At 40.6% G+C, this 241,092-nt stretch overlaps 8 protein-coding genes across 12 annotated transcripts; 5 read left to right on the top strand and 3 right to left on the bottom strand.

The window, feature by feature from the left end:
* Positions 1 to 9,789: 9,789 nt before the first annotated feature.
* On the top strand, positions 9,790 to 48,401 carry tpst1 (tyrosylprotein sulfotransferase 1). 2 transcript variants are annotated; one of them, XM_061046052.1, is made up of 6 exons: positions 9,790 to 9,983; positions 22,623 to 23,659; positions 32,586 to 32,784; positions 46,989 to 47,039; positions 47,565 to 47,633; positions 47,931 to 48,401. In XM_061046052.1, exons 2-5 carry the CDS (start codon positions 22,803 to 22,805, stop codon positions 47,598 to 47,600), a joined length of 1,143 nt encoding a protein of 380 aa, XP_060902035.1. In that variant the 5' UTR covers positions 9,790 to 9,983; positions 22,623 to 22,802; the 3' UTR covers positions 47,601 to 47,633; positions 47,931 to 48,401. The 2 variants fall into 2 exon arrangements, with proteins under 2 accessions (XP_060902035.1, XP_060902036.1); XM_061046053.1 differs by lacking the exon at positions 46,989 to 47,039.
* Positions 48,402 to 50,265: 1,864 nt separating this feature from the next.
* On the bottom strand, positions 50,266 to 127,296 carry sgsm2 (small G protein signaling modulator 2). Of its 2 annotated transcripts, XM_061046045.1 has the most exons (24): positions 127,094 to 127,296; positions 115,761 to 115,836; positions 83,638 to 83,806; positions 76,558 to 76,725; positions 75,028 to 75,095; positions 73,802 to 73,950; positions 73,572 to 73,706; positions 70,959 to 71,083; positions 70,412 to 70,479; positions 70,156 to 70,319; positions 69,740 to 69,872; positions 69,373 to 69,507; positions 65,807 to 65,981; positions 64,612 to 64,676; positions 62,376 to 62,521; positions 59,308 to 59,436; positions 58,688 to 58,870; positions 56,671 to 57,057; positions 56,387 to 56,511; positions 55,319 to 55,401; positions 54,512 to 54,621; positions 54,323 to 54,419; positions 53,931 to 54,098; positions 50,266 to 53,856 (listed from the first exon to the last, which is right to left on the bottom strand). In XM_061046045.1, exons 1-24 carry the CDS (start codon positions 127,151 to 127,153, stop codon positions 53,768 to 53,770), a joined length of 3,207 nt encoding a protein of 1,068 aa, XP_060902028.1. In that variant the 5' UTR covers positions 127,154 to 127,296; the 3' UTR covers positions 50,266 to 53,767. The 2 variants fall into 2 exon arrangements, with proteins under 2 accessions (XP_060902028.1, XP_060902030.1); XM_061046047.1 differs by lacking the exon at positions 69,373 to 69,507.
* Positions 127,297 to 131,264: 3,968 nt separating this feature from the next.
* Positions 131,265 to 137,679, bottom strand: tnfaip1 (tumor necrosis factor, alpha-induced protein 1 (endothelial)). 2 transcript variants are annotated; one of them, XM_061046050.1, is made up of 7 exons: positions 137,501 to 137,679; positions 135,439 to 135,794; positions 134,952 to 135,121; positions 134,077 to 134,160; positions 133,694 to 133,746; positions 133,365 to 133,560; positions 131,265 to 132,053 (listed from the first exon to the last, which is right to left on the bottom strand). In XM_061046050.1, the coding sequence occupies exons 2-7, from the start codon at positions 135,683 to 135,685 to the stop codon at positions 131,823 to 131,825; spliced, it is 981 nt and encodes a 326-aa protein (XP_060902033.1). In that variant the 5' UTR covers positions 135,686 to 135,794; positions 137,501 to 137,679; the 3' UTR covers positions 131,265 to 131,822. The 2 variants fall into 2 exon arrangements, with proteins under 2 accessions (XP_060902033.1, XP_060902034.1); XM_061046051.1 differs by having other exon boundaries at positions 137,505 to 137,679.
* Positions 137,680 to 138,973: 1,294 nt separating this feature from the next.
* Positions 138,974 to 142,589, top strand: ift20 (intraflagellar transport 20 homolog (Chlamydomonas)). The gene is made up of 5 exons (XM_061046043.1): positions 138,974 to 139,082; positions 140,271 to 140,408; positions 140,509 to 140,594; positions 140,690 to 140,793; positions 141,956 to 142,589. The coding sequence occupies exons 2-5, from the start codon at positions 140,282 to 140,284 to the stop codon at positions 142,035 to 142,037; spliced, it is 399 nt and encodes a 132-aa protein (XP_060902026.1). The 5' UTR covers positions 138,974 to 139,082; positions 140,271 to 140,281; the 3' UTR covers positions 142,038 to 142,589.
* Positions 142,590 to 142,951: 362 nt separating this feature from the next.
* On the bottom strand, positions 142,952 to 145,417 carry lyrm9 (LYR motif containing 9). Its single transcript, XM_061046044.1, has 4 exons — positions 145,267 to 145,417; positions 144,216 to 144,387; positions 143,258 to 143,350; positions 142,952 to 143,174 (listed from the first exon to the last, which is right to left on the bottom strand). The coding sequence occupies exons 2-4, from the start codon at positions 144,339 to 144,341 to the stop codon at positions 143,157 to 143,159; spliced, it is 237 nt and encodes a 78-aa protein (XP_060902027.1). The 5' UTR covers positions 144,342 to 144,387; positions 145,267 to 145,417; the 3' UTR covers positions 142,952 to 143,156.
* Positions 145,418 to 147,460: 2,043 nt separating this feature from the next.
* LOC132979916 (ovostatin homolog) lies at positions 147,461 to 163,021 on the top strand. Its single transcript, XM_061045742.1, has 17 exons — positions 147,461 to 147,546; positions 150,076 to 150,256; positions 150,914 to 151,070; positions 151,979 to 152,031; positions 152,897 to 152,917; positions 153,055 to 153,220; positions 153,305 to 153,389; positions 153,490 to 153,601; positions 153,766 to 153,883; positions 153,956 to 154,065; positions 154,173 to 154,328; positions 155,351 to 155,581; positions 156,095 to 156,158; positions 156,453 to 156,598; positions 160,744 to 160,893; positions 161,595 to 161,726; positions 162,917 to 163,021. Exons 1-17 carry the CDS (start codon positions 147,470 to 147,472, stop codon positions 163,004 to 163,006), a joined length of 2,049 nt encoding a protein of 682 aa, XP_060901725.1. The 5' UTR covers positions 147,461 to 147,469; the 3' UTR covers positions 163,007 to 163,021.
* An 89-nt stretch (positions 163,022 to 163,110) lies between these two features.
* On the top strand, positions 163,111 to 183,011 carry LOC132980121 (alpha-2-macroglobulin-like). 2 transcript variants are annotated; one of them, XM_061046049.1, is made up of 19 exons: positions 163,111 to 163,243; positions 165,569 to 165,794; positions 168,327 to 168,453; positions 169,470 to 169,591; positions 169,704 to 169,755; positions 170,439 to 170,522; positions 171,136 to 171,312; positions 171,822 to 171,897; positions 172,823 to 172,979; positions 173,122 to 173,196; positions 173,972 to 174,134; positions 175,608 to 175,795; positions 177,893 to 178,105; positions 178,471 to 178,589; positions 178,693 to 178,783; positions 180,965 to 181,033; positions 181,115 to 181,220; positions 181,724 to 181,765; positions 182,930 to 183,011. In XM_061046049.1, exons 1-19 carry the CDS (start codon positions 163,167 to 163,169, stop codon positions 182,932 to 182,934), a joined length of 2,169 nt encoding a protein of 722 aa, XP_060902032.1. In that variant the 5' UTR covers positions 163,111 to 163,166; the 3' UTR covers positions 182,935 to 183,011. The 2 variants fall into 2 exon arrangements, with proteins under 2 accessions (XP_060902032.1, XP_060902031.1); XM_061046048.1 differs by having other exon boundaries at positions 182,923 to 183,011.
* Positions 183,012 to 204,490: 21,479 nt separating this feature from the next.
* LOC132979915 (alpha-2-macroglobulin-like) lies at positions 204,491 to 240,872 on the top strand. The gene is made up of 36 exons (XM_061045741.1): positions 204,491 to 204,578; positions 206,816 to 206,996; positions 207,450 to 207,606; positions 208,514 to 208,566; positions 209,421 to 209,441; positions 209,579 to 209,744; positions 209,829 to 209,913; positions 210,014 to 210,125; positions 210,304 to 210,421; positions 210,494 to 210,603; positions 210,712 to 210,867; positions 211,879 to 212,109; positions 212,580 to 212,643; positions 212,938 to 213,083; positions 213,877 to 214,026; positions 215,208 to 215,339; positions 216,545 to 216,635; positions 216,760 to 216,868; positions 220,680 to 220,905; positions 221,364 to 221,490; positions 222,847 to 222,968; positions 223,083 to 223,134; positions 223,841 to 223,924; positions 224,545 to 224,721; positions 225,229 to 225,304; positions 226,927 to 227,083; positions 227,233 to 227,307; positions 228,098 to 228,260; positions 229,818 to 230,059; positions 234,897 to 235,109; positions 235,957 to 236,075; positions 236,179 to 236,269; positions 238,834 to 238,902; positions 238,984 to 239,089; positions 239,593 to 239,634; positions 240,784 to 240,872. Exons 1-36 carry the CDS (start codon positions 204,502 to 204,504, stop codon positions 240,786 to 240,788), a joined length of 4,305 nt encoding a protein of 1,434 aa, XP_060901724.1. The 5' UTR covers positions 204,491 to 204,501; the 3' UTR covers positions 240,789 to 240,872.
* The last annotated feature ends 220 nt before the right edge of the window (positions 240,873 to 241,092 follow it).

The following is a 241,092-nucleotide window of genomic DNA, read 5'->3' as shown; positions in this document are numbered from 1 at the left end:
CTACCTGGCGGCTCTAAATACCCCTTCTCCTACCTAAGCACAGTGTGCACCCATGTGTGCAGCAGGTGAAGGAGGAAAAAGAAAAAAATAAAGAACAGGTGTGCAGCAGGAAGAGGAAGAAACAGAGAGAGAGAGAGAACAGGGCCGCACTTAACCGTTGTTTAACTGTCCAATAAATTAGATGTGCAATAAAGCATTAACTAATGATTAGCTAATGCTTTATAAATTATTAATAGTGTGTAGTTATTAAGTGTTACTGGGTCATCTTTAGATGCAGATTAATGTTCTTAAACATCTTTATTGCTTCAGGTCTTCTGGTAGACGTGAATTTCTCTCCTGTGTGTCTACACATTAGTGTTGCAGAACATTTCAACATGCTGCCTCTTGTGCACCGGCCTTCACATTTCTGCTTCAGGGCAGAGTAATGGAAATATTCACGCTTTAAGAGGGTTGGGTAATCGTCACTACATGACTGACTCAGTCCTCACTAGCAGCATGTAGTAGTTTTAGTTCTTCTTTTAGCTCCCGCAAAGTTGTATAGCAATGTCTGTGTGAAGAGGAAGAAGAAAACCAGGAAGTGAGTCAGTGAGCTCTGTTGAGTCCAGTATGCAGTTTATAACAGCTGATTGAATAAATAAATCAGCTGTTTGAGCTCTGGGGATTGTAACGGAGGCAAGCGGAGGTGCAAAACATTTAAATTCCTCGAGTGACCACTTGAGGCTGGCTACAAAAGCCAAAGAATCCCCATTAGACCCCATAATAAAATGTCAATTTTTACAGCAGAAATAAACATGTTTTCAGCCTGGTTCAAAAGACGATTTTAGTCTCTAAAGCTCATTTAGTCTGCAGGACTAAACCACGTTCCTCCTAGCCAGGCAAGTTGGTCAACCTGCCGGAAAAAACACTTTTCTGTAAAGTGTCAGGATCATATCCAATGTGTCTATAAGTTTTCTGATGATACCTGCGTGCCGATCACTTTCGTCCATACCCATCGATTCCCAACCAGTGTTCTTAACTTCCTGACGTCCATGTGACTTTCTCATGTCATCAGGATAACGTGACTGATCACAGCTAAAACCATGTTTATGGATAAAAAAAATAACAACCTCAGAATGTTTATTGGATTGAGGTCACCTTTCACATGCCAGTCAACTACAGGACATCTGTTGGCAGGGCTCATGACAATAAGTGTAGAAGTGAAACTTTGTGTGCAGAAGTATTTTTCTCTTTTGCTCCATGTTCTTATTGGAGTGAAGTGTTCCCTTGTCTGTGTGAGTGATGCAATTATGAATGTGTCTTTTAATCTGTTTTTTGTTTTGCCAAGTGTGGAGTGCAAAAACACTCTCATTAATATAGAGCAGTTATTCCAACCTTTTTTCCCTGGAGCCTCCTCTAATTACATCCATCCAATCTAATGATATAGAGTATGTTGGGTGCTCATACAGATAGAAAGGTAAGTATCTTTTTCATTACAAATGCACAGTGACTTTAAACATCTTAATAAAAAAAATATTTCCTAGTATCTAAAAGTAATTTTACAAATAATCTGTCTGAATTTAATTGAGTAGCTGGCTGTTTGGACAGCAGCAACGCCCTGTTCTAAGAAGGAGCAGACGTTGCCTCCTTATCAACACTGCATTAATGACTAGCTGTTTGTCTAAAAGCATTGTTAACACAGAGGAAAGCTGTTCAGTCTAGATGTGTGATATCAAAGAGGAAAACGTCCGAGCAATAACATCAGCCCTTCCTTCACTCTGGCTATCAGTTACTGCAGCGTCAACCCAAGACGTGATTAGCTTTGGCTTTGTCAAACTTAATGAGTGCGCTTGGATGACATATTCGACTTTCTTCCCCCCACTCAGAGAGTCGAATTTGAGTATAGAAATCTCTGACACGGCACAATCAGAGGGTCCTGATCTGAGGAGTCTATTGTCTTGATTGAGCTCAAGTTTCGCCAATGAGGCACCATCCGGGGCCAGAGCTCCCGGGAGTATTAGCAAAGTGGTAAGGAAATACAATAAAGTGTCAGAGCCAATTAGACTGTAAATACATTAAGTCCAGCTCGCCCATTGCTTCCTTATTTGCAAGGAAAACGAATCTTGGGTAGTTGCCTTAACCCATTTTTGCATAATGTGAAAATGCTGTAACGTGCAGAACGTGAATTCTGCATCTGACTGCACCCTCACCATTACGGCCATTAATCAGCTCTCTGTGAAAGCTGAAGACATGGGAAAGATGAGTGATGGTTTAATGGAGGCGAGAAATGGCTCAGCTCTCCAACATGCTTCCATATTCCCATCAGCCATACGTCAGTACTGCAGCATTTTAAAAATGGTGCACCTTAGTAATAATACATGCATGTCATTATGGAGAAATGAGAGAAAGCAAAAGGACCTCCTGGGGCTGGATGGGAAATTCTAACACAGAGGCTCATGGTGAAATTAAATCTGGCTGGAGAGGAGGAGCTCTGCAGACCAGTAAACTCAGGCAACAAAAATGTGGGTATGATGGCAAGAATGACCATACTCATGGTTAAAAGAGTCAACAATAATTGTTGGTTCTAACATTGTATTTGCTCCACACCCATTCACCAACACAACGCCAAAACGTACTTCTCTTACTGTCAAAAAAAATACAACTTCTTATGAGTGCAGAAAATGTTCCCTCCTGAAATGCAAAACATCCAACACAAGCATATGAAAATATGCTAAGTTTCATTTAGACATGATCCTCTCCTCAGTCGTGCAGTTTCTGTGACCTCTGCACCGAGCCAACACATCTTGTGATGTTTTTCACTGGTGACATAAAGTTGTTTTAGACTTGGAGACATTAAAAGCCAAAGAGCTTTATACCATAACCACATCCCCCAAAGAACAGCTGTGTGGGGTTATTTCTGTGCCTTTATTATTGCCAACGAACAGAATAGATCAAAGAGCTTAACTTCACATCCTGCAATAGTTGAAACTACAATAGAAGAATGTCTAAATGAAAGACACCAAGATTCAGCACTGTCAAAATTGCACAAATACGTTGGCAACTTTTTGGTTCTGAAGCATTGCCAGTGTATATGTGCAATTTGAACATTGTGCATGAGTTGGTCATTTATAACAAGACATTTTTTAATTTGGAAAACTGATTTAAAATAGTACCATACTGAAGTTAAATATTCTGGTATCGTCACAACCCCAGATCAAAGTATGCATGGACTTTATGAGCGAGTCCATCACAGATCTGTCAGAGCGGTTCAGACTGGGCATTGAGGGTTCAGAGGACGGTGCTGTTGTGAAAGAGTGCGTCAGCCCCAGTTCGTTATATAACACTGCTCATTAATAATGCATGGTGAGGGGCTGCTTGACACAAATTTCAGTGCATATACGTCAGCATACAAACAAGAGCCATTCATACAATCAACTTGTAACAACTTTGAGTCAGTTATTATAAAAACTGTGTCAACTGGATTACGTTCTGTATATACAGTAGGATGGGGGGATTTAATCACCAGGATACTGCCAGCTTAGTGATAATATTGAGCAGTAATTCATGCATGTAATTTCCTGGGGTCTCACACTTCTTCTGCACCCCTCCCCCTTTTACCATCTGCCCAGACAACAGGCACACCCCCTGACCATCAGCTTACTGTGGGATAAAACCTGACCAGACTCACAAACCTCTCATTTAACAGTCTGTGTGTGTGTGTGTGTGTGTGTGTGTGTGTGTGTGTGTGTGTGTGTGTGTGTGTGTGTGTGTGTGTGTGTGTGTGTGTGTACAAACTGGTCCTGCAGAGACAGTATTTGCTTACTGTCTAAGCATACAAGGAGATTGCTATTATTTCTGTCAATCACAGTGATTACTTTTAAAGACAGTCATCAGGAGTTTTGGGGTGATTTTCAGGTTTTGAGACCGTTTTGTTCCACATCACATAGAAGTATCTGAAGTTTTAAACTCAATCAAATGATATCTAAGCAAGTGTGCACCTTCAGGGTCAAAAAAAAAAAAAGACCCAGACATGTAAGTGCCCAAAAACTTCAGATCCTTGATCCTTGACTTGCAGGGGGATTTGTTGTTCTAACAGATAGATGTTTGTGCGTCAGATTTTCCCTCGCCCTTTTCACACATACACTCCTGGAAAAAGCAAGATAAATTACAGGACTGCCCCTGAAATCTTCCTGAGTTGCCCTTTCACACATGATACTCACAAGCAGGAGAATCTGTTTGATAAGGATTTGTTAGGCTAACGTAGCTGTTTACTGATTTTGTGTCTTCATGCTAAACTAGTAAACAACTTTTAAGATGGGCTGTCAGCGTTAGCGTGTTAACCGCGATGAGATTATGCTTGGAAATGAACACATTGATTTTTAAAACCGCATTTATACTATTTTGTCCATTTAGGCGCGCTGTAGTAAAGCTGCTGTAGAATCCCCCTGTTTCCAAAGAGATGGAAAGTAGTGACACCACTGTGCTTTTAAAATGTCTCCTTTCACTTTGATAAAACTCCCAGGTGGATTTTTTACTTGACTTATATTGTTATTGGTTGTCTGTTATACTTGAAATCATACCAGCTGCTTGCAGAGGGCAGAAGCAAATCCCATCTTGGACTAAATCCAGTCTTTTTGTCTCTCAGCTGAACGAGAGAGGAAGTAGTACAGATTGAATCTTTGTTTTCTCCTCCATTGTCCCAAAGAGATTATGTCTTTGTATTTTATGCATTCCACTTCACCTTGTTAGGACTCTGAATAGTTGGGTATCTAGGCCAAGAGCTCCTTCTCCTCTTTTTTTGGCTTCCTTTGCTGGCAGCGGTTGAAAAGCTGTTGACTAATCAGCACAGATGCAGAGCTGCTAATTGGGACCGAAAAGCCTCAGGGGCTCCAGAGGAAGAGAGAGGACAACTTTTGACATGAAACTTTGGTCAACAGCTCAGTCAGTGCATAGCCTCTCTTCCTTTCTTTTACATTGTCTCCATTTGATTCATGTTGAATCAATGACATTTTACAACTGTTCAGATTAGTGTGCATAAGAAAAATATGAGGATTTAACACAGTTTGCAAAAAATACTCCAATACACCATCATGGTAGCATTGCTTTTGTTTGAATTACAACAAATAGATAAAAACTAACACCTTACATTGAAGTGGTTTCTGCTCTACAGCATGTTCTTTACACTCTTTTGTTGATTCTTTGAATATGCCAAATTACACGTAGCATTCATACTTCATCACTGTGAGAGCTGAACTTCTGCTTATGTTTCAGCTGTTTCCATGCACCCACCGTGCAAGCGAGGATCCCCCTGCCAGGAAGACGTCTGAAGACAGATGATACCAGATGAGTGTCAGGATCAAAGGCTTCGTCCATGTGGGAGCCTCTTCCTCTGTTTCACCTCCGTCTTTGAAGTTTCTGACAACTTCATTGCCTTCATTACACCTTTACTCAGTAACTAGCATATATTTACCTGTATACTTACTGTTGAGGTAATAGTCCTAAACTGAAAGATAACAGAGGACATCTGCTAAAATGGTCCTAAATATGTCCATTTTGAGGATTATGCAGAAAACTCCATTATAACAATAAAAAAAAAATCATGAATAAATGTAACTATACGAGATGAGTAGCACATGTACACGTGTGCCGCATAAAAGCAAAGCATTGGCTTGAAATATTCACATTATAGTACTGCATGTCGCTATCTGTAAATCTAAAATAGATGGCTGTTTCGGCATGAACCCAAGATTTCCGTCTGTTAAAAGGGAGGTTTTTTTTGCCACTGTAAGTTTTGCTAAAGCGCTACGCTCATGATGGATTAACCCGGCTCTTTGTAACATAACAATGAGTATGGTCTTTTTACCTGCTCTTTTGTCATATTCAAAAACAAAGAGTAAGGTCTTTTTACCTGATTTTTGTAAAGTTTCTTCAGATAACACTTCTTATGAGGTGATGCAAATAAAGATTGATTGAATCATTGAGAAATAGAGAAAAGATGAAAACAATCCAATAAAATGCTGCATATCCAGTGAAAAAGTCCTACAGCCCATAGGGAGAAATGTGCCATCGTGTCATTAGATCATAGGAAAGACCAATATTTTTAGTTTGTCAAAATCCTGCTTTGAAATAGAAAAAGAAGTTAAATAGACTGGTAATTACAGGCTACATGGGGCAGGCAGGGTTGAATCTGGCTGCAGTACATTTTCTTTCCCAGTAATAAAGAAACATCCTCATTTAAAGAAGTGGCATGCGAGTTTGTTGGGAACTCTGTCAAGCGAAATCTGCGCCGTAAAACAACGAACACTGACACAGATTCACTCAGGGAGCGGCAAGTCAATTAATCTGTCAGTCAAGGATTAACCCTTTCTTTGAGAGCAGATTCTTTCTCTGAAGTTGAGAAAGCACTGAATGAAAACATCTTACATATTGACTCTGCAATACATCCAGCTCTCAAAAACTTCAGTCAGAAAATTAGACTAACGTGTCGGAGCTAAAGATTGTCTGTGCTCTTCTCATTGAGTGTAAAATGCAAGCTAACAGATGTGATAAGGACTTTAAGTCAGCCAACAAAAATTGAGCTCATTGTCTTAATTTGTCCAAGAGAAACAAGAACAACAACTGTCAATCCTGAGAGTGGATTGTAAATGATTCTACATTTGTGGAGAAAAAACTTCAAATGCAGATTTTTGCAGTTGTGATATTAGCAGCTGAAAGGAAAGGACTTTCATTTTTTTTTGTGTCCACCCAAAAAGGATCCTATTTGACTCTTTTGGATTTGTTCTCGTGGGGCTGCCACATATTAGGACATTTTATTGTTCCAGTTTGTAATGCTTTTTAATTTAACGTTTTCCTGTGAAAAAGCACTGCTGTAATATTCCTTGGACTTGATTGCCAAATATTTTCTGTACTAGAATGATCTGTTTACTCCATTACAGTGCACTCTTGTTTAGCTCTGGTCGAACTACAAGGTGGCTGGCGCTGTCCATGTTTCAGTCCTATAAGTAATACCTTACCTCAACACCTTGACCTCTGAACCTCCTCCATGAGGAGACGGGCATTGTTGGAGACGCACATTTCCTCCCTTTTTTTACCATCCGTTCTCACACTCCTACAGACCCCTGGGTAAAAGTCCACAGGGAAGGCATTGTGGTGGCAGCTATTTTTGCCCTGATACAGCCTACATAGTTCTCAATGAAGTAATATGCAACATAAAGGAGGTCTTAAGGTCTCAGATTGAGCACTGATTTCCACTCTGTGCATTGTACTTGCTCTGATGTTCATCTTATGGGAGTCTCCTGGGAAATATCAGTGTTGACAAAACCTTATCATCATGTGAACCCAAATGTTTTTGTGATCAACACTTTATGACACTGACCATCCTGTTTATAATCCTAAAGGTGTCAACTGTCCAGATATTTCATGAGTTTGGATCAATATGTGTTTAAATATTTAACTAAATATCAGATATCCAGTCATCTGATACCATGCAGGTTCCTGCAGGAGCACAGCTGCAAGACCCTGCTTCTTGTTGTTATATTCTTATACAAGTTTAGTTACCTTTTTGTTGTTTTAAAGCTCTGTTTCATTTCCAAGATGCTCTATGAACTATTAATATTTACTATAAAATTCACTGAAAAACCCCACATGTATAGAGTCACCTTTTCATGCATTTCTAATTTAAAAAAAGTTGATTATAAACATTATAATTAAAAACTTAATTTGGAGAACACTACAATAGTGGTAATGGAAGAATCTAAAATAAAATACATCTACTGTTTATCAATAGAAAGTGTAAACAGAACATTCTTAATGTATGATTAATAACATGTACAAGTTGAATGAAAATGTGTAAAACGAAATGAATAAAAATAATTAGTGCACATAATTTATGCAGATTCGCATCTGCAAACAGACAAGCAAACATTTATCTTATAAACAAAGGAGATTTCAAATCCAACAATTCAATGAAGGAAATGTCTAAAAGCTACTCTGGAAAATTGCTTTTGGAGGAATAACTAAAACTTTAAATACCCTTAATTTGTGTATTTCTGTATTGTTTTTTAATTTTGAATTGAATTGAATATACTTCAACATTTAAACTTCTCAGGGAATTAATAAAGCATTTTAAAATAAATATACAATTAGAAGATAAGAAAAAACACAATACACTTTTTAAAATCTTATGTTAAAAAACTCTGAGATAAATGTTCATGCATTTGTAAATTATGATGTCAATGAAAAATATCTTTATTCAACAAAATGCTGAATTTCTTTAAGTGTATTTAAAAACAATCCTCCATGTTGTTGAAATACTTCTGTTGGCTCTCTGTTTTCTCTGCGTCCGCTCGTATCAGTTATCAGCACTTTTGAACTCTGCAGGAGATGCTGAGTGCTCGTCTCTGCTGACCGTTCACTGTGACTGAAACCAGAGCGGTCACTATAATGGCTTCATTGATCACTCGCCATCTTTTTTTTTTCTATCGCTGCTTTTCAAAGCGTTCACTGACTGCCATGAGAATTTTTACAGTAGGAGAAAAAAAAGCAATCTTTATTATCTAGTGGAGAGGCTTGATCTGCCCTCACTTTCTCCTCTGAGGTCTGATGTGCATTTGGTCCTGCTGATGGCTGAGTTTTTCTCTGACCTTCAAGAAAAGATAATGTGTGTCGACCTGCTGAAGGGCTTCAGTCTCCTTTTGGTGATGCAGAAGCTGTTTCACCTACATGGAGAGCTTGTCGTGTATCCTGGGGCGGCTGTGGCTCAGTTGGTAGAGAAGGTTGGAGGTTTGATTCCCAGCTCCTGCAGCAACATGTCCGATGTGTCCTTGGGTAAGACACTTAACCCCGATATTGCACCGCTGCTTCGTCTGTGTGAATGGGATTGGTTACTTCTGATGGTCACTTTACATATATCAGCCTCTACCATCAGTGTGTGAATGCACTTTGAGTAATCATAAGCGCAATACAAGCTCAAGTCCCTTTACCTTGCCCCCAGCTACATTTCTGACCTCCTCGTTCCATATTCCACCCCTCGTCCACTCAGATCATCTAATCTCAGCCTTATTTAAATCCCCCGCTCCAATCATAAAACAAAAGCTGATCGTGCTTTCTCTGTTTTAGCCCCCACTCTCTGGAATCAACTCCCACAAACCTTCAGATCTGCAGAATCTTTGGTCAGTTTCAAGATGCAAATAAAAACTCACCTGTACAGCCGAGCCTTCATGCAAACCCCAAACCCTTTCTTGTGCTTGCTTGAGTGTGTGTATGTGTGTGTGTGTGTGTTTTCCTGATCCTAACTTTGCTTTGTCTGACATTGTGATTTATTTATATACATTGTCTCACTGTATGAATTGTTTGATTGCTTTTATTTGCATTAACTTTCCAATATTGTCAAATTTTTCTGTATAATTAAATCATTATTATTGAAAGTAACTTAAAATGAGTATTTGAAATTATTTGGAAGTCATATTTACAAAACAAAAACGAGGATGTAAACAAGGCCACAGCTGCCTCTTACTGCTTGTGTGGATACAATTTGACGGAAAGGCAGTTTCGGTTGAATAGTTTAGCAATTAAATTATTACTTATTTAAGATATTTCAAAATCAATATACTCCAACAAGATTTATGAGGTTTAATTGATTCTGCTGAACCTCAAATAAAAGTCGCCCTTAATGTACTGTGCTTTTAAATCTACCCTAGTTCCGCCCTTTCCAGAATAGACCAATCAGCGACTGGGACACACAACCGCTCTCTAGATTATCGACCAATCAGGGCTTGTCTTTTACCACCAGTAGAGCAGTGCAGTTAGTTTTAGCAGTCTGGAGACTGGTGTTGAAATCACCTTCAGTCGAGCAGAGGCACCGTGAGGCTGAGACGGTGTATGTGGACAGAAAATGCCCGGAAAGTGACTCGAGAGGCCGGCAGGACTGTCGGGATATTCACGCTGGATTCTGTGAAGATATTTTAACCGAGAAACCGGAGTCTCCTGCGCCGTATCCGCAGAATTAGGTAGGTTTTTTCGTCGTAATGTCCCTCTCCTCTCCTTTCCTTTGCTTTAGCTCAGGAGCTGCGACAATTAAACGCACATTTTTTTAAAGGGGGGGTTTTATAACCGAAATACGTCGTTTTCTTAGCGTTATAAAGCTATCATTCCTGTTTCAATGTGTGTTACATAATTGCCAGGGTAGTGTCAACATTGGAAATCACGCACCAATCAATATGGATACAATGTAGGGGGAAACAAATTAGCTGGAGGTGCATGTTGACAGATCAGCGCTGTTACGTGCCTCGCCGAACTGTATCTCAGATCTGACATGTTTATCAAGAAATGCAGTCAGGTTGCACACCTTGAATATCAACATAGACTGGCATCAAACTGTAACTCTGTTCATTGATATTCGGCTAGCATTTAAATTATATTAACTTTAAAACACGTCCCCTTTCCACCCTAATGTCTACTGCTCATCTCCAAAAACAGACCCATCTGGGTGCGGTAAAAATGCTCTGTGAGGCGAAATCTAAACCTCAGGGTTTTGTGAGCATTAGTAGCCTCAGAGGTTTGGAAACGTGTGCCGAATTAACGATGAGACCACGACGTTAAAGGAAAACCTAACGCTGACTCTGTGTGAACTGTGCATACGAAGTCAATCGTTTAATTGCAGTATTTAAGATAGAGGTTTGGTTTGAGGTTACGTATAGCATTAATAGATAATGGAATGTGTTGGGGTTACGTGTTCTGGCCTGTGAGTGCAACAGGGGTTCAGTTAATCACAGTGGTCAAGCTTGTACAAAGAAGCCACATAAATGAGAAAATACTTCGAGAGAGCAATCATTTAAATGTCTTAGTTTTTGTTGGATACCCATTACATCCATCCTGTGGTGGACTCCAGGGATGTGGCATCAATTAGCTGCAGAAAACTGATTATTCATGTTTTACTTCAGCAGACAGTAGTGCTTTGTTATTACTAGCATTCATCTCTATATTTTTATTTGCTGAATATCGTCAAGGTTAATCTACTAATCTGTTGGAAAATATGGGGAAATGGGAAATATTCAATTTAATCTGACACAAAACCAATAATAGCAGGAAACTCCATATTTCATAGGCGGAAAAGCATCATGTGCTCTAAAACATATTTAAATGATTGAAGGATTATCAAAATAACAGGCGATTATCTTTCTGATAGCAACAAGTTGATTCAGCTGTGTATTTGTAAAACTACAGTCAAACCAATATGGGATTATTGAGGCTGTTAGAGATCTGGATACTAGAGTGGGAACATGAACAGATTACTAAATTGTCAGCCAATATACTGAATTTCTGAGCTGGTGTGAAAATAAACACATCTGGATTTATGACCAATATGTCATTGTAAGAGTGATCATAAGGCTGCTTTTTTTTAAAAGACATGAAATCATATTAAAATACAACATATCTAAAATCACAATAAGCATTGTTTTATGTTAAATATTCTGGAAATAAGTTTTATTATGGGAAGACACACAAGCTGATTTTTAAAGGCCCTTTTGACTCGACTGAAAACAGCATTTTCTGTCAATTTTGCATGAAGAGACTAATTGCCGATCAGCAATTCACTTATTGATTTGTTAACTAATGGTTGCACTTTTAGTTGTTGTTTTTCTCTGCTATAACCCATGCTGCTGAGTGAAATCCTTATTGGCAGCAGCTTTATCTTCCCCCTCACTGCTTGCTGAGCTGATGGCAGGAAAATAAAGGAAATACTTGTCTGTCACAGTATTTGTTCAGTGGATTTATAAACGAGAAATTGTAGCCTGCAGGCTTACAATGATGAATGCTTTTGAAAATATATTCTAGCAGTCTTGGAAAGCTAAAAAAAAAAACAGTTGGTTTTGGCCTCAGAGGGGCAAGGACTACCAGTGTCTGTGTAGCTGGTAGCACATCTGTTGTGCGCAGGTGGTCTGAAGGGAAAAAAGACTGGAGTCCAGTTGAATTCAGGGTATTTCTCTGTGCTGGCTGCTCTCTGTGTGTCGGCCTCCACAGCTGCAGACAGGAATCAGTTGGACTCCAGCTCACTTATACTCTCATTTCCTGGTCTGAAAGGGACACCCACTGCTGCATCACAATTATTACATTCAGCTGAGCAGCTGTCTGACCACTGAGCCTTGAAAACTGCAGAGAAAAGCTCATATTTTTAAGGTTGAATAGGGGCATGTATTCATCAAACTTCAAGAGAATAGTAGTGCCGATGGCTGCAGATGTCCGTAGATGTCCTCAGCTCGGACTCGGTGTGAAATGCCTGATTGATTGGTCACTGTTTGTTTACTGGTTGTGAGTGTGGACAAAGAGTGTCTGCAACAGTTTACAGCTAACACAACACAACTTGGGAGGTTTCTTTCCTGCCCTTCTTTGTGTTTTCTATTTGTGATCTTACAAGGTAATTTTGGTATCTCTATACTGCCCCCCCCCCCAACCTGATGACTAATGACTTATATGTACAAAACATCTGTCAAGAAATTTATGTAAATTGCGCTGCAACTTAATCCTTTTGGGGAAACACTCAATCATAGCACCACTACAAGTTCTTGTTTTTATTCTTGTGACATTATAAGAGGAATCCCTCAGAGATAGAAATGTGTGTTTAAGACAAAGATCATTTTTAATCCATAAAAATGTGTTACATTTCTATCTTCAATGCCACCAGACTCCATTGACAAAAACATTAATTTTTTGTAATGAGTTGCCGAAATATTTCTGACTCCATCAGTGAGTTTTTTTGTGTTGATGTGCAACCATGCTAGTCCCACAACTAAACAAACTAACCAGCTGAGGCAGCGGCAGACCAGCAACTCCCTTTTTTGTGAGGAAAATAACTATTATTTTGTTAACAGAGTCTGGTGGCTTTGAGGCAAGCTACGCAACAGCTGTTTGTGGTCAGAAAGTAAGAGCCACTGTTTTACAGAAAGGCCTATCTCTTTACTGATCCTTTCTGTTGGTGTCAAGAAACTTGGAATAATAATAATAACAGCCAGTCAATGACAAAAAAGACATGGCATGATTGTATGGATTTCCCCTGAAAGATTACGTTGCAGACATTACAGTGTGTTTGGCAGTTTGAACACGTTTTGCATCTATTGGTCATTAAGTACGAAATTATGTGAAAAAATAAATATGAAGGTTTGAGAATAGCAGCATTCCCAGTGAAGAAGCTTTACTTTTATCACATTGAAACAACACTGTTTGAAAAGTGTTCAGAAGGAGTTGAGCTCTGAGCCAACGAGTTTGGTGATCACCCACAAAGTGGTCAGACCCCCGTGACACACTCTGTCTCAGTGGAAACTGAAGGGACACAAGTATATCATGTCTGGTAGTTTTTTTTTGTAATAAAACTGCAAACAGCCAGAGTGAAACATTTTGGGATTTTTTAAAAAATGTTTATTTTGAGCTTTTTATGCCTCTAATGAGAGACAGGACAGGAGTGATAGTGAGAGAGAGGGGAATGAAATGCAGTCAAACCCCACTGTACATCGGGCGGCGGTAGCCTGTTGGGATTTATGCAGCAGACCAGATTCAGATCTAAATGTTTACAACTGACAGAAATGTTTTTGTTAGGCTGTTACTGGAAAATGCTTGTAATTTCTTAAATGTGACATAAAGGGTAAAAGATCAGCATTGTAATAATTACATTTTCGGTTAAATGCATTAATAAATGAATGGCTTTGTATTTCACTAGTGGTGGTGGAAAAAATTTGATTCACGTCAGTTTCACTTTTATAAACTTTCATGATTCCAAACATGAAACAAATGATTGACCGTTGACCAAAATCAAAAGTAAATGTTTACCAGCAGTCAGTATGAGCACAGCCAACCCAATGCTGGCATTTTTGGGCATGCACCCTCTCCACCTTACTTGGTACTACGATGAAGCAGGGTGTGAGTTGGTTGCGTCGTACCATGCTAAATCCCACCTCTTCCATCTGTACCAGGGCCAAGGAAGCCACGCTATGGAGTACTCACAGTGGTCAAACAAACTGGAATTTGGGGGTCAAATGTGCTTGGGCATGGTACAGGTTGCCTAGTGTAAGTGCACCTTTAATGTCAATACAGCCGTTTTCACATGCACTCCGGATAATATCTAGATATTTACAGGAGGACTTCTCCAGAGATTCTCCCGACCTAGCCGTTCACATATGCTCCTCACAGCGGGGGACTTTCCCTGTCAGAGGGAAGGGGACGGGGGATTTCCCGACGTAAGATGTGACATAAAAAACAACACGGAAGTAGCGGCCGTAGCAACAGAGTCCACTACACGACGTTATAATGAGAATATTTGCCTTTATATCAATGCTATGTGTAATCCAGTGGAATGACAACATCCACAAAAGAGAGGAGAACAACATACTGACGAACAGAAAACAGAATGCAGACGTTTAATTATGTGTACGGAGATCGTAGTGGTCGCGTGCAGACACTTTAGCTGGTCACTATATAAACGTCATTGTCTTCCTATTGGCTGAAATTGAAAATCTCCGGAGTATATTTGGCCACGTTCAGACATCAGCTTCTCCGGATTATCTACGGAAAAAATACTAGGGGTCTAAACTAAAAGGGGATAAACTCCGGGTAATATCAGAGTAAAAAATGTGGCTGTTGCGTTCACACATACAGCTCCTCCTGGAAATCTCCAGAGTTTTTCAGGAGATTTCCGTATGTGTGAAAAGGGTTTACTTTTCCACTTCTGAGCCAAGCCCCCCTTTGTAAAAAATAGGGATTGTGTTCTGAATTGGGATTTCGGTTTGATTCGAAAATCAATTTTGAATTGAATCTTGAGTCCAAGAATCATAATCGAAATCAAATCAATCAATGACCTATAGAAAGATTCACCTCTGTATTTCACCTCTTGTTTAGAAAGCCCATTTACTGAAGAGGTAAGAACAGACAAGATGAAACTGTAATAATGATTCTGATGATTCTGTAATAATGCTGGAAACAGGATTCAGGATCACAACACAGCCCTGCACATTCTGCACAAACTGTTGATTAGTACCTTAATTTAGAAAGTTCTACTTCTCTATAAGTTGATTTTTGTGCCATAATGAACTTGCAGAGAGCCCAGCCTTACTATTTTTCACAAGTTATCAGCTGTGAAGTTTGTAGGATTTTTTTGTACATACGTTATACATAAAATTATGCTAATTAATTCTCCTTCACAATACGGTCTCCAGAGCAACACTCCCACACTGACAGCTCTGACAGCACAGATTGTGTCTTACTCCTTCTCAAATAGTATTCAGAATAGTTTACTAAAGAAAGCCCACTCAGTGTAACTCCCCTCCCCCATCAATAACACACTCAAGTGGGTTTTCACATATGCATTCCTGAACATTTCTTGAGAATTTCAGGAGGACTGCCCCAGAAATCCTCCTAATCTTGTCTTCACACATGCACTCACAGCGGGACATATCCTGGTCTGAGGGGAGGGGTGGTGGGCGGTCTCCTGAGGCAAGATAGGATATAAAAAGAACAACGCAGAAGTGGCAGACAAAACAAAAGATGCTGCTATAAAATGCTTTAAAGAGAATATTTGCCTTCATATCAATGCAATGTGTAGTTAAACAGAATCACAATATCAAAAGAGCGGAGACTAACATTCTGCCAAACAGAAAACATAATGCAGCACTTTAATTATGTAGAATTTTCTATGCATGAGACCAATCTATGGTCGTTTCTCTGATTGCAGGGAATTAATAAATTCCAACCCTCTCCCACTTGCTCCAGGTGAATTCTCCTAGTTATGTCCTGCTGCATTCTCACGTCATCTTACTTGGACTTGATGCGTAAAAAATAGTAGGTTGTTGAGAGGAGAAACTCGAAAATTTGACTGTTTGCATTCACACATACAGCTCCTCAGACAGTTTCTGCAAGTGTGAAAGCGTGTGAAAAGTGTGAAAGTGTATCAGGCCGTCACTTCCTCCATTACTGTTCTGTCAGTCACTGTTTATAACCCCTGCTCTGTGAAGGTGACGCTGATTAACCTGAGTGTGGCATTGCTTTTACAGAGGTCACGGACATTGATTTTGTTAAATGCACTGAGCAGCACACACATATTCAGATTCCCGCAGGCAGGACTGCTGTGGTTTGAAGTGTGGCTGCTTCCTGTGTGAGCTGCATGAGTACTCTGCTCTGATGTTGCGAAATTATTGACCGCGAGTAGATGTCACAGTGTGGGAGTGACAGATAAGTTTACACATTGCGTGAGAAAGGAAGCTGAATGTTGTATAGCCTTTTGAGGTCAAAAACAAATCTTCACACTATGGAATCTTTATGTTTGCTGTGAGCTTCAATCTGCAAGGCGTGACTAACAGGGGCCAAACTTAAAGGATGTGCCAGGACAGTTACACATTCTTCAAGAGTGTTGAACTGTATTGGACAAATCATCTAACAAGTATTCCCTGATTTGCTGTATTTCAAGTAGGGCTGTCAGCATTAACATGCTAACTGTGATGTTATTAAAGGTCACACATTATGCAAAATACACTTAGCATGTTTTTCTTACTAATATGTATCCCTAGCTTGTCTACAAACCACATCCTCTCCGTCTTTTGCCTGCTCCACTTTTCAGAGAATGCGTGCTCAAACAGGCCAGCAGGGCTGACATAGACGGGTTATAGGCATGATAAAATTCATATTCTTGTTTTGCTCACCGGTTGGTTATTTCTCCCTTTTAAATGTAGCAAGCACCTTTTACATCATATATTGCCTCCTGAGACCCCCACTTCCTTAAATCCCCCAGACAGGGAAAACTTTTCAGGGAAGATTTCAGGGGCAGGCTGTCCTGAAATGTTCTCGGAACATTCAGGAGTGCATTGTATTGTGATAGCACAATCAACACACAGTAGTTCATGTCCAGGCGATTGTAAAAGAACATGAGCTACATGTTTTTTATTTGGATCATTTGCAGCCGGTTGCATAATAAGGGGGTTTCTTGGTTTAGTGTTTCTTATGGTTGTGAACAAGTTGACCTAAGGCTGTTAACAAATCACAGTAACGGCTCCACTCCCTGTGTTTTTCTACCCTCCCTCATCAGATTTTTTGTGATTTCATGGGCGTTTGTGTGTGTGTGTTATCTAATGTGGAAAAAGCGAACAGTCCCTACATTACATTAAAAGTCCTCATTAACTGGGCTTAAACATTAAGGCTGACTTTGTTAAAACAAGACGAATGCTTTCCATAGCTACAGACTGAGTGACATAACAAACAATAAAGAAGAGTGGGGTTGCCAGTGGGCGAGGCTTTTTTCCTGTTAAAAGAAATGTCAGAATGTGTCAGCTCTAATTGCACACCATCCATTCTGCAAATGCAAACCAGGCCCCTGCAGGCCATAAGCTGAGCGACAGGTACATAAGCAAATTAAATCCCCCAGGAACCCAAGGTTGACTCAAGGTTTGTGCAGATAACGGGTGGAGGAAGAAGACCTTATGCATAGTTTATTTGCCCAGTGATCCTTGAAGAAAATGTCTGGAAGCAGAGGAAGAGTAGCTATGAAACTGAAAGTTGCACCGTTGGATTAGTTTGAACATGCCAAAATGACATCTTTCCTTCCTGTGTTTGAGTGTAGCTGGAGGTTGATTGGGTTTATGAGCGTGTGATGTATGACAGAGCCTGGGGGGCAGAGGTTGTGGAAAGGCTAATGGACCACAGTCCTGCTGATTGATCCTGCAGGAATGTGCGAGATCTGATTGGAAACTTAATAAAGGCTGAATGATTTGTGAGTAAGAGTATGACAGCTGCAGAGCAGGTCTGCACAAGCATGGACACTGATCACTTGTATTTCTCTTTTAAACTGACATGATCTATTTTCTTCTTCTCTTCTCTTCTTCTTCCTTGCCTCATCTATTTTCTTCTTCTTTCTTGCCCTCTTCTTTGTTTTTTATTCCTGCTTTGCCTTAATTTTTATGGCTGAAAATGACTGATAGCAGGACTCATTCTATGATATTTGTAACAAACTGTGAGCACATTTTCTTAAATTTGATTCCAAATCTGTCTTGAAACTTGCTGACTTTAAAGATCGGTACAGATGCCGAATTGGAATTACAGACAGTAAATCAGCCAGTTTTCACAAAGGTACTGTACTTGAAAGCTACTTGTCTTTTTGTCATTCAAGTCATTTTCCAGGCCCCCCTTAAACATTTGTGAACATATTTCCTGCATTCAAAACTTGGCGGCGGCCACCACTGTCTATTTTCATACTGTCATCGGCCCTCAACAAAGTCTGATGGGTGTTTTCATGGAAAACACAGAGTTCCAAGTACAGCAGCTGGTGCATTTGTCATTAATACACAACAACAATATGATATGATGGCGGCCCTGTATCGTAATCCAGTGCACCATGAAGCCAAACAACATAAGAGGAAGAAAGGTAAAAGAAGAGGAAGATAACATTTATCTGCTGGAGCGTTTGTTCCGACATGCTTTACACAAATATTCAACAACCAATAAATTGTCCCTATCAGTAGTTTTGTCATAAAATGATAAACGCCTAAGGGGATCTCCAAATGCACGTTCAGCTTGTGGAGGCATCGTTCGTTTGATACAACTGTCTGTGACCGTTAGAAACTCCAGACTGCAGCAGATTTTCATAAACTTCTGTGTTGGACCCGAGAGTCACACAGCGTAACATGGCACATTGATTTTCATAGTGTTTTAATTTGAGATTTGTTCATCAATTACCCTACATAACTATTAGAATTTCTCATATTGCTTGTAAAGGTTTTGAGCTAGTATGCACGGCACATGTATGGGAATGGAGGTGCAACCTGCCGCAGTGCCCGCTGAAGGTACGAGCCTGATGAAGCCAACTCATCAAGCAGTTAATGATAGAGCAGAAATGATAACCAAACAAGAGGGAACTTGTTAAAATCGTGTTTTCTTGCTGTTATCAGTCCAGCTGACTCTCAGCAGAGCTTGAAGATGTTCAGCCGTCCTCGTTATTAAATGTCGTTGTGGTTTGGTTTCACCGTTGCTCCGCTGAGAGTAGCCTCAGCCTCCTCTGCTTCCACTAACAGATCAATGGAGGAAAATCTCCTGTCAGGAGGATACAATATCAGTAACAGGAGAGAGGAGCTTCAATTAATTTAACACAAACACATTTCAGTGCCGGTGCAAGGTGTAACACAACACAGCTCTGAATCTCAACCGCAGTTCATCAACTGGGCAGTCAGGGAGGTCTGAAGGGGCCTTTTGTTCTAGATTTCAAAAGTTGTGTCAAAATAATGTATAAAAAAAAAAGTATAAAACCTCAAAGCAAAGTGAATCTTTTCCCCAATGCTTGTTGTTTGTACCAGCCTTAAATTAATCAAATGATGTGAAGAAAATAAAAAAGGTAACGGCATACATCAAACTTTTCAATAGCTCTTGGTACCAAAATTGAAGTATTTCAAAATTGTTCTTTGTAAATGTTGTAAATGCGCACATAAAATTGTTGACTGATTGTGTAGATGAGCCGTGAGCGTCTCCTCTCTCTGCTGCGGTGAGCTGCACTGTGCACTCTCATCCTGATGGTGCTCAGTTCTGTCCACATTTAGATAATGAGCTTCATGCGGAAGGGACACTTTTACCATTTTATTGTAAACTTTTTGTATACTTTGTATCGTCTTGCATCACAATTTTGCACAAGAAAGCAAGTGCTTTCAGTTGATGTTATTTGATCAGGCCCATTTCCTCCATAAGGATTGTGTTACAGCCATTACAGCCTGTTGCAAGGCTGCTGGGTGAGGAAATCTACTGCAGCAATTCAACTTTTTGAACCTATTCTACATAAATCCACCACTTTTATGTTTGCTAACTTGTTAGGAATATCACCACCTACTGTAGCTGAGTCGGACATTTGTTCTTAAATTAATGGATTCTCCCTCTGTGCTTTTATACTGAGACGAGGATGATATTCAGATTAAATTGCCTAATGAAGCTGTAACAGTAGCTTGACTAAACTGTGCATGTTAACTTACCGTCGTTCTACCTTCCACCTCTTCGTTTCTCACCTTTCATGTCTTCCTTTCTCGCCTACTTTATTTGCATCCTTTTACTTCATGCAGAACTCGATCTTGATAATTGACCTAATTCATTCGATGTAGTTGCTGTTTTGATGATCCAGAAATCCTGCAGATTAATCTCACTAACACATACCACGAGCATACAACCTACTTAATTAATCACATCTGAACTACATACGTGAATGCTAAAGTGGATTTACCCTTTAAGCTTAGTTTCAGTGGCCTTGGCAAGCAGCAGGCCCCTATTGCACTCCCTTTTAATAGACTGAAGGTGTTGGCATGCTGCATGCTTTGTAAATCCTTCCTTCAATGCTGAATCACAGAGGAGAAGACACAGAGATGTGAGATAGAGTGTGTGGGCTGAGAAAGAAGACAAAGCCTGACGACAGGAAGACAAAGAAACAAACACTGATTGTAAGAAGTGCTGTAGAGTCTTCACACATTTTCTACATTCCTCAGTCACACTGTTGTGGAGGAAAACTCTCAGTATTTATCTGCAGCTTAGTCCTACACGAGCTCCTCTCACAGGGAGGCTAATGTGAGGAATTAGCTGTAATGTTTTGTTGTGAAACGCTCCTTACTAGTGTAACGACGAGTTAACTGTCGTGGATGTTTGCTTAAGAGCATCAACGGCTGCTTGGCTCATCAGGAACGAGTGAACCGCTGAGAAGAAGAAGTTGGCAGCCCGGTGTCAGAGGGGAAACAGATGGGAGAGGAAGGCACTTGCCTGTTCTTCTGTGTCCTAACCCCTCTAAAAATTAAAAATACAGTCCAGGATTTATGGACTTATTCCATAAAATAATAGTGAAGAGTGCATAGACTGTAAAATTCTTAGCACGTTACCTATTCTATAGCATATTTTTTTATTTTGTACACTTAACAGGCCTAACATGATGACATTGCATTTTAACCAGCGGAATAACATTTTTTTTGTTCGGGGGGAGAGTTCTGGTCCAGACGACACAACATGGTGTTTTGTAGTATAAGTTTAAGACAAATATTGAGTGGCATTGGCACGGATATCACACTAGTGTGTGTTTTGTCAGCTCCGTGCACAGATGGAGATGGTTGATTTCTGCAGTCGGCAGCAGTCGAGGTTGCCAGCGTTTCTAAACATAGCTGTATGTGAACACTGTAAGATCTCCATGAGGCTTCAGACCTTTGAATTCTCACAGGATTTTTAAAAAGCCAGTCAGCAGTTGTGTATTCGCTGAGAAAGGGCAAAACAAAATGTTGATTAAAATTCCAAGGATATGACAGTGTGTTGTGTCATTGTGTTGTGCTCTGCCAAGCAATGAAGCATACGAACAGACCCTCAGTTTCTGTGTGTGTTGGGAGGGGGAGGGGGGGGGGGGGGTGTGTGCAGTGTGATGCTTACTCTCACTCCCTCTGCAGCCTTTTATTTAGTGATGTCAGAGTGCCCTGTGTGCCAATACTGAGAGCCTGTTACTCTTCATCAAATATGGTGGCTGTAAAGGGTGTGCATAAGGGCTGGATCATTTCAGAAAAAAGTGACATTGCAATTTTTTTTGTGAACGATACGATACGAGACACTTATTCGTCCCCTTGGGGAAGTTTGTCTTGGACTCGAAGTGCTGCCAAACATTCAATCGCTTCCACTAGAATCAATAAATAAAAAAATTGTGAGCGATCAGGGGCGTTTCGATTCACTATGATTAGATCTGATACAAATTGATAATTGAATCCAAAGTATAAATATTTAAAAAAAAAAAATTCCTGTGTACATTTTGCTCTTCCTTCTCTTTCTGTAAAGAAACATCTGTGAAACAAGTTTGAGTTAGTTTTTGGAGGCCTCTTCATTGTCATAATTGTGTTTAAAGGAGTTCTTTGTCATCTTTTCAAGTCAAACCTCTCTGCTGAGATAAAATTGCATAGTGACTTTGGCCTGAGATCTAAAGGCCTGTCAGATAAAGAGAAGGGTGTGATCAGTCTTCCTGACAAATGTGTCCTCTGTATTTTGTTCCGAGACGTGTTTGATGCAGTAATAACAGTGCAGCATGCCGTTGTCTGACATCCAGTCTGAGTTATTTTAAAATGTGAGACACACAGTTTGACTAGGTGTAAATCACAAATGGCACAATCTGATGTATTTTTATTTTTCATATTTTCAGAGAACTGAAATGAATCATTTATATTCCTAAATTGATTTTAATCTGATTTCTTTGTAAAAATCAGAAAAGCTGGGACAAACTAACGGTAAAATCATGACGTCAACCGAGTATGTGTTACGTATTGCATCGTGGCATCAATACTGAATGAAAAATTGCTTAATCTTAAAAATCTTGACGGATCGATCATTTGTTGCAGCTCCAATATGAGATCTCTTTAATTAGTTCAAGAGCGCGCTAACATTATGAGACACAGAACACCATGGGGATTTTAAATAAAGGTGTATTTGAACATGATGATGACAATCTGTGTTTATCTTCTTCATTTAACTCTATTCAATCATTCAAGCGATACCTTGATCCATGTGGCTGTATGGTTATACCTTTACTTGTCTTTATGGTTTCTTTTCAACTTCACTTTATTTTTTACTTAAACTCTATATCCATCTCTAACTTTGTCTTCTGTGTGTCTTTTACCCAAATCCAGGCCTGATGGAGCTGGGGACTCGACGCCTGCTGTGCACCAGGGACCTCGACCCATGCCCGGTTCCCAGCAAACAACCGTAAAGGGTGGGAACCTTAATTACCCTTCAGTTCCTCTTTCCCGCCCCTCCCCCTAAAACTGCCCCTGTGGTAATATTGTCTTCTCCTGCCTGTGGGCTGCAACATGATCGGCAAGCTAAAACAGAACCTGCTGGTGGCCTGCTTGGTCATCAGCTCGGTCACGGTCTTCTACCTGGGCCGCCATGCTATGGAGTGCCACCATCGCATCGAGGAGCGCAGCCAGCCGGGCGGGATCCTGCCGCTGTCTGCGCTGGGGGGCAGCATGCGGACCACCTTACGGACGGGTCAAAATCTCAGCTCGCCGTTTGTTTACAACAAAGACATGCCGCTCGTCTTCATCGGAGGAGTTCCCCGCAGCGGGACCACGCTAATGCGAGCCATGCTGGACGCTCACCCTGAGGTGCGCTGTGGAGAGGAAACGCGCGTCATCCCACGGATTCTCGCCATGAAGCAGATGTGGAGTCGGTCAGGTCGAGAGAAGATGCGTCTGGATGAGGCTGGAGTGACGGATGAGGTGCTGGACGCCGCCATGCAGGCCTTCCTGCTGGAAATAATTGTCAAACACGGAGAGCCCGCCAACTTCCTCTGCAACAAAGACCCATTTGCACTGAAGTCGCTCGCCTACCTGGCCAAGATATTTCCCCGTGCCAAGTTTGTGCTCATGATCCGCGACGGGCGAGCCTCTGTCCACTCCATGATCTCAAGGAAGGTGACTATCGCAGGCTTCGACCTGGGCAGCTACAGGGACTGCCTGACCAAGTGGAACCGGGCCATAGAGACCATGTACACTCAGTGCCTGGACGCAGCGGACAAATGTCTGCCTATGCATTACGAACAGTTGGTCCTCCATCCTGAGAAGTGGATGAGGACACTGCTGAAATTCCTGGACATTCCTTGGAATGATGCTGTCCTCCACCATGAGGAGCTCATTGGGAAAGCTGGAGGAGTTTCTCTCTCCAAGTAAGTGCTGCCGAGAGCTCCTAGTTTCCTTTTTCCTTTCCTGAACCCAAATCCCAAAACATGACATGTTGTTCTGGACTCAAATGATGATTTGAATGATGACAATCATCATGTCATACATTTGATGAAAGTTTTGATTATTTTTAAGGGATCGATGGAATGTGTCATGGAAAGCAATTTTTGGGCCATGATTAAGTAAAGAAAAACAGTGGTTTATAAAACAGTTAACTTATTGTCTATGAGGGCCGATGTTGTTCAGCATGTTTAGCAGCCTCACACTTTCTAAGTAAACCTGTGTTTCACAGTGATGACGGATGAAAATGACCACACAGAATACACAATGGTCTGTTTCAGTAATGTTCAATTGCAATCATTGATACTCTTATCTAGATATAGATTATAGGTATTTGACTTCCAAAATCTTGTCGCACTTTTTCCAATATGACTGTTAGCTTGCCTTGGTCAAATTGGTTGCATTTATTTGAACTTTGAAAACTGAATCACCGGTGAAGCAAGAAATAGTCGACACTGCTTTTTGATGGTCAAATGTATTATTCACAGTTTTTACCGAGATCCAAATAGACTCTAGAGGTCTTCCCCTGTCCAGAGTAAACAGAGCTGGTGATTTAAACTGGCAGCAGAAAAAAAAAAGTCATGATGTGTGTCCTCCTTGCACAGGGGGGCTGCAAGCCGAGCTGCTGTTGCTGCTCCGGTTGTTTTAGGTTTGGATTTCTTAAGGATGTATCGTTACGAGAAATTGATAAATGTGCATTTTACAGGTAAAACACAAGACTCATGCAGGCTGATGCAGAAGTTTCTTGACGAACTAAACTGAAAATGGGAACAAATAGTCAAAGCTTGTTATTGAACAGCCTAAACCAATTAGGCTCCAGTCCTGTCAAGGCCTAATTTTAAGAATTCATTGTTGGTTCTAGTAATTGTAGGTTCAGACTGAACTATTATTCTTGCTTCCCGTCGCTGAGTCTTTGATCTCTGTTGTTTGTAGCTCTGGTTGAAACTTGTAGTTTGGTAAGTGAACTCTCTAATTTCAGAGTAATTACAACGCAGGCCCGTCTGATGCCTTTTAAGAATAGATTTTCTCTCTTGGCAGTTTCTCTACACTGAAACAGCTACATTATCTTCTTTTGGTTGTTGCATTAGGGTTGAGTGTAATACTTTGTGAAGGTGTTAGGTCAATGGCCTCTTGTTTTGTCCCTTGTATGAATGTTTTTCACTCGGATTTGGGACCATTTAGGTATTTCCAGCACTCAAACGTTGCCACATCCAGTGAGGATAAACTGAATCACCATCTATAAAAGTTTCATGCTGTGACTCAGTCCTTCTTTATCCGAGGTTCTCATGAGTTTCGGGACATGTTTGAAATGCAGTTTCGGGAAGCTGTCTGCTATTTCTCTGTGATAACGTTTATTTTTTTTTCCATGTTGAGGCTGATAATAAACAGCAGCTTCTACAGGAATTCATTTTTCTTTGCAGCCGCAGATACATCACATTTCTCACTGGTGATGTACTAGTGGTAAAATAAACATTGGCCTTTGGAAAAGGGTTGTGTTTTATGTCTCACATTGGAGTGTTTTTATAAACTGGACACTCTTGTTCATATTTGATGTTGATAACTAAAAAACCTGTTTGAAGGCTGCAGTAGTTTGCTTCAGCCAGCAGCAGAGAGACAGGCTTTCATGGCTGGGAAAATGCACGCTTGAGTACTTCCAATGAAAGTGCTTGTTTTTGCCACTGACAGACTAAGAGAAGACCCTATTTTGGCTGAATGGTACTGTGATGGCAGGAATGGCCAGACAATCAAACTGCCCCAGGTGAAAAAAACATCTTACAGTACACCATTCAAAATGATTTTTTTTCTCATTCCTTTCCTCAGAAATGCATCATTCTCTCTTCAAAGCCACAAACACCATTGAAAAGAAAAACTCTTAATTTTACTTTGCAAATCACAAATAGCTGTTTCCTGGTCTCTTAGTTTGTTTGTGTTATTGTGCAACTTCAGTGTTTAAGACTTTGTTAATCAATTTGTTTTGTATATACCACAAATCAATGATCCAGTGGTAGACCAGTGTCTTGTGTGTTCTTCAGGGTAAAATTACTATTTTTCTCAATGGAGTTTGGTGACTTTGAAAAGAACAAGAACTCTGAGTGGATGAATTTCCATTGGGGGCCTTTTCCTGCCGAGATCGCGTTGCAGCCATTACAGACCATTTCAAGGCTACCGGCAGAATCAATCAACTGGAGAACTCTTACATTATTTTTGAACCTATTCTCATTCATTCATTAAGTCATTAAGAAGCCAAAATATCTAAAAAATAGGATGTAGCTTTTAAATGGTGGGATTCCCATTTAAGCCTAGGCTCCATGCTACCTTCCCATGGCTGTAGAAAGCTTAGACATGTCCATTTCTATTTTGCTTTTCACTTCTCGGTCTGGAGGGGAAGTGTGGCTCGCCTGTTAACCCAAAGAAAAATGACATGCAGGTAGCAGTGTGTCAAGACGTTGGTATCACTTTCTCCTTAATCTCAGTTCCCGCAGACCTTGAAAATAAGCATGCACCTCTGGCCTTGAAACGTATCCCTCCCATGTTTTCACAAGTCCTCAAGACTTTCCATCATTGAGTTTCGTTTGGAAATGAAACATCCTACTGCTGCTCACAGCGAGGAACCTTCTCATTAGGGAAAAACATGTGATTACATGTGCTGGACTGTATGCAGGCTTTCCTAATGGCCCTGCCTGGTGTCAGACTTGTTTTGGTTTCAGTGATTTGAGACGTTGGCCTCTCAAAGTCATTGAGGAAACTCTGAGGGGTCCAACCTCATTCCTCGCTTCTGTCTCACCACTCTGCACTCCCCCCCTTCCTGCCACGTAGCACCAGAACACACTCATATCCTCTGGAGATGTTTGAGCCACGTTTTGTTATTTTCTGCATTGAGAGAACACACTCGTGGTTTTCATTAAGAAGCTGTGCATTCATCGAGCTGAATGCCCTCCTTCCAGCCCTCATTCTCTCTTCTGCTTCCCCTAATGTGCTTCTTAACTTTGATGTCTTAAATTTGGTAAAAGTAACAAAGAGGCAGAAAGGATGATATAGTAGGGGCGGTAATTAGTTTAGTTGCAGGCCAGTCTTTTTTATGATGGGCGGTTGTTTTAAAGCCCAAACAATACCATCATAATTAATAAAAGAATAACAGTGGCGTATAAAACAGATTAAAGATTGAAGGTGGAAATGGTTTTTCAGCATGATTAACACACAATGGTCTGTTGGATTAATAAACGCCTCTTGAGCTGCAGAGATTTACCCATTTATTGATTAACTGACGGAAAGTCAAACCTTCTTTTTCTTAAGAAACCCCACGTCTTTAGTGACGTCAAGCACTCGGAGTCTCAAGGACTCTTCAGCACTTCTGATTCTGCTGAGCTCAAAGCTCTGAGCTGTGGTTCAAGGATGAACCATCGCCTCTTAACCCTGACGTCCACACTACAAGAAGCAGACGCATAAACCTGCTCATGGCATCCAGACTATGAGGCGTAAGCACATTTAGAGTGACCTCTGATCTAGAAACTGTTGCAATGACCTACTTATTTTGGTTTAAGGTGATGTCATGGTAGAAAAGGGGACCAAAGACAAAGTAAAACGAGGAGAATGCAGACAGTTTCACTGAGGTGCTGCTACCATTAAATCCTTCTAAAGAGATGTAAAACTCACTGTTTCCTTTTTTGGCACAGTCCAAAGAACACCAAATGTTTGAACAGATGACAGAAACCTGCTGCTCTGTTCATAATGATATCTCAGTAAAACACTTCTTTGACCTCTTTATCTCTGTTTTTGAAAACATGCATTTTATGAGCACTGCATTCTGAAGAAACTTTCACACTATTTTATTTATGATCAAATCTCAAAGATATCCGGCGTAGCTTATTTTATTTTATACTCTGTTATCTCTCACGCCATGCAACCGTTATGCGATGGGACGATCTTGTATCATGAAGGATAAGAATGTTTCGACTTTCCACTAATGCAGAGAGATTGTAGTAATGGGCTACAGTGCAAATTATTTTCATTGCAGTTGAAGTTTTTATTCTCAGCCAAATCACACTATGTGCTAATCCCTTGTTTGTGCTCTTTGCCTTTTCTTTGAGAGGACAGTGGATAGAGTAGGATATCGATGAGAGAGTGGTGAATGACATGCTGGAAAGTTGCCACAGGTCACTCAAACCCGGGCTGCCTGCTTGGAGGACTACAGCCTCCTCCACACGACCACTGATTGACAGAGACCTCGACGCCCCCTTGCCTGATGGTTATGGATGGAACTATTGGCAAATATTTAACTATTTCATGTTGATCAACAGGCTGTTGCCAAAGACAAAGAACTATTTTAATTAGACCGAACTTGCAGGCTCAGAATGTTCGGGGTACCGTATTTAAAAAGATTAATCTGTGTGGGAAATTTGTGAAAAATTCTTACTTAATGATCTTTTGGTTACAAATCATGTAGAGATCAGATTAGACTCAAAATGTGTGGATATCAAACAATAAAGGACTCAGCTGGCATCTTTATTGAAATGACAGCTGAAGAGAGACAGGAAACATTGGGAGGATAGAGTGGGGGATGACATGCAGCAGAGGGCCAAGTTCAGATTCAAAACCACGGCCGCTGCAACTAGGACTATAGCCTCAGTACACTGAGTGTGCGTCATATCTGCTCGGCTATCCATCACCACCCAAAAATTTGATTTTCAAAAAATACGTATGATTTCTTTGCCAAGCGCCTCGACACAGTTTGGCTTTTAGATTTAGGTTTTTATCCTCTATGATGCAAAACTTGATCGCTCATATCTCATTCAAGTAAAGGCTAAATTCTGTAAAGCAGGCTGAAACAAAGTCATCTTCAGAAGCTGTCAGGTGTGTTGTGGTTCAAGCTGAGGTACCATGGAGACCCTTGAGTGCTCTTTAGCCATGCTACTACAACACTGAACCTCTGAGGCTCAAAAATAAGGACCCTCGACTTTCAGAGAAAGGCCACAATGTCCTTTACTCTCACAACACTCTGTCTGCATCAGTTGTTTCCAGACATAGGAGAATAACCTTCATTATGTTTGAATAAAACAGGAATTTAGTGGTACACTACAGAACGCAGCACGGCTCTGAATAGAAAAACAAACATGAGGTCAAAATATGGGCTCATGTGGAGAGGGTTTGATAAGAGCTCTTTGGATCCAGATGTAGATGTGTGCTCATTTAGAGCTCACGTCACCCCTCCACAAATTGATTCACATCAAATATTAATGAACACAGACTTTAACCAGAGTGCTGGCGAGCATTTAGAGACTCGCTGCTTTTTGTCCTGCACGTCCACACCAAACAGTCCACAAATCAAATCTCTGACTTCAAGGCTTTAACAGAGTCTGAAAAGTTTCTCCATAACACTGAGTATCAGTTTGGTGCCATTGACTCATTTCAAATGAAACGCACGGCAAATTAGACTGATTTGCTTTTACTAATATCTGACAAATGTAATGGGTTTCAATTCAATTCAAATAACTTTATTATTTCCACATCATGCAATGGGTTGGAGAAGCTTGTGCATCAAAAACACACTGATAGACAGAAAACAATGAATGTGACTAATTTGTTCTTGTATTTTTTAAGTATTCAAACCTATGAGGCCCTATACTATTTACATTTTTCACACAGTCTGCATGTTTGCTACTACAGGCTTTGCTCCTGCGTCATACCTCTCCTCTAAAAGGCTCTTGATACAATTTGGTGTAAGAGGAAAAGCAGCCACAAGTAGCCTTCAGGGTTGCACAACTACCTCTTAACATTATAAACATTTTGCCCCCACCTCCTCTCAGCTACTCTGCCCACAGTGCATTAAAGTCAACCCCCCTGACACCCTGCAGAGAACACCTCCTGCCCTCTTCAACCACCAGCACTCTGCTCTCTCTACCACCCTGCAGCCTCGGGTCTCTATCTTCATGAAAATCTCGATCAGCGGGCAGCCAGGCCCCCGTGTGGGACCTCGTCTCAGCATTAACATCAATTACGCGGCCTTGATTTAGTGGAGCTCTGCCTCGCTGGGCCACTTGCTCCATTACTCCTCCCAGAACAGTCAGCCGCTCCCTCCCCTTCTCCCTAACCTTACTCTCCATCCTTTTTGTGATCCCGATGTCTCTATCTGATCCTCTGTTATCAGTCTGTGGTGATACAGAACACCACCTTGGGTAAAGGAGGCCTCGTCTTGAATTATTGACGAGCTGGAGGCCATTAAGAGCATCAGCCTGAGGGAAGTGGTCATGTGACGGCCAGAAAGGTTTTTTGTCACATCATATTTGGAGCTGACATGAGGAGTATGTGTGTACTTCACTCGTTAAGCTCTTTGGGTGCAAATGATTTTAGATTGATGACAGGAAATAAACAGAGAGGTTATTTATATCTGTGGATTGTCTCTGTCATTTTTATTGTGGTGTTGAGTCGGGACTTAAGTGTTAGTGCTGCTGCAAACACCATCTTTTGTCATTCAAGTCAAACACTATTAAGACTGAGATATTCATCACAAAAAAGATGATAGGAATAAGTTAAAGCTGCACAATAAATTGTACCTTTTTTACTGCAAGCATCTGCAATAGACACATTCAGCTGTGAGTCGAGGTGGGAAAAAAAATCGATTTCTGAAGAAATTGAGATTCTTCTCTCCTAAGATTTAAAAATAGATTCATAACTTCCAAATTTATTTTTTGGGGGCTAATATATCACTCTCTGCTAAGTGCTAAGGCTAGCTCTTTAACTCATTAGAATGCCAAATAGAGCAGCACGAAATTCAGCCAGTCTCACAGATGATTGGAGTAGATCCTGAAGTATGTACTAATTTAAAAAAAAAAGACTATGAATCCAGAATCTTTTTGAATGGAAAATTGATTCTGAATCGAATCGTGACCCCAAGAATTGAAATTGAATTGAGTCTAGACACACCCAAAGAGAATGGCAGCATGCTTTCACACTGTTTAGATTCAGTCATATGAAACCAAAGATAGCTTTTTCCCATCCAAAACTGCTTTTTGATTTATTTTGGGATTCAGGCGAGACATGTTTGGAACACAGGTATAGTGTAAAAAATAAACAACAGCAGACAACAGTGAGTTTTATCTTATATGCACTCTATAATAATTGTTTATCAAACGTCTTCTTGTTATTGCACTACTAAAAGCACATAATCCCACATTACATATTTGTCTCTTACCCTGCAGGACCTGCAAACCTATTGCATGGTAGCAGTATCTATTTTTTCTAATATAAAAACAAACGTGGTTTAGACCTGTTTTAAGTGTCTCAAGAAAACATTTGTTATGGATTAGTGCTAAACGAATAAGATTGATTAATATTATCAGACAAAAAAAAACTTCAACCCTGCCAGTCCCCTTATTATGACTAATGATACATAACCCTTTAGCATTAATCTAATCTATACAGATGAGTGATAACAAATTATTCATTCCTGTAGAGTCTTAGCCAATAAAGAAATTAGCTATAAAGCTATCTCAATTGTGTTTAGTACCAGGTGGAAAACAGGTTTATATCTGCTGTAAAGTTAATAAAGTACAATTTTAATATTGGACCTAATGGGGGTTCCTAGTTTTTTGCAGCCAGCCTCAAGTGGACACTTGGAGAACTGCAGTTTTTGCACTTTGTCATTGGCTTCATTTTTCAGCACAGGAGTGTCGCTTGATGTAAACCAAGGGATCTGTTGTCTGATATCAGTGTAGTGACAGTTATTGGAGCCCGAACCATGATTCTTTCCTATTTGATATTGTCAATGTTGGTGTTTTCTTTTAAAAGATGATGCTACACATTGTTTTGTCTGCAAATCCATGGAGCTCTGATTAAGTATATTGGTTTTTTTTAAACAAAGGCAATTCTGTTTTCTTAGCAGTTGAGATTTTTCAAACCGTGACACATTTGTGTTTTCTCTAGTTTGTGGCTGTGTATAAAATTAATCATCTGCTCTTTTTTTGTTGTTGCCTAAATCGGACATGACAGTTAAGCCGAGCTGCATACCCTGCACCCAGTCTTGGTCTTTATCAGTTTATGTTCTACGTCAACACTTAGCAGCCTCTTGGGTCTTGATGGAGTTACCTAAAGTGATTCCCTGCCCATTTGTTGCAGAGTGGATGTTTGGATCGGGGCCCATCTCTCCGAGAGCATCTCCAGCGTCCTCCTGAGAAGACAAAACCAGCTCACTCTATTAATCATGCAGGAGACTATACCCGTACAGTGTAAAGACTCAATTGCAAAGTAAATGGATTAGAGGAAAGTGAATTGCTGTATTGAGGTATAGAGTCAGTCAGGAAACATACAGGAGGGATGGAGAAGCTGGACCGTAAACAGATCGTAGTTTGAGTGCAGGAGGAGAGAGCAATCTGAAGATGTAGAAACAGTAGAGGGGGTTTAAATAAATATATTGTTTTAGGACAACAGAAAGTTTTATTCCTGCGGGAAGGTAATTTTCTTCATACCAGATTTTTTTTACTTTGATACGATTCTAGTCAAAAATCAACCGATATCGATACCTGTTTCAATACCAAAGCATAAGTGATATGCATCCAATATTGGGAAATGTCTTGTTTTTAATTACCCAAAAATGCAGGAAGTGGCTGCATGCACTGTCTGAATTGCAGGAAACATATTAACAGTGTCTATTCATCGTTCACGTGCCCATTTTCAATCCAAAACCAATGCTTTTCAGCACTCAGTGTCCTGAATGTATAAATGCTCTTGGCGTCAGCTGTATTTTTTTGCTGCACTCACAGCATTCTCAGTTTGTGAGTTACTCTTTTTATTGAGTACTTTCTTTATTGCATTTTTTTTTATACCTTGTGAGCAAACCTTTGTTTCCCTTCCTGACAGAGTGGAGCGGTCTACAGACCAGGTCATAAAGCCTGTCAATGTGGAGGCCTTGTCTAAGTGGGTGGGGAAGATCCCGGCCGACGTGGTCAGGGACATGGCCGTCGTCGCCCCCATGCTGTCCAGACTGGGCTACGACCCCCACGCCAACCCCCCTAACTACGGCCGACCGGACCCCAAAGTCCTGGACAACACCAGAAGGGTGAGTACGGATCAGAACAAGAGCCAGAAGATTTTAACTCTTTCTTTGGCGTTTACACCTTCAGTCAAACTCAAATGATCTCATGTAACTTTGAGCAAGATGGTGATCGAGCCTGTTTCCCAAAATGATGAGCTACTCCTTTAGAGAGTAGCACATCAAACAAATGATATATACTTACTATTTTCATGATACTCTGAAAAACAAAGTAACTATAGTGTCTCTCTTAGGAGTGGGATAAACACATTAAACATTATTACAGTTATAACAACATACCTATAGTATATACTGAAAAATAAATGCACAAACCAGATCAGCTGTAACAGGCTGTGAGTGGACCTCTATATCAGGAACCTGGACCAAGAAGAGAGTTAAACATACCCAGGGTATCTTTTGGTTATCTGGTTTTACTGACCCTGATAAGGGAGATCACATGAAGCTGGTTATCAACTTGTAACATGTAAACAAGTTAAACAGATCATCCAGACTCAGCACAGCTGCAGCAACAAATGCAGAAATGACTATTGGGGGAAAAAAAGTACAGACTGGATGAATGTTCAAACTAAGGTGTGTAGTATCACTTCATCATTATTAGAGAACAAAATAGATATGAATATAAGACCACCTGTTAAATCGCTCTAAGCATTTCCTTAAATATGGCAAGTCTGAGAGTTTAAGACATTTCAGCTGACGTGATGAAACGGAGCGGTTTGTAGCTTATAAACATGAATAAGAAACTTCAATTAAAGCAGTGAGTAGCTGAGTAAATCAATATTATATTTACTAAAGTAGAAGGCACAGTGTGTTTAATCTTTTGTAGGACGATAACTGTAACACACTCAAAGTCTTTCACAATCTTTTATTTCATATGAAAAAACAAACAGGAAAGAGAAATGATTTGTTGGTCTCCCTTATAGGTGTTCAGCATAAATAACCATTGTGATTTACCCCGATAAGAAGTGAACCACCTTCCTGCTCCTGAAAATAAGAGTTAACCCTGAAGTTACCTCGAGATCTGATAATCCTTCTTCGTAGTTCAGGCCCCAGGCCATGTCGACACTGAAATGTTTTAAAATACCATTATTCTTCTACGTTGGAGTAAAGTTTGAAAATTCCAGGGTTGCACTAAAGTGTGAGATGGCAGAAACAGAGACGTTTTTCATCATCCTGCTGATTAAGTCAAAAGTGGTTTACTTTATCAGCTGAGACCACAGCTGGAAACAAGGGGCTGCCTTGCTCAAGGCAGGAAGAGGATCCAGAGATTGAACCACCATCCTCATAAATAAAGACTGAGTGTCTTTGTAGGTTACATAATCTTTATGCATGAGCAAGCTCCGTCCTTGCTGTCGTTGCCAGACGTCAAACTCTTCCCATATCTTGGCAGCATATGCTATTTTTGGAGCAGAATATGTTCTATTAAATCATTTTCCCTCCAGCTAAGCTATCAGGTGACTTTGTGTGCCGCTCGTCTCTGTCTGTCACATCGTGTAAGTTCGAGCTTAGGAACACGGTTCTCTGTTTTATTTTTTATCTCTGAAGGTCTGCAGAGGCCGAGATTACAAGGTCCTCCTGGTGTTAAGATGCTGCATTTGTCAGTGTGTTAAATTGTGCAGACAAAGAGGTTTTAACATCAATGAGTTAAGATGACATTAAATCATCCCTTCTGTGATGATTCCCTTCTGTGATGACTTGATGGTAGATTTTTACCTTTCCACTGCTGGAGGTCCATTACTGTATCACAGTCTAAGCTAATGTCATACCGGTTTTAAACGTGTGTAAAAATGTTGGATTAACAGTTGTGTGGGGATACAGGTTTGAGAATCTCCGTCCGTTCACTGTCTGTGTGTTTTCCTAGTGTGACCTCTGCCCTCTCTGTCTGCTGTCCAAACATTTCTGGTCTGAAACTCTTTCCAGGTATCTGTGTTTTTTTCCCCCTCTAACATCTCGTCTGTTCACCCATAGAGACCATAACTGTCCTCTGTAAATACTTATTCAAAGTAATGAAGTGTAGCAGGGAGAACTGAAGTATTTTTCCTATTATCAAACACCGGTGTTGGACCTGACTGATGCTCGTGTGCCTGAATGGGACAAATGCTGTGCAGCCAGGTTGAACATCTGGTGGAAAGACTAAAGCCAAAAAAGAGGAGGCCATTATAACAGGAGACTAATATCCAAACGAACCTTTTATTGTAGTGTTTATTGTTCTCATACTTTTTGACTTTTTTTTTTGATTTTTACTGTACCAAAACAGATCATCTGTGGCCGTCTGCTGGAAATAATTTATTAATTATTTTGTTTAAACCGATCTAAATTATGAAGCTATGCTAGCTGGAGGCTTTGGTCTTTCTGTAAGGGAACAAAAGTTTAAAAACGATACAGTCTGTTATTTTACTAATAATGGTATGGAAAGTGAAGCTTTAAAAAAGTTTCAGTTATAGTTTTGAACAATATTGTTTGTTTATCAAGCAAAATATAGTAAACATGTCAAGTTTTTATATCTATCATGTTAATGAACAAATCAATATCAGCTATGACGGTCTATTGGTTTACATAACATGGAGCTTAGGCTTTAAAGATTTTTAAGTAAAAAATATTTAAAACTGTTTCTAAAAATGACATCATGAACCTTTGCTATCCAGTTCACAGTTTGTGTTTATCATAGGTAACAAATAAACGGTATGAAAGAGAAAACAGTGTCCTGCTGCGCTAATAAGTAGGTCTGTGCTCTTTTTAAAGCTGCTATTACTCTCAGCTGAGTTACATTAGTGTGATGGTGTAAGTCACTAAAAATGAAGCCAGTTATGTGTGTTTACTGGGCAGTTATACATCATTCAAAAGTGAATCGTCAACACTGTTTACGGCAGGAAGTGTCTCCCTGGTCTCACAAAGAAGTGAAATGTACTCTACATCAACACAACCACACAACACCCGAGGGTGAGAAACTGCAGTGTCAGTGAAACCGAAATATATGCAAGACAGTAAGGGGAGGGGTGAAAGACTGCTCAACTGTTTAGTGATGGAGAGAACAGGAAGTGACACCTAGCAGACAGCTAGCAGCTCCCACCTGTCACTCAAAGAGGCCACGCCCAGAATATAAATAACCATAAGTCTCTATATTGTCTATATAAGGTGAGTTGTTTAAAGATCCAGCCCTTTACAGTTGTCATGAATATACACAACAATAAACATTTTGCATTACATACCAAACATGTCTTTGTACCAGGTTGTGAACATGTTTATTTATTTCAGCTGTAAAGATGGACATTTTAACATGATGGGGACCAACTCACTTTTGGAGACAGCCTCAAGAGGCCACTCAAGGAACTGCATTTTTATTTTTTAGCAATTCTAAGTTGGCCTTGAGGTTTCTTATTATTTTTTTTATTTTTATTTCACTCCATAGATCTGTTGTGTTTGAATAATGTGAGTTTGAGTGTGTGAGGTCCTCACTGTGATGGCTTTATACCAGATGTTGCTCGGTTTATTCTGTGGTTTGTGGAAAAGTTGAGAGTCTGTCCACGGTAGGTTCGTCCAGTATAAAGTTTTAGCCGTTCCACTGTTCTGAAACATTCAGATTGTTATTCCCTTTTTACGAGTGGATCAGAAAAGGGGGGAAGGAGGACGCAAAGAAAGAATGAATTATAATTTCTCATGTTGTCAGAAGTGTTGTGACTCAAACGGAAAACATTTGGGGTGTTTGAGTATTCATTGGAAAAATGTGTCTGACCACAAACAGAGATGGAAACTTCAGACGAAGTGGCAGAGTCGCAAAAAAACCCTTACAGTATTCTCTCCTTGAGATTTAACCCTTTACTGTGGAAGTTGCTGGTTCTTTTAATTGCTGATTTAAATCAGTTTACTGTTCATACTGACAATAAATGGCAAAAGTCTTCAAAAAAACAAACTACCAATGCTAGTTGAGCTCAAGTACTGACCCACAGACTGGGACCAGTTTGTCTCGAGTCAGGGGGTTGCCCCTCTTCGCTGGTAACTTGTCTTTGATTGAGGAGTCCTTTTAATCAAACCAGCACTCCACATGGAATATTTACTGAACAACAGTATGCCGTTGTTTTCTTGATTATATCTTAATGAGGAAGTAATGATGTTAAAAAGGGGCACCACCAGCCTGGTCCAAGTCACCATGTTTTGGGTAGCGTAGCAGCTGATGGCAAAACACAATATTGATTGATTAATTGATTGATTTAATTTATTTTTGTGTCATGCACACAAAATGCCCTACCCTCATGGGCTTATAAGACACCAAAGAATTCACTTGCAGTGGTTTACATTTAGTTTCCGGCTCCTGTCACAGTTCAGTCTTAAACAATGTGTTATGTCTTTTTTCCCAGGCTTTACAAACAAAATCTGTTGTAACAAAGGTTCCTTTTTTAAAACGCAACTCAAGTTTTTCGTAATCATCTAGCCACAATAAATGGAGGCATATTTTTACTTTCTCTTTCATGGGTGATGTTGGTGGCTGCACATGCAGTCATGATGGGGCATGTTTCAGCATTTTGTAGGTCTAAATTGGTCGCAACAGTATACAAGATGCAGCCCACTTTTTAGATGAAAAAAAGGAATAAAAAATGTGTCCTATATCCGAAATGTTATGGAAGTCTGTTAAAGATGTGCCCAACTGTGTATGTCTGACAGACTTTCCAATGTTGTGTCTGAGGCCAGAGAAGAAAGTTGAACACAAAACTTTATAAAGAATGTGTTTTTATTTTTGTGTGCACAGAGATTAAGTTGAAGGTCTTCCCAGTACTTTATGAATCTGGCCCTGTTTGTTATGTTACTCTGCTAACAGTCACAGCAGACAGATGTTCTTGATCAGTTGGGTTTAAACACAATGTCTCATTGTGTGATGAGCTCAAAGAAACATGTTTCTCAAAATGTTCGATTGTTACTGTAAACCTGAGTCTCCAAACTGTATGTAATAATTTTCCTCCGGGGCTGCAGTTTGTCAGTGCGTTGGTCGATTATCAAATGCTCTATCCGTGTTAGCACCGCGTTGTTCATGTTAATGGTTTTCACATGTGGCCGTGGTCGTGTGGACTGTTTTTTTGTTGCAGTAAACACGCATGTCTTTGTGTGTGTTCTGGTTGTTTCTCCGTCTCTGCTCCCTAAGGTAAATAACACTTGAAATCCTTAAAGTGGACTTGCGTGTCTTGATGACAACATGTGCGAGTTCATGCTAGTTGGCTCAGATGTATGCTGAGAACATCTGCACGCTATTAGTGGGATTCCCCTGCATCATACCCAGCTGCAGGGTCAGTATTTTTTTTTTTTGGCCTCCCTCCTCCTGCCAGGTCCAAGAAACCAAAAGGTAACCTTACTGGTCAGTTTGTCATACATGTTAGTGATAGTTTATTTGAGCTTCATGGTGTCATTGTCCTACAGGCGGGGTTCTGAACCTCAGTAGACAGAGGAACAGTCTTTCCAATTTATCTGCTTCTCTCAAAAGAAAGAGCAAGCAAATAATCAATTTCACTTCTTATAAATACAGAAAACCAATTTAAGAATTAGGAGGTTTCCTTTGTGAATACTTGGAATGTAATCTCACTAAATTCAAGGCTACTGTCTCTATGAGTATTGCACGGTCTCCCCACCCCCACCAACCACCCAACTATTCTGCTGCGTTGCATAACACATCTGGCAACCAGCCCTGAACTAAACCGCTGTGTGATGAAACCACATGTGGAAATGCTCTCTCTGCTGTCTTAAATTTTCAGCCAGTCCCATCCAAATATTTACCCCCCCTCTCATCTCCTCTTCAGTCCAGAAAACAATGCAGTCTGGATCTCGGCAGAGAAACAGTTTAGGAGCATTTGTTGATCACAGTGTTTGTTTGAGTAGTGCAGACGGAGTGATGTGGATGATATGAGAAGCAGAGCATCCTTATCTATGTGCTGTTTTGATGTTTTTTTAACTGAGTGAAGACATGTCTTATAAGAAATCCTCTTTCAGCAGTGTTGCACTGTGGTGAAGGCAATGAAGAAGACATGAGCTAATCAGACCAATTTTGTTTTTGTAAACATGTTTATTTCTGCTGTAAAAAAAGACATTTTTGAATGGTTGTATATGTGACATCTGAGGCTTCTGCAGCCATCCACTCTGGTATCATGATAACAACTTATGCTAACAGGGTTAGCAAATGATGTGATGTGAGACTTCCTGTTGTCTGTCTCGCTGGTTTCTTTGGTTAAACGCACAAGATGTAATATCTGCTGCCAGGTAGTTCTCAGTCAAAACAATCACAAAACATGATTCAGATGGTGGGGAATCATGGGAGTGATTCTCTCTGCTACCCCCCCCCCGACCCTCCGGTGAGAAGGAACTCTGTGTTGACCGTAGTCAATACAAATGGCTGAAACTGACCTGAAGAAGAGAATATGTTTACCGATGATGTTTAAGTATAATTTGCGTGATGTTTTTATCACAGCAAGACATGCAGCGACAGTACGGCAGCTTTCAGTAGAAGCTCCTGCTTTCATATGTAGCAGTCTTTGACGTAACCTCTGGTGTTTCCTTGGCGACGATGAACATTTTGTGTCTGTCATGGCAGCTCATCATGGCGGCTGCTGCGGACCTCGTCAACTATAAAATAACGTATTTCTCTCTTTGATAACTGTTGGACATACTTGAGATAATGTAAATATTCAACAAAAAATATATACAGTATAACATGGGTTTAGTCCATTTTTAATTAATTTAGGTATTTGAATGTAAACATCGTCATAAAATTCTGCATATTATACCTTCAAGCACCAAACTGGTATTTCTAAGAATTGCAAGTTTAATGCCACATATATTGAACGGCATGTTATCGCCATCATTTTTTTACCAGTAATAATTTTCCTGCTCATGGCTCACATGGTGCATTTAACGCTAACTGAGTTGTAGCATACAACATTCACAAGAAGTGAACCGTTACTCAAATAAAGATGTCAACAACGAGTACTCGAGTTATTGTTCCCACCCCTAATAGAAAGCCATATAATGTGTCAAATATGTCAATGCTAACCTAGTTTACTCAAAAAGCAGGTCTTGGTCTAGAGCAACACAATTTACATTAAGGACAAGTTGCATTAACTGAACCCAAACATCCTTGTGTCCATCATCATCGTCATAACTGATTGTTAACATGACCACACCTGGGCGTCTCCTCTTTGTCCAGGCTTCACCTCTGACTGCTGGTCAGCAGAGGTTTCTCCAGTTTGCTGTAAATGAGGCTCATCGGGCTCCTGAAGCCGCAATCAATAGCTTTTAAGTGGCTTTGCAGTTGTTCTGATCCCTGGTGAGAAATGGATATTGGGATCAATAAGTTCTCAGTCTCTCCACAGTAACAGTAATAAGACGAGTTAAGAGGGATAACAAATGAATGTTTGCAGGGTTCTTCGTCTTTCATGTCTGGAGGTGGACCTTTTCCTTTATATCAATGGGAGGACAGTTGATGATGAGCAGACTCATCAAAACGTATCGATTGGTGTTTGTCGTCAGTGCTTGGCCATCGTGGGGCTCTCAGACCTCGACAGAGACTTGTATACATGAAACCATGAGCCAGACAGGCATGGCAAGAAGAAAGTGGCTAAAAGATTTATTAATGACGGCCACACATGAAGTGTTTATCGATCCATGAGTCTTATTCCTTTAACTCAGAGATGAACTGAGTTTGATTTCCAGTGGAAACATGAAGAATCCTTTCCTAAACTGACAGATAACTTATTAAAAACTTTCTACTTTGGTTTGTTTTCACAATCTCTCTGGATTCAGGTTGGTATCAATACAATCAATCATTTATTGCTGAGGTCATTAGTTCCTTCTTTGCCTCAGTGTGCTTGGGGAACAAGAGCTTTTTGGATAATTTTGGATCACATAACTGAGCTACACCTGATGAAAGTAATGAATCTGTTTTAGAAAGGTAATGTAACTCAAAGAGCGGAGAAAGGCTTCAAATGGAGCAAACTGAAGTGGTTTGGGCAACTGATAAGGGGGCCTCCTTTTGTTCAGTTATTTGGGCAACTAGTAGGAGATCCTGAGGTAGACCAAGAACTCACTGGAGAGATTATTTATCTTATCTGGTCTGTGAAAGACTTGGAGTTCTCCTTTCAGGAGCTGGAAAACTTTTCTCAGTGGAGGAAAGTCTGAAACTGTTTCCTCATTATGCTGCCACTGGGACCCCACACCAAGATAAACGGAAAATAAGAAATGGATGGATCTAGTAAGGCAGCGATCATGCTCCTATTTTTCATTCTGCATGTGTCTTTCTTCACTTTTGGCGCTAAGAACCACGTACAACATAATGAAAAATATATTTGATCACAATTTAGAAAGAAGTGGGATGGAGGTGATTGGATGAATATTCTTGGCGATACTAAACCTTTAAACATACAGAAGAAGAAATGGTAGGAGGCTGCATATTTTAAGCTTCTTTGAGTTCACCTGAAGCTTCTGTTTTGTAGGTTAAACTTTCAATACCTAAAATAGACAAAGCATTATTGGAGCATTTTCAACAGCAAGGCTTTTAGAAAAATGCAAGATTAGTCAACTAAACAAAACTCATTCCCTCTCCACTGGTCACCACTAGAATTACTGGTAGTTTAATATTATTTTCATATATTTACTGATGCAAGCCCACAATGCTGGTTAAATGTTGTGTCTAAGTTGTAACACCGCCCCCTGCAACTAGATGGAGCTGTGGCTAGAGTGGATGGATGTAGACGTTGACCTGCAAGACAGTCTGACGGCTAGTGATGCTAACACTGCTAATGTTTAGCCGCGGATAATTCACATCGCAAAGCGTCACACATTTCGGCAGCATTAAAAAAAAAGCCGTCAATTTACTTAATGAAGAATGTGATGAACTGTTTCTAATAGCAATTAAAAAGGATTTACTATATATGGTTTTGGAAAGTGTTTAGGGTAGTTTCACCTCACTCTCTTCCTGGGAAGTCATTACTCAACAACATATTAACAAAGGGTACATTTGATTATTGCTGTATTAATATTCAGAGTGTCACATAATAGGCCTTTAAGAAAACTCGAACTCACTGAGGTTCAAAACTGTCGTCAAACTCTGAAACTACTAGATACTGTAGTTTTGTTTTTCAAGATTAGTGCAGTCTTGGTCCAGGAGGCATACAAACACGTGCACACACACACACACACACACACGCACAAGCATACTTTCTTCTAAAGGGTCTCTGTGTGCAGTTCAGATAAAAGCATTTTCTTTGAGGTAACAAAATCCCTGGAAAAGGAACATTGAAGTAGAGCATTGAGGCACTCTCGCCCACCGGCTGGGGCTCGACACTGGCAGCTTTTCAAACTCACTGGGCTGTTTCACGTTTAGCCCCCCTGGGACTGGAGTGGTGGGGTGGGGTCTTAGTCACAGGGAGCTGCAGCAGTTACACTCAGTCTGAACCTCAGCAGGGTTTACTTTGTTGCTGTTGGACTGGACTGACCTACAGCTTGTACCAGCAGGCACCTTGGCAGACCCAGCCATGCTGCTCCCTCCCCGGCCGAGCAGCTGCAGCTTTTCAGGGATTCTGCTCCAGATACTTCAGTGGATTCTCCGGGGTTGTTGAAGCCAAAACATTGGATTTTACTTTTGGTGTCTTTTCCCTTTTGAATTCATATTGATTTTTTGGGTTGTCTGGTATCGTGATAACCCTGGTGTATTACCAAATCATAGTGAAATGTATCCCATGGCACTGTACACATCCACCCCAAACTCAAACTCTTTACATATTTTACGCTGAACAAAAAGATTAACCAATGAACAAGGGCATATTTTAGAGCCTAAATGTGTAATAAAAAACATTGGAATAGCTTGAGAAGATTGTTTCAGCAAGCAGCCGTGAAATTGGCTGTCATGGCTGCAACAAAACACATCAGGGTTGATGTACCTGATCATGTTACAGCCACTAAAAAGTATTTTATTTTGCATCTTGAAGGCTCAAACTGTTATTAAAAGTGTTTGACTTTACAGAAATAATCATCCTCAGAAATGAGTCCTTTTTGTTGCTCACCAGACTCCATAGATAAAAACAATAATTTACAACCAAGAACTCAGGAGTTGCTGGTTGATCTCTGCCTAGACATGTTTGTTTGTCTTGTTATATGGCTTTGGTGGTTGTAAATGGTAAAGATGGATCCATAGCACAAAATAACACAAATAAAGGAACCAACCAAGAAGACATATACTGTTACTCCCATGATCTATGAGGTTAAATCGTTGTTATTGATCAGGGAGTCTGGTAGTTTTGAAAATGATCAATTTTATCAGACACATTCGCCCTGAAAGATAATCTTTTACTACAGCAGCCTGTTTTGCAGCTGTCAGCTGAAGCAATCTACTGACGCAATCACTGAACTTTTTGCACCATTAAGTCATTTAAACACACAACATGTGTTAACAAAAAAAACCAGTTGGACCCAAGTATTATAATACCAGAATCAACCTTTGACGAGTATCATATTTGTCAGACAGCTGATTGTAGACTGAGCCTTGAATTGGCAGGCACAGTTTTCTTATCCTCTTCAGGACTATTTCTGCTTGTTTTACACGACTTGTAAATCATCCACATTATGAATATTCCCCCTTTCATGAGCATTTTAACAGATCCTTCAGAGGTAATGGACCTTGAGGTTAGAGTCAGTTGGACATGAGCAGTCTGGCTTCATGTTACTGCAGAGATCCCATCATGCAGACGTGCAGTCTGGCCCTTGTCTCTGTCCGTCTTCTCTTTGAAGGACTGATTGATTTGATCCGTGCAAAGCCGACACACTTGCCTCTTCTTTAAGTTTACAAATCATAAACAGCTTGGGTTTATTACCTTGAGCATGTGAGCTAGCATACAACCATCGGGCACTCTGCTCCTCTTGTCCTTTTTGTGTCTGAGCGGGAGGTTTGGCCCGGCTCGGAGCTGTCTGGCCTGCAGCCTCAGTTCACCAAGGAAAACTTCAAAATGGCACCCAGGAGGAAATCAGAAACATGCGCTCGCCTCTCTGTCTCTGGTGTTGGAAATAATATGAGAACCGCTCAGTTTCTGGCTCCTTGTCCACTTCAGGCAAACGCACAAGCATGCATGAAGACACACAGGGGAGTAAAGAATGAGTTGTTTGTGTTTTGGGGAAGTTTTCCTAAATGGAGCTCAGAAGGAGGACTTTTGACCCACTCCTGCCTCTCTGTGGAAGTCCAGAAATGTTGATCTACATTGATTATCTGCGTGCGGGAACTCAAACTGACAAGTTTTTTCTATTGGTTTTGTAGAGCAACTTTAGATAAAGAAGTACAAACACTGTTTTAAGGTGATCTTTGCCCTTTTGTTCTTGAACATCCTCCGTCTTTCTGTGGTTGTTTTTGATGTTGGGGGTGTTTCGAGTGCAGCTGCAAGAAACCACTTAATTAAACATCACAAGGCATGCAAAACTAAACCTGCTTTTTAAATGAATATCTATATTTTTGCTCGTAAATGGATGCTTAACTGCTGTAATACCTCAAAGATCTTGATGACATGTCCGTCCTGAAATGTTATCTGACTTAAGACATGCAACATCTTTCATAAAGTTGATTATTTAGCTCGGTGAAAAGCTTTAGAAGTACAATTTGTCCATCACCTGCCTTCTTCTAATTTCTTATTTCAGGTCAAACACTTACTTAATACTGGGAACATTTTCTTTTTTCTAATGTAATTTGTGACCCGAGTGAAGAAACACTAACACACACACAAGGTAGCAGAAGAAATTCTCTTGAGGCTAGTGGTACGATTATTATGAAAACAGTTTGCTCCAGTTTCAAGGTTAAACAACCACATTTACCCAGAAGTAGGGATGTTCTTAGCACCTAATTTCCCAGCTGATTAAACAGATATTTGGGCTCCAACTAGTCAAAAGGTGAAATACACTCAAAACTCTTGATCAAAGGGTCTACTTTTAAAGATGTTAAATTGATTTGCATTTAATCCCAGTTAAACATGACACAGCCTATAAACAACTTTATCTCCATTTTCCAGATCAAAATATGGCAAACTGCGCTTCTCCAACAGGAAGCATTCCGTCCACGGTGCTGGTTTACATCCTGGTAGTAGAGCGAGGAGAGGAGGAGCTACAGCCATTAACCAGAGCTACAGCCCCATCTAGTGGCGGGTGGCTGTGAGACAGCTTAGACACAACATTTTAAATGTAATGAAAAGAACTAAAGTAGAAAAAAAGTGAGATCAGATCGGTGATCAGTCAGCGTCTCACTGCTGCCCCCTACTTGATCCTGTTTCATGTCTTAAAGAGTCCATATTATGCCCTTTTTGGGGTTCGTATATTTAATCTATGTACCTACTTTTGTACGTTCACAATAGCTAAAGTCCGAAAAAAGTGTCAACATGAGCTGCAGGGCACAACGAGCCAATGGACTTAGATCAGTGATCTCACACTGACAAAGACGTGACACTGACAAATTTTTATCGAGGGGGGCTAGAACCGAGCGTTACATGCGGCTAATGCTACAGCTAACAGAAGGAGGTAGGAGAAGCCGCGTTTCCGCAGACTTTGAATTTTTGCACATAGATGTGCCTAAACATGCACAGGATACATGGAAAACACACTAAAGAGCATAGAAAACCAGAAAAAGCATAATATGGGACCTTTAATGTGTTCAATTCTTCTTAAAATCAACTCTCTCCTTTCACACTGTTACTCTCAGCCAAATCTTCCCTCTACATGCTTCTTTATCTCAGTCTAACGTAATGACCTTGTGCTGCAGCGTTGTTTTTGTTCAGTATTAGGGAGTTGACTTCCTGAATAGATACTGTCTGAGGAAATAAGACACAGGTTCATGATAATCCTGCAGGAGCCAGGAGCTGTCTGTTCACGAGACGACTGTGTGGCCAGAAGGAGACATAGCTGAGTTCCCTCTGTGCACAGAGGACACTCAGGTTTGTCCTGTAGGGTATTGACCTTCCTCCTCTGTCTGATGTGACGTCTGTTTTTTGCACACAGTCAGCCCTCCGTCAGCTTAGAGTCAGCAGAAAGACTCCTTCGTCTCCTTCGTATCCTCCTTCGTCTCCTCCTTCGTATCCTCCTCTTATCCTTCCATTTCCCTGCATGGCATCTCTTTGCACCTCTTAGTCTGATCCCATGACAGACCTCCCTCTCCCCCTTTGAAGGAATCTCTGACAACAGAAGAGGACAACTTATATCTGGCATGCATCTATCAACCTCCATCCTATAGCAAGGATATGTCTCCGTTAAGGTTGACAACATTTTCAATACTTTTCTATACCATGTGCCTTAAAACGAGCGATCATTGTCGTTAGAAAACTTAAAATATTTGCACCTTCCAGCTTTTTAAAAGGTCAAGATGTGCTGCATATCTGTCATTTCTAAACGTAATTGTAGTTGTTCTGTTTTGAACTGATGTTTGGCAAACAGAAATTATTTAAGGACGTCACTTTGGGCTTTACGTTTTTTACCTTTTTTTACCTGAACATTCAAAGATTCATTGTGAGAATAGTTTTGTTTGCAGCCTCCCCTGTTTTGTCTAGCTTATTTTCTTATTGTTCTAAAATTGGGTTATGCAAACATTTGCATAATTGTGGGCGTGGTTGAGTTGACTGACACAAGGGTGTGTTTAGCCAACGACAGCCTCACCCTTTGTTTCTAGATTGATCAGAAAACAGGTTGAGATGGCGTTTCCAATATGGCGACCACTATCGCTGGGCTTCATAACTACTCTTCAAACACCAATGGGTGATGTCACTGATACTACATCCATGTTTTATACTGTCTGTGTTTTTTTTTAGCAATGAACTGAGATAGACAACATCTAAATCCAATCTTCTCTCAACATCTGGTTGATTCATGTGCCGGCCGTCATCAAGCCTCTTCACGCTGAAAGCTTTGTCACAGTCTAAATCATGCTGTCGACTTTGATGAAACATTTTGTGATCCTATTCGCTATAACGCCCTGCTGATAAACACACTGAGGTGGATTACATCAGTCAGACTGTCGGCTCAGCTTGGATTTGAGAAGTGATAATCATGCTTTTGCACATGACGAATGAGGCTTTAATCTAATTGATTCAGTGATTTAAAAAAAGCTCATTTTATGTAAAGTGATCTGATGATCCAGTCCAGCTTCCCCCTGGTAAACCAGGTGATGAATTCCTGCAGATTCAATGACCACTAAACCTGGCGCTTTGTTTTTCCAGGTCTTTAAAGGTGAATTTCAGCTACCAGATTTCCTAAAAGAACAATCACAGGTACAGTAACATTCCTGCCTGTTGCTGAGCTTTTTTTTCTTCTTTTGTTTTATTTCCAAACTCGGCTTCTTTTGATTTAAACCATCTCAGCTCAGTGAAAACAAATCGTCTCCGTTCCTCATCTCATGTTTTTAACTTGAGTTTCTTGCCATGTGACGCAGCCTTTCGTTGTCTTCTGGTCTCAGCTTTATGTTGTGTTTTTTTGGTCTTTATTTGTTGTTTTTTGTGTGAGTCTCTTTATGTTGTCTTGTTGTGTCTCGGTTCAAGAGCCTGATGTCGGCTGAAGAGCACGTCTGCCCCCTTCTGGTAGTTAGACCAATCTACATCTTGCTCTCTCTCATGTTTTTTGATTCACACTTTTTGCTTTTGATTTGCTCATTTTGTCCACCCAATCAAGCTCTTTGTGTATTGAATGATGGATGAATAAACTACTGTATGTAACACGCAGTGTGTCAGCTGCCTGTGGGCGTCATCTGGGTGGTTATTTTTTATCTGTTCAACCTCTACTTGTCTGTTTCCTCACAGATCCAGAAGTCTGCAGAGGGACCAAACCCCAGTTAGGAGCAGAGGGAGTGCCATCACTGCAACACACAGGTATCTGGGAGCTGTAGTTCTTACTTACAAATGAACATGTTACATTAAAGTTATAATAATGATATCAATTACTGAAATAAAACAGATTCAAGGTTGTCAAAGCCGTATGCAAACTCCTGCACACTGACTCAGTCGCTTAAATACATTGGCAACATTTGAACCTTTTCCAAAATATTTGTTGGGCCGAGCCATGCTAGCTGTTCCCCTCTGTTTCCAGTCTCTATATTTTTAGCTTCATATTCAGCATTGGATATCGAACTCTGCGATGATTTTGACCCAAACATCTTCATGTCTCAGTTGCAGTGAACCAGAAAATGCTGGACATCATCTCACCGTCTGAGCACAGTAGGACAGTGACCTCAGCGTCAGCAGCACCTCCACCTGCAGGCTGCTCCCACTCCTCGTGTACGGAGCGGAGGACTCTTGGCCTTGGATGTTGTACTGTACAGAAAATAATACTAATACTTCTCACACCCACAGAATGTCTGCTGATTGTTATTTTTGTGTCACATCATGCTCGTTGATTTTTCTTTCTTTTTTTTAGAAATGATTTCAGGCTTTTTAGAGAAAACAACAACAACTCTGTGATTCTGTTGTAAGAAACTGCAGTGAAGCGAAATCGCAAGAAGTATTTATGAATGGAAAATTAGCTTTTGGAAGATGCAATACCTATTTTAGTGTTCATTTTTTCATGCCTTTGTATTGTGCAATGTCATGGGTACTGATCAGTTTGAAGTATCAACCGTGATAAACGATGCTTTTTCTAAACCTGTGTTCACTTGCGTGTTTTTTTTCTTCATTTAAAGGATTAATGCAGCATTCAACATTTCTTTAGGGTCAAGATTTTACAAAATGAACAAGCTCCTGACAAGTTTAAAAAAAAACTCCTCCTTAAAAGTAATTTAATTTATATTATAAGAAACAGCATTATTCTTAATGACAAGTAGTGCAACACTTAAATCAACTTAAAACAATGAAAAGCAGAAGAAAGTTTTACAGCAATATAATTCTAACACACATATCTTGAAGGAATGCAGCAGTCAGGTTAGTTATTGGTTGTATTTGTATAAATCTGAAGCTGCCAAACAGCTTCTGTCTCTTGTTCATTTCAGGGCAACTTGGAGTAATTTTTCTCAGACCTGAAGAGAGTGACTTAACCTGCACCATTTGTGTTTATTCACATTGGTTTACCACGACCTTACTGATATGTTTTAAAAACAAACATTATTTTGTCTGGGTTCAAACATGATCCAAGGTAACACACAGCTCGGTTCATTTCTGTTCCTCCTCCATGAACTGTGTTTCTGGGTGAACTTCCTGCTGCTGGTTCAGGGCCACTTCAGGCCAGACCTTTTCCCAGTTTGATGACTTAGTTAGGATCTGTGGATTTCTCTCTCAGCGTTCTGCTTCAGCTGAGGAGCTCTTGTCTATCTGTCTCCACTGAGTGGCAGCTTCACTGTATCTAACAAGTCACACTAAAGTCCCGACTGAAGTATGCTGAAATAATTACACCATGATGCAGATTTGTCAAAAGTAACCCTTCATGTTCAGGTCTCATCACAACATAGCAAAGAAACCAACATTTTAAAAGCTGGGTTTTTTTTTTAGCAGAGGCTGAATGGACTATATCAACATCAGGGCCTGGTGGTAGAACAGCTTAGTGTTCTTCTAAATTTTTTTAATAAAACTTGATAGGATAAACCTGATAATGAGTTATAAAGATTCCAAAACCCAGACTACCAGTGCCCTAAATTGGACAGCACAAGACATACTTTGTCCACAGGGGGGGCACCAGAATCGACACAAACGGTACAATCCTCACAATCTATTAAATATTTTATGGTAACAGAATTATGTATTATTTTAAAAACCCTTATGTCAACCTCGTCTACTAGTTCACAGCAGTGATTCATCAATTCAAGAGCATTTTGTAATTAACAAAAGCATCAACAACATTGTAAATGTTTTGTTTTGACTGATTTCAAATCTTTCTTTCATTTTGTCTCTGTCATTTTTGTCTAGTTATCACAATCCTACTAAAAAAAATGGAACAACACAAACTAGAGGTTTTACAGGTTAAAAACCAAGGTGGGATTGCCTGATTTAATCTGGTTTTACAAACCTTACTCTTCCATGAACAACCCCGATTTCAAGATGTGATCCAATTTATAACTACTAAATCAACTCAAATTCACGTCGCACCACATGGATGATTGGCTCTGATTTTGAGCTTAACACATTTTTAAGGTTCTGTAAAAACAGAACCTGCTGCTATAAGAGACATGATGCCAAAACCAAAACAAAGAGCTGAAACATTCAAAAATCTAATCATAGAGCTAATGTTAGCCAGGAAGCTGGCACTATCAGTGCTGATCGAATGTGCATATGTTGATTTAAATCATATCCTGAGAGGGCCCATTCACTGGGACTTTCAGGGGCCCAGCCATTTCTGTGGTGATTATGCTGAACAAATGTATTAAACCCTTTGGTTATACATAAAATGATTAGTGAGCTTTATAGTAAGTTAATGTCCTTTATAAGAATGATAACACAGAGAGAAGGAGCAAACACAACTTATTAAAACTCATCAAAACACTTTAAACGACTAAAGGGAAGATAAACCACAACCCACTCATGAACAAATTGTTGTTTAATAATACATTACATTCAAGGCAAATAATACATCCTTACCAATACATATTCAGCAATGCAATTAATTCATTGGATCTCTGAATAAATAGAAATCTTGAAATCAGTGCACAACATTGAGAAGGAACACTTAACAGTCAACGTGTAACAACGTCTGCACACATTCTGCATCTCTGCACACTTTAAAACTCCCACTAGTGCTGCTAAAACCAACATAAAAAATAGATCTCAAAATAAGGTATATATGTTTATATTTATGGTTCCACGGTCTTCATAGAAATATTAGGATTTCAGTTTCCTATTTACAGCAATATAGACTTTAATGGATCTTCTGAAACGACAGCAATTGCACAGTAGTTTAAGAATCACAATTTTCAAAAATATTGTACACACATAGTAAACAGTCAGTCTTCAAGATGCAGTATGAAATTGCACATTGTCGTCATGCCACAGAGGGGGCTTTTTCAAGGCTTTGGTACACAACGTCCTGATTGGAAGAAGAAAAGGGGAGACGTACATCCACGTCTCCGCCCGTTCCTGGGATCAAACTAGCAAGTGAAGAGAGCTGGATCACTACAGTACGCTTCAGGATGGGGAAGACTCTTGGCACTTGGATCACAGGTGCAGGTCCGTGCTGGATGACCAATCAGATGCAGCCGTGTCGGACGTTTTAAGGAGGAGAGGAGATAAAGGGTCACACTGATGAGGGGGAAACAGTATCAAAAATTCCCTTCAAGGTAGAAACATGAATAATACTCTGTGCTGTCACTGTGAAGCCCAAGACCGAGTGTATACTGACTCGCTGAACACTGGAGAGAGTTTGGCATCAAAAGCAGCAGCTTCTTTTAAAAACGGGAACCGCAAATCTGGTTTGTAGACCGACCTGATTCAAGCTTAATTCTGTTCTCAGAGGCCGAACTCCAGGCAGGATTGCAACCAGATTTCCTGATGTTCAGATCTTTGAACATATCTGATGTTTCCAACCAGAAAACGAGGATTTGAGACTTGTGTATATCTCTACTTTCCAACAGTGATCGGATTCTCCTAAAATAATCACTGTGTGCTACAAGCAAAACAAATCATGTTGAAATGGCATTTTAAGGCTATGTGTGGTAAAATTAGGACTTAAACCATCTTAAAATTCTGTCAGCTGAACCTGGTTTGTTAAATCCCCATCCAAATAAGTCAAAAAGTATTTCATTTGAGTATCACTGTATTAAACTAGCAGTTCTCTTTCACCAGCAGAGGGCGCTATATGGATTACAAAAAGCATCATCACTCTCCAGAGTGTCAAGCAGTGATGCACAAACATCCAATGTATCCGTATCACATTGTTTTCTCTCCCTAATAATGGCACAAAAAATCTCATATTGCATATTTTTGCTATCGTAACTAGTTGTCATTTTCCACAAATGAAATACAGAATAATTAATATTGAAAGTTGTGAATCACTTTACTATTTCGGTCTCTTCTGATCATACCAGGGAAGCCTGGGCCAGGGACTTTGACACATGTTCACTGTTGTTCTATCATCTCAGGCTGCAGGTTAATGCAGTATGAGGAGGAGACTTTCAGTCTGATGTAAAATATGCAGATTGAATGTCTCTGCATTTGAGATTGATGGTTGCTAAAAAACATATCCTCCTCACCTGGAAGTCTACCTCACCACACTGCTTCTTCTATTAGCTTAATGACATGTTGTCTGTTACACAAATGGAATGCTTAATGCTTTACTTGAAACTTTTTGCCACCACATACTCGAGTCACCTGACCTTTCTCCTGAGATGTTACTGTTGTGACAGCACCTTTGAAATCATTTTAATTAAACCCTTTTATAGTGGCACCCCGGTTTCTTATTTGACCCATTAATTTATATATTTATTTAGTTCTGCCTTGCTCTGTTTTTGTACAATTTTAAACTGTTAATTCAATATAAAAGAATGCTTATTTTCCTGAAAGACAAACTCAGAGAAACTACTCAAGAGTAGAACCAGAGAAAAACATCATGTTGCAGTGGTCTCTCAGTGTTTTCTGTAGCGCTGTGTTTTCAAAATGGTATTTCAACTGAACTATCGACAATTTGATTTATAATAATACTGCAAATAAGAGGAAATGTTCAACAACTTATTTATATTTTCTTGTTCCGGGCAGTAATACAAATAGTTGGCATACTGTATCTTGGACATTTCAACATGATTTTTGAAATGCATAAAAAGAGCTACTCCTCCGACGCTCATTTCTGTCCATTACGCCTGGCTAGTTTAAATCTGTTAAATCATCTGTTAAAAATGTGATGAATACTGTTTTTCTCCCTTAAAAACAATCATAGTTAAAGATATTTATTCTAAAAGGAATGAGCATTAAAACTGTGTAATGATAGGTTGTTAAATATCTCTTTTCCAGAAGTATTCCAGGAGACACGACCTCAGCCCTGACCTTACACCTTGGTGGTACAAACAGAGATGCTCAAGTTATTTTTAGAGTTTAAGGGGGCGGCCTGTGTGCTTTATTCTCTACTGTTGTGCTCTGCTGCTTCTGTTCTTTCTGTGTTGAAATAAGCATTTTAAATGCTTCCATCACAGATAAGCACGCTCAGGAAAGTTGGCTGCAATCCGTTCTGTTTTTTTTCTCTACAGTTTGGCCTTTCGTGGTGCCTCCGAACCTCACGGTCACTGACGCTCTTCACAGGCACCATGAAGGAAACACTCCCAAAAGTGCAACTCGGTACGCTGGGCTGTCACTGATAAAGGCAACATTTGTGTGATAATGAACGAAAAGAAAAAAAAAGAGGGGGGAACAAGGGGGTTAAAAACACATGCCTGTTGTAGAAAACACTCATGAAAAGGTAGTTGGCACAGTCCATTTGGTCACTAATGAAAACTTCTTCGTGGCTAAGTCTTCTGCTCCTCTATGTGTGTAAATCCTGCACTCTGGTGGCCTCCGCTGGTACTGTGCGGAGGGACACAGACTTCCTGACTGACACCGAACATGTTCTGGTTCAGAGTCAGGAAAAGGGCGACACTCGAGAAACTTGCTGTATTGTCAGAGCCAATGCTGCATGTGTAAATATGTGTGTGTGTGTGTGTGTGTGTGTGTGTGTGTGTGTGTGTGTGTGTGTGTGTGTGTGTGTGTGTTTTCATGCACGCACACAAGCTCTTGTAAGACTGGGGAGACTCAAGAAATGCGTTCACAGTGTGATCAAACTCACAAGCATGCAGACAGATCCACATGTCTGAACGGACACCATGGGCATTCCATGTGAAGGTTAAATGTAAACAGATGGAGGCGGAGCTCCAGAGCCAGGCCCCCTCAGCAGCATTCCTGCCCTACTCATAGGGCGCTTCACCTGGGCAGGGTGAGGGGACCCGGCCTCCCAGGACCTGCAATGCGCATGGGGAGGCCGGGAAACACTGAGTCTCTCTGAGGGATGAGAGGAAGAGCTGAGTGTCCTTTAGATACTCTCGCCCTCTCCTCTTCCTCTACAGTCACTTGTTGTCCATCAGAGACTGGACTCTGTGCACCAGCTCACGGGCTACCTTCAAGATGTGCAGGACATCGTGACGCTCAGCCATCTCTGTGGATCAAACACACTCTTATTAGACAACAATTCCAACAAATTCTTTCTTTGCTTTTAGCTAAGTCACATACCGTTGAAGAACTTGATAATGTCGGTGAAGTCCATGTTGTTATCGATGATGATCTCACGGTAAACTGTGACCAGGGCCAACGCCAGAAAGAGGCCAAAGTGCTTTGAGGAAATCCTGGGAGCCACCCAGATCACCTCCCAGACCGCAAACACGTCCTCATACAGGAGCTCTGCACACACACATACAAAGACACAGAAAACACACTTAACACTCTTTCAAATGCTTTAAACCCAACCCTTCTTCTTTGGTTCTAAAGGTACCTTTTTGCATGGTCAATTTGATTAGAAAATGCTTGGATGTACCTATGTAGTCACTTAATCTCTTTATATGGGATACCTCTCAAATAGATCAAGAAAAAAAAAAGAGGGGTGGGGGTTAGAATTTGTTGTTCACCTCTCTTAAAGTCCAGCAGAAACCAGCGGTAACAGAAGTAGAAGTGAGTGTAATCTCCGTTCTGCTGCATCAGTTCAAACAGCTCGGAGTCCAGGATCTGACATCAGAGAAGAAAAACAAGGTGGTAAATGACACGCATACACACACACATGCACACACACACACTTGAAGTAGTAGTTATTTTTTCACCTGGATAAGTGACCTCATGTTGGCAAAGTGTGTGTCCATGGCTCCACCGGTAGGGAAGTTCTGACTCATCCTCTTCATTAGCTGAGTGAAACAGCTGTAGGCCAGGGACTCTGAAACACACACACACCCCACACACACACACACACACAAACAAACACACACACACAGGAGGAAGATAAGGGGTCATGCTGCCGTGTTGGCGCAACAAATGTCCATTTGAGTAACTATGTATGTTGTTTAAAAAAAGGTCCACCTCTGGAGGGATCCTGTCTGTAATGTCAGACTCTGAGAATAAAAATCTGAGCCTGTCAGTGACAAAAGCTTTTCAGTGTTTGTTCTTTGTTTGGGAACTTTTAACCTTAATCGTTCTGTTTCAGCCTGAGAGCTCATGTCTTGGCTGCTGTCAGAAGCAATCCACTGAAGTAATTCCTCAACTTTTGTATCTATTAGTCATTAGATCAAAATTATGTTTAAAGAGGGCCGAGGTTTATGAAATATTTTAGAACTTGTTTTAATCAAAGCTGACCAACATATTCAGCAAATGGTAAAAAGACTTGAGCTGGTATAGCCTTTCTAGTCCTCTGACTACTCAAAGCACTTTACTCTTTTCCTCTTTGTAAATGATAAACAGTAACTAAACCTTACCTTCATACATGGTTGCTCTTGTGTTTGAAATGCAAGTGTGATTTTTTTTCTTTAATAAAATAAGGGATACATGTTTCACTTCAGATAAGCTACAGTTACTTTTACAGTGACAGCTATAAGAGATATAAGATACATGGTGTTCTGATGAGTCTTTGTTCTCACCATCATCCAGGATGACCATGAGCGGAGCAAGCAGGTCGCACATGCCCTGAACGTAGCCGATCTCTAAATGCTCCCACACATAGCTGCAGGCGAGAAGGAGACACAAGAAGAGCAAAGAAATCACATTCAGCTCAACAGGCTTCATGTTACACTGTGGGTGTGGGGTTTCTTTTCAAAGAGACAGCTTTACATATATGTTACCTTGGTGATAATTTCATCACATATAAAAAACTGACTGCACCAACTTAGCTCCACCTTGACCGTCAACTTACACATTAATGCATCACTATAAAGAATCTAATAATAATAATAAAGAATATAATGTTGGACATTCCCAGAGTGGCATTTTTTCTGCATAGTGACTGCTCTTCCTTTTGCTGTTAACATTTTGTAGGCTATATGTTTTGTTTTATTTTGAAGGATTATTTTGGGCTTTTTTTGTTTAGAGATAGGACAGTGGGTAAAGTCAGAAATAGGGAAGAGAGAGAGAGTGGGGAATGACATGTGGTAAAGAAACAACAGGTCGGATTCAAACCCGGGCCACCCGCTCTCGAGGACTATGGTCTATGTACACTAACCACTAGGCTACTGGCGCCCCATTGCAGACTATATGTTCTGTGCTATTCTGATGCAGACATTTTACTTGTAAAACAAGTGTTGTTTTTCAAACAAAACACTGACATGTAATCACTTTTAAGACAATATGACACACATTTCTTTACAAAACAAGGAGATAAAGAAACATCAGCATTATTGAAAGTCCTGTTAGTGGTAGACCTGTCCCACTCTGCTACATGTGCTGCAGACAGTCCTGAGAGACACATTGAGAGGAGTCAGAGAGAAAACTCTACAGGACAAACTAAATGAAGCATTATTTCTAAATCAACCCAAAACATTATTATTCTGACCTATATTTTAAAACATATGCTGCACACGCATGCCAGTACCCTGTACATGTGATAGGCACTTATAATGGATATAATAATTATAATTATGGGCCCTAATTATATATATTACTTTGTGATTATAGCAGCTCTCAGTGAAGGATCTAGAAACACCTCCTCATACCTGCACATGATGTTTCGTAATTTCTCCAGGTTGGCTGTGGTGAAGTAATAATAGTTGCGGTCGCAGCGTTGCACGTCTTTGTCTATTCTGTGGAGATTCAGAGCGACTGTGTCCAACAGCTCGATCTGCACACAGGCAACAATGTTGTAGATATTAAATGGTAAAGTTGTATCAATCAAAGTTCATTTACAGGATTTACAATAAGAAACCTCAGCTTGTTTTGCTCATAGAAAGAAATCTCAAAAATTCAGTTTAAGAAATTAGTCATGTTTCCTTTTACTCACAGTATACGAGGAGAGTGAAGGTAAGATCCCCTCTGCAGCTGCTCCGTTGGTCACCAGTTTGTCCAGCTGGCTACACAGTTTGTCCTCAGACAGAGACTCCTGACACCCCCCCAGCACACCTGGAGTACTGCCCTCCTCCCTGCCCCCCCCTTCCTCCTCCGTGCTCTGCCCGTCGTCTATGCTGGACAGGATCTGGGAATGAGCAGAGGTCACTGAGTAGTTTCTGGAGGAGGGAAGACCCGAGTCGGGGGAGTCAAACTCCACCAGAGGGCGCTCCTCTTGCGGGAGGGCCGCGGGGGGAACCAGGGTGGTCATGGTGGGGGTACTGTCCTCTCCACTGGGGGTCTCCTGGCTCCCTGCGTCCGGCTCATCCACGGACATAAACACCTGAAGAATGACGCAACTTGAAACTGATGTGCTGATGTACAGAGAGTTTATGCTTAAGCTGATGTTCAACCTTTGTCTGGTTTGGGCTTTTACATACACAGCAACTCAAACAGCTTTCAGTGGCATATAACCACATAAAATTACAGATATGGAAATAAAAATCACACCAAAAGCTCCAATACACACTCTTCATACATGGAACTCATTGTACGTAAATACACTAAGTGAAATAAAAGTACAGCTTTGATTTGCTTTTAGCCAACAGTTCACCTTCATTTTAAACTATCTTTCTTCTGAAATTAATTTGATTATATTAAGTTTATTTCCGATTTTAGAAATACGATTCTTAAGCTCATACTGTCATGAAATATGAGAAATGAGAGAAAATCATTCCTTCATTGCTGGCTCCCTTCATTGATAATAAACGTCACATTAATGTCAAACCATTTTTGTCTTTACTGTTGAAATTGTCTAATAGGAAATTTTCCTCTCATGTTTATGACATTTGAGTTGTGGATCTTAAAGGTCACATATTATCCTCCTTTTCAAAAAGTTTAAATAAGTCCCAGAGTACCCCGAAACATGTCTGTGAAGTTTCTTGTTCTAAATCCACTCTGATCCTGTATTTGATCATGCCTATAAACCCCTCTATTTCAGCCCTGCTCAGAACAGACTGTTTCTGTATCTGTAGCTTTAAATGTAAATGAGCTGACCACGAACTGAACTGTCAGTATTACTAGTGGTATCAATAATGTCATTACTGTCATACTAAGCTTATTCTGTTAATTAACTTTGATCCTTTTTAGGACACTATTTTTTTTTAGTTCAGCCCTAAATCCACTTTCATGTAACTCCTTTTGTACTAAAATGTCGGAGCAACTTGGCACCAGAATATCCTTCAGGATGAATAAAGTTCCATCTTTTCAAGTCATATGAAAACGGACTAAAAAGCAGAGTGCCATGGACTGAACCCTGGGGAGCACCAAATCTCAGGTGACTTTTCTTGGTTAACTTTTACACACTGCTCTCTGGTCTGAAGGTATGACCAAAACAAGATGAGAAAAGTTAGATATAGATAAGTTAGAAAGGCGAATGCAATGGTTGATAGTGTCAAAGGCTTTTTTCAGGACAAGTAACACTGCCTTTGTTATTTCCGGTTAAATGTATGGAATCTTTTGGTCCAAAAGCAAATCATAAACCCATATAGGAACAAATTGCTCTTTAGTTGGTCTACTAGTCGTCCTGCCAAAGATTCATTCAAGAGAAATAAAGACAGCTGAATAGATGCTTATCAGGTGAAAATCCCCTGCTTTTAAGACTTTTGTAAAGGCTGCCTATTTTTAGTTTTGAGGAAAACAAACAACTCACCCTCTTACTGCAGATGAAGTTGAAATGTAAAGCAGTGTTATGAGGAAGGAGACATGGTTTTTTGGAACAGTGGAATGTGCAGATCTCAAGAAATGCAACATTAGATCATTAACATCATGCACATCTTTATAATGTTAATGACACCAGTGAACAGCAGGATACTACGTTAACAAATGCTCTATGGGATACATCATCTAACAAGGAATTAGATGTTTGCTGTTTGCTGAATGGAGGCGGTTTTGTGTTTCGTCTGGATTTTCACCTCGTTGCTCAGTGTGGAGTCTCTGTGAACGAGCCTCAGGACATGGCTGTCGATGCTGCTGCCTGAAGAGAGCTTAGCAAAGATGGCCGACTGCATCTCCTTCTCCCTCTGCTTGACGATCACCTCACAGGCCTTCCACTCCCGCATCACCTGCTGGTAGCGCTCACTGATCTTCATATCAATCTGCACAGAAAGAAAAACGTTCTCATAGATTCAACAGGAATTCTGTTCTGGGTTTCAAAAGGCGCTCAAATTTCACATATATGGGATCTTAACGACTAAATGCACCAAAACGTTTGGAATTTCTCCGCAGGCAGCCTTTAAACAGGCTGCAATAGTAACGTAATCCTTGATCATAAAAACAAGAGATCAAATTATGTTTGTTTGTTTGTTTATGGAGTTGGAGGTGGTCACAAACTTAGAATAATAATCTGAGCCTGTCAGTGACAAAAACAAGAACTTTAAGTGGGCATAGTTTGATATTGTGTATTTCAGAAAATGGATAATATTGCAGCAGTTACAGCCTGTTTCACGGCTGCCAGCAGATAAAATGTATGGACACTACCCCTAAGGGAGAAATTAAGATTGAGCACACATGTTAAGGTGTGTGTTTGCTGTACCTGGCTCATGTCTTTTTTTTCCATGCCGAACTTGTAGTGTCCCAGCAGGAAAGGCCAAACCTCCTTTCTGATTTCGTGCTGCACTCCGCCGTAATACACCAGCCGCAGCAGCTCCAGCTCCTTGTAGTTCTTCACAGACAGATAAACAGGATTTTAGGAATATGAGTCAAAAGAAGAATAAAAAGGTTGACAGGAAGACGACACTTGACTGTGAATGGTGAGAGGAACGAGACTTAGAGGGAGAGCATCAATAATGGAAGAAGAGAAAGAGTGATTGTGATCTGTACAGAGGAAGACACGCATGACTGCAGAAGATAAAGGGCACGGATATGAATAGAGGGTGAATTAGTAATGATGGCTGTATTTGAGCTGATGAATGATTACAGTGGACAGTCTAATAGCTGTGATGGTATCACACTGCACTCTGTAACACACCTCATCTCACTGAGACTCATTAAACTTTTATTACAGTGAAGACGAGAGTGGCGAGGGGAGGAGACCAGAACATGTTCTTGGATGTTTAATAAGTATACGCCTACAGAGAAGGAAAGTGTGTCATGGAGGGAGGATAAATTCATTTTAATTTTAACTCAATTCCAAAGTTAGAAAAGCTTCTATTGGGTTAAAAACTCAGTAAACAGTTTGATAGTCATTAAAAAGGTGTGGGTTTTTATTTTAAACTTCACATTATTAAAACAAGGTTATAATAGTTTAGAATATTTCTTTATTTGATTTCTTTTAAATATGTTTTTGGGTCTTTTGCCTTTATGAGATAGAACAGCCAAAGAGAGACAGGAAATGTTGGGATGAGAGAGCGGAGGATGACTTGCAGCAAAGGGCCGAGGTCAGATTCGAACCTACGACCGCAGAGATGAGGTCTAAGCCTCTGTACATGGGGCGCACGACATAACCGCTAGGCCATCGGCACCCCATATTTCCTTATTTTTTATTAATGTTTTTTTACTTTTTGTTTTCAATTTCACTAAGTTTTCATCAGTATTTAAAGCTGCTTTAGTTGATTATATTCTCTTTTTTGAAAATGCTTAGTTTTACTGTGGTTTTATGAGTTAACGCACAGAAGTCCTATGCAGACATACAACCATAAATATTGTATTTATTACACTGCTGCCTGGTGATAACGAGTAATTTCCATTTGCTTTCTTGAGGTTGTGTCTTATGTATGTCGTTAAATGAAGATAACAATGTTGATTTTCCCATGATAACAAGTTACTTCATCAAGAGCTCGAGAAAACGATTGAAATTAAGTCGTTATCATGAAAAAAAGATAGATGAGATAATATTTGAAAATTTGACAAAACAACCAAATGTAATTGTTATTACATGAAGACGGAGTGAAATAAAATGTAAAGAAGCATGGTCACATGGGCTTCTGTATCAAAGTGTTGACTGTGGGGAGGCGTTTAACTTAAAGGGATACTTCACCGATTTGCATTAAGCTTTGTATCATTAGAAACTTGATAGTATTTTTAAATGGTCGTGCATCCCGCCCTCATTTTCCCCTGAGATGGGAAATCTTTGTATTTGTAAGTCTGACAAGGAGCCTCCGATGATGCAAAAATCGTCATTTTGCATCATCGGAAGCTGTTGTGGTAAGCAAGGGTGAAACTACTACTAGTTCCTCATATTTTCGACCACTGAAGCTACAGACCAATCACAGATCGGTGGGTGGGACCTCACGCCCCGAAACGAAACTTAACGTCCGCCATATTGCTTGGAAGCTATGCTAACAGGCTATATGGAGAAAGCTGATGATGGCGAAGAAAGTATGTTTCAACTTCCAACTGAGATGGATGAAGGGGATTTTGAAGGTCTTTTGCTCGAATCGGATGTTCGTGGCTATCTCTACGAACCGCAATATAGCAGCGATTCATCTGCTGCCGACAGGCGGGTAGCTGGCCGCCGATGGCCAACACTTGCTGCTCGCCACCGGCCGCAGCAGCCGAGCCGGCAGCGGTGAGGATGAGGAACCCGGGGGCTGCTCGAGCTGGGGCGGACTGACAGCGGTCAAGTGAGCCGTCTTTTGCAAAACCCCGGTCAAGCCAGCCGTCGCTTGAAATATGATCTTTACAATGAATTACAGTACGGGTACTTGGAGCGCGTGAAAAGGAGGAATGCGGCCGCGTATTTCGAAAACTTGTTATTGTATATAAAATGAAAATAAAATAAGAATTTAATTACAACAATTGCAATAGCCCTTTTCATTTTAAGATGATTTTACTGAATGGTTTTTGAGGTAATTCAAGTTTAATTTTCCTTAAATTTCAATGAGAACTTTGGTATTTTCGTCCTATTCAATATTTTATTTTGAAAAATCTATGACAGGTGACAAAGATCTTTCAATGTATTCTGGTTCCTCGTGTCCCTGACTGTTATCCTGAAATTTGTCAGGAGATTTTACTGTATAGTTTTTGAGATAATTAAAGGTAAATTCTGTTCAAATTGCATAGAGACACTTTGATATTTTAGTCATAGTCAGTATTTTATTTTGAAAAATCTATGACAGGCGACAAAGATCTGTCAATGGATTCTTGTTCCTCATGTCCCTGACTGTTGTCGTGAGAATTTCCACAACATTCACACTAAAACTCCTGGCTCTCCACAATAGATACCTCCATCATCTCCCGGAGTGATTGGGCCAAACTCTCATCTAACCTCTGGAGATAAATCTTTTGCTCCTCATTATTCTTTTAAGGAACTTTCCTCACAGGCTGCATCAGCCCTTTTCCACTTCATAAATTTTCACTGTAATTAAGACCAGCAAAGCCCCGACTCAGCATCAATAACATGATATGTATAGATTTTGATCAATACCAACAATGACTCACTGATGATTTAGCATTCTGCCTGCTGTGACTTTTGGCTTTAAAACCCTTCATCAGCAGATCAGTGACTAACACTGATCTGCTGATGAAGGGTTTTGGTGGTGTCGGATGGTTACAGGAGAAGATTAAGGCGCTTGTTATCTTGTAATTTGTCTGTCACTATCTTATAATAAATGTTCTTGTAGACTTTTAATAACTGTACATTCCTCTCTGCTCTCCACCTACCTTGCAGTCTTTCTGGTACTTGCTCCACACCTCTTTGCTGAGACCTCCAGATGCCTCGCAGGGTCTGTCAGGAGGGACGATGTTGTGATTGACCAGAGCTGACAGGTGAGTCCGCACAGTGGACAGATGACGACAGTATGCCAGCCCTGATGGACAGGTGAGACATGTACAGAGACACACGAGGGACATTTAGCCTTTGCAAAGTCAAGTCCAGACAGAATTTTTTTTTTTTAAATAAATGTCCCAAATCGCAGAAAAATACAACTTCCCCCACTGTTAGACGTTTAATACTGTGATTGTTAAAACTGAAGTTGGGAGTTGGGTTTTGAAGAATTTAACCTCGACAAAAGTCTCAACTCAGGCAAGACAGGCAAGCATTTAGTAAATATCCCATACAGAAAGTACAGCACTAAAAGTGACTGATTGATACAACTAAAAGGTTAAAAGGTTCTTGTAGCATATTAACAGCTAACAACCAATCCAGACAATATAAATGTCTTTATGTGCTGTTTGAAAACTTAAAATGTATGTAATGTAGCAACACTGTTGTATTTGTCTACACCTACTTTAATTTTTAGCCTTATTTTAAATTTTTTGCAGTGTTAAAGGTGTTATGACAATGGTCATATAATTGGTTGAATAATTAGCTCTTCAGGCTCTATAATATACCAGCTACCTGGACCCATTGCAGTTTGCATACTGCCCAAGGGTGGGGGTTGAGGACGCCATCATCTACCTACTCCACAGAGCCCACTCTCACCTAGACAAGTCTGGTAGCACTGTGAGGATTATGTTTTTTGATTTTTCAAGTGCTTTTAACACCATACAGCCAGTACTGCTGCGTGAGAAGCTGGAGCTGATGCAGGTAGACACCACCACAACATCATGGATCATGGATTACCTGACTGACAGACCACAGTTTCTGAGGCTGGGGAGGTCTGTGTCTGAGCGGGCGGTCAGTGGCATAGGAGCGCCGCAGGGGACTGTGCTGTCCCCTTTCCTCTTCACACTATACACCTCAGACTTCCAGTATAACTCTGAGGCTTGTCACTTACAGAAGTTCTCAGACGATACTGCGGTAGTGGGGTGTATCAGTGGTGGAGAGGAGACAGAATACAGGATGCTGGTGGATAACTTTGTTGCATGGAGTGGGAAGAACCACCTGGTGTTAAATGTAACAAAGACCAAGGAAATGGTGGTGGACTTTAGGAAGGACAGGCCTGAGCTAAGCACCATCTCTATCCTTGGGGATGAGGTGCAGGTGGTGGAGTGCTATAAATACTTGGGGGTGCACATGAACAATAAACTGGACTGGAAGCACCACACAGAGGCCGTCGACAAGAAGGGTCAGAGCAGACTCTACTTCTTGAGGAAGCTTAGGTCTTTTAATGTGTGTAGCAAAATGTTATCCATGTTTTATCAGACTGTTGTGGCAAGTGCCATTTTCTTTGCAGCCGTCTGTTGGGGCAGCAGCATCAGGGCTTGTGACTCTAAAAAGATTAACAAGCTGATTAGGAGGGCTGGCTCTGTGCTGGGGACTGCTGTGGAGCCCCTGGAGGTGGTGATGGGGAGAAGGATGATACAGAAACTATTGAACATTATGGACAATAACATGCATCCCTTACACAATCTCGTGTGTGAACAAAAGAGTGTTTTTAGTGGGAGGCTACGGCAGCTAAGCTGCAAAAATGTCAGATTTTAAAATACTTTTTTACCTACTGCAATTGCACTTTATAACGACTCCCCTTTAAGTAAGGACAGAAGACATTTAAACTTTTAAACTTTAGCCTGAGTTGCATATATCATATATTAAACTGTATTGTGGGCTCATGTTTTTTTGTATGGGTGGGATATGTTGTATATATGTGTTGTGTTGTGTGTTTGTATGTATGCTGGCTGCTGGAACACCTAAATTTCCCTGCTGGGATGAATAAAGCATATCTTATCTTATCTTATATATATTTAAACAAATGTAAAGGTTTATTCCATTACAGTATAATATATATTTTTTTAATCAGATAGAGGTCGCTGCTGCATTGAGCCATAAATCATTTTCTATTAAATTGACTTTAAAATATTTGGTTCTCTACATTGGGAGTTCAATGTCACCTCTGTTTCCTGCAGGTGGATTCTTAAACTTAAGTAAACACCTCACAGAGTTTTCTGCTCGCTAAACATAAACTGTATGTTATAAATGACTGTACGAACACTGTGCAGTGGAGCAGGAAGGACTTACAGCCATAAAAGGCTCTGGACACTATCTGCCTCTTCATATTTTGGCAGAGCATCTTAAGAGGAACACTGTGGGAGAGAAAAGAAATCAACCATTACCAAGTGACTGCGGATTGTAAAAGCTTTTAAAATGTTTTCTTTACACACAGAAACCATTGATATAGCTGAAAGTAAAAGCTGCCTTATGCATTTTCTTGAACAGATGAATGGACTCGATACTACCTTCATGAATTCATTAATATTTTTGCTGATTGAATTGGCCTTAACTTTGATTGAGCTTATGATGTAACACCAGTGGCATAGCAGTAATTTTTTCTCCTCATAACAAAGAAAGCCCCTCAAGGTACACTCTCTACAGCACCTCATTGTACAATTGTAATATACGTCTTTATGCCGATGACACTGTCATGTACTATCAAGCAGATTCTCTTCATGCAGCCCTTCATAAACTCACACTCTGATATGACTTTAATGAAAAACACTTTCATCACTTCAAACTTGTCTTAAATCTTGCAATAACAATATTTTTTAAAGAATGCAATAAATATTATCTATGATAGGGAAGAAATGTGATCTTTTAATAGCATCATAATACTGAGATTCCAGTAATTTAATAAATATGAGTCGTCTGGGTTGAGGAAAAACATACTTCCAAAAACTTCCTCCATACTTCCTCTACTGACATGCTGTTATTAAAAACAGAGATAAGACAGGGCTTTCTATATGGAAGACTTTCCTTCGGGATTAATACAATCCTATCTTATCTCATCTTGCCTTAAATAAACTTTAAAAAAAAACTTTTTTACAAGATAAATAATTGCCAGCAGTTTCTCCATGCTGCTGGATTATAAAGATGTTATTTAAGGGAGGGCACATTTTAAAAAAGGTATGTTCTTCTTTGTTTTGTTTCATAACACTGATAAATCTCACCTTCACATTACAAACTGGCAGGTGTTTGAATGACAAAACATTTAAAACATTTTTTTAAAATCCAATAGTATGCATCCTAAACTGCAGAAAAGATTCACTGAAATATCCCTAAATTCAGAGTTTTAATTCTATAGTAAGCTAGAAGTTGGCTTTTAATGTTATGATTTCAACACATTGATCTCCTTTGTCTTTAGACTGAAAATGTAGATCCCGATAAGAAACATCGCAGCTCTTTTTGACAGGTAAAGGAGTTTTTAATGAGGCCTTACGTGTGAATGTCTAACGTGTCATGTATGCAGGTACAGCCGGACTGGAGATCAAACGACAAGTTAGTGCCTGCCGTGGTGCAGGACTGGCACAGCAGCTCGTGAGTTGTAACTTCAGCCTGTTGCCACGACGACGGGCTGCCTCCGAAACCCTGCATCTCCATCATGTCCCCATGGTCTAAAAACCAGAGAGAAGTGCAAAAGTAAGAAGACAGAGAGTCTGTGCTCGGAGACTAAATGAACGCTGGTGTTTTCACGAGCTACGTTCTTTGTTATTTCATCAGCTTCACATTGGCTGTGTTCTCTGTTCTTACATATTATGACATCGGTCCCTCAGCTCAACCATAAATACATCTTTCCATGTATTCTTCTTCATGACATCAAGAGATGAGGAGATGGATGAAAAGTTCTACACTCATGTTTACATGTGAGAGCTGGAAAAGCAAGCCAAGAAGAGAGGAAACCAAAAGATGAGAGGGTGGGAGGGGGAGGTGCTGTGGGAGAGACAGGCAGAGAGGATGCTGGGAAGCCATGCTGGTTCAGCTCGTTCAGAGGGGAGGCAGAGGAGACAGCAGAGCTCAGGGACGCCTCAGACAAACAGGAGACAGGAGGTGGAAGAGGAAGAAGAGAGGGAGTGAAGGAAGAAGAGGAGGAGGCAGGGGCGAGGCTGACGCTCAGGCCATGCAGGATGCAAAAAGCTAGAACAAGACACCAAAAGAAATCTCATATTCTCACACATAGCGAAAACAAATGGACACCAGTCAAAAAGGCACACAAAGGGGAGGAGAAATCATAAAACTTCAACATCAAATAAATGCTCTTCACCTTAATTCTTCAGGTTGGAGCTGATGACCTGTCATAAATATGAAGCTGCGCTTTGGTCATTAATTTCCCCCAAAAGCAAAATATATTAAGAACAAAAAAGCGAACAGAAAAAATGCTGCTGGGGCGAGGCCGCCATGTGGCCTCTTTACTTTATGACTAGACGTGATCAACAAGTGTTTTTGACTGCTCACACAAGGACTCCACGTCTCTACTACTGCGGAACCCCACAGGACCGTAATGAGAGGGGTGAGGAAGGGGGCTAGGAGACAGGAGAGGGGAGGGTGGTGGTGGTGGTGGTGGGGGGGTTAGTGAAGAATTACAGTGAACAGCATCGCAGCAAACGACTGCACAAACAAGAGGAGAAACAACTGAGGAATTCAGAGAGAGGAGAGAGAGAGAGAGAGAAATCGAAAGGAACAGATGTGGAGACTGTGAGAGAGGATTTCCCATCACAAATATGCAGAAACACAGAGTCGTTCTCTTGAGAAAAAAAACAAAGAAAAAGGTGCAACTGTCCCATGCAAAAACTGTCAAGCATGTTGCAAGTGAGAAATGAAAGGACAAAAAGGAGGAAACAGAGTCAATTAAATCAAAAGGTGTGCAGAAAACCAAGCAAATCATCAAAGCACTTCTTTGCCTCCGCAGCGTAACCCCAACAGTGCTGAGTCATGCTAAACCAGTTCACGTCTCTTTAAGGCAGTCAGCACTGCAAATCCCAGAATTCAAGACAGCATGTAAGGCCTTGGCCTTAACAAGAAGCCGTGGGGAAGTTTTGTGATCGGACCAGGTGACCGAGGGTGCAGTCACTCTCCATAACGTTAAATCTGTTTATCGTCAGTGTGTAAGGATCCCTGCCAAGCTTAATCTGTGTGTGAGCAGTGGGACAGAAAAGAGGCAGAGGAGGAGATTAGTATTAAGCAGGATGGGTGTCAGAGGAGTGTTTCAGCAGCTGCTGTGACATTTACTGGAAGTCTCACAATATCAGTGACTAATTATCTAAAGACTCAAATTTAATTGTGCCTGATTAAACATCCAGCGACTTAGAACTTTCAACTGTTATTTAGCTGACAGCCAAAAGGGGATAGTCGCAAACACAAAATATGTGTTGTGTTCATATACCGTGCTACATGTAGCATTGTTTTCAGAGTGTGAAAGCTTTGATAGGCAAGTGAGCATACAAGATCTATCAATACAGTTTGTAAGTCTTGTTAAAAAAGCGTCCTCTCCTTCGTTTAATACTTTAAAAGTTTCACCAACATAGCCTTCAAAACAATTTATTTAAAAAAAAGGGTTTGGCCAGGTTAACAAATATTCTTGTACCATGTTTTGCAGAAAGTTTCACATCACAACCAACACAGAACATTCATTTAGTGTTGTACTTTATAAAGAAAAGTCCAACACCTCCTTCTCTTGCGCTCTGTTTGGGCCTCCACAAATTCATGACATCTAGGGATGTGCGCCATCAGCCAAATAAAGTATTGAACGTCACCCTCGCTAATATGCAACACAATGACTGATCAGTTAAACTAACTGTTAATATTTGTATGAATGTAGGCCCATGATGCCGGTCAATAGTTGTGTGTAAACTGGGATGCAGCCCCTGGCCACTAGTCGGCGCTGTCGCTCTGGTTAAGAGGCATTTTCTCCGTGCTCTACCACCTGGATGTAAACCAGCACAGTGGATGGATATCATCTGGTAGGTGCAGCTAGGGTTGCCAACCGTTCCTTAAAATATGGAATCATCTTAGAATATTTTGAAACAAAGAGACGTGTTACTTATTGAACCATTAGGAACTCATTTTGTTCTGTATGTCAGCTCTGCCTGCTGCAGTCTCTTCCTCCCTCTCTTTCTGCCTGGAATGTGCTTCTCGTTGACCAATGAGACAGCGCTGTGTCAGTAATCACGTTATGTTCTTGTTGACCAATAGAAAGCGCTGTTGCTGCCATACTCAGCTAGTTTCAAAATCATGGCTGAGACGCTGTTAAAAGAAAGTTATTTAATCTAATTAATTAATTTTAATTCCAAGGAATGAAAAGATGCTATTGTGCACTGTAAAATAATGTTGTTTGCATGACTGAAGAACATGTTACATGTTTAAAGAAGGTTAATAATAAGTCATGCAGGAGTAAGGTGTTATATTTGTTAACCAGTCATTAAAACATGTTTTCTGGCTGCAGGCTGAAGCAATCTACTGTGATTCCAAAACTTTTTTGTACCTGTTAGTCATCATAATAGAGCCCAGGTTTCTTCACTTCAGATTCCCCTTTGTAGACCACAATGGAGATAGTCTATAGATCTTTTAGAGACTATTAGACTTTTAGTATCTAATCTACAGTAAAGTTCTTCTAGAGTCTCAGATTTCATGTTCTTATATATTGTTCATAGATTTTATTTTTGTAAGTATTTCTTCATTTGACTATTAAGAAAATATGAAGCGCATGATCATGTCACCAAAAAACAACTTATATAAGGTTGTTTTTCAGTTCTGTGTTGATCGACCTGTGTCAACGTCAACGCTCCACACTGTTGGGATCGGCCTCAGATAGCACACACACAGGCAGACCAAGCTGGGGAGGACGGGTTGGGAGGGGGGAGGCAATCAGGGGCCTGATAGAAGAGGGGCGACAGAGTGGGAGGCAGGGAGGACGCCTGAAGCCGGGATGAGTTCTCAGGAGAGGGTGGGTGGGTGCTGTGGGTGGCTGGGGTAGGGTGGGTAGGGTGGGTGTGTTAAGGTGATAAAAACCTTTCATGACATTAGGGTCTGTGAGGTTCCGCGAGCAGATCATTGAGATCATTGCATGGAGCCTATCTTCCTCTTCCTCGTCGTCGTCCAGCGACGGAGCGCGGCTGCCCGTGGTGTGGTGGTAGTTTATGGTGACTGTGTGCACCAGTGGGACGACAGAGAACACAGTTAGAGCAGAGCCACCCTGCAGGCCCGAGGAATTGTGGGGGAAAAAACACCAGACTTCACGCACACTTTTAAAACACCTCAGGGAAGACAAAATCCAAGCAGTTATACAAAACGTATCTTTCAGAATGGATTGGAAGATTCGATTTCTGTTGTGCCCAAATGCTGATACTTAGATGTGCAATGGAAAAGTGTTACTCACTGGCGTCGTATCGGTATCCAGGGTAAACAATACGAAACACGTAGTCGGCTGCTGTCTCCTCCTCACTGCTCCTGTCCTGGTCGATGAGCCGGGCACTGCTGTTCCTCTTCCTCAGTTTGGGAAACACTTTTCCCTGCAGAACACACATTAACCTTTGAGTTCAGAAAATACTTTTTCCTGACTTATTGTATTGTATAGTGTCATATAACACAATTTTACATCTATTATTAACTAAAAATGATGCTTCAAATGCATCAAAATGCTCACAATCTGATTGAACACAAATAATCTATACTTATGGCTCTTCTAGTTTCAGTTTAGATGTCAAGGATTTTCATTAGAGGCCTTCATCTAAATCGATTCTTCAGCATCGACTCCAAGAGTACAAACGTATCCTCAAGCTAACCGAGACCTACCTTTCCTTTCTGGGACCAGAGGGGGGGCTCCAGTTGACCCCGCGGTAAAAGCCCGGTTTCCAGACAGGAGAGGAAGGCCAGGAGGTGACCACCGGGGGGGAAAAGAAGGGGCGGCCGCTGGATCCCATCCTGACTGACCAGAACAAGCGTGCCTCCACAATCAGCTGGTATAAGATGAGAAGAAAAGAGGAAAGATATAAGAACATCATATAGATCCACTTTAGGATGTACTTGTACTTGGTAGTGGTGTACTCACGTCGTTGGTGACAGTGGATGCAGACTATCTGGCGCAGAGGGACAGTCAGTGCGTAATCCCAGTAGATGCTGATTGTGGGAAGACGTGGTGTGAATAAAGCTCCATGGGCCGTGGTTGCATTTCAAATCATTTGAAGAGTTATAAGAGGATAGTCTGGAATTTTTTATTTGAGGCCCTTTATTTCATAGTAATTCATGTGATGTATATGGACGGGGGTTAGGCACTATATAATCGCAATATGTAACTCTGACACCTAGCGCTTAAAATGGGTACTGCAGTCCAAAGAGAGCTTTCCCCGCCCCCTCCTTCGCGGACACTGTAGCTTCAGTGTTTAGCCAGCTTTGCATCGATTTAAAAATCTTTTTGCGTTCTAGCCTCTCTCCTTATTTCAAAAGCATCTCTAATGTTTATCCTAGTTTTACCACGTTTCTACGTCGTCGGGGTGTCAAGTTCTTAAATACCTTTAAATGCAACTTTTTTGTCTCACAGGAAAGGGCGAGATTATTTCTACATTGCCTATAAATGTATCAGAGCGTGTTTTGTCTACCTCTTCTCCAGGTCACAGTCTCCCAGCGTGCCGTTGATGAGCTTGTTCGGCGTCCACTTCAGGGTGAGGTTTTCTCCAGCCTGGTGAAGTGATAAGTAGCCCCGCAGCACCTCCATGTCTTTCTTCTATTAATGGTGGAAGAAGAGGAAGAAGGATTGGTTAGGGACTGGATGTCAGACTTGGGAGTTTAAAGGTGTCAGATTTGGAGCATAAGACATAAAACAGAAAGTTCAGACTGCACCCTCGATGAAACCATTTATTTCAAAACAACTGTTGAGGGACGTGCTGTGAAATCCCCTTAAGCCTGCTTTTAAGACTTAGAGGTCAAATGTCCAGCTAATTATTCTCATTAGCTTGTTTTCTTTTGACGAGCAGAAAACATAAAGAAGCAGTTTCATTAAATGCAAGATCAAATTGATCACAGAGTGGTCGCAGGACGTAAACCTCATCAACTCTCCTGCTTGCTCATGGGGAATTTTCCTGAAAATTTTCATCTGCATTCACACATTGGCTCACCCGAATTCTTGCAGAAATTTTACTAGGGGGCTGGCAGCAAAACATCTGCATAACATCAGGGGTAAAAAATTGCCTTCAAACATGCAGCTCACCCCAAACATTTCAGGAAATTTGTAAGGAGTTTGTTTGCAAGTGTGAAAAGGCTATATGATACTAGTGAGATACTGAAGGAAGACTACAATCATATAGAAATACAGTTAGCATGCATACTGTAGCGTGCAGTGTGTGCCCGCTCAGTCATGTGTGTTAGCATGTTTGTGTCAGAGGCCGAGCTCTGTGGGAGGCAGATTTATGCTAAATAGACATTCAGGGCTGAACACACTGCAGCAGAAACATGACAGGCAGGAGAAAGACAGCTTTCATGTCAAGATTACACACACAAAAGACTGTGTGTGTGTGTGTGTGTGTGTGTGTGTGTGTGTGTGTAGCATAACATGATATAACTGTCAGTTGATATTCATATGTGTAGCAGCTGAGTGGGTGCAGAGACTTGCTCTGTGTGTGTGCTGCATGTTTGAAGGTTTCTGAGTTGGATTTCTGCTTCAGGGCTTCTACAGCAGCACATGGAAATGTCTGAAAAAAGTGTCTTTTTTAAAAGTCTAAGAAAAGATTTACATTTCATCTGTAGATGGAGAGCTAGAGGCAAACAGTGTATCTTCACAGCTAATATTATGTCTCATTTTATCATAGTGTTCACATAGTGTTCAACTTGTGCAACTTGATGAGTTGAATTAAGAAGGCTTCTATTTTATTTTGAACATTAAAAAGCAACCTTTTGAGAAGAGTTAGTTCTAAACAGTTTATGTGTATTTATTTATTCTCTCCTTATTGTTTTTCTCTGTTTTATTGCTTTTCTTCCTATCTTAATTGTTTTCCTTTCAAAAGCCTCATTTGGACAGGTGTTGAGAACTGGCATGCTTGCTAAAACACTTAAACAATGCATCTGGTTCGTCCAATGTATCTGTGATGTCCATGCCAAATAAAGTCTTTTATTATTATTATAACAGGAGTGTAGTTGTTTGCATTCAACGTTTTAAAGGTGGTCAAAATGTACAGGGTAAAATATAAATGTAAGAGTTAGAAGAGACTATTTAGAAAACAATCTATGAGGTTTGTGGCTCTACACAAACAAATAAATTCAACTGAGGAGTTCATTTTAAAGACATGTTTAATATTTTGAGTGTCAGAAAGCAGCCGCAGGAGAAGACGTGAGCCTGAAGCAGGATCATCAGAAGTTGTTGGGTTTATATTTTTTATATATTTGGTATTTTAATGTCTTGTTTCTGCTTCAGGATGTTCTTGATGTTCTGTTTTTTGTATCTGTGTGAAGCACTTTGAGTTGGTTTGTGTCTGAATGGTAATCTATAAATAAACTTGCCTTCAGTTGAAGTCCTTGAACACTGTAACCTGCAGTTGTTCAAATGTGTGCTTGGTGATGTTTGTGCAGGATTATAGAAGAACTACTGCTTTTTTCCCCTTTTAGTCTTTTCACACAAGCACAACTCCTGATGTTGACTGTCCCAACATTTTTGGGATGAGCTGCATGTGTTAACTAAAACAGCCAAATTTGTTTCCCCCGACTTTATCCCAGTTTTTCCAGCCGGCGTTCTATCAAAATGCTTCCAGGAAGTCGGGGTGAGCTGATGTGTGAAGACATTCAGGAAATATTCAGGAAAATCTACAGTGAGGGAGCAGACGGGGGTGATGAGGTTTATAATCTGCGACCATTGAGAAACTGGTAAGATCTTTTTGTGTACATAATGGAGCTGCTGTGTACTCTTTTCTGTTAATTTCTCTCACTACTCTTTAGTTTAAACCACAAATATGTCCAAATGCATGTAGCGCTGAGATAAAGATAAAAACTGTCATAATAGTGTTGAACATCTGCCAGCCTGGATATGTTGTCAACATTACACTCCTGTCTGATATGAAAAATCTCCCGCTGTGAGTGACATGTGTAAAAGAGCATCTAAGGAAGATTTAATGCTCAGGCTGTCAGCGACACGTGTGTGAGAAGGTCTTTTGTTGTGTGTAGTTGACTGTCAGAAACCAACATGGAACGTTTGGTAGTCACAGACTAAGCGTGTGCAGTTTTACCGGTTGCACCATCACGTTGTTTTTGCCGTAGAGGAGGTGAGTTCTGGAGTTTTGGTGAAGAGACTCGACGTACTCCCTCGCTGATGCAGCAAACCGATCTTCTGACATGCTGCCACTCGACTGCCTCTTACGGATCTGAAGAAAAAAAAAAAAGGTTAAACAGCCTTTTTATGTGAGCTAAAACCAAAACAACAGATCACATCCCCCGTGACCTTCAAAGTGACACTCACCCCCAGAGCAGGCCGCCGCCCCGTCGCAGTGTCTTGGCCCCGGTTAGCTCCGTGGATTCTGTGTCGCTGAACGAGCTCATTGGCTGACGGGTCCGTCCAGAAATGATCCGACGTCTTCAGTTTGGTATACTCCAGAGCGCAGGGGCCCACTGATCACACACACACACACACACACACACACACACACACACACACACACACACACACACACACACACACACACACACACACACACACACACACACACACACACACACACACACACACACACACACACACACACACACACACACACACACACACACACACACACACACACACACACACACACACACACACACACACACACACACACACACACACACACACACACACACACACACACACACACACACACACACACACACACACACACACACCTGACAGGTCCAGCTAAACATTGTATTTCTATATATCCAAAGCTAAAAAATAAGGCCTGAATTTCTTGAAATTAGGAAACAGATCTGCCACTGCAGAAAACTTATTTTTAAGTGTCCAAGACATTTATACATCTTGATTAGTTACTACAGAAAATGTGGCTTGCTGCATTGACAAACAAACAGGTGCAGATACATAAGTACATAACTGTTTAGCACAGTGACAAAGTATTTGCAACTCAACTATCATGTTTTTTCTCAAGTTGCAATTTGGCATCGATTTTCAGTGAGAAAAGCAGTAAACAAGATGTTCTTCTTCAGTTGTAAAATTTGGGCAGAATAATGTTTGTCTCTGTCTCAGCAGTTCCCTTCGTGTCCACCAGGTGTCCTCGTTATTTCTGCTCAGCACACATGTGCTCTAGCTGTTTCCCTGATTGACCCTCGCTGTCTGCCTCATCTTCACCTCGTTTCCTCTTTGGTCCTTGTGGGTATTGTGTTACTTTTCCCACAGTCAGTTATGACACAGTTCAATTTATTTACTCTGCTGTCGTCTGCCAAGCTGTTTGTTTTTTAGTTGTTTCTGCTACTCTGGTTATTAAACTGTTTTTGTCTTCCCTGCATGCTGTCACACTGACGGAGGAGACAGCATTGTTTGCTCTTAAAAACAGTTCTAAGAGTGGTTGCATTTGGGGTCATTTTCATGAGGGCAATTCCTGAAGCAAGTGCAAAGTTTATGCACCTGATGGTTAATTTTTTTACAAGAATATCAGCACATTTGTTGTAGAGATGTTGACAGTGTAAAATACTCACCCAGCAGGGCTGCCAGGATTGGCCCGAACACTGAGTCATGCATTAGTGCTTCCCTCTCGTAGTATTTACTGCACAGATAAAGACAGGGAGAAACAGTGAGTCAAAGGATTATTAAATGTCAGCTGTTTCTAATGAGGAGTCCTGCTGGGCTATTTATGTAAGGTGAAAGAAAGTATCATGTCATCACGCTTTATCTATCTATCTATCTATATATTCATATTTATATTTATATTCTCTTGTATATACATCATATTGTTGTTTCTATCTGTATTTATCTTATCTGTGTATTTTGTATTACTTCCTTCTCTGTCTTGCTGCTGCAATGCCCAATTTTCCCCTCTGGGGATCAATAAAGTATTATCCTATCCTATATATATATCATTGAGCAGTGCAGTTGAGTTGGAGTCGATCTCCCGCCTACATTCAAGTCCACCACTCACCATTATCAACCACAGACACAGCCTTATTTCACAATCAGGTATCAATCAAGTCCCAAAAGCATCGAGTCAATACAGTCACTGAGCAACATTTAGACAGATCGTTTTCTCTAAAACTTGGATAAAAAGACAAAACATGGGGCGCTGGGAGCCTAGCGGTTACGTTGCGTGCCGCATGTACAGAGGCTATAGTCCAATCAAACCTCGGGCCGGGGAGGTCGCTGCAGGTAATCCCTTACTCTCTCTTTCCTACATTTCCGAGAGGTCTTGTGGCATCATGACTCTCGTCAGCTGTCCGATCCAATAAAAGGGAAAAAGGGCAAAAATTTACTTGTAAAAAAACCAAAACAACAACAACACATCTGTGCTGGGCACAAACACACTAGAAGTGTGTAATCATGTCAGTTAGACATGATTAATGACCTTCTGTTGTTTTGATCATAAGGACCTGCGGTGAAATATAGTTTATTTGTGGAAAAAATGGTGGCATGTGAGCTAATTGATAGTTGATTCATTGTCAGACAGTGTGTTCCCGTATTCACTGCACACCGGCCAAATCCAGGTTTGTTAGGGAGAGAGCGAGTTGGTGCGCTTCTCCTCCTGCCGGTCTGTCCGGTACACAACTGTGCAAATGTTTGCTGAGTGTCATTCTGTGGTACTGCAAACATTATTGCAATTTTGTGCAGATTTTTCCGGATTCTAGAGCTTGACAGAATGATACGACGGATTGCCGGCCGTATCCTAACCAAACAAAATAACAAGAAACCACACAACCTGACCCAGCACCACTCCAGCTGGATGATTATGTCTCTAAAGAGAGTGAGTCACATTGCTGTGTGTCTGTGAACCCTGTTGACCCCCCCCTTCATGTGAGAGTCTCTGATCAGAAGTGGTATGAGTGGATCATTTCATTGTGTGTGACGCAGCGAACACACGGACGCCGTGCTGTTTTTCCAGAACAAAGCAGCCAGACAGCGAGCACAGAAGCAGAATGGAAACACCAAAAAACAGGTGATTCAACGGGCTGCTCATCACCCAGCTGAAACACTCAGAGCCTGCAGAGAGGAGCCGTGAGTCACTGAAAACACATCACCTGGAGTTGTCCACGATGTACTGCACTATCTTGTCCAGAACTTTCTCGAACAGAGCCGTGCGGACCCAGATGTGTTTGATGGCCTGGGCAGAGAGCGGCTGAGGGGGGCGGCAGGTGGTGGACGAGCCCTGTCTCCTCAGGGGCTCGTGGCTCACACTCTGGGTTCTCCTGGAGGACGTAAAGCACAGAGATAATATTAATTAATATAAATTCCCTTTCAAACAAGGAGTGCTTACCATAAACCTTTTTTTGTCATCATTGTAGACACAAAGTAACGGCTGGCAGGTTCATTGTTCACTGCATAACCAGGACAAAACTGAAGTCTGTGGTTCAGAGCGACACACTAAATGCAACAGCTCTGCCATCACTCTCATGTCAACCAGTGAGAAACGTGGCAGATTTCTCTGATTATAACCTTCATTTTAAACCACACATTAAACCTCACTTTGTATCTATAAAGCCCTTACTAGAAAGCTTCCATCATATATCACCTCCTTGTTACATCTGAACCCTGGTCCATTTTTAACCCGATCGAGAGAGAGGCTGGTTCTCCAGGTTCCTCATGCTAGGACTGACCTAGGGAAAACTGCTTTTAGTGTTAGTGCTGCAAACTCCTGGAATATTTTACAACTGAATTGACCTGAATTATCCCTTATGGACACTTTAGAAATATTATTTTTAACCGCCCAATACCTGACTGTAACTGTTTTATTAGATTTTAATTACTGACTTATCACTGTAGTAATTTCAAGCTTTTAAATTATTTTAGTGTATATATTTTATTGTTCTTATTGCTCTTTTATTGATTTTATTTTCTGTAGTAGCTTTATCTCATTTCTCGTTGTTTATCATTTATGCATGTTTTCTCGGCATCATTGTAAATGAGGGTCGCCCTCAATCATCTCTCTGAGAACTTAAATAAAGGTTGATGATGATGATGATGATGATGATGATGACATAGTTAAGACTGCATTGTGTCATCTCTGCCAGAATACAATGTTTTCTGTCTCTAAGGTCCAAACACACATTAATGACCCAATTGAGGGGCTGTCCTTTTTATTATTCTGCGTACAAAATGGCGGGGTTCCAGCCGCAGCTGAAGCCTGATTATCTTGTGGTGTGTGCCCTGCATTAGCCAGCAGCAGAGGGTTGGGAACACTGGCAAATCAACGTCAAACAAACTGGGGCCGAAAATGTAACACTGTTATTTGTTCCAGTGCAATCCCCATTAACTTTTGTCTACAGTTGATATCTGCCTTTAGGAGCAATGGGCAACCTTTCAGGGCTTACAGGGGAGCCAGCGGTTAGTGGTAAATGACTTCAGTACTGATGAGTAACTTGAGACGCAAGAAAGGAGTTGGTGTTAAGAAACAACACCCAAGACTTCAGTAATAACTGATTTTTAAATGAATGATTTACAGCTAAAGTGCATTTTTTTATGCGCTTACGGTGACCTAGTGGTTAAATCTCGCCCCATGTACAGAGGCTGTAGTCCTTGAAGTTTAAATCCAACCTGTGGCTCCTTTCCCCCTCTCTCTCTCTCTCTCTTATATCCGACTCTATACACTGTCCTGTCTCTTCAATAACAGCACAAAAGCCCAAAATTAAATCATCAAAATTCATCATGAGTGAGTGAGCGGGGTAATAACCGCACAGCGTCCGTTGCGTGACCGATTAGATCTAGACATTTCCAGGAGTGCATGTGTAAAAAAGGGCTTTCGTCTGCAGTGTCATTCCCCAAACCTGCAACAAGTTGCAGCAGTAATTCTGCAGAGACTTGTACGTATATTGTAGTTATGTACACTCAAAGCAATGTAAAGGCAAACAGATGCAAATAGAAAGTGAATTTCAGCATAAGGAGGCAGCACTTAACAGCATAAAGGCATGTTAAATACGCTCATTCATTAAAACTCATCCTCATTAATCAGAGCTGATCACTGCAAGGTTTCCTTTGAATCCTCACTGTGTCAAACAAAAGGAGCTATTTTATGTTCCACATCAGACAGCTCGAGTGTTTCATGAATATGGAGGCACATTCACGATGTGAGGATGAAGAGAGGAGCACTTTCATCCCGGACTCAGTTTGATCTCCGACACTTCTGCAGAAATCAGACAAAACCATTCACACACACTTCAACAAGCTAATAAGTGTGTGTGTGTGTTTGTGTGTGTCTGTTGAGGAAGGGACAGTCACGATGCTAGAAATCCCTCAGTATGAATTTATATTATGTGAGCTGTGTGTGTGTGTGTGTGTGTGTGTGAGAGGGGAGTTTTGGCTAAGTCACGACTTTCACAGTCCTCCTAGGGGTTGGTAGAGAATCAGGATGATGACAGAGTGATACAATGCAAAGAGAAGAAAGCCTGCTGGGTGAAGCAGTGACAGAATATAAAAGCATCTTGTCTTTTATACTAATGTTATGTTTCATGTTCACATCAGAGACGGTATAAAACAGGGAAGTAGTGACAGTGACGTCACACATCGGTTTCTGAAGAGGCGTTAGGAAGCCCAACGATGGCAGTCACCATATCGTAAAGGCTATCTCTACCTAACATTTGATCAATCTAGAAACAGGCAAATAGGTGGAGCTGAGGAGGGCCTTAAGCCTTCTGCCAGCCACAACCCACTCACCTGTCAGTCGACTCAGATACCCAGCGGTTATGTCGCGCCCAATTGACAGGGTTTGAATCCATCCTCAGCCCTTTGCTTATCCCCTTATAAGGCAAAAATGGCCCAAAAATAACCATAAAAAACTAGACTAATTTTGCACAACTCATATTCTTAATACACTCACCTACACAGCATCCACCTGCAGCGTGTATGAATAAAAGAATTAGCTATTCAGACAAAAAAAATGTTTTAACCTGGCTGGACATATTTTTATTTCTGCTGTAAAGTTGGATATTTTAATATGGGACCTAACAGGCATTTGACTCACTTTGGAGTTGACCTCAAGTGGACACTTGGGGAACTGCAGCTGCAGCGTTTTGCACTTCTGCCCTCCTTTGTTTTTGAAAACCAGAGGTTACCACTTGATTCAAACTTTAACTCCTGTAACTTTTGTGACTTTGATTTCTTTTCTACCGTCAGGACCAGAAGAGGATGATACCATCAGTGTGCTCGTTGTCCTGAGCTGAACTTCTGCGCCTTCTGGTCAAATGTCAGCTGAGCAAACAAGACATCTTATTATCGTACGGACAGCCAGACTTCTCTGACATTTGCTGAACAGAATCATGCTCCCATAAGGATAAACTACTTTGACATTAATGACCCCATGACATTTATTCTGACAGAATGTGAATTATTTAACCTTAAATAGAACCAAGCAATCAAAATGCCACTTTTTAAGAGTCATTTTTCAAACTTTTAAATGCATGAAAAAAGCTTTATATAATTTATGAAAGTTATTCATTTATTATTCTCTATGTACTGAATCCATAAAGACACAATCAATTATTGTATTGTTATTAAATACTTTTGAATATGCATGATTGCACAGAGTGCCGTAGATCAGCAGGAGAGGAAAGGTGTACCCTGGTGTCTATTAGGACAGTGTTAAAGGGCATAAAGTTTAGTAGGCGCCTGCACCTGGTTTGTATTTGTATTACTAATCCACCAGGATAGCTTAGTGTGAATTTATACTCGATACTTCAACCTCCTCATTGAAAACATATTTTCCTTCAACGTGCCGCCTCTTCTTCCCAACTTTGAGCTCTGCCATGGCTCTTAATGAATTCTAAAATGTCAACAAATGTCAACATGTAGCCAATGGGATTGATTACAATGATTACTACCAGATTACATTTGGAGCTGACAAATGAATATGAATGAGAAAAAGAATATGTCAGAGTGAATTAATCGGCATCTAGATTTAGATTTTCCCTTCTTGTACAGGGCTTCATGATGATTACATCTGTTCTTACGGAGGGAGACTGACATTTGATAGACGTACAGTCTGTTTAAAAGAAGGTATGCTAGCTCTGTGTTTGAACTTTACAAAGTCTTTCATGATTTAACAAGTTGGAGGAATACTGCCGCCTTAAATATAGTTTGACTTCATGTGAAAGTCAACTAAAGTACAATGTGATTAACTAGCTAATAATTAACCAGGTGTAACATTGGTTTCTACCTGTTGTGTGAACAGAAGAAATACAGGTTAATAGCAACTACAAGTTTTGGTTTCCTTCCGCTTTGCTTTAAACATAATTTCTATAACTTTCTATGACTTTGCAAGGTCATTAAAAAGATCTGGTAAGCATGACATGATGGCTTTAACTGAGGTCATCGTTTGACAGCAACAAGCAGTTGCAAATTGTAAACGAGATATCCAGATATCGATTTATTTGGTGAATCATAAATGAAGCACTCACAAAATGTTGTTTAGTGCAGAGACGTCTGATGGAAGTCATTTGAATGATTGCGTAGCACAGGTCCTGTGACTTGGAGATGGTTTATAAATGGTCCAAAGATGGAAGACATTACCACTTAATTTTAGCACCAGAACAGAGCCTTGTTGTACACAACAAAATATATTTGGAGAAGATTTGGTCAAAATGTATATACTGTATATAATATAATAATAAATGATCTGGTTTTATAGCTGTTAATGTTTCTGTTGTTCCTGAATCATAGATCCAAAATATACTATAAAAAAACAATTGGAAATGAAACCCCCATTTAATAAAGTGGAATTATCCCCTGGTTGTTTTTAAGAGCGGTCGTCTCAGCAGGTCTCGCTGCTAGCATCGCAGGAGAGGAAATGAATGCAGATGATATGCTACTTCTGCTCTGAACCCCGTGTGTCAGGAAGAGGAGGAGATGAACGGAGGGAGGAAAAGAACAGGTTGAAAAAAGAAACGTAAAAAGCTAATGCATGGCATACATCACAAGGAGACAAGGATCTATAGCATTGTGTCCACCAGCAGCCATTGGCAATTGCCACTGGGAAAACACCACACGCACACACACACACACACACGCACACACACACACGCACGCACGCACGCACACACGCACACACGCAGTGAGTAATTACCATTCACTTCACTGTGTAACTCCACTGTTGATGTCTGCTCACACTCTCTCTCTCTTTCTCTCTCTCTCTCTCTCATGTTTCCCATCATGCTCTTCTGCCTCTTTCCTTGCCACTGGCACACACCATGTTGCTATGACAACCAGGATAAATGAGAGATGTAACTCTGAGGTGGGATGACGGCGGGGGGAAGGGAGAGGTTGGAGGGTGGGAACATGCCTGTGTCAATGTGTGTGTGTGTGTTTGTGTGCATGTATGCGTTGTGGTGGCTCGGTTTGGCAAGCAGGCGATCCATACACAACAAAGGGTTGTAATGTTGTTTGTGCGGCGTGTATCTGGGGAAATAAAGGCCAATGAGATGTGACGGATGAACAAGAGGGAGCAGCTGATATGAAGACAGATAGTTGATTCACATAGCATAATGCCATGTTGCAAAGACGATACATGTTGTGTCTAGTTTTAGTGCATCCTCTTTGAAGACTTGTTTACATGTCGTGTGTGTGTGTGTGTGTGTGTGTGTGTGTGTGTGTGTGTGTGAGTGTGTGTGTGTGTGTGTGTGTGTGTGTGTGTGTGTGTGTGTGAGTGTGCCTGTTGCACAAAGCTTTTTTCTCCATTTGGAAGCGGCTCTCTGCAGCCCTTGAGAGACGTGGTAGTCATGTGGCTCGGGCTAATGGACAATTAATGGGCTTGCCAACTGCTTTGCCAGTACCAAAGTGCCTGCAGATAAAGCAGTTCATCATCCTCTGTGTACACACACACGCACAAATACACACACACACACACACGCCCAGACACAGTCCAAAGGTTTGTCACAGTGTGAACACAGATTGCTCAGGTTTGGTAAACACTCAGCTGAGTCTGAGTGAGTGTATCCATAGTTTTATGCAATTGTAGGTGCCTAGTGTACAAGGAAGGACAGATGGCTGAAAATAAAGGAAATCAGTAAGTTATATAAATGTCTAAATCAACATGTTGATAAATTCTAAACTTAGGCAAAATGATAAGTGCTTTTTCATACAAGTACAACATTTCTAGAAGATATGAGACAGTCTGCCCCTGAAATCTTTCTCAGTTGCTTATTCCCATTTGTCCCTCAGAGTTTTAAAGCTCTACCCATCTGAGAAGCCAGGACAAGACATAAAAAAAGACGCTGCGGAAATCCAAGATGGACGAAGGGACTGAGTCTACCACTGGGATGACAGTTTTTGTCAATACTATGTGCAAATGAACGTATGCACAGATCAGCAAAAAAGAACCCAGATGAGGTTTTTTCGTCTGCTCTTTGGATCGGCCCTCATTCAGGAAGTTATGGAGATTGTGTTGCTTTACCTCTCGGCATAGAAAATTAATACAGCAACTTCCTTGTAGAGTATAGGTCTGGTTCATATCCCACAATTTGGGCTTGTCATCGCAGGATATTCTTGTGTGTTGTTTATTATATCATGATCATAATGGCTGCACTGTTAGTTTGACAAGGTTCAAAGGACCTGGTACCGTGCAGTTACTACAAAAAACTCAAATCTAAGCAAGAGTAAATGTCTCGTTTTTGGTCAAAAATATCTCATTGCATTTAATGTATGCCTCATTGGCCAGAGAAGTCTTATGGTAAGATATTCAAAGCACAAGAGGCATGAAATTTGCTTACGATAAGTAAAACGTAAGCAAAAATGAATTGTTGAGTTTCTTGAAATGAGATTACTGTGTCGAAATCAGTAAGAACATGTCATATTTGTTTTACTTATCAAAAGCAATTTGGTTTATCTGGACTTGCCAGTTGAATTTGGCTTAAATAATTAGTGTGATAAAATATTTTTTATTTACAAAATACACTTCCTTAGATTTGAATTTTGTAATTGTTCTGACTCGATTCACAAACTTATGAAAGGTTATGATCCTCAATACAAAAGTTGCCTGTAATGGAGACTCTTTTCTTATTTAATTGGCAGTTTCACTCATTAGTATCAATTCAACTCCAGTTTTTTTTTAGTAACAGGTTATGTCCCTGGTGTTTGTAGTGATTGTCAAAAGAGGGAAGAACTCTGTCACCAACCTGGTGAGGTCCGCCTGCTGCTGGAGCTGCTCCTGCACTTTACGACAAATCTCTCCGGCCGTCTCGTAGACTTTGCCCACTTTGGTGAAGAGGGCTGCGATCTTGTCGCTGCGGAGGAAACCAGCGGCCCGTCTCTTCAACAGGTGACCCAAGCAGGCCTCGATGGCAGCTGGAGAGAGAGAGGAGGATGACAGGAGTTACTACTGACGAGGGAGGAGAGGTGGCGAAAGGAATGAAGGGATGGCATAGAGAAGAACAAGAGAGAGAGTGTATTTCCAACAGCAGGAAAGAAGCCAGTATGAGATATTATTAACAAAATTAAAATATGGAGGGAATAGATGTAAACATCTTACATGTATAAAAAAAGGCAATTTCATACTCTATGGTTTCTACTAAAGGATGCAAAGCTCAACAAACAGCAAAGCATCAACTAAATTCACTGTATCATGAATGTTTTAAGATCTAAAAACTGCAGTTCCTCGAGTGGCCACTTGAGGCTGAGTCACTATAAAGTCCCAGATTAAAATGTCCAACTTCTTAAGCAGAAATACACATGTTGAGTCCCGTTCAAAACAAACGTTTTTGGTATCTGTAGCTCTTCTTTTATTCATGACAACTTTCATTAGGGTACATTTTCCTAAACATTTGATCAGACTTATATATTTATACTAACAGTTCTGCATATAGGGCCACGGTTGTTTCACCTCTGCTAATTTGGTCACTGATCTTAACTTCTAGGTTGTTTTGGGTGTGTTTCTGCATTTGGAAAATCTCATGCAAACATTGGACACATAAAATGGCTCGTTGTGAGGTTTAGTGTATCAACAGCTTGTCATGTTCAGCCTTTGTCAATTTTCTCATCATCTGAACCAAAATGTTTGTTGGACAGCAAACAATGTGTACAGTTTGAAATGTGTGATCGGAACAAATGAGCTGAAGAGAATAAAGGACCATTATGTGAATTCACAAGCTGCACAGTTCTCTGTATCGAAATGTCAACATGTTGCTGCGACTCATCTCTTCGTTCCGCCTCCAGCTTTCTCAAAGTTTTGCTAACAGACTTGTGGGTGCAGATAATGTCATTAGTGAACACTTTCCTCTGGTTCTCTTGTTGTAGGGGAGACATGACGGCCGCTTATTACATCAGAAGTGACACAGTCACCTGAAATGTGATTTTCAGAATTGTTGGCCGCCTCCAACATCTTTAAATATTTAGAGGGTTGGAGGTAGTGTAACCCGTGTGCAGCTGCTCCGTCAGCGTGCCCTTTACACTGCAGGGACTCCAGTGTCCGCTCATTACCGCTTAAGAGAAGATCATATAAAGTTTAATGATCTCTGTGAGGGGAAATTGGCTCACTGCAGCAGAAAAAATGGTTTTAGAAGGAAAAATAGTGGGTACTATACTGGATAATGGATAATTCCTGACAACAGAAAGTAACTAAGAGTGAGACTAACAGGACTTTCAAGATTCAAGATTCAAGTCTCTTCATTGAAGAGAATGCACAAGAATAATTGAAGTGCAAGAAATGCAAAAGATAAATAAAACCTCTTCAAAAATACAAACTTTATCGTGACTTATATGAGGAACCATATTCCAAAGAAGTCAAGTGACAAGTCGTACACAAGGCACTACTATCAAGTCAAATACAAGTTTTCAGGTCCAACTCTCTTTAAATCGATGCAAGCCAGAGGCGAAAAAAAGGCAGTGCCATTCACTTCTGCCCAAGGAGTTCAAATACTTAAACATCCAGAATGCACCGGGCTCATTGCCTTCCAAGGCTCTTCTCCTCTCTTGCCAGCGGCTGGCATTGCTTCACATTTCGCTGCGGTGCTTCTTCCTTCTCCATGAGCCTGAAGTCCTCTGCACTGTCTTCTGGCTTTACTAAGCAGCCCCAAATGTCTGACTCCAACATTACAGTATTAAAATCATTTTCCTCATTATCCACAGTTACACTGCTTTCCGTCATGTTCTTTCAACATGGGTTCTCTTTGTAGATGAGGGTTTAATTCTGGCGCCGCCTCTGTCATTGTTCGGCAACCCTCCTTGGGCGGACGGAAATGCGTAAGTACAGGTCGTAAGCATCGGAGAACTTCACCTGGCAGAGTTTTTGCATGAGCAGGAAGCTTTTCTTACAGTTAACAGTGAGGGGAGTGAAGCATGTTCATTATCTGTAGTGATACACCGCTGGTTCAAAATCAGCTAATTCTTCCTTTAATTTTCTACTCACATGTTCATTTAATTGAATTTTTTTCACATTTAAAACCAAGGAACTTAAACCTCCATTTATCCAGTATGGAAAAAAAGTCATTTTAAAAAGAACAATTAATAGTTCTGCAATCATGACTCAGAATGCCATGAAACATTAAGGCGAGGCTGTTCTAGCTCGGGTTTTTTTAATGATTAAATTAGGTATTTATTCATTTAACTACACAGCAGCATAAACCTTAAACTAATGACTTCCGCTGAAGAGTGCAGAGTTTAGTCAGCTCCACTACTGTGGAAAAGTACAAATGCTAATCATTAAATCAGCATTTTCAGACAAAGCCCAGAGAAATGCATTGACTCATGTGCAGAAAACAGTCTCTCTCCGTCTGTGAGACATCCATTAGCCGTCTCCATCCCTCTGTTACTGTTGCGTCAGTGCTCGGCCACCATAATGAGCTTCTTAAGAGGCTGAGGGTAGAAACGACGCTGTGACAAGATTACTCACGCAAACACAAACAGAAAAATGTTTCACACTCATTGCAATGTGTTTAGCTTGTTTATTACTTTATAATAATGTGCAGAATCATCGGCAAACAAAAAATAAAGATTCTGCACAGAGAGAAGAAAAGTGCATCTGCGGTATGAATTCATATCAGTTATGAGCTTCAGCTTCTGTCGGGTGGATATTACAGTGGAAGATTATGACCAACAACAACATCATTCTCTCTGACGCCATGCTTTATGGGTGTAATAGTCAGCTTTTATTGCTTAGAGGAAGCACTGAGAGGCTGCAGGCTTAAAGATCAAGTGTAGTTTTCTGCTCCAGCAGTGTGTTCACAGCAGCTCTCCTCCGACAGATTAACACGTTTACCTGCAGAGAAGCATCGTGCACATCAAATAAGTGAAGGGGAAGAGGGAAGAGCAAGGATTAGCAGCTGTAAAGTTGGAGCTGAAGCCGAGCCATCCTGGTAGCGCGTGATAGACTTTGAGGGAACACTAATGCTTGCTTGATTCTGTGGAAACACAAGAAAAAATGCTGTGGATGTGATCAGATCTCCCACAGGGGAGACCGCACCCCTCTCATCTCTCTTCTGCAGCTTTCCTCCCTGCCGGCCTGCTAATTCATGTTTTTAGTGTCTGTTTGGCTCTGGTGAATCATCAAATCCTTCCTATTAGGTGCTTAATTGCCTGCATATTAAGATTAAGGCAAAAAAACATGCAGTTATAAATTCTTTCATTTTCACAAACTCGAGACTACAGGAGCAGGGGAACAGTTCACCTCAGAACTGTTACAAACAGGAAACTTACAATACAGAATGTTGTGATTTTAATGCAACAAACCTTTGCTAACTCCAACAGTTTCTGCTCCAGCTTTTCATTGAACCTGTGCTATCATCATGTACATCAACACAGAGATATGGAGACTGTATTTAGGCGTTAAATGGACTAAAAGTGCTGACATCAAAATGCAGTCTAATCATATTGACCGTGAGATGAGTGTAGGAATTGATAAACCAGTAGTTTTGTGTGTACAGAGTGGCTTTTTAAAGGCTTTATTTTACCATAGTTTAAGACTGGATGGGAAGATGCAGCCGTGAAAGTTGGGCAGAGGAGAAGCAACAAAGGTTGATAGCCAAAACAATACAGAAGGTGTTTTGATTGTTCAGTATGCACCTCTACGACTCAGCTACCAATATGATGCTATTGAATACATTTAGCTGAGTCCACAGAATGACTTTGCATTAATGCTCAACACAGCTGCTTCAAGTGTTTGATGAGACAGAAATTAAGCTATTCAAAGTCTCATTTTTTGGGTGATTTCAGCAAAATTAACCATCCCTCTTACATGACATACAATCTTTTCAGTCACTGTATCCCAATTAAAGTAGCATACTAATGAATGATTCAGCAGGCAGGTAAGAGACTTAAAGTCCTAAGGTGTGCTGATTCTTCTTCTACAAACTGGAGGCCTGTTCTTCGAGAGCGTTTGTGCTGACAGTGAGAATAAACCACAGAGTGTCTGGGAGGTATAGTGGCAGGTGGACCAGAGCTGTCTCCACTGACATTATTAGCAGATTTAATGAAGACAAAGCTAATTAGGCAGCAGCATTTATCTCCCTTCCTGTCGATTTCTGTCTGTCCGTCTGTCTGACTAACTGGAGCTCAGGATTCCTGCCGTTATCGGAGTCTCAGACTGTCTCACTTCTCTCAGTGGAACAGTTCAGGTTTTATTCCAGAGGCCACGACAAAGTCTCAGTTTTCTGTCTCATGCATCACTACAGACCCAATGTCACAGTACTGTCTCTTATCCACTGATAAAGATTGCATCACATTGTGTTGTGGACTTTAACTAGACAGACTTTTTGATACCAGTTCAAATCATCATGCAGGTGTCGAAAGGGGATTAAAAATGTGCAAATAATCTTTTAATATTATAAAGAAACTCCAAGCAATTACATCAAAACAAAAATAGAATAGTGGGCACTTGCACACCATCTCTGTAGCAGGGTACAAAGAGGTTTTTTTTCTTTCTTTTATATTTATTGGCCTTTTTGCCTTTTTTATTACTATAGAGGACAAGTGAAGAGAGACAGGAAATGTTGGGAAGAGAGAGTGGGGGACGACATGCAGCAAAGGGCCGAGTTTGGAATTGAACCCAGGGCCGCTGCAATGAGGACTACAGCCTCTGTACATGTGGCGCCCAACATAACCGCTAGGTAGTATTGCAGTACTTGAAATTAGTCTTACTTTTGGAAGGTCTTGGACTCGTCTCGGAATCGTGAGCATTTTTACTCGGCCTTGTCTCGGTTTCAGACAGGGCGGACTCCGGATTTTAATTCAAGACCGGTCAAGACCAACACTGATCAGCTATCTATCCATGTCATTACTGTAATTAGAAGGAAAATGTATTTTTCTTAAAGAGAAAATCACTTCAAATCATTTGTAGTTTGATTTTTATCCCCTGGTTACAGCCACAACCTTCCCCCGGTCTTGGTGAGGAACGCGCCCGCTGCACACTGGATGATGATTTTTCAGTGACATTCATGGTCTTGGTCTTGACTCGGTCTCGATCCCTAAATGTCTCGGTCTTCCCTTGGTCTCCGGTTTGTCTCTGTTTGTGTGGTCTTGACTACAACACTACCCTTAGCTTTCTGGCGCCCCAAGTAGAAAGACTTTTTTAAAGGAAAAAGAAAAACATTATGTTAACCATTAAGTAGAGATGTAGCTTTTACCTCCGAAGAACGTTTCACTGGTTCTATTACTTTCTAGTTCTGCTTGAGGAACACAAGGTCACTCACTACACACGCATTTTGAGGACAGATAAAAGACAAATCCATCAGCATGAGTAAGCTTTTAATAGCCCATAACAGAATGTACCGTATACACGCAGCGCTGATAAGAGCTCACAGCCACAAAGGATTTAAAAAGAAGATCTTTTCAAAAGGCTGGAGGGGACTACTTCTAAAAGTCATAACATCACCGAATCTTCACACTGAACAGATTTCTCTTTGAGAGGCTGAACAGTTTGATTAAGAGAAGCTAAAAGAGGACATCTTTCATTTGCAGAGAGAGGACAGTCAGGCCCTTCATTCCAGATATATAATCTTACAAAAGCTGATGAACTGAGGACATTAAAGGGTTCATATTTTTGGAGCCTAAATTTACAGAAGCCCTAAGCAGACACGTATCCATACACTTTATTTACTCCGGTAAATTACTGGGTAATCTGAAAGAGTAATTTGTGGTGGCTTTCTGGAGATCTTGGCTTCTTTATCTGAGTTGTAAAAGGACCAAACAAACTTAGAAACAGGCTTACATTATAATAAGTCGGCCAAAGGCAGTGAGCAGAGACCAGCATATTGTTTGGTTTGTATATCGCCAGAAAACTGTCCGATTATCACAAGAAGACACGCTTTGTTATCTCAAGATAATGAGATAAGCTTCTGTAATGTTTCAGACACTTATAACAATATAAGAAAAAAAAACAAGAATAACAATCTGAGCCTGTCAGTGACAAAAACAAGAACTTCAAGAGGACGTAGAACAATATGTTGCAGCCATCACAGCCATGTTGCTGCTGCAGGCTGAACAAATCTACTGGTTGATTTCTAAATCCAACCATCATAACTTTTGATTTAAACCACAAAACATACAAAAATGGGACCATGTAACATGCTCCTCAAAGTACGGTACAACCTGCTACATTTGTACTAATGTCTAATGGTATACATTTAAACAATCATTTCCACTTTTTGTAATATCAGTGTCATGGTCGTTGCAGTAAATCTGAGTTTGAAAGATTTTTAAAAACAGATCCATCACGTTCTTTTTCCCAGCACAATATCTGATATAAATGTACTCGGGACTATTTTTATTCATTTATGGGAGTCAGACTTTATGAGTCATGCTGCTGCTCCTGCACCAGGTACAGACGGAATAAGAAAAAGAGACACAGGGGGGGGGGGAGAGACACTGACGGCACGAAATGGCAACATGGTCCTGAGACAGATGGAGGAGGAAAAGAGACTCAGAAGGTAGGGATGAAAACAGCACTGGCTTTATTGGTTTTAGCAAAGAAGATGGGAAACACTCGCTCTTTCCTCCCACTTTGTCCTCGAGCTGCCCGACTCCCACGAGGAAATCACAGAGTCTGCTGCCAAACAGGTGACAGAGCTGCGTTTATTTCTGCAGCAATTTCTGCAGCGTCTCTGTTTAGAAGGTGTTTGTGGCAACTAAAGCGAGGCGAATAAACATGCCCGGGACAAAGTCTAGGTGTTGTCTAGGTGAGACATTTCTTCATACAAAAAAACAAAACAGAAGAAGAATCTAGAGACAGAGACCAAATCCAAACCTTCTGTTTAGGGAAAAATGATAAAGATGAAACGTGTTTAAATTAGTGTTCCTATCTTAAAGGTCCAATCTGTAGGGTATCTACTGACTGAAAACATAAAATGACTTTACTATATGATCAGACATTAAGGAAACATGTTGAAGTGCTGGCTTCTCTGACAACAACACAGCAGCCATGCATGTCCTCCTTCTAAGTTTAGAATCTGGTGTGGAGTGGTTAGTTTCTGTTTGGACCAGAGAAGGTAGGCGGTTTTAAGGCGACCCCCCATACAGGCCATTTTGGACGTCCCTCGGTTTGTCAGATATGAGAGCAGTTATCAGGTCAACAGGTGTTGCAGTGATGGAAGTGGGCAAGAGAAGTGGTTCAGATAGAAGTGATTGTACCCGACCTAAAAAATCCTCTGCATGTTTCTAATAAGCTCCACGAGCAGAAACGTGCTCAAACTAGGATCAATATTGGAGATGCTTTTGAAAAATGGAGAGAGGTTAGAACACAGAAAGGTATCTGAAAGCCCCTTTACGGTTGTCATTTCTGGATCAATTTAAACAGAAACATGAAGAAAACAAGATTCACGTCTATGTTACTTAACATCATTTAATGTCATGATTTCATCAAATTCAGACTTTGTAGCACAAAGACATTTAAGGTTGTAAAGATTACAGTTTTGGTTTCAGATTAACTCCACTTGTCTGCTGGAAGTCTGTTTTTTAGAGGCTTCATCTGTACTGGAAATCAGGAAAGATTTCACAATCTCACATACATTAAGGCTGTGAACATCCAGTGCAGCTTCGATTAACAGCTTTCATCAGTCATACAATGTGTCACTGATTGTATTAAAGGCGGCTTAAAAGGGAGGAAAGCTTTCAGTAACCAGTGACTGATGTTTGTCAACAAGGATGACAGCCGGAAAAAAACCTTCAGATGGGAAGATGGTTGTTCATTTATCTCCTTACAATCGAGGTGAAGGACTTGCAGAACGAGCCAGGAGACCATGTTTTTGATACTTTCATTTTGCAGATATTTAAGAGCAGTAAAGACAAAAACAACAACTAGAGTGTTTGCCTGGGAAGACCGAGGCAACACTCCCCCCAGTATCAGCCTCACACAGGGGAGGAAGGTGTGTGTGTGTTGGTAAACCTGTGTGGGGGATCAGAGTCTGAGGAATCGGGTCAGGTAGTGTAAATTGACTTGTGCCTCTCGGGGGGGGGTTTCTGCCTCTCACGCCTTTCTCTCCTCTCCTGCGTGGGATAGGAGGATGTTGGATTAAAAAAAAAAATAGAGGATGAAGGGAGGGAGTAGAGATGGTCAAGGGGTCAGCAAGGTTGCCAGGTTGCCATGGTGACCTATCTGCATCTGCTTTTTGGTTGCCATTGGAAATAAAAGGGTTGCAGCAGCAGATGTGTGCAGAGCATTAACCAGTTTAGCCTCGGTGCTCTGCACCGCTCCAAGCTGCAGACCTCGGCTGTTTGAGGGTATGCAGCGTCGTCTGCTATGACTAAGACTGCAGCCGCATGAGACGGCGGATTACAGAGAGATTGATGGGTTCAGGGGAATTATTATAACTGAGTTGATTCAGAATAGGAAATTAGGTGCAGGGAAAGAAGGGTGTAAAATGGAGATATGGGCGATATAAAGCCAAAAACCAAAATAAAGTGGAGCTCCCCCTACTGACAGGTTGAAGTACAGGTCATAAAGTCCGCCTCTGCCATGTTTGGAGAAGTGGAACAAATGCACATTATTCCTCTGAAGGGAGGCGACAACATGACTTCTGCTATGCTACACACTTCAGGGTCAAAGCCCAGCGGGGGAACATGCTCAGAACTTTTAGGCCAGTTTTGGTCGATGTGCACATGCAAGAGTAGATCAATCTCCAACAGTAGTATCTTATAGGTGTGTTAGTCCAACTTCGAGAAATTTGACTTCAGCCCGACTCGAACGTCTTAGTCGAACCAAAACAATAAATCAACTTTTCTAACAGTGTATGGACGACCCGTACTGACTCATTTCATCTTCAGGCCGTGAATTGAACAGAAACAGGTGCATTTCATTACGTGCGTTTTGCCTCGTGATTCACACCTTTAACTTTACACCTCGTCCTCCACGCTGTCGCACTTCCTCTGTTCACCTCGTCACTTCTAACACCTCCTTCTCTCCGTCCATGCTTTCTCTCCTCTTATCTTCATAACAGAGCTTTTCAATTGTCTCTTTTATCAGGGAAACACCATCAAAGGCCAGACTGGGAAGTGATGAAACATTTTTGAGTTCTATTTGTGGTTTTGGTTGAAAGATGAAGACAGCATGTGGCTGGGCCTGGAAAGAGCCTTACTTTAAGTCAACACAGATTTGGGTTTGCCAGGCTGCAAAAATCATTTTTCTTCTGTGTTTTATAGTCCAACAGGAAAACCACATTAGACTTTTTCAGACAAAATGGATCCATTCATTATGCATTCAGTTATCATTTCCAACCTACAAACTTTTCCCCTCAGTCTCTTAATAACTAAAATAATACAAAAATAAAGTGATAATATGTCTATAGCCTGCAGCACAGATGGGGCACAGGGTAAAGAGGTCTTTTCACACAAACAACGAGCAGCCAAATATACAAACAAAAACATTATGAGACTTTAAAAGACACAAATAACACATTTAAACAGCAAGTATTCATCAAGATCATCCACAAACACATCAGGGAGAACATCTACAGCCAGATGTGTCCGCCTCCAAGTCATTCAACATCCTCTTAAAAGCATCCAATGAGAGCAGTTCGTTAAGTCTCAGCTCTTTTTTAAAATGAATTCCAAGTAAAAGGAGCAGCAAACTTAAACGCTTTTTTGCCCAGTTCAGTTCTGACTTTTGGAACAGACAGTAAGAAAGGGACCTGGGATTGAAGTATGTAAGTCCCTGAACTCTTCTGACTGATGAAGACTGACTTTCAAGCTCACTTTTTGTCTTCCACACTAAATTTTTGTCATTTTCAAACTTCTCCTGCGCTAACGGTGACTGACATCCCTCGAGGACATTTATCAGACTTCACACAGCTCCTCCTGGAGACATACAAGTTTTTAAAGTCACTCAACACATTGGACTGGTCATTGATGTGGCTCCCCTTAAACTGCAAAAGTGTCTTGAAAATATTCGCTTTGGTTTGAAATGTTGGGCGACAAAGCTGTTAAATCTGACATCTTACATTAGCCAGAGAAATCCCGAGTTAGAATTATAACGGGAGTTGTCTTGGCCGCCATGACACACACGATTTGTTTATCGTTGCCATGGAAACACAAGATGTTACGTCAAAGACCGCTACACAAGGAAGGGAGAATTGCAACTGAAACTGAAAACTGCTGTATGTCCTGCTGTGATGAAAACATCATGTAAATTACACTTGGAAACATCAGATCCTCTTCCTCAGGTCTGTTTCGCCCGTTCGTCTTGACTATGTCAATGCGGAGTAGAGGAGCAGAGAGAAGTCCCATGATTCCCCGTCAGGCGCCAGCCTCGAGGTCATCTGGCGGCGGAATACATATTGCATCTGTAAGGTGTTTTCTACACTTCATAAGTAGTTTTCAGCCTGAACTAAAGGATCGGAACATGCAAACAATCGTTCATGCCTTCTAATTCATGATAAACTTTCTAGAATAAAGAGAGTTAAAAAGCTCCACATGTGTACGGAGTCGTCATTGTCAAAATGTAGGCTATCTTACCATCTGTGGATGTCTGTCATTTCAAGTGTGAGTAAAAGTGAAAAGCTGCTGTGATCTATCAGCTGTCTGATGATTCTCCACTTCACATCCACCACCAGCAGCCTCCAGCGGTGCCACTGCAGCAGCAGCAGGCTGGCATTTCTCACAGCTGTTCTTCTCTTAATCGTGTCACATTACACAGAATCAATGCTGCCCTCGTCAGAAGACAGATGTGCTCATTATGAGTGAAGTGGAGCACTAATCACGGAGACTGTCAGAGACAGACGGGGCTGATTCAGCACTGAGGATGGAGGCAGGCTGTGGTTACTGTTTGCAAGAAGCCACAACACAGTTTTGGGGGGGGAAAATCTTGAAATGCAATGCATCCGGATGATTCAACGTTTTGACTTATTGAGATATGAATTTGAATATATCCAAATACTTTAAATCCTCAAATCTGTACAGCCTTAAGGTAAGAGATAAGTCGAGAAGTGGTGATAGTTTCAAGTTTTAAAACTGAGTTATAATTTATAAATCCAACAATCCAACATGTATTTACATCAGATCTTGCATAATGAAAACTAAAAAAGTTGTGAAAAATAAATCAAAAATCCGTGGCACACTGAAAATTGACTGTATTTAATTGTGAGCGATCAACGAGTTTCGCCTGTAGCATCCTCAGGTTTTTTTTGTGGTATGTTCCTGCAACTATGTGGATCTGAGAACATATCAGCTGTGCAGAGTAGCCTGTTGGCCACAGAAGGTTTAATTCCATGATTACTTTTAAGGGGAAAACGCTCCAGAAGTTGCTGAAACTCTGATCACTTTTAAGTTTTTGAGATTTTTTCTCGCAGACCACAAAGGCTTTTATTTTTTAAAGATTTATTTTGTTAGTGGATAGCGTCTAAAGTCAGAGAGAGAGAGAGAGAGAGAGAGAGAGGGAGAGAGAGTGGGGAATGACATTTGGGAAAGGTGCCACAGGTCGTTATAATAATAATCAGTAAATGAGGTGAATTGTTAACGCTAAAACACATTTTCACTAATAACTGTCTAAAACAGACTCTGCAAATGTCCTTTTAACAGACAATGAACCACTTTCAGTAGAAGAAAAGGAAAAGCTCTTTACCTCTTAAAGCTGCTCTGGTTCTTTCCTGCAACATGAACCAAAGAATCTAATCTCTGCTCCAACAGGCACAACATTAGGACATTGAATCCCTCCCACTTCCTAATTTATTTATTTATTTTTTAAATATGAACACTTTGTTTTCACTGATTCAAGAAGCAGAATGGTTGTGGAGGAGTGCAGTGAAGCTTAGAAAGGATTTAATAATGAGAGACGTTGTTTTCATTGTGGATGGGTTAACAGCTTAACTATCGACCGCCTCTTACCTTTTGGATTAGAGCTCCTATCAGCAGGTTGTCCTCCTGTATGCATCGTAAATGTTCTTTCTGAATGGAGAGACTCCAACATAAATATCAGCTGAGTAAAGCTGATGATTCTTATTTGTTCAGCATCTTGAAATCAGTAGCTCTTTAAAGTCACTCTGTTTGACATGTTCATCATGATACTCTCTGTGGGAATCTTTTATGACAGCTATATCAGATCTGGTGATTCATAATCATTTGTACTGGCTTGTAGTGTTGTAGTCAAGATCACAATAACAGAGACCAAGACATCCCGAGATCAGAGTGCTCAGAGACCGAGAAAAGACCAAGACCATAAATATCTGTGTATACTGTAATAATATATGAAAAATCAGCTTGTGTGCAGGGGGTGTGTCACTCACTTAGACTGTAACATCGGGAAGGTTGCAGAGGTAAACGGGGGGAAAATAATCAAATTCTGAATGATGTTGCAGTTATTTGTTCCTTAAGAAAGAGTCCATTTCCTTATAATCACAGAAATTATGTGGAAAATTTCCCTATTAGTGGTGGTCTTGATTTATAATTCGGAGTCCGGCCAGTCTGAGACCAACACAAGGCCGAGTAAAAAAGCTTTCGATTTCCAAGACCAGACCAAGACCTCCAAAAAGTGGTTTTGAGACTACAACACGACTAGTAGCTTTTTACAACATCTGCACATTTGAATGCAGCTGTCCTAAGAAGTGAATCATTTTCCACTTTCAACATGACTTTCAGTGTACCATAAAATCCAGAATACAAGACGCATGATAATGATAATTACCTAATGAGGGAGAAAAGATGTTTCAAAGTGTTGCTGCCAGCCTGGTCCAAGTCCCTTTGTATCCCAATATGTTGCCTAGGAAGCGGCTGCTTGACGGAGGAAAACTTTTCAATCATGTCCTGACCACAAGCGCAGTGAGAGACGGGGGCGGCTGCACTTGTGGTCATGATGGCACATGATCCAACACTTTATACTGGCATATTGGTCACACTGGTATAAAGGACACAGCTCACTTTATAGATAAACAATTGGGTGTAAATAGTTCTGCTTATACACCAGATTTTACTGTAACTTTTTGACAACCATGTAAAGAACATCAGGAAGAACATGTGCAGTTCTTAGCTTCTTACTTTGGGTTTTAAGACTTCCTCACACTTTCTTAAAATGAAGGGTACGGGGACAAAACTTTGCAAAATCAAAAAGGGCAAATGTTTTTCAAACAAGCAAGATGTCGCTCAATCTGTCGGCTCCAAACAGAGCAAGTCTTCATTAGAAGAAAGAGAAAACTAACTGAAGTTTTCTTGCTTGCTCTTTTGCATTATTTATGGAAAGGAATCGTTTTTTACACCAAACAGTCAAGATGGACACTGGAGCGTTGCACGACTCCTACAAACTGCCCTGATTAAACACTGTCATTGGATACTTTTCTGAGACAGTAACATTCTTCAAAAAGCCAGTGACAACCAGCATTCGATTCCCTAAGATGCTCGTTTAGAGTATTTGTAGAAATAATTTGATTTACTTTAGTAGGGTGTTCTTTATGAGAGGCTGTTTTGAGGTATATCGATGTATTTGTTCTTTTATGTTACATTGCTGGGGGCTGGGAGAGCAGCATTTTGTTTATTTTATGACTGCAGATAACATAAAAATGTTTTGGATATTGAACCTTGTGCTCCTCTTCAAACCTCACATACAAAAAGGTGACTATACTGGTCTTTTTTCAGAGGCTGTTTCTAAACTGGTTTGCTTCTCATGTGGTTTTTCCGTCACTGTGGGAGAGAGTCTGTGTTGTTGTGCGTGGGAGTGAGAGAGGTTGCACCCGGCTGCCAGCAGAGAAGAAGAAGAAAAACGAGAGGAGGATGGTAGGATTAAAACCATCGGGGGAGAGGTGAGAGCGGGCATCGGTTCTCACAACCCCTCGCTCTCTCTGAACCTCCTCCCTGAAGCCCGCAGCCCCTCACCAACTTTAACCCAGTTTGAGAATCAGGGGTTGAGGAGGGCTGAACTGAATTAAACAATTAAATGAAATCATTGTTTATTAGCACAACAACCTCTTGCTTTCCTATGATTCATTATTATGCCTTCTCAGAATCTGTTGTTGGAGCTTGACTGGGGAAGAGAGGTGTGTCATATTTACACTTACATAAGTGATCTCAAATGTACAGTTTCTTTTGAGGCGAGGGACAAACACTGTGATGTCTGCAGAGGAGTGATATAAACAATAACCACATTCAGCATCTAATGCAATCATTGGCTTTTACACCTGTTTACCCCTTACATCTGTAAATACTACAAACAGCTATTCAAACATTTCTCTCTACATTTTAGCAGAGACAAAATAAATGATGTCTACTGTAATATTCATAGCTTAAAGATTATTTTCCTTGGTGTGCTGGGGCCACTTCCTCCAAGCAAATGATTCCAACAAACGTTCAACATTCACCACATTGAGTTCCTTTTATTTCAAATGATACAGACATGATTGTCGACTGTAGACAATAAAACATAAAAATGTACGTCTCCATGTTTGCTGGATTATTAATGGAACAGCAGAAAATCACACACATACTGTATGTCCATGCTTTGACATGAATTGAAATTGCAGCTTCATAAATAAACTTTTTTCCCTTGAGGTTGATTATAATTCTGCAAAAAGAAGGGAGAGACATTCTTATATGAGGAGAGAAAATCCATGTAATGACTTGTGCATTGTTTTAGCACATTTTGGGCTGCACGGTGAAGTACGCTCTTAACGGTTAGCATTGTCCTTTAGGGGTCTGTTTGTAACGTCCAAACTGTCTTATTTACAAGTTCAATACTGTCGTGACAGCTTTAGTATTTGTTTGTGTGTGTGTGTGTGTGTGTGTGTGTGTGTGTGTGTGTGTGTGTGTGTGTGTGTGTGTGTGTGTGTGTGTGTGTGTGTGTGTGTGTGTGTGTGTGTCTCTAACACTCTGTGACAGTGAGATAAAGTCTTCCCATCCGTGCTCTGCGGTGCTCAGACATTGATTTCCATTGGCTCGGGGTGTTTCAGCCCCTAAAGTCCCATCAGCCGGAGGAGATAAACCTGTGTGCATGTTTTTTTCTACTCTTATATATTTGATGAGTAGCTGAAGAGGTGATGGGCTGACTGACTGAATCAATATTTAATCACCTTGTGTGCAGAGCTGACCTGAGACCACAGAAAGTGGACATTAGAGTGAAGGACAATAGGAGAGGGGTGAAAATATATTTTTTTCTGTTGTTCTTGGACTGAAAAAAAACTAGTTTGGAACATAAAAACTATACATTCATAATACTAAAAACAGCAATCTCAGAACCTATCTGCTATCAAGTGACAACAATAAATGTCTCTGAGAATAATGGCAAACTTCTCAGTGTTTCCACTGTGACAAACAGTTAGCGGTGAACGACATTGCAGTCTTTGCATTGTGTTTTTACAGTTCAATTAACAACTTGAGAAGTGAGTGTTCAGGTCAAAAGCAAAGAAAATTCAGCCCTCAAGTTACATCTGTAAAGAAAACGCCATCAATTCCCGTTTTATTCCACCCCTCCGAATATTGAAGCCTTGTGCTAGAAATAGATTGCTTCTTTGCAAATGCACATTGGATTAAAAAGGTCAAATTTAACCGAGGGCACAGTCACACTGGCAATCTGTACCGTTCCTAAGCACGCTTCACCCCTAAAGTCCAGTTTGTTAGACCAATGACACCGCGCCGTTCTCAAGCACGGTACACTTCCTTGGCCATGGCACGCTTTGAAGAGGTGTGCTTCGGCACGGTACACTTCATGCACAAGCACAAGAATGTGGGTAAACAACGTTGACAGCCTTCGTTATGGAGAGATCCGGAGTGTTCTGTCTGTATCTGACTAACATGACTCAAAAAAAAGACATAAAGTAGCGGTCATGTTCTCCGATGTGCAGACGCGGACTCGGCCACAGGTCTCTTTTATTTTTGTCATTTATTTATGGCTGTATCTGATTAAAATGACTCAAAATAAGACGACAAGTCAGCAAAGTAGCTGTCATGCTCCCTGTGTTGTTATCAGATGTGCAGAAGCGGACTCGACTGCGCGTCCCTTTTTAAAAAAAAAAAAGGGACTGTTTTTAAACACGCTTCATAATAACATAAAGCCATGCATGTGTTGTATTACGAAGTAATGTACAAGAGGTAACCGTGCTTAGGCTCGGTTTGTCTTGGAGCAGTGTGAGCGCATGCCGTGAGGACCAGCAGGGGAATGGGGAGGAGGGGGGGCAATCGTGCTTCAGTACGGCATGGTATGGATTGCAAGTGTGACCATGCCCTGAAACATGTACATGGAAACTATGAGTACTCATTTGCAGACTGCCATATGTCTCATACGTCTTAACTTCCTCTTGTCATTTTAGTTCACTACATACTTTTTGTACCTGTATAAAGTGTGACGACCCTGTCACCAGGCCGCTGGTAGTCTTTGGCTTGCTGCTGTTGTCTTGTCTGTGTGTTTGCTACAGGGGGTGTGTGTCCTGGCTGGAGGCTCATCTGCAGGATCAGCTGCACCGGGGCCTGGTACCCCTACAAAGATCTGCTGGTTCCCCTCATTCACTCTCTCTCAGCCTGACCGATGCTTGTTGTTCCTTTAGTTCTCCTTATGTTAGTGCACTCGTCAACACCTCACACCACATAATGCTTTCACACACACACCCAGATTAAACACACCTCATAACCCTGGTTATTGGTTAATTTAACTCGTTTTGAAATAAATTCTTTATTTGTTGGTAAAGTTCTGACTCATTCTATCTTCTGCCTGGACCCACGAGCCGGGTTATGAGAAAATATATGTGGCTTTTTGTTACCTTTTTCATATTAACATAGTGGGAAATATCTTGCCCTGTTGTTAATGAATAGCACCGCCTTTGCTGGCGTTTCTAACCGCTGCCACATACAGGACAGAAAGACACCCTCCTGCGATCTTAAATCTACACTCTGCTGCTTCAAACTCCGCTGATGGTGTTTGTTGCAGTAGCAAAGCCCTTACAGCATCATTACACTCCAGCAAACACACCTGATTAAATCTGCTTTAAAGCTCCGAGATCAATAAAAGTCTGACGAGCTGTGATGATGTGAGAAGTGTTCCTCATTAAAGCTGAAATAAATCTGAGCAGTGCAGTCACAGAGGCACACAGCTCATAACAAACCAGTTCAAATCGAACAGGCATTAATGCTAATGTACTGTTTCCCTTTGTTAACTCAAAGTCTGGTTTTAATATGTCTGCAGGCTCATTCAATAGAGAGTGGGCGGTTTGAATTAAGCACTGCACCACTGCTGTTATACACGATACTCTGTTCTATAACTGATTAAAAACACTGTGGGAAAATATCAGAGAATAACCCTCTGAAAGAAAATGTTTTTCTCAGCTGCGTTTTCCTTTGTTATTCTTTCTTTCATTGTAGACCTCCTGCCGGCTACAGCAGGACAACAGAACCAAAACCTGGTTCTAAAAAGGACCTGACTCTGCATTTTTCAAAAACAGGCACTGACGTTTGAGTTTGTGGATACTGCTGTCGAGCTAGTTATTTCTCTTTTAGGCAAAGGTAAATAAAGTGTAATCATGATGTGTTCAAATGTGACGTCAAGAAAAAGGACGTTTAGATCTAGATGAGAAACTTGATTAAGTAATGGATTTGTTTGGAGGAGAATTTAGTTTGTTTTCCCAGTAATATAAAATAGATATACAGTACCAGATCTATTACAAAACATATTGTCATCTTGTCTTTCCACCACTAAGTACTGATAGCAGTATCAATAAAGACTTTGATTGTTAGCAGTCTGAATAATGGCATCAATATCAATAAAAAAAGAATCCCCATCTCTACCAAGGAGCTTCAATGTTTAGAAACTCTCAAAACAACAATTCTCAAAACAACAACGTAAGGCCTGATTCTCATAACAAATAGAAGAGGGTAGAGTCCAAATCAAATTTTGTTTGATGAAGTAGCGTTTCCACTGTCAAAAGTTGAGAATGGTACCAAAATAACCAATCCGTAACGTCCTTCATTTTTGCTATCTTTCTGTTGGGGTGCTGAGCGTACCTGCCCCTAAAGCTTGAGCAATGTAGTCCGTTGATTGGTCAACGGTCCAATCGCAATAATATGGTGAGCGTCAGCAGCTGCAGAACAAGATTTAGATATTGAGGACGCACCACACCGTCTTTTAAATCGGAGGTGTTGAAGCATTTTGGCTTCCAAACAAGTCAAAAACAGTGAGCAAATATTCCAAGAATACAGAGTACACAAACAGCACAACCAACATGATGCAGCATTTAATCTACACCACAATGAGAAGCTCCAATCACCTCCCCTTGTTGTAAGAAAAAAACATTAAAAGGCCAAACCACACGGACAAGCGGGTTTGCTCCCCCTAAAGGAATCTTGTTCAGTCATAATTTGTCTACAGTCTCATTTTGTAAAATAAATCATGAATCGTATCATATTGTGAGTTGAGTGAGTCGTTCAACATCACTATTAATGAACCAAACCAGACTACTTAGTGGAAACTGGGGCTTTACATTCCAGTATAAATTAAACATTGATGATGTATTTTAACCTTAAGAAAACAAAGACAGCAAACAATTCAAACTTATTTTATGACCTGGAGAGCTGCCGCCTGTAAATACATCAAATCGCAACCACTCACAACAGCAGCAATTAAAAAGCTATCTACTGACCGAGCTCTCAGACTCACAGAAAGAAACCAGAATGTTTCTGCAGGCTGGAAGAGAGAGAGAGATTCAAACGGATGATGGACAGTAATTAACCCCAGATAAATGGTACAGATGTCCCTGGCTGCAAATACTTTCTTGCAAGATTTAAAGCTTTCTTTTAAAACTTGCAAATGAATATGAAAATGCACAAGTTACATAATCCAGAAAAAAAAGCATCTATCATTTGGCACAGGGGAAACAATGTATTTATTCAGCTTATTCAAGGTTATCAGGTTACCAATGCTGCAAGCAAACAACGCTGTGATTCATCTTTATCTGCAAAATTGTAACCATGCTGAGCCGCGAGCTCTGTTTTTTTTTTTTTAACACATATATATATATACACACACATATATATTATATAAAACCAATCGTAAACTTGATTATTTCCTTCACCCCCTGTGCTGCTCTCTGTGGCACGGCTGTGTTGGTCAAAAGCTGTAGTGCTTAGTTTCAGTGTTGATGTGTAGAAAAGGAAGCAAAAAGGAGTGTTTGACTGACAGTAGGCCAGTGGAGTGACAGCATGTCAGGAACTCCTGGCTGCATGTGGCAAAAGCTAGGTTGTATAGTGTATTAATGTTATCATGGATGAATCTGATATTTCATAACCTTGACATGCTTATATGATTTGGGGCATGAAATACCCTATATGTAACAAAACATTTGAAAATGCTCAAAAGTTTCAGCTGGCAGCTCCAAAACAGGCTGACAATATGACAGAAAAGGATCCGTACAGATAGACATTTTTATTAAAGAGTAATAACCTTTTATTAACCAGAAAAAAGCTTTAACATCCATTTTTTAGCACCAGACCCAATTGCTAAAATTGATTGATTGTCAATGGCTGCCTCAAATTCTTGGGAAATTTTGTGTCGCACAAACAAAGTTTGGGATCGGAGCTAAAGGTTTTAAAACTCTAAATTTTGTCTGCGGTGTGAATGACAAAAAGTCCTGATGGTGTGTGGTTCTCAGGGAACTCTAGAGGATAGTTCCTCTTCAAAAGGTCCTAAGAAGTGTTTGGTACGAAATAATTTATTGTCCGACATTTAGAATCACAATCTGAACCTGTCAGTGCTGCTTATGATGTTTTTTTTAATTGGGTTTAATGATGAAGTTGCAGCCACGCGATGCAATCTGTTGAGGGAATTTCACGAGTCATTTAAAGTTTAAACCCCTAAAATGCATAATATATTCTTTATTGGTGGTATAAGAAAACAAGAAATGCCGTTTATTGCTGTTGAATGCAGGGTTTCTACAGCTAATACTTTGAAGTGCAGAAGGAGTTACATCACAACGCCACAGCACATAAAAGATCTCCGCAAATGATCATCAAAAAGGCTACAAGCAGAGACAAAGTTTGTCAATGCAGCTACGAGTGTGTGTGTGTGTGTGTGTGTGTGTGTGTGTATTTCTCTGAGTTGTATTTTCTCACACAAGGTGCAAACATTAATCTGTGTGTGACGGGGCTGCCATGGAGACAGGTTGGCTCATCAGTGGAACACCTGACGCTTCACTACAGTCTCCTTAGACCTCAGATTCCTGTCATTCTCTATTAACTCAGAGGGGGAGTGTGAAGAGAGTCAATGGGAGAGAGAAGTGACAGATGGAGGTAGTAAATGATAAACCCTCGCCTGTACTGTCATCTTGAAGCTTTCATTCAGCTTCAGCAGGTTGAATCACTCGCACAAAACATGTCAGTGTCTAATCTGCTACCGTAACACTAAGCCAGGAGATATGCTATATTCTTTAACCTTGTGTTTGTTTACACAACTGGCTGTGTATTTTTTTCCCTTAATTGGCTGTGCACTAATTGTGTTACTGGAGGATACCTCTAGAGGGCACACCACAGAGCTCAGGCCGACTGTAACCTCTGAATGTGCAGGTTGTAAACGACAGGCATGGCAACACTCTAGTACAGTGGTTCTCAACTTGTCTGGCGTCAGGACCCACCACCAACTCCCAAATTTTTTATACTTTTAAACCAATCAGATAATTTACTGAAAGATTGTGTAGATTGGACCTCAGTTGGCACAAACTGAACAAAAGCAACTCTTCCAGACACACAGTCTCGACCCTCTGAAAATGGCTCGGCAACCCACCTCTGGGTCCCGACCCACCAGTTGAGAACCACTGCTGTAGCAGGTTACTATTATTTTTAATTCTGACAGTTTGCTACAGCCAGCTCAGGCGGTGGACAAAGCACACCGTTGGCACCATCCTCGCACCGTTTCTCTGCCTCCATGCATGGACGTAATGGTCCTGGACTTTGTTCCATTAAGCTCTGCAGGATTCCACATTGACGTCTGAAATGGAACTGATCCGACCCAGCTATTTTGGAACGTTGTTTGTCGTGCGTTGGAAATAACACATCGTACAGATGTGGATAACGGCCGACTTGGTCGATCAGTTTGCCTTCAAAACCTTCTGTTGTTGTCATTGTTGTTCCTGCTGATGTGTTGACAGCAGACATGCTGCTACTCGATCACCAGGATGTGATGCCTTGTATACGGTAAGTTGTGTTATGAGATACCATCCGTTGATGTGACTAGGATTACTTGCAGTGTTTCTAACCATACAAATGGAGGCAGGTGTTCTAAAGCTTGTGGGTTCATCCAAGCAGACTGTGCTTGAAGGGGAATATTTAGTTAGAGTTTTCGGGGCTTTTGGATGGTCGGCAGAGAATTGGATTATTCTGCAGGAGTGCTTTGAGAAGTGAAACCTCTCCCCCTGCTCTCGGTGTGAAGAAGGAAAAGTTTTGCAGCCACCTTTCATGTCTGCATGGGGTTATGGGAAGGTATTGGGTGAAGTAAAACTGTGAGACTAATGCATCTTAACACTGGGTGACGTTACCTCTCAGGCTTTGACTCCTGCTTTCTGTACTGTGTTTACAAGAGAACCACCTTTTCATATTTACACCACCTGGTGTACATTTAGATGTCCCACTGTTATAACTTCTCAGTGTTTTAATCTATAAATAAACAACGTGAATTCAAAAGATGATCCAAATAAAACTGTGTTATTAATAAACTATGGACAATTTTACTTGAATAAAATAGACAGGTAAAAAAAAGAGGCAGATGTCAGTTTGTTAGTGATGCACGTCATGTCACAACTTCCCACTGCACAACATTGATTACGCTAAACAGTCCAGAACTGAAAACAATAAAAGTTATTTGATTCTTTATGAAAGTCCTTTTAACTAATTGCGAAAATACCAAATTAAAAACACTAGTTGAGCTTATTATAATTATATTTAATTGTTTCAACTTGCAATTAGTTGAATAATTCTAAGTGTTCTTTTTGTCCACTCGGGTGCACTGTAGAAGTCACGGCAGCGTCTCCCTGTAGTCACAGTGATGGAAAGAACGACACCACTGCACCTTTGATGGCTCACTTCACACCCGGGCAGCTCAGTTGACAAGTCAAAAGTAATATCCAACTCGTGACATCGACCATTTCACTTTACTGTTCCCTTGAGCTATTGTCATTTCCTTTTCATAACCTTCAATCTACCATAAGTTTGTCATTTTCTGTCAAAATAAAAGCAGGTTTGTGTCCAAACAGGAAGTAAAACACCCTTAGTTTTAGACAAGTACAAAAATTCAGAATGAGAGCATAACAAAAACTGTTTGGAAATACAAAATAATTAAATTTCAAGCGTGCTATCAGCCGTGATTAACTAATGAAATTCAGCAACAATCTCATTTTTTTTAAATCTACCAATTTTGAAGAGTAGTAGGAGAGTCATAATACTCGTACAAACAGAACACTGAAGGAATCAAAACCTAAAAGCAAACTGAGCTACAGTGAAAGGTGCAGCGCTAACGTTAATATCAGCTCAGCTTGCGGCCTCTCTTGAAGTCCTGTGTCTGCTCGCGATGAACCTGAAATTCCGTCCCAACTTCAAAATAAGTCTAGCAACTCAAAAGTCAGTCCAGCAACAGCCTGAAGTCACACAGTGTAGAGAGCTGTGCTAACACATCCTCTGGGAGAAACTGGAAGTTGGACTCTTGTATATGCGGTCATATGTTTTGTGATCTTGTGATCAGTCACTACCCAAAGCAAACGTCCAAAGGTTTGCATTCATGACAATCCGATACAACACAACACAAATGTCTGTCATCTCATGGTCCATTCTACCTCCCCACCCAGAGAGAGACATCCACTGTTCTCCAGCAGAGAACCACAAAAATATATAGTGATAAATTAAGATATTGATCAAACTAGAAAAACATTTGTGATAACTGTTTTGCCACATCAACCAGACTTATTGTGAATTGTTGCCTTGATGGGAGTTTCTCAATCTGCCCATGTAGGATTTTCTCTTCTTTCAATCAACAGAAATATAAAATGCACAGTTTGGAAACTGATCATCAGGATTGTTGACCTGAGTGAAACACACACAGTCAGCTTTGTATGTGTGTGAGAGAGCAGCTGCAGTATTTGCATTGTGATGAGCGAGGAGCTAAAGGCGTTATGCAGAGCGGGAGTTTCTCCAGTCACGACTCTGCTGTGGCTCTGAAGTGTCGCCTGGACGGCCCTCACAGCTTTCTGCTCGGCATCAGTCACCTCCTGGAGAGGCTCGTTCCTTTGCCATGTTTCAACGTTTCACCTCCATGTTTTTCTAGGGGCTGACTGTTAATTATTAACCCTTTACTGACTGGAACTAAAGAAATATATGGAGCACGTATTGGGGGTTAAACTTACACTTTTATTTGAGGTATTTTATCTGGGGAAAAAAGGATCATCTGTCTGAAGGGGTGTGCAAACAAACGTCAAGAATGATGTTAATTCAAATATGAAAGACGAAGAAGAAAATGGCTTTAGACAGAGAAACACAAGGTTAAGGCTAGATATACTGTAATGCATAATGTGGCTAGCTGTTAGTTGGTACATCCATAACAGTCCAGCTCCCGTCCTTGTCAGTTCGATCGTTGTATGTTTTACTGGACATGTTGTATAAATACTCAAGTTGTTGCCATAAATCAAAACGTTGGTCCTGGTCCTCCATTTATGACATCACCCTAACTTTATGCTTTGCGTTTGCTGTTGTTGCCATGGTTATGTTGTGCTGCCTGCCTCAGTCAGCCTTCTGATTTGGATAGCGTTCCGTTCCACTTTACAGTGAAGAGAGTCCATCATAAATATTGAACATGTTTTGATATTTACGATTTCAAATCGGGGCGGTCTCGATCGTCTGCCGAGCAGATCGGGGAGGTTAAAATCACTCTTCTTAACACACCTCACACCACAGGAGAATCTGGAAAATTCTTCTTTGGAACCATCAGATAATCAGGCCTTTGCTGACTTCGGGGGAAGGGGGGAATCGGGCCCTAAATCTGCCGACTATCTTGTAGTGTGTACCCCGTGTGTAAGACTGATGTATGAATGGCTTTATAATGTTGGACAGTAATATTAAACTTGTGGCACTAAAAAGAGAATTATACATTTTTAACATTTGCTGTATGGATAGAGAACTTCCTCGTTTGTTAGCAGAGCCTGCTCCGAGTTTTCTTTTTCTATATTATTTTTGCGTTGTCCTTGAAATATAGATTTGAGTAACTTTTTTACAGACTGCAGAAAAACTGCACCTCTGTCGTCATACAAGCGGTGTTTCATTTCATAATCCCTCCAAATACAAACAGTGAGAGACGTGTGTATGTGAAAAATCATATTTTTTAATTAGCAGTAATAAAATCAGCTATTTTAGGGGCAACAAGTTTTTAATAGATAGCGTTATAGAACTGTGTTAAATACTTGATCCTGATTGGCCAATTGCTTACAGCAAAAGGTATGCTGTTAAGAAGAACAAACTGTGACTAAGAAGAGCGGATGGAGTCCTCGAAAAATCTGTGAAAAGAGCCGTGTCATATAATCATACCGTATTATGTTTACAGTTAGTGTAACTCATCATATCAATCCGTGGGAAGAAGTGCAGTTAATTAGATGTTGGTCCGTTTACTTTGGTGAAAAGAGAAAAGAGACGAGAACAGCGCAACACGGAGGATAAAAGATGTAAAAAGTTAAATGATGTAGTTATGATGGACGGAGGAGGTCCATTCAGTTAGCACGTGGTGTTTAAAAAAAAATGTCCACAGACTCCAACACGATGAGGCAGAAAGCTTTAGGGGTCAGGGTGCTGAGCTGATTCATACAGATGTGTTCACAATGTTTCACTTCACCATCAGTGGAACTGTTCAGTTTAATGTAAGAAAGTGGCGTGGTTAACTGTGTCCCAACAGACTTTTTTGTTTAGCGGAAGAATTTATCATTTCTCTTTCCTGAGTAAGTAGAGCTGTAATAAGTGGGATAATGTACAGTTAGTGGGTTGTTACCACAGATTAACCTCCTTTAGGGTGAGACTAGACCCCCTCTGCATCAGGGTCTGGGTCCTGCTCACCCTGTCGGGGGTTCCATTACTGCCATTATTTTCTACAGATTATTTTCTCAATTTATCTATTTTCCACTCTAAGTCTATAAAATATTCTCAGTGATGAAAAAGTATCTTCTACATCAGGGCTGGGGCAACTTTGGTCACAGCAAGGGCCAAATTTGGTTAATTCTCACTGCCAGGGGGCCAAACTGTAGGATACAAAAACGATTACAGTCGATTATGTCTCAAATTGAACTCAACATATACCAGTGATCGGATATTATTATGGACATATTTCTGGTTTTCATGATCTCATGGTAGATTTTGTCATGTTTTCCAGTTAAATGATATGTAAAAAAATGACCTGAGGGCCACGTTGAGGGTTGATGGGGGGGCCGCATGTGGTCCCCGGACCGCCAGTTGCCCGCCCCTGATCTACATTGTTCCAAACAAAAAGCACACATATTCAAAGTCCTTTTTTTAAACACAAAAACCTAATAAAACAGAGTATGTGTTACCTTATTGTGGATTGTTTGACGACAGACATTTTTGTCACAATCTGATTCAATCCCTCTGACAACCACACAGGATGAGTATGACCATGCTAATTTGCCCTTTCATTTTTCCCCACTGGTTAAATCTCCCTCTTCTTTTGTCTTTTATCACTGTCGTCCACTATCTCTGTCCTACTTAATTCTCTATTTCTGTCCGTTCATCTGTCTACAGATCGGCAGCCCCAGCAGATGTCAGTTCTGTGGCAGGTCATTACACGACCACGAGCCTCTTAATGAGCCCATTAGCTGCTGCAGGCCTTCCCTTCCTCTCTTACTCACCAATCTCTCCTTCCCCTCCGCCTCACTCCCCCGTACTCTCCCAGTTAATCAAATTATGTCCTCCTTCTAGCCCTCAATCACAGACATCAATTATCACCCCTTTTTTCATCTCCTTTTACGTCTCTTAGCCCCGCTCCATGCGCACAGGAATAACAGCGACATGGACATTTACAGACTGACAGGCGTCATTTCTACGTTTTCTACCCAAGGCAAAAATGTGATTACTAGAAAATAGAAATATAATGTCAATATTACTTTTTACAAATCGTAACAAAGCTGGCCTGGGTTCTTTTACTTTGTTCTTATGTATGCTTTTTCTTGTACGACAAAGTACTTTGTAACCCCGTGTTCTTAAAGATTATGATAAACAGGAGAGAGAGAGAATTATCATGCTTCAGTCAACAAGTGCTGTCAGCGTCTTTCCCCCCCCCCTCTCACAAAATCTATAGTCCCCTTTCAACCGCAGGAACTTTCCCCGGAGCTAGGGACCTTTTAAGGAACCGTGTGCATTTTGACCACAGGAACCAGGGTCTCGATTTAGACCTGGGGTCATTGATCTATCCCTGCTCGAGGGGGTAGTACTTTCCAAATGTCTAGGGACCTGGCGGGCAGGGCCAGCAGCCCTGAACGTCTTTGATTAGTAGAGCACTCGCAGTGTTTTAGGTCCCCCACCATGTTTAAGTCTGCAGCTGCAAGCCCATTGTTTATATATCTCATTTATTTATTTATTTTTTCTTTTTCAAACTGTAGCTTTTTTTCTGCTTCCTAAGATGGAGGCTGTACAAATGTCTTCCTCGTCGGGCTTCTCTAAAGCTATGACATAATGACATCTTCATGGGCTTCAGCTATAATTACCCATTAGTCCTTTAATTACAGGCTGTGCCGTTAATTAAAGACTGAATATTTTAAGGGCAGCTTGATTCAACAGATGGATGACTGTTCTACTCATACTTGAATATTTTATTTTTTATTTTTTCATCTTGGCATGAAGGGAAAATGGAGCCAGTGAAGGTGACGGCAGAATTTTGACGACAGTATTTTTATGCGCTCTATAAATAGCACATGCACTGGTTGATGTCAGGGCAGACTATGGTTTGGGATACAGTTAAAGACTGAAGATTTTCTTTTACTTATCTTTTTAGTCTCACACACATAAAGCAGCATATTGAGCAAGACTGTAAAAAAAAAAAAAAATCCCTCATATTACACAACTTGACTCCCCCATGCGGGTGGCTAATGAGGGTGAGTTATGTGATCAGTTTAAATGTTGTGGAGAAGTTTCGGACTCCTACACATGGACACAGTTACACAACAGCGAAGTCCAACCACGCAGAGAGACAAGCCAACAAACATCCTGCAGGTTCCTGTCTTTAACTGGGATGCCACCATCGCCCACTCACATCTTACTGGCTGTCCAAGCCAACTGGCTCGTTGTTATTAATCTCAGAACCGGAAGAAGAGCTAGCATGATGAGAAAAGATCTTGTATTCATTGATATCTTGTTTAATTTACACTCGACAACTGGTTTCATGTACGCGCAGAGATTGATACCATCAAAAGCCACAAGAGATGAAGGTGTTTTAGAAGATTTATGAGGCTCTAAAAAGATGCTTTATAAGAGATCGTACTTGACTTGTGACTTCTCTCGACTCTTCATCCTACATTCAATAAATGTACAAAATAAAAAGCTCTTTGCAAGATGCTGATATGTGTGTAATCAAAAAAGATGCAGAGAAAAGTTACACACCCGATATTTTAGAGGGATTTCATTTGAAGACATTCGACAAAGCATTTAATTACACTCTGAAAATATTTAATCAGGATATCTGCCATTGAAATAAATGTATTCTATCCTAGACTAAAATGAATAAAGGTCTTTTTTTAAGTTTTTGTTTCACCCCCACAAATTCATTACTGATGTGTTGCACATCTATTTGGGGGAAGGTTTATGGGTCTGCAATATCAAAAACAACTTTGCATATTTGCATTGGCAACAAAGCCGTGAAACAAACTCTGTTGGCGTCTCTGACAAACTATTCAAATCGTTTCCCCAAGACTGGCTCAAAGTATAGGAGACATAGCCGTCGCTTATTGAGTGTTTGAATGTAGGCGTAAATATGATATTAAATGTAAACCTAAGGCTAGAACAGACAACTTCCTGCACAACCTCTACCTCTGGCTCGCATTTTTCCCCGCTTACTTACTCCCTACAAACTGTCGACAGAAGTTACAGATGGAAGAGAGGAGAGATGATGGGGTGTTCAAGTGTATTTGGAAAAAACAAAATGTAATGTATTGAAGTGTTCACCATGGCAGAAAGTCAGACGGCAGTTCTTCTTAGCAGTTGGCAGACCGATGTTTGTGCTCGAGTCGTTGGTGGAGAAAGGCTCTGATGGATCTCGGATCTTCTAACGATCTCAGAAACTTCTATCAAAACTCCCGCGTGATCTTGTCATTCTCCTGTGATTTGTGCACAACTGCTAATGGCTGCGCTCACACTCCAGAAACGGACCATGGTGCACGCCGTCTGACAGAGCAAAACCATGGTGCTGACAGCTCACAGGGAGTATGTGGAAATTGGGAGTTAGACTGTAGTCTTTTTGCACCTTAGCGTTGGCTTCATTTTGCGGCACAGGAGGTTGCCACTCAGACCAAGTATTACATACGATTTGGTGTTGTAAGTCAGCCTAAAGACAAGTTATCTTGTTCTAATCTTTATTTAAAAATGTAAACAAAGCTAAAAAGTTTGAGTTCCTGTAACCTTGTAAAACAAAAACACAGGAATGAAGCAGAAATTATGGAAATGTTCTCAAGAAAAGGCGTTTCTTGAAAGTGTAAATTGGTAATAAAGAGTTTTTGCATCACACCTGGCTGCAGACACAAAGCCTAAATGTGACAGTTTAATTAAATAATCGAGTTAGTCCCCTCCTTCAGTCCACCGTCTCCACTAATGAAACACTGGAGTTCATTTGGCTCTCATTAACAAAAGAAGAAGCACAATGAACAGGTGTTAGCAGTGAGAGTGGACCGGCTGTGACTCACTCCTGCACTGACATCACTGCTTATCATTAGCATCTGACCTTTACCTTTTACACCTTAACCAGGAGCGCAGAGGATGATGTTAGCCAAAGCACGGTGACGTCATGACGTTAGCCTGCATGCTCACATTTACATGAAGGAGCTAAAATGCTCTGTGACATTAACAGTGCTATCTTCATCCACCATAAGATCATTTAATTTAATACCGTCTGTACTGAGTTCATCCGATTGTTTCAAATATCTATCAGGCATAGCTACTCATATATGTATATTCATATATGCTCAATGAATCAAACCATTTGATTTGTTTGAGGTTTTTTGCACCAGGTTTATGTTTCAAAAATATTTAAACACTTTAAAATGTGTCCTGAGTCTGACTTTTTCTCAATGTCGTGCTATTTCTTGTTATTTGTAGCCCACAAAGGGATTAGTTAATGGTCTAAATTTAACCAGCTGTGCTTCTTCTGAAAAGCAGACATTCATGATTGTCCAGACGACTACGAGTAAATAACAAGCAAATTGTTCCATTTGTAAGAAAATATAATAATGAAGCAGAAGATGACACAGCTTTCACCATCAATGCTTTCTGTCACTCTCTCTCTCTATCTCTCACACACACACTCACACTCACACAGACACACACAGATTCACACACACTGTTCAATCTGCACATGTGAGCAGAGCACACAGCAAAGGTTCAAGAGGGCCGTGTTGTAATTTCCCTCAGGGGGTCATTTGGTCACCGAGCCGGGTTAGTATGATGACTCAGAGCAATCTGTCTCATGAAAGAGACCTAATACAAACAACAGAACGGAAACAGAAACATCCGATTCGACGTCTATGAATAGAAAACAGCTTCAGAGGCAGAGTCACAGTGCATGTGGTGGAGTTACTTGAGGATTAAGAAGAGCTCTGTGATACTGATGGTGTTTGGAAATATCGTATTTCAAACATTAGAATATGTAAATATATACATATAATATATTTACAGAGGCGGTGTGTAAAGAAATGTTCATATAGAAAATGTCAGCTGATTTTGCTTTCCTATAGGAAGAAGTTACACCTTAAATCTGACACCTATCGCTCTCAGTAGGTGTAAAGTCCTTCGTGAAATACCTGTTGTCATGGTGAGTGTTTGGAAAGGTAGGATAACTTGGCGTTGGCAGTGTTCTCCATCAGAAATGTACCTTTTAAAAGGTAAGTCCCTTCCTTCCCTCATCTTACTCTTGTGTGAGTATATCTGTGTTTTTCGACCTGCCAGCTTGCTACACACCCCGTCACAAACCTGCGACCTCAGCAATTGATCAATCAAGTGTTTCTTCACTCTTATGTGTTTAAAACCAGTGACAGGATGCCGCTCTGTGAAAGGTGAGAGACGTCATATTCAACAGCGATTATTGAATCAAAGAGTGACAGTTTAATTTACACCCCCCGCTCTGTTCTCAGGTCAGACGTCCACTCCTCGGGCAGACAGGGAAGGACGGTGCTTCCCTGCCATTCATGAGCGACATGTTTGATAAAGTGAGGATGATGGATCATAGAAGCCCACAGCCCTCCTGTCGCTACACAACGAGGGAGAGAGACGGTTATTATAATCTTTTTACTTAATCTTTGACTTTTAACAAGTCAGCGGTGAAAATGAACCTTGTTCTTTGATCTGTACAGAACATGCTGGAATCACTCCTTTAAGTAAAAGAAAGGAATCAGATAGGATTAGTATAGTTTACAATGTGGGGACACGCTGAAGCTAATAACTGATGACCTCCACCCTCTGCAAACTGTGAAATACTTTAAGTGAAATTGACTCTTGAATGAATCAGACTGTTGATTTAATGTGAAACTTTGTGAAAAATTAGCAAAAAAACTTCTACAGCTGTCTCCATTACAGCTCGACCGAACGGCCGATATTGGCATATTCAGTGACTATCAGTATCGGTTACTTTGATCGCAGATATGCACTGATATTACCAGATTTATTCACCAGTCAATTAGCTTTTAATCGGAGTATCTTTGTATTTCACTAGCAGTTTTCGTTCTGTCTGTCGCTTGCCGAGTGGATAATAACAAGCATTATCAGTCTCCACGGTGTCAAGCAGTGACGCTCGTACATGTGCCGTTCATTTCCAGTCGAGTGACCATCTTGATATGTCTTGTTGATTTGATTTCCAAGTGAAGGCATGAATGTTTGTTCACAATGGTGGACTGAGGTTAACGACCACATACCTGTTCTGAATGTGGTTACATATTGCTTCAGTCGAGTGCTTCTATGAGATGTCATCTATCCACAGTGCTGGTTCACATCTTGGCAGTAGAGCAAGAAGAACAGGCTCATTAACCAGAGCTACAGCGCTGACTAGTGGTGGGTGTCTGCGTTACAGCTAAGACACAACCAGCTTTGTGGGCCCAGTTAATTCATATTAAACCAACTAGTAATTCAGGTGCCAACAACAGAGGGTGACAACGTTTCTTCATTTAGTTGTCTGATCGTGCAAATCCCTATTTAGGAAGCCCCTTGCTGTTTGTTTTCAATGCACTTATGTTTGTTTACCCCGTAAAACAGACAAGACACCCAGGGTCATTATTCATCTGTCTTATGATCTGAAGCGACAGGAAGAGTTAGATCTGTGACCGACTGGAAGCTGTGAGTCACACACTGCAAGACCAAGTATCCAGTCATCATTCCACACACACGCACACACGCACACACACACACACACACACATGCACACACACACACAGAAAGCTCAGAAAGCCTGGTTTCTGTACAGCCTGACAGCCTGTCTCAGAAATTGGTTTCCATTAGCTCCACTGTGATTATTAACTTTCCATTGATGCCGCAGCTCAGTGACGTCAAAGAGAGTCCTTGACGGAGACACAGCACCAAGGCACCTGCTGGGGAGCTCAACAAGTGTGTGTGTGTGTTGGCAGGACAAGGACAGGAAGAAAAGGAGACGGTGTGTGTGAGTGTGTATTGACAGAAAAATTGTTCTTACTGCACAGAGCGATGATGTGGCTGCTGTCTTCGTGGACAAACTTCTTCGTCACAGCTTCCTCCATAGTCTGCTTCACCTGCATACAAAGAGACACACACACAGTGTGAGTTAGTGTTTCTGAGTCATTAGCAGAGTGTTCACTGAGATGTCACTGCTATTAATTCCTCTCTGTGCAGATCAGAGAAGCACCAGACTATAATTTGATGTTTTTTCTTCCAGTCCTGCTCATAACTGATGGTCCTCTTCACAGCGAGTAACAAGCATGTTCCTGTCTGCATGTTTGTGTTTACTGACTTTTAAATCAGTCTTGGAAACCACAAAAAGTAATCATATTTTATCTGTGTGCATTTTGAAAGTAAAACAGATCTTTACAAAAACCTCAACATCTCTAAATCTGGACATGATCACTGCAGTAATTATCTGCTTTCATACTGATAAATGTACGTTTTGCGGCTCTCTCTCTCTCTCTCTCTCTCAAGCTGACTTGTTGGATGTCAGACTGTGCTGAGAGAAAAATCCTCTGAGACATCATGGTGTTGCCCCCACTGTTAAACAGAAGAGAGACTTCTGGAAAGTAGGGAGCAGAAACTCCACAGTAATTAGCACTTTGCAGACAGACAGAAAATGTTGAAAAGAGATCAAGCGCCTTCAGCCTTTAGCAGCCAGAGACGCTGCAGTGTTTATTCTTACAAACTATATCAGAACCAGAATCTGGTTTATCAAGGTGAAGGTTTTTGACATATAAGGAATATTCCTTAGAAGAATATGACTGTAGTCAATAACAGATACAAAATAGATGATAGGTTTCATCCTTGTAATATGTTGATTAAAAGACACATTTTCTACAGGAGAAAATACTCAGATATATATATATATATATATATATATATACATGCAGGGGCTGCAGAAGATCACTTGTGTATTTTGGCCTCATAGGTGGTCACGTTGTGGCTGTGTGCTAGGAGGTTAAGGCACGCCTCAACCATTTCTATATTTATCAAAAGTTAGGTTGAGATAGCATTTCCAACATGGTGACCACAGTCGTCCTGCCTCATAATGCCTCTTCAGAAACCGAGGGGTGACGTCAACGAGGCTACGTCCATTTTGCATACAGTAGCGATCTCAAACAAATGTATTATCACACAGAGTTGAATTGTATGTTGTTGATCAGCAATTTAAAAAAGAAAAATCACTCTTTTCACTTGTCTGTATTTCGAGGTGTTAGAGCGTGGCAAACTTAGATAATCTTCTGCTGTGAGTTATAGTGTGGATTTCCAGAAAGTTTCAGGGCCTGAATGTCCTAAAATTATTGAGAAAATGTCTTAAATCCATGTGTGAAAAGAGCTCATGTCTTGGTTTTCTTTTGCCTAACCCCCCCCCCCCCCAGCTCACATCTCATTCAGAACGCCTTTGTTATTAATGCCAATAACCACCGCTGACAATAAGAATGAAGGCCTAATAGTGTGGAAAGATAAACATAAATATGAAAGAATTATACAGCTCTCTCTTGACATTGTGACAGCTATTAATATCAGCTCTGACAGTGTCGCCCAAACAGCCGCACCACTGACTTCCAATTAAGACCCCGACACCCGGAAACATTCAGACGAGTGTTTGTGCTGCGTCTCTGAGGAGGAGAGGCTGAGTGAGTTCAACAACACTGACTCAGTCTGTGCTCGCTCCTCTAACTCTGCTCTCTCTGCAGAATTAATGTCGTCAGTAATTAAAGCCAGGCCTGTCTGACACCTCCGCCTTGTTTGGGTCTAATTGATAAACAGGATGAGTTAAATTGCTCGGTTGTGTGATGATAAAAGTCAGACTGTAGCAGCACTCAGTTCAAAGCTCTTCATCCCTTAGCCATTGTATCCAAACACCACCGAGGCGGTCCAACTGGCATCTCCTCATAACTGAAGTGCAAACTCATTTCGTAAAGCTGTGGGCGCTTCTCGCGAGATGACCCCCCACTGCCGAAGTTACATACTGCAGTAAACAGCGGTTTACAAGACGCTTTCTGTAATGTTGAATGTTATTGTGGTGGTGCTAGCACAGCTACCGTTAGCCACACTCAGCAAGCCACTTGGACATTGTTTACCAGCAGATGCTGTGATCCCGTGTTAGATCAATTTGGCTCAATTTGACTGTCCTCCAAGTTTTTTCTATTTTTTTAGATCGGGCTGAATTTAAATTTATGGTCATTCAACGAAGAAGTTAATCCCTAGCAGCATCCCTACTCATACTCACTGCCTCCACATCTGAGACACCAAGGTCAAATAAAGAATGCCTACGAGCTATGGCATGTAAATAAGACAATTTCTTTTGTAGGAACACAGAAGCTTTCATGTTTATGTTCAGCTTTGACAGCAGACCTGAACTAAAGCTGAACCTATGATTGACTCCAACTCTCTACCATCTCTATGGCTGCTGTTGTTCTGTAACCCTGACCTTTGACCTGCCTGTAGAGGAGAAAATTCACCTCAGTGAGAGATTTCAATGCCTCCCATTTTTCCACTGTCTGGTTTTTCATGTGATGTTACACAACTGCACAACAATAAACCTGCAGCTGCAAACTGACATTAGAAATAAGAAAAACAGGGAAGAAAATTTTACTAAAAACTAAGATGAACATTTTTCATCTAAAAATACACCAGCTAAGAAACAAATGATGGAGAAGTCATATAGGCAAGGCAAGGCAAGTTTATTTATATAGCACATTTCAACAACAAGGCAATTCAAAGTGCTTCACTCAAGACATCAAAAGCATCATGACAGAGGAAAGAAAAGAAACATTCAAATAGAAAATTTAAAAATCACTGAAATGATTAAATCTGAAAATATGTTCAAATAGAAATAATTCAAATTAAATTAATTGAAATAAATAAAGTAAAAATATAAAAAGAGTTAAAAGTTACAGTGCAGAGTTAAAATTTAAAATCTTATTAAAGCTAATGAAAGGCAGCTGTAAACAGGTGTGTCTTCAACCTTGATTTAAAAGAGCTGAGAGTTTCAGCAGACCTGCAGTTTTCTGGGAGTTTGTTCCAGATATAGGGAGCATAGAAACTGAACGTTGCTTCTCCGTGTTTGGTTCTGACTTTGATATAGGCATGTAAATGGCCATCTGGGTCTGTCTGTGATTATTATAAAACTGCATACAAGCTTAAAGTTATGGCCACGTCTTTTACAGCAGATCCATAGTATTTCTCTCAGAAGAAAATTATTTATAATACATAATTCAGACATTAAAATGCCAAAATGTTGTCAATATCCACTTTATATGGAGACTGTCACCTTGTTAAACTGACTGTCCAGTATGAACGGTGCCATTAGCCCACAGATCTGGTCTAACTGCATTTTAACTGTTCCTGTTTAACATACCAGACACCCACACACACCAGGAACTACATTAATGAAAGAAAAGTTGCATTAAGAAAACAACGAGGTAAAGTGGTATTTCACAGCTGTTCATATATTTATTAAAACAGCACAACCTCGAGCTTGATATTTCTTATATGAAACGGTTAAACAAAATCATTTTCTTTGGAAAATAAATAAATAAGCAACAACAAAACCTGATTTGTTTGGCAAAAATCTTAGGGTACCAGTGGCCTAGTGGATAGTTTGTGGGCCCTATGTATAAAGGATGCATTCCTTGGAGTGGGCAGCCTGGGTTCGAATCCGGCCTGTGGCTCCTTTGCTGCTTGTCATTCCCCACTCTCTCCCTGCCATGATATCTGGTTCCATCCACCACCCTGTTTCTCTAATAAATGCTTAAAAAGCCCACCATTTTATTTTTATTTTTTTTAAAACTGAAAATAAATTAAATGTTTACAGCCTGGGACATTAAATGGTTTTGGTCTCTATAGCTTATTTCATTATTAGTAAAAACTATACAGAGGTTTTTTATAACGTATCTGTTTTGATCATATTAAGATGAGAGTTTTTCATAACTTGGGATAATTAGGGGTGTGGCTGATTTGACTGACACGTGGGCACATTGTAGCTGTTAGCCATGGAGCCTACGCTTCATATTAGCTAAATCTTGTTACCAACCTTAAACTGTCGGTTTAGTTTGTGAAGTTTTAAGGGGACTATGTTAGCTAGGTGACGAGCTGGAAGAGCAAAATGGGCATGTTTTATCAACCAAGATATTCCTTTGGCCTGCCTCAGCTCCACCTTTTTGCCTCTTGACAAGTTAGAGTCAACGTTTTCCATATGGCATCATCTTTATCAAAACTCCTGGGTGACGTCACTGAGACTACGTCCATGTTTTATACAGTCTATGGACAACACAGAGAAAAATCTGCTTTTAACCACACAGTATAAAATATCAAGCAGTTAAAATATATGTGGAGTAAAGCACTGAGAGTCAATTCAAGGAGCAGCAGTCATAAAATAAGATGGTGTCTGAGGCTACCCAACAGTCTGCTGAATAAAGTTCAGAGACATTTCTGCAGGGAATATGAAATCTAATGTTGGTTAGCTGGGAGGTGCAATATGAAAACTCAGGCAGCTCAGTGTGGTAAACAGGGGAAATGGTTTTTAGAAAATGAGAGGCCTATGGCAGCAGATTCCACTAACCTGGTCAGAGTGTGGAAGTGTGGAGTTGACTTTCTGTTTTCTAGACAAACTGTGAAATATTTGTCTAAGGTGTCTGGAAAAAGAAAAACACTTTACACTTGAACTGATTATTGTCAACAGGGCTGAACAATTTTTGCAACTTTCCATTAAAAAAAAAAGAAGTCAATCATGCCAGTTAAGGCAGGGAGGATTTAAGGACTTTTAATGTTAAACTAAAACATCATGTATGATTTCTAAGAAGCAGAAAACAGTTAAGCTTTATCCAGACATTCACAAACTCCTTGAATGTATCCTGATATTTTCAGGGGGATCTGCATGTATGAAAGCAAACGGCAAAATTATTCACCACAACTTTCCCCATTATTTTTCCAGCCAGCCCCCCTAAATTGTCTGCGTTAAGTCCGAGTGAGCCGATGTGCAAACAGAGCACGTAATATTTAGGAAAATTCACAAAAAAAAAAAAAAAGCAGGCAAGGGTGATAGCATTTACATCCCATGACTGGTGGGCGACCAGATTGACCTTAATGAAGCTGCTTTATACTCTTATCTGCTCGCTACTCTTTTGTTTATACTGTAAATACGTCCAATTACACGTAACACTGATAGAAAGGCAGAAACTGTCATGACAGTGTTGGACTCTGTGGCTTCATCTGGATTTATCAGGATTTCAGGATTCATTTGGAGTTTTGTGTTCTTTGCAGTAAGAATTGCAGACATATTCAGATCATAGAAAGTGTGGCTGCAGACTTCTGACGTCTAATTCAAACAAAACTTGAACTGGGCAAATGCTCTTTTTTAAGATGTCTGCCAAAAGTGATCATATCTGTACTCCAAAGAAATCCCACAACTCTGGAAAAAAAAACTCCTCAGAAGAACAAATTGTAACCGAATAAATTGGACGCTGTTTTTCAGGCACTGTGGGCCCCCGTTTTCTCATCCTGTCATTTAAATTCCAGTCTGTCAGTTTTACAAAGTGCGGCTCAGACTCCAGGATCGCCGCGCTCCCTGCTTTCTCTCCATCATCTGCCATTATCAAATTTGTCATAGATCTCTGTGCAGAAGACTCCTCGTGCTCACGAAGCTCACAGCTCTTCTGCCGAAAAGGGAGCTGACTGTAGTATGACTGACAGCTCAATCTCAGTGCATATGTAAAAGTGATTGAGGGAACTGGGTTCAAATACGGCATAAAAAAGAACATGCTGAAACTTACGAAGGACAGAGAAAAGGTTAAGATCTTCAGAGCTACAATAACTCTTCATCAGGGTAAAGATTTTGTTCTCTTAATCCACTTTCTAATTGTCCTCCTTCTTACGCTGCCTTTTGGGGAAAAAACATTGAGTAAGAAGATTCTCAGGGACACTTATCAATGCAGTCTTTAAAACCTTTAGATGAAGGTACTATAATAATAATAATAATAGCTTGAATTCATATAACGCCTTTCAAGGACGCTTCACACCACAACACACAAAGACACCACAATTAAAACAATTTATAACTCTGACACATAGTGTTTAAAATTGGTACTGCAGTCCAAATTCAAAACATTAAAGAGAGTTGTCTCCCACCGCCCCCTCCTCAAGTTGATGCACACCAAGGTTGCCATGTCGCAGACAATGTAGCTTCAGTGTTTAGTGTTCCATTATGTGAAAAAGCATCACCAATATCTATTACCATTTCAGTTGTGGAGCTTTTTAGAAAAACGTAGCGGCCTTTTAGATCGGGTAGAATCAATTATCTAAACCAGTTAGCAAACCCAGTTACCCAGCCATCTTATAACAGCAGCTACATGACAGAGCCTAGAGGCAGAGCAGTAAAAGTGATGAAAATGCTGATGTTACCTCCCAATCTAAATAGTGAGTTAAATTTTTTTATTTTTTTTACATGCTAGATTTATTCTGGGATTTTAAGAATCAATTTAAGATGTTGATTTTGGGCATTTGTTGACAGTTCATTTTGGAATATGCATGATTGTTTTTACAAGATTTAAAAAGTGCCACACACTACTAAATATGATTGATCAGGAGAAAAGTATAAAATAAAAAACTGTTGTATTTCTGCAAGACCGGCTTGTTTTCCCCTCCAAGTCCTTAAAAACGGCAGCTTGGGGGGGGGGGTTGGTTTAGTTCAGCCGCAAAGCAGGAGCCCCAGATACAGAGGCAATATTATAGATTACTAATGCATCAATAAGTATTCAATTTCAACGTAACAAAGGAAACCCTTCCTTTAAGCACTAACTGTATATCTCTCTAAAAGAAAAGGATGCTGGATACAACAGGTGAACACAGAGAGAGGCTCTTTTCTCTTTTTGTTTGAGAACAACCTGACGGAGCGCCTCGCTGCTCTGATATTAATCACCAACTGATGCAATTTAGCTTCTGCGTGCGCCGCTGAAGCTTTCAGTTGCCAAGCAGCACTGAGCGAGCACAGAGCAGCTTAAAGAGACAGAGAGCTCTGAGCATGGACAAACATGACCGGTCTCTGAGTCTCTCACAGCCCAGTTTGATGTGTAATGACAAAAAAATATATAAAAGGAGCTTCTCATGGCTGAACTGAGGACAACCACACCAGGAGTTTAGATCACTCACACACACACACACACACACACACACACACACACACACACACACACACACACACACACACACACACACACACACACACACACACACACACACACACACACACACACACACACACACACACACACACACACACACACACACACACACACACACACACACACACACACACACACACACACACACACACACACACACACACACACACACACACACACACACACGATATCTGACCAATGAGGGCAAAATGCTGTATTTTTTAACAACATAGCACATTTGCAAACAGCAGATCCATATAGTTCTGAAGTCAGGTGGTAAAAATCTTTAATACTTTGAAACTTTTCCATAGTGTGTATTGTAACCTTAGATCGTAAATATTAATGGACGCCAGCCATCTGTTCCTGCAGGGGGCTCCGGAGGCTCATCGGCAGCAGCCGCCATGTTGGAAATCCTGTCTCAGCCTTATTTTCAGTCAGCCTAACAACAGGCTGAGAGCTGGAGCTGAGGCAGGTTTTAAGCCTCTTGATGAACCGTTACAACATGGCCACCTGTCAATCATGTCCTTTTTCTTTCCATTACATTCCTGTAATAATAACTACCTCCCGTACCATAAATAAAGAAGGTGTTATTTTAGTTCCACAGCAGTGAGAAAGAAATAATTAATAACCACGTCTACAGCTGCACAAGTGTGCAAGAAGGATTTGGTTTGCAGCTCTCTTCACCCCCCCCCCCCCCACCCCCCCACCCCCCCACCCCCCCTCCCTGTGTGTGTCTGCACCGCCCTCTGTCAGACAGACCGTTCAAATTCACTTGTTGGCAAATACGGACGTTTGTCCTTTTGCCATCTCATTAAGAGAACACACAAGAGAGACAGCCTGAACGTTTTCTTTTAACCCCGACCTGTGGAGTGTTTGCTCTGTACAGCAGCTCGGCGTTCTATCTGAGCTCTATACACCTCTGCACAATGACCGACACACACAAATGTCCCAAACACAGCGACATGATGAGAAGCCTGAGTCTGTGCAGATACAGACACCACCACACACTGAGACTGGAATATGAGTGATGAGTCAGATGGAATATTTTAAAAATGTGTGTTAGACAACTTTAGTGTATGTTAATAAACTTAGTTGTTTTTATCAATGCTCTGGTTTCTTCAAGCTTCTGTCATTGTCAGAAAACTCTTCAAACTAGCACCATTGTAGTTATAAATATTAATACTATTCAATGTCAAAAATCCAATCATGATCATGTTTTCCCCAAATCAGAGAGCTAACCAAACATGGTACACAGCGAACCTTTTTGAAATGATAACAACCAGGAAGCAGAAAGAACTGGTGCAAACACAGCACAACGACCGGAGGTAAGTTTGAAGATTCAGCTCAGAGTATCAACACACAACAACACAGTGACCCAAGAATGCAATGTTTCACTTATTTCCCCAATGGTCTCCGTTTTTTTAGAAGACACAGATCTCTGCTTCCTGCAGATAACTCCAGCTATTTTCTGCCTTACAGACGTCAGGATGAGTAAATTATTTAAGACCTGTACCTATGGGTGACGAGCCCGGATATTCAAACAGAATCCTTGCAGGGATGTGAGCAACCTGCAGGTCTTTTTTTAATAAAATGCTGGCTGTTAACTTAAAAGAGACAGATGGATATGTACTCAGGCTGCTTTGAAAGGCAGTTTGGAAAATCCTCCAAACATTTTCTGAAACTTCTGACTAAGTCTCAGCTCTGCGGCTGTTAGTATCTCTATTATAATCTCTGGTCTGTTTCAGCAAGTTTGTATGACAAAGTCTGAGAGTGAGCAGCAGGTCACCAGAACCCGGTTGGTCTCTCTCTCTGCACAAAAGAAGCTGACAACAATCCTGACCTGACCACCAGGTAAAAGCCAGATCTGAGTTGTTTTCAGACAGCAGGAACTTTTTCTGTATTGTATCAATCGTTTCGTAACCTAAGGTAAGCTAACATAAAAAAACGTAATGTAATGTAACATGTCATAATATCATAACGTATGTATCTTATGGTATCATATCAATTTGTCTGAAAAAATCTACCAAAGGAACAACACTAAAATAGCAGAGAGGTTAAGATCAACTACAGAAGAAGCTGAGATGACAGCTAGCAGATATCTAGCAGCTTCCATCTGTCACTCAAAGAGGCCACACCCCTTATTACAGGTCATTGTAAAACCTACATTACCTGGGAAAAATACAATTTAGAGTCCCGTACAGTTCAGAATATAGAAATGATCTGGAGATACTCAAACCCTTTACCATACCATGTAAAGATGTTTTACAATAAAGTTGAATATAATATATGAAATATGGAGATGCACTCACTTCTTGACCTCTAGTGGCCCCCTAAGGAACTACAGTCTTTTGTAAACCAGCCCTTTGGCATCAGCCTCATTCATATCAGACTTGACAAATCATGAAACATGAAGACATTTTTGCTCTTTCTTTTTTACTGATTTCTAAATGACTGACTCAACTTACGTTTGGTTGACAACAACAGTACTAATAATACAAATTAAATCGTTTCCACAGGGTTATCTACAAAGAAGCAGATGTTAAAGAGGTTTAACGCTCAGTTTTTTCATTTTCCCAAAGATTACAATTTCAAATTCAAGTTGTGGGTGGATTAATTGAAAAACACAAAAATAATAAAAATGGAAAGAAATAGACACCAAACACAAACTGCACCTAAAGAAACAGAGAAGGATGTGCAACAGGTATAACTTGGAGAAACAAATAGTATTGACTTGCTAAAACTGACTTGCTCAGTAGATGTTATTAGTGTTAGCTTGAAGTGCAAGAACAGGAGGAAACAACTAGATAGCAGACTCTTCTGCATGAAGAATTTGCCACTCAATAAGGATTTATTATTGTTTTTTTTTTAGTTGAAGTAAATATAAGATGAATAAATAATAAGGTATCACTTGTTAAATATGGCGTTTTCTATCTCCAACAGCTCTCTCCCGTTTGACTCCCCGGTTGATTTTGGTCCTGATATTTTTAGTGTGACCTTTCCTCTTCATTAAAATGATGGAACTACCAGCTCACATTTACACTCAGTCTTACTCTGAGGCGGTGAGCCACACCTTGCCACATTCAGCTGATTTACTCTGACATTTCAGCAGCAGGGAAATCTCTCTCCGGCTGTGGATCTTTGGGTAAACCCGGCAGGAGGATTACAGCGGTGGAGTGGGCAGAGAGGTTAAAAGGAGTAATGATTTATGATTCCTCACAGGAGAGACGTGAGACATTCATCAGCAGGAACAAAAAGCCTGTGGCTCTGTTTGAACTGCTAGTAGAGACAAATGGAGAAACAACCTGTGTAGAAAAAGGATGCTCTGCTGGAACAATTCAGACAGGCGCTCAAAACAAGGATGTCTGCCTGCAGGGCTGGATTATTCATGGATGGATTCAGGGATCCAAGAATTGTAATCCCAAAATATTTTGCTGAACGAAAAATCATGTTGGTGCTTTTGTCAAACATTTGCCGGTTTATGCTTCATAAATTTTAGGATTTGCTTTTTTACGTCATTTTACAAAAGAACTGTATTTGGGGTTAGGGCAACCGGTTTAACAAGAGAGTAATTTAAAGATGTCTCTTTCCCCCCAACTTTCTCACAATTTTTGGGGGCTTAGAAATAAACCCTTATAATATTAAGTAGATTAATTGATACTGAAAATAATTATTTGTTGCAGCCTTACTTGGATCTCACATGTCACAGTTTACATGCAAGGCGCATAATACAGTATACCAACAAATATTAAAGGGACCCGCAGATTACAAAACACCTACCTCAATACCTATTGCATGTTCATGTAAAATGCAAGAATATTCCTTTAGCATTATTTTTAGCTGAATGGAACAGCCATATACTCATCATTAAAATGTCCAGACAAAGGAAACAGACATATTTACACTTGAAAAACTGAAAGCAGGTGCAGTTTTTAGCCTATATGTGCATAAATTCCTCATTTTATGCACATCCTCATTTGGTACACTTGCGTAAAAAAAATATGAAGAAAATCGAGACGAACAAGGCAAGAACAAGCCTTAATATTAATGCAACACGTCCAAGCCTCCAACCGTGAGTGTGTTGAAATAAAACAGGAAAAAAATATAAATGTGCGGGTCGACAGGCTGTCAACACATCGCCTACCTCTCGTTTGACGTTCCATAATAATTTCTCTTTGTAGTCTTCCTCAGTGGAGCTCTCCATGTCTGTCTGTCCGTCTGTGTTTGTTCAGTGTGTGTCTGTCCGCGGTGAGCACGACACAGCCCTGACACACTCCGTCCGCTCCCTCTGAACCTGCTTTCCCCCTTTTTATTTCTCGTTTCCTTCTTCCCTTCGCTCAGCTGGACTCTGACGCAGCCGAGCAGCCCGGCCGTGACGTCACATGGCCCGCCTTCCTCGGCGTACTGATCAATGGAGAAAATCTCAGAGAGCCTCCCAGCAGCATCCAGGCCCCGCCCAGACCTGCAGCCCGCAGCCTCTCAGCATCCAGCAGCACAGCAACCTGTAGAGCCTGCAAGGTTTATTTTTAGCAGTGTCTTCCTTCTCTCCTGGAAGAAACGAGTGACAGCAGGGGAGCTGATATTCTCATGTGAAAGGTGTGAAATGATCTAAAGACATTTAGGATTAGAGTCAAAATGCACTCATATGTAGCGGAAGTTTTGGTTGGTATAGTCACAGTGCCCATAAGAGCCATACAAACAAAAGGGGGCTGCTTGATATGTTGGTATCAAATATTCAAGTATATCCAAAATGTGCAGTTCCCTGAGTGGCCACTTGAGAGGGACTATAACAGTGAGCCAATCCCCATTCACTCCAATGTTAAATACCCACCTTTATAGCAGAGGGTGACATGTTTACAGACCAATATGGTTTTGGCTGTGAACTCATTTCCCTTACATCACAACTGAATTTGGGTTAACTTCTAATACTCAAATAAAGGCTCAAATGTATATAAAGGAAGAGGTGGCTATGCTAGCTGTCTGCTACCTCAGCTAATTCAGTCACTGAGCTCAACTTTTCTGCTGTTTGTGTTGATGGCGCCTGACTCCATTATGCTATAACCACAAATGGTAGCCTATTTCATGCTATGGGTAATACTGAGGTACATGCTTTACTAAGCCGACATCTGAATTGGACTAAAATATAAACTGGTTAACTGCTGACCTGGATAACCATTTCTTTTCTAACCACTTGCTGCTCTTCGACCCCAGCTTCATGTTCTAATCAAGCGACAACCGGTTTTATAATAATGAAGCCAAGTTGGAAGTGCAAAAAAATTGCAGTTCCTCAAGTGTCCACTTTAATAATTAATGAGATCCTGAATCAGAAATAAACATGTTTACAGACTGGTTCAAAAATAAGATTTGGTCTCCATGGTGGATGATTTTTTTGTTTTCACCAAAGCTCTGAGTACAAATGGTCTGTCGTAAAACACACCGAGTCTATCAACATAGCCAGCTTTGGATGTGAACATGTTAGACTAGCAGCTTACCGTCTCAAAAAGCTCTCAACGTGTAAAAGCCTGTCCAATATTTACTCCAGATCAGTTTCCTGCTAGGTCACTTATGTTCTTCGCTTCATCCGTCACTGTGCTTTTTAGTCTCTCAGCTGTTGTTATCAAAAAGGAACGGTAATGGACTTGAGCTTGTAAAGCGCTTATCTAGTCTTCTGACTACTCAAAGCGCTCTTTACACCGCAGGTCACACCCACACATTCACACACTGATGGCAGAGGCTGCTATGTAAAGTGTCCATCAGCATTTAATAATCTATTCATACACTTTCACATGCTGCCAACGATGCAGCAAGAGCAACTAGGGGTTAAGTGTCTTGCCCAAGGACACATCAACATGTGGCTGCAGGAGCTGGGGATCGAACCCCTGACCTTCCAGTTGAGAGACGACTGTGTACAGAGACGGGCTGCTGTGTGTACTAGTACCATGAAGCTGTACGCACTTCTCAGGAGACAACCGTGGGCAGCATCAAAAGTTACATAGTGCTGAAAACATGTGAGCAGGCCCTGTGTGGTCATAGGAGAGATGCCATTTACCCTTGTGAAAGAATCTGTACTAGGGTGGCCAATGGTAACCTAGTGGTTAGTGCACACGCCCCATGTTCAGAGGCTTAAGTACTCCAAACAGGCAGCCAGGGTTTGAATCCGACCTGTGGCGCCTTCCTGTGTGTCGTCCCCACTCTCTCTCTCCCTGATCTCTGACTCTATCCACTGTCCTGTAAGTACACTTTTTATAAAAAAGACAGTTATTGAAACTACTATTTAAAGGTGGAAACATGACATATTGTTGCTTTAATCTTCCCTTTAATGCAGAAATGACTTTGTTAAAGACGGATGATGATGAACAATTTCTGTGGGAAAAAATGAGTGTGACAACCAACCCCAGTCTCCCCTATTTTTAGAGCAGGTAGCTCTTCAGTGCTTATAAGGGAAGAAACTTGCAATGCATTTAATTAGCTAATTATGATGCAGCTCATTTAATGACTTCATTCACAAGCTTGCCAGGGTGGCACCAACAGTCAGGAGGGACTGCAGCTCATCCGTGATGTTTCTATAAATAATCACTGTGAAGCACACTGTGGTCATCCTCGGTGACTATGCCAGGCAGGCCGGCTGCAGATACATGACGTCACACAACGTGATCTAAAGAGCAAACTGATTTGGATCGAGTCCCCTTCATTACACCTGCTGCTGGTGCCCCCATGTGGGCTGAGGGTGTAACTGCAGCCATCAGACACCATTTTAATCAGCAAAACTTTCCCTGAAAACTGCATGATGATAACTTTGTATTTGAAATTAAATAAATGGTTAATATACGAAATCCCAAAAAGTCAAAAAATAAATCTTGTGCGCATAAGTTAGATAATATCCTCAGGCGTTCTGTAATATGGAGTCATGGGCTATTAAAAAAGTAAACATCTGCAAAAGAAAGATAGACATATAGTTAAAAAGATTGATTAAGAAGTTGAAAATAATTTAACACCTAATATATAGTTCTCTTTAACTTCTATTTCTTAAAAGACAGCCGTGTAAAGCTGATTTTTGTTTTCAAATCTGATGCTTTTATCGATTGCTTATTTTCATTCTTTACGTACGTTTTCTTCTTTATCTCTACTTTACGCATTGTATTGTTTTCAAATTCAGATTTGAAATTGCTCCTGGGTATATATAAACACCTAAGTTTCTTTTATTCGTGTTGCTTACACACGTTCAGAACATTGTCTCTGGAAAATGCTGAATACATAATGAAGCATTATAGATACGCTCCCATAGACTGTGAACTTCGATATATTTTAAAGCAGCTGGTTGTCAATCACATAATTAGTGTTTTAAAGAACCCAATGTTAAAGCGAGAGCCTTAAATGTATGTACATAATGCATTTATTATTGCATTATGTACAATGCATAATGCTTTGCTCCCTATCCCTCTTCCTGCATTTTACCCCATCTCTCCCCCTATCCCTTTCCAAGCCCGGGGCAGTCTAGGCCTGTGAAGGCTGTTTGGTCATGAGCCGGGGATCCGGCCGAAGATTTCTGCCTTTTAATAAGGCAGTTTTTTCTTACCACTGTAAATTTTGCTGCTTTGCTAAAGTGCTCATGATGGATAGGCCGGGTCTTTGTAACATAACAATAAGTAAGGTCTTTTACCTACTTTTTGTAAAGTGTCTCGAGATAACTCTTGTTATGAGTTGACGCTATACAAATAAAAATGTATTTATTCATTTATTATATTAAAGTCTTCATTGACAGTGTTGGAGTCCGTTATCCCTGCATTGTGTTTAGTTACTGAATTGGAAAGTTTTTTTTAAGAAGCATGTTGTCCTATCTAGAGATACATAAACATTTATTATTTTAAGACAATCTGTCTTTTTTATCACTTTGGTGGAAATAGGGTTGTCATGATAAGAGAATTTCAAACTTTGATACGTTTAAAATCGCACAATGACAATATCTGTTTTAATGCCATGGCAACAGAAGTACAAGTCCTAGACATGCAATATTGTGAAATCTCATTTTAGATCATCAAAAATAGCATGCGAACTCGTGCACACTGTCTAAATGGCACAAATATGTTGACAACAACACGACTGTGCAACTCAGACAGTACTCTCTCTCTTTTGCTTCTGCAGATCTGATTGGTTTCCTTTAAGCTCTGGCCGTTTACTCCGTTTATAACAGAGATTGCATTGTTTTAAATCATGTGGTATTGAAGAGTATCGCAGTATCAACACTTTTGACAACCTAAGGGGGAAGGAAGTGAGCTTCAATACAAATAAAAGAATAAAGATTCAGGACAGAAAAGTGTTGAATAACAAGAACTTTTATCTTCACAACTGGAGAAAGGCATCATGGTAAACTGGATTAAAAGAGGCACACTGATTGTGGGGAAAAAACCTAAAACAGGTTCATCTTTGGCAGACTGGCTGTAGTAAATGTTGTTATAATGTGTATGAAAAATATAATTTATAAATATAAAACATGCTCTCCTGCCGATTAAGAGTGGAAGTGCTTTGATTGTTACAATATTTCATCCAAGAAATAGTGCATACTAGTGATTTACCCTCTACTACTAGTCTACATGCTAGAATAAAAATGTTCTGCAAATAATGAATATTTGAAGAAGTTGCTCTGAATTATTTTATAATTCATAAAGTTTTATAGACAGAGCCGATGACATCACAGCTATCTGGGATAAGAGTCAGATTTAAAACCTATTAGGCCACAGTCGAAACCTTTAGATAGTGGTAAGAAAGTAAGTTAGAGAAACATTCACAGGAGAAACGTCTGAGCATCATCAGGTCTCATGTTTGAATGTTCGTCCTCGATGTGAAAAGCTGAAGTCTGTGCAGCGTCTTCAGTCTCAGTGTCCGAGTTGCCGGTCATCGTACGTGCTGTACCTCTTGACGTGGATTCGACGGACTCGCTCTCGGAGCTCGGATCCTCCGGGCCCCTCTTCTTCCTCGCTGAGGGAGCCACAGTTGTTGTAGCTCCGTCTGGTCGCCTCGAGCAGCGAGTTGTCAGGCAGCGGCATCGTCTCGTACAGCAACGTGTTCAAAGTCTCCTCGTAGATGCGCGCTTCAGGAAACTCAACCTGACGTAAAAAGAGACAGATACAAACCATCTCTACACTGTGATTGGATTTATTGAAAAAGGTCAAGTCGCAGTAGATTTTTCCGTGCTTCAGTCATGTCTGCAGATCAAGCTAAATACTGGTTGCGTTAAATATTGCAGTCTGATTGCTACTGGACAGAAATATGGAAAACAAAGTCACATTGATTGTCTGTCAGGAGGGATTTATTACCAATGCCTGCACTCAATGAGGATCGTTATAAAATCATTTTTAAACATCCTCGCTGAATATCACAATATACTGAAGTACCAAACCTGTTCCTCCCACTTGACCCTACTGACATATGATCCAATTGTCAAGCGACAAAGCCTTTGATGTGAGTGGTAAAAACCAGCTAATAAAGTCTTTTGGAGCATTGGTTCCCAACATGAGGTCCATGGCTCCATAGGGGCCTAAGATTTCAGGGGGGGGGGGGGGGGGCTCTGTCTGCTCTGAGGTTGTCCAAATTACATCCGCACATATTAAATAGAATCAAGTTAAAACATTACTTGGAAATGTATTCAAATGTCTTTTAGTAAGAACACATTTGTAGGCATATTCTGATTTTATCAATGAAAACGGTCAAGCCACCCACTATTAGACGGAGCTGTAGCTTCGGTTATTGGACCTGTTCTCTCAGCTCTACTGCCCGGACGTAAACCAGCACAATGGACAGAGGACATCTTAAAGTACAGAGCAGGTAAACTGGAATATAACAAATCATCTGCAGCAATGAGAAACCACATTCAGCACAGGTACGACGTGTGGATGTTAACTTGCAGAAGGCCTGAAGGTTGTTGGTGCCAGCACTGCTAACTCTCATTTTTACATTGTCGACCCGCAGACACTGTGAGCCTGCTCTAACTGAACAAGTGTTTGCATACCTTTAGACAAGTTGACTATGACATTTAGAAACATGGCTAAATATATAGCACCACATCTGGATTAAACTACCATGAAATGAATCAATCACTGCAGTGGTAGACCAGCAACTCCTTTGTTCTGCAAGATAAGATTACCGTTTCTGCATATGGAGTTTGGTGGCATTAAAAAGAGCGCTCAATCCACTGTTTCTGGTTGGAGGAAAAAAACAAAACAAACCTTGACAAAAGGTTTTTATTGGCATGGAACTTCTTGGGGGAAATCTGATCCTGCCAGTGACAAAAAAATGCAGTGGAGGTTCTCTGATTGGGTACATTTGCCACCAAGGATCAACTATTCCCTAAAATGTGTAAAAATATGGCCCAGGCTTTAAAATACCATAATAACCCTTCTTTAACCCCCCCCCCTCACCTTAGTCTGCTTCTTCTCTGTGGCGTAGACGATGGAGGTGCAGCAGACTTCAGCCAGCTTGCGACCCTGACCGTAAAACGACCAGCAGCAGATCTCATCTCCGATCACGTCTTTGATGAAGAGGACGCGGCCGTTGAAGCTGAGAGAGAGCCTGTCGAACAGCTCGATGTTCTTCAGCAGGTTGTCGTCTGAGTTACTGTCGAGATGACGAGAAGCTCTTTAATCATTCAATCTGCTCTTCTGGCCTGAGGCTCTTTACTTTCTCTGCATCCCCACATTACATCTGCACTGTTGGAAGCAGTCAGACCTCTGAAGAAAAGCTCTCTTACCTGGTGTAGGAGTATTTGTTATTGCTTCTGTTGTACAGCAGCTTCACCACAGGCTAAGAGAGGGGGAAACAAACCAAGGAAATATTTTAATTTTATTGCTGAGATATTGCAAAAGGCCAACTATGAATTACATTACATTATTAAAACGTGGTATCAAAACTTATCTAAGTATCGAGATTATTGGCACCCTTAATCAACAACAAACCTCATGAAAACACCCATGACAAGAGCATTTTGATCCTTTATCCAGGTACTTGTTGTTGTTACATAGCACTGAGACAGGATCTTTCATCAAGAGAAGCTGCTAACATGATTTTCTTTTAAGTCAAAAATGAAAACATTAATAATAAGAAAACAGTTTCCAGACAACGGTCTGCGTTTACCTTTGTCGAGGACTGGATGAGCCTCTCCTCTTCTTTACTGGAGGTGACCACAGGTATAACACACATGGGCTGCTCTTTACTGTCCTGTCAATGACCACAGAAAACATATACAGGTTATAAAGTGTTTGAATAATTATTGTCTTTGATGCTTTGTTGATCTCTAGGCCGAGTGTTACATTTTAATAAGGGTAAAAGTCACATTTTAAACGGACTATAAACAGGTTTTAATTATCTCTCTAGGCAAGAACAAATGTCACCGGCTAAATATGCAGACTTCTTTGAGATTGATATAAACCAGCCACGTGGACAGGGCTGGCTCTGCCTGAATGCTTAGTGCTATAACTATCAGCAGTAACATTAATACACACAAAATCAACGTTATAATAAAAAACCCTGACAGGGATCATTTACTGCAACATCATGACTTTCACTTTCAGAACTTAAACTAAAGTGTAATCATTCTGTCAACGTACACAGGACTTTACATGTAGTGAAGTTCACCATGTGGTATTAGAAAACCAAAGTATCAGACCTTTTCCACCACTATTATTATTATACAGCCTTCCCATAGCCTTCATCTTTATGAAGGCAACACTCTTGTAATTGTATATTTTATTGTGATACACACTTATGCTACTATGTTTGATCTTTGATGCTTATAATCCTTTCTTCTGCTCGCTAATACTGTATGTTCTTAAGTAGCCATTCATTGATACTCGTAATATGTCCAATAACACATGGCAATGATATAAAGGCAAAGAGACTGTCATGATAGACTCTGTTGCTTCATGCACCATTTCTGTGTCGTTCTTTTAACATCATGTCCTGCCTCCTTGTCTTCATACTTTGAACATCAGTCAGTGTGTTTAACTGACCTGCAGGGTGTTTTGACAAAGCTCCACCAGGCCCTCGATGAGGAAAAACTTTGCCTCAGCCAGCAGCTCCTGGACGGCCTGACGACCTTTGGGTAAAGTCACCGTGCTGTCACGCAGGTAACACAGAATGCTACCAAAGTGTTTCCCACTGCGGTCGATCAGGATCCAACCTGTACATAACAATAGAAGATGATGAGAATCTTAACATCTCTAGAGGATATAAAAGGCAGGTATCTCTCAGCATTACCAGAAAATGCTTAAAACTTAAGTATATAAAGTAAGTTTTAAATGTGCAGTTTATTTTAGATCTTAGAACTTTATAAGAGAAATGGTCCACCAGTTCCAACATCGGTCTTTTTGCTTCACATGATTTCCCTTCTTGAAGTATTTTTAAATGCTTCATACAGTCTGTAAAACCTGAATGTTAGTGGAAAAGATAATAAAAACATGTTTAATTCATTGAAAAAATGGTCAGCTTGTGGCTCACCTTCTTTATCAGTGAACACTTCTTTCTTTCCGCTGAACATGGCTCTCAGCATGGATTCCTGTCTGGTCAGCACTTGCAGCGTTGCGTAAAACAGGGTCCCCCCCACGTTAAGCCGCACATACTTGTTGCCCAAGCCCACCGCTCCACGGTAGCTGGAGGTCTTGGTCTTTGGACAGGTCAGAGGAGGGGCTGGGGACATGCAGTGGGACTGGGTGTGATGCTGGGGCAGGCAGCTGTCCCCGGACATGTCCCTCTGGAGGTAGATGACCACCCTGCAAACGGAGGTCCGAGGGTCCCCCGCCGTGGTGACAGCTACTGATGAGGCCGCCACAACCTCTTACTGTTCCAGATCATTCCTGGAAAAACACACAGAGCTGTTTTGAAAAAAATATGTATATACTATCATGTTAAAGAATAAATAACTAATTATGTATATTAAATAACTCATTATGATATGATTTAAAAAGTGCATGTGTCTGAAGCACTGTGTTAATTGACACAAAGTAAAACAAAGTGATACTTAAGCCATGTTAATACTTTACAACCACCATGACAGTCTCCGAATGATTCATCAAACAATGTTTTTGAATGATAAGGGTCAGAAGCAGACAGATGTGAGGTTAATAATTGGGTCAGTCTGGTTTTAATAATCTCTGAGAAACTGACTGAAATGAAAAAAGTGTTTCAACTATCCATGGTCAGTGGCCACCTCTACCTTACTGTTATCTTTCCTATCAGTTCCTCTTCAGGATAAAAGGAATGTGAGTGGGCAGGAAACCAAAAGGGAAGGGAGGGGGCACAAATTAGTGAATAATAGGACAAATTAAGGGTTAATCCAAAAACGTAGGCCCATTTATTTTTAAAAATTACTGAAATTCCCAGCTCATACAGTATCGTATCTCTATCAACCCACTGTATAGAATAAAGCATGTCAGCGTTATGTGCCAAAAGAAAAGTTCAATCTCAACGACGATTCCTGACCATTTCTACGCAACAACAACAGGGACAGGATGTTACCAATAGATAATCCAATTTGACTTGCTGTTACAGTTAAGTTAATTAAGTTAAGTTAAATTACTATTTCAGAGTCTGAATGTAAGGTACGTGGTACTATAGGCACGGCGGTCAAGAAAGCCGTCGTTTACAAAACACCGGTCTTGCCACCCGCCGCTTAAAAAAATGATGCGCATATACAAGGATTTGGAGCGCCCAAAAAGAAGGAATGTGGCTGTGTATTTCAGCAACTTGTTATTGAATATGAAATGTAAAATATGAATACAAATTTAATTTAAAAAGTATGTTCCTCATGTCCCTGTCTCTGGTCCTGAGAATTTTCCACAAATTTCACTGTATAGTTTTTTAAATAGTTAAAGGTAAGTTCTGCTCAAATTGCATTGAGATACTTAGATATTTTAGTCATTTTGATTGTTTTATTTTGAAAAATATGTGACAGGTGACAAGAAACTTTAAATTGATTATTGTTCTTCGTGTCCCTGCCTGTGGTCCTGAGAATTTCCAGCAGATTTTACTGCATAGTTTTTTTTAATAATTAAAGGTAAATTCTGCTCAAACTGCATTGAGATAATTTGATATTTTAGTCATTTTGATTGTTTTATTTTGAAAGATCTCTAACAAGAATCTTTCAATGGATTATTGTCCCTTATGTCCCTGGTTGTGAGGATTTTCAGCAGATTTTACTGAATGTAATTTTGTTATGGTATCCTGATCAATTCGTCCGGATGACACTTAAAGATGTAAAGCAACAAAACACATCTGTAACTTTAACTTCCACCGTGGGTGTGTTTTGCTATTGTTAGCAAAGTTAGCTCAACTTTTATGATGTAAGCTAAACAAGCATTCCCTAAAAGTTGACAGAATATTGACACTAGGGCCGAGTAGTACAATAGACAAATAATTCGTTAAAGAGTATATACTGACATTCTTAAAAAGTTAAATTTGTGTGTTACTCCAGATTGATCAATGGAGTTATCGACTTTATCGTCCCCTAGCTAACACAGCTAATTCAGTACTCAACATGTAACTAACTTTAATGTTTACTCACCGACCTCTCCGTGCTGTCTTTGGGTGTTTTCAGAAAGCCACACTACATAAGGCTAATCAATCGTTCTTTTGTCGTTGTGAAACAAAAATTACTCCAAGGGCATCTAGTTCAACTTTAAAAAAAAAAAAAAAAAAAAAGTATGTAAAGTTTGACTCTCGCCCCTTTATCGTAGTCTTCTTCGCGTGTTAGGGTAGTTCGTAGGTCGAGAAACACAATGCTGCCCCCTACTGTCACTTACAGGCATAACGAGCCGGTAATAAATCCGCTTTGATGAGGCAAAAATCACAAATATCAACTAGATTTATGGCATGTTCATGAAGTTTTTATTCCTCTTGAATCTTTGGTAACTTAGCGTGGAGTTATTTGTGCATTATTACATAAAAGGCGATAATTAAAGCTTTTTTAAAGAATGAAATGATAGAAATGGAAACCGTTTGAAGTGATATCAGGTCTTTCTACCTAAGTAGGCTATAGTCGTACTGGTTGGTAGATTTATAAGAAGAACCTAGTGGTGCCTAATGGAATATAGCTTTTAGGCCATCATTTCTTTCCCTGTTTGTAATAAGTAGAAGGTTGAATCCAATCCGGATAAGATGGCTGGTTATTCTTGTATAAAACCCATGGTGTTTGCCATGGACTGGTGTAAAATAATTTAATAAAATAGTTTTTAAAACAAGGCAATTTAGGTCCCATGTACTAGTAGTTCCCCAGGAAATGAGAAATAAATATATAGGCCAAGACCTGAAGATGATTATTTAAAAAAAACAAAAAAACATTTAGGCCTATACAGCAAATCAAAGTTAGGCAACATCAAATGAAAATGTCCAATCTTATGAAGGAAATCTTACTTTATTTTATTTACAATCTCATATTTATGGACAATGTCTCATATTTGTGGCTTTAGTAAATCTTTATTTTGACATCTTCCCTCAGATGTTTAATTTGTTAGCTCTTAATTGAAGTGTTTCCTTCCCCAAAAACTGGCCTCTGCATCCTTTGAGTGACAGATGCTAATTTAAACCACAAAAGGACACTAAAGTTAAATCAACAGGTCTTGGGACCAACGTTACAATAGCCAAGCCTAACTATGTTTGTAGTCAATACTTTTATTTATCCATTTAATGTTCTATTGTTGTTGTTTTTAATCAGCTGACATTGGAGTCATCGATTATTAACCACGCATAAACATAATATTAACAGTCTATGATAAACATACGGGCAGCTGCATTTGGTTTCCTTGGCAGCGAGAGGAGGAGGAGTTACCCTGCATTCATGTATATTCAGAATAATGGGAAAAATACGTTTTCTATTTTAAAAATTCACGTAAAGGCGCCCTTAATCAAAACAAGATCTACATAAAGAAAGGCAAATCAACACATGGTATTTAAATAGCATCCAGGTTGTCACTTTAACATGATTTAGAGCTTTTGAATACACAGATGTTTTGAGAAACGGCTTACCAACCCAGGAACATGGAGCTTTAGAGGGGTACCTGAACGCACCATGAGTGGTTTACTTTGCAATGCCACATAGCCACACAACACAGAGACATCCGAGCTAACGGAGATAGCAGTAATAAAAGGTAACAACATTATATTTCTGACAAGATGAAGCTAGTTACTGATGTAAATGGCGGCAGCTTAACAGGGACCGGAACGAGGTTTATGTGTGTTTGTAACTTGTTCTCCATTTTTAGAGTTTTTTTTATTAAGGGGGGCAAGCTAGCGAAATGAAGCTAACGTTAGCTCTGTGTAATTTAGATTTATTTCAGGTTACATTCGTTTGGATCATAGACATTATTTAATCCAATGAATAAAGAACAATATGAATCGTAGGCTATTGGAGATTGAATATAGTTTTAACCCTTGAAGACCAAGGTTTACCGTACAATCTGTTGAAATGAAGTTGAAATAAAGTAAGTACATCGTTATAAACACGCTGCATGTTAAACTAACGCTGACTATAAACCACATCAGATATGCTTCATCTAAAGAAACATCCCGTTAGCTGTTCAAGTAATGCATCAAATAACGCAAGCATTTTGAATAGAGTTGTTGCATGTACATCATGGGGCTGTCTCGGTTTTCCATATGGTGTTCTCCTATTCAAGGTCAAAGGTCATGTAAAGGTTTACTCTGCATTAACATGCAGTCAGCATGTTGACGTTTCAGTCTCCATATCGTGATTCAGACATACAATCAGTAAAACAGACATTGTTACTAAGTGATAGTCAGATAACACACAGGTGTCAGCATTTAGTTATCAAGCTATAAACCTGTTTATTTCAGGGCATCTGTGAGTAAGAGACCCAGCTTCTTAATTGATAGAAGTCAAGTTAATGCTGGGCGATATGGACCAAAACTCATATCTTGACATTGTTTAGCTGAATGGCGATACTCGATATATATCGATATGTATTTTATTAACAGTGAAAACACATGGAAAATAAACTACCTGTTTATGAATTTAAATAGTAATATTATAAAATAAAAATGTTCCTTAAATACAATAAAAGAGAGAGAGAGAGGAGGAGCAGGGTTAAGAGGGACAGACAGTCAGTCGTCATCAGTGAGATGAGAAAAAGGTGACCTGGCACCTCTGTAACGTTATTTTAATGCAACATAAACTATATCCATATTAACGATATTGTCTTACCCTATATCTTGTTTGAAAATATATCGATATATCTTAAAAACTCGATATATTGCCCAGCCCTAAGTCAAATCTTATTTTTTACATGCTTTGCGGTTTTATTTCATTTTTTTTACAGGCCCTGTGGCCATGGCTAAAGACCCGTTAGCCGAGGCAGGTTTTTATTTCGATGAGCTCAACAAGCTACGGGTGCTGGATCCTGATGTCAGCCAGAAGACGTCAGAGCTCAAGGAGGAGTGTAAAGAGTTTGTGGATAGTAAGCACTGACACTTTTGTCAAATCCATTCAGCTTTGTGTGTTTTCCCCCTTGAATCTCAACAGGATGTGCTAATATTTGTGTCTTTTTAAAAAAAAAGAAATTGGCCAGTTTCAGAAGATAGTGGGAGGTCTGATTGAGCTGGTGGATGAACTGGCCAAAGAGGCAGAGACAGAAAAGATGAAGGTTAAATTTGCATTTGAAGCTCTCAACATCAGCTACATAAGAATAAATAGTCGCCATCATGGCCCAAAAACAGCCTGTGTTCTTTTCTTCTTCAGGCGATTGGGGCCAGAAACTTGCTCAAGTCAGTGGCAAAGCAGAGAGAGGCTCAACAGCAGCAGCTTCAGGCTCTGATAGCTGAAAAGAAGATGCAACTTGAGAGGTAAACAGTGTGTGTGTGTGTGTGTGTGTGTGTGTGTGTGTGTGTGTGTGTGTGTGTGTGTGTGTGTGTGTGTGTGTGTGTGTGTGTGTTGACCACATTACCTAAACAACACTGGGCAATTTAGTACAATCCATGCATTCATTCATGCATTTCTGAGTAACTAGCTTGTGGGACCAGTAAATACATACCCCTGTGAACCAGCATGAGTTGTGGCACATAGTCTCAGACCCCCATTAAAAGCCACCTCTTTGGCTATAGATGCTATACCAGATATATAATCGTTTTCTTCTCCATCTTGAAACAATGAATTTACGGTGTCTGCTGTCAGCTATGATAGGCTTAATGTCTCTCTGTCTTGCCTTTTAGCCATCTCCATGTCTTGTTTTGGAGCCAGAAGCAACAATATTTGGTCTAGAAGGTGGCGATAGAGAGGTGCAATTAGCACATGCCAAGATTAAAATACTTCTAGCATGGTTAGCAAGGGGTTAACTGTGAAATTACTAAGCAAGCAAATAGTATCATAGTGACTTAAAAAAACGAAATAATAGCCACACAGAATGTCTTTAGTATAATGGACCACTTAACAGATGTGTTTCTGGTGAACTGTTAATCACAGGTAACAAAGCCCTCAAGCATACCAAGCCATAATGCGACCATAAATAACAACATCATGCTGTATTGAAGAAGACTTGAAACTACCGTTTTGGATGAGAAGCTTAGTAGGGAAATGTCTATTGAGATAAATAATCAACTTAGACAAAGACTGATTTCCCCCCTACAGTTTAAAAAAAAAAAAAACATACTTCTTTTTTATCCAGTGCAGTCTCCCCCTGCTGTCCGTTAGAAAGACTGCAGGTTTAAGGTACTTCTGCATTGGCTTCTCTTGTAAAACAAAAGTCTACCATTATTTCTTATACACAGTCTGTGGTTACAGTAATTAGTTATATCCAGATTGCTGTATGTGATGACATCATTTGTTGACTTCCTGTCAATTTTAATCTGCCGATAAATACCATATTTACAACAAAGTTGACAATATGGACATGATAATCTGCATTATTAGGGTTGTATCAACATTAGAAGGTATGTATAATGACATTAACTGTATGCTTTATTACCTTATTTCAGTTACATTTATTTCTGTTTCGTTTCCTGGTTTCAGATATCGAATTGAGTACGACGCCTTGTCCAAAGTGGAGTCGGAGCAGAGCGAGTTCATCGACCAGTTTATCCTGCAGAAGTGACGATCAGACTCAGATGGCAGAAAATGTTTGACGTCCCTGACCACGTTTCCGGAGTGCCTGTCCTGTTTTTCTCTGGGAGACCCCATCCCTCAGAGAGTTACTCTGCTGCAACTCTTTTTCTGAAGCAATCCCAAAGCTCCAACATCATCGGAAAACATCTAGACCTCAGACCAAACGTCTCAACATCTCAGACCAACGTTGAAGAGGGTGGAGCTGTTTATACAAAGGAATATTATTTATACTATTTATACTGAAAAATTAGTGTGTATATCTAGTTTTACTACTTTTTGTATTAATTGCAATACTGCATGTGCATGCATCTGTAAATATGAAGGAGAGAAATTGACATCCTGATTCAATCTCTGTGTTGTGTTTGCTTTTTATTCCAATCCGCTGGTATAACCGGAGTCTGTAGGCACAACACACGACCAATACGTTCTCCTGTTTTCAGATTTGTTTTCTTCTTTCTACCTGTTTTGTGTTATTCATGTATTAATTTAGACAACACATGATTATACTTGAATAAATAGTGGACTATGTTGCACAATACAATGTGTCATCATTATAAAATCATTATTTAGATTTCAATGACTGATTAAAGTTCATCATGAGGTTTAAGGGGGTGAGAACAGGCGGCAGTAGCTCAGTCTGTAGGGACTTGGGTTGGGAACCGGTACAGGTGCGGACCATAATATGGAAGTTGGTCTGGTAGCTGGAGAGGTGCCAGGTCACTTCCTGAGTATATTCTAGGTGCCCTTGAGCAAGGCACTGAACCCTCAACCACTCTGGTGCACTCCCTGCGTAGCAGCCCCGCTCTGACATCTCCCCACTGCATGTCCACAGGTCATGGTGGTGGTTTGGGCTGTGTGATGTGTGTGAGAAGCAGGTCTCTCAATAGATAGAAAAAAAATCACTCATTTTGTAAATAAGCATTCATTTATTGAGAAAAGAAATACAATACATGACAAATACAGTCATAAACTCTCTTCTGTCTAATAACAGTATTTACACTTTTTCACTTTCTAGTGACATGTTTCTTCATCATCGCCGTTCACGCACATATTATCACAACAATAAGAACAAATGTGCAGCGGAGGACGTATTCATGCTCTGTTATCCTCACTTCTTCTTGGTGTACTGTAAACGTAAAACGAGAATAGAAAATAGTTACTGTTTGTATTTCCTACATGAACCTACATTTCATAAGGTGTCATCCTTACTTTATGAAGAATCCAGTCTGCGTCAGCGATCGCTCTCTGGATCATCATTTGTATCCTCTCCTGGTCGTCTTCGTCTGAATGACTTTTGTAACTCTGCAAACAAATCAAAAGATCAGTTATTGACTGGACATGGCAGTGAGGCCACTGAAGCCGATTGATTGATCTAAATCATTACAAAAAGTTCTGAGAGTAAGGTAGAAATCAAAACAAGTAACATATTTAAAGGTCACATATTATGCAAAGTACACTTTACAATGTTTTCCTAACACTAATATCTCTAGTCTGTCTACAAACCCTCCAATGATGAGAAAAGTCCATCCTCTCCGTCTTTTGCCTGCTCCACTTTTCAGAAAATGTGTGCTCAAACAGGCCGTTTGGAGATTTTCCCTTCATGACATCACAAAGGGCAGTAACCCCTCCCCCAGGTGGGTGACACTCCCACATCTAGGTGTTTGTTCTGCACTCTAAGTCTGCCTTCTCACTGTAAACAATAGGACATGGAGCAAGAAAGCCTGAGCGAAATACCCTTCCAGAGAAGGGGCGTGGTCAGACACAGCTCATTTGCATATTTAAAGGTACAGACACAGAAACAGTCTGTTCTGATCAGGGCTGAAATAGAGGGGTTTATAGACATGATCAAATACAAGATCAGAGTGGATTTAGAGCAAGAAACTTCACACACATGTTTTAGGGAGCTCTGAGACTTATTTAAAGTTGTAGAAAAAGGAGGATAATATGTGACCTTTAAATCCCACATGGTACATTTTAATCATTTTCTGATTCACCTTATTTGAAACCTCTAAATGTTTAGATCCGTACATTTTTCCCGCATATAAGGACATATCTTTAGATTTTACCACCAACTAATGATGACTAAAAATTATATATTAAAATAAATGTCCAATTTTCTTTAATAATCATTTAACTTGTCAACAGGAAGTGCATGCAACAACCTCACCTGTCTGATGGCATGTCGGTAATGCTGCTGCACTGCTGTAGTTGGCAACAATCTGCAGCATCTGAGGAGATATCGAAAGAGCTGCACAGGAGTCTGGACCAACTCAGCTCCAACTAAAGGAGGCATTCCTTTGTCCTTTTGTTAATCTGCTGCTGGTGAACAGTCTACAGACCTGGGTAAGTTCAGACATGTAAAGAAAACAGGGTTATGTCAGCAGACTGATATCTTCTTGTAAACAAAGGAGATGATAAGTTACGGTTAGGCACGGGATTCAACAAAATGTGAGGACTTTATCTCCCTCTTACATTTTTGGGATTCAAATGCATGAGAATATTTCCCATTGTATAAACCATATAAATATTCACTTCACTTTTATAAGGATTGTTTTTCAGGATATCACCTTCTTTACTGCCTCCATGAAATGACATACATCGTCTTCTATAAAAAAAACTAAAGGAAAAATGTCATAGCATTTCAACAAGCTCAGATTTTTTTACACGCTGTGTCTTTTCTATTAAATAAACCGTTTTTGTATTTTAAATGTCATAGTGACAAGCTCTGATTAGTAGGGATGTAAAGATTAATCATAAAATCTTGATAAATCGATTCAAAGGTGTCAAGATTCACATCGGTACTCAATTCACAATACCCAGTATCGTGAATCGTTACATCCCTACTGAATAGTCTAAAACTAATGCTGAACCCCACAAAATGACAAACATGTTTTTTTTTTCTCAAGACAAAACATTGACCCCACTGACCCCACTGATGCTACCTTGTTCACTTTACACAAACTAAACATCGGACGAGTTCAAGTACTTATGTATATCTGGCTGGACCTCACTCGAGAAACCACTAGTTTGTAATACTGGCTAAACAATACAAAAGACTAGATATGACGTGTTTTGAACATGCCGTCATCTTAATATTATTTAAATGTTGTAATGTTGTCTTTCTTTATCCTCAGATGACCTAAGCTACCAGCTAACGCAACACGTTTCTATAGAGCTGCATTATCACCACCAAATTGATAAAAAAAAGTGAAGCTTACAGTAGCTTTGAAGTGTAAAGAAAGCTGTCAGATGAAACACAGCACCTCTAAAATCTCCCTGATTTCACATTATGACACCGGGTCACTGTTGACGGAAGTTTACGATACTGCTGTCTTCTTCTTGAGTGTTTTTCCGGTTGGCATTCATATTAGGATAAATCTCTGTCGCCCCCTGTCGGCTCTACTAAGATATGGCTTTTCCCTGGTGCAGTAAGCCAAGTACACTAAATGTACTATTAAATTCTGTAAGAACAATACCTCTGCTTTACTCTTTAACTTTAAGTTTGTTTTAAAACAATACTTCACTACATGTGAATACCGAATTTCATTGCTCCCCTACAATTGTTTGTATCTGTAGTTCGTTTTAAATGGACAATTTGCAAAGATACCTCAAACTAAAACTGCTATCACAGACAATCGTTAATTTCCCCCATGTGCCACCAGACATATTTTTTAATTGTTTTGACTTTCAGATTTCAGTTAACTGGGGGGACTCAGCTATTCAAAGAAACAAGCATGGGGGCTCCCAGAACAAAGGTTGAGAACCAGGGCCGGCTCCAGCCATTTTGGTGCCCTGAAACTTGTGATTTGTGAATTTGACCGGTTGGATACAAAACATAATTTCTCTGTAAGAACATCTGCAGTACCTTCAAACAGGCTGAGCAACACAAGGGTCTGACATAATGAAATCCAGGTTGTTTAATGTCTGAAGAAATGTGAATTTCAACCCAAATGATTGGCTTTACATACCTTTTTAATAGGTTTGCACTGATGTTCTACATAAAAATATATAAAAATGAGTGGATTCAGGGTGAAAACAAAGCCATCTATTTCTGATTTAAATGTCTCACCATTTTTTTCCGCAAATAAAAAATGCACTCAACGCTAATTTACAATAATATATTTGATCTCTTCTAAAAAATTGACTGACTAAATCCCTGCTTTTGTAACAATCATTATTCCTTTTACCTCTGTCTGTGTGCAGATCAGTACAAGCTGTGTGTCAACAGGGAGTGCTGCCCCCACAGTGTGTTTACTGAGTAGGAGGCAGGAAGCCCAGTGAGACTTGATTTTGGACAAAGATGCATACAGTTCACTTCATTCTGCAACATTTACATGTAATCTGTTTTGTCTTTAATCTGATTTGGCCTTAAAGAATTGACTTTAACCTTGACTAGAAGGGCGAAAGTAAATGTTTTTTCAAGTAAATAAACATGTGTGGGCTGGTTCTTAGCAGTGATGGTGTGTTACAACACATTATGGTAAAACACAACATTTGGAGAGCTGACAAAAGTACTTACAGTCTTTCTTTGAGTATAAGTATGTATCTTTGTGTTAAGGAAGACTATTGTAAAAGCAGAAGTACTGATTCTACTTATGAAATACAGGCTTTGAAATCCTCTCATTATTACAGCAAAAAGTTTCTCTTTGAGGGACATTTCTGTGTCTTTGCAAAGTTAACAGACCCTCATCTTATATTAGGAGACTATCAAACAAAAAAAATCACTTTCAACTAAACCACAACAAACAGACCTGGGGATCATTGCCATTTTATCTGCAAGTTAGAATTTACTTTTTGTCAGGGGGAGGACCTAAAAAGGGCATCAGAGTCTACAGCTGGCTCAGCAAAATAGGTCATCATTGCAACATATCAGCGCCCGTCGATACGGGAGGAGAGTGGAGACTCATCGTTTTTTTTGCAGAAATTTCAGGAGTGCATGTGTGAAAATGACTTAAGATGACTGTGATGGCAAATAATCCAAACACAAATCTAGCTGTAATTGTAGTCACAGGAATATCTTATCATCTGTGGCTAAATGTCTGATGGGAAAAGGTGTTGTACTTTGAAAAGACTTTAGAAAGACTGAAGTCCAACACCTTCTCCCATCAGACATTTGAAAGGGTCAATTGTATTAATTTTACGCCCAGAAAACATAATGTATAATATAAGTTTAATAAAGTTACAGATTTACTTAAGTATAAAATTGTTTCATAATAATTATGAAATAAGTTTCAATAGGTGGGTACAATTTATGATGCATGAGTGTGGGTAAAATGGTTGACGGAAAGCGGTCCCTGAAAGGCAGTACATTTGCATATGTCCCCAAAATAACCCAAAACGTGTGTTTGTGTGTAATGGGTGAACAGGGGCGGGGCTTAGACTATTTAACTGAAGAGACTGTGATGTTCACCTCACACAGTCATGGGCCATCCTGGGATTCAGAGGTGGACCCTGTTTGTCTGCCTGAGCTGGATGTTTGTGCAGGCGGTAGCAGAACCGTAAGTTAGTTGAACTGTGAAAATAATGTGTGTATTAGCTCTGACTTTTCTAGAGGACGAAGGAGTAAAAAGCAGTTGAAGATGGGGAAAAGTGTCAGTGGAGAGATGGTGACCTAAATATCATTTGATAAGTATACTTGATTATATTTTGCTATAGCTTGACGGTTATTGCTCATATCAAAAAGTGATTATAAAAAATTACAAAGTTAAGTATTTGGACCACTTAAATATACATTTAGACCATAGGAAAAGGTGTGCATTAAAGATTTGTCCTAACTGTTAAATCTAGTTTACAACAGAAAATTCAACATTCTTTGCAGTCTTGTCCTTGTGTTGTATCTCAGGTCAATTTAATTAAAAAAAAGGAAAAAAGTTTGACACCACTTCCTCCTACTGTACAACAACTGAAGCCAAAACACCCCCACCCAAGAACCAGAGTCTGTGCAGTCGAGATCAGCTGGTGGAATCTCTGTATTGATGTCTCGCCTCTTCCTCTAACGAAATCACACATTTCATTTACCCATAAAACGTCAAAGGTCCCTCAGGTGGGCACAGTAGACAGCTTGAAGCAGACACTCACAGTTATGAAAAGTTCAATGAGTCTTGAGTTCGTGTTTGTTACATTTTCTCTCACTGTTCCTCCTCTATTCTGATAATCCAGTGCACACAGCAATGTAGGAGCCTCATAGGTCAACAGAGCTGTCAGTCATGACTTTATACTAAAAAAACTAAACTTATCAGAAAACGAAACACATATAACAGCATGATAAGATCTACAATAGAGATCAACAGCGACCGCCTACTTTTTTGATGGCTCTGGTTCCGGAAGTAAATTTCCCCATTCAAATCCACAAAATTCCTATATCAAGAGATTGGTGCCTGGAACCAAGACAGCCAGCTACCCCAGTACTCGTGACTATAGTACATTTAATTTGGCACCAAAACAGCATTAAAAAACGGAAAAAAAGGCAAAGGTACAAGACCGTGTACATAATCTTTGTCCGAAGTCAAGGAACTACCCATCCCACAATCCATTGTGAATGATATCGTTTCTTTTTAAAAGTAACTTTTGTCGTTGTTATCGTGTTTATACTGTTAATGCAAGTGTTGTACTAGCTCGTTGTTTGTTTTGTGGAGAATATAAACTACATTCACTGCGGCATGACAAGGTTATTAGTACATTTCGTGTTAGCTAACTAACGGGGCACTGGTGGCGCAGTGGTTAGTGCGCTCACCCCATGTATGGAGGCTGTCGTCTCAAGCCCGGGTTTGCTTCCCGCATGTCATTCCCCACTCTCTCTCTCCCTGATTTCTGACTCTATCCACTGTCCTCTTTAAGATTAAGATTTACTTTTATTGATCCCTGCAAGGGGAAATTTCAGTTTTTACACTCTGTAAGTTATGAACACACACATAGGCCAAAATATACACACAAACAGGATCCTATGGACATGCACTAATGGAGAGAAACCAGAGTGACAGAGGTGCCCTCAGCAGGTGCTCCTGAGCTGATGGTGGGGAGGTGCCTTGCTCAAGGGCACCAGGCAGTGCTCAGGAGGTGACCTGGCACCTCTCCAGCTACCAGACCAACTTCCATATTTGGCCCGCACCGGGACTTGAACCGGCGACCCTCCAAGTCCCTACAGACTGAGCTACTGCCGCTCTATCCATTAAAGGCACAAAAAGCCCAAATATAAATCTTCTTAAAAAAAAAAAAAACTTCGGCGCAGAGGAGCAGGAAACATTGCCATGGTAACAGCAAGCTCAACCAATCAGAAACACTATGATCGTGGGTAGTTTAATTCTTTGGCGTGCACCTTTTACTGTGTTTAACTGTCTAGAGTGCTCCTCGTTTGCTGTTTTTTAGTGTAGTTCTTTGCCCCCATATTGGCGAATAAATCTTGGTTTTCTTAAAACGAGGTTAATATGGAAGTTGGAACCTATGTCTCCTACAGGAGCATATACCATCGTTCTACACTCGGGTAACTCGTGGTCAGTTTACATTGGATGGTTATGACAGAATGGCTAATAACCAAATCCACTATGGAGAAAATGAATGGGATTTTTACTTCAGGCACAACACTGTTTAGCTCTATGATAGAAACCAGTTTCGATAAAAAAAAAATTTGACAAGTATTTTGATCTTCAATGCGCTTTCTGTTAACATGGAAGAGGCGGAGCTTGTGACCTATAATGCAGCCAGTCAGTAGGGGGAGCTCTTAATGTTTTGGCTTCACTTTTGGGGAACTATCATGTTGATCTTTTTATACAGTCTATGGTCGTATCACAAATATGTCTTTAATTTTGTCTTTTTTTTTTAGAATGTGTATTTCTTTTAGATTTTTGTATTTTCATAGTGTTGTTGTTCAGCTACTTCTACAGAGAAGAAATTAGCAGCTAGCAGAGCTTTGCTTGCAGAATTTCATTTAAGTTCTCCGGTCTTGTATTTGAGTACAACCTTGTTGTTGTAGTTCCTTCTTTTTAAGAGTCTGTGGGTAATCTGTACATTGTATTTTTCTGTTGCTACAGGCAGTACCTGGTAGCCATACCTTCAGAGTTAGAAGCCGGGGCTGAGACCCAATTCTGTCTGAGTCTCCTGCAGCCCAACAAGCCTCTGCTCATCACTGTCACGCTGACCTCCGAAGAAGAGGAGACAATCCTTCTAAACACGACATCCAGCGTGGAATTACATGAATGCTATACGTTCCAGGTCAATTCTTCAACTTCTTTCAGTACACTTGCATACACAGTTTAGTCAAGCTATTGTTACAGCTTAGGTCATTTAATTGGACTACTGTCCTTGTCCCAGTACACTGGGGGAGAATCAATTTGTTGTGGGAAGTATGTCCTACTTTATAAATCCCCCTTTAAGATTAAGGTTACTATTGGACCTTCTTCCGGTCGACCTATTAGGTCATATACAATCGACAAATACTCAAATACTCAAGCAGAAAAATGGTTTCTGAAAACATGGACAGCTTTACAGCTCTATACATTTCAACTGAAAACTGTGTGTCCTCGTCTGTCCAAAAATGCTGGTTCTCGCTTTCGCACTCGCCATGTTGATACCTTTTTCGTTAGTCCAACTGTGAGAAATGCGACTAACATATTGGCATGTCATTTAAAAGTCCAGTTTTAGTCAGACTAATGAATTAAATCGACTTTTTGACATAATGTAAATGTACTGACGACTTCACTCAGTCCTCATTTGGAGAGTTTTTTCTCCAAGACTCAAAGACATTTTTAAGAAACCTAAATTCTTGTCAAGGGTTTACACCATTTTTATTTATGCATAAGCTCCATAGAAACTGATGTACGTTATTGTTTCCTTTGATTCACTTTTCTGGTGTCTTTATTTCCGCCACAGACTCCTTTAGTGAAGAATTATAAACGTCACAATTTCAAGGTGAAGGTTGAAGGCGATGAATTCCTCTCGGAAGAAGTCAGGAAAGTATTGGTCAAAGACTATGGACAGATGACGTACGTCCAAACAGATAAACCGCTCTACCTACCTGGACAAACAGGTAACAAGAGCCTGACAGAGGGGATCTGTGGGGAGGGGAGCAACATGATGATAACTCTGTTTATTTATAAAGCACCTTTAAAAACAAGAGTTTACAAAGTGATTTGATAACATAGCCAAGCAAATCACACAAATCATGAAAGCAAGCCAATATCAAAATAAGGCGATGACATGGATGGATGTTGAAGTCAGATCTTTGTGTATTACATTTTGCTAATAAGCAGAGCTCAAATACAAATACCATCAATAATTCTCTCTCTCGCTCACACACACTCATAACATCCCCAACACACACCAGGTACCAAATATTCCCTGTCAGCTGGAAGTCCGCAGATATTTCCAGCCAATATTTCGTTCATATATATTTGCGATAAGAGGGGGGAGACCCATTAAACAGACATGCCTGCAGCTTTTAACAGCCCTGGATTTGGGGAATAACCTAGTGGCTCTGCTCTGTGCGAGTGTGTGCAGCCGTTTGTCCAACATTTCAAACATGACAGAAATTAATCCGACCATTCAGTAGCAGCAGATCAGGCTCTGGTTGGCCCTTTCCCCCCCCTGTACCCCTCACAGCAAATGACGACATTGAGCTGAAATTCAGTCCGACTTAGAAATCAGCTGTGTGACTCAAATATTGGGTCAGAAAGGGCCTCAATTTTGCAGAGTATATGCCTTACCCAAGGAAAACACAAAACTGTGAAGGCAACAAAAAGGTAAATCAGATGAAAATCCTTTCATTTTAACCCATGAAAACTTCTTCAAAACAACATTTTATTGCACAAGATATATAAAAAAAAAAATCACTATCATTCTCATGTGTTTATGCCAAACAGCATACATTAATGTCTGTGGCCAGTTAGCCTGTGTCGTGTGCTTTGATTATTTTTTCCCCTTTTGCATTCTCTACAGTGCATTTCAGAGTCTTCACCCTGGACCACAAGTTCAGACCTGCTGATGAGCTGGTGAGTGTTTGAACTGTCTGGTCTTTGCGTTCTTTTGGACCTGATTTCATTCAAACAGAGAGTACCGTGTAATAGTGAGTCACTGCACAACTAGGCACCAGGTTACAGAGAGCAAAGTGAAAGCTTTACAACAGTGTCACTACACAAATGTTTCATCAGTCTGTTGGATAACGAACACTTTTAGATCTGAGCTGGGTCATTTGTTAAATCAGTAAACATGCAAGTGGTGAAGGTCCTTTTATATATTTGCAGACGCTCTGACCTACTTACTCCCACACTATGTTTAGCTGCAGAGAATCCAATTTAAAGCTGCAGAAACCTTTATATAAAAAGAACATCAGAGACATGAATCTTGTTTTTGGAACCATCTTTGGAAGTTTAACTTTTTGTTCAACATTTATACTAATACACTTTTGACTGTATTCTGATATTTCGACTATTTTTACAAAGTTCAACAGTCTCTTTCCCCTTATCCGGACTCAATTTTCTAAAAGAAAAAGCCTTTTATTATTTCTTATATCTGGCTTTAATGCTGTTTTGTACATTAGGTTTGTTTTTTTATGATGAATCTTGAAAAAGCAGTGTGACTGCAGTGACTGATTGTAGAGGTGAAACCCAAAGTAACTCATCTTTATCACCAAACAAGTGTCTAAAATCATGAAAACAAGAATGGGACTCATTATTAATGCTAACTGTGTTGTTGTACATCATTTAATTATCCAGTTTAGACCTTGAAATGTTCAATTTATTTTCGGTTCAATGTAATTAAAATGCACATCCATGAAGAATTGTATTTGGGGCGGCTGTTCTCGGGGTGAATTATTTTTTTGTTGGTAAATTTACTCTTTACATTTTTTTTTTACAGTACAATACCATCGAAATAATGGTAAGATGAAATAAAGCTTACTGTATCCTTTTTTGTTTTTACATGCAGGACAACAGATTTAAAATCCATAATAAATAGTGACTGTAACCACTAACCACCAGTGAATAAATCCTCTTTCCTTTAAATGTATTGAACAGGATTCAAGGTATAACCGGCTCAGGCAGTGGGTGAACACAACGTCTAATAGAAAAATATTGCAGCTGTCTTACTCCTTGAACTCTGAGGCTCGTGAAGGAGAATGGAAAGTTCAAGTTGGGATTGGTGAAAGAAAGATATATCACATATTCAAGGTGGAGAAATATGGTAAGTAACACCAGCTACGCAGGCAAATAACGGCACCATTTTTAAATCAACAGAGGATGCTTAAATAACATTCTTTGTTTTCAGTTTTGCCAAAATTTGATGTAAAAATAAAAGCGTCCAATGAAATATGCGTTGGACAGGAGGAAATCGAAGTGGAAGTCTGTGCAAAGTGAGTAAGACACACTTCTACTTGTCACATGTGATTTAAAAAAATGGGGGAAACTTTCTTGACAACGCACCAATTTCACTCAAACTTCCCATCCAATCAGATACACTTATGGACAACCTGTGCCAGGAAGTGTTTCGTTTAAGACGTGCCGACCTCTGAAACCACCCGTTAAACTTGATATCACAGAGCTGTGCTACAAGGAGACAAAGAAGGTGCTGTTAGAGCTTCACAAAAAAAAAAAACATGACGGAAACATTTTTATTCTGAAATCAACACGTGTAAAGTTTTGGTTACATCAGTCAATTCAATGGGTAAATGATCATTCTTGGCGATAGCAGCAACTCTATGTTTTAACATGTATATTTTGGTTGTATAGACAGAACAGAACGGCTGTGCCAGGTTTAATTTCGACATGTCAACCTTCACAAAACTGGACCCAAAGGCATTGTGGGATGGTCTGTTAATCAACGCTGTAGTGAAAGAGGAGGGAACAGGTAAGCTCCGTTATCGTATTTTCAGAACCATATGGCATTATACTGTTGTTAGACGACTTCCTTTTGTTGCAGGTATTGAACAATCACAGGGGAGAATGATGGAACTTTCTTATGTGGTTGGAAAGTTGTTCTTTATTGACACACCCAGGTTTTATGATAAAGGATCAATTGTGGAAGGAAAAGTAAGAAAATAATAATAATTATTATTTTTCAATTTTCGTTTTGATGAACACAGAACAATTGTGCATACTTCTGCATTTTAAGAAATACATGTTTTGTCTTACTTTAGGTTAAAATGGTTACCTTCAAAAATGAACCTGTTCCGGACATGCCGGTCTATTTGTTACATGATCGGTGGGGGATACAGAACCTCATGACTGACAGCAATGGTATCGCCCCTTTCACACTAAATATGACCAACTTTGAGAACAACATCCTCCTCAAAGTAAGTGTAAAAAAACAAGGAAAATATAATGTTAAAATCTGAAAGCTTCGTAAAGTTTTGAAGTTTGATTCTTTGAAAATCATGACGCTATTTAAATTTAGTTTGGGTCTTATTGATTGATTGATAGAAAGAGCCAGCATGAAGCAGGTTGTAATGGCTAATATTGGCTTTATTTAAGGGCAAACGTCTCGGCTCAATGTTCGCCCAATCAAAAATGCCTGTTTTTGCTGCTAACAGGCTGAGATTAAACTGTCGAAAAAGTTGACAGAAAGGATGGCTACCAAAATGGTAGAGCTCAAACCATATTCTAGTTTTGTTGTTGTGATTTAAAAAAAAATAAAAAATTAAAGATTTTTTTTTGGGCTTTTTGTGCCTTTAATGGAGAGATAGGACCGTGGATAGAGTTGGAAATCAGGAAGAGAGAGAGTGGAGAATGACATGCGGGAAAGGGGCCACAGGTGGGATTCGAACCTGAGTTGCCTGCTTGGAGGACTATAGCCTCCATACATGGGGCAGGCGCACTAACTACTGCCCCACCAGCACCCCTTGTTGTTGTGATTTTGACACCGAAAGATTAAAATCCAGAGAAACAAGAGGCCATCATCCAAGGACAAACAACTTCACAACACATTAGCTGCCGTTAGATTACCTCAAATGTCAGGGTTTAAAAGGTGTCATAATGCTAACCTCTGAAAGCCCCAAAAGACTCAGGTATGAAAAATAATGGTGCCAATGCCATTAGTCAAAAGTCAGTGGCCTGTGGGCTGAATGATTTACGTCCAAGTGATGAGCACATCAAGAGGGGGTGTCATGACACCTGTCAATCATTTACACTACAGAAGTGAATGGAAGACGATGCTGCAGGATAGTGGCTGCCATATGAATGTGGTGATTTACTAATTTAAAACTCTTATTTAACAAAGTACTTATTAAACTATTTGAATTGCTAAGCATTAGCCACAATAGCTTACTCCAACCATTGTTGGCTTACTTGCTAATATCACTTCTTCTCTACTACCCAGGCTAGCCTGAATGAAGACCCAGATCAATACAGTCGCTTCAAAGGTCCACGCTATGAGATTGGAAATCACCAACTTTCCTTGGCGTTGCCGTCTTCTCCTGATACTAAATCATCCAGCTCTCTGAAGGTGAAGACAAAGAACGACAAGCTTCCCTGTGACAAAGAGGACTACTTTTCCATCCTCTACACTTTTGTGGGAGATACCCGAAGTGTAGTGGATGTGATGTATCTGGTGAGTGGTGGCGAAATATGTGAAATTGCAAAATCTTGGCTAGAAGATCTATGGCCTGTTGCAGCAGCTCTGTATACTGTAAGTTGTGTCTTAAGTTATGGTATAAAGTCCAAACTAAACCCTGTGTGTTTCAGGAGATAATGAAGCACGTCAAGTGTGAAATCAATATCATGTAGGCCTTATTAATTGTTTGCACCACGGGGACGTCAGATTTATCTGAACTTGTAGAGCGTTACATCCAAACTAACTGAAATATTGTTGCAGAAAATATGCTTTAACTTCATGTGACCAATCAGTGAAAAGCATTTTTCTTATTTCAGTGCTCCCAGTTCTGCTCCCAGTTTATCTCATATACCTCATACTGAAATACAGACCACATTAAGGTTAATGTCAAACTTTTAGGTCAGTGCATTGATTGAGACACTCACATATTGATTCATTGTTTTGGTGTCGGAAAAGCTAGATGCTAAAGGCTTATTTACCATTTTAACAAGATTCTATTAAATTCTCTAGGTGTTATCCAGAGGAAACATTGCCATGCAAGGACATCAAAAGGTGGAAGTGCAAAATGAACCCGGTGGGTAAAGATGGCTTTGAAAATATACAAATGAGAATCCTTTTCATGATTAATCAGACATTCAAATACCATTCCATTCTCCAATTTAAGAATAAATAAAAAACAGATTTCTATTTCTTGGTGAATAACAGGGGAGACAATGGGAAGACAGAAGCAAATGAACTCAGATTAGATCAATAAATATTCAATTGTAGTGCAAAGATAATTGATCGTTATGTATTTTGGTTTAGGAGGTTACTTATAATGGATTTGTTTTGGGTTGATGCATTATAAAAATGGTCTCTTTTGTTTCAGTGACTGATGGGAAGATCATCTTTACATTGAAAGTGACTCCAGATTTAGCACCAGAGTTCCAGGTTGTAGCTTACGCTGTCCTCCCCAATGAGATTGTTATCGCCAACAGTGCTATCTTCCAAACCGAGAAATGCTTCAGCCACAAGGTCAGAGTGAAAAAATTAACGGGTTTGGAATTTATTTGAGCTTTACAAAATGATATAAGTATGTTCAGAATTCGGTCTAATACACGTTGTGAATAGCAAGTGACAAGGAAATTAGCCTTTTATTTCAATTGTGCAGCATTGTACGCACAAATATAGCAGAAATCAAGTATATGCTGTGTACATGTCTCTCTGAGTCATGACTGTCGACAATGAGTCAGAAGCGTGAGTCCCACTAGCTTTATTGTTGTCAGAGCCGTGTTTACATCATGACATGGATGGGATGGCCAATAACAAAGAGCATTAGCGTTTTTAGATCATTAGGTCATTCTGTGTCAATTTACATGCAATGTGAAGCTACGCAATATCTAATACGTGCTAACATTAGCCTGCTATCAAAAACATGCAGGCCAGAGATAATTGCAGCTCAAGCCAAGGACAATTTTGTCCACCGTTTGCGCTTGACTCGAATGCCAGGGGAGGTGGTTCGAGGTATGTTGCTGGAGGAGAGAGGCCAAACTGAAGTTTGTTTTGGTTTCCTGTTGGTGCTCAAGGGCGACATCTACTGGATTCACACATTCTTCCTTTAAATAGTTTGAGATAAAAAAGCGATGTCGCTATTCAATTGAAACACAATTCTACAACAATTCTACAATTCACTTAGCAGACGCTTTTATCCAAAGCGACGTACATCAGAGTGTAAGTATAATACAAGCAAGGATCTAGAAAAAGGGAACAATGTCAGTAAGAGCAAACGATCAGCTTTGAGTCCGATTGGACACACAGGTGCTGACAGGCATTGAACAGAGGCAAAGCACAACATTGACGGCAGTTCTTGAGAGCTCTAATCAGTATAGAAACCATCTTATAAGTCATCATTATCAAACAAAAACAATCGTGACAACCATCATCATCATCAATGATATCGAAACCATCATCATTAAGTTAGTAGGTATTCATGAAAGAGCTGGGTCTTTAGCTTTTTCTTAAAGGTGCAGAGGGACTCTGCAGATCCAATGGAGTTTGGAAGTTCATTCCACCACCGGGGGGCAACAGAGGAGAAGAGTCTCGTCAGAGACTTAGGACTCTGTTGTGAAGGTTGGATCAGACGCCTTTCATTAGAAGAGCGTAGTGGGCGGGAGGGAGTGTAGACCTGGATGAGAGTTAAAGTAAGGAGGAGACGCTGTTTTGTAAGCGAACAGCAGAGTTTTAAATTTGATGCGAGCAGTAACTGGGAGCCAGTGTAAGGAGATGAACAGCGGAGTGACATGTGTTCTTTTAGGAAGGTTGAAGACCAGTCGTGCTGCTGCATTTTGTATCATTTGCAGAGGTTTGATAGAGCATGTAGGAAGACCTGCCAGTAGAGAGTTGCAATAATCGATGCGTGATATCACAAGAGCCTGTACCAGGAGCTGTGTAGCGTGTTCTGACAGGTAAGGTCTGATCTTCCTGATGTTGTACAGGGCAAATCGACATGACCGGGCAATCGAGGCTACTTGAACCTTAAAAGTTAGCTGGTCATCAATCATGACACCCAGGTTCCGGGCAGACTTTGTGGGCATGAGTTTGGTTGTTCCAAGCTGGATATTGATCTGTGGTTGCATAGAGGGACTGGCTGGGATGACAAGGAGCTCAGTCTTTGAAAGATTGAGTTGAAGGTGCCGTTCATTCATCCATTTAGAGATATCAGCAAGGCATGACGAGATTCTTGTAGAGACTGTAACATCGTCTGGCGGGAATGACAGGAAGAGCTGGGTATTGTCAGCATAGCAGTGGTATGAGAAGCCATGAGAGCGGATTATTGAACCAAGTGAGCTTGTGTATATGGAGAAGAGAAGGGGACCAAGCACTGACCCTTGAGGTACCCCTGTGGATAAGCTGTGCGCTTTGGACACTTCTCTCTTCCACGACACTCTAAAGGATCGCCCAGAGAGGTAGGACATGAACCAGCAGAGGGCAGATCCTGAGATACCAAGTTCAGAGAGTGTGGATAGGAGGATTTGATGGTTGACTGTGTCAAAGGCAGCAGACAGGTCTAGCAGTAATAGAACTGAGGACTGACCTGCAGCTCTGGCAGCTCATAGCGATTCTGTTACTGCCTGACTGATTTGGGTCAAACAGATTGTTTCTGGACAGGAACTCAGAGACTTGCTTGAAGACTGTGCGCTCAAGTATTTTTGACAGAAAGGACAGAAGAGAAACCGGTCTGTAGTTTTCCACCTGGGCTGGGTTTAGTGTGGGTTTTTTGAGCAGAGGGGTGACCCAAGCTTGCTTGAATGCGGTGGGGAACACACCCATTGACAGAGAGGAGTTGATGATATGCTTAAGTGCAGCATTAAGCGGAGAGGAAATGGTCTGCAGGAGGCTTGATGGTATTGGGTCCAGAGGACAGGTGGTGGGCCAAAGAGTCTAGCACAAGCTTAGAGACTTCATCCTCAGTCAGAGAGGAGAATGAGTCGAGTGAGGCACTTTTGGTTGTTGCCTTTTGGCTGAGTTGGTCAGGCTCAGAAAACTGGTTACTGATGGTTGCAACCTTTTCAGTAAAATACGAGGCAAACATGTCTGGTGTGAACAGATCGGAGGGTGGAGGAGGAGGTGGTTGAAGCAGTGAGTTAAAAGTAGAAAACATTTTTCTTGTATCTGTGGCATTGCATATCTTGTTCTGATAATATGTTGTCTTGGCCGTTTTCAGGCTGGAGGAGAATGAGACAAGTCTTTGCTTATAGTCATTGAGGTCAGCGGACTGTTTGGATTTTTGCCCTTTTCTCTCTGCTGACCTCAGCCCTGCTCTTTGCTCTCTTATGACTTCCGTGAGCCATGGGCTAGGGTGGGTTTCGCGAGCAGGTTTGGACACCAGAGGGCAGAGCTTGTTCAGAGATGAGGCTAGTGTGGAGCAGAGTGTGTCTGTAGCCTCGTCTGTAGAGAGTGCGGTAAAGACCTTTTGGGCAGGCATGGCAGCCATTACCTCGTTAGACAGCTGAGCTGGCTTGAGCGATCGCATGTTTTGGTGGTATGACACCATTTGTGGGTGTGCCTGAGGGAGTTCCGGCAAGGAGATTGAATAAAGAAGTGGTCTGATAGATGTAGAGGGGTGACAGTCAGGTTTGCTGTCGAGCAGTTCCGAGTCAGGATTAAATCAAGAGTGTTGCCAGCTTTGTGGGTAGGAGGAGTTGGGACCTGCATGAGGTCAAATGAGGATAGGAGAGCAAGGAAGTCTGTTGCCTGGGCTTTATCAGTGTGTATGTTCATGTCTCCCATTACAATCAGTGGTGTTCCATCATCAGGGATTTCTGAGAGTAGCATGTCCAGTTCCACAACAAAATCATTCAGATTACACCCTGGTGGGTGGTAAATGATAGCAATGTACATTTTAACAGGAGCAGTAACCAAGATTGTGTGGTATTCAAATGAGGAGTTGTTGCTCAGTGGGAAGAGTTTATTGAATTTCCAGGTATTAGAAATGAAGATACCTGTACAACCTCCACATCCAACAGAGCGGGGTGTGTGTGAGAACACTGTGTCAACAGAAAGAGCAGCTGGTGTGACTGTTTTCTGGGCGGATCCAGGTATCAGTAAGGGCAAGTGCCTGAATGTCTGACATTTTTGCAAGTGCTTGGATGAATTCAGTTTTATTCACAGCAGATTGACAGTTCCAGAGGCCAAAAGTAAATGAAGGGTGGGTAGAAGAGGCTTTCTTAAGCCGAGCCAAGTTGTTAAGATTTCGTTGTCTATGACAGATGTGTCTTTTCCTGTTCCCATGAATGACAGAGATTTCTTTGTAGCACATGTTGCGTTTAGCAGATGACCAGAGAAAATAGGCAAAGCAGTAGTCGTGTATGCCCGGGCTCTGTGGCCACACTGAAGCGTCAGATGCTGAAGAGAATGAAACTTAAGTGCTCAGTCCAAACAAAGCCTGACAACGACCCACTATCAATATCTACTCAAAGCAAGTTTCGATTCACCCACCTAGCTGACAAGACGTTCCTAGTTTTCAGATCAGAGCTTGTTCACAGCAGTTAATAGCCTGGTTTTAGCCCAGTTTAAAAAAGGAAAGACAGTTTAAGCAGACCTCTGAATACATAACTAACTGTGTGTGTGTGTGTGTGTGTGTGTGTGTGTGTGTGTGTGTGTGTGTGCGCGCGCGTCAGGTATCCTTGGCGTTTTCTCCAACCTCAGCAATACCAGGAGAGGGAACCACCCTTCAGGTGTCGGCCAATCCGGGCTCTCTGTGTGGTGTGAGCGCTGTTGACCAGAGCGTCCTTATCGATGAGCCAGGGAAGACTCTGGATGCAGAGAAGGTTGGCTGTTTTAAGCAACATTAGATTAAGTTTTCTATTTTCTGCTGGAAAAAAACAGAGCAACACACTGCAGTATGTGGGCAAGTAGGGTTTACACAAGTAACATAAAAACAAATAAATAGTGGAAAACAAAGACAAAAGAACAGCAGTACTCATCCTAATGTCCAGAAACTTCAATAGAATTAAATAAGAAATATACGTACAAGAAATATTACATGAAGTGAAGGAGTTTAAGTATCTCGGGGTCTTGTCCACGAGTGAGGGTAGAATGGACTGTGAGACTCTCAGACGGATTGGCTCATCTTCAGCAGTAATCTGGGCATTGTGGTGAAGAGGGAACGGCTACATCCCATGAAGAGATACTGCTTGGTTTTTTAGTTTTTTTTCAGTTTGGTTGCTGCTCTAGGTTCCACCAAAGTCTAACTACCAACTGTTGAAAGTAATTTGAAGAATAATTTTCTCTTCTTAACTGTGTAAGAAAGGGGGGGTTCACCCTGCTACTCCATTTATCCCAGCCGTCCTCGCTTCTCAGTTATTAAATATGAGCATTGTATCATTTTGGGACCATTTGGGATCTTCTGGAAATACAACAACATATTTGTAATATTTATTGTTTATATTTTATATTTTGTGGTTGTATATGTAGAGGAACACAATGAATATATTCACATTCTTAAAGCCTTCACTCTCATTTTTTTCAGATATTTAAACTTCTGCCTGAGAAAAAAGACTATGTTGATGATCCTAAACTATGTATAAATGTGAAACGCACGAGATCTACACACAGACGCCGTAGACGGAGCAGTGAAGATGGTGGTCATGAAGTTTTTGTGGTAATTATTTTTATCGAATATATTTTGCAAATATATTTTTGGCATCAACTTGGCATTGAAAATGAAATGGAATTAGTTGAATTACTAAACTACATGATTCACATTGATTACGTAGCAGCGTTGTTCCTGTGATGTCGTCTCTTAGAGAGGGAAGCACAAACCCTGAGTTATCAAATAACATGTTGTTAAAAACTCGTAAGGACAAATCATTCATAAAAGCTAACATTAGCATTCAACCAATTCTCTGCTTACATTAACCTGAGGTGGCTAACATTAGCAGGAAATCTGAATGTATGTTTTCACACTTTGTAAGGGTAATGCTAGCAAGGAAGTTGTTTAATACTAAGCTATAGCTTTCTAGCCATTGTCTAATGGTAGCTTAAGGCTTATTAAATATTTGTTATTAAAGCTTAAACTATTGCTGTGTATCCCTTTGGATGTTTACTATCAGCTGTCTTATCAGTATCGGTCCTGTACGATGTGATTTGAACCACCATCCTTCTTGCTGGGAGGCAACAGTGCTAACCACTGCAACTCCATGTAGCCCCAAATAACACCAACTCTTCTATTTCAGTGCTGGAGTAAATGCATTTAATTTTTTTTAATTTTTTTAATGTCATTGTATCTAACTAAGTGTTTTGGCAGGTTAAAAATGTTTCTGCTGGTAAAATTATTTGGCTTCTAGCCATTGACAGATTGACCAAAGATACATTTATAGGATAGGACATGCAGCCGCAGGTTCCTATTTTCCACCTGACACAGTTGTAATTTTCTCACACATCGCGCACGTGTAAATAGCAAATGTTCTTGTACCCATGTTAGCGCCTATGGATGGGTTGGTCTTAAAATGCAGAATGAGAACTGAACCTCTGACTGATTTGATTCATGTTACTCCAAAAACACCTATAAATAATCAAGCGTATTAATCCAACCCCTTTGTGACCTGTGCCTCGCTAAGCGTCTTGATTTTGCGCTGTGTAATAAAAAATGTAGTCTGAGACATCGCAAAATCACTTTGTACCACATGTTTTGGACAACGTGCATTAGAATGCCAAAAAAGGTCTCTAAAACAGCGTTTGAGCTTCCCACTCTAAGCTTGGCATCAGAGGAAAACAGCCACCGTGGATATATTGAGGGTGAATGCTGCTCCGATTTGCACTGACATCACTCTTTGCTGCCTGTTTATCCAGAAATTGGGGCTGAAGATTGTAACAAATATGTTTACCAGGATGCCTTCATGTTTGAACTTCAAGGGGAAAATATACAGCGAAGGAGGTTGAGATGGCTTTTTTTATTTGACTAGAAATTTAAGCATCCTGACAAGCTGTACAAGCATTAGTTTAGCGAAGTTCAAATTACAAATTTGACCTCTGACTTGGGTTAAATGTTCTTCTGTCCTCAGTGAATTATATCATTCTCAGTCGCAGTGGAATTGAACCTATGTGGACCTCTGAATTAATCAAGTCGATCCGCACTTTCTTCCCTGAAACTTGGATATGGAAACTGGTGGAAGTTGGGTGAGTTTCTTTTAAAGCCTTTTCATTTGACAATCGTGTTTTTTTTAAATTAAGGGTATTTATTATTATTTTTTTTTTTATTTTAAAAATTAAAATACATTTTAATCTAATTTTTAAAAGGTGAATGTATATATCAATGAAATATCTTTTCTTATGTCTGATCATAAACTTTGTAAGAAGTGGATGTTCAGTAGCTACCTTTACACAACCGCTTGATTAATTACCTGAACTTTGGAAGTGAACTGTGTCTCATTTTGGGGCTAGCATCCTTCGAGGACCTAGCCCATGATGGTCCCAATCTTTTGTAGCCTGTGTACAGCTCAGTATGAACTAAAAGAGACAGTCTGGTCTACAGAAGATTTCCTGTTTGCGTGACCAGCTGTCCCCGTGAAGTGTCTGACATATCTGGAAATTAGGTCAGCTCTGTTTCTTATTAAGAATGTGCAAAACGACAGTTTGTAGTAATTATATTTGAGACCGGTAATGTTCTTTGAGTTGCCAGGAAATGCCTAAATCTAAGATAGGATCCCCCACAGTGGAATGTGAACAAAGGGACCTCTGAGTCCAGAGAGATACCCAAGAACAGGAAACAGATGTCCTCATGTGCCCTGTGACATTATGTATAAATAGCACTCTCAATGTATGTTCGGGAGAGATCATTATTTGGCTTCTTGACTCTCCTGAGCAGACGTGTTCAGTGATTCTGCAACTTGTTAATAAATAATTCTGTTTAAAAGCAAGTCAGTCTAAACAGCGAATTTCTTCATCATCAAACATATCATCAACAACAGAAATCCACATCACCCGCCCTACCCTTTCAATACTAAGCGCCGACCTTGACACCTAGCAACCTCAACAGCTGCACCTCAACTAGAAAACATAACGAAGGTCACTTTACCAAACCTAACATATTATCTAAAGATATTCAAGTTTCAATGCCCCTTTTGTAGGAAGCAACACCCTAAAGCATTCTCAGCTTAAGCATCTATTTAACCTTAAATTGGCCCATTATTTACAAAATTAACATCATGCTATTTTGAAGAAGACTTGAAAGTTGCGATCAAAACCCTTAAACTAATTAGGACATTTATTGAGATAATAAATTCAAGGCACAAAATGTAGAATTTTAATAGAATTGGACACTCAAATATCTAAATAGATTAAAATGGACTTATCAAAGCCAGAGAAATTCGTAATTGAATAGTTGTAACCGGACGTGTCTTGTCGTGGCGACAGCCATGTCAGAGCCATCATGACAGACACAACATGTTTGTCGTTGACGTGGAAACACCGGATAGTAAGTCAGATACAGCTACATAGAGAAGCGGGACCTGCTACCGAAAGTTGCTGTATGCTGTGCTGCTGTGAGAAAAACATCATGTAACGTCAAGTTTTTATATTTTTAGTGCTTATTTACTTTGTATTTAATATTATATTATTTATATTTGCTAATATTGTGTGTTTGGATAACCTGCTGCTGTAACGCCACAATTTCCCAGTTTGGGATCAATAAAGTATTCTATTCTATTAGCTCGTCAGTAAACCTATTCTCTTCCTTGTGTCTGTTTTTCCCGTTCGTCTTGACTGCGGTCCACTCAGAGTTCGTTTTAATGTTTTGATATAATTAGACCAGTGGAGTCATCCCCTGCTGTACCTTAGAAATAATGTGGGTTTGAGTAACTGGCTTTAATTTAGAAGAGGCTACAGCCACTTGTTCTGAAGAGGAATGTTAAGATGGCAAATTAATTGACAATAAAGACTTAATGTATAGCAGATTATGATAAAATGGCTCTACTTCTTAACTGATTTAAAAACCTCAGTAAACATTCACTAATGAGTTTATGGTCCCCATCTGTAGTTTCGAGTTTTCTCATGCATCATGATGTTCAATTTGCAATTCGTGGTCCCATTTACAGTCATATTTTGAGAGATGAGGGTATGCTTTAGTAGGTGGCTGCCTGTGATGTGACTGGACTCTAAGGGGAGGCTGAAGCACATCTCTACACAAAGAAATACATCGTCTTTGTTTCCATTTGCTTCTCTGATGTTTGATATTTGTCCTTTACCCTTAGGTATCATTTTTTGTTAACTAAACCTGACTACAGACAGAGCAGGACTGATAACCATTTATAGCAATATTCAGATTTATTTTTTCCAGGAAGAAAACTCTTAAACATGAACCAATCATTGTTGTATCTCTCAAGTTCAAACAAGAAATATATAGCAAGACTTTCCATTTCAGAGGATTTACCAAGTCTAATTTAAAATCTGGATCTCATGTTCCTCTATCTTCCACCATGTATCTGTTTGTCTCTGCTCGTCCAGAGAGTCTGGATCGACAGATTTGTCGCTCACTGTCCCGGACACCATCACCACCTGGGAGACGGAGGCTTTCTGTTTGTCCCCTCAGGGATTCGGCTTGGCTCCAAGGGAGACGCTCACAGTCTTCCAGCCTTTCTTCCTAGAGCTTGACCTGCCTTACTCCATAATCCGAGGGGAGCAGTTTGATCTGAAGGCGACTGTCTTCAACTACCTGTCCAGCTGCATCATGGTAATCCATGTGTCATGATTTGGTCTTATTTAGTTTTGTATTTCAGTGTTTCTTTATGTTCTAGTGTGTTTTGTTCATTCTTGAGTTCTGTGTGTCTTTAGTGTTTCAGGATTTAGTTTTGTAGTTGTCCTCAGTGTTTCTTGTATTGTATTCCTGCCTCTGTGTGTTTCCCTCCATGTTGATTGCCCTGATTGTCCTCACCCGTGTCTTGTTAGTCTCACCTGTGTCTGATTACCCTATGTCTATTTAGTCTCTGTATTTCTTCCCCTCTGTGTCAGTTCATTGTCGTATGTTCTATGTCAGTTACTCGTGGCTCCTTGTTTTCTCCTGTTGGATTTTGAAGTAAGTTTTTGTTTGCCTTTTTGTTTATAGAATAAATAGTTCCGGTTAATTCTGCATCTGGGTCCTCCTCTTAGTTTTCACGAACCTTGACAGAATGAACTGACCATACCATGGACCCAGCAGGATTATTTTCTTCGGAATTGCGTGAGGTTACTTATAACCTCACATGCCTAAAAAATGACTTAAACTATGCTTGCTGTAGCAAGGAAAGACTGGCCGCCAGCCATTTCCACGGCTCAAGAGGAAAATCTTTGAAGACCATGCTCAAACATTTACTCCCTGAGTGGACTAGAGACTTTTTCTCTACGCCTGCTTCACAGTCCTATACCTCTGAGCCTGTTCGTCCTCAGCAGCCGGTGAACCAACCCAAGCCTCAGTCCAGGCCTCAACCCAGACCTCAACCCAGGCCTCATCATCCATGTGTTCCTGTTCCTGTTCCAGCAGAGCGCTGTCTGCCACCGGTTCCGGTGGAGCGCCATGTGCCACCTGTTTCTGTTCCCGCAGAGCGCTGTCTGCCACTAGTTCCGGCAGAGTGCTGTCTGCCCCATGTTCCTGTTCCGGCAGAGCGCCGTCTGTCCCCTGTGCCTGTGTCTGCTGAACCACGTCTGTCCCCTTTCTCCGTTCCGGCAGAGCGCCGTCTGACTCCCCTGTCTCCGTGGGAGGCCCTGCCCACTCCTATCACTCCTGTGTCTCTGTGGGAGGCCCTGCCGACTCCTGCGCCCTCGTCTGAGGCCCTGCCGACTCCTGCGCCCTCGTCTGAGGCCCTGCCGACTCCTGCGCCCTCGTCTGAGGTTATATCGACTCCGCCCACTACTGTGTCTTCGTGGGAGGCCCGGCCTATCACTGGTCCCGAGTCGTCTGATCGGCCTCCCGGCCGCCCCCCCGGTCTGCTCTCTGTGTTCGGTCGGCCTCCCGGCCGCCCACCTGAACTGATCTCAGTGTTTGGTCGGCCTCCTGGCCGTCCACCTGAACTTTCCGGGCTACGTGCCCTGCCTCCAGGCCGTCCACCTGTGTCTTGTTAGTCTCACCTGTGTCTGATTACCCTATGTCTATTTAGTCTCTGTGTTTCTTCCCCTCTGTGTCAGTTCGTTGTTGTATGTCAGTTACTCGTGGCTCCTTGTTTTCTCCTGTTGGATTTTGAAGTAAGTTTTTGTTAATAGACTAAATAGTTTTGGTCAATTCTGCATCTAGGTCCTCCTCTTAATTTTCTCGAACCTTGACACCATGCTTTTACACTTGTGACGACATAGAAGATAATCACTTATCTTTAACCCTTTAAAGGTCCCATATTATGCTTTTTCTGATTTTATATGATCTTTAGTGTGTTTTCCATGTGTCCTGTGCATGTTTAGGCACATCTATGTGTAAATATTCAAAGTCCTCCTACCTCCTCCTGTTAGCTGTAGCATTAGCTGCATGTAACGCTCGGTTCTAGCCCCCCTCAATAAAAATTTGTCAGTGTGAGATCACTGATCTAAGTCCATTGGCTCGTTGTGGCAAGCCCAGCAGCTCAAATTGAAATTTCCGAGACGCAACTGACCAATAACGACAGAGCGGATCGGCAGACCAATCAGAGCAGACTTGGCCCACGTGGGGTCTAACAGTGTGGGCACAGCAGAGCGTAGCTGACGGACTCAGAGCGTAGAGGGAGCAAGGAGGAGCAGTACATGAAAACAGACACTTTTTTGGACTTTAGCTATTGTGAACGTACAAAAGTAGGTACATAGATTAAATATACGAACCCCAAAAAGGGCATAATATGGACTCTAAGATTGTAAAAAAAGCAGTTTGACGCTAGAAATCGAGCCGAGCTGCTTCCAACCAGTGTTGCCAAATCCGCTTATTATAAGCGACTTTGGGCTTGTTTTCTTAGACCTGGTTGCTTGTATCTCTTGAGATCTGGCAACACTGCTTCTAACTAGAGAATGAGCTAACTAACATGCTTTCTCATAAAATTACTCATAACACTTACATTTCAGATGATTACAACTGTCTCCCTAGTTCCTGCTGACTTTTTAAAGCAAGAATGTGTGACTTTTTGACACCTCCATTGTTGGCTGATATTGGAGTTTGGGCTGGGTCCCTAAAATAAAAAAAGAGCAGCCAAATCTGATTAGACAAACAATATTCTGAGTTGTGTGCAGCCACTTTTTTTTGTAACATAACAAATTGAACATGTTCCTTTAACAGGTCACTGTGACTCCAGCTGCCTCAACAGATTTCACCCTCACCCCGCTCGTCGATCAACAGTACACATCCTGTCTGTGTGCTACCGAACGCAAAACTTTCAGATGGACCATGTCCCCTTCGGTCTTAGGTATGAGCCTCACATGTACTTTTGTGCATAAAGTTTGTCAAAGATACGAGATGTTTAGAAAATAAAACATTTCAGTAACTTTATAAAGTAGACAGCAGTTCAAGTATTTTGTGATTCCCATTTTATGCATATGAAGTCACATAACAAAAATGACTTGTAAGGGCTATCAGAAATATTCTTAAACCCGTGTCTCGGTTTGACATATTTTGGGGTCTTAAGGTTTTGGAATTGTAAATTGGCTGTGGGCAGGTTTAAAACAAAGTGTTATTTCATTCTGCAGGCGTATATAAGTATATCCACTAAAACGTCTTTACCACTGACAGGCTCAGATTGTGATTCTAATAGGGCTTCCACACGTGCAGAAAACTCCTGAAAAACTCCTGATTATTTCCAGAAGGAGCTGTATGTGTGAACGCAAACAGTCAAATTCCGGCCGTTCGGACTTCACCCGGAGTTTCTCCTCCCAGATCCCTAGTATTCTTTCCACAGCAAGTCGGAGTGGGCTGATGTGAGAATGCAGCAGGATATTCTCCGGAGAATTCACCTCGAGCCAATGGGAGGGGGAGTGATGTGCATATACTGTTACTGCTGCACTGTGCATAGAGTGTCTGCACGAGACCACTACGATCTCAGTGCTCATAGTTAAGTCTTCAGTATGTTGTTCTCCGCTCTTTTGTTGATAGTGTGATTACGTTGGACTACACGTAGCATTGATATAAAGGTAAATATTTTCATTAGAGCGTCATGTAGCGGACTCTCTTGCTTCAACTGCTACTTCCGCGTTGTTTTAAAAAAATATATATATAATAAACTACCTTTTAATGTAATGTGATTTAAGTCAATCGTTCCTTTTCATTTCATTTTGACATTATCCTCAGTTCAGTACCTCCATGTTTCACCCCACACTATAATGCACTGTACTTATGATGGCACCCACACACAACGCTATGACACAGTCCCAATAGTAACTAAACCTGTTGTGAAGAAATGTTTAGAATTAGTTTTTGTTCTTTTAGGGGTCGTGAACGTGACAATGTCCGCTGAGGCGGTGGCCTCCCATGTGTCATGTGACAATGAGATTGTGAGCGTGCCAGACAGAGGTCATATCGATGTGGTCACACGAACCCTCATAGTGAAGGTGGACATTTTTTTTGTCTCTCAAAATAAAAAGTTCTAAATTTGATAATTGGTCAAATGAAAATGTTTAGGTGCACATTTTAGGAGGTATGTTTTTTTTTTTCATCTTCCAGGCTGAGGGAACAGAGATGACAAAAACCTTCAACTGGCTGCTCTGTCCAAATGGTCAGTACAGTTCAGATCACATGTTTTTATCTACAACTCTGCTAGTATGAAAGCCAGTTGTGTTCTTTTTGTGACTTTTGTATCTCTCTTTCAATGTGGTTAGTTTGATTTGATGTATAATTAACTGTCCTTCTAGCGTCCCACTGTATAGCCTTATTCAGAAGCATGGATTAACACCTGGCCTAATGCTGCAACCAATCATTTTCACTGAATATTGATCTGCTGTATTTTTGTCTTAGAAATGTATGGAAATTTACAAATGTCTCAAATGACGTCTTTAAAATGCTTCTCTAACCCAACCACTCAGACTTCTCATTTACTGTCAGACATGACAAAGAGAAGTCAAGACCAACAAGTGTTTGAATTGATCAAAGTTTAAAATGAAAATTTTAAACTTTGATCAATTCTCAGAAGAGTTGATGGTAATTTTCCATATTCACAATGGATTAATTATTTAATTAATCAATAGACGCTACTCTAAACTAGACTGAGAGGAAGCCCATATGTTGTTTGGAAATTGACCATTTTGAACAAAGTTTACATCTTGGTCTTGATTGCCATCTGAACAAATGACAGACATATCTAACTGACAAATATTATTAATTTATTTCTTTATTAGGGCATTGGACTCTGCAGCAGCTATTTAAATTGTGTTTGAATTAGTCCAAATCTTTTTTTTCCAGGGGAGGCTCTTACAGAAGAAGTAGAGCTGCAGCTTCCTGACAATGTGATCGATGGATCTGCCCGAGCTTCCCTGTCTGTGCTGGGTAAACTGAATTTTAATTATGTAGCCTTTACAAAACAATTCATGGATCAAAAAACACTTTCAATCCTCCTTGAAGCTCAAGAAGATTCAATCGTATGAAGGTGTATGGGATCATTCAGTGGCTGTTGTAGTGTGTTGATATGACCTCTTCAATCCATTGACTGCAAATGTGGACAACACATCTCCACCTCCTCTCAGAAAAGTGAAACCAAATATCACTCACCTATTGAGCTGGTGACATTTTTTAGTCACAGACTGAGCAGTAGAGATCAGCTGGTGAAGTTCTAGTATTAACCTCACTCCCTTTCAGCTAATAAAAACACATTGAACTAACCAATCAAAGGATCAAGGATCTGGGGCGCTGGATGACCTGGTTGCTGCATGTCACACCCCATTCCCTCCTCCCAACACGTCCTGTCTTCCAATAGGATGTGACATGCGGCAAAAGGGCCTACAGTTGGATCCAAACCTTGGCAACATGCTTGGTGAACTATAGTTTTTTTCGGTGGGGCGCGGCCTAACTGCTAGGCCACTGGTGCACCCTCTCTGTTGATATGTTAAGGTTCATTTAAATTTGAAAGATTGAGCCAGTCAAACTCAGTGTTTCTGTGTAGGTGACATCATGGGCCGGGCCCTGAAGAACCTGGATGGACTGCTGCAGATGCCGTATGGATGTGGGGAGCAGAACATGGCTCTTCTGGCCCCCAACATCTACATCCTCGAGTACCTGAAGAACACACAGCAGCTGACCTACGCCAACAAGGAAAAGGCTGAAAACTTTCTGATGAATGGTGAGAATCTGTTCGTTTTATCTCGCAGAAAAAAAAGTGAATCCCCAAGATGGAAACGGCATGCATAACACAAACCAAAATACATTTCATTTAAGAACAATGAACTGTTTTTTTTTTTTTTTTAATATTCCACATGTCTTGCATTCACAATTTTCAACAGTATTAACAGCTGCTGTATATTGTAGTGGAGAAGGTTCAATGCTTTTAAATACAACAAAATGGAGTCAAAAGTGACACAATGTTTGGAAGTATTCAAGATAAGAAATGGAGAGTTTTTCATACGGATGAACAATCCGGCAATGAGTGAATGAGATGGAGAGGCTTATTTTCTGGCTTGCTGGAGATGGCTAGTAGCTGAGCATGGTAAGCTAATGAGAAGGGAGTCGTTGGCAGGGTGAGTGGAAATGTAATGCTAGAGAGGTAGGCACTGTTGCAGAACTATGACAATGTGTATCACATTTGGATTTTTTTTTTTAAACTGTTGGTTTATGTGTTATCATTTGGTACAGGCTATCAGAGGCAGCTCAACTACAAGCACTATGATGGTTCTTACAGTGCGTTTGGAAAAGGAAAGCAGAACACCTGGTGAGAACATAACAGACTCACAATAATGTCTACCTGTTGACAAACATTCTTCAACTTTAACGTTGATGTACAGCCAAATAACCGGCATTTCATTTTTTTTTTTTTTATAAATGGCATTTTTCTTGCCATGGCTCAACTCGTATCTTCTCTTTTTCTGGTTTTCTATTGACAACAGTATTAGACTTTTGGTACATTTTAGGTATTCCATAAGTTGAGATTCCAATCGAGGTAATATGTGACTTAAATTTCCCTTCTCTCTTTCGGCCCTGTTGAGTCTCCATGTGCTTGAGTGTTACCTCTGTGTACTCTGGTTCATAAACAAATTCTTGTGTTTTCACAGTAAACAGCGTGTCATAATTGCTTTTTAAAAAACAAACAGATTTTTAGGTTGGTTGTATCTTTCAAAGCCCACACCCCCATAGAGCTGTTCAATGGCATAGGAACGCATACTGTATGTGGTTTGCCGAAGCGACTTGGTGGAAAAGTCATCCGCTGAGATTATATACCCGGATGTTGTTTCTTTCTTAAAATTAGGTATATTACTTGGGACAAATGGCCCTGTCTGCAGCAATGTAAAGCCTACAGCTTCCAGTCTCCCCTTAAAGGGAGTGGCTAATGCATATATACCCCATACAACCCTATTTCAAAATGACCTAACTATCCCTTTATGGGTTAATGCAAAATAGCAAAGGGACTTATTGATGATTTTGGTTAGTTTTTTTGCAGCTACACTTGACAACTTTAAGTTTTAGAGTGCTGTTTATATTTATAGGATACAAGCTAATCTGGAAAACAAGTTATAAGAAAGCATCGTAGCATCGAGTCAAGCCGTAGCCTAGCAGGCAGTACAAACTCTGCATTTCTGCATCATTGTGACAAGCTCAGCTTTTTAATGAATGTCTGCTCTTATTGAACTCATCCACAGGTTGACTGCTTTCGTGCTGAGATCCTTTGTTAAAGCGAGTTCGTTTGTCTTCATTGACCCTGAAGTCGTTGAAATGGCCAGGCGTTGGATTGAGAGTAAACAACGAGAAAACGGCTGTTTCAAACAGTCGGGGAAACTCTTTAACAACAAGATGAAGGTCATTTTAATGTCCTCTGGAGTCTGAATGAAAATGAACAGAATTAGTTATGGTTTTCTTTAAGTAGGTCCTAATTCTCTGTGTTCTCCTAAATTTCAGACATTGTCTTTCTTGAATGCCTCCTGATTCTCCTTCTCTACAGGGCGGTGTGTCTGATGAAGTGACTCTCAGTGCTTACATTACTGCATCCCTCTTGGAGATGAACATAACGGGAACTGTAAGAAACATTTGACGTTTTATTAACTCTTGTGTTATCGTGAACAGAATGTAAATCATCATCCTGCAAGCGTGTGTTGAACTGTTTTAGTTTGAACCTGCATGGCTGAAAAAAAACATCTACTGTATCGGTGCTGAATTATTTCTAAACTTAAAAGGAATTGCAAGTAGGATCAATGGCTTGATTAAAGAAGTAGATGTGACCTCAGTGTCCAAACATATAAATTTGCGTGCCCCATCTTTTCATATCGGAGCGACTGTATTTTGATGAGTAGGTGGAGCTAGAGAGAAACAAAGGGTATCAAGTTATTAGCTAAAGACTTGTCTGTCTTGGTCAGCAGGGTGCATCTGAGCCAGTCAAAAAGGATTAGAATAATATTCTTACTGAGCACTCCCCAAGCATGTTTTATATTTGTGTTTCAATCTTTGCAGAGTTTACGGCGTTAGTCTTCCATGCCTTTGTGAGAACCTCTTACCCTGCGCTGTTTTTTTTCACCGTGTGGAAATTTTAAGTCAGCACTCATATTTGGTCTCCTTTTATACAACCACACTTCTTTTAGCAAGCAGTGGAGTTGCCCCCTGATGGGCTTTTTGAAGGAATTTTAATAAGGCACTTATGCATTGGCTTCACTTTCAAAAAAAAAAAAAAAGAGGATTCATATACTTCGGTGTTGGCTTCATTTCACTTTTATGGTTCTGATTTATGCAAAAACTAAAGCGCTATTGTGAGTTCATGAAATTATCTTTCTTTTAGATGTTCCTTGTTTATTTTACAGCCTCTTGTTGTACAAAGAAGCTTGTCCTGCCTCAGGGAGTCCATGGGTAACCTGAGCAACACCTACACCACAGCTCTGCTGGCGTATGTCTTCACCCTGGCAGGAGACATGCAGACCCGCACTCTCCTTCTGAAACACCTCGGCACAGTGGCTATACAGCAAGGTGAGCCATCAACCTAAAACACGGATCACGACTCAGTCCCTGCAGGAAGTTGGACGTTTGGATTGAGGAAACGCACAAGGTCAACCATCCCTACAACCTGTTTTGTGACCTTGTATTTTCGGCCAATCATTGCAACTTTTTTTTTGCAAAGTAGACCACCCACCCTTTTTCTCCCAAATGCAATTAAAAAGTGTTCTTGCGCCTTTGGATAATATTGAAATACCCACACTCAGTGCAGCATTAGCATTTTGTGTAAATGTAGGTAAATATCACCCATTTCATTTGTCTTTAAGACATGACAATCAAATGGAAGTGATGTAAGAAGACAAACAGTTTGCTCAGCCAACAGTTGGCTTTTATTTGAGATATTGTCCAATTCACTCAAAGTTAATGTGTATTAATAGAGAACAAACCATATGACGTATTTTTGTAGGCCAACCCAGAAGTAGCATCTCCATGGGGTCTAATGAGAATTCGCCTATGGGATTTTTGCATTGGATTTTGGATCATTGCAAAAAAATAAGCTCTGTGGCAATCGCACGTTTCTGAAGCGTAGGGGTTTTGTTCAGCAGGATAATCTCCGCAGATGAACACCATTTTTATGATGTTAGAAGCGTTAATGCGGCCGACAGAAGTAAAAAGCTAACGTTATGCTACAAGCGAACTACACCACGGTCGGATGATTGTGACGTCATTAGTGTTATGCTTCAGACGATCTCCGATAAACTAATCCACGTAGCTTGATAAATTGTTTACTAACCTGAGACATCTCCGACTAGTGAGAGAGTTCCCGGCCTCTGTGTCCGGCGTGATGACGTTTAATGTCTCCGACAACCACTGTTGTCACATTTAGTCTCTTCTTAGCAACCGCCTTTTTAAAGGCGCGTAAAAAAAAAAAATTCACAAGTGGGGGTATTACCTAACGTAGTTTATGTGGTCTAACAAAACACCAACATCTCTTAAGCTTGTGTTAACCACAGACCTTATTTCAGGCGTCTAACCACAAACCCATTCAAAATCCCTGTTGACTTTTAGACGTTAGACCCCATGGCGCTCTATAGGCTACAGTCAATTAGCAATTAGCAGAAGATTAGTAGTTGACAGACAACAGAGTGGGGATTTCCACACAGTATTTTTATAGCATACAATGCCAGGTCTCCACAGTGCTATATTCACTACTCATACATGAGCAGTAGTCAGAGACTTCTCAGTCAGAACAAACATATGATGACTAACAACATTCTCTGTCACGAAAACCTAAACAAAACCAAGGCACCGCCTTGTAGTACTACAATGATATTCGGACTGTTACACAACGCCACTTGTATTTCAACTTTTCCTGAAGCTGACATAAAATTTGGGATTTTTAGGCCTCATCAATCACGGGAAAATCCGGTTAAATCCCAGGACTTATCCCTGCCACGTCACAATTAAGGTAACTCACCTTGTCTCTGTGTTGATGCTTTTTTGAAGGGGCTTTACTTCACTGGTCTCAGGATGAGGAAGATACATCAACGTCTCTGTCTGTGGAGATCAGCTCTTATGTGCTTCTGGCCTTACTCAGTGCATCTCCCTCTGCCGAGGACCTGCGATTGTCATCCAGCATCGTCAGATGGCTGACAGGACAGCAGAACCAGTACGGAGGCTTCTCCTCTACCCAGGTAAGTCCTAAACAGGACAGGCACACCAGCAGATTAACATTTTCCACTCAGGTTATTGTATATTATGAAAACTCTTTAATCATTTAGTTTTTCCCAATTTGGTTTTCAAATGTATCATCAGTTTAAGGGGGGGGGGGGGCAACATCCACACAAACTGAAAGTTTCTGAAAGGAGCTTTAAATGAAATATTTCAGATTCAGACATTTGTATGTATACCAAAGGACATTTTTTTACAGTGTACATACAAGTATTCAAACAAACTTCAGACAGGAGTTCCTCAGGGACAACAAATAAATCAGTGAATGGACCACAGTGCACACTAGTACCATCGTGTGGCCCCACAATTGCACACATAAGAGCCGGGCAAAGATAACAATACACAGTTAAATGTTTAAAACAATGGAAGATAAATAAGGACATTTTTGAGGATTCATTGCACTTCACATTTTTTGACTACATTCAGAGAATGTATGTTCAGGCTACAGCCATAATGACCACAAGTATAAATGACTTGTGGTTAAACACGATGGCAAAGATAAAACAATGCAATTAAGTTTTAAAAGTCCAAATGACTATCGAGGTTTAAGAGCCTGATGGCAGAAGGAATGAAGGATTTAAAGAGTTTATTTAAAGCGCTGGCCTCAACTCACACAGGAAGTGATCATGTTGGGAAATTATTTTGTAATTGATATTAACAACTATTTGGTGAAATATTTTATGGTAACAAAACATGTTTTGTTAAAGCCCTTATTTATACGTCATCCTCTATGTCATGGTAGTGATTCAGTTACTTCGTTAAAAACAACGTGTCAACATCAGTGTGAAAATGCTGTTTTATTTGAACAGCACAAGTTTTAAGACATGTTGCTCCTGTAACCCTGTCTGAATCCATCCCTCACCTGGGATCAGTGTTTTTTAGCTAATCCTATTCAAAAGTTTTGAACAACACAAACTGGAGGTTTTATATGATTAAAACTGAGATTGGGTTTCCTGATGTAATCTTTAAATCAGAGGCGCTGCTTGTCAACAGGCTACGCAGGCAACTGCTTTGGGCCCCAGACCAGTAGGGGGCCCCTGAGGGCTCACAAACTTTTAACCATAGCAACGACACAAAATATGCAAATTTTGCAATGACAGGTAGAAAACCTCCCTCAGAGGCCCCATCTGACAGCACTCACTCTCCTTGCATGCATTATTGGCGTGAAAACCAAAGTTTGTCAATGAAAGTCAACCAAAAAAATTAAAAGGAATTATCCATCTATAGGAGAGTAAACAGAAACAGGAAAAAAGAGGAAGTAGAGTGTTGGGGTTGTATCAAGTCAACTTTGGTTATATTCTTTAATAATAATATAAATAAAATATCATTAAACTATGTTTAATCTCGTTTTGGGGCACCAACCTGTACTCAGGTAAATATAACCAAAATATCACTCAAATCAGTTATTGAATTACTAATATTAATAACTATATTTAATAAATTGAAGGTGTGAAATCCGTACACAAAGCCTTCGCACCCAGCTTATATCACAATGCAAATACACCAGTAATCACAAACAACTGCTCTCTTAAAATTATAACAGAATTTATTTAAACACAGCAACACCAATCCAAAATCAATTAACTAAATCAAACAAATAACTATTATAAACTAATCTAAGCAACAAACATTATCAAGCAAGGCTTGTGAAAGGAGTGTGAATGTGTGTGTGTGTGTATGAAAGAGGGGAAGAGGGGGGAGATGGCTTCGTCCCACGTGGTCGCCTTTCCGATGGTGCACACCTAACAAAGACCTAACGTGGCCTTAATGTCTAAAAGAGACCGAGTTCGGCCCTACACGATCTGTGTCTCTGAGGGGTCTGGATGGCCGCGAGTGTATAGATCTCTGTGTGTGTGTAGCATATGTGCGTAATGGCGTTGTGGTGGAGTTAGTCTCCAGATGTACGTCTACCCGGGAATAAGCATCGGGACAATGGCAGACATAATGGTGATAAATGCAGGATATAGGGCCTCTCATTATTTCTTGCCTGGGCCCCAGTAGACTCTAGAATGGCCACTGTCTTTAATGACTCATAATGATTTGTCTTTTGTGTGTTGAAGGACACCGTGGTGGCTCTGCAGGCTCTGTCTCTGTACTCCACTAAAGTGTTCAATCCCGAAGGTTCCAGCACTGTGACAGTTCAAGCTCCCAGCGACCAGCTGACGTTTGACATAAACCCTCACAACAAACTGCTCTACCAAGAGGAGGCTCTGAAGGACATGACAGGAAAGTACAGCTTGGAGGTGAAGGGAACTGCCTGTGCTTCAATGCAGGTGATTGGAGAATGTCACTCTTATACCATAATGGTCTGAATTCATTATCACCATGTTCACACTTGCACAAAACTCCTGAAAAACTTGTGAAGTTTTCAGAGTGAGCTGCATGTGTGAACGAAGACAGCTGAATTTTTCACTCACACTTCTGGGGGTCCAGTAGCCTAGTGGTTATGTCACATGCCTCATGTACAGAGGCTTTAGCCCTCGTCACATTGGCATTGGATTCAAATCTGATCTCGGCCCTTTATTGCATGTCATCCTCCACTCTCTCTTCAACTGTCTTATCCAATAAAAGCACAAATGGCCCCAAAACACATCAAAAAGATTAGCATTAAAATCATGTCAATTTTTTTTTTTTCTAGATTTCTCTTCAGTACAACATCCCGTCTCCTCCACCAGCCTCTTCTCTCCGTGTGGAGGCTGAACCGCATGCTGACTGCACGAGCACATCTCGCAGCCTCAGTCTGACGCTGAAGTCGGTGTAAGTAATCAACAACAACTGTACTGCACTTACAGTGAAAGTGTCCTCCCTGGCTGTAGATTTTGGAGAAACTAACTTTGAGTTATTATGGGGTCAATTACAGACATTATGGAAGCGACAACATGACAAACATGATGATAATGGAAATCAAACTACTCTCTGGATTTATCCCAGATGCTGAGTCTTTAAGGATGGTGAGTCATTACAGCAACTTTAACCTGAACTTTTCTGTCAGCTATTGATGTTAGTATGATGGTGATACTAGCCATTACCATAAATTCACAGAGGCCATCCCCTCTGACTTCCTCCTTTGAGTGGGAAGCTTAAATGTTTACTTAATGCTGTACTGCTTTTATCAAGGACGCCCTGACATCACCTTTTACTTTCTTGACTGCGTATTTAAAACCATGAGTTCAGCTATTAGTTGAAACCAAATTGGGTTTCGGCAGCCAAAATACATTAGTATTATTTGGAGGAGGTCGTGTTGCTTTAGAGGAGTGAGTAGTTTGCAAATTCGTCAAAGCTAAACAGTAGATACAATAATCATCAGGAATGTTTCTGACCCTAAAAAGTGGAGCCAAGAAGTCTTGAAAATATTCATGAAATATTTCCTAGACCGGCTATATCTAGGCCTGTTGCATAGTAGCCTACATTTATTACCCTCCAAGCATAGGCGTAGATCCCCCCCCCCCCAATATTTAGAAAAGGTAGATTCGTCCTCAAAAAAAATAAAGACATTTTTTAAAGGTCGAAAAAAGAGGTAATGAAAAACATTTCGGGGGCTCAAAACATTTATATATCCTTCTGACCTGTAAATACGTTTCCCAATCATTTCAGACACCCCTATAGTGGACCATACCATCTTAACCTTGCCGCACAATCACACGCGCGTGCGCAGGCACGTTACTCTCGCTCGCGCTTGGTCAATGGATCAGGTCCGGTCATGTTAGGAGCCGTGGTCTTTATACAGTCTATGGTCACAGACAGTGACAAGACAAAACAAGAGCAACAGGTTGGTGTTTGCATTAGTGTCCCATTAACTGTATAGAGGTGACATCACAAAGTATACGAGTTAATGCCCGACGAGGTGTCCAATTATCAGTAATGAATGGACGACGTGGAGGCGAGAACTGTCCGACGCGCAGTCTTTACTTGTTATTTTTATGGCTACTGTTCATGGTCTCATGTAACATGGAACCATTTTTATTAATATGCATTATTTATAGTTTGTCATTAGTCAGTTAACACAGATTTATTCTTGTTACTTTTGGACATCAACTCGGTATTGGACCGGAGATTTAAGTTTGGACCACCTGTTGTTTTTGCCTTTTTTGGTTAATAAATCCTTGTGCAAGTTTTCCTGCCTCCTCGTAATTACATTGGGTTTTTTACAAAATAATGGATCTTCAGTGAGTGAAAGATTAGTCAGCCATAACAGCTTTTATGTAGTTTTAAATTTTGGATACTAAGGCTATAACAAGGTGACATTCTCTAATATATTTGATTTGAGATGTACATGATTCCTAAAAAAACATCCCAAAACACCTGTAATGTTTTGAATATGCAGAAAGTTCTGAACAATACAGTTGAATAATTAATAGTAATTCAAAAATAATTATAATTTCCTATACATAAAGAAATTTCCGCCATAAATGAATTCAGAAAAGGCACAAATTGTTGCATAAAAATTCACCAGAATGCAGGAAATGAAGTGTTTGACGCTCAAAATTATCTGAAAATTTGGCCCCCCCAATGTTGAATCCAAACCTACGCCCTTGCCGCCAAATATACTGTATATGCCATCTGTTTTTGTGTACTGTACTGTATATACTTGCAGTTATCAGTCTCAGTTGCACACAGAGACCTTCTGTGGCGCCAAAGAACATCAAACCAAATTCCTCCATAATGTGGATTCACATATGAACCTTCTAATGCAGTGGCTTTAATCATTTTGTTCAGCCGATATTATTCTGCACTCAATTTTATTTTTCTACCTCATTAAAAAACAGACTACCTACAGGAGGCTGTTAACCGAAATGCAAGTGAAACTGATTTAACCACGTCGTATTTATGAAGAGTGTCATATTCAGCAGGGTGCAGGAACAGAACAACCCTTAAAGTCCACATGTTTGTAAAAGTATTCAAATAAATGCATTCATCATTGATGTGAAAATGTGCCAGATAAGCACTAAAGGAGACTTCAAAAAGAGACATGACTAGATCCTAGTTGTAAAGTGGTTCAGAAAAAAGGGGCAGTTAGGGAAAAAAAGATCAGAATACCGGATGTTGTCTAGCTGTCGATAACCGATAATTCCCTCCCCGTGTGTCCCGTTGGTGTAAAATGGCCGCAGCTGTAATGTGTCGTCTCCTCACAGATCAGAGACTCTGAGCTGGTGGAACATCTTGAATATATTGGAGATCGTCTTATCGTTTATATACGGGAGGTAAGAGAAACGACACACAGAGGAACATGACTAGATGCTCTCTGATCCAGATGTGTTACTGATCTGTTTTTCTTCCTACAGTTACTGAAAAGTCAAATCACGCGCCACTTTCTAATTCTCCAACATAAGCTTCCAGTGCAGAACCTGAAGCCAGCTTTGGTGAAGATCTACGACTACTATCAGCCAAGTGAGTCACACACTGAGTCCCGCTGTCCATTCAGGTGGGGCTGGGGGAAAAAAAACAATGACAGGGATACTTTCTGTCAATAACTATGATAAGCTTTGATGACCGATTTCACTCAGTGTGAATAGATGAAACTGCCTTTAAATATGAATTCTTGTAACATCACATTTTGTAATTGATTACAAATTGCGATGGTTATCACATAATGCAGGAGTTGTATTAATATGGTGCATGATGTAATAACTAACCAGGAAGCATGTCTCCAGTCATAGAAATTAACATAACACCATTCTTTTGATGTATTCTAGCATGAATCATACTGCCTCTGATCAGGTGTCACTGTGTTCATTAGGGCGCTGTGGTACACACTGTACACAACAGAGTTCATTTTTTATAGTATATGATCCGATTTAAGTCCAACATCAAGTTTTCTACATGAAACACATTTGCTGTTGGAGCTTCAACTGTATCTGTTCAAACTTTCTCATGCTCATTTTTCCTTTCAGGTTACAGCGCTGAATTTGAGTATGCGCACCCCTGTGCTACAGGTAATAATTAAAACCCTTTCTTTTCCCTTTTTAACTGAACTGTTTTCTTCTTTTATTCACATCAAAGCCCTTCTAGGGACGGGTCTAGCAAATTAGCATCAGCTACATACACTATAGCTGTTTTCACATATGCACTCCGGACAATATCTAGATATTTACAGGAGGACTTCTCCGGAGATTCTCCCGAACTACCCGTTCACATATGTTCCTCACAGCGGGGGACTTTCCCTGTCAGAGGGGAGGGGGCGCGGGGGGATTTCCCGACGTAAGACGTGATGTAAATAAACAATGCGTTACAATGAGAATATTTGTCTTTATATCAATGCTATGTGTAATCCAATGGAATGACAACACCCACAAAAGAGAGGAGAACAACATACTGACGAACAAAAAACAGAATGGAGACGTTTAATTACGTGCACAGAGATCGTAGTGGTCGCGTGCAGACACTTTAGGCAGTCACTGTATATAAACGTCATTCTCTTTTCATTGGCTGAAATTGAAATCTCTGGAGTATATTCGGCCGTGTTCAGACATCAGCTCACTCTGACTTTCTGTGGATAAAATACTAGGGGTCTGGCCGGATAACCTCCAGGTAAAGTCTGCACGAAAAATGCGGCTGTTTGCGTTCACACATAGCCTAAAGCACCTCCGGGTAGCCAAAGTTTTTCAGGAGATTTCCGTATGTGTGAAAAGGGTTTATGATACTTGCTTTGGATGGCTGTTTTCAGTTCGTCTATGTACACTGTATCTGTCCCTAACCAATGCACGGATTAAGAATGCAGAAGCCACAAACTCTTGGAGGCCTATAGGCATAGACCTATAACAAATAAAAATATATGTAACCTGCATAGACTGTAAGTATTAGGGTAACCTGTTGTTATACGAGTAGGGTATGTCTGTCTGTGAATGGCTCAGTGAGTTAGTACGCATGTGTGTGTTGTGGAGCGAGTGAGGGAACAGAGGCCTGTGTGTGTGTTCGGTCGTTGTGTGCAAGAGTGACGTCAGAGCAGGAAACAGAGTAAGCAGCCTATCAGAACAGTACAGTTTGAGCTCTGTGTGTAGCAATATTAACCGCCCGACTCAGACAATGAATTGATAATCGTGTATACTGTGTTTTCTTTGAGTCAATTAATCACCATTTTCTTTCCATGCAGATTGAAGAGTGAAGGTCCTTACCGGCAAAAGCTTGTGGATTGTTTAATGAGAATCAATACATTTGATTAAACTTTGAATATTTCTGTCAGTCTCTGTTTACTTGATGGTTTACCTGAGCCAACAATCATTTGCACCCTGTAAGGGCTTTTATTTGATAAAAGATTGATCACTTACCCAGTAAACACAACAGATCCATGTAATCTAATTCATATTTGGCTGATGCAAGAGTCAGAAAGCCGTCTCATATTTCTTACCCCTGGCAAAACACTCTGCTTATTGATTCATAGTCATTTACACACTTAAAAGTAACTGTCATGGGTGGTGTTGAAATCCATGTGCAGCACACAGGAAGCCACAATACTAATGTTTTTTTAGTGATAAATTCAGCAGGTACATCTGCAAGAGCTGTTAAAGTTAACTAATTAACCAAGTCGGGAAAAGTGGAAGGCAAGTTGCAGAGCCAGCGGATACAATCCAGAGATCCACACAGTGTCGGACAGCGAGTTTTTGAACAACAGAAATCAGATCAGATCTAGACAGTAAAACTCACACTGTAGGAGCTGATGCGAGGAAAGCCAAACAGCCCAGGGGAGAGGCCAACAGAACTCGTGGTCGGGGTCGAAAGACTGAGTGACAAAAAGAAGGCTGGCTGGTAAGAGTCAAACAGGGTCTGCAACGGGTAGTCCAAGGGAAAGTGCTGGAAAGTCTTCTGGCAGCATCAGAAGAGGCTTTTATACTGACTTGATTGCAGATGGGAAGCAGCTGTGTGCACAGGTGAATTGAGTTGGCTGATGAGGTGGACGTGGCTGGCAGGAGGCAGAGTGGAGTATAGGCAGCATACAAATAAAGGTAACCCTGTTTTATATGTTGTCAAATAATACTAAAATCACTATGTAGCTGTATAAGCAACAAATGAATGTATATAGTTGTTGAATTCTATTTTCAAGGCTGATGGTGGCGTTAGCTTAATGCTAGCTTTTCCAACATAGCTCAGACCTGAAATATGTTGCATGACCCGGTGTGTAGTATGTTGCTGACGGCATACTAACGGTGTGGTTAGTAGTAGTGATGGGAAAAGCAGTTCTTTTCAGTGTACTGAATCAGTAGAATCAGTTCAGTAAAGTGATTCGTTCAAAAGATTTGTTCACCGAATCGTTCAGTACTTCTCCGCAGCTCTGTCTGTGAATCAGAATTTAATAAGCTTTGTCTGACTTTGGGAGAGGCTGCTCTCCAAAGTACATCAACACCTGCCATGGGACAACAGTTGAAAATTAGCCTTTTAAATGAGTCTGGCGTTTCATAATTTATTTCATATGTTAATAAATAAGCACTATTCTTATTCAATAAATGTTACCTCATTTGTGATGGCTTGGTTGTATGATTCCTGTTCTTTATTCTCACTGTCGCTGTCTGTTGAGGAGTCAAACCCAAGCAGTGAATCAATAGCTGAAACAGTTCTCTCAGGTGAGGAAATGGCTGCGTCTTTCTCACTGGCATGATGTTTCCTCAGACTGCCCTGCATGGACTGAAGTGCCAAAGCTTGAACTTTATTTTGAACACTAAACCTTTCCTCAGGTGTGAGGAATTTCAGTTTCCTAAACCGTGGGTCTAATGCAGCTGCAATGATCTGTCTGCTTGGATTATCACCTGTGACTGTGACTTCTTTAGACCAGTGTGCATTGGTCTCCTCTGAAGCAATTGCCTGAAAAGCCTGCACAGGAGCTGTGTCATAGCTGACCTGAGTGGACTTTAAAAGCCCTCTGACCAATGGAGGCAGGGCAGATACTGTCACATAACTCTCACCACTCAGGAAGACGGTGGCGCATTCAAAGGCCTGAAGAGCTTTAGCCAGTTCCTCTAGCAGGGCCCACTGATCTGGTTTCAGGTCGAGGTATTGTTTCCCACTCTGTGTTACTGTTGGGTCAGACAGTGTTGCAGTCAGTGGCCATCTCTGCTCCAGCAGACGAGTCACCATGTAAAAGGTGCTGTTCCATCTAGTCGAGACATCTTGGATAAGTTTATGCTCCGGGGTCACCATCTGTTGCTGTTTGGTTTTCAGTTTGCTTGACGCCAGTTCACTTCTTTTGAAGTGCCCCACGAGACACCTAGCTGCTCCTAGTGTTTTTGTAATCTGAGTTTGTTTCAGGGCATGATTGATCACCAACTGCAAGGTGTGTCCTGCGCAGTAAAATGTTTGCTGCCAGGACAATATTGGAACCATTGTCATGGACAATTGCCACAACCTTGCTAGCAGGGATCTCAAATCTTGCTAAAGCCTCCTCAATCCATTTAGCAATATTGGGCCCAGTGTGTCGTTCTTCCAGCGACATGGTGGTAAGGCAGAAGCTTGTGAGCTCCCACTCATCATTTATAAAGTGACAAGTGATGCCAAGATATGCCTCTGTGGCAACACTGGTCCAGGCATCAGCTGTCAGGGCAATCTTGCTATTAGTTAATTTAAGAGCACTTTTAATTTTACTGAGAGTTGTCTCATATTTCCCTTCCATCAGTTTTGTAAAATGTGTTCTAGAGGGCAAGGTGTAAGATGGAAGGTCTGGGTCATCAGCTTGAAGCCTTCATCCTCAACCATAGATAATGGTCTCATGTCCATGACGATCATGTTGAGGACGCTTTCTGTGAAGACCTCAGCCATTTTTGGGGTGCATGAGCCTTTCCTCATGAGAAACTCATCCACACACCTTTGCTTGGCACTGAAAAAAATGAGAGAAGAAATAGCAAAAATTTAACAATGTGAAAGAAATATACTATGTAATTATTATTATGTCAATAATATTATGTTTAACACTTATCAATACCTTAAACAAATATCACTGATTTCTACAAAATGTAATCTCTTACAAAGTATTATGAATGTGCTCCAAATCTGTTTAATTATTTGACATTAAGTGGAGGTTTACAATTCAGCCTGAACGCAAGTATTAAAAGGAAAAATAAAACATAATGGTTTAGCAAATTGACATGACATTGACAAGTTTCTACATCATCAAGGTTTGTTTTTCCTCTAATATAAACGTATTGTACTGATAACTAAAGCAAATTGCACACTAAATAGCGTTACTGAACAAAACGTTATCCAAGCAAGTATCAAAGATGGTTTTCCGACTGATTAACATACGTCACCAATGTTATAAGTAGGACACTTAAATTAATCCTTGTGTCTGAAGCACAAAGGGCTCAGTAATTAAATGCAAAAGGTCTAAAAGATATTCATGTAACTTGCAAACTCACCCACTCGCCGTATTTGAAGACACTGCAGCTACAGGGTGTTGGCGTTTCAGGTGTTCGTGCATTGCCGTAGTGCTGCCATGGAAGGAGAGTGTGACTTCACACAGTTTACACTTAACGTGTTTCGCCAATTTGTTTCCAAACTTTGGAAGCCCTGGGTCATCTTTTCCGAGCATCCTCCGTGCTTTCCGCCATTATTCATGTGTACTTCTTCTCCGTTTCTGTGAATAATGTTACAATTGGGAGCAATACTGCCCACACCACTTCCTGCAGTGAACTGCAAGTACAGATGAGTTTTTACCGGCTGGTATTTGATTTTACCAAGAACAAAAACAATAATACAACGCGTCGACGCGGGAATTCAAGCGTCGACTAATTTTTATAGTCGATGTAATCGATTATGTCGACTAATCGTTGCAGCCCTAGTTCCTAACAACCATCCCATGTGATGAGGACATTTTTGATGTCTGTACCATCACCATGGAAGAATCAGGGTTAGGCTTTCCAAACAACACATCAGAGGCACTGGATTTATACATGTCATTGAGGGATGTCATCCGTCCCCAATTGTTTGAGTAGTATTTTGTGTTGTGTCTCTCTGTCTATGTGTAAGTGGGGAGAGGGTCCCTATCCCACCATGTCTGTCGAGAGAGGAGTGGACACTGGCGTGCCCCTCTCTCCAATCATACCTTGCCTGGAATCATTTGAATAACATTTTTGTAAACATTTTGTAGTTTTAGAAATACTGTATATAATATAACATTCAATTCTTTACATACACCTTGTAACGTGTATGAAGATTTACATGCCTTTGCAACTTTCTTAACTGACTGAATCTTTCCCTGCAAGTTTTGCAGAGGTACAGTTTCTCACCTATGTGAGTTGTCATATGATTCCTAAGAATTCAGTAATAGTATTTTTTGTTACTGAGTGACACATTGTCCATTCAAAATAGTCTATTTGTCATAAATATATTCTTTAATAAGTTCTGATCAGTATAGGTGAGGAATACAGAAAGTAAATGTGTAAACCATTGTTTTGTGAATGTGTAGCGTGATATTTTGTTGCTGAATGTTGCCTATAGCAGCTTTTAAGGAAATATAAGAAAATGGGAACAATGAAGGCTAATGGTAATTTCATTTATTGAAGTACTTTCCTTGAAAAGTAACTGCTGCTTCAGTTGCTGTGACTTCACACCTGTAACATGCAGCTATGTATTACTGTAAGACCTTGAGTTGACTTGTCTACCTCTGGGTTTGTCACTGTATAATGTGTTTCAAACTTTTTATTTCATTAATAAAATGTGTAATTACCATACATGTACCCTCACCTATTTGTAATCCATTTGGTTCAATTTCTACACTCTAGAGGTACGGAAATAGCGTTTACTCAACTTGATACTTTATCTTCATAGGAGACACCTCCAAATACTGCAAAAGTGCTAGTTATATTGTATTAACACACTAGACCATTCAGACTGGTTGAAATAGCATTTAAGTAAAAAAGCTTAACTCAAAGCCAAGTTAAATAACAGACTATTGAACAGAGTGCTATTGGCAGAACCGCAGTAAAAGAACATGCATGCCAAACATGAAAAACAATGAATACTACAATGAATGATCAACGATCTTTCTCCAGACTGCATTCAAGCACAGGTAAACAAAATTGATGACTCCTAACTCATACTCCCCACTCCCTACATCCATTTATGTCAGTGGCAATTCCTCCAATCCTGTGCAAGTGAGATACAGTAAGTCGCACGTGCGAAAAAAAAAAAAAAAAAACATCCATGTCATCTCCAGGGCTCCGTACTGTATATCTTGCAGGAAAAAAGACTGTCAAGAGCGTCTCCTATCATTGGGAAATAATGGACGCCTCACAGCCAATCAGAATCAAGTATTCAACAGACTGGTAAAATAAAGCGATAACTTATTAGCACTATTGTGATCAGTGTTTATTGAAATATCAGACACTTTACATAGCTGTACAGCAAAGTTAAGATGTAATTGAACAAAGTCATGAGTCAATGACGCTAACAACAACAAAAACACAAAGACTGTCAGTACATTGTTAATGTGAGCATACTTCCAGTTAAAATACATTTTCTTTGGTTGTCCTCCAAGTGCTCTACATCCTTTCAATGTGCAGTCCAGAAGCATTTATTTTTATTTGAAGTAATTTAAATAAACAAAAGTTCATATAGCACCAAACATGACTGCAGGAATGAGCATTAATGGTTGTGAACAATACAAATAATACAGTAGTAGTTTGCTTAAATACCTTTTTATAATAACATATGCATAAAATACTAAAGATAATACAGTACGGTATAAAATGATTAAGGCAGACACATTTCAACTAAGATTCACAAGATTTTAGATTTTTTTTTTGGATGTACAAAAAATACCAAATATCCATACTCAATCAGAAGCTTAATTTAAAACTACAAACATGTTACAAAATAATCTAGCTCAAACAATGATTTGATTTACATACACAAACAAGCTGCTTTTATCCAGTTTTCACTCTTTTAGGCACATCACACTTCTTCTCCAGTGTAAACGTTTGTCCTCGGCATCTTTGACTACTGAGAGCTTGCGGTGACATGGTGATGTTTTCCGCGAAGGGTTAATTCAGGCATTTGGCTTCATCATACAGGACAGCTCAAGGGCAAAAGGAAAATATGGCAAAGAGAGAGAGGGGATGACTAGCACAAATCACAGAGGAACATGGGGCTGATGTGCAGGGATGTCGCCCCCTGATGGGGTGGTGCACTCTTCCAACTGGGCCAAACCACAAATCCCACTGCGATGTTCACTCAAAGGGCATTAAGCTGCAAATCAGGAAACTTTTCAGTAGCTGCTTGTGTCATCAGAGCTGAGTTTTTTGAGGGAGGGGAGGGGAGCAAATCATACAAGCTGATGGCCTGCTAACTAAAAAAAGAGGAAGCTTGTTCTGTTTGAGGCCACGTATACAAGATAATGATTTCAACTGTACAGTAACGTTTTATTGGCTGGTTTATCTTCTCTGTTCATTTACATGACTGCAGCGTTTTTGGTGCCTGAAAACGGAAAGTGTTGGAAACAGTTTCCAGAGTGCAAACTTTTGAAAGTGGCACCGTTTTTGAGCCAAGTAAACTGGAAATACACATTTCCTCTGAAAATGGAGACTTTACCAACATGCAGAGAAAGGTTCCTCTGGATCGATTGTGGGGACGGCCTGCTGCTATGGAATCTCCCCCCCCCCCCCCACCTTTTGTCCCTATCCTTCTTCCTGCATCTCCCTCTATTCCATTTTTCAAGCAGATGGCTGTTCATTGTGAGTCTGGTTTTTCTCAAGATTTCTGCCTCTTAAAGAGAAGTTTTTTTCTTGCCACTGCTAAATGATGCTGAGTGCTCATGATGGATTACCGATGTGTCTTTGTAGATAATATAACAAAGAGTAAGATCTTTTACCTCCTGAAGTAAAGTATCTCGAGATAACATTTGTTATGAATTGGCGCTCTACAAATAAAGATTGATTGATTGATCGAGGCACTTTACAGTAACAGTCATGCACAAGTAGGTGTGGACTACAACAACGGCCCAAGTTCTGTGCCACTAACTCCTAGTTCACATTTCCTTGAAACTCACTTTGAAGTGTAGGATCACTTGGAGTATCAACCCTTCCACATCATTCTTCCACACAAACATTTGTGTGTTAGCCATTTTTGTATGTTTACAACTCAGTGCTCTGTGGAAGGACCAGTATGGACCATCCCTTGTGTACATGTTGCAGAACTAAAGTCCTGTTCCACTTTGTAAGCTTTGTGGATGGAGTCTGATTAATTGATAATTAACACAATTTTAAGATCTGAGGTTGCTTATTGTTTGCATATGCTGCTTTAAGTACGGAAGGTCTCAATGTTGTCCTGAATATGCTGTGATGATCTATGGCAGGACCAATCGCAAGCGTGCTGTTATTCAGTAACAGCACTCCTTTTCTTAATATGTTGCTGAGATTACAAGAAGGATCGATACTAAAAGGCAAAGGATAATAGTTTCATCTCACAAAGGCTGTTGGCCTTATGTTAGAAACAAAAGGTCGGTGTTGGGTTTATTTCTCTTAACCTCACCTTCCAGTCCTTTTGTGTCAGAAAACAACACCATGTGGACACAAGCCCTAATAGATCAATAGAAACAGTCTTTTTCTCAAAGGGGCAGTTTTGTGCACCGAAGTCCTCACATCCAGACAGAATGGGGGTGCATGGTGTAAGATAAACATGCACTTCCACTCTAATAAGTGCTACTGCATCACATCCGCCTTGCAGGAATATGAAAAGTGCAGTTAAAGCTGCTGAAAGTGGCTCAGTCTCTTTGTCCTCCTCACTGCATATACGTCTTTGTGTGCAGGATTTAAGTCCTGCTGTCTGAGGTAAAACATGTCCATGTTGGTTTACGAGATGATTCCTCACTGCTCTGCCCTCCGCAGCAGTAGAACAGGTCTTAACATATGATCTCTGTCCTTTTAGCAGCGAAAGGAAATGATGCCCACAAAGGAGAGGTTGTTTTTGGTGCACAGAAAAGAGACCAGGTCTGGAATGACGTCAGGGAGTCCCTTGAGAGTTTGATGAGGAGCTAATCAAAAACCTATCGTTCAGACTTGACTTTGTAGCGGAGGACAAGGTAGGTGGCCACCCGAAAAATGACAAAGAAGATGCCCAGCACGATGAAATCCATGTAGAGCTTTGCATCTTCCACATCCAGTAGCTGCAGAACCTCCTCGGGCTGTTGGAACTTGCACACCTTCCCGGGACACTCCAGCTCCGATCGGTTCATCCCATAGATGGACAGGATCACCCCTTCAAAGCCGTACCTGTGGAAGAGATGCAAACTCTGAGACGCTTTCATAATTGCTAATTGACAAGTAAATCGTTTAAATCAAACTGCAGAGTACTAACTGTTTCATTCTACTTACAGCTACTGTAGGCTAAAATGTCTTAGCAGTCCAAAATAGTTTAGACTTAGCAAACATACTGATTCTTATAATATCAGAGCAGTATCTGTAATGAAGTAAAACAGTCTTTCAATAAGAAATTGTACATTTTTGGGACCCCCTTGAAAACGAGGTGATATACCTCAAGGGGCTTATCCTATTAAAATACATTTCAAGTTATTTTAAAGGGGGAAGTCTGATACATATAAGAAGCCAAACAACTGTTACGTCTCTTCAAAGTCACCTCATTCCTTTGACAAACACAGGGATTTCACCTGGCAGAAAACAGGAGTTGCTGGTCTACTCTGCCGAGATGAGTTGATTTGTGTTACATCGTTTCATAACAGCATATGGCATGAGTGACCGTCAGCGACAAAATCAGCTTGCGTCAGTTGTTTCCTAAGTCAGTGTTTTAACGGCTGCCAGAGACCAATGTGAAGCCACACGCCATTTTTAACCCGACACCCAATTTCTATTTTTCCTTTCTATCACATGGATGAGGAACGAGAGGAAGGGGGCTCGACAAGGCAATGGCAGTGTCTAACAGAAAGACGTTCTTTGGCTCACCGCGATTTGTTTATTGACCAGTCTTTTAGTGCTGTGAATTAAGTCAATAGCTCGTCAATAAAAATCACCACACTAATGTTTGTCCACCTTCAATACAAATGCATCGCATGTCGTACTGTTTGTAAGGTTATTGATTTATTGGGGACATCACCACTAGAAAAGTATGTGTTGCTTAATGATCGAAGAAGGTTGAAGATTGAGGGAGACTGTAGTCTTTATCTACGTAGATCCCAGGTTGAAGATCAAGGTGACTATAAGTGTTCTTATTATGACCCAAAATTAGTGAACATGAGAGAGCATAGTGTGCAATCGGGGTTAGGCTACAGAAACAGTATTGTGACTCTTGTGGTACTAAATGAAAGTAAAATTGCAAAGCCCCTGGTTGTTGAAGAAGTAGGAGAACTGACAACTACCATATCAACTATCCCACTAACTGAGAAAATGAAGCAGACATCCACCTTTTGAAATCTGAAAGTTACTGATGTCACAGAGATATTGCGTTTAACTACAGCTGCGCCTCAGATGATTTCTAGAACTCAAATACCTATGAACATTGTGATTAGAGCTATGTTAGGAAATTCAGCTTACCTCCCATGTAAATGTGGAAAATGGAATATGTTAATCATGTATATGTTAATCATGTAGTGGAATAATGTGAAAGTATGATACAAAATGAATATATTTTTGATCTTTTTGTTTTTGCAAGATACTGGTTGTTGATTTTTCTTCCCAGGACAATATTTGAGAGACCAATGTGATTGTCCAGAGATCCTTCCAGCCTAATGGACTTGAACAACCAAGCTTAGGAAAATGGAGGATGAAAATGGACAGCGGACCCTGAATGAGGACATTATGATGAGGGGTTTCGATTGAAAAATCATTGAAGGTTTATTACAGTAGAAGCTGATGCTGCTAAAAAGCAACAGTTTGATATATACGTATGTTTCCTGCATGTTTTTATAGTATTGGATTTTCTTTATTACAATGTAACTTGTATTATTGATAAATAGTCTGTACTTTTTACTCTATACTAGATATTTTTAGTGAGACATATTACTTTGGTTTAGTATTGGAATTTTCTGGAACTGTATAAAATGCATACATTGGGACCTCAGGTGTTTTCTGTCTTTCTCGGTCCTTAGGGATAGTGTTGTTAGGTAGGGAAAGGTCCATTGGAAGGTGCGATGGGTCGACCAGCCCAACTTTGGAATGTCTGCATTGGGGCTCTGTGTTAGAGAATTGCCAATAATGGAAAAGTTGTATGCTGTTCTGAGCCCCCAGAACAAAGGAAGCAGATGTTCACATGTGGGGGTGTGTGTAATTTATGCATAAATATGACTGTCCTTGTGAGATCGAGAGAGATCATTATTGGCTTCGTGACTCTCAAAGGCCGACCCAGGGGGCCTGAATTGATGCTGTTCTTCTCTGTAAATAAACCAATTATTTTACAAGCAAGTCAGTGTCAACAGAGATTTCTTCATCATCTGCACATCATCAATGACAGAGAGAAACAACATAATAAAGCATACAGTTCATGTCATTATACATACCTTCTAATGTTGATACAACCCTAATAATGTAGATTATCATGTCCATATTGTCAACTTTGTTGTACATAGGGTATTCATTGGCAGATTGACATTGACAGGAAGTCAACAAATGATGTCCTCACATACAGGAATCTGGATATAACTAATTACTGTAACCACAGACTGTGTATAAGAAATAATGGTAGACTTTGGTTTTAAAAGTGAAGCCAATGCAGCTGCTGCCCTACCCACGCCTATCTTCCCACTGGACTCGGAGTTCCCCTTTTCCATTATTTTCTTTTGTACACTGACATGGGAGCTGAACTGACTTTCCCAAAGTCACTTCTACCCTAGTCCTCGTAACGTTTTGGTCTAACCTTTCTTCGGGTTGGCCTTGGACTCCTTGGTCCAACTGGGTCTGTGGATTTTCCTGGAGAAGCATCACAGCCCTCTGGAGTCTTTGAAGACTCATACTCTCGGGAAACAGACTCTGTCGTTTCTGGGACATGTTGTAAATCAATGTCACCAAATCATCTTTCTTGCTCATGGACTGACAAGTAATCCCTGGCATCATCAAAAGTGTGATCAAAATCATCATGCATACCCACAGCATAGTCAATCCCATCTTCCGGATCTTGACCTTGGAGGTCCAGATGAACCTCTGCTGTTTCTGCAGCTTCTTTTGGCTCTCTTGAGCTTTCAACATCTCGGTTCAGTGATCGTGGCGCCTCTTCTGTTGGTGCTTTAACACAATGTGATAAATGATACCAGGTAGGAGACCCTTTAACCTGGACTGCAGTTCCCGTACTGCCAACAACTTCAAATGGTCCTTCGCGGCGTTCGTTAAACCACTTCCTCCTAAACACCTTCACGAACACCTTGTCTCCAGGTTGCACTGCGTTCCTCTTTTGCTCATCAAGTCTCTCTTGCACCTCCTCTCGTTTTTGCCTGTCAGAGACAAATGTGTATGTTCTCTTATACAAAGCAGCCATATAATTAACATACATTCGCATTTCATCTTTCAACAGGGCTAAACTTGGACCATTTCCACTTGTGCGCAAACAAGATGTCGGCATCCGTCTACCCATTGCCAACTCATGGGGTGTCATGCGCAAATCATGGAGCCCACTTTAACGACACACCATTAACGGCAACGGAAGCGCCTCTACCCAATTCAGACCTGTGTGTTGGCAGATTTTAACGATGCGGTTTTTTAACACACCATTAATTTTTTCACAAACACCTTGGCTTTGCGGATGATAAACAGCTCCTAGACGTTGTTTAATTCCCAATTTTTGCAGAATTAATCTTACTGTTTTATCCACAAACTCTTTCCCATTATCTGAGGATATGCAGTCTGGGAGTCCCCACCTGCTTATGACCTCACGGCACAAAAACTTGGCAACAGACTGAGCATCTTTCCGCTTAGTTGGACAGGCCTCAGGTCACCTTGAAAATCTATCCACAGCATGTATCTTTTACCTCCTACCGGTCTTATCATATCAACAATATCCACAACTAACTCACGCATAGGACCTGTTGGCGTTGGAATGTGACCGGGAGGAACCATCACACCCCTCCGAACATTGTTTTTTTGACAAATAGTACACCAGCCTATGACATAATCAATCTGCTCAAGCAAGTACGGTGCCCAAAAACCATACTCTTTCGTAATCTTTCTCCTAACACAGGCCAGTGGAATCTTGAGTGGCCCCTTTGTCTCTCTATAATTGTTTATCCATTGCAGAAGCAGCTTCTTGCATCGAGACCACATCTCTGAGCGTAATTTTATCTTCCAAGTCCACCTCATGGGTGACCAGAAGAACCTTGCCCAATTTGTTTGCTCCTGTAACTGCCTTTGCAGCCTCATCAGCCGCTTTGTTACCTTGTGTGACCCTTGACATGTCCATTTTGTGTGCCGCACACTTAGCCACTGCTATTTCTTTCAGCTTCATCATCGCATGCAACAATTTCATTATCTGAGCATGATGCTGTATCGGAGAACCATCTGTTTTCTTAAACCCTCGATTCTTCCACACTGATCCAAATAAGTGACACACATTATGTGCATACGCAGAATCTGTATATATTGTCACCCGCTTGCCTTCAGCCAACAGACATGCCTCAGTCAGCCCCACAAGCTCAGCAAGCTGTGCAGATGCAGGTTGTGGTATTTCTTCTGCTTTTTCAACAACAAATTCAGTTCCCTGGGCTTTGACTACCGCATGACCAGTGTTGCACACTTGTACACAAAGAACCAAGCGTGCATGGGTTTTATGATTATTCTTTTACTTCGGTCTGAAACACAGAGACACAAACACATCAATTCAGCGTGGCTGCACACTCTCGGACATCTGGGTCGACTGAGCTACGCATAGCATCAAAGACCTGCTAATCAAAGATGATGCTTATGACTCTCTCACACACTTATACAAATATTCTGTACATACACACACAGTAAATATTAAAGAAGGCTAACTGTGGATTTCCTACTGTCACTTTTATCACTTTTGCTCACCTGAAACACAGAGACACAAACACATCAACTCAGCGTGGCTGCACACTCTCGGACATCTGGGTCGACTGAGCTACGCATGGCATCAAAGACCCCTGTGCTGCCCAGAGCTGCCCCAAAAGTGCCTGTGTGATACTTCTTCAATTTGACCCACAAATGTACCAACTAAAATATCATGGTGCCTTTGTACAGGAATATCTAACAGTATGATTGAACAAGATAATAAAATAAAATATCAAAAACAATATATGAGACTGGGGGGGGGGGGGGGGGGGGGGTGCCTAGTGTCCATGAACATGCCTGATATTAATACGGGCCCCACACCAGCACTCAATGTATCACCTACTCGTTAGCAGGACCCATCAGTCCAATACTCCACATCTGACTCTGACAATCATGTGGCTCCCCATCCTCTGGAGTCGGCAAATTCTCAGTTGGATTTACTGTGACACACCTTACCAAGGTGACATCTTCCTGTTCTAAGAGCCTATGATAGTCTCTAGGCCTAGGCATAGTCAGTGTATATTTACCAAAATTCGAGATTCAGACCAAGATTTCTGAGATTATGATGGGTAAGAATTGTCACAGGGTAACCCATAGTTACTGATGATGCTTTATCATACATTAGATAAACTCCCGCCATTGCTCTGTAGCACAGTGGTAACCCCAACTCTACTTCAGAATAGCCAGTAGAATAATAAGAAACAGGTTGAGGACTTGTTCCCGTACCTGTGGGCTGACAAAGAACTGCACATGCATATTTACCCCCAGTGGATGTAGACACATACAGCAAAAAGAGCTTCCTGTAACCTCTGTTTTATCTTCTCAAATGCCACAAGACTTTCCTGCATCCAGGTGAGATTACAATGGAGTTGAGCATTCCCGGTTTCTTTAAACATAGCCCTCAAAGGCCCTGTTAGACTGGCATAGTCCTCTACCCATGCTGAAGAATATCCCACAATACCAAGAAATGTCATCATCTCTCTGACTGTTCTAGGCTTTGGCGCCTTTTGAGTGGCTTCCAAATGGCTGTCAGAGATGCCTCTGTGTCCCTGAGTTATTGTTTGACCCAGATACACTACCTTCTCCTGACTGTATTGCAACTTCTTCTGAGAGGCCTTGTGTCCTTTTTCTGCCAATAACTGCAACAATTTAATTTAGTCCTTGTGGCACGTTTCCTTATCTGGTGAACAGATGACAATGTCATCTACATACTGAATAACAGTACTTTTCAAGATCTGATCTAACCCTGCCAAATCATCTTTCAACACTTTATTGAAAATATGAGGGCTAAATTTGAATCCTTGAGGGAGCCTCTTGTATTTGAAGGCCTGTCCTTTATATGTAAATCCAAATAACCCTTGACTTTCTTCACTAAGTGGAACACTGAAAAATGCTCCACACAAATCTAACACTGTGAAATGTGTAGCGTCTGGGGGAATTTGGGCTAACATAGTATGAGGATCAGGCACATCAGCTGAAAAGTCAGCCACCACTTAATTTACCGCTCTTAAATCATGTACCAAGCGATAGGACTCATCTGGCTTCTTTAAAGGCAATATAGGTGTGTTACTCTGAGGATCTGAACATTTCTCCAACATTTCTGCTTGCAACAGACCTTTAATTTGTGGTTCAATCCCTTGGATTGCCTCCTCCCTTAGTGGGTATTGGCTTTTCCAAGGAGGTATGCTTCCTGGTCGAAGTTCAACTTTCACCGGTTGGGCTGACTTCACAAGGCCAATATTAGTACTATGCCGTGACCACAAACATTCTGGAACTTGTTGCAGCATCTCCTCTGTCATACTATCTGAGTCTAATTTAGCACTGAAAATTGACTCATGAGTCATTAGCACCACTTGCGGTTGTCCCTGTCCTTGAGCTGAGATCATGATTTTCATGAACTGCTGATCTTCTCTCATCCAGATAGCAGGATTCTCCTTTATTGTTGCAAAAAGTATCTTCTCAGCTTCTGCCATCATTGCCCCTATATGCTTCTGTTTAAATCCCTCAGCCACCAGCAAAGTTACGTGTGGAACACTTTTCTCGATGTCATGCTCTTTATTAAGATAATCATCACTGTTTATCTTCAATGCTGCTCCTTGTGGTCCCAAAAGGAACTGCATGAACTGCTTATCTTCTCTCATCCAGAAAGCAGGATTCTCCTTTATTGGTGCAAAAAGTATCTTCTCAGCTTCTGCCATCATTGCCCCTGTATGCTTCTGTTTAAATCCCTCAGCCACCAGCAAAGTCACGTGTGGAACACTTTTCTCGATGTCATGCTCTTTATTAAGATAATCATCACTGTTTATCTTCAATGCTGCTCCTTGTGGTCCCAAAATCATGCAACATGAGCTAAGCTGAACCTGCTTAGGTTGACTACTCAACCACTCCTCCAAATTTATTTGACCAGCTTTCTTAAAATATTTAAGCGTGCAGTGGTGTGGATACTCAGGGAGCTTAGCATTAGGCATATTTGCCACAATTAACTTCTCCCACAGCTTGGCCGGCTCTAATAGCTCTGGACTAAGATTTCCAATCCAGTACACTGAAGAAGTGTCAGTCTCTGGTGTCATAAATAGTTGGTGATAAACATCACTCGGCACATCCACCAGACAGCCGTCCGGTGTACACCGTATTGTACAATTCAGTTTGCATAAAGCATCTCTTCCCAAGAGTGCAATGGGTGTATGTAATACTTGCTGGGTTTCTGGACTGGTAGATTCACTTATATCCACAAGGCTTCTATCTATAGTCCTCTCAATCTCTCTTAAAGTCCTGCATCCATCATCTTCCACCCCTGCACTGGCTGCTAGCGGGTGAAGATATGAAGGACCCTCTCTCTCTGAGTCTCCATCACTATCACTCTCATCTGTGTCGTCCTTTCCTGGACCCATTCTCCTTACTTGCTTGTCTCCTTTTTTCTCCACTTTAGCCAACATCCGTCTAACTGCTCGGTCATATCCACCAACAGCTTCATCCAAATCACTCTCACTTTCATCTTCTATTTCCAGTCTTCTAAACCGCTGTCCGCTCCAACTTCCCAACCGGGTCTTTTTCTTTTTACTGTCGGAGCTCGGGTACATTTTTATGGTTGTTTTAGCCTTTCCCTTCTCTATTACTTGCTCATCTTCATCTGTGATGTGATAGTTGCCCTTCTGTCTAATCACTGGGAGCTGAGGATAAACATCAGTAAACTTCACTTCCTTCTCATAAGGCGGGGGCTTCTTTGCTGATGCAGTATGTGAGAAGGGTGTGTTAACCTTCTCCATTAATTTTCCTGTTTCCTTATCATTTTTCTTTATTTCTTGCATACTCCTTTCCCTTTTTCCTTTTGCAGCTTCTAACAATTTCTGTCCCTCATTTTCAAACAACTGCAGAATGCCAAGTTTGGTTTGTCTTTTCGCCTTACGTCTCTTTCCCTTCTTACCTTCCTTTTGCTTTACCTTATATGTAGACACAAGCACCTGCATTGTTTTAATCACATCAGAGTTCAGAGTCCCTTCTACTGGCCAAGGATGGTCAATGTCAGGCCAATGCTTGCTCCTTTTCTCCGATATTTTTGGAATATTCAGGATATTTTTGGAAGAGGATTAGTCTTCTGCACTACATCAACAGGAGTGATTGCTTTTGTAATTTTGGTTAATTATCCATCTTTGATATTACAATGACCCTCTTAGTTCCTCGTATTGTAAGTCAAACTGAAATAGTTTAAAAAAAACAACTATTTACAAAGCACCGTGTTACCACACTCGAAAACGAAGAAATTTGCCAACCCCAAAGGAGACCAAAGGCTTCTTACTATGAAAGCAAAATCACTTGTTTATCACCTAAACAAACCTTGGCTCTCTATTTGGAGCACTACCCCTTGCTCCACCTCTTAAATTTCCTCAAGAACTTCCAGTATGAACTGGCTGTCAGAGAATGAGCATCGTGTCCAAACCCAGCGCAGTAATGCATAGAATTAACGCACACACACAAAGCCAGAACCACCTATTTTAAATAAGACTATAGGCCTACGTTCTTTTGAACAGACAAAATTCGCAGCATAATGTGCTCACACACAAACAGACAGAAAAAGAAAAAATCCACACACAATCAGCCAGCAGTTTGAAACTTTATCAGGAGATTTTCTCTTCTCTTCTTTATTCTTTCTACCTGAATGTGTACAGACTGTCCTTGCTGGTCTCTCCACTCCTGTTCAGACACAGCAAATGCTCATATATTTTCTCAAATGTATAAACGTCCTTTATTAGGCTCATATGTAACCTGAAACAAAAGGCTCACGCTACATAAACAAGAACATTACAAAAACCTCTACACACGGCTAAAACACCGCGCAGCACATAAAGACACAGGCTGTCCTGCAGCGCACACACACACACCCCCAAAGACTCCAACAGCACACGCACACGCCCACACACCCACAGGCTCCAACAGCTTAAATTTTATTGCTTCACACTGTATGCTCAATGCAGACTTTTTTTTCCTTTTTCAACACACCTATTTTTCTCTTTTCACAAAACTCTTATTTTTCATCTTTATTTCATCTTTATTTCTTATGTTATACTTTTAATTTTCACAGGCCAGGGTTATTTCTCTTTTTTGTTTTTCTACTCAAATTTGACTACTTCTTAAAGCCAACTTTCACTCCAGCAGCTAATTTACACATGTATTACCGTTAAGAAGATACGGGCCCTGTCTTCATTAATCTTGCATGGTTATTTAGCTAACTGTTCTTAGTTACTAATTCTGCTTATACTACCATTACCATACTACCATCTTTACTTTCAACTTTTCTCTTTTCACTATTTGTCTCTTATTTTCTTTTCTTTTCTTTATTTTACTCCCCTTATTTTTTTTTTTACATACTTTTTAACTCAATAAACCCCAATTTAGATGGAAAATCACTCCAAACATCAACACATCATCGCATCTTTAACAGTGCAGCCAGATAGCAGACACACGACAGCGTCAACGAATCAAACAGCTCCCCAAATGTGTGAAAAAAACACTCACCCCGAAGCGATGGAGGAATAAACATGCTGAAGCTGTCGGCAGCTGCAGGAGGCCCCAACTGATCCTGTTCGCGACGCCAATATTTGTTGTTTCTCTCTGTCATTGATGATGTGCAGATGATGAAAAAATCTCTGTTGACACTGACTTGCTTGTAAAATAATTGGTTTATTTACAGAGAAGAACAGCATCAATTCAGGTCCCTGGGTCGGCCTTTGAGAGTCACGAAGCCAATAATGAGCTCTCTCGATCTCACAAGGACAGTCATATTTATGCAGAAATTACACACGCCCCCACATGCGAACATCTGCTTCCTTTGTTCTGGGGGCTCAGAACAGCATACAACTTTTCCATATATGGCAATTCTCTAACACAGAGCCCCAATGCATACATTTGTTGGGGTTGTATCAAGTCAACTTTGGTTATATTCTTTAATAATTATATTTAATTATTAATAATATAAATAAAATATCATTAAACTATTTTTAATCTCGTTTTGGGGCACCAACCTGTACTCAGGGAAATATAACCAAAATATCACTCAAATCAGTCTCAAATTAGTTATTTAATTACTAATATTATTAATAATTAATAACTATATTTAATAAATTGAAGGTGTGAAATCTGTACACAAAGCCTTCGCACCCAGCTTATATCACAATGCAAATACACCAGTAATCACAAACAACTGCTCTCTTAAAATTATAACAGAATTTATTTAAATAAAGCAACACCAATAAAAATCAATTAACTAAATCAAACAAATAACTATTATAAACTAATCTAAGCAACAAACATTATCAAGCAAGGCTTGTGGATGAGGTGTAAATGTGTGTGTGTGTGTGTGTGTGTGTGTGTGTAGATGAGAGAGAGAGAGAGGGAGAAAACAAGATGGTGGAGAGAGACAATGCGCCATGTGGCTTCGTCACATGGTGACAAAATGGTGGACAACAAAGGAAGCCGTGTGGCTACCTTTTGAAATAGTTTGAGCTCTCTGAGCTGAGTTCAGTAACTGTTACTTAAACACCAGAAAGCCAGTGGCCGGACTTTGATTCAACGGCGGGTACACTGGTCTTTCTGATTGTGAAAGCCGCTGACTGAAGGTAAACTAGCATAGCATTACACACATAGGTGAACACAGCAGTTCATCACAATAAAACAAATGCAACAGATAATAAACAGAATGTGACGTCTCGTCAACAATGATGCATAATTATCAGTGGTTATAAAAGAAACATAACTATTTCTGAAACTATTTCTGCCCAGACCAAAGCTCTTACTTGGGGTAACTCCTGGTGATTGTTGCAAAGTTGGTTAGATCGTCACTCTGTTGAATGTTGAATCATCAGATTCAGGCAGGTTTCCTTCGTGGCAGATGTAGGAGGAGGGTAGCGGGATTCAGATCTTCGACCAGAGCGCTGCTCTATAGGGTCTTTTGTTTGCAGGAGCCAAGTTCTTTATGTGTCCTTGTGGATTCAGGGATCAGTGGGCTTCCTTCAGCGCTCCTGTCCAGTTGCGTTCAATGATGTCTTACGAAAAATCAAAGGAAAGAAACTCTTCTTTTTGCTCGAACCTGATAGCATCTGATTGCGCCCAAAAATCCTAAAAATATGCCGTGGAAGTAATCAGCTGAATCCTCTGATGCTTGAATTCAGCATGTGAAGAGCTACCTATACTGAGCAACCTCAGCTCTGGAGTTTAACCTATGTAAGTCAAGAGGAGGAAAGGCTTTGTCTCGAATGCTGGAGTCCATCTTGTTGGAGAGGGTATCCTCTGGTGTTGGCAGACCATACTTGAAGAGAAGGAAGCAATGCCTGGTGATTGCTTTTAAAGATTGGAGCTGCCTGTGGGTTAACCTCAGGCCTCCTCCAATGAGGATAGAGAATTCAGAAGCCCCCAACCCCCCCACTTTTCACACCTATTTGTTAGTTTCTGTTGGGGGGTTGCTGGGCTAAGACCCCTTTGTTTAGTTGCCTTCAAAATAACTTTAGTCAGGCTCGAGACTGTGATACAGGCCTGAGTCCTTTGTCCCAACCACATGGCTGAGGCCCAACACATTCCATATAGGGCTCCTATACCGGTCTCAGATACAAACGCTTTCCAGATGTTGTTTTGCACAACCCAAGAAGAATTAACCTATGTCCCAGATATTTCAGACACCTCAGTACCTTCAAACAGGCTGAGCAACACAAGGGTCTGACATAATGATATCCAGGTTGTTTAATGTCTGAAGAAATGTGAATTTCAACCCAAATGATTGGCAGTAAAGATCTGTTCCCCCTCCTCCTATTCCTCTACTTTACATACATTTTTAATAGGTTTGCACTGATGTTCTACATAAAAATATATAAAAATGAGTGGATTCAGGGTGAAAACAAAGCCATCTATTTCTGATTTAAATGTCTCACCATTTTTTCACAAATAAAAAATGCACTCAATGCTAATTTACAATAATATATTTGATCTCTTCGAAAGAATTTACTGACTAAATCCCTGCTTTTGTAAGATGCTTTTACCTCTGTCTGTGTGCAGATCAGTACAAGCTGTGTGTCAACAGGGAGTGCTGCCCCCACAGTGTGTTTACTGAGTAGGTGTAGTAGTGTGATTTTTGGACAAAGATGCATACAGTTCACTTCATTCTGCAACATTTTCCTGTAATCTGATTTCGTTTAATCTGATTTGGCCTTAAAGAATTGACTTTAACCTTGACTAGAAGGGCGAAAGTAAATGTTTTTTCAAGTAAATAAACATGTGTGGGCTGGTTCTTAGCAGTGATGATGTGTTACAACACATTATGGTAAAACACAACATTTGGAGAGCTGACAAAAGTACTTACAGTTTTTCTTTGAGTACCCTAACCCTAACCCGTATCTTTGTGTTAAGGAAGACTATTGTAAAAGCAGAAGTACTGATTCTACTTATGAAATACAGGCTTTGAAATCCTCTCATTATTACAGCAAAAAGTTTCTCTTTGAGGGACATTTCTGTGTCTTTGCAAAGTTAACAGACCCTCATCTTATATTAGGAGACTATCAAACAAAAAAAAATCACCTTCAACTAAACCACAACAAACAGACCTGGGGGATCATTGCCATTTTATCTGCAAGTTAGAATTGACCTTTTGTCAGGGGGAGGACCTAAAAGGGCATCAGAGTCTACAGCTGGCTCAGCAAAATAGGTCATCATTGCAACATATCAGCGCCCGTCGATACGGGAGGAGAGTGGAGACTCGTCGTTTTTTTTGCAGAAATTGTGTGAAAATGTCTTAAGATGACTGTGATGGCAAATAATCCAAACACAAATCTAGCTGTAATTGTAGTCACATGTAGTCTTATCATCTGTGGCTAAATGTCTGATGGGAAAAGGTGTTGTACTTTGAAAAGACTTTAGAAAGACTGAAGTCCAACACCTTCTCCCATCAGACATTTGAAAGGGTCAATTGTATTAATTTTACACCCAGAAAACATAATGTATAATATAAGTTTAATAAAGTTACAGATTTACTTAAGTATAAAATTGTTTCATAATAATTATGAAATAAGTTTCAATAGGTGGGTACAATTTATGATGCATGAGTGTGGGTAAAATGGTTGACGGAAAGCGGTCCCTGAAAGGCAGTACATTTGCATATGTCCCCAAAATAACCCAAAACGTGTGTTTGTGTGTAATGGGTGAACAGGGGCGGGGCTTAGACTATTTAACTGAAGATACTGTGATGTTCACCTCACACAGTCATGGGCCATACTGGGATTCGGAGGTGGACCCTGTTTGTCTGCCTGAGCTGGATGTTTGTGCAGGCGGTAGCAGAACCGTAAGTTAGTTGAACTGTGAAAATAATGTGTGTATTAGCTCTGACTTTTCTAGAGGACGAAGGAGTAAAAAGCAGTTGAAGATGGGGAAAAGTGTCAGTGGAGAGATGGTGACCTAAATATCATTTGATAAGTATACTTGATTATATTTTGCTATAGCTTGACGGTTATTGCTCATATCAAAAAGTGATTATAAAAAATTACAAAGTTAAGTATTTGGACCACTTAAATATACATTTAGACCATAGGAAAAGGTGTGCATTAAAGATTTGTCCTAACTGTTAAATCTAGTTTACAACAGAAAATTCAACATTCTTTGCAGTCTTGTCCTTGTGTTGTATCTCAGGTCAATTTAATTAAAAAAAGGAAAAGAAGTTTGATCGGATTGGATCTTGTTTGATCGGATTGAAGGTAAACCTGTAAAACTAGAGCACATTTAAAATTATTAATAGGTAGTGTTCTTGTTATATTGCAAGTTGTTTTGATAGAAGCCTTTGCATGTTCTTTTGGAGTTAGTCATCTCGCCCCAGCAAAGACTTTGCACATTTCTGCCTGATGGATTGTAAACACTGTATATAAAGATGGACACCGCTTTCTCCCACTGTACAAAAACTGAAGCCAAAACACCCCCACCCGAGAACCAGAGTCTGTGCAGTCGAGATCAGCTGGTGGAATCTCTGTATTGATGTCTCGCTTCTTCCTCTAACGAAATCACACATTTCATTTACCCATAAAACATCAAAGGTCCCTCAGGTGGGCACAGTAGACAGCTTGAAGCAGACACTCACAGTTATGAAAAGTTCAATGAGTCTTGAGTTCGTGTTTGTTACATTTTCTCTCACTGTTCCTCCTCTATTCTGATAATCCAGTGCACACAGCAATGTAGGAGCCTCATAGGTAAACAGAGCTGTCAGTCATGACTTTATACTAAAAAAACTAAACTTCTCAGAAAACGAAACACATATAAAAGCATGATAAGATCTACAATAGAGATCAACAGCGACCGCCTACTTTTTTGGTGGCTCTGGTTCCAGAAGTAAATTTCCCCATTCAAATCCACAAAATTCCTATATCAAGAGATTGGTGCCTGGAACCAAGAGAGCCAGCTACCCCAGTACTCGTGACAATAGTGCATTTAATTCGGCACCAAAACAGCATTACAAAAACTGAAAAAAAGGCAAAGGTACAAGAGCGTGTACATAATTTTTGTCCGAAGTCAAGGAACTACCCATCCCACAATCCATTGTGAATGATATCGCTTCTTTTTAAAAGTAACTTTTGTCGTTGTTATCGTGTTTATACTGTTAATACAAGTGTTGTACTAGCTCATTGTTTGTTTTGTGGAGAATATAAACTACATTCACTGCGGCATGACAAGGTTATTAGTACATTTCATGTTAGCTAGCCTGCTAGTGAAACTTAGCTGTTGGCATTCGGCGCAGAGGAGCGGGAAACATTGCCATGGTAACAGCAAGCTCAACCAATCAGAAACACTATGATCGTGGGTAGTTTAATTCTTTGGCGTGCACCTTTTACTGTGTTTAACTGTCTAGAGTGCTCCTCGTTTGCTGTTTTTTAGTGTAGTTCTTTGCCCCCATATTGCGAATAAATCTTGGTTTTCTTAAAACGTGGTTAATATGGAAGTTGGAACCTATGTCTCCTACAGGAGCATATACCATCGTTCTACACTCGGGTAACTCGTGGTCAGTCTACACTGGCTGGTTATGACAGAATGGTTAAAAACCAAATCCACTATGGAGAAAATGATGGGATTTTTACTTCAGGCACAACACTGTTTAGCTCTATGATAGAAACCAGTTTCGATAAAAAAAAAATTTGTCAAGTATTTTGATCTTCAATGCGCTTTCTGTTAACATGGAAGAGGCGGAGCTTGTGACCTATAATGCAGCCAGTCAGTAGGGGGAGCTCTTAATGTTTTGGCTTCACTTTTGGGGAACTATCATGTTGATCTTTTTATACAGTCTATGGTCGTATCACAAATATGTCTTTAATTTTGTCTTTTTTTTTTAGAATGTGTATTTCTTTTAGATTTTTGTATTTTCATAGTGTTGTTGTTCAGCTACTTCTACAGAGAAGAAATTAGCAGCTAGCAGAGCTTTGCTTGCAGAATTTCATTTAAGTTCTCCGGTCTTGTATTTGAGTACAATCTTGTTGTTGTAGTTCCTTCTTTTTAAGAGTCTGTGGGTAATCTGTACATTGTATTTTTCTGTTGCTGCAGGCAGTACCTGGTAGCCATACCTTCAGAGTTAGAAGCCGGGGCTGAGACCCAATTCTGTCTGAGTCTCCTGCAGACCGACAAGCCTCTGCTCATCACCGTCACGCTGACCTCCGAAGAAGAGGAGACAATCCTTCTAAACACGACATCCAGCGTGGAATTACATGAATGCTATACGTTCCAGGTCAATTCTTCAACTTCTTTCAGTACGCTTGCATACACAGTTTAGTCAAGCTATTGTTACAGCTTAGGTCATTTAATTGGACTACTGTCCTTGTCCCAGTACACTGGGGGAGAATCAATTTGTTGTGGGAAGTATGTCCTACTTTATAAATCCCCCTTTAAGATTAAGTTTACTATTGGACCTTCTTCCGGTCGATCTATTAGGTCACATATAATCGACAAATACTCAAGCAGAAAAATGGTTTCTGAAAACATGGACAGCTTTACAGCTCTATACATTTCAACTGAAAACTGTGTGTCCTCGTCTGTCCAAAAGACTCAAAGACATTTTTAAGAAACCTAAATTCTTGTCAAGGGTTTATACCATTTTTATTTATGCATAAGCTCCATAGAAACTGATGTACGTTATTGTTTCCTTTGATTCACTTTTCTGGTGTCTTTATTTCTGCCACAGACTCCTTTAGTGAAGAATTATAAACTTCACAATTTCAAGGTGAAGGTTGAAGGCGATGAATTCCTCTCGGAAGAAGTCAGGAAAGTATTTGTCAAAGACTATGGACAGATGACGTACGTCCAAACAGATAAACCGCTCTACCTACCAGGACAAACAGGTAACAAGAGCCTGACAGAGGGGATCTGTGGGGAGGGGAGCAACATGATGATAACTCTGTTTATTTATAAAGCACCTTTAAAAACAAGAGTTTACAAAGTGATTTGATAACATAGCCAAGCAAATCACACAAATCATGAAAGCAAGCCAATATCAAAATAAGGCGATGACATGAATGGATGTTGAAGTCAGATCTTTGTGTATTACATTTTGCTAATAAGCAGAGCTCAAATACAAATACCATCAATAATTCTCTCTCTCGCTCACACACACTCATAACATCCCCAACACACACCAGGTACCAAATATTCCCTGTCAGCTGGAAGTCCGCAGATATTTCCAGCCAATATTTTGTTCATATATATTTGTGATAAGAGGGGGGAGACCCATTAAACAGACATGCCTGCAGCTTTTAACAGCCCTGGATTTGGGGAATAACGTAGTGGCTCTGCTCTGTGCGAGTGTGTGCAGCCGTTTGTCCAACATTTCAAACATGACAGAAATTCATCCGACCATTCAGTAGCAGCAGATCAGGCTCTGGTTGGCCCTTTTACCCCCCTGTACCCCTCACAGCAAATGACGACATTGAGCTGAAATTCAGTCCGACTTAGAAATCAGCTGTGTGACTCAAATATTGGGTCAGAAAGGGCCTCAATTTTGCAGAGTATATGCCTTACCCAAGGAAAACACAAAACTGTGAAGGCAACAAAAAGGTAAATCAGATGAAAATCCTTTCATTTTAACCCATGAAAACTTCTTCAAAACAACATTTTATTGCACAAGATATATAAAAAAAAAATCACTATCATTCTCATGTGTTTATGCCAAACAGCATACATTAATGTCTGTGGCCAGTTAGCCTGTGTCGTGTGCTTTGATTATTTTTTCCCCTTTTGCATTCTCTTCAGTGCATTTCAGAGTCTTCACCCTGGACCACAAGTTCAGACCTGCTGATGAGCTGGTGAGTGTTTGAACTGTCTGGTCTTTGCGTTCTTTTGGACCTGATTTCATTCAAACAGAGAGTACCGTGTAATAGTGAGTCACTGCACAACTAGGCACCAGGTTACAGAGAGCAAAGTGAAAGCTTTACAACAGTGTCACTACACAAATGTTACATCAGTCTGTTGGATAACGAACACTTTTAGATCTGAGCTGGGTCATTTGTTAAATCAGTAAACATGCAAGTGGTGAAGGTCCTTTTATATATTTGCAGACGCTCTGACCTACTATGTTTAGCTGCAGAGAATCCAATTTAAAGCTGCAGAAACCTTTATATAAAAAGAACATCAGAGACATGAATCTTGTTTTTGGAACCATCTTTGGAAGTTTAACTTTTTGTTCAACATTTATACTAATACACTTTTGACTGTATTCTGATATTTTGACTCTATTTTTACAAAGTTCAACAGTCTCTTTCCCCTTATCCGGACTCAATTTTCGAAAAGAAAAAGCCTTTTATTATTTCTCATATCTGGCTTTAATGCTGTTTTGTACATTAGGTTTGTTTTTTTATGATGAATCTTGAAAAAGCAGTGTGACTGCAGTGACTGATTGTAGAGGTGAAACCCAAAGTAACTCATCTTCATCACCAAACAAGTGTCTAAAATCATGAAAACAAGAATGGGACTCGTTATTAATGCTAACTGTGTTGTTGTACATCATTTAAATATCCAGTTTAGACCTTGAAATGTTCAATTTATTTTCGGTTCAATGTAATTAAAATGCACATCCATGAAGAATTGTATTTGGGGCGGCTGTTCTCGGGGTGAATAATTTTTTTGTTGGTAAATTTACTCTTTACATTTTTTTTTACAGTACAATACCATCGAAATAATGGTAAGATGAAATAAAGCTTACTGTATCCTTTTTTGTTTTTACATGCAGGACAACAGATTTAAAATCCATAATAAATAGTGACTGTAACCACTAACCACCAGTGAATAAATCCTCTTTCCTTTAAATGTATTGAACAGGATTCAAAGCATAACCGGCTCAGGCAGTGGGTGAACACAACGTCTAATGGAAAAATATTGCAGCTGTCTTACTCCTTGAACTCTGAGGCTCGTGAAGGAAAATGGAAAGTTCAAGTTGGGATTGGTGAAAGAAAGATATATCACATATTCAAGGTGGAGAAATATGGTAAGTAACACCAGCTACGCAGGCAAATAACGGCACCATTTTTAAATCAACAGAGGATGCTTAAATAACATTCTTTGTTTTCAGTTTTGCCAAAATTTGATGTAAAAATAAAAGCGTCCAATGAAATATGCGTTGGACAGGAGGAAATCGAAGTGGAAGTCTGTGCAAAGTGAGTAAGACACACTTCTACTTGTCACATGTGATTTAAAAAAATGGGGGAAACTTTCTTGACAACGCACCAATTTCACTCAAACTTCCCATCCAATCAGATACACTTATGGACAACCTGTGCCAGGAAGTGTTTCGTTTAAGACGTGCCGACCTCTGAAACCACCCGTTAAACTTGATATCACAGAGCTGTGCTACATGGAGACAAAGAAGGTGCTGTTACAGCTTCACAAAAAAAAAACAGAAGAAAAAGAAAACATGACGGAAACATTTTTATTCTGAAATCAACACGTGTAAAGTTTTGGTTACATCAGTCAATTCAATGGGTAAATGATCATTCTTGGCGATAACAGCAACTCTATGTTTTAACATGTATATTTTGGTTGTATAGACAGAACAGAACGGCTGTGCCAGGTTTAATTTCGACATGTCAACCTTCACAAAACTGGACCCAAAGGCATTGTGGGATAGACTGTTAATCAACGCTGTAGTGAAAGAGGAGGGAACAGGTAAGCTCCGTTATCATATTTTCAGAACCATATGGCATTATACTGTTGTTAGACGACTTCCTTTTGTTGCAGGTATTGAACAATCACGGGTGAGAATGATGGAACTTTCTTATGTGGTTGGAAAGTTGTTCTTTATTGACACACCCAGGTTTTATGATAAGGGATCAATTGTGGAAGGAAAAGTAAGAAAATAATAATAATAATTATTTTTTCAATTTTCGTTTTGATGAACACAGAACAATTGTGCATACTTCTGCATTTTAAGAAATACATGTTTTGTCTTACTTCAGGTTAAAATGGTTACCTTCAAAAATGAACCTGTTCCGGACATGCCGGTCTATTTGTTACGTGATCGGTGGGGGATACAGAACCTCACGACTGACAGCAATGGTATCGCCCCTTTCACACTAAATATGACCAACTTTGAGAACAACATCCTCCTCAAAGTAAGTGTAAAAAAACAAGGAAAATATAATGTTAAAATCTGAAAGCTTCGTAAAGTTTTGAAGTTTGGTTCTTTGAAAATCATGACGCTATTTAAATTTAGTTTGGGTCTTATTGATTGATTGATAGAAAGAGCCAGCATGAAGCAGGCTGTAATGGCTAATATTGGCTTTATTTAAGGGCAAACGTCTCGGCTCAATGTTCGCCCAATCAAAAATGCCTGTTTTTGCTGCTAACAGGCTGAGATTAAACTGTCGAAAAAGTTGACAGAAAGGATGGCTACCAAAATGGTAGAGCTCAAACCATATTCTAGTTTTGTTGTTGTGATTTTATTTTATTTTTTTAAGAATTATTTTTGGGCTTTTTGTGCCTTTAATGGAGAGATAGGACCGTGGATAGAATTGGAAATCAGGAAGAGACAGAGTGGAGAATGACATGCGGGAAAGGGGCCACAGGTGGGATTCGAACCTGGGTTGCCTGCTTGGAGGACTATAGCCTCCATACATGGGGCAGGCGCACTAACTACTGCCCCACCAGCACCCCTTGTTGTTGTGATTTTGACACCGAAAGATTAAAATCCAGAGAAACAAGAGGCCATCATCCAAGGACAAACAACTTCACAACACATTAGCTGCCGTTAGATTACCTCAAATGTCAGGGTTTAAAAGGTGACATAATGCTAACCTCTGAAAGCCCCAAAAGACTCAGGTATTAAAAATAATGGTGCCATTAGTCAAAAATCAGTGGCTTGTGGGCTGAATGATTTACGTCCAAGTGATGAGCACATCAAGAGGCGGTGTCATGACACCTGTCAATCATTTACACTACAGAAGTGAATGGAAGACGATGCTGCAGGATAGTGGCTGCCATATGAATGTGGTGATTTACTAGTTTAAAACTCTTATTTAACAAAGTACTTATTAAACTATTTGAATTGCTAAGCATTAGCCATGATAGCTTACTCCAACCATTGTTGGTTTACTTGCTAATATCACTTCTTCTCTACTACCCAGGCTAGCCTGAATGAAGACCCAGATCAATACAGTCGCTTCGAAGGTCCACGCTATGAGACTGGAAATCAACAACTTTCCTTGGTGTTGCCGTCTTCTCCTGATACTAAATCATCCAGCTCTCTGAAGGTGAAGACAAAGAACGACAAGCTTCCCTGTGACAAAGAGGACTACTTTTCCATCCTCTACACTTTTGTGGGAGATACCCGAAGTGCAGTGGATGTGATGTATCTGGTGAGTGGTGGCGAAATATGTGAAATTGCAAAAGCTTGGCTAGAAGATCTATGGCCTGTTGCAGCAGCTCTGTATACTGTAAGTTGTGTCTTAAGTTATGGTATAAAGTCCAAACTAAACCCTGTGTGTTTCAGGAGATAATGAAGCACGTCAAGTGTGAAATCAATATCATGTAGGCCTTATTAATTGTTTGCACCACGGGAACGTCAGATTTATCTGAACTTGTAGAGCATTACATCCAAACTAACTTCATGTGACCAATCAGTGAAAAGCATTTTTCTTATTTCAGTGCTCCCAGTTTATCTTATATACCTCATACTGAAATACAGACCACATTAAGGTTAATGTCAAACTTTTAGGTCAGTGCATTGATTGAGACACTCACATATTGATTCATTGTTTTGGTGTCGGAAAAGCTAGATGCTAAAGGCTTATTTACCATTTTAACAAGATTCTATTAAATTCTCTAGGTGTTATCCAGAGGAAACATTGCCATGCAAGGACATCAAAAGGTGGAAGTGCAAAATGAACCCGGTGGGTAAAGATGGCTTTGAAAATATACAAATGAGAATCCTTTTCATGATTAATCAGACATTCAAATACTATTCCATTCTCCAATTTAAGAATAAATAAAAAACAGATTTCTATTTCTTGGTGAATAACAGGGGAGACAATGGGAAGACAGAAGCAAATGAACTCAGATTAGATCAATAGATATTCAATTGTAGTGCAAAGATAATTGATCGTTATGTATTTTGGTTTAGGAGGTTACTTATAATGGATTTGTTTTGGGTTGATGCATTATAAAAATGGTCTCTTTTGTTTCAGTGACTGATGGGAAGATCATCTTTACATTGAAAGTGACTCCAGATTTAGCACCAGAGTTCCAGGTTGTAGCTTACACCGTCCTCCCCAATGAGATTATTATCGCCGACAGTGCTATCTTCCAAACCGAGAAATGCTTCAGCCACAAGGTCAGAGTGAAAAAATTAACGGGTTTGGAATTTATTTGAGCTTTACAAAATGATATAAGTATGTTCAGAATTCGGTCTAATACACGTTGTGAATAGCAAGTGACAAGGAAATTAGCCTTTTATTTCAATTGTGCAGCATTGTACGCACAAATATAGCAGAAATCAAGTATATGCTGTGTACATGTCTCTCTGAGTCATGACTGTCGACAATGAGTCAGAAGCGTGAGTCCCACTAGCTGTATTGTTGTCAGAGCCGTGTTTATGTCATGATATGGACGGGACGGCCAATTAGAAAGAAGGAAGATTAAAATAGGCTACTCATTGCTTCTTTGGATGTCACGCAAGCGTTTTTAGATCATTAGGTCATTCTGTATCAATTTACATGCAATGTGAAGCTACACAATATCTAATACGTGCTAACATTAGCCTGCTATCAAAAACATGGCCAGAGATAATTGCAGTTCTAGCCAAGGACAATTTTGTCCACCGTTTGCGCTTGACTCCTTTGTGCGAATGCCAGGGAAGGTGGTTCGAGGTATGTTGCTGGAGGAGAGAGGCCAAACTGCAGTTTGTTTTGGTTTCCTGCTGGTGCTCAAGGTGCAGAAACAAGAAAAAAATAAAGAGAAGCAGAAAACCATCCAGTTAAAGGAAGATGGTGACAAAAGCAAGAAGAAGATGATGCTGACGGAAACTCAGAATGATGACATCAACACATCTACTGGATCAAAAAGTCACACATTCTTCCTTTGTTTAAGCAGACCTCTGAATACATAACTAACTGTGTGTGTGTCAGGTATCCTTGGCGTTTTCTCCAACCTCAGCAATACCAGGAGAGGGAACCACCCTTCAGGTGTCGGCCAATCCGGGCTCTCTGTGTGGTGTGAGCGCCGTTGACCAGAGCGTCCTTATCGATGAGCCAGGGAAGACTCTGGATGCAGAGAAGGTTGGCTGTTTTAAGCAACATTAGATTAAGTTTTCTATTTTCTGCCGGAAAAAAACAGAGCAACACACTGCAGTATGTGGGCAAGTAGGGTTTACACAAGTAACATAAAAAATAGTGGAAAACAAAGACAAAAGAACAGCAGTACTCATCCTAATGTCCAGAAACTTCAATAGAATTAAATAAGAAATATAAGTACAAGAAATATTACATGAAGTGAAGGAGTTTAAGTATCTCAGGGTCTTGTCCACGAGTGAGGGTAGAATGGACTGTGAGACCCTCAGACGGATTGGCTCAGCGTCAGCAGTAATGTGGGCGTTGTGGTGAAGAGGGAGCTGAGCCTGAAGGCCTCACCTATGGTCATGAGCTATGTGTAGTAACCAAAAGAATAAGATCGCAGATTCAAGCGGCTGAAATGAGATACCTACAGAGGATGGCTGTGCTCAGCCTTAGAGATAGAGTAAGGAGCTCAGACATTCGGGGGGAGATCGGACTATAACCGCTACTCCTTTGCATTGAAAGGAGCCAGTTGAGGTGGTTTGGTCATCTTATTAGTATGCCTCCTGGACGCCTTTCTTCTGAGGCTTTCTGGGCACGCCTATCTGGGAGGATACCCCGGGTAGACCCAGAGTTCGCTGGAGGGATTATATATCCCGTCTAGCCTGGGAACGCCTCGGAATCCCTCAGCTGGAAAACGTTGCTGGGGAGAGGGAAGTCTGAAATATTTACAATACGTGTCTTTTGTGTATGTTGCTTTTGGCAATTTCTCTGCCATTTTCATGACACCTGCCAATCATTCACACTACAGTATTGAATGGAAGAGGCGGCTACATCCCATGAAGAGATACTGCTTGGTTTTTTAGTTTTTTTTCAGTTTGGTTGCTGCTCTAGGTTCCACCAAAGTCTAACTACCAACTGTTGAAAGTAATTTGAAGAATAATTTTCTCTTCTTAACTGTGTAAGAAAGGGGGGGTTCACCCTGCTACTCCATTTATCCCAGCCGTCCTCGCTTCTCAGTTATGATATGAGCATTATATCATTTTGGGACCATTTGGGATCTTCTGGAAATACAACAACATATTTGTAATATTTATTGTTTATATTTTATATTTTGTGGTTGTATATGTAGAGGAACACAATGAATATATTCACATTCTTAAAGCCTTCACTCTCATTTTTTTCAGATATTTAAACTTCTGCCTGAGAAAAAAGACTATGTTGATGATCCTAAAGTATGTATAAATGTGAAACGCACGAGATCTACACACAGACGCAGTAGACCGAGCAGTGAAGATGGTGGTCATGAAGTTTTTGTGGTAATTATTTTTATCGAATATATTTTGCAAATATATTTTTGGCATCAACTTGGCATTGAAAATGAAATAGAATTAGTTGAATTACTAAACTACATGATTCACATTGATTACGTAGCAGCGTTGTTCCTGTGATGTCGTCTCTTAGAGAGGGAAGCACAAACCCTGAGTTATCAAATAACATGTTGTTAAAAACTCGTAAGGACAAATCATTCATAAAAGCTAACATTAGCATTCAACCAATTCTCTGCTTACATTAACCTGAGGTGGCTAACATTAGCAGGAAATCTGAATGTATGTTTTCACACTTTGTAAGGGTAATGCTAGCAAGGAAGTTGTTTAATACTAAGCTATAGCTTTCTAGCCATTGTCTAATGGTAGCTTAAGGCTTATTAAATATTTGTTATTAAAGCTTAAACTATTGCTGTGTATGCCTTTGGATGTTTACTATCAGCTGTCTTATCAGTATCGGTCCTGTACGATGTGATTTGAACCACCATCCTTCTTGCTGGGAGGCAACAGTGCTAACCACTGCAACTCCATGTAGCCCCAAATAACACCAACTCTTCCATTTCAGTGCTGGAGTAAATGTATTTTATTTTTTTTATTTTTTTTTATGTCATTGTATCTAACTAAGTGTTTTGGCAGGTTAAAAATGTTTCTGCTGGTAAAATTATTTGGCTTCTAGCCATTGACAGATTGACAAAGATACATTTATAGGATAGGACATGCAGCGCAGGTTCCTCTTTTCCACCTGACACAGTTGTAATTTTCTCACACATCGCGCACGTTGTGTAAATAGCAAATGTTCTTGTACCCATGTTAGCGCCTATGGATGGGTTGGTCTTAAAATGCAGAATGAGAACTGAACCTCTGACTGATTTGATTCATGTTACTCCAAAAACACCTAAAAAAATAAATAAATAAATAATCAAGCGTATTAATCCAACCCCTTTGTGACCTGTGCCTCGCTAAGCGTCTTGATTTTGCGTTGTGTAATAAAAAATGTAGTCTGAGACATCGCAAAATCACTTTGTACCACATGTTTTGGACAACGTGCATTAGAATGCCAAAAAAGGTCTCTAAAACAGCGTTTGAGCTTCCCACTCTAAGCTTGGCATCAGAGGAAAACAGCCACCGTGGATATATTGAGGGTGAATGCTGCTCCGTTTTGCACTGACATCACTCTTTGCTGCCTGTTTATCCAGAAATTGGGGCTGAAGATTGTAACAAATATGTTTACCAGGATGCCTTTATGTTTGAACTTCAAGGGGAAAATATACGGTGAAAAAGGTGGGTGAGATGGCTTTTTTTATTTGACTAGAAATTTAAGCATGCTGACAAGCTGTACAAGCATTAGTCTAGGGAAGTTCAAATTACAAGTTTGACCTCTGACTTGGGTTAAATGTTCTTCTGTCCTCAGATGGTCCTATCGCTTGCAAGTTTTCTGGACCTACGACAACCTTTGAATTGATCAAGTCAATCCGCACTTTCTTCCCTGAAACTTGGATATGGAAACTGGTGGAAGTTGGGTGAGTGTCTGTTAAAGCCTTTTCATTTGACAATCGTGTTCTTTTTTTAAATGAAGAGTATTTAATTAAAAAATGTAAATACATTTTAATCTAATTTTTAAAGGGGAATGTATATATTAATGAAATATATTTTCGTATGTCTTCTCATAAACTTTGTAAGAAGTGGATATAGATACTTTTACACAACTGCTTGATTAATTACCTGAACTTTGGAAGTGAACTGTGTCTCATTTTGGGGCTAGCATCCTTCGAGGACCTAGCCCATGATGGTCCCAATCTTTTGTAGCCTGTGTACAGCTCAGTATGAACTAAAACAGACGGTCTGGTCTACAGAAGATTTCCTGTTTGCGTGACCAGCTGTCCTCGCCCTACCCTTTTAATACTAAGTGCCGACCTTGACGCCTAGCAACCTCAACAGCTGCACCTCAACTAGAAAACATAACGAAGGTCACTTTACCAAACCTATTATCTAAAGATATTCAAGTTTCAATGCCCCTTTTGTAGGAAGCAACACCCTAAAGCATTCTCGGCTTAAGCATCTATTTGACCTTAAATTGGCCCATTATTTACAAAATTAACTTCATGCTATTTTGAAGAAGACTTGAAAGTTGCGATCAAAACCCTTAAACTAATTAGGACATTTATTGAGATAATAAATTCAAGGCACAAAATGTAGAATTTTATTAGAATTGGACACTCAAATATCTAGATAGATTAAAAATGGACTTATCAAAGCCATAGAAATTCGTAATTTAATAGTTGTAACCGGACGTGTCTTGTCGCGGCGACAGCCATGTCAGAGCCATCATGACAGACACAACATGTTTGTCGTTGACGTGGAAACACCAGATAGTAAGTCAGATACAGCTACATAGAGAAGCGGGACCTGCTACCGAAAGTTGCCGTATTGTTGCTGTATGCTGTGCTGCTGTGAGAAAAACGTCATGTAAATAAATCATACTTGGATTCACATGATGTATATATTCTCGTTCTAAGTTTTTATATTTTTAGTGCTTATTTACTTTGTATTTAATATACACATAATATAATAATAATATTACACATAAAATTTTGACGTAGAGCAGTTATGGCTGGCACTGTCATGATAGCTATGAAATGTGGAGGAAATTGCACATTGTATATAGGATGTAGTACTTACTCTTTGCAGTAGGGGCGCTATGGTTAAACTTTATAATTGTTTTGGGATGGTGTTCAGAAGCCAACCCTGATCATACATGTGAAATTCGGAGCAAATCAGACATTGTATATGGGAGGTAGTACTTGTACTTTGCAGTAGGGGGCACTATGGTTACAATTTATTATTGCTATGTGACTGTGTTCAGAGGCCAACCCTGATTATACATGTGAAATTTGGAGCAAATCTGAAATTGTATATGGGAGGTAGTACTTGTACTTTGCAGTAGGGGGCACTATGGTTAAACTTTACAATTGTTTTGGGATGGTGTTCAGAAGCCAGCCCTGATCATACATGTGAAATTCTGAGCAAATCAGACATTGTATATAGGATGTAGTACTTAGTCATTGCAGTAGGGGGCGCTATGGTTAAAGTTGACTATTTTTATGTTCATGTATTCAGTGGCCAACCCTGATCATACATGTGAAATTTCAAGAAGATCAGACAAGGTATATATACAGCCGCCTCTTTCCAGTGGGGGCGCTATGTTAATGGCATAATTGTATTAGGTTAGATGTGATCAGGCCCGTACTGACATTGTTCATGTGAAATTTGGCAAAAATCTGACATTGTATATGGGAGGTAGTACTTGTACTTTGTAGTAGGGGGCGCTATGGTTACAATTTATTATTGCTATGTGACTGTGTTCAGAGGCCAACCCTGATTATACATACAAATTTGGAGCAAATCTGAAATTGTATATGGGAGGTAGTACAGTGTCTTTCAAGTATGGGGCGCTATGTCAGTGGCCCAATTGTATTAGGTTAGATGTGAGCAGGCCAGTACTGAGATCATTCAAGTGAAATTTTAATAAAATGTGACATTTTATATGGAAGGTAGTACTTAGTCCTTGCAGTAGGGGGTGCTTTGGTTGATGTTGACTATTGTTATGTCAATGTGTTCAGAGGCCAACCCTGATCATACCTATATAATTTCAAGAAGATCAGACAAGGTATATATACAGCCACTTCCTGTTTGATGGCGATGTGATTTGTGGACTTCCTGTTGAGTTTTGGGCATGGGTTGAAGAGGCTTTTTTGTAGGTTTTGTCATGTTGGAAATGCATAGTAAAATTTAGAATTGTAGGTTCAACGTGCTGCGGGGGCTGAATGTTTGAAATATTGTAGGGGGCGCCACTGAGCCATTAAGCCACGGCCACTCACTTAAATGATAAAATGTTTGACTTTACTACCAGGATTATATGTATGAAGTTTCGGGACAGTACAACTATGTTAAGCCTGTGAAAAAACGACTTCCTGTTCGATGGCGACAGTGCGTCCGTATGGCGACAGCGTTGGACGTAGGCGGTTGAGCTTGAAAGTGTTGTATGGCCAAGGTGTTAGCATGGTCCACACCAATTTTGAGGGGGAATTGAGCTACTGTGTAGCAATGGCTAATGCTAATTGAGTAGAAGTAACTTCCTGTTGTCAACAGGTGGCACTGTGACTTATCCAAAAGTTTCAAACATGGATGTGTTCAGGGCAGGCTCTGTATCATGTATAACAAATTTGGATATGATTGAACCATGCATGGCAGAGATATAGGCATTTACTTTTTTGGCAAGTTGCCAAAATGCATATCAAACTTTGCATGCATGCCATGGCCACAGCCTTTGACGAAATAACGTGCAGAGCACAACGGGATATGTTGAACATGTCTAGAACACACTGACACTGAGTTTTGCGCCGATCGGATGAGTGCCCTCGGCCCTCTGCGTTTTTTGAAACGCTGCAAGAGGATTTTGTGTCCGTCCTGACAAGCTTAATACGCGTAGCAATGTTCATGAATGTGCGTCAAAAAACTCTCTATGGGGAGGCCATTTTGAAAATTTGAAGGGGGCGCCACTGAGCCATTAAGCCATGCCCACTTACTTAAACAATAACATTTTTTACTTCACTAGCAGGATCATATGTATGAAGTTTCAGGACAGTACGACTATGTTAAGCCCGTGAAAAAACGACTTCCTGTTTGACGGTGAGCAACGCGTCCGTATGGCAACAGCGTTGGACATAGGCATTTGAGGTTGAAAGTGTTGTATGGCCAAGGTGTTAGCATGGTCCACACCAATTTTGAGGGGAAAATTAGCTACCGTGTAGCAATGGCTAATGCTAATTGAGAAGCAGTAACTTCCTGTTGTCAATAGGTGGCGCTGTGACTAATCAAAAAATGTCGATCATGGATGTGTTCAGGACGGGTCCTGTATCATGCATGAGAAATTTTAATATGATTGAACACTAGATGGCAGAGATATAAGCATTTACTTTTTTGGCAACTTGCCAAATCGCTCAAAAAACTTAAAATGCATGGCCACGCCCTTTGATGAAATAACGTGCAGCGCACAACGAGATATGTTGAGCCTGTCTAGAACGCACTGACACTGAGTTTGCGCTGATCTGCCATAATAATGGCTAGGGTTACAAGAGGGTCCTTGCACGGTTCGTGCTCGGGCCCTAATAATCATTAGCGTTCCAATAGGGTCCTACGCACTTGTCAGTACTTCGGGCCCTAAATATAGCAAGACTTTCCATTTCAGAGGATTTACCAAGGCTAACTTAAAATCTGGATCTCATGTTCCTCTATCTTACACCATGTATCTGTTTGTCTCTGCTCGTCCAGAGAGTCTGGATCGACAGATTTGTCGCTCACTGTCCCGGACACCATCACCACCTGGGAGACGGAGGCTTTCTGTTTGTCCCCTCAGGGATTCGGCTTGGCTCCGAGGGAGACGCTCACAGTCTTCCAGCCTTTCTTCCTAGAGCTTGACCTGCCTTACTCCATAATCCGAGGGGAGCAGTTTGATCTGAAGGCGACTGTCTTCAACTACCTGTCCAGCTGCATCATGGTAATCCATGCTTTTACACTGACGACAAGATAATCACATATCTTTAACCCTTTAAGATTGTAAAAAAGCAGTTTGATGCTAGAAATCGAGCCGAGCTGCTTCCAACCAGTGTTGCCAAGTCCGCTTATTATAAGCGACTTTGGGCTGACTAAAATGCTTCATCTGGTAAAATGACTCGAAACACTTGATGATTACAACTGTCTCCCTAGTTCCTGCTGACTTTTTAAAGCAAGAATGTGTGACTTTTTGATCCAGTAGATGTCGTCCTTGAGCACCAGCATGAAACATAAACAAACTGCTGTTGGGCGACACCTCCATTGTTGGCTGATATTGGAGTTTGGGCTGGGTCCCTAAAATAAAAAAAGAGCAGCCAAATCTGATTAGACAAACAATATTCTGAGTTGTGTGCAGCCACTTTTTTTTTGTAACATAACAAATTGAACATGTTCCTTTAACAGGTCACTGTGACTCCAGCTGCCTCAACAGATTTCACCCTTACCCCGCTCGTCGATCAACAGTACACATCCTGTCTGTGTGCTACCGAACGCAAAACTTTCAGATGGACCATGTCCCCTTCGGTCTTAGGTATGAGCCTCACATGTACTTTTGTGCATAAAGTTTGTCAAAGATACGAGATGTTTAGAAAATAAAACATTTCAGTAACTTTATAAAGTAGACAGCAGTTCAAGTATTTTGTGATTCCCATTTTATGCATATGAAGTCACATAACAAAAATGACTTGTAAGGGCTATCAGAAATATTCTTAAACCCGTGTCTCGGTTTGACATATTTTGGGGTCTTAAGGTTTTGGAATTGTAAATTGGCTGTGGGCAGGTTTAAAACAAAGTGTTATTTCATTCTGCAGGCGTATATAAGTATATCCACTAAAACGTCTTTACCACTGACAGGCTCAGATTGTGATTCTATTAGGGCTTCCACACGTGCAGAAAACTCCTGAAAAACTCCTGATTATTTCCAGAAGGAGCTGTATGTGTGAACGTAAACAGCCAAATTTCGGCTGTTCGGACTTCACCCGGAGTTTCTCCTCCCAGATCCCTAGTATTCTTTCCACAGCAAGTCGGAGTGGGCTGATGTGAGAATGCAGCAGGATATTCTCCGGAGAATTCACCTCGAGCCAATGGGAGGGGGAGTGATGTGTATATACTGTTACTGCTGCACCGTGCATAGAGTGTCTGCACGAGACCACTACGATCTCAGTGCTCATAGTTAAGTCTTCAGTATGTTGTTCTCCGCTCTTTTGTTGATAGTGTGATTACGTTGGACTACACGTAGCATTGATATAAAAGGTAAATATTTTCATTACAGCGTCATGTAGCGGACGCTGTTGCTTCAACTGCTACTTCCGTGTTGTTTTTTTTACATCCCATTTTAGGGGCGGCTGTGGCTCAGTTGGTAGAGTCGTTGCCTCTCAACCGGAAGGTCAAGGGCTCGATTCCCAGCTGGGCAACTTGTCCTTGGGCAAGACACTTAACCCTGAATTGGTCCAGCTGCTTCAGTTGCGGTGTATGAATGGGATTAGTTACTTCTGATGGATGATACTACATAGTGACCACTACCATCAGTGTGTGAAAGGTATGAATGGGTTGGTGTGACATGCGGTGTAAAAGTGCTTTGAGGAAGACTAGAAAAGCGCTATATGCGCTCAAGTCCATTTACCATAAAACCAAGATTTTTACTTTTAAAAATACAGCCTAGGTTTAAAAATATATAATAAACTACCTTTTAATGTAATGTGATTTAAGTCAATCGTTCCTTTTCATTTCATTTTGACATTATCCTCAGTTCAGTACCTCCATGTTTCACCCCACACTACAATGCACTGTACTTATGATGGCAACCACACACAAAGCTATGACACAGTCCCAATAGTAACTAAACCTGTTGTGAAGAAATGTTTAGAATTAGTTTTTGTTCTTTTAGGGGTCGTGAACGTGACAATGTCCGCTGAGGCGGTGGCCTCCCATGTGTCATGTGACAATGAGATTGTGAGCGTGCCAGACAGAGGTCATATCGATGTGGTCACACGAACCCTCATAGTGAAGGTGGACATTTTTTTTGTCTCTCATAAAATAAAAAGTTCTAAGTTTGTTAATTGATCAAATGAAAATGTTTAGGTGCACATTTTAGAGGTATGTTTTTTTTTCATCTTCTTCCAGGCTGAGGGAACAGAGATGACAAAAACCTTCAACTGGCTGCTCTGTCCAAATGGTCAGTACAGTTCAGATCACATGTTTTTATCTACAACTCTGCTAGTATGAAAGCCAGTTGTGTTCTTTTTGTGACTTTTGTATCTCTCTTTCAATGAGGTTAGTTTGATTTGATGTATAATTAACTGTCCTTCTAGCGTCCCACTGTATAGCCTTATTCAGAAGCATGGATTAACACCTGGCCTAATGCTGCAACTGATCATTATCACTGAATATTGATCTGCTGTATTTTTGTCTTTTTTGTCTTAAAAATGTATGGAAATTTAGAAATGTCTCAATTTCAAAGACTCAAATGACGTCTTTAAAATGCTTCTCTAACCCAACCACTCAGAGACTTCTCATTTACTGTCAGACATTACAAGGAGAAGTCAAGACCAACAAGTGTTTGACATTTCTGCTAAAAAATGAAAATTTTAAACTTTGATCAATTCTCAGAAGAGTTGATGGTAATTTTCCATATTCACAATGGATTCATTATTTAATTAATCAATAGACGCTACTCTAAACTAGACTGAGAGGAAGCCCATATGTTGTTTGGAAATTGACCATTTTGAACAAAGTTTACTTCTTGGTCTTGATTGCCATCTGAACAAATGACAGACATATCTAACTGACAACATATTATTCTTAATTTCTTTATTAGGGCATTGGACTCTGCAGCAGCTATTTAAATTGTGTTTGAATTAGTCCAAATCTTTTTTTTCCAGGGGAGGCTCTTACAGAAGAAGTAGAGCTGCAGCTTCCTGACAATGTGATCGATGGATCTGCCCGAGCTTCCCTGTCTGTGCTGGGTAAACTGAATTTTAATTATGTAGCCTTTACAAAACAATTCATGGATCAAAAAACACTTTCCATCCTCCTTGAAGCTCAAGAAGATTCAATCGTATGAAGGTGTATGGGATCATTCAGTGGCTGTTGTAGTGTATTGATATGACCTCCTCAATCCATTGACTGCAAATGTGGACAACACATCTCCACCTCCTCTCATTGGAGAAAAGTGAAACCAAATATCGCTCACCTATTGAGCTGGTGACATTTTTTAGTCACAGACTGAGCAGTAGAGATCAGCTGGTGAAGTTCTAGTATTAACCTCATTCCCTTTCAGCTAATAAAAACACATATTGAACTAACCAATCAAAGGATCAAGGATCTGGGGCGCTGGATGACCTGGTTGCTGCATGTCACACCCCATTCCCTCCTCCCAACACGTTCTGTCTTGCAATAGGATGTGAAATGTGGCAAAAGGGCCTAGAGTTGGATCCAAACCTTGGCAACATGCTTGGTGAACTATAGCCTCTTTCCGTGGGGCGCGGCCTAACCGCTAGGCCACTGGTGCACCCTCTCTGTTGATATGTTAAGGTTAATTTAAATTTGAAAGATTGAGCCGGTCAAACTCAGTGTTTCTGTGCAGGTGACATCATGGGCCGGGCCCTGAAGAACCTGGATGGACTGCTGCAGATGCCGTATGGATGTGGGGAGCAGAACATGGCTCTTCTGGCCCCCAACATCTACATCCTCGAGTACCTGAAGAACACACAGCAGCTGACCTACGCCAACAAGGAAAAGGCTGAAAACTTTCTGATGAATGGTAAGAATCTGTTCGTTTTATCTCGCAGAAAAAAAAGGAAATCCCCAAGATGGAAACGGCATGCATAACACAAACCAAAATACATTTCATTTAAGAAGAACAATGAACTGTTTTTAAAAAAAATATTCCACATGTCTTGCATTCACAATTGTCAACAGTATTAACAGCTGCTGTATATTGTAGTGGAGAAGGTTCAATGCTTTTAAATACAACAAAATGGAGTCAAAAGTGACACAATGTTTGGAAATATTCAAGTTAAGAAATGGAGAGTTTTTCATACGGATGAACAATCCGGCAATGAGTGAATGAGATGGAGAGGCTTATTTTCTGGCTTGCTGGAGATGGCTAGTAGCTGAGCATGGTAAGCTAATGAGAAGGGAGTCGTTGGCAGGGTGAGTGTAAATGTAATGCTAGAGAGGTGGGCATTGTTGCAGAACTATGACAATGTGTATCACATTTGGATTTTTTTTTTTAAACTGTTGGTTTATGTGTTATCATTTGGTACAGGCTATCAGAGGCAGCTCAACTACAAGCACTATGATGGTTCTTACAGTGCGTTTGGAAATGGAAAGCAGAACACCTGGTGAGAACATAACAGACTCACAATAATGTCTTCTGGCAGGCCGTCAACCAACGATCTTGAGGAGCCTAAGAGAGCTCAAGAGCTTCCAGGAAAGTAGGTGGTTAGTGACTGAGATTTACAGATAGATACATGCAGTAATATGATGTACTGTATATGCACACAGAGAGAGAGAGAGAGAGAGAGAGAGGAGCTCAAGTTGCCAGTTCCCCCCGGTAGTCTAAGCCTATAGCAGCATAACTAAGAGCTGGTCTACACCAGCACCAGCCCTAACTATAAGATTTATCAAAAAGGAAAGTTTTAAGTCTATTCTTAAAAATACAGACTGTGTCTGCCTCCCGGACCCCGGCTGGAAGGCGGTTCCAGAGGAGAGGAGCCCGATAACTGAAGGCTTTACCCCCCATAGTACACTTAGAGACTGTAGGTACCACTAGTAGGCCTGCATTCTGGGACTGTAATGTTCTCGAGGGACAGTACGGCACTAGTAGCTCCTTAAGATAAGATGGTGCCTGGCCATTTAGAGCTTTGTAGGTGAGAAGAAGGATCTTGAATTCTATTCTAGACTGTATAGGGAGCCAGTGCAGAGAAGCCAAGACAGGAGTAATGTGGTCCCTTTTCCTAGTTCTGGTCAGTACACGAGCTGCAGCGTTCTGGACTAGTTGAAGAGTTTTTAGAGACTTGCCAGAGCACCCTGACAAAAGAGAGTTACAATAATCCAATCTGGTAACAAATGCATGAACTAGTTTTTCTGAATCATTTTGCGACAGGATATTCCTGATCTTGGATATATTACGAAGGTGAAAATAGGCTGTTCTTGAAATTTGCCTGATGTGAGAGCTAAAGGACATATCTTGATAAAATAGAACTCCTAGATTCCTAACAGTGGTGCTAGATGCCAGGCTGATGTCACTAAGGACAGTCAAATCACTAGAAAAAGTCTCTCTGAGGTTCTTAGGGCCTAGCACAATAACTTCAGTCTTGTCTGAGTTAAGTAGCAAAACATTTCTGGTCATCCAGGTCCTAATGTCCTTAAGGCACGTTTCTAGCTGACATAACTGACTGGTGCCATCGGGCTTCATTGATACATAAAGCTGAGTATCATCTGCATAACAATGAAACTGTATGGAGTGTTTCCTCATAATATTTCCCAGAGGAAGCATACATAATGTAAAGAGAATTGGTCCAAGCACTGAACCTTGTGGGACTCCATGGCAAACTTTAGTGTGCATAGAGGACTCATCATTAACATGTACAAACTGAGATCGGTCTGATAAGTAGGATTCAAACCAACTTAAAGCAGTCCCTGTAATTCCAAGTAAATGTTCCAGTCTGTATAATAGGATCTGATGGTCAATGGTGTCAAAAGCAGCACTAAGATCTAACAAGACAAGCACAGAGAGAAGTCCCCTGTCTGAAGCTAGAAGTAGATCGTTTGTAACTTTAACTAGTGCAGTCTCAGTGCTATGGTGGACTCTAAATCCTGACTGAAACTCCTCAAATAAACTGTTTTAAATAGCATCGAGTCAAGCCGTAGCCTAGTAGGCAGTACAAACTCTGCATTTCTGCATCATTGTGACAAGCTCAGCTTTTTAATGAATGTCTGCTCTTATTGAACTCATCCACAGGTTGACTGCTTTCGTGCTGAGATCCTTTGTTAAAGCGAGTTCATTTGTCTTCATTGACCCTGAAGTCGTTGAAATGGCCAGGCGTTGGATTGAGAGTAAACAACGTGAAAACGGCTGTTTCGAACAGTCGGGGAAACTCTTTAACAACAAGATGAAGGTCATTTTGGAGTCTGAATGAACAACATTATTAATAGTTTTCTTTCTTTTCATTAGTATTTTTTTTTTCTTTAAGTAGGTCCTAATTCTGTTCTCCTGAATTTCAGACATTGTCTTTCTTGAATGCCTCCTAATTCTCCTTCTCTACAGGGCGGTGTGTCTGATGAAGTGACTCTCAGTGCTTACATTACTGCATCCCTCTTGGAGATGAACATAACGGGAACTGTAAGAAACATTTGACGTTTTATTAACTCTTGTGTTATCGTGAACAGAATGTAAATCATCATCCTGCAAGCGTGTGTTGAACTGTTTTAGTTTGAACCTGCATGGCTGAAAAAAAACATCTACTGTATCGGTGCTGAATTATTTCTAAACTTAAAAGGAATTGCAAGTAGGATCAATGGCTTGATTAAAGAAGTAGATGTGACCTCAGTGTCCAAACATATGGATTTGTGCACTAAATTTGCGTGCCCCATCTTTTCATATCGGAGCGACTGTATTTTGATGAGTAGGTGGAGCTAGAGAGAAACAAAGGGTATCAAGTTATTAGCTAAAGACTTGTCTGTCTTGGTCAGCAGGGTGCATCTGAGCCAGTCAAAAAGGATTAGAATAATATTCTTACTGAGCACTCCCCAAGCATGTTTTATATTTGTGTTTCAATCTTTGCAGAGTTTACGGCGTTAGTCTTCCATGCCTTTGTGAGAACCTCTTACCCTGCGCTGTTTTTATTCCCGTGTGGAAATTTTAAGTCAGCTGATAACAGCACTCATATTTGGTCTCGTTTTATACAACCACACTTCTTTTAGCAAGCAGTGTAGTTGCCCCCTGATGGACTTTTTGAAGAAATTTTAATAAGGCACTTATGCATTGGCTTCACTTGGAAAAAAAAGAGGATTCATATACTTCGGTGTTGGCTTCACTTCACTTTTATGGTTCTGGTTTATGCAAAAACTAAAGAGCTATTGCGAGTTCATGAAATTATCTTTCTTTTAAATGTTCCTTGTTTATTTTACAGCCTCTTGTTGTACAAAGAAGCTTGTCCTGCCTCAGGGAGTCCATGGGTAACCTGAGCAACACCTACACCACAGCTCTGCTGGCGTATGTCTTCACCCTGGCAGGAGACATGCAGACCCGCACTCTCCTTCTGAAACGCCTCGGCACAGTGGCTATACAGCAAGGTGAGCCATCAACCTAAAACACGGATCACGACTCAGTCCCTGCAGGAAGTTGGACGTTTGGATTGAGGAAACGCACAAGGTCAACCATCCCTACAACCTGTTTTGTGACCTTGTATTTTCGGCCAATCATTGCAACTTTGTTTGCAAAGTAGACCACCCACCCTTTTTCTCCCAAATGCAATTAAAAAGTGTTCTTGCGCCTTTGCATAATATTGACATACCCACACTCAGTGCAGCATTAGCATTTTGTGTAAATGTAGGTAAATATCACACATTTCATTTGTCTTTAAGACATGACAATCAAATGGAAGTGATGTAAGAAGACAAACAGTTTGCTCAGCCAATAGTTGGCTTTTATTTGAGATATTGTCCAATTCACTCAAAGTTAATGTGTATTAATAGAGAACAAACCATATGACGTATTTTTGTAGGCTAACCCGGAAGTAGCATCGCCATGGGGTCTAATGAGAATTCGCCTATGGGATTTTTGCATTGGATTTTGGATCATTGCAGAAAATAAGCTCTGTGGCAATCGCACGTTTCTGAAGCATAGGCGTTTTGTTCAGCAGGATAATCTCCGCAGATGAACACCATTTTTATGATGTTTGAAGCGTTAATGCGGCCGACAGAAGTAAGAAGCTAACGTTATGCTGCAAGCAAACTACACCACGGTCGGATGATTGTGACGTCACTAGCGTTATGCTTCAGACGATCTCTGATAAACTAATCCACGTAGCTTGATAAATTGTTTACTAACCTCATATCTGCTTTAACATACAGATTAAACCTACAAGACATCACAGACTAGTGAGAGAGTTCCCGGCCTCTGTGTCCGGCGTGATGATGTTTAATGTCCCCGACAACCACTGTAGTCACATTTAGCCACTTGTTAGCAACAGCCTTTTTAAAGACACGTAAAAACTTTAAAATTCACAAGTGGGGGTATTACCTAACGTAGTTTATGTGGTCTAACAAAACACCAACATCTCTTAGGCTTGTGTTAACCACAGACCTTATTTCAGGCGTCTAACCACAAACCCATTTAAAATCCCTGTTGACTTTTAGACGTTAGACCCCATGGCGCTCAAATGCTAACTTACTTCCGGGTTTTAGGACTCATTCCTGTGGCGCTCTATAGGCTGCCGTCATTAGCAATTAGCAGAAGATTAGTTAGCATCAGAGTTGACAGACAACAGAGTGGGGATTTCCACACAGTATTTTTATAGCATACAATGCCAGGTCTCCACAGTGCTATATTCACTACTCATACATGAGCAGTAGTCAGAGACTTCTCAGTCAGAACAAACATATGATGACTAACAACTTTCTCTGTCACAAAAACCTCAACAAAACCAAGGCACCGCCTTGTAGTACTACAATGATATTTGGACTGTTACACAACACCACTTGTATTCCAACTTTTCCTGAAGCTGACATAAAATTAAGGATTTTTAGGCCTCATCAATCATAGGAAAATCCAGTTAAATCCCAGGACTTATCCCTGCCACGTCACAATTAAGGTAACTCACCTTGTCTCTGTGTTGATGCTGTTTGAAGGGGATTTACTTCACTGGTCTCAGGATGAGGAAGATACATCAACGTCTCAGGATGAGGAAGATACATCAACGTCTCAGGATGAGGAAGATACATCAACGTCTCTGTCTGTGGAGATCAGCTCTTATGTGCTTCTGGCCTTACTCAGTGCATCTCCCTCTGCCGAGGACCTGCGATTGTCATCCAGCATCGTCAGATGGCTGACAGGACAGCAGAACCAGTACGGAGGCTTCTCCTCTACCCAGGTAAGTCCCAAACAGGACAGGCACACCAGCAGATTAACATTTTCCACTCAGGTTATTGTATATTATGAAAACTCTTTAATCATTTAGTTTTTCCCAATTTCGTTTTCAGATGTATCATCAGTTTAAGCCCCAAAGGCTCTTTGCACAAATTTACAGCTGTAGACAAAAAAAGTGAATTATTGGGTATATATGGATGGCTGGATTAATGGGATGCTATAAATATAAATAAATGCTATAAATATAAGTATGTTCTTCAGATTATAATATACAGATTAAGGTGCAGTGAGCATGCTATACTAGTTTACAGATAATATACAGAATATGGACATATTGTACAGGTCGTTAACTTATTGAGGTGATATGAACATACTGTAGTACAATAATACAGGTGGATGAGAGATGTGTGTATGACCAGGAGGAGTGGTGGGGGGGGATGATGGGTGTGAGGTGATGTGCAGGGGAAGGGGGGTCAGAGTTCGGGAGGGAGACAATGGCTGTTTTCGAAACAGCGTACTACTATCTAAATCAGTATGCAGTATACACTGTATACTGCATACTGAGTTCAACAGTAGTATGTAGTATGACAGCCAGTCGTCGGTTATTTTGCAGTATGCTTGGCACGGTTAAACTGGTTTTACTCAGCTGTGAATAATATGTAGTAATAGAGGAAGCGAAGCACCCTGTAATTGCAGCTGCTTGTCCAGCTGTGACACATACACTGTACAGTCTACAAAGCAGGAAAATAAGAGGTGGTAAAAACATATAAATATATGAACATGTCATATTTGTTATTGGTTCATAATGTGGCCAGATATTCAGTCACCGCCACTGACGAGTTCAAACAGCTGCGCTCCACCATTTTGATCTCTGACCTGGCACTTTGCATTGTGGGAAACAGTACGCAAGGTAGACTGGTCCAATGCATACTGTACATTTTTCCCGAATCAGTATGACATCCTGGTATTTTTGGCATACTGCGGCTCTCGCAGTTGTTCGCATACTGCATTTTTGCCAAATCAGTATGTACTAGTAGTATAGTATGCGGTTTCGAAAACAGCCATAGTTCAGAGTTCGGTGGGCAGAGTTCAGTAGAGAGACAGCTCTGGGGAAAAAGCTGTTCCTCAGTCTGCTGGTTCTGGTCCGGAGGCTTCAGAAGTGCCTACCGGAGGGCAGGAGGGCAAACAGTCTGTGGGCAGGGTGGGAGGAGTCTTTAAGGATGCTGTGAGCTCGCCACAGACAGCGTTTTCTTTGGACGTCCTCAATGGCGGGAAGTGGACACCTTGTGATGCGCTGGGCGGTTTTTACCACCCGCTGTAGCGCCTTACGGTCTGTGACAGAGCAGTTTCCGTACCAGACTGGTCAGGATGCTCTCGATCACACAGCGGTAGAAGTTCATCAGTACAGCTGAAGACAGGTGGTGTCTCTTCAGTGTCCTCAGGAAAAAGAGGCGTTGATGAGCCTTCTTAACCAGACTGGAGGTGTTAGTGGACCAGGAGAGGTCCTCTGTGTTGTGGGTCCCCAGGAACTTGAAGCTGGAGACAGCCATCCCGTTGATGTGAATGGGGTTGTGCGTGCTTCCTCTTTCTCTCCTAAAGTCCACAATGAGCTCCTTCGTCTTGATGGTGTTGAGGAGCAGGTTATTGTCAGCACACCAGGCGGCCAGATGCTGTACCTCCTCCCTGTAGGCTGTGTCATCGTTGTTGCTGATGAGGCCAATCACCGCCATATCGTCCGCAAACTTGATGATGGTGTTGGATCCATGTACAGGTCCGCAGTCGTGGGTGAAGAGGGAGGAATGGGCTCAGCACACAGCCCTGTGGTACGCCTGTGTTGAGTGTGATGGTGGTGGAGCAGGTGTGTCCTGACCTAACATACTGGGGTCTGTTGGTCAGAAAGTCCATTATCCAGTGACGGAGGTAGGTGTTGAAGCCCAGGTCTCCGAGTTTAGTGTTTAACTTGGAGGGGATGACAGTGTTGAATGCTGAGCTAAAATCAACAAACAGCATTCGTGCGTATGTGTTGTTATTGTCCAGATGTGTGAGCACAGAGTGCAGCGCAATGGAAACTGCATCCTCTGTACTCCTATTGCTGCGGTAGGCAAACTGGTATGGGTCCAGTGTGGGTGGGAGGCAGTTTTTCAGGTGTGCTAGGACCAGTCGCTCAAAGCACTTCATTATGATGGGTGTGAGTGCTACAGGGCGGTAGTCATTCAGGCCTGTCGGGCTGGAGTGTTTCGGCACTGGGACAATGGAGGTGGCTTTGAAGCATGCTGGCACAGCTGCTTGGGCAAGGGACAGGTTGAAGATGTCCGTAAAAACCCCAGTGAGCTGCTCCGTACATGCTCTAAGCACGCGGCCGGGGGTGCCGTCTGGACCAGCAGCTTTTCGAGCGTTGATCTCAGTGCAGCGTGGACGTCTGCAGGAGGTCTGGTCGTGGTCTGCGTCTCCCTGTTGTCTCTGTTGAAATGAGCATAAAAGTGATTTAGCTCATTCAGGAAGGAGACATCTGTGGTTATTGGGGTGGAGTTGCTGGGTTTATAATCACTGATGGCCTGGATGCCCTGCCACATGCGTCTGGGGTCGGAGTTGGAGAAGTGTTCCTCTACCTTCAGCTTGTAGCAGTGCTTGGCCTTGATGATGCCCCTCCTCAGGTTTGCCCTGGATACGCTGTAGGCCATTGCGTCATCTGATCTGAAGGCGGTGTTGCGGGCCTTCAGCAGGAGCCGCACCTCCTTGTTCATCCATGGCTTCTGATTTGGGTACGTGGTGATCTGCTTCCATCTTGTAACACTGTCGATGATGGTATTGATATAATCCAGCACAGAATAAGTGTAGGTGTCAATGTCTGTGTGAGAGCCCCAGGTAGCCTGAGGGCGCGGTCACACTGGCCATCCGTACCGTGCTGTACCCAAGCACGATTGCCCCCCGCAGTGCCATTTCCCCGCTGGCTGGCGAGGCCCACGGTCACACTACACAGGACTATCCGTGCCTAAGCACGATTACCTCTTGTACATAACGTCGAGTCCGCGTCTGCACATCGGAGAACAACAGAGCATGACAGCTACCTTACCGACTTTCCGCGCGAGTCCGTGCGGACGACCGCACATCGGAGAACAACACAGAGAACATGACAGCTACTTTGTGACTTGTATTGTGTCATTTTAGTCAGATACAGCCATGAAACTCTGGATTTCTCCATAATGAAGGCTGTCAGCATTGTGCACCCGTATGCTTGTGCATGAAGTGTACCGTGCTGAAGCACACCTCTCCGAAGTGTGCCAAAGCCAAGGAAGTGTACCGTGCCTGAGCACGATACGGAGCGGTCACACTGGTCAAACGAACTGGACTTTAGCGTTGAAGCGTGCTTGGGCACGGTACGGATGGCCAGTGTGACCGTGCCCTGAGAGGCAAACATACTCCAGTCTGTGTGATGGAACTTGTCCTGAAGTACAGAGTCTGTCCCCGCTGGCCACACTTTAATAGTTGTCACTGATGGCTTCACACGTTGGATGAGTGGGGAGTACTTGGGGATGAGGAACAAAGAAAGGTGGTCTGACTGTCCCAGTTGGGGGAGGGGGGTCGTGGTATAGGCTCCTGCGATGTTTGTGTAATCCAGATCAACATGATCCAGAGTTTTGTTTCCTCTTGTATTGCAGGAAACATGCTGGTGAAATTTGGGGAGCACTGTCTTTAAGTTTGAGTGGTTAAAATCACCTGCAACTATAAATGCAGCCTCCGGGTGAGCATTCTGTTGTTTACTGATAGCTGTGTAAAGTTCCTTCATAGCAGCTTTTGCATCGGCATCCGGGGGGATGTAGGCTGCAGTTACAATAGTGGAGCTGAGTTCCCTTGGCTGATAGAAAGGTCTGCATTTAACCATGAGAAACTCAAGGTTAGCTGAGCAGTGTCTCCCAACAATGACAGAGTCTGTACACCAAGCTTTGTTAATATAAATGCACTGCCCTCCTCCTCTGGTCCTCTGCTGTTCTGTCTGCCCGGAGTGTGTGGCGACCGGCTAGCTTGATAGCATTGTCCGGTACTCCGTTGTTTAGCCATGTTTCCGTGAAGATCATGACATTACAGTCCATAAGTCTCGTGCTGTGGATGATGCGAAGTTGTAACTCGTCCATTTTGTTCACCAAAGACCGCACATTAGCGAGGAAAATGCTGGGTAACGGGAGACGGTGCGGTGTTAGCTTTAGCTTAGCTCTTATCCCTCTGCGCTTCCCCCGCCTTTGTTTATGGTCTCGACGCCGCCTGCGAGCACTTCCGCCCGGCCAGGTAGAGTGCGTAGCCTCGGGTGTTTTGGCGATCTCAGGGATGAGTCGAAGATTGGTGATTAGATCGTCAGGGAGGTGTAGTCCAATATCCAAAAGTTCCTGTCAGGTGTAGGATTTTAAGGTGAAGCTGTTCCGTACGAACAGACCCCAGATGAACAGGAAAATTACTGCAAAATTGCAAAACTGAGAGAGACGCTGGGCCTCGCGATGCAACTGCTTGGGGCCCCAGACCAGTAGGGGGCCCCCTGACGGGTAGGAAACCTCCCTCAGGGGCCCCATCTGACAGCACTCACTCTCCTTGCATGCATTATTGGTGTGAAAACCAAAGTTTGTCAATGAAAGTCAACCTAAAAAATTCAAAGGAATTATCCATCTATAGGAGAGTAAACAGAAACAGGAAAAAAGAGGAAGTGGAATAAGCATCGGGACAATGGCAGACATAATGGTGATAAATGCAGGTTATAGGGCCTCTCATTATTTCTTGCCTGGGCCCCAGTAGACTCTAGAATGGCCACTGTCTTTAATGACTCATAATGATTTGTCTTTTGTGTGTTGAAGGACACCGTGGTGGCTCTGCAGGCTCTGTCTCTGTACTCCACTAAAGTGTTCAATCCTGAAGGTTCCAGCACTGTGACAGTTCAAGCTCCCAGCGACCAGCTGACGTTTGATGTAAACCCTCACAACAAACTGCTCTACCAAGAGGAGGCTCTGAAGGACATGACAGGAAATTACAGCCTGGAGGTGAAGGGAACTGCCTGTGCTTCAATGCAGGTGATTGGAGAATGTCACTCTTATACCACAATGGTCTGAATTCATTATCACCTTGTTCACACTTGCACATGATGTGGATTTCCTTGTTGTTGATATGTTTGATGATGAAGAAATTTGCCGTTGACACTGACTTGCTTACATAATGATCATTTTATTGACAAACAAGTTACAGCATCGCCAGGCTCGCCATGGTTCGACCTGGGAGAGACACAGCCAAAAGTGATCTCTCCCGAACATACACTGAGAATGCTATTTATACACAATGTCACAGGGCACATGAGGACATCTGTTTCTTCTTGGTTATCTCTCTGGACTCAGGACAACCCCTCTTACTACAACTGGAGAGACACAGCCAAAAGTGATCTCTCCCGAACATACACTGAGAATGCTATTTATACACAATGTCACAGGGCACATGAGGACATCTGTTTCTTCTTGGTTATCTCTCTGGACTCAGGACAACCCCTCTTACTACAACTGCGGGGGTTTCTGTCTTAGATATATGTATGTCATAAACTCAAAGGACAACACAGGTCACAAATACAATCTCTTGTCCAGATGTCCCTGGGCAACTCTCTGGACACAGGGGCCCATTTGTTCACATTCCACTGTGGGGGATCCTAGCTTAGATTTAGGCATCACTCATCCTGCCAACAACACCTCTAAACAACCATTCCACTGAAGGAGACTCCTTCATCAGATACAAATTCTTTACAGATGTGTGCGTTATACACTTAAAGGGCATTATAATATCGCTGTCCTGGATATTTAATACACCTTCACACAAAACTCCTGAAAAACTTGTGAAGATTAGCATTAAAATCATGTCAAACTTTTTTTTTTCTAGATTTCTCTTCAGTACAACATCCCGTCTCCTCCACCAGCCTCTTCTCTCCGTGTGGAGGCTGAACCGCATGCTGACTGCATGAGCACATCTCGCAGCCTCAGTCTGACGCTGAAGTCGGTGTAAGTAATCAACAACAACTGTACTGCACTTACAGTGAAAGTGTCCTCCCTGGCTGTAGATTTTGGAGAAACTAACTTTGAGTTATTATGGGGTCAATTACAGACATTATGGAAGCGACAACATGACAAACATGATGATAATGGAAATCAAACTACTCTCTGGATTTATCCCAGATGCTGAGTCTTTAAGGATGGTGAGTCATTACAGCAACTTCAACCTGAACTTTTCTGTCAGCTATTGATGTTAGTATGATGGTGATACTAGCCATTACCATAAACTCACAGAGGCCATCCCCTCTGACTTCCTCCTTTGAGTGGGAAGCTTAAATGTTTACTTAATGCTCTACTGCTGTTATCAAGGACGCCCTGACATCACCTTTTACTTTCTCGACTGCATATTTAGCAGTATGAATTCAGCTATTAGTTGAAACCAAATTGGGTTTCGGCAGCCAAAATACATTAGTATTATTTGGAGGAGGTCGTGTTGCTTTAGAGGAGTGAGTAGTTTGCAAATTCGTCAAAGCTAAACAGTAGATACAATAATCATCAGGAATGTTTCTGACCCTAAAAAGTGGAGCCAAGAAGTCTTGAAAATATTCATGAAATATTTCCTAGACCGGCTATATCTAGGCCTGTTGCATAGTAGCCTACATTTATTACCCTCCAAGTATATATGCCATCTTTTTTGTGTACTGTACTGTATATACTTGCAGTTGCACACAGAGACCTTCTGTGGCACCAAAGAACATCAAACCAAATTCCTCCATAATGTGGATTCACATATGAACCTTCTAATGCAGTGGCTTTAATCATTTTGTTCAGCCGATATTATTCTGCACTCAATTTTATTTTTCTACCTCATTAAAAAACAGACTACCTACAGGAGGCTGTTAACCGAAATGCAAGTGAAACTGATTTAACCACGTCGTATTTATGAAGAGTGTCATATTCAGCAGGGTGCAGGAACAGAACAACCCTTAAAGTCCAGATGTTTGTAAAAGTATTCAAATAAATGCATTCATGATTGATGTGAAAATGTGCCAGATAATCACTAGGGATGTGTTGCGACCTAGAAATATTTGTATGCAATTCAATTTGACAGAAGAAAGCACACTACACTATAAGTTAGAAAGTACTGTATATAATATTATTTCACATTTGTTAATTAAAAAACAGAAGGTACTGTAATGTCATGTTAGTTTACACAGAAATTAAAAAGCTGTTATTAACTCTTAATTTTAGGTTTTGATATATGACGTCATCGGCCTGCGTGCAGAGGTGACGTAGATAGTCGGGGTCGTGGTCAAGAGATAATGCGCATGTGTGCCGTTTTTGTTGTCAGGACCCGATGCTTCTTAAGAGAGATAATCATAAAAAAATACAACACCGGGAAGAATAAAGTTGCCAAACGGAAGACAGAGTCCTGGTCTTTTCATGGGTGCAACAATACAGTCAGCCCACGGTTCAATACATACCTTGGTTTTTTGGTCACAGTTCACGGTTCGGTTCGGTTCTGACGGAATGGGCCGTTAAAATGTTTCCAGTGTTAAGTATTTTAGGCACATTTTTACAGAACATCAAGGGATTTAGAAAGAGAGCTACTTTTTCTCATTTTAAAACTATTTATTTTACTTTGAAGCAAAACAAATTCAGGTGCTCTCCTTTCAGCCTATTGCAAAGTCAGATTAGATTTGAACATGAAGTAAACTACAATTAGCTCAATGAATGTCAACTAAAAAGTGCAAAAAGGTGACATACTGTCATATTTCTCTTTTAGTTACGATTATCGCTCCTCTCTTATTCTTTAACGTTCAGTATTGTAAATATTTTGAGTATTAACAGCAGCTCAAACGATTGAAGAACATTTCAAAAGACATCAAACCTCACACTGAAGGTTCAGATGTGGTTTATGATCAGTTTAGAGTTTTTAATAAGAGCAGTGAGGGTGATGCGCAGACGCACAGACAAAGGAGCACTCAGTTGATGTAGAAAGACATCAGTTAGTTAACAGACAGCAGCCTGCCATGTAGTTCACATACTTCACTGGTTAACATGTAAACTATAGAGCAGATGATCAATTTAACTTTTTGTTTCTTCTCCGTCCACTTATATGCGTAATGGCACATTCCCTCACTCTCGCTCACCCGTATAGCTCTCTCTCTCCCTCTCGCGGACCCACAGTTATCTTCTAATGCATGTTTTTGACATAATGAGGGAGAGAGGCTTTCGGAAAAAGGGTGTTTGAAGGGCCGCCAGGGCCGGTAGGGTGGCCATCCCCAACCCTGGCTCCTCCTCACTGCTCGCCATGCTAAAACTAATGTTGTTGTCAGCGTCACGAAACTGTAGCGCGTGGTGATTGGCTATTAACTCACTTGGCGGGGTTTCCACATCCCTGCACGCTGACTCACAGGCACACACAGACAGAGCCAATTTAGAGAGAAATACAATGCGCCGAAACTAGTTAAACGCCAAACCGTTAAAACCGCAATTCACAAGTCAGTATTGAACCGTGAATGCCGTAACGAACGGTTCAATATTTTATTGAGAATTGTTGCATGCCTAATAATCACTAAAGGAGATTTAAAAAAGAATCATAAGACTAGATCCTAGTTGTAAAGTGGTTCAGAAAAAAGGGGCAGTTAGGGAAAAAAAGATCAGAATACGGGATGTTGTCTAGCTGTCGATAACCGGTAATTCCCTCCCCGTGTGTCCCGTTGGTGTAAAATGGCCGCAGCTGTAATGTGTCGTCTCCTCACAGATCAGAGACTCTGAGCTGGTGGAACGTCTTGAATATATTGGAGATCGTCTTATCGTTTATATACGGGAGGTAAGAGAAACGACACACAGAGGAACATGACTAGATGCTCTCCGATCCAGATGTGTTACTGATCTGTTTTTCTTCCTACAGTTACTGAAAAATCAAATCACGCGCCACTTTCTAATTCTCCAACGTAAGCTTCCAGTGCGGAACCTGAAGCCAGCTTTGGTGAAGATCTACGACTACTATCAGCCAAGTGAGTCACACACTAAGTCCCGCTGTCCATTCAGGTGGGGCTGGGGGAAAAAAAACAATGACAGGGATACTTTCTGTCAATAACTATGATAAGCTTTGATGACCGATTTCACTCAGTGTGAATAGATGAAACTGCCTTTAAATATGAATTCTTGTAACATCACATTTTGTAATTGATTACAAATTGCAATGGTTATCACATAATGCAGGAGTTGTATTAATATGGTGCATGATGTAATAACTAACCAGGAAGCATGTCTCCATTCATAGAAATTAACATAACACCATTCTTTTGATGTATTCTAGCATGAATCATACTGCCTCTGATCAGGTGTCACTGTGTTCATTAGGGCGCTGTGGTACACACTGTACACAACAGAGTTCATTTTTTATAGTATATGATCCGATTTAAGTCCAACATCAAGTTTTCTACATGAAACACATTTGCTGTTGGAGCTTCAACTGTATCTGTTCAAACTTTCTCATGCTCATTTTTCCTTTCAGGTCACAGCGCTGAATTTGAGTATGCGCACCCCTGTGCTACAGGTAATAATTAAAACCCTTTCTTTTCCCTTTTTAACTGAACTGTTTTCTTCACATCAAAGCCCTTCTAGGGACGGGTCTAGCAAATTAACATCAGCTACATACACTATAGCTGTTTTCACATATGCACTCCGGACAATATCTAGATATTTACAGGAGGACTTCTCCGGAGATTCTCCCGAACTACCCGTTCACATATGTTCCTCACAGCGGGGGACTTTCCCTGTCAGAGGGGAGGGGGCGCGGGGGGATTTCCCGACGTAAGACGTGATGTAAATAAACAATGCGTTACAATGAGAATATTTGTCTTTATATCAATGCTATGTGTAATCCAATGGAATGACAACACCCACAAAAGAGAGGAGAACAACATACTGACGAACAAAAAACAGAATGGAGACGTTTAATTACGTGCACAGAGATCGTAGTGGTCGCGTGCAGACACTTTAGGCAGTCACTGTATATAAACGTCATTCTCTTTTCATTGGCTGAAATTGAAATCTCTGGAGTATATTCGGCCGTGTTCAGACATCAGCTCACTCTGACTTTCTGTGGATAAAATACTAGGGGTCTGGCCGGATAACCTCCAGGTAAAGTCTGCACGAAAAATGCGGCTGTTTGCGTTCACACATAGCCTAAAGCACCTCCGGGTAGCCAAAGTTTTTCAGGAGATTTCCGTATGTGTGAAAAGGGTTTATGATACTTGCTTTGGATGGCTGTTTTCAGTTCGTCTATGTACACTGTATCTGTCCCTAACCAATGCACGGATTAAGAATGCAGAAGCCACAAACTCTTGGAGGCCTATAGGCATAGACCTATAACAAATAAAAATATATGTAACCTGCATAGACTGTAAGTATTAGGGTAACCTGTTGTTATACGAGTAGGGTATGTCTGTCTGTGAATGGCTCAGTGAGTTAGTACGCATGTGTGTGTTGTGGAGCGAGTGAGGGAACAGAGGCCTGTGTGTGTGTTCGGTCGTTGTGTGCAAGAGTGACGTCAGAGCAGGAAACAGAGTAAGCAGCCTATCAGAACAGTACAGTTTGAGCTCTGTGTGTAGCAATATTAACCGCCCGACTCAGACAATGAATTGATAATCGTGTATACTGTGTTTTCTTTGAGTCAATTAATCACCATTTTCTTTCCATGCAGATTGAAGAGTGAAGGTCCTTACCGGCAAAAGCTTGTGGATTGTTTAATGAGAATCAATACATTTGATTAAACTTTGAATATTTCTGTCAGTCTCTGTTTACTTGATGGTTTACCTGAGCCAACAATCATTTGCACCCTGTAAGGGCTTTTATTTGATAAAAGATTGATCACTTACCCAGTAAACACAACAGATCCATGTAATCTAATTCATATTTGGCTGATGCAAGAGTCAGAAAGCCGTCTCATATTTCTTACCCCTGGCAAAACACTCTGCTTATTGATTCATAGTCATTTACACACTTAAAAGTA

Source organism: Labrus mixtus, chromosome 9 (genome assembly GCF_963584025.1).
Source record: "Labrus mixtus chromosome 9, fLabMix1.1, whole genome shotgun sequence".
NCBI classification, from domain to species: Eukaryota; Metazoa; Chordata; class Actinopteri; order Labriformes; family Labridae; genus Labrus; species Labrus mixtus.
This window is presented reverse-complemented; position numbering and strand designations above follow the sequence as displayed.

What these genes read in the sequence shown, in the direction of transcription:
- tpst1 (XM_061046052.1), top strand. Translation starts at nt 22,803, where the DNA reads ATGATCGGCAAGCTAAAACAGAACCTGCTGGTGGCCTGCTTGGTCATC. An exon ending in GGAGGAGTTTCTCTCTCCAA is followed by an intron (nt 23,660 to 32,585) that starts GTAAGTGCTGCC and finishes CCTTCCTGACAG; the next exon opens with AGTGGAGCGGTCTACAGACC. An exon ending in TCCTGGACAACACCAGAAGG is followed by an intron (nt 32,785 to 46,988) that starts GTGAGTACGGAT and finishes TTGTTTTTCCAG; the next exon opens with GTCTTTAAAGGTGAATTTCA.
- sgsm2 (XM_061046045.1), bottom strand. Translation starts at nt 127,153, where the DNA reads ATGGAGAGCTCCACTGAGGAAGACTACAAAGAGAAATTATTATGGAAC. An exon ending in AATCCTGGCAGCCCTGCTGG is followed by an intron (nt 73,951 to 75,027) that starts GTGAGTATTTTA and finishes GTGTGTGATCAG; the next exon opens with TGGGCCCCTGCGCTCTGGAG. An exon ending in TCTGCTGGACTTTAAGAGAG is followed by an intron (nt 54,099 to 54,322) that starts GTGAACAACAAA and finishes GTGTGTGTGCAG; the next exon opens with AGCTCCTGTATGAGGACGTG.
- tnfaip1 (XM_061046050.1), bottom strand. Translation starts at nt 135,685, where the DNA reads ATGTCCGGGGACAGCTGCCTGCCCCAGCATCACACCCAGTCCCACTGC. An exon ending in TCATCCAGTCCTCGACAAAG is followed by an intron (nt 133,747 to 134,076) that starts GTAAACGCAGAC and finishes CCCCTCTCTTAG; the next exon opens with CCTGTGGTGAAGCTGCTGTA. An exon ending in CAGAGAAGAAGCAGACTAAG is followed by an intron (nt 132,054 to 133,364) that starts GTGAGGGGGGGG and finishes TTTTTACGTCAG; the next exon opens with GTTGAGTTTCCTGAAGCGCG.
- ift20 (XM_061046043.1), top strand. Translation starts at nt 140,282, where the DNA reads ATGGCTAAAGACCCGTTAGCCGAGGCAGGTTTTTATTTCGATGAGCTC. An exon ending in GTGTAAAGAGTTTGTGGATA is followed by an intron (nt 140,409 to 140,508) that starts GTAAGCACTGAC and finishes TTAAAAAAAAAG; the next exon opens with AAATTGGCCAGTTTCAGAAG. An exon ending in AAGAAGATGCAACTTGAGAG is followed by an intron (nt 140,794 to 141,955) that starts GTAAACAGTGTG and finishes TCCTGGTTTCAG; the next exon opens with ATATCGAATTGAGTACGACG.
- lyrm9 (XM_061046044.1), bottom strand. Translation starts at nt 144,341, where the DNA reads ATGCCTCCTTTAGTTGGAGCTGAGTTGGTCCAGACTCCTGTGCAGCTC. An exon ending in ACCGACATGCCATCAGACAG is followed by an intron (nt 143,351 to 144,215) that starts GTGAGGTTGTTG and finishes ATTTGTTTGCAG; the next exon opens with AGTTACAAAAGTCATTCAGA.
- LOC132979916 (XM_061045742.1), top strand. Translation starts at nt 147,470, where the DNA reads ATGGGCCATCCTGGGATTCAGAGGTGGACCCTGTTTGTCTGCCTGAGC. An exon ending in ATGAATGCTATACGTTCCAG is followed by an intron (nt 150,257 to 150,913) that starts GTCAATTCTTCA and finishes TTTCCGCCACAG; the next exon opens with ACTCCTTTAGTGAAGAATTA. An exon ending in AGAAATGCTTCAGCCACAAG is followed by an intron (nt 156,599 to 160,743) that starts GTCAGAGTGAAA and finishes CGCGCGCGTCAG; the next exon opens with GTATCCTTGGCGTTTTCTCC.
- LOC132980121 (XM_061046049.1), top strand. Translation starts at nt 163,167, where the DNA reads ATGTGGACCTCTGAATTAATCAAGTCGATCCGCACTTTCTTCCCTGAA. An exon ending in CATGTCCCCTTCGGTCTTAG is followed by an intron (nt 168,454 to 169,469) that starts GTATGAGCCTCA and finishes TTGTTCTTTTAG; the next exon opens with GGGTCGTGAACGTGACAATG. An exon ending in AGCTTCCCTGTCTGTGCTGG is followed by an intron (nt 170,523 to 171,135) that starts GTAAACTGAATT and finishes GTTTCTGTGTAG; the next exon opens with GTGACATCATGGGCCGGGCC.
- LOC132979915 (XM_061045741.1), top strand. Translation starts at nt 204,502, where the DNA reads ATGGGCCATACTGGGATTCGGAGGTGGACCCTGTTTGTCTGCCTGAGC. An exon ending in GAAGTGGAAGTCTGTGCAAA is followed by an intron (nt 209,914 to 210,013) that starts GTGAGTAAGACA and finishes CCATCCAATCAG; the next exon opens with ATACACTTATGGACAACCTG. An exon ending in ACCTGTCCAGCTGCATCATG is followed by an intron (nt 220,906 to 221,363) that starts GTAATCCATGCT and finishes TTCCTTTAACAG; the next exon opens with GTCACTGTGACTCCAGCTGC.